The sequence below is a fragment of the Pectinophora gossypiella genome, chromosome 19 (genome assembly GCF_024362695.1).
Source record: "Pectinophora gossypiella chromosome 19, ilPecGoss1.1, whole genome shotgun sequence".
Lineage (NCBI taxonomy): Eukaryota > Metazoa > Arthropoda > Insecta > Lepidoptera > Gelechiidae > Pectinophora > Pectinophora gossypiella.
Window position 1 is genome coordinate 13,678,710 of NC_065422.1, and position 215,083 is coordinate 13,893,792.

Here is a 215,083-nt window from a genome sequence, read left to right on the forward strand (position 1 = left end):
TATGGTGATAAGGGATCAGCCTATCGCCCATAACATTAGTCCATCATGTTAGAGGACGCAATCCCTCTGTCGGTTGTCAGAGTACAAGAAAGAATAAATTGAAAAAAAAAGCAGCCAGTGCCATTACTAATACGGAGATTGTACAAGAACATTCCCGGGGAAAACACATCACTGTGTGCCAGCGTTATCTCATGTAAAACACGATTTTAGTATTCTGAGCGAACCCGGGCAGCTGCGTGTGGTACAACCTTTACATTACCCCGGCAAGTATAATTGGAATCCTCACGTATGTTTTGAAACTCGCTGCAGAGGCTGCACAGGTGCCTCGCGTATAGATAATTAAGACAAGTTTCAGGTATTAAATTGCATTTGCTTTCTATAAGGTTGTTTGAAAGAGACTACTTTGTTTTTCATTCAAGATAAGTTTGCGTTTCATCGCAATCTCACCGGACGGTAAGTTAAGATGTGGCCTAAGGACACAGCCTAATAAATATAGCTATTCCCTCTGGTTTTGAGAGTGACAAGTAAGGCGAGGTATTGTGAAGTCGCCATTGCACACAGCTTGCAGCGCACGGTGAGGTTGCCCATCTGTGTAGGGGCTTCTTTCCGTATTCATTTTATTATCTACATTACTTTATTACCTTGTTACTAACATCATACTATTATAAAAGGACGCCACACACAAAAAAGACAACAACATCATATCAAATTTCCACTAAAACAATTACAAAAAAGCAAGACGGATGTTTGTCGAAATGACCATAAGGTGGTGGTGGACGTCCTGAGATAAAAGGGCCCCACTCAGCACAAGTCGCGGCGTGAACCACGACGCTGATATCATATCTATGGACTGTAGTCTGAAAATAAATGACTTTTATTTATTTTTTATTGCGTATACCAGCTCACTACCACGCGCAACGTGATAAAATTATCGATCGATTGAATAAATTTTGTTTTTTCCCTAACATGCGTGTCATGTGATTTTGTTCGTATTTTGACAGAACGATATGACTTATTTGGGTTTACATCTTAGCACTAATCGACAAAACGACATAATTATATTGTCAGAATCAATAAATGACCGTGACAAAATTTTATCACGTTGCGCTAGTTAGCTCTACGGGGAACTATATGTATGATCGGCACACATACATAGTACAACTACCTGGACCTCTCTCTCTCCCCTACCCACATAGATAAATCCTTCCTCTTTTTATTTAATTCTATTCTTCATTTTCTAGTGTCGGGTGTGAGACTAACTCTCCTCATCAACCCTGATCTAACCAAACTTGATCCTTATTTTGGTGAACATATCACAAAGTGATTTTTGTGATATGTCCCCACCGCGATACGAACTCGGGACCTCCGGATCGTGAGCACAACGCTCGACCACTGCACTACAAAGGTTACTAAGTTCATTACATTCTTAAACAACATCATCATCAGCCCATTAACGTCCCTATGGATGGATAGGGAGATCGGGCCTTAAACCATCACGCGGGCCCAGTGCGGATTGATGGTTATTAACGACTGCTAATGCAGCCGGGACCAACGGCTTAACGTGCCTTCCGAAGCACGGAGGAGCTCGAGATGAAAACATTTTTTTTGTGGTCACCCATCCTATGACCGGCCTTTGCGAAAGTTGCTTAACTTCAACAATCGCAGACCGAGCGCGATTACCGCTGCGCCACCGAGCTCCTCATTCTTATACAACAACTAGCATTTATTATTGTGATGAGTCGGATATGAAGCCAGTACCCTATCGATTGCGCCCGGCCCCCCGGCAGTCGACACCCATCGGATGCTCTGAACCAGTAAGCTGTGAAGATAACCCCGTGTGGCCGGTGGCGCGATGTTTGTGATACTTCCTTATGTTATAGTCATATATGAATTTTGGGTGAAGCTGAGTCAGTAGGTTTCAAAACATAACGTGCATCACGCCTATATCCCCGAGGTATACAAAAAAAACACTAAAATATTTCATGAATTTTCTGACAGGAAATATCAATTCAAAATCATCATCCCCCTCAGTATTTGTTACGATGTCACTAACATCCTGTCTACTTGTATGGCTACTAATTGTACGTACTTGTAAAAGGTGTAAGTGAGATCGTAGTATATGCCGACGTAACGTAGGTGTTACGTCCGAATTTCTCGTAGCTGCTACGCTTCGTAGCACAAAGCGACCGTAGCAGCGCATATTGTCAGATTTCAAATCCATTTTAACCTGATTTATAAGGAGGTTATTTTCATTTAATAAAAGGTTCGCGTTTAACCGCAATATTACCTGATAGTATTTTATGGTGTGACGTAAGGAATTACACGCTTACCTAGTACTCGTAAATCATAACTCGTCACTCTAGTTTTAAAGGAACAATGGCTACATCATGAAAGAAAATACACCTTCCTTTGCATCCATAAATAAAAATCAATACACGAATAAAAATCTGTGTATTATTTCAATATTTAATACATGCAGACCTTGACAATATACAGTCCATTATAGGTTTAAAAATAGATTAGAACAATAGCCTTAAAATTAATGCTCTCCCACACAATACAATGTCACACCAAAGTGAGCTAAAGGACACATGGGTAAATCAGATTGAAAGGCAAATCAAATCACAGCTGTAATCCAATTTACACAGACTCACAAATCATGAGACGGTAGCTTTTTATTTTTGTGTGAGCTGTGAGATCAATGACTGACGTCATCAACCAAAGACCATGGCTCAATATCTTGCAGCCAGTGTCTTTATTAGCGTCCTAAAGTAGATATAAATAAACTGTTTTGTTTTTTTCTCCCGTTATATCAGCTAGTCTTCATACAAAAAAGTGGCACATAATAATTACTCAACTGCACGGTCCAATACAAATCCGAAGCACAACAACAAAAATAACACCAGCTCTGTTGTTTTGCTTCCTTCGCTCCGCTTTGTCGTTTCAGTGTAAGCGGTTAATCTCCCGCAACCAACGTGGCTCAATTTTTGTTACGTTGTGTTGTGGAATTGATGGGGATCAAGTAATAACGTATGCACACCCCAGGGATCGATGGGCAAATATTAGCTCCCACTTAGTCCAGTGGACAAGTGGTTCTGTCTATAACTGGTGGCTGGGTGAAAATTTACTTTGTACATATGTTTGTTACGGTATATTTCTCCACCGTGTACTTTATTTATTATTAATTATATCCAACAGGATCTACAATAGATGTTTACTTATTATAATTACAAGTACAAATTTCTTCGCCTCTTCGGATATCATAGCGTGCAAATTTAAATGAATCGTGTTAGCGTGTGTAGTTACTGCCATTTGGAGCAAACCTACAATAAGTCACATCAAAAAATATCTCAACCAACCCGCAGTTTAGTGGAGTATGCTCCACACCCTCGCCGGTTGATTGAAAGGCCTGTGCCAAGGAGTGGAAAGGTTATGTCCCAGTATACGTATATTGTTATGTTGTATTACTTGTAAAAGACGAATCATGAATCAATTTATGTATCATTCGAACTAAATTTTGCCAGAAAAAATGCGGTTTTTAGCGCAAAACGATGTTCATTTATCAACATAACTTATTCAATGCTTAAAGTTACCTCTACCGTGATTAAACAATCCATCAGAAGCCTTAAAGAGTAGTAAATTGTAGGAGATAATATTTTTCACACAATGTAAGTGCCCATTTTGCCCCGAATATCTGAATGGCTGGTGTATCACAACTCATCTCCCTAGCGTTATCCCGTTTTCACGGGGTCCGCTTACCTAACCTGAAAATTTGACAGGTCCGGCTTTTAACAGAAGCGACTGCCTGTCGGACCTTCTAACCCGCGTAGGGAAAACAAGCCCAATACAGGTTAGGTCACATACCTCTGAAACGCATTTCTTGGGTATGTGGGTGTTATTTAAAAGATGTGTTGCTGTTGCAGTTTCTTATCATTTCATCTGCTCAGCCATAACACCTTGCGAAATGACGTAAATTCAAAAATGTTACATTGACTTTCATCAAGTTTATCCATGATAATTACGTTGAATAAATGATTCTGATTTCTGATTTCCTCACGATGTTTTCCTTTACTGCTGAGATTTATGATGCAAACATGAATTCAAAAAACGATTTCGAAAATCATAGGCCCATGCTAGATTTGAACCTGTGACCTTACAGTGAGAGTTATGCGTTCTTCCGACTGAGATACCTGGGTAACAACAACACAACTTTACAAGTCTTACCAGCAAATTACCAATTCGCAAATTCTAAATATAACAACGTTTGAAAAGGCAGCCGTATTGCTAAGCAACAATCTTTGCCAGGTTACCACAATTGTTGAGACAACAGGACAAATCGCTCTTCTCAACTTCATACCGGGAACCGTAGGGTGTCTGTTAATTTGAACCGTCATTATCCGAGTTATGGCCCGCAGGTGGCGACACGCCATTCACTGTTTTGTCCCCAAGTGCTTCGCTTTGTGGCCACTCGAACATCAGCCTTTGTTTGTCATTGTCTTTCGAGTTTGGCCAAGTATGCAAATCTGGTTTTAACGACCTATCTGAGCTTTAAGACATGGACGAATTGAATTCTTAAAAAAATATTTTTGTGTTTTTAATAAGTTGGAGAGGCCCTTGTCCGACCGCAAGGCTGCTTATGTTAAAAAAGTGAACTAAAGACAAACAAAACATAAGCTCACGACTCTTCTTCTTATCGTGTCGATGGCAAACTAAATAGTATCGGCCCAAAACTTGGCAACAAGTATGGCGCTATCTGCAGCGCTCATCAGATCCTCCTGCGTGCAGGTGTTCGGGCACGCAGGACACGATGTGAGATGTTCCATCGTTTGGGGAACAGTGCCGCACTTACACTTTAACTCCGAGCCATCCGAGAAACCCCACCTGAACAAATTGTCCTTACTTCAGCCCACCTTAGTCCGAAGTCTATTTAGAGACTTCCAGGTATGCCAAGGCAAATCAAGACCTGGTGGAGGTCTCTCGGACGGCGAAACAAAAGGTCACGCTCACGACTATAGCCCAGGGTAGTCAGAGGTATATTCATCGCAAGACGAACTAATTACCTGCACCGCAACGAGCTTTCTGTCAGACCAACGTGACAGGTGGTGAGTCGCATCGCCGTCTATAATGGTCGAGCCAAACGGCCTCCGTGGTCCAGTGGTTGAGCGTTGGACTCACGATCCGGAGGTCCCGCGTTCGAATCCCGGCGAGGACATATCACAAATATTACTTTGTGATCCCTAGTTTGGTTAGAACATTACACGCTGATCATCCGGTTATAAGATGACCCGTGCTTCGTAAGGCACGTTAAGCCGTTGGTCCTGGTTGCTACTTACTGATGTAAGTACGTAGTCGTAACATGAGTCATGTCAGGGGCCTTCGTCGGCTCAATAATAACCCCTCACAACCCACACGATAAAATAAAATTATCGAGCCAACTGTGTTACTGAAAACTTATGATAAAGTAATAACTCATTAGGGTTACCAGCGGTAACTAAGTTTGCAGTGGCACCAAGAACTACATTCATCATCTCTTAAACGCTATATAACGCAGGTACAAATTACAAATTCTAATTCTAATTCAAAAATATCTTTATTCAGTAGGTAACATAGTTACACTTTGAATCGTCAATTTTACATAACGAACGTCTCATCCGCCTAAAACTACTGCAGCTTCTCACAACCTGTATAGCCGGGGAAAAGAAGCTGCAAGAAAAACCTCGGCACAGGGCCCTATACGTTCTTCAAAAAAATAAAAATAAACATAAAATATTGGTATACAATTGAGTAATTTAGCTGCCTAATATCAGTTCTCAGACAGTTAATCCCATGCATTCATATCTTCTAAATAATCACTAAATTTATAATAACCTTTTTTGTAAAGTTTTTGTTTAACTACAATAAACATTATAACACTACACGATTTCATTTCCAACCAAGTAGAGATTGTTTGAATGTAGGTTTATCGAGTTGTTCCATTTTCTATAATGCTCTTAAAGTCTTAAACATTATATACAACAAACTCTCAAACAGTGCAGCTTAAAATAGTCTGCCTTCAGCAATATCTGGACCACAAATATCCAGGCAAAATATTCCCGCAGCATATTCCCGTAGTAAACGGATATGTTTAAGTTGGCCGGGCGCATACGGGCCAAACTGAACACCATTTACAAATTCAAAATGGGAACAGAGTTAATACTCTGTTCTTCTCTCGTGTGGGTTGCGAGGTGAATCACCAACCTCATCAACCCTGGTGTCAGGGTTACTATTGAGCCGCTATAGGCCCCTGACATGGCTCATGTAACGACTACATCAAGTAAGCATCAGCAAGTTGTAACCGGGCCCAACGGCTTAACGTGCCTTCCGAAGCACAGATCATCTTACTTTCGGACAATCGTGTGATCAGCCTGTAATATCTTAGCCAAACTAGGGATCGTGAAATATTTTTTTTTGATATGTCCCCACCGGCATTCGTACCCGAGTCCTCCGGTTCGTGAGCCCAACGCTCAACCACTGGACCTCAGAAGTTGTGATGAACCGAAAGGTGACAGGATATCAGCCAATCATGCATATAATCTCATGTGAGAAAGTCGGTTTTAACGGGAAGGTTAACACGCATACTTATGTAGGCTCAACAACCGAAGTTGACCTTTTGTATAAAATGAGAATTATGAAATCAAGTATTAAACCTATGCTTTAGAAGGTCGCTACATTTTTGTCCCACTTGCTGTTGAGACGAAGGGTTGTTGGGGTAGCGATGCTAAAAAAAATATAGCGGAAATCGGACGTCGTTTAAGAGAAACTGGAGATGACCCCCGTGCCGGATTGTTCTTGGCGCAAAGGTTGTCCATTGCTGTACAGCGAGGAAATGCGGCTAGTGTAATGGGCACCTTCGCGCGCGCGAATTAGTCAGGGGCGGGATTTTTGACGAGTGCAGTAAATAGCATTATTTTTGTTAATTATTGATAAGTCATTTCGTGTTTAGAAGTGCTTGTTTATAATTATATGTAAAGTGACGGGTTTGAATCCTGGCTCAGGCTGTATGAGTTTGAATTCATGTTTGGTTGATTATTATGTGGTAACCAGGATTTGTGAACGGTTAATGTCAATAGGGTCGCCTCCTATTGGGACTTACTGGCGAGGAGTGGGTGTACGATATACCTCTGCCTACCCCTTCGGGATACAGGCGTGATGCTATTATGTTATTTTTAATTAAACTGAAAAAACAGCTCAGCTCTTCCAAAGTATACTTATGACGCTTAAAATAGGCTTAGTAATTTTTACTCTAATATATAAACATGAGGCGAAAAAAGTTTCCCCTAAATTGCCTCGTGGCTCGCAGTATCCACCGCGAGTGTGCGGCGTGCTGGTAAGTGGCTCTTTTGTAAAGCTTCTGCCCTTTAGAGTTTATTTTCCAGCCGGTCCATTTTATTGACGTGCGTCTTTTCAAGTTGTTTTTTAGGGAATCATTTTTTTATCTGTATTCCGGGTTCAATTCCCGGTGGAGACATATCACAAAAATTACTTCGTGGTCCCTAGTTTGGTTAGGAAATTACTGGCTGATCACCAGATTGTCCGAAAGTAAGGTGATCCGTGCTTCGGAAGGCACGTTAAGCCGTTGGTCCCGGTTACTACTTACTGATGTAAGTAAGTAGTCGTTACATGAGCCATGTCAGGGGCTTTGGCGGCTCAATAGTAACCCTGACACCAGGGTTGATTGAGGTTGGTACTCCACCTCACAATTCACACGATAGAAGAAGTTTCTGTATTCAAATTGGGAACGTATGCAGAAGACAGGAACTCAAACTAGGTAGACCCTGTATCTTGGGATCCTTGTCTCCCCACATGAACCACATTTCGTTTTTTTGAAATAAGTACTTATATCTGGAGTAACAGTTCAAAGTGCATTAACTCCATCTATGATGAACAATATAATGACCAGTGATCCTGACACACTTTTCGTACTACCTCTACATTTATCAATCGTTTCATCAAAGCACGCCGGTTCAGAGTAGGTCATACTGTACTGTACTGTCTTCTCCAATTTGGTCAATGTACGTCCTTCTAGGTCTTTCTCTGCCAGCCCTGCCACCAACCTTCAAATTAGTACGGTTAATAAATCATAAAAATTAAAAGAAGAGGAAATATTAATAGATTAAGCTTAGGTTTTTGGTTATTTTAAAAGCTGCCACAGAAACGCTGTTTGAATCATCTGATACAGATGTAAAGGCCTGAGATGATGAAGCTTAGGAGGTAATTGACATTACACAGGGCGGGGAATATTTGGAGGGAGAATATTGTACAAAGGTGTACCTGCACTAGGGCAGAAAAAAAAAGAACATCGTGTGTATCATCGAACTTTTTTTTTGAATGCCTTCTATGGACAAAAATGGATAATACAAGAGCGTGGGTCTTGAAATAATGATAATGATTCCATAAAATATTTTGTATTGAATAAACATACATACATAAACTCACGCCTATTTCGCATTGGGGTAAGCAGAGACTATATACGTAATTCCATTTGCTTCTCTTCACTTTTCTTGCTCTTGCTTCTTTTGCTTGTATATAAAAATAAATAAGTTAGTATATAACAATAAAAATACAGTGAAATAAGTTATATAAAGAGCAGCAGACATCATCTAAGCCAGGAGTGTGAGGGATTTTAATAAAATGTTGATCCTCGGATCAAGTGATAAGATGCCGCCCTAGACGAGGTCGAGAGCACTTGACCGACGAGTGTTATCAAGAGTACCATGGGCGGAAATACAAGGCGATAGCGAGAAGACTTGTTCGGTTCTTGTTGTAGGGGTTATTACGTTTGCCAATGCATCCTACCTAGTTTTGTGCTTTTCCCGGGAATGTGCACTTTGGTAACCTGAATTGACAACATTTCATTTTTACTAAGGTGCCTTAAATCGAAAACCATTTCGAGATATTTCTATGATTTACACAAAACACATTTTTTCAGATTTTTTAATTCAGTAATAATAGAAATATATTGAAAAATCCACGAGGTCAGAAGAGGAAGGCATAATAAGTTCAGACCTTTACATAAAAATTATAAAAAAAGTAAATGTCATACATAACATGACACTTTGTTTGCGACTTGTTTTAAATACGCATGCAAAGGTACATTGCAATATACTGCCTTCATTCTATAAATGGCAGAATCCAATTTTCAAAAAATATTATTTGTAACTTCTAGTGGAAAAATCTTGAAAAGAAAAAATACGTGTCTTCTATTTAAACAAGTACTTTCGAAATAGCACAAAAAAAACACGGCATAAAAATTTGAAATGTTGTCAATTGTAGGCACAGAGTACAAGAAAGACCAATATGAAACCTTGTTAATGACATTGGATTTAACGTGCCTATGAGAGTTCATCGACGAGCGGCTCTGTCGCACCAACGCCGGCAGGCGAGTACCTCTTCGTCGTATTCTCTCTCAATACAATGACTCATTTCATTTTATATACATTCAATTTATCTAGTTCTTAATTTAAAAAATCTATTATTCAAGCCTTGAGCTGATTTAATTTTTGTTTAATTTATAACATAACTTTTTTCAACTCACTAGACGACATTGTAAATTAATACGTGGATAATGTGCATGTACTTATGTGATAATATCCTACACCTATTGTTAACATAATTATGATGTATAATTGTTTATTCAATTCAATTCAAAACAATTTATTTCGGATAATACGTACATCCATAATTTGTACATCCATATTAACCCATTAAAAAAAAAATGTAAAAGAAAAGCAGCCAGTGTCCTTATTACTCAAGATTTTTTACATCGGGAACTTGGGAACGGCATCACTGGGGGGTTAAAATGGCCACATCGAAGCAATTCATCTAAAAAATCAATATTGCTATTTGACGTATTTGGCACACGTTGCGCACTCACTTTTATATGCGCAAATACGCAAATTGCAATATTGCTTTTTTAGATGATTTACCTTCGATTTAGCCTTTTTAAACTCCCTGATCCTGACCGATGCAGCAACGTTCGCGCATCAAGATCGTTAGTTTAGTATGCCCTCCTCTGAACCGGCGTGCAAGAGAAGTAGGTCAGGATCGAAGCAACTGACATAAACACAACAGTGGTTGCAAGTTGTCTTTGACTACTCGTGGCTCTGCGCACCCCGTTAGGGATTACGGGCGTGAATTTATGTATGTAATTAGTAAATCAGAGGCATCGTCAAGGTTCTTGTTCATGATATTGTTACTTGCCGTCATGTTCGTAATAAACTATGTAAAACCGGAACTTGCAATTGTATTAACTGCCTTAAAACAATCATCATCATCAGCCGTACGACGCCCACTGCTGGGCATAGGCCTCCCCCAAGGATCTCCACGACGATCGGTCCCGCGCTGCCCGCATCCAGCGGCTTCCCGCGACCTTCACCAGATCGTCGGTCCACCTTGTAGCGGGCCTACCCACGGAGCGTCGTCCGACACGTGGTCGCCATTCCAGAACCCTTCCGCCCCAGCGGTCATCGGATAAAACAATCACTGTTTCAAAAATATGTTCGTTCGTCTGTCCACATTGAACAGTAATTAAATACTTTTTCAAAACTCCCTTTAAAAACATAGATTTTTCTGATTATTTTTTAAATAAAATTTCTGTTTAATATGTCTCCGTATAGCTTATTAAGCCCTGGTAGCTCAAAGCTGATTCTTACTAAATGAAGGCTTTGAAACTTTCTGCTGCATTTTGTGAAAATATTTAAAACGTTTCATGTAAACATTTTTATACCCCGCGCTATCCGTTTTATGAGGCGCTAAAATGTAAATAATATTTCTTTGGCGTTTTATCGCAGCTAGCTTACGAAGAGGGTGTCGGCAACATTCTATGCTAATCCTCTTTAGGTGTAGACAGAAAGGATAGAAAAAAAATCTCGCTGGTATTTCTATCGCTTTTCTCCTTAAAGTTAATATTTACGTCCTGCGGTCGCGTCTCGGTTCAAGATAAATTATTAAAATTCTGATTGTTAAATAAAGACAGATCTAAAACTAACGAAAAACATTTTCTTTTTTCTATTTAACTTATTTATGAATTTTCATCAAGAAAAACGTAATAATAAGTCCGACATTTTATCACGACGTCACTGTGTGCTTTTTTATACAAATTCCATAGTAATTTCGTGTTTTGACGTTTAGTAAAAAGTAACTGATTTGACTAGTTGGTAACTAGCTAATTGTTGTATAGACACGATAAGAAGAAGAGATTTTATGTTTTTTATATATGTGACAGGTAATTAAATACATTAGTCAGTAATTCACACAATTTTCAATGATAGAATTTACGTCCTTGGAATGTTGGAGATGGTAACACTTACGTCATCAATGGGCTAGCAATGGCGGCTAGTAAACCTGATTGTCGTATACATGAAGGTTCGATCACTGATGATTTATATTTCCCTCACTTGTTTGCATTATCATACCTTCTTACTGCCAATTAATGTCAAACTCGTTCAAGGATCTTCAAACAACATCTTACTGGAGACTTACCTGAAAAAACAAACAATTACAATATTAGAAAACAACCTCTTTTGCGGCTAATTATACGATATAAAAGAAATAAGACCCAGATTTGATGATATCGGACTGATAATTACGTTTTTCTTCTTCTTCTATCAACCTACCACACCACACCTATCACAACCTACAGGTTGTGAGATGAGATCAGAACTGAGTTTGTTCCTGGGGGGTTAAAATGGCCACATCGAAGCAATTCATCTAAGAAAGCAATATTGCAATTTGACATTTGCGCATATAAAAGTAAGTTCGCAATGCAAACAAATATCAAATAGCAATATTGCTCTCTTGGATGAATTGCTTCGATGTGGCCATTTTAACCCCCCAGGAACAAACTCAGTTCTGATTCGTTTCATAAAGTAAATGTCACAGGGCAAACTATTCAAGTAAGTAATAGAGTTACTTTAACATGGATACGTTTTCAGTTTTTTTTTTTATCTCATATCCATATCATCTATTTACCGTTGCTAATGTTGTTTCTAGAATCATTTCATCCCGATAACTTGTCAGAAACTGAAAGAGAGGATTGAATTCTAAGAATTTTTCATTGGTAGGTATTGACAAAGCTTTGCAACGATACGTTAAGGTACTTTTTCGTACAAATATAGTCGAATTAGACATTAGATTAGAGAAGCTGTCCGTTTGTGGAATTCTCTGCCTGAAAGCATTAGGAGAGCTTCGTCATTGGAGTCCTTTAAACGGCAAGTCAAGGCGCATTTCCTTACCTCTATTTCCTCTTCATCTTCATAATCTATCTACTCCTTTTCTTCCATAGTATATGTAGTAGTTTAAGTAGTGATATTTATTTATTATAACAATTATAATTATGTGTATTATTATTATGTAGTTTATGTAGTCGAAAGTGTATTTATTTTTGTATGCACAAGTATTCCCATGCTGCACTATCCCGCTATATTACCTAATATTCAATATCTCCTATACTTAAAGGTTGCCTGGAAGAGATTGCTACTTAGCAATAAGGCCGCCTATTGTACTAATTCTATTTCTCTTTTGTTTTGTATTTTGTTTTTTCCTGTTTGTGCAATAAAGTATTTGTTATGTTATGTTAGATTTTTGCAATTCTGCGACTAAATTGCCTTAACAGAGTCAAAGTAGACAAGACAATAAAAAGTTACAAAGAAAAACAGCGCAAAATCTGGCATGGCGCAAATATTTCAGGCTGAAGTCCTGAGTGTATTAACATTCCGCGGCCGTCCCCATACAACCTTATACAACCTACAGTTTCGGAGGAAAAACGTAAAAGAGCGGAGAATCCAGCGCGAAGCGTCAACAGAGTAATTTAATTAGCTGGAAGTGCCAGCTAATCCAGTACCCCACCGACATAGCAAAAATAAAACAGTAGGTCACCAAGCCCATGGGGTAACGGATTTAGCTTGTGTGCTGTGCTACAGTTACGTTGGTTTACTATTCTTTTTTTAAATTGCCGAAACGAGGTGTACGGATAACGTTTGCAGACAGTTAACCATGCTTTTGAACTTACTAATCTATTTCTATTCAGCTAATTTATATTTCGAGGAACATAGAGTAGCGAAAATTTAAAATTCTAAGGGTGATATTAATAAACTAATGCCATAAGCGTGGCCATTTATTGGTCAGCAAAAATTGTGTATCGATCGCCATCGACTCGCAAAGAAGAAGAATAAACTAATCTCAGTTTTGAGACTGAAACTTCTTATATAAAAACAGATACTTGAGCATGGTCTTGAGGGCAGTCTCAGCTGAGATTAGTTTATTAATACCAACCTAAAGGGCCATATTGAAGCAATTCATCTTAAAAATCAATATTGCTATTTGACATTTAGTTGACATTTACAGTAATGGATCCGTGTTATCTTTAAATTAAAAAACACATACATAAACTCACGCGTATTTCCCACTGGGGTAAGCAGAGACTACGAAAGTACTAAATAAAGTTATTTTTAAATTTGAATTACTTATACTGTAAGCCATAGCAACAAGTGCCGATGGAAAATATCTGTTGAAATGGAAGATATATACGGTATGAAGTAATGTGTCATTACTAACCCCATTGCTTACTAGCCCATTGCTAACCAGTAACGGCCTCCGTGGTCCAGTGGTTTGAGCGTTCGGTGCGATCCTGATGTCCCGGGTTCAAATCACGGTGCAGACATATCACGAAAATCACTTTGTGATCCCTAGTTTGGTTAGGACATTACAGGCTGACCACCTGATTGTCTGAAAGTAAGATGATCCGTCCTTCGGAAGGCACGTTAAGCCGTTGGTCCCGGTTACTACTTACTGATGCAAGTTAGTAGTCGTTAAGCCATGTCACCTTTAGCGGTACAATAGTAACCCTAACACCAGGATTGATGGGGTTGGTAATCCACCTCACAACCCACACAATAGAAGAAGAATGTGCCATCACGTGTCTAGTCTACCCTATTATTACCCGACTGTCCTAGAAGGAGAGTAAATGTTTAACATTGATACGTTATAATACAATTTGAAAACATCTGCACTTACAACATTTTACATTATTAAAGAGCGATTTATACAGATGAGACAAAAAAAATTGACACCTATTTTGTTTTGTTTACCTTTGATGGGTTTGCTGTTAGCCCCAGACTTGCCCGAAGGCATTGACGAGGCCTAAGATGGAGCGAGCTCGCCCAGAAGGTGTCTGTTCACTCTGGCCTTGAAAGCACCCGGGTTATATGCTCCTATGAAGTAAAGATGTCAACTTCATCCCATAACATACATGAAATTCTTATACGGCAAATTCTCGCCACTCTTATGCGACACGACTGATCGCAGTTACAACAAAAACTTTTCCAAACTCTAAGCCGATGAACAACAAACTCTGCATTTATTTACTCTGTGTCATCGCCGCATTTTTCCCGCTTCTCTTGAAATGTATTTATAAAGTTGTGGAGCTGATTCCCTTAGCTGCTGGTATTTCGAAGGGGACATATTACAATTCAGTAACTCTCTGCCACAGACATACACTCAATAGACGACAATTTAAGTTTTGTCAAAGTCAACGAAATAAGCAAGAGGTGTGATGTAAAAAGGTAACAGCCTCCGTGGTTAGAGCGTTAGACTCACGATCTGGAGGTCCAGGTTCGATTCCCGATGGGGTCATTGTCGAAATTACTTTATGAGACTGTCCTTTGTTTGGTAAGGACTTTTCAGGCTTCAATCACCTGATTGTCCGAAAAAGTAAGATGATTTCGCAAAAACACCTCCACCAACCCGCATTAGAGCAGCGTTGTAGAGTATGATCCATACCCCCTCCGATTGATTGAGGGGAGGCCTGTGCCTAGCAGTGGGATGTATATAGGCTGTTTATGTGTGTATGATGTAAAAAGGTAAATCATGTGTGTGTGATGTAAGGTAAATGGTCCTGTGGTTCACCGGCTTGCTTCTCAAACGGGGAGCGTCGGTTCGAATCCCGGTACCAGACTTGCACAAAGTTATTAATTATTTATCTTAAGTGCAGTTTTCACTAACACAGTTGGGTCGACCATTATAGACGGCGATACGGCTCACCTATCACATTGGTTTAACAAAAAGCACGATGAAATGTTGGTACTTAATTCATCTTGCGATGGGTGTTCCTCTGACTACCCCAATTCGGATGTAGTCGTGAATTTCCCTTAGGATTACTAAACTTCCAATATTTATAAGTCTAAAATTTCCAATGAGTAATATTGATAATATTTCTAAATAAATAATGTTCCTGTAAGACAAATCTACTATTTTATTTCTTAACTCCTTTACTTTCTTTTGTGTTTAGGGGGTGGCATCGGCTACCCCCTACACCCCCATTGTTTTGATTATTACAGAGCTTATTGACACAGAGGTGGTTTCGGTAGCATCCCCGGCTGAAGTTATTTTGTAATTCTCTAGTTTCTCCCACGCGCTCCTTCGAATAATTATACACTTTGACTTAATATAACAAAACCTTTGGTAGAAGCAACTTGGGAAGCACTAAACAGATTAACGAGGATGTATAACCGTGTATAACCGTGGATGTGTGTTTGTGTGTGTTTAAGTAATAAAACTGAATTGGATATTTCGAGTAAGCCCAATGCATACAGAAGTAACTTGTTCTCAATCTCTAAATATATAAAAGGAGAAACTGACTGACTGACATATCAACGCACAGCCTAAACGGCTACACATAGGCACTTGAAATTTAGAAGAAGAGACGTAGCTTAGGTACCGTAGTGGTGCACTAAAAAAGGAATTCCCGGAATTCCCACGGGAACGGGAATTAGCGGGAAAATCCTTTTGTATGAAAAATCTAAACTGCTTAAGTTAGACGCTTGAAATTTGGCATGCAGGTACCTTAGTTAACTTAAAGCTTAGTTGCAACAGGATATTGCAAAATTCCTACGGAAACGGGAGTTAGTTGTATGAAAAAATCAAAACCGCGTAAGATACATGTTTTCAATCTAGCATGCATGCATACCTTAGTAAATATAAAGTTTAGTTATGGCTGTATTTTGAAAAATGGGAGTTAGCGGGAAAAAAAATTGTATGAAAAAATGTAAACTGCATAAGTTAGATGCTTGATATGCACTCCCACACACACAAAGATCTTTCTTTTATAACACGCCATGCGGACGAAGTCGCGGGCAAAAGCTAGTTATTTATAAATAACAACAAATGTGTCTGTTTTTAAGTGTAAATGGCCTAAGCTGTCCAAGCGTGATGCGCGTTTAGCCTTCTTTTTTCTTTATTCTCATTTAAGTTATCTTTGCTGTAGTTAGTTTTGCATGCCGTTGTCACCTATAATTAGAGTAACAAATACTCTTGTTTATATATAAGTAACTTGTAATGTATTTATTGTTGTTAACTCTGTTGGTGACCATAAATAAATAAAACAGTTGTGTTAGTAACACAGAATTCAATCCTTCTGTAACCAAAGTTTTACTAAATATATTTTTCAGTGCAAGAAAGCTGCCGTGTCTAGCAGCTGCCACGTGCTACAATTATATCTTTGTAGCTTTTATACTGGAGAAAGCATCGCTATTTGTTTGAGGAAGAATAACTCGCATTGTTTCAAGAATGAATAAACAATTTCAACAATGTCTGTTGAAGAATTCCTGGTCTCTTAAGGAATTTTACGTTTGCTTTACAAAAGCAATATTTTGAAACATTACCTGGTGTCGGTGCTCTCTGGTTACTCCATGAGATAATTGAGCTGGTATTTAGTTGTTTAAGAATGAATAAATAACATCATATATATGGGTGGGTTATAATTCAATCGAATTATTTAAAAGCCAAGTCTTAGTACCACTGATTGATATTCTGTCAGTATTTAAGTTACGGAAACGAAATAGGGAGGATTTTTTTTTATCAAACACAAGATCACACCTATTTTCCGATGGCGTAGGCAGATAACACGAAAAAAAACGGGAAGTCTTAGGGTTCTCACAGACGAACTGCAAGTTGTGAACGGCAGAGGCTACTTCAGCCGTCGCCACCTGTCGACGGCTGCCGTCGACGCGTCGGCGACAGCAGTCAATGCGCCGACGGCTGCCGCCGAGAGGTGGCGACGTTTGCAGTTGCGACGTGTTTCGTCCGCAGCCGTTGCCACCTTTCGGCGGCAGCCGACGCCTGAAGTAGCCTCTATCGTTCACCACTTGCAGTTCGTCTGTAAGAACCCTTACTGTAAAGATGTTCAGAAAATGACAAAGTTATTTTTACCCCAATTATAGGTGACAACGGCATGCAATGGACTTACAGCGATATTTTAAATGTTCTACTAAGAGCTGAATACCGTTTCATGGTAAACATGAACCTTTGAACAAAACATCGGGTTGTATGAATGTCGGGGATTCAGTGTGAGTGTCAAAGGGCGCTCGAGGGTCCTCGCGGCAGGGGGCGAAGCGCCACGCACCGTGCCGTATCGCAGCCGGGACCCACCGCGGCTACCACTCAGCATTCACACCTTTCATAGCTTTGTACGCGGTATGTCCCGGGCACGGGATATAATCTAAATAAATAAAATTGTTTATTTTCATTTATATGGTTCTACATTTGACAGGTTTTCGATGCCTCCCTTCAAGTTTTTTAAAAACCTGTGTCGGGAGCCACCGCTCTTCTTTTCACATAATAGATTGTACCTGCTTATATATGAAAACAAACAGAGCAAAAGTAATAGAATAAAGAGAAAAAAATAATAAATAAATAAGATATAATTACGCGTGTGCTTCTGTGTGTGTGTGTGTGTGCGTGCGTGCGTGCGTGCGTGCGTGCGTGCGTGCGTGCGTGTGTGTGTGTGTGTGTGTGTGTGTGTGTAATATAGAAAGTATATAATTATTTTATTTAATTATTTAATCATTCAGCAAATTTTCAACTTCCGCCACGTATGACTTCTACTTTCGTGTATGTATGACTTCGTCGCCAACCAACTAGATATATTGAGAGTTTGAGACATACGGGGGAGTTATGGTAATACATGTTACCCAAGGATTTATACTCCACGATGGCCATGTTCGGAGATCGCGTGACTTACATCGTAGTGTCAAGGGTTCGAATCCCGGCTCGGGCTCTAAACCATTTGATTCGACTTTATGATTTTGAACCCCCTATTACATGGGACTTCAACATAGCTGTCGAGAAGTGAACATATACTATACAGAGGTGTATAGCTACCTACCCCTTCGGGGATATAGGCGTGATACTACGTTATGTTACGGACTCATACGTTACAAACTCTTACTACGGGGCACAAGTCTCTTTCAAGCTATGAGACATAAAATCCCACATTATGTAGTATTTTCACTATTTCGCCTTTTTTTTTTTTTTTTTTTTTGACGTTGGGAAATGCGTTACGCATACCACGCCGCCCGGGGGGACGACGTGGTTATGTGGGACTCCCCGGGTGTCGCCACCCGATATACCCACTAAAACCCAACGGTGTTCCTCTTTGCCGCCGTGTGGCGGGGATACGGGAACGCAATTGCACACAACCGCGTCCCCACCGGCGGATGCCCTTTAAGGCCCAGCGCCCATGGGAGCGCAACAAGCGCCTCCCCCTCCGCCGAGGGCTGCCCGGAACACTTGGGGAACCTAAATAAATATAAATAAGACTTCTTGAGTGACGTAGTTTGGCCACGTATTGGTGCTAATTCCTGTAAACACTATTTAATTTTATTTTAAGTTATATCTGTCATTTTATTATCCGCCGAAAAGGAAAGGGATGGGTAATCGACAAGCGTCAAATTTAAGCACAAATCTAAAATAACCGTCTAAAAATTTTACATGGCCAATAACCCGAGAGAATTATGTTGACAGCACACGTCATACGGTTTGCATAACAGTGAGATACCTTTTTGATTCGCCCGGGTTATTCTTTCATTTACTCATTCTTCCTAAAATTAAGAGTTGTGAATCATCCGTCCCTTTCCTTTTCGGCGGATAAGAATATGACAGGTATAACTTAAAGTAAAATTAGGTGTCTGCAGGAATCGGGGCCAATGAGTGTATTAATCAAACTTTATATGAAACCCAGACTCAATTTCTTTGAGAAACCATAAATTACAAGAACATTCAAGTTATAACGCGCGAACGGATTCTGAAATGTCAAAGGTGAATCTTACACAATCAGAAATGCTCTGTGAGTTTCAACGTAGAAATTCAAAGAATTCATTGACTATTCTGTTTTAGTAAAGTAAGAATATTTTAATCTCTGTTGTGTTGTATTTAATAACATTTTGCTGTGAAAGGGGGAAATTTCGTTAATGAATAAGTATTACTATTCTGTAAATCAGGTAACAGTAACAAAGTTTTTGAGACACAGAAAGCAGTAATCAACTCCCTAGCGTTATCCTGATTTTACAGGATCTGTTTACCTGATCTGAAGATTTGGCAGGTCCGGTTTTTACAGAAGCGACGGCCTGCCTGACCTTCCGAAGAAAAACCACCTTAATTTACAGGTCACATACCACCGAAACGTATTTCTCAGAAATGTGAGTTACAGTGACTATGACAGTAATATTTGCGATAAAATATTGTAAATCCTTCAACTTTTGAGACGCCATTATAAGATGTCGTAACGTTCTTAGAATGGTAAGCAGGCTAGATCGATACGTACTTTAACGTTGCCTTCAACTTTTATAAACATAAAGTGGCCGTTCTGCTGTTTAGGGCCTTATTTTTGAATCGCTTTCAACTCACGTGCGAATATATCTGTCTCATCTTGTAAATTACAAGTTCCGATGTGCTACGTGAAACGGGTATATATTCTCGAACGGGAGATGAAGGCGAACAAATCCCGAGATATGAGGCCTGTCAAATCTTCAGGTTAGGTAAGCGGATTCTATGAAAAACGGGATAATACTGATGATGGTGATGAAATAAAGGCGAGCGATTCAAAATTAAGGGCTCAGAAAAATCTTGACTACAAGCAAGCGGCTGCTAATTAATTTAAAAAATCAAGTAAGGCGGTGAGCGGTAATATCAACCCTGTTTTAGGTATGTACTACTATAAAGTTTAAGTAAATATGCCACCGAATTTCCTTTAATTAAGTATATCTTAGCCCCAGTTAAGTCTCTCAAAACACTACTTAAATCTACCAGATAATTTCTAGATAGGCTAACAGACAAAATGGTGCAACCCTAAGTATTTTACAAGTGAAACAATTCCTCGAGGCAAAAGAAGTGTATCAGGATCGAAGCAAATGGAATTCCATAGTCTCTGCTTACCCCAGTGGGAAATATGCGTGAGTTTATGTATGTATGTAACGACTCCTCAACACTACACCAGCTAATTAAAACCTCTGCTCGGCAAAGTACTCCTAATGTTGGTATTTCGTAGAAACATAGTTACTTGCATTTTGCTTCTGGTATCCTGGTAACAAAGTGGTTTGCCGATACGCGCCACGAGTAATGGCCGCAACGTGCCGGGTGGGCAGGCAGCTGAATATACTAGATACATAGTTCAGGATAGTTCGGCGAGAGCTGATAGCAGCGTTGGCACGTTAAAGGATGGTTATATTTTATCGCACAGGCTCCATGACACATCATAAATGGAGTCCTTTGAGCGAACGTCAGTCGATCAAAAGAATCTTCCGTTGCCATACATCCAGTTAAAACATTTTTCTTTTAAATACTGACATTACTGACCTTTTGCCACTTGGATTCCGCTTAAATTAACATAATAATGAATCCCTAGCATTATCCCGTTATCACAGGGTCCGCTTACCTAACCTGACGATTTCAAGGTCCGATTTTTACAGAAGCGACTGCCTGTCTGTCTTCAGACCAAACCAAACCAAAAGGGTATGAATAGGTACAATAAAATAATGGTTGTAGATAAAACTCTACCTGCAAATACTGAGAAGCTTCCGGTTCAAGATACGAATTGTGTAAACGAACAGTCACTCCAAACTCGAGCTAAAACAAACACAAGAAGGTTTTGAACAAAACTTGTTTAATTACCACGCTTCTAATGAGAATATTATCTCCCTTGTATAAGGGGCGGTTCAAAGTAAACAAAAAAGTTGAATTTATTGCAGGGTCACAATTGTGACAGGTAGGCAAAGGTACAACCACAGAGCAAGAGATTTTTTTGATCAATTTCTACTAGAGGCGAACGCCTTCATAATTCGGAAGATGTCTACGTTATGATAATATGAAATATATTTTGACTATGATTCTTAGCCCAAAGGTAAATTATGAAATCCTAATTACTAAATTAAAACTGGTCCAAAATTAATGAAAAATATTAGTTTTTGTTCTGTATAACTCATGAATATTGATCAAGAAAAACGCAACGAAAAAGTAATAAATATTTTACCATATCTTTAAACGGCGTCATAGCGTGCGGTTTCGGACAAATTCCATAGTAAATTCTTGTTTAGACTTTTAGTAAAAAGCTGCATTTAACGGAAACTCTAACTGACTACGTGTGTGAAGCTGTCTCTGCATTACTGAGTGATAATTTGATAAGGATCAAATCTTCGCAAATCTCTGATAAGGATAGATTCGTAAAAAAAGTCAATGGCAGGCAATGACATACTGTGAGTGAACTACAGCTCCTAACCCGTTTCCATTAGAAAAATGCAGATATAGGCGCTTCTAGAATCCGATCAAGATTTGATTCCATGCTCTAGGACCCTCTGACGGGACGTCATGAAATGCCAGCAAGACTCACGCACGAAACGCAAATTAAATAACCACAGCAAATACATGTCTCGACTGGAGACGTTTTTTAATTTCGCTTTAGGATAAGGAAAAAAAAGAGCCGAGAAAATTTACTTTTGCTAATTAACTTTAAGAGAAAACACTGTAGAAGAAAGTTATGATATGTTAATAGCTTTGCTTTTAGATTCGTTTACTCCGTGCAGGTCTAAGAGTGATTAAAATCTTACAGCTTTATTACAAAACGAAAACTAAAAGATAAACTAGGTTTACGATATAATCCGTGTCACTAAAGAAGTTCTGCGGCGGCGGCGCTAATGTCGCAGATTCTGCATAGAATTATTATGACTTGTCAATTAGTTTTATTAAAATCCATCGATTTCGCGTGGCGCGGATTATAATTTTAAAACTAGTTTATTAAACGGTTTTTTTAGTCTCCGTTTTGTAATAAGGCGGATAAAGTCCCACATGTACATGGAATTACAAATCAAATGAAATGAAAATTTATTGTCATAACTGTGGTAAGTATATCGATGGAAGTAAAGTATAGCGCTCAGCACATTTAGTCATGTTGTGACATACAATAATAACTACTTACATAAAGTACTGAAAAATATTACAAAAATACTTATCTATATACAAAGAAAATTTACATTTTATAGCAAAACCAAAACGTTTTTGGTAAAGATTTTCAATCTGACAGTTGTCATTGAGTAACATTTATTTAAAATCATGTCAAGAACAGTAACTATAATGAATTAAATTGGGTCGTGTGCTAGGTTCAAGATAAATTAAGAAATTCTGATTTTATTAAGTAAACATAGATCTATAATTAACGAAAAAGGCTCTATTATTATATGTTTGTTCTATTTAACTTATTTATGAATTTAATCAAGAAAAACGTAATAATAAGTCCGACATTTTATTACGTTTATCTATGACGTCACAGTGTGCTTTTTCATACAAATTCCATAATAATTTCGTGTTTTGTCGTTTAGAAAAAAGTAGCTGTCAAAAGACTACTTGGACTACTTGGCCTATTGACGTAAAATATCCGCGGAAAACCACTACAGACGTCTTTAAAAGAACTTTGCTTATTGTTAGGAAGATGATTTTTTTTACTAAAATAAACCCAGAGTTTCTCTCAAAATTGTTTAATTAATAAGAAAAATTACTAACTCAAGTTTGGAAAATACTACAAAATGCACTGTATTTTGTTTGCAGCGTACCTACAATGCTCTTTCACCACGTCCGGGAAGTAAATCCCGGCATATAAGAGCATTAACAACCCGGGACAAACAAATGCTAGGATGTGTTCACAGCCACAATCACAGACGCGTTTTTGTGTTACTGTTACTACAGCTTGTATTTGCTCGTAATTTTCTGCCATGTGATGTTTTTGGATGCTGTTGGTGGCGGCAAACAAATAATAGGCGTATGAGTAAATATGAGGTTATAAAAAAATACAACCTAAAATAAACAGCCTCCGTGGTCTAGTGGTTAGAGCGTTAGGCTCACGATCTGGAGGTCCGGGTTCGATTCCCGATGGGGACGTTGTCGAAATCACTTTGTGAGACTGTCCTTTGTTTGGTAAGGACTTTTCAGGCGTGAATCACCCGAAAAAGTAAGATGATTCCGTGCTTCGGAGGGCAGGTTAAGCCGTTGGTCCCGGCTATTAGCCGTAAAAACACCTCCACCAACCCGCATTGGAGTATGCTCCATACCCCCTCCGGTTGATTGAGGGGAGGCCTGTGCCCAGCAGTGGGACGTATATAGGCAGTTTATGTTATGTTATGTAGTTTTTTTTTTAGGTACTACCGTACAGTCTAGCTTTTAAAATTAAAGGTAGGTACCTGAGGGTAACGATGTCGGCGTAAATACCCCAATGGGGAATAGGCGTGAAGTATTATGACAATTTCTATTCCGGAAATAAGGAAGTTATCATTATTAGGTAAAAATGTAAGATTTAAAAAAAATGTTTGAAGCTTCAGCTGGAATGAAATTGTTTAATTTAATTTTGCATTCCATTAGAACATTTTGGTTTGAAACCATCACTGTATCCAAAAGCGTCGTATAGACCAAATGGACCACAATAAGGCAGCAATTCTAAACACTTCAGCTTACTGGCGTTAACAGCAAATTCAGTTGGGTCACAACACGCAATAGAAACTAGGCTTAGTTAGCCGACAGAATGTCCAATCAAATGGCCTGAGGGCTAAACGAATCATTCACAGAATTGGACAATGTTGGCGAAATTTGACACAAGAGGTTCCCATTTAATTTGTTAACGTTAGCGATTGGGGTCAATGACCGGAGTCTATAATCAAGATTGTAGGTACAAAGCTAAAGAAACTTCTGTAATGTGCTCATTGACGAAAATTAATTTATACTATAAAGAGCACAATTGAATTGAGCCATATCAGGGGCTTCTGGTACTCGATAATTACTCTAATAGCTACTATTTATTTATTTATTTATTTATTTTATTAGGTTTGCCAACAGACAAAAACACTTTTACATGTAACTTAACCTATTTACAAATACTGGACTAGTGCTCGTCCAATTATAGGCAAACACAACATGCTACTTTATTAACGCTACAAAGGACGACAATCTACATAAGTAGCGTTGGTGAGGCCGGTCATTGACCCACGCGAAAGAAGATAAAGAAGCGCAATATTATATCGCTACGTAAAACAGTAAAGGTTCGATTATTCTTGTTCAAAGCTTTTCTTTTCTAAACTCGCATCCTCACACATTAATATTCCTACTTAAAACACACACCCTTCACTCTAATACTTAAATGTAAGTATAACTTTAAGTTCCCTTTGGCAAACTATGCGCCAACATCACATGTAAGCACCCCTTTTTTTCCCTCCGCGCTCCGTAGCAACTGTAGCAAGTGGACGGATTCGGAACTGGTTCGTTATAAGTTTTCGACTAGAACCAGCAATATTCATTTTACCGTTATAAGTATTAAGTTTTATCAATCAACCAATCAATAATACTTTATTGCACAACGACATATACAAAGGACATAAACATACGAATAAAAACATAAGCACAATAGGCGGCCTTATTGCTAAACAGCAATTTCTGCCAGGCAACCTTAGGGTGAAAGAAGTTTGTGCATTGGAGCACGGGCTGGTATGTTTTATATAATTTAATCCAAGTTTATGACACTATTATAATACAATGCCATAACAAGCTACGAACGGAAATAATCATTTTTTTATTACTGATGACATTCATTGTCAATGCTATCAATTAGGTTTTTTATGATCGAATTGTTTGCATTATGCTTTTATTCCAGAAATCAGAAATCAGAAGAATTTATTCAACGTAATTATCATGGATAAACTTGTTGAAGGTCAATATAACATTTTTGAATTTACGTCAATTCGCAAGGTGTTATGGCTGAGGAGAAATGACAAGAAACTGCAACAGCAACACATCTTTTAAAAACCAATGAGGGTATAAATTACAAGATACGGTCACGAACATTAATATGTATACACTTTGGTACCATGTAACATTAACTTTTTTGACAAATTGAACTGTAAGTCTCACTAAATGTCAAATATGTTAGTGCGACAGAGTCCTAAAGTGGGCACATTATATTGCTCATGAGTCATGAGTCATGACTGTACATGAGAGTAGGTACACATTCCCTTCGGGGACTTGTAAATTGCACCAAATAATGCATTACATGCATCATATCAATATTTCACAAACGACTGCATACAAGAGGCTATCGTTCCGTTCATTCGGTTATATTTTTAATATAAGTACCCTTCCTATATACGTCCCACGGCTGGGCACAGGCCTCCCCTCAATCAACCGGAGGGCGTGCCCTTCCTACTTCATGTGCCTTATTGTATTGTTTTCTGATAATAAAACATGTTTCATTTCCTCTGCACTTGAACCAAACGGATCTTACGGCAATGATTCTTCTGTGAACAGCAATGTAGCGTCAGGTTACAATGCTATCTCCAGTTCTCCACTACAGAGTTCCAATCAACTGCTCTTGAGTGAATTAAACCAAACAATCAGAGAGTCAAGCAAAGCTAGTTGAGTTGATTAAACGTAACACACAAGGTTCTATTTGTTGATGTGGCTTCAGAGCTCATCTGAGGTCAGTGATTGGAGATTGTAAACAGGATTGAAGGAACGAAGCTATAGTACGGCAACAATGGCCCCGATTCCTGCAGACACCTCCTTATTTTACCTTGTTATACCTGTCATTTTCTTATCCACCGAAAAAGAAAGGGACGGATGATTGACAGGTCTTAATTTTGGGAAGAATGAGTAAATGAATAACCCGGGCTAATCAAAAAGGTAAAAAAGGTACTTAAAATTAACGTGTGTTCCATAAATTTTATGCTTGTCGATTACCCGTCCCTTTCCTTTTCGGCGGATAAGAAAATGACAGATATAACTTAAAGTAAAATTAGATGGTGTTTACAGGAATTAGCACCAATATAGCGCTGTAATGTGTCTGTTTGCAAGGAGAATGGGGAGTCCATACTCGACGTAGGGCTGCATTGGTAACTTAAATCGCCCCTCCGCGCACATGTATTTGCTCACACACACACACTCACAGACACACACACATACACACACGCACTCATGTACACACAAACATACACTCGCACACACACATACACACACACACACACACACTCACTCACACTTACTTTACTGCACAGTCTATTTTTATTTAAATTCAAACTGAAAAATTGTTACTAATATTCTTTTTTCTTTCTATGTACAAACAGTGTCCCTAGTGTCCATATTTATTCTGGAGGTGGAGGCCTGGAGCCTATAGTACAGGGTAACCTAGTTTAGGCTCCAGCCTCCACAAACATAAGTTAATTACTTAAGTCAAAATATAACTTATTACTATGTATTATGTTGTGGAGGTAATAAACGATTTTTATTTATTTATTTATTTAAAAGAATTCTTTTAGGGATCCTAGTGATTGCCACTGAAAAGAAACTTAGTAGAAATGATCTTGGCATGATACCACATGTAGCGGTTGAAGCGTAATTGACTCTTTAGGCAACTCCATTTAGGTATGAGAAAAATATAAAAATAAAATCTATTTTATTTCTTAAATAGGCAGGCGTAGCTAAAATAACATCTTTTCTCAAAATAGGTGGGAAACAACCTTAATTCTTACACGAAAAGAAGTTTAAAAAGTCGGGAATTCTTTTTTGTATTTTGGAAAATCGTGAGAATTGTTGTTTTATTCAGTAGACACGGTCCTTTATTGGTAGATTCGAGATCACTGATTCCAAGTTCCAAGCAGTCTCTCTCATGTATGTCAAAATTATTATTAGGGTCAGGGTAAGATCATAAAACCGCATGGTTTGCCTTCTAGCTATCTCGAGCTTAACCAGTGTTTATTTAGTTTTTCGGCCTAGTTTCCTGATTTCCAGTGTTACCATAGATGTGTAAATGTAATATGACTTGAAAATTCGTATCGCCTAATATCTATACCCCAACAATAAAACATTAATAATGACTTTAACTAGAAACTTTGAAAACGCAGATTGATTGACACATTTAAAAGCAAATATATTTTTCATTTCGATGAAAAAGGAACAAGGAAATATCTGCCAGGATCATAGCAATTGAATTTCCGTGGTATCTGCTTACCCTAATGGGAAATAGGTGTTAATGGCGTGATATAATATATTTATGTGTATGTCACTACATATACAAGGCGAATATTGAACCATATATTAATACATTGAAATTACCAAATAAGTGCATAATATGCAAGATACAAAACCGCATTTAATGTGACGAAGAGTGAACGCTAAGAAGATCTGGTCGTGAATCGCAACAAAAGCAGTAAATTCCTTATTTCCCGGATAAAGCTTGCAGGCACTCGCGCATACTTTGAATGCTCTGCCCGGGAAAACACCTCGCTTGGGAAATTACTGCCATAGTGCACTCTATTCTTACAAGCAGTTTGTTGTTTCCCTCACGACCGATCATCAGGGAATACGTAACGAGGTTACACTTGACACTGATTAGTTTACGGTTAAAAATGATGTGGAATGTTCGAAAAAAACGTTAAGCATGTACAATTGTACAGAGACCATTTGTTTGGCTGAATAGTCAATGCTCTATGAGGCAAACATACAGAAAGAAATATCTTGACACTCATGAACAACTGGGTGTTAATTTACTTTTTTTTTCAAGCTTCATAACTTTTGACTTCAAAACTCTGCAACGTGATAGTAAGAATATCATTCCATCCAAACCTTGAAGACTCGTTTAACTAGGGAGTCATAAAAAAGTTTCAGCACCGCGCGCGTTACTATAAAACCCTGCCATCTACCGGGACGCGGCGAAAGAATTCTAATTTGCGTCGGTTCACAAACAGTGCCGTAAACGGAAACTGGACGAACCGGTATTACCACATCCAAAAAGAACAGACAACATTTTTACCCGGGGCTGGCGTAGTTCTGGTTTCTAGGCAATTTGGGACGCTGTGAATTGTTTGTATAAACGATAGACAGTTGGTATTCGATATTACTTTTATCTATATTTTTTTAAACTACTTGTATTGACCTTCTTTTTTTAAGTCGGTTAAAAGCTAAATTTTAGTTTTTTTTTATAAGGTTAATTCTGCTTTCATTTAATGAAACCCGCTTTAGTAGATGTGTTTAAGTTTTAGTTGGTTAACAAAAAGGTCACTAAAGCATGGGTAGATATATTTATTTATCCATCATGCGATAAATGTACCTGTGACTACACCAATTGGGAATTCAGTGAGCTTATATTTATTTACATCTATAATGTCCGGCTTACACTGAATTAATTCCGCTTTTACTACTTAAAATGTTTTTAAATCCCGCTTTGGTCGAAAATATATACTGTCTGGCAAAGCTTTGAAGTTACCTATCTGTTCAGAGCGGGTCGTGGAACTGTTTATAGTTTAGCAGTCTTGTTTTCAAAGCTACATTTGAGAAAACTTTGAGCAGATAACAAACAACCTGTACTAAGTGCTTTGGAAAGACTTCCTGGCTGAATCAAGTTCTACTTTGTCGAGAAATGGAGCCTTAGTTCTGCGCTACGTACTAAATGTATTTTTTTCATTATACTTACCAATAGCTTTTCCTTTGTATTCTATTCCTTTTGTATTTGTATTTACATTAATGTACACCACCAACCTACACTGGAGCAGCGAGTTTGCTTCGTCGATTTGATTGACACAGCCAGCAATGGGTTGTTAATTGTTATACTGTATTATTTGCGTATGGAAAATTGCTTAGGATATTGTATTAAAACAATTTGTCAATGAGTACCATCAAAATAATTTTATTTTTTTTTTTATTTTTTTTGGGAGCTTACAGCTTAATTCACACAATATTACACTTAGTAGTAAGTAAAGGCCAATTACAAGCTACCACAAATAAACAAATAAAATATTTAAATAAATAAGTGAACCCCCCCCCCGGTCCCCTCCGGTTGATTGAGGGGAGGCCTGTGCCCAGCAGTGGGACGTATATAGGCAGTTTATGTTATGTTAAATAAGTGAACAAGTACGTTTAGTTTTATCTTCAAGTATATTTTCAACTTTTATATCGGGATTCTGGACTACCTACAAAGTGCAGAATGAAATTGCTTAAACCGCTTAAGTAGTTCCGCTATAAACTCGGAATATTACTGTTAGCTTCCTCCTTTACCACACTTGCGACTTTCTTTATTGTCGTCTTATGACCTCATCAAATTTTAGCTCAATTTTTCTAATATTTAAACCCAAAGGTTTTTTATTATTAAAAGATTTGACTGCGTTTGACCGTGGTCGATCCAGCCTGGTCTTAAGCAGCGATGTGGTCTAAGATGGAGTACTTTTTTTTCACGTGACTTATTGTATATTTACCGCAGATGGCATTAACTACTTGGCCGGACAAATGGGGAGCGCTGAGGGCTCTCATCGGTGGAGTACGCAAACTCAAATAGTGCCTTGAAAATCCTCAAATTATATGTATCTGGGAACAATGACGCATCAAGAGAATTCCATTCTTTAGCAGTTCGCATAATGGGAACGGAATCTAGCAGTTCGAAGAGGACGACGGTCGACCACATATGGATGGGATCCCTCCCCGCATCGTGGAGTCCGCTGGTGCAGGTGGATTCAGTTCCTGCAATTTCTGAGCACACTCACCGAAGGTTTCAAGTATAATTCTATTTGTATCTATGCTTTGACTGACAGCTCAGGTGAGTTGATTAATTTAGTTCGATCACTTCCAATCTACATGCACAACTCAATTACGAATTTCTGTATAATTAACACTAATTAGTATTTATTAGTGTAACTACAGCATTGATGTGTATAATTATGTTAATATAGTATGCTACAATGACGTTTTCATAATACTGTAGTAATGAGCTGTCAGTGGAGTCGGTTGGAATTTCTTCATTTACAGGGCCTGGTGGCCGAAATGAGCCTGTCAGTCATGATTCAGCCTAAATTGCCCTGGAGTAAGCTGGTCTTTTGACTCGACCAGTTTCTGAGAAAATTACGCTTTTGGAACGTAATAAGCGAGATTATCTGTCATTCATAGAACGGCCATAATATAACACTAATAGTCTTAGTTTGTCCCATGCCACTATTAAAGTTGTGCTTCGTCCCAAAACTCCCAAATCACTTACTTTAAAGTTACAGTAATATAACATACATAAACAGCCTGTATACGTCCCACTGCTGAACATAAGCCTCCCCTCGATCAACCAGAGGGGGTACGGAGCATATTCCACCAAGCTGCTCCACTGCGGGTTGGTGGAGGTGTTTTTAAGGCCTGTACCCAGCAGTGGTATATAGGCTGTTTATGTATGTATGTAATACATGTGCTGAGTTTTGATGATGCATGTTCTCCGTTTGATCTCGATTACTTCCAATACCCACTCCGTCACACCCAAACTAGTCCACCTACAGAATAAAACCTTTCATTTCAACTGTTGAATAAAAGAACAGTCTCGAAGGCGCTCGTTATATGATAAATAAATGCGAAATTAAAATTGATCAAAGAGATGAAATTAAAAATAGAAATGTTAAAATTGCTTTATCAGTGCTTCTTGAGACGTGACTGTAGTCGACTGTACTGACTTTTAATAAACTTAGAGAATACAAATGAAAATGCTAAGGAATTATTTTTATAATAGGTACCATTTGATTCCACTGCTGGGCAAATGCCTCCCACAAGTGCCAGCTCCGTCCAGTCCCTCCGATCCAGTGGTTGAGCATTGGGCTCACGATCCGGTTTCGAATCCCGGTGGGGACATATCACAAAAATCTTTTCATGATTTCTAGTTTGATTAGGACATTACGATCCGTGCTTCGGAAGAAACGTTAAGCCGTTGGTCCCGGTTACTACTTACTTATGTAAGTACGTAGTCGTTACATGAGTCATGTCAGGGGCCTTTGGCGGCTCAATAGTAACCCTGACACCAGGGTTGATGGGGTCGGTAATCCACCTCACAACCCACACGATAGTAGTAGATACTGTCTAAGTGAATATTTTTAATTACTTTAGCTAATTTTGAAGAGAAAACTGTAGAAGAATTATAACGAGCACCAAAGTTAGCTCATTTCTCATATTTAATCACTCTTCTTTATTAGTTCAGAGTTCACGCGAGCACATTGTACCAACCAATCGTAAAAAGCTTCCGTACGAGCGTTTTTTATCCCTGTCGCAAAGTAATAAAGTTTAAAACTAGTTGGACGTCGAGTGTTTACTACGTCAACAACGCATCAACATCTAAAGTTTTATTGCCAAGGGATAAGGTTGGAGTTTGTGTGCTAAGTGTCACGTTTGGTTTTCTATCAAAACTTTGCAATGAAGAAGTGAATAACTTCATAATGTATATGTTTTTGTTCTTGACATGGTCAGAGTCGTCGATAAATTTAAATATTTTAAAAAGTATCGCTCCATTTGTCATCTCGAGAACTACGTAGAGTTAAACTAAGGGATTACAACAGTCCTGTCAAATCCGTGGTTGAGCGTTGGGCTCACGATCCAGAGGTCCCGGGTTCTATTCCCGGTGGAGACATATCACAAAAATAACTTTGTGGTCCCTAGTTTGGTTAGGACATGACAGGCTGATCACCTGATTGTCCGAAAGTAAGATGATCCGTGCTACGGAAGGCACGTTAAACCGTTGGTCCCGGTTACTACTTACTCATCTAAGTAAGTAGTCGTTACATGAGGCATGTCAGGGGCTTTTGGCAGCTCAATAGTAACCCTTATTGTTTTCTTTCTCTTATGTTATAATGAAATATGGTGTGAAATGAAATATCATTGCCTGTGTAAAATGTGTATATGCCTGCAAAGGCAAAATTTAGTGAGACGTAATTTGCAACTATAACTGCAACTATTATCTATAACTGTACCTAAATTTATGCACAATAAAAATCTTTATCTTTATCTGACTCCAGGGTTGATGAGATTGATACTTCACCTCACAACCCACACCCTAGAAGCAGAATCCGTGATAACCCTGTCCAGAGAACGTGTGAGTTATATCGTAGTGTTTCTAGTTCGAATATTGGCTCGGGCGCCAAACCACTGAATTCGGTTTTATAAGTTTGAATTTGTTTGAACCGGCCTTATATAGAGGGTGTTAGTGACATCGTAATGAAAACTTTGAGGGATGATTCAGGCCATGGTTCTGAGTTGATATCAAATGGAATTTTCCGTCGCAAAAGTATGGTCATGGTCTGAATCGTCCCCTTCAGTATTCGTTACGGTGTCACTAACACCCATACCTACTTGTATGGCTACCTGTATGTACTTGTGCGGGGTTTAAGTGACATCGCAGCGAATACTGAGGGGGATGATTTACCTCATTATTTTGAGTTAATTAATATCAAGTGGAATTTTCGATAGCAAAAGTATAGAATTTAAAATAATTAAAAAAATAATAAAAAAAAACATGAATTTTGCGACGGAAAATTTCACGATATTAACTCGGAATCATGGTCTGAATCATCCCCCTCAGTATTCGTTACGATGTCACTAACATCCTGTATGTATGTATGAATGTTGAACCGGCTAACCGACCTAATTCATATTGGTTTGAACTTTTCAATAAATAATAGCCTGGATGCAGTATTTTACCAAATGCGTTGTCAAATTTGAATCACTAAGTGCTCTTTATGCTATCAGGAAAAGCGATTACCCTCCATGACAACGTGGGCAGTGAAGCCTCATCATAATGATGCACATAATATCCGGCGTCAGTTAATCAGGCCAATATCCGCCGAAATCGCATGCTATACAAAATTTAACGCATTTTCATTCAGGACATTCAACATTCATGCATTCACAATCACCTTTCGTTTAAACATTTCGTTTTTAAAATACTTCCTTTTTTTCCTATACGAACAAAGTTTATTACAAAACATTTTTTTTTTTCATTTACAGAATATTACGTTATAATAATCGACTACTTCAAGACCTCAACGGTTGCAGAGGCGGAGAAGGAAGCCATCGGTACGGCAATGCAGGACGGAGGGGTCAAGTCACAGGGACTATAACCAGGAACCTGACAGAGGGCAGCAGTAACTGTCAGTACTGTTCAGAGGCGGAGGACAGGAGTCCTAATATGGCTTTGTAATAAACTAGTCTCGGCGCCATACCACTCGCGTCAGATAGAGTACTGCGGGGCGGAAGCCAAAAGAGAAACCACTGCCCTATTTTCTCCTAAAAAGTAGCATGAAGAAAGTTAAATTAGTGATGATGAATATCGACTACTTCGTTTAAACATGATCACCATGTTGTCATCACAATAAGGATAAGAGTATGATAATTTTTATATGACATGGTTTCTAGGATTTATGCTCGGTTAATGGCAATAGGCTCGCTCACTATTACATGGCACTTAAACATAGCTGGCGAGGCGTGGATGTATATACTATTCAACTCTGCCTACCCCTCTGAAAATACAGGCGTGACGTTATGCTGAAACTCTAAGCATAAACATTGATGCCTTGCTCATGCGTGCCTAGTAAATCTACCAAACACTGCGTATTGTAAAAACAAAATCCACCTTATTTGTTTTTCGCTTAATTTCATACTTTATCAAGAGTCAAGTGAATGCTCGGCCGAGTACACTGTTCCGTCAGTTTATTGACACGTGTCAACATACATACATACATAAACTCACGCCTATTTTCCACCGGGGTAAGCAGAGAATTTGCTTCGATCCAGACACACTTCTCTTGCTTCCTCCATATTCATCAATCGCTTCATACACGCACGCCGGTTCAGAGTAGATCATACTAAACTTTTTCAACAAGGCATAATATTCGATGACTATAATTAATTCAATCGAAAAGACACTTAACCCGTCACACAGACATTTTCAAAAAGTAAAACCCGGTATTTGTTTTCGCTGTTCAATTTCAGACCTCATATATTACGAACGCAACTGACACGGCATCCATTTCAAATGCAACATGCAAACAGGACGAGGACGCTGCGCGACATTTTCCGCGTCCTGTGTCCCGCGTCCTAAACTTCGCGTCCTATATTCCGCGTCCCGGCGATCCCGCGTTCTACCCGTCGGCGGTAATTGCACGATTGCATCAAGTGCTCCGCTCGCTCCGGAAATCGGCTTCGTTACCCTGGCTCGCAGCCTGCCACATACTGTCACTTGATTACTCCGTGATTCACCAGCTTTGTAAACGGACTTGTAGGGCAACAAGTTGCTTCCTGGCATTGTTAAAAGCTAGTGGCGTATCCAAGACACTTTTTGTTTTGTTTTACAAGATTATCTTTGTTGTGAAGTCAAATACAGCTAATTCATTCCATATAATGTTATCCTTATTTTTTAGACCTCTTTTCTCCGAAGATCTCATTACGTTACCTCTGTATCAATGTCAAAATGTCGCCAGACTAAATTCCAGTAAATGGAATAATCATAATGGAATTTGCAAGTAGTTAAATAAATTGCGATTCCAGAAAACGTCTGGAATAATTAAAAAAAAGGTCTCAAAGCGAAGTCTCCCGGTTGTAATCTCACTGTTTGGTTTTGTAATTAACTTCGTAAAGTGAAGGAACAACGAACCAAGAGATTAAAAACTCAAACACACTTATATAAATTGTTGGTTATCAAACACAAAGTTGTTAGAAGCAAGAATTTAATCAAGTTTCATCTCGTTCGTTTCCTATGAGACTCATTTCCCATTAGGTTGGCGGCAAAAACAATTTTCATTATTTCATCATTAACTCGGAAAGATGGGGTGTTGTTTTAATCAAAGTAAAGATCTTGAGGGGCCGTAGGGAGCTAAGCCACTTGGATACATCGGTCTTGACAAACCACGGGTACCTGGTGAAAAAACAAAACGCCCTATTATAGGGAATAGTGACGAAATTACTGTTGTACAACTTTTTATAATTCTACCTATAACTCTACCTCATGATCACGCAAGCAAAACTTACTAAAACCAAAACTACAACCCGTCACAGGCTTTTTTCTAGTTCTTTATTTGAACCCATGTCTAAAAACGAGGTAAGTATACGTATATTCCGAAAAAGATGGTGTAACTACGTATTTTTATGGTGAATGGTGATGGAATTACTAGAAAATACTCGTTATTTAAAGAAATTGAAATTTAAAAAGTATTTGATTATTTTTTTAACAACCCTTACAAAGGGGTGAAATAAGGGGTGTAAGTTTGTATGGTAAATACTTTATTTTTACCGTGAAAAGCCGAGGGGGTCGCTTGTATCAAATAAATACAAACTTACGTTACAATCAATCCAACCTATAACCGCAATATCTTAAGTTGTAAGTTTTGGCAAACACAAACTATGTTTATGAATCGATTTCAACTTTGACAGTTATTGGTCTCACGTCTCACTTAAATCTGCGATCGGTTGAGCTTCGGGAACATTATTATTGGAATACGTATTATTGAAAGCCATTTCACAACTGACCATTACGAAACTACTATGAAACGGACTTGCTATCGCCACGGAAGTTCAGAACAATGGACGCATTTAGCCCAAACTCAGTGAGGATATCTAAATAAATGCTGTTGAATTATGAAACGACTCAAATCGGACTTATTCTTGATTTTTTTATGAAATTTGATTCTTTATGTATATAAAACGTAGCAATATAAGCTCACGAGTATAACCCAACTGGGAAAGTCCGAGGTACATCCCTCGCAAGACGAACTACGTACCAATACTTCACCGAGCTTTCTGTCAGATCAACGACCAACAAGATAGGTGGTGAGCCGTATTATATATCTATTCTTGTCCCAGACAGGCTGGCTAAAATTACTATCATCATTTCAGCCAGTGATATTTCCCTTTCGGATATAAATGAAATAATTAAAGAAATAATGAAATAAAAAATAATTAAAGACTTTTTTTGCCCGCCTTTGCCCATCTTGGAATAAGTTTATCCTGTAAATGTCTTGTAAAGTGTGCAATAAAGTGTTTTATTATTATTATTTATCCAATTAACTATTATGTTTTTTAAATGACAAATTTAATAATATTTACAGCAATACCAGATAATAGTATAATACTCGTACGTAAGCTGAACCGTTTGTCTGCCTTGTTCTGTGTACAATAAACTGTTAAATAAATAATAAATAGTCATAAATAGACGTATGAGGGCCTATATGTGTATGTATGTATGTACCCGGGGAACGCTGATACAAGCAATTGTATTTACGCGGGTCGTAACTCGCCTCGAGCTTTTAGTTCGGTCCGGAATCGCAGCGTTATTGGTCTAATGGAGACGACAATTACCAGCTTGTGGACCTCGCAGAAAAGATTAATCGTGAACAAGTAATGGGGCGTTCAGAGGGAATGTACCGATTGAATCAGACGGAAAATATTTGAAGGACGCTTTCCTCTAGAACTTTTGGCACTAGTTTTCGCACAATTGGGTAGTGTCCTAGGGCCAAGATAAATTGTGAAATTCTGATTCTTACTAAATAAAGACTCATAATATATAGAGTGTTAGTGACATCATAACGAAAACTTTGAGAGATGATTCAGACCATGATTCTGAGTTGTCGCAAAAGTACGGAACAGAAAATAATTTAAAAAAACCCAAAATTTTCATGTTTTTTCCGATAGGAAACTCCACTCGATATCAACACAAAATCATGGTCAGTCTACAAACTTAGGTAAATGTACGATCTTACTTTCGGACAATCGGGTGATCAGCCTGTAATGTCCTAACCAAACTAGGAATCACAAAAAGTTACTAAAGTTGTTATACATGTTAGGTTTATGACACACTGAAGTAATGTTAAGCTTCGTAGGAAGCATTATTTTCTTAGAAAATTGTATTTGTACAGTGATAATAATATACAGTTTGCTATAAATAGCGATAGCGAACCACCAGGGCAGCAGGAGCAAAGATTGATTGTTTAGATGGAGTGGTGGCGGCCGCTGGCGTGTAATGGAGCTGTCAGGTCCGACTGTAAGCTATGAGCTGGCGTAACGTACGTACAATCATAATAACACCTGCGTTTAACCCAATTTGGTTAGCTGTTTCGAGTAAATCGCAAGAGACGCTAAGTCAGTAGGGCTAACACGCGCAACGTGGTAAAATTTTGTCAAGGTCTTTTTATCAATTCTATCTTATTCTTCTATCGTGTGGGTTGTGAGGTGAATTACCAACCTCATCAACCCTGGTGTCAGGGTTATTATTGAGTCGCCAAAGGCCCCTGACATGGCTCATGTAACGACTATTTATTTACATCAGTAAGTAGTAACCGGGACCAACGACTTAGCGTGCCTTCCGAAACACATATCATCTTTCTTTTGGACAATCACGTGATCAGCCTGTAATGTCCTAACCAAACTAGGGATCACAAAGTGATTTTTGTGATATGTGAACCCAACGCTCAACCACTGGACCACGGAGGCCGTTATTCAGACGATATAATTATGACGTGACACGCATGTTAGGGGAAAAACAAACTTATCGATTTCGACAAAATTTATTGAATCGATCGATAATTTTATCACGTTGCCCATGTTAGCCCGGCTGGTCGCAGTTTCCATGCGTTTTCGTATGATTTTGCTTCGTATGCAAACGTGTGTGGTCCGGCGACAATGAACTCGCTGCCATTATGCGCGCTCCCATTGGTACTTACTTGGAAGATTGAGGTTGTTTCTGCGGCCACACGCGGACGTGTTCACACGAGACGCCTCGAGTGTGCGACTTTAAGAGCTTTTATTTTAATCTCTACCGATGTCACTCTTCGTTACAAATTTGGAAGAACAGTCAAGCGCACGCTTATTTATAAATCGATAGAAATTACTTTCGAAAAACTTTTTACGAGTTTTCAAAATTGAACTCTCAATTCTAGTAGTCCTACGTATTGGGACATCAGAGCGCATGTGACGTAGTTGGATAGAATAGTTATTGAAATTGAATTACTTTTATTATCCGACTGCTGAAGAAAGATTACATCTTTGATATTCATTTCGACACTTGAATAAAACAAAAGAAACAATCTATGTAAAACAAAGTGTCCGCGGCACATCTTGTCACAAGCGATGGCGCGTTACGACACTGTACAACCGACATTGCACTTTATTTGAACAGCCATAATAGCTTAATTTGAGGGAACGAATTATACATCTAGAGGTACATAACTACATGTAAACGTACTAACAACACAGTTCGGACGCTTTTTTTCAGAAAAACTCCTTTGCGAATGTGAGTATATTTCTTTACCTATAGGATGTCAGTATTTGAAGCAATAAAAAACGGTTCTTACCAAAAAAAAACCTTTAAACCCAAACAAACCCTCTTTTTAAAAACCCTCTGTTTAAGTTTATCTGTTTCCCGGTCTACTGGAAGAGATTTTTCTACTAGAGATAAGCTAAACAGTACCAAAACTATTAAATAAATAAATAAAAATCAGTACAAGCAAAGTATCTGAGGTACCAGGGCATCATAAAGCGCGAGGCGATCAGATGTAGTAGTTACCAGTGACAGATGACGTTCGCTCACCGTGTAATGGAGCTGTCACGCTGACCGACGCGACCGCCGCGCCGATTTATTCACACAAATTACTTACTTATGCTCTCCTATTTATTATTGGCTTCTGAATTGGCAATCTGGTTGGCTGGTTACGCTATAAATCTCATCATCATCAATTTTAGAGCTGTTAAGTGTCGGTGCAGCATTTAAATACTCTCCAAGCTTAGGGAAAAATAGGGCAGTGGTTTCCCTCTTGCCTTCCGCCCCGCAGTACTTTGTCTGACGCAAGTGGGATGGCGCCCAGAGTAGTCTATTACAAAGCCATACTAGGACTCCTATCCTCCGCCTCTGAATAGTACTGACAGTTACTGCTGCCCTCTGTCAGGTTCCAGGTTACAGTCCCTGTGACTTGCCTTTTCCGTCCTATAAATCTAATAGTCCATTTAATTTAATGGCTATTCTACAAAGCTCTGAGGAAAGTATAACGAGCAAGCTTCATGGTTTTAATGTATCGTTTGTTCTTCCTTTCCTTACATTTTTGTTTTATCTGAAAAATCTATTAGTCCTATCATATAAAGCTATACGTAATCCATCATGTGCTTCAAAAGAAAACAAGTCTTTCACAATATTGAAGGATATCGAAAGGTCGGCGAATTCACCGGTTTGTTTTAGCCAGAAATATTGATTCTAGTTGCGCTTTTAGTAATATTAATATCAATACCATCATTCTGTACTTAACGTAATTGGTTTGCTTTCAAAGTAAGGACATTTTCAATATTACCGTGTAATAAATGTTGATGTATGGTTATTTTTATCTCCAATTTTGTACCGGGTGAGAACGAAACCTCAGCGCTCTCCAATTGTCCGGCCAAGTAGTTAATGCCATGTGCGGCTATCAACTCATCATCACTCTAGCATTATCTCATTTTGACAGAGTCGGCTTACTTAATGTGACTTCCAATCCGAACAAAAAAACCAGCGCAATACAGGTTAGGTCAACCCCCAAAACACATTACTCGGGTGCTTGCTTTCAGCTATCTAAATCCTTATCTGCAAATAAATATCGTTTTTAATCATCATCATTATCATAGCCTTTTTAAAGTAAGGCCAGCGAGGCCAAGTACTCTAAACCAGCGAGCATGAAGTCTTTGATGAGAGTAGAAGCGAAAGGTGTGTCAGGATCGTAGTAAGCGGAATTCCGTGGTCTCTGCCTAGCCCAAAGGGAAATAGGCGTGTGTGTATCATAGCTAAGTAACCAGCATGCAAGTGTAACGTGTGTAACGAAACGACCCAACAACCTAGAAAGCAAACTCACGTGCTGTACAAGCTATTCTATACACGTATATACGGACTCGTGAAATGTTAATATGAAGGGCACAACCCGAATCCGAAATAGGGCGGGCAGCAATCGTATTAAACGACACGCCCACCACAGCCTTCGTGAAAAATTGCCACCACACTTTTGAGAGGCGTTTTTTATTGTCGTCTCAGAGGTTTTTGATGCTCCCCTGAGTGTGGTTGTTCCATTTTCAAATCAATACCAAAGCACTTTTAGTAACTGTGAAGCACGTTTAAAACAATACAACTTGTCTTTTTGCATATGGTATATTTATATTACCCGAATGTGGCTAAATAAAAAGGAGGGTCATGTCTATGACCGCTATGTACGTATATGTGTGCACGCCTGTTACCACCAAACTTCTAAACTATTTGTCAAAATTCAACAAATGAGGTGTCACTAGAACCGCCTTGAATGTCCGGTGGTTATAGGCTATGTGACGTCATGCTAAATTCAATGTGGCGCTCTCTAGAGGACGTAAACGGAGGACGAAAAAATATTTTTGTTTCCAATAGTATCAAATTAAAGTGCTTAATTTGCACACTTCAAATATGTACATAGCACGACCACGGCTATCCCCTAAACATCACTACTTGGAAGAATTTCAAAGTAATAATCTCGTGTTTCACATTTTTAGAGCGCAATTTCTGCGTAGTCGGGTTTTAGTTTTTAAACTTATGTTTTTATTTTGTTCCTCAGAAAGCTCGGTAAGGTGTCGGTACTTAGTTCATCTTGCGATGGATTTAGCTTTGACTACCCCATTAGGATACAGTCGTGAGCTGGTGTTATATACTTTATACCTACTCACTTTATAATAAGCACTTAATTATATATATTTACAGAAATGTGATTTTTTTTTTTATTTATTTGATAAACTGAGTAGGTATACAGTTTTGACGCATAGCATCGCTAAACCAGGAATGGTTTGTCTCGATGCTAGGTTTCCTGTCATCAATCAATTAACAAAAACATTATATACATCAAAAACAATTAAAGTACAGAACATAATAAAATAAAAATAATGTTGTGGGTAGTAGGATATTGCAGCTCACCCGGTAGACACGGCAGTACATCGCTCTTACCTATGTGTGTACCGTATATCCCTCCCCGATACTCCGATACTATCCCTCCTCAAAGATAAATTATAAAATGCTAATCTAGAAGCCAGTCTAAGATGATTAAAAATCAATCGCGTTTTACTTTTCGACATATTTTCTCATTTTATTTATGAATTATAACTTAATTAATAAATAAAATTCGATAATATGTCGAAAAGTAACAATGAGTACGACGTTTATTAATAACGTCACAAGACAGTACTTCCATACAAACTCCAGAGTGTTAGCAGATGCATGTTTCCAATATTAATTTTCTTAAAAAATAGTCTTTTGACTACTTTAGTTCACCTTTTCTCACGCGAGAGGGCGCGGATGTACAAGGCAGGACGGTTGATTCTGACAGCGGTCATTCGAACGTGGGTAGGCCTCTCGATAGTAGCGGATTATTGTAAAAATATATTAACATTTAATTAAAATCAAGTATTACACAGCTGTATCTGCGTTTCTGTCTCAATTTTGCCCTGGTTTGTGTGGTAAAGTATAATAATTCAGAAGTGACAAGTATACTTACGCCCTCCGGTAAGTGATTATATTATTATTTTCGATACACTCATAATACTCTTTTAATTATTACTATAATTGTAATTGTTTACGTATGTGCGTGTGTGTTCTATCTGTTCTCAAATCATTTTGTTAAGGATTTTATTAGGTATCTATTTCTTCTGTGTGGACTTACACAATTTCATACAGACGGTTGCATTCTACGAGCATTTTCGGCAATCAGTCGTTTATTTCTCCTTAAGTAACAAACATTCGCATACAACACACCAAAACAAGCGTTACTAACTAGCAATAATAGTTACACTACTTTTAAAATATTGCTTTAAATTTTGACTGAGCAAGTATTATGATACAATAGGCACTATTAGATGTGAAGCGAACATTTGCAGTTGGTCTACCTGCATTTTATTCGATTGTTATTTTACTATCATAACTTTTACTCATACTTTTTTTTACGTTTCGTTTATTATTGAAATCTGGTAATCGCGTAATGAATAATCAAACTAATGGGACTTTTTATTTATACCGAGAGATATTTTGTCTTTATTTTAAACGAAAGTTTGTACTATAATGCATTTGCAGAGCTATAATTCTATTCTAATATACAATAGGTACAGTTTTTATGAATTCGATAATCGATTTTATATTTTTGTTGTTGAGAAGATTTTACATACTTTATATAAATATATTTTTTTTAAACATTTAATCGACTACAAACCTAACTAATTTGTAACTTTTATTCCTTTCCTTCTTCCATTCCTATTTCACTTATGGACTATTTTACAAACTTACCTACAAAATTTCATGAAATATCTCGTTGGCGAACACGCGACTTACCTATGATGAATAGCGGGGATCTTAACAAATAGATAATGCCAGACCCACGTCCAGTATCCGCGTCCTCTGACGGTACACAAACTCCACCGAGACTATCACGCGCTCGTGAGCGCTCCACGGATAGAAGACGAACTCGGAAGTATAGGCGTAACAGGTCACGAACTAAAGAACTCCGAACATCGCGGAAAAGTAGAAGTCGGTCTCGACTGTCTCGCAAGCGACAACAGCGTTCTCGAAGACGCAAGAGTATTAGACGTGATTCTGTTAGCTCGACTTCGCCTGATATGGGTAAAACTCGGAAACGGAAACGTTTTGAAAATTCCACTACGTCATCTAACTCCTCAAGTACATCTTCCTGGTCAAGTGTATCAGACTCTAGTCATCGCGAGCGTAAGTCACGATCACGAACACGGCCCTACTCACGTAAAAGACAGCGGCGCAACCGCTCCCACCACGTGAAAAAGGATGGCGGTTTGATGGAAAAATTTATAGATGCTTTTAGTAGCCACGAACGCAATTCCTTAGTTGGAGTACATGACGTCATACCCAAATTTGACCCTAGTCTAAAAACTCAATCAACCCGAGCATGGCTTAAAAAAGTGAACGAGATGGCAACTATTTACAAATGGAGCGAAAGGCAGAAAATATATCATGCACTCTCGAAATTGTCCGGTTTAGCGCGTAGTTGGTATGAGGGACTATCGACCGTAGATCTAAATTGGAAGGAATGGGAAAGAAAATTGTTAAAGAATTTTCCAGACGATAGAAATTATGCGGAGCGATTGACAGAGATGCTTGACCGTAAAAGTCGTAGAGAAGAAACCTTAGAAGAATATTTCTTTGATAAGGCAAAACTGGTAAATCATTGCAATATCAAAGGCAAGGATGCCGTTGATTGTATCATACACGGCATTTACGATCATAATATAAGATTAAACGCACAGGGTGCTAATTTTAAGAGACCAAATAAGCTCCTACGATATTTACGCAGCATTTCAATGAGAACGAATAAAGATGTTATAAATAGAAAGTCCATATTGCATCCAAGGACAGGGGCTGTCCAGCCAAAAACTAACGAAAATATTAAAACAAATAGATCAGGAAACTCATCGAGAGTCATTCGTTGTTATAATTGTTCTGAAGTAGGTCACACCGTCCCTAGGTGTCCTAAGGAGCTTCAGAAGTGTACCAAATGTAATTTCATTGGTCACATTGCGGATCATTGTAGGAAAGATATTATGAACAAACACGAACGGCTTAATGTTCCCGCGATTGAAAATACTAAAGCAGTCAATAAAATACAGCAAACTGAAACCCAAAATCCCAAATCTGACATATACATAAAAATAATTAAGGTTAATTCGACAGATAAAGAGGCTTTCATTGATTTTGGGAGCCAGTGTACCATGATGAAGAAAAGCTGTTTTCTAGATTTAAATCTAAAGTTGGAACTATCTAACTTACCCATATTAAAAGGATTTGCATTTGGAAGTATGCAACCTTTGGGACGTGTGCAAATCGAGGTATCTGTGGATTTTATTAAAGCAGATATTGACGCTTATGTCGTGCCGGACGAGTTTTTAAATTATGACGTACTTCTGGGTCAAAACCTAACTGAACGTGCGGATATTATTACACACAAGACAAGCACAAATCTGATTTTGTATTCTGAAGAGTCGGACATATCGGATTCCACTAAAATAAAACTTTTTGGTGCGTGCAAAATAAATTTCACCGGAATATGTAGTATAGATGTGAGGAGCGACTTAAGCGCTTCTGGATATGTCTATGTACCCGGGAGCTCTTGGTTCAAAAATCGACATGAACTAATGATATTGCCCGGCGTGTACCCAATTAAAGACGGAAAAAGTAAAATTGTAGCTATCAGCTTTACTAGTAATGTCATAACTATAGACGAGGGCCAGTTGTTAGCTCGAGCACGAATCCTACCAATAGATATGCCGTCTACTGAACACCCAAACGAGTTAGAGGTAAATCAAATTGAAAGTACATATAATCAAATTACAGACGCGGACTTTTGTAATATTAATGACATAACGATTGACATGCTTAATATTGGCCCTGACGCGACAGATATTGAGAAGAATGAGCTAGTTAAGCTGGTGAACGAATATCGGGACTGTTTCGCTCTTAACATGGATGAACTGGGCAAAACGTCGATATGCGAAATGCGTATTAAGTTGCTTGATGATACCCCAGTGTCATATAAACCATATCGTCTGCCGTATAGTGAGCGACTAATAGTTAGGGACTTGATTCATCAGCTGTTAGAGAATAAAATAGTACAGGAATCGGATTCATCTTACGCCAGCCCTATAGTCTTAGTAAAGAAAAAGAACGGCGAATATCGTCTTTGCGTAGATTACAGGGCCCTCAATAAGAAAACTGTCAAAGACTCCTACCCTATGCCAGTGATCGATGATCAATTAGATCGACTAAATGGCAAAAAATACTTTACCAGTTTAGATTTAAAATCAGGTTATTATCAAATTCCTATGAGTGAACAATCGAGACATATAACGGCTTTTATAACCCCAGATGGCCACTACGAGTATACCAGAATGCCTTTCGGTTTGGTCAATGCTCCGGCTGTCTTTCAGCATATGATAAATAAGGCACTCGGAAAAGATAGATACGACTTAGCGATACCGTACATGGATGATTTATTATCGCCAGCTACTACGGTTAAAGATAGCTTGACTAAACTAAGAATAATATTAAAATCATTACGCGAGGCCGGCCTCACACTGAATATCAGTAAATGTTTCTTTTTTCAAACCAGTTTAGATTATTTAGGTTACGAGGTGTCTCAGGAAGGCCTAAGGCCCGGGAAAAGAAAGATTAATGCAGTTGCTTCTTTTCCCGCACCTACAAATGTCCATCAGGTACGCCAATTCGTGGGCTTAGCTAGTTTTTTCCGTAGGTTTATCCCAAACTTTGCGAGCATTGCAAAACCGCTGACTTTATTAACTAAAGCTAATACGCCATGGATTTGGGACATGGCTCAGATTAACGCATTTGAAACTTTGAAAACTAAATTAGTAGAGAGGCCATTATTGGCATTGTACGATCCGAACTATATTACTGAAGTGCACTGCGATGCGAGTAAGTTAGGTATCGGTGGAATTCTACTGCAAAAGCCCGACGACAAGTCACCACTAAAGCCAGTCGCGTACTACAGTAAGCAGACCACTAAGGATGAACAATTTATGCACTCGTATGAACTGGAAACACTTGCGGTTGTCCTGAGCCTTAAAAAGTTTCGTACATACTTAATAGGCCTATCATTCAAAGTCTATACTGACTGCAACGCTCTGAGATCGACTCTCACAAAACGAGACTTAGTGCCAAGAATTGCCAGATGGTGGCTCCTGCTTCAAGAATATAATTTTTCTATAGAATATAGACCGGGAGATAGTATGAAACATGCCGATGCTTTAAGCAGGAATCCACTTTCTGCCAACGATGACGATAACTTGGCCGACGCAAGAGAATTTGACGTGCTCAAGGTAGACGTATTAGATACATCAGAGTGGTTGCAAGCGGTACAGATGACCGACTCAAAGCTAAAATCAATAAGAGACATTTTGAATCATAATAGTAAAGAGATAAAAGACATAATCGATAACTATACACTAAAAGATAATAAGCTGTATAGGAAAGAGGGCGACTCGTTGAAATGGGTTGTACCAAATGCGGCAAGGTGGCGAATTTGTCAATTAAATCACGACGAAGCCGGTCACTTCTCTGTTGATAAAACTTTGGACAAAATCAAACAAAATTATTGGTTCCCGAAAATGAATCGGTTTGTACGCAAATATGTATTGGCTTGTCTTAATTGCGCGTACAACAAGGGCTCAAGTTCTAAACGTAGTGGGTACCTACATCCAATACCCAAGGGCAGCAGCCCATTTCATACCATGCACATGGACCATTTAGGTCCATTTGTTAGGAGTAAAACCGGTAATACCTATATATTTGCTATCATTGATGGATTCAGTAAATTTATTTTCATTAGAGCGGTGAAAAATTTAAAAAGTAAAACCACAATTAAGGTTTTACAGGAGATATTCGACACAATTGGTTGCCCCAAAGTCTTGATATCTGATAGGGGTACAAGTTTTACATCCAGGTCATTCAATAATTTCATGAAAACTATTGGCGTAAAACATATTTTGAATGCCGTGGCTACTCCGCGAGCCAACGGTCAAATCGAGCGGTACAATCGGACAATATTGGATTCGTTAGCCGCTTCAAATCATGGTCTCGACGAACGCGAATGGGACACGCATGTTGGAAAGGTCCAATGGAGTCTCAATAACACCATAAATAGGAGTACGGGAACAGCGCCGTCTGAAGTGGTGTTTGGTAGGCGAACAACTAGTACAAAAGAAGGAACTATTCAAAATGCCCTAAATAGCGATGATGTACGAGACGTTGATAGGGAGAAAATTGATACGACAGTAAAAGAGAATCTAGAAAGAAACCGGATTGCAATGAAGAAAAATTTTGACAAGAGCCGTGCACCAACAAAATTCTTTAATGAAGGAGATCTCGTTATGATTCCTAACCACAATTTACCAGCGGACGGGAAGAGCAAGAAGTTACTTCCAAAATTTCGGGGTCCATTTAAAATAACTGCTGTTCTAAATAATGACAGGTATCAAATCACGAGCATACCGGGATTCTCAAAGAGGACGTATAAAAGCATATTCCCTGCCGATCATTTAAAAAAATGGATCACTTTTAATAACGAAGCCAAACAGAATGACGAACGTGAAACAGAAAGTTCTAGTGACGACTCTGAGAGTAGGGAGACAATGACCGGACAACAGGACAATGACCAATAGTAAATCGACGGGTGACTATAAAGTAAAATATCTTCCCCAACCTTACCTTCTTCTATCCTGACCCTTTTGTTACAGGCTTGAATCTCACAACAAAACGTGATACAGGCCAATTCAGACAATTATGACACAATATGCCTACAAAACAAGAAACAACAATGAAAATACAATAACAGAAATTAAGAAGATATGAAAAGGAAAATTATTTATAGAAAAATACATATTATATGATTGTGATAATAATAATAACAATATTACCTATGATGATGACTACAAAAGTATACTACGCGCTGTATCTTGCTCTATGTATGATTAACGAGGATAAGATCAGCGTACGTAAAAGAAAAAGTTATTTTTTTATTCGTATAATATTATTAAAGGGTGAAAGGTATACCGAAGTGCAAGCGGTGCTCACATTATATTGTGAAAGGTATGCCGAAGCACAAGCGGTTCTCACCAAACTATTAAAAAAATAAATAAACTAAAAGTAAGTATTCACGGTATTATGTGGAAGGTATGCCGACGTACAAGCGGTGCCCACAATACCGGTGAAACATGTATATTCTAATCTGTTGGTGACTGTTCTAGTACTTGGTCGTCAACGACACAGCATGCTTATTTTAGGATGATTATACTCTAGCGAGTGGCTGGGGGTTGTCTAGGTTATCTTATTAGATGATATTTAGGGATACTTACAGGTGGAATTATATGTATGTGGGTTATATAACTTATTCATCATTGACTAGAATCTTAAGAAATCTCAAAACAGATACATAACATATTGCTTCAAGCTGGCCCACGTGTATGAGTATTGTTCAATTGTGTTTTATGCATTTCAGGTACTCTCGAAACGACGGCATAGAGTTTCATAACTAAATAACAACTCAGGAGGATTACTTCAAACATTTAGCAATTGTCTCAAATATAGTATCTAGCCCTTTGATACCATCATCGTAGTGATATTTTGTAATCTTCTTTAACTAGGAAATTATCCATAATGTACCTAGCTATTTTTATTCTTTTAATTATATACTAAAGTAGATTACACACAATTAAGATTAATATTTCAACACACAATTCGTTATTTCATGTTCATTACACAACTGACGTTCGAATGGCCGACAGGGAATGGGGACATTCCCAATAACAGGACGGCCGTCTGTTAGCAGATGCATGTTTCCAATATTAATTTTCTTAAAAAATAGTCTTTTGACTACTTTAGTTCACCTTTTCTCACGCGAGAGGGCGCGGATGTACAAGGCAGGACGGTTGATTCTGACAGCGGTCATTCGAACGTGGGTAGGCCTCTCGATAGTAGCGGATTATTGTAAAAATATATTAACATTTAATTAAAATCAAGTATTACACAGCTGTATCTGCGTTTCTGTCTCAATTTTGCCCTGGTTTGTGTGGTAAAGTATAATAAGAGAAAACTTTCGTTTTGACGTTTCGTAAAAAGTATCTCATTTGACTAGGTTGTCAAGTGTTACATTAAATAGAAGTAAGGAACTTTCTACGTTATTTTTCTTGGTTGAACGACGTCGTGTACAGAAAAAATCATCGCTCTTTGAATGTGATAATACGTGAACGTCTCATGTTCGCTCATAAAGCGATCCCCGGTACCGACGTAACGTAACATAACGTAACCGATTCACAGCCAAATGTGTTATTTATTCTTGTGAGTTGCTCGAGGATATTTTACATCTATATTTGACTTATAAAAAAAATATTTTACTTACGACGGCGGCGACGCACGCGGGTATTATTGCTTTTTTTTTTCTTTAACAAAACACATGGCAACAGTGACTTCCAATAACAATAAATGGTTAAAGAACACGTCAATTACGCCTCAACAAAGTTCTGAAACAAGGTTTTGGTATTTTGAAAAAAATATGGTTCATATTCTTCTTCTTCTATCGTGTGGGTTGTAAGGTGAATTACCAACCCCATCAACCCTGGTGTCAGGGTCATTATTGAGCCGCCAAAGGCCCCTGACATGGCTAACTACATCAATAAGTAGTAACCGGGACCAACGGCCTAACATGCCTTCCGAAGCACGGATCATCTTACTTTTTGGACAATCAGTTCATTTTTATTACTCCAGATAAAGAGGTATGCAAAGCAAAATATTCCACTTTTTGACAGAATCTGTATCGTACGTTTTACTTCGCTTCGGCTTCGGCACACCAAAAGCAGCAGTTCATGCAGCTCTTGTCAAGCCAGGAAAAACGTGTTAATCATTAGGTAGGTTAATCATTATTAGGTTCACATCCTATCCATGCGAATGCTGAGGGTTCAAATTCCGTCCAAGACAGACATTTTCAATTTATTTTTTCTTTGTGAGTTTCCCTAACCAACCGTGCGAGTGCTATTAAAACAAAGGATATACATTTCGTAACCCAAATTGACCTATAGCCAGTCATACTTAATCCTATGTGGACTAATGCATCTAACTTAAATACAAAAGTCATAAATTGGCGGATTTGAAACGAACAGCAATGGATTAAGGCAATATATCTTCTGAATATCATAAATTCACGGAATAAATTGGTTTATCCGTTGCAGGTAAATTGGCTTTAAAAATACGGATGAAGTTCCGTTCCACCGGGTGTGTCACATCGTGGTGACAGCGCGTAGCGGCGACCGCAGCATGGGTGGCACAGAGCACGGAACCAAATCTCGCTCGGCTATTTCTAGAGGCGCATTTATCAATACGATTTATATATTTCGGACATTAATCCATTAAAAGTACAGTGACTTACAAACTAAGTTAGTAATTTAATTTAAGTAAGGATTGGAAGGTATCAGAAAATTATTTCATATATGACCTACTCTTAGTCCCTGAACAGCACACATAAGTCTGGACCCAGTATTTTATAAACGGGCTGTCAGGCATCTCACTCAACTTGAGAATATTGTTTTTTTTATAACATAGGTAACAACGTTGCCTAACCATGCTGTAATATAAGTCAAACCAAATCAAATAAACTTTAGTGCATAGAACTAAATTTCAACAATCAGTACAATTTGGGCGACCTCATTGCTCTAGAGCAATTTCTTCCAGGCAACCACTACCAGGAACCAAACTTGGATGCGGGATGGTGCAACAAGAAATAAACACCTAAAAGTAAACTAAAATAAAAAGTAAGTAGGTAAGTATAAATCTGTAATAAATACGCATTCATAACGAAATAAATAAATAAAGTAGTTATAATTCAGTCAATGTTATATATATACAAACTAGCTACATAATTATAATAGTAATTACAAATATAAAACAATACAATTTATATATAATACAAACATTATAAATAATAAAGTAGGTATCAAATACCTAATTCAGGTACGCACATTACAGTCCATTTTAAAACATATTACATACATAGTAGACTAACACCTCTTTCCCACCAAGGTAAGAACATGTCAAAGAGCCAGATTTATTATGACTTTCGGCTCTATTACTGGCCGAGCTAAATTTGTTCCTGTGGCCAGTGATATTTATTTCGCTGGTGCCAGCGATATGCGTCTCGGCTATGCTACCGGTATCCATCCCGGGATATGCTGCGAGGCATCCGAGATCCGGCCATGCCACATAGTGCCACCAAAACCGCGTCCACTTTCGCGGCTTTCAGCTTCAATTATGCGAAGGATCTTCTACTGTCTAAGTTGTGAGGTAGATTACAAATTGGGATTGGGATGCGATTTACAAATTGGGACCCAAGATGTCACTTAGAAATAAATTTAAAGAAATTAATATTTTAACTTTGGCAACACAATATATCTTTGAAAACTTAATATATGTAAAAAAACATATAGGATTATTTGCAAAAAAATAGCGATCGGCACATTGTTAATACCAGGAATAAAAATAAACTTGCTTTACAAGTCAGTCGATTACATAAGATTACTAAATCTTTTAAGGGGCAATGTATACGTTTTTACAATAGATTCCCATTGACATTCAGAATTTGCCTTTCAACTGTTTTAAGACAGTAGTTAAACAAAAACTTTACAAAAAAGGTTATTATAAAGTTAGTGATTATTTAGAAGATATGAATGCATGGGATTAACTGTCTGAGAACTGATATTAGGCAGCAAAATTACTCAATTGTATACCAATATTTTATGTTTATTTTTATTTTTTTAAAGAACGTCTAGGGCCCTGTGCCGAGGTTTTTCTTGCAGCTTCTTTTCCCCGGCTATACAGGTTGTGAGAAGCTGCAGTAGTTTTAGGCGGATGAGACGTTCGTTATGTAAAATTGACGATTCAAAGTGTAACTATGTTACCTACTGAATAAAGATATTTTTGAAATTTGAAATTACTAACCTCATCAACCTTGGTGTCAGAGTTATTATTGAGCCGCCAAAGGCCCCTGACATGCCTCATGTAACGACTACGTACGCACGCGGAAGATTATTCTCATTTTATTTGAGATTTATTCCGTAATGAGGTACTGAATTATACGAAAGTAAAGCGAGTTGACATTTACGAAATTAGACTGTGTGGTGCCGGAATACAATATTGTTGTTCCGTTTGTTCTGGGGATGTGCAAATACGAATACGACTAATTATATTTTAAATATATTATATTCTAAAAGGTTAACATGGTCTACAACACCTGTCATATATGTAGGAATGGTAGGCCGAATGAAACGTAACGCAAAGGCGTGTGACAGAGCGAGGGACGAGTGAGCGAGAGAGAAGAGAGGATTTCGGAATGACAGGGAAATGGCGGACGGTTGTTTTTAAAGAGGAAAGCGTAGAAAATTATAAAATGTTAAAATAAACAAAGGTAAAGAAATAATAATCGTTTCCTTCATGCCCTATCCCACGTGTACAAAAGAAAGATTGCCCTTTTTATTACACTCAGGCACAATTACATCTTCTACCCATTATTATTTTGATCAAAATAACGAGAAGCAATATAGTATATTGCTTGCCCAGCAGTGCAGTACATGATGTCATCAGCAATACATATACAACATGTAATACATGATGTCATCAGCCGTGCGACGCCCACTGCTGGGCATAGGCCTGACATGACGACCATGTTACCCTTTTAGAATATAATATATTTAAAATATAATTAGTCGTATTCGTATTTGCACATCCCCAGAACAAACGGAACAACAATATTGTATTCCGGCGCCACACAGTCTAATTTCGTAAATGTCAACTCGCTTTACTTTCGTATAATTCAGTACCTCATTACGGAATAAATCTCAAATAAAATGAGAATAATCCTCCACGTACATGATGTAATGTTGCAAAATAATTCTATACATAATTTGATCCAAATAGTCATCATCATCAGCCGTATGACGCCCACTGCTGGGCATAGGCCTCCCCCAAGGATCTCCACGACGATCGGTCCTGCGCTGCCCGCATCCAGCGGCTTCCCGCGACCTTCACCAGATCGTCGGTCCACCTTGTAGCGGGCCTACCCACTGAGCGTCGTCCGACACGTGGTCGCCACTCCAGAACCTTTCCGCCCCATCGGCCATCGGGTCTCCTCGCTATGTGTCCTGCCCACTGCCACTTCAACTTTGCAATTCTCCGAGCTACGTCGGTGACTTTAGTTCTCCTGCGGATCTCCTCATTTCTGATTCGATCGAGCAGGGAAATACCGAGCATAGCTCTCTCCATTGCCCGCTGAGCGACACCGAGCCTCCTCACGAGACCCATAGTAAGCGGCCACGTCTCACTGCCGTAGGTCATCACTGGCAACACGCACTGGTCAAAGACTTTCGTCTTGAGACACTGAGGTATTTTGGACGAGAAGATATTCCGCAGCTTCCCGAACGCTGCCCATCCGAGTTTGATCCGACGAGAGATCTCTTTCTCGAAGTTGGACTTACCTAACTGGATGATCCAAATAGTAAGCAACAATTATTTTTATATATGCTTGTGCCATTACACTGTACTTTGGAATAATTAAGTATCACGTTAAAGCTGTACAGCGCCATCTATATTGTTTTTGGTGAACCTGGAAAGTCCCTCATTGGTGCGGAGCGCAGAGTTACTGTTCTCTTTTCTTCTTTATTCTGTGCTGCGAGGACAGACATTTCATTAAATGTTATGGATGTCATGAAACAAAGAAATATTTACCCACATTTAATTTTTTACTGGCCGGAAATGATAATTCTTTCGCTATTTGTATGTTAATCTGTGTAAATCTACATAATCATTTCAATTAGGGAGCGTTTTATCGAACTTAGCGCTGTCGAAGTGTCGACCCTACCCGCCGTACGACCTCTAGGCTTACTACAAATAGATTTAGGAGCGAGCGTTCACCTCCTAACAACACAGGTCTACTGTATTTATATACTTACATACACTATACATACAACATAGCTGACGAGGAGTGGGTGTACATATTACACCTCTATCTACCCCTTCGGGGATACAAGCGTGATGATATATCTTTATTCAGTAGGTAACATAGTTATACTTTGAATCATCGTCATTTTTGACATAACGAACGTCTCATCCGCCTAAAACTAGTGCAACCTGTATAGCCGGGGAAAAGAAGCTGCAAGAAAAACCTCCGCACAGGGCTCTAGACGTTCTTAAAAAAAAAACATAAAATACTGTTATACAATTTAGTAATTTGGCTGCCTAATATATCCCAGACAACTAATCCCATGCATTCACATGTTCTAGATAATCACTAACCTTACATAACCTTTTTACAAAGTGTTTGTTTAATTACTGTCTTAAAACTGTTCAAAGGTAAATTCTGAATGTCAATGGGAATCTTATAATGTGATTTTATGCAGTCGACTGACATATGCAATCCCGAGAAATGCATTTTCGGAGATATGTGACCTAACCTGTATTGGGCTGGTTTTCCGGGTTGAAAGATCAGACAGGCAGTCGCTTCTGTAAAAAACCGGACCTGTCAAACCTTCAGGTTAGGTAAGCGGACCCTGTGAGAAACGAGATAATGCTAGGAAGATGATGATGCAGTCGACTGACAAGTAAGTTACATACACAACACACACATATATATCCACTTAAACGTCATTAATTAAACACAATCCTGAGATAGCGTGCATATTGACATCACAAACAGCTTAACGCTTTAATGAAATTTACGAGAGTGAAAGTATACTTCATGTGGCGCATTAACGCGGTCATAACTGACATTTCGCTTGTTTAATTTGCATTCTTCTACAGGGTCTAGAACATATAGGTATAAGAGGCGTCCCTCTCTCGCTACTAAAGGACTACCTATCAGAGCGTAAACAAACTGTAAAAATAGATGAACACGTCAGTATGGAAACGACAGTCACCTACGGAGTACCGCAAGGAAGCGTTTTGGGGCCGACATTGTTTCTCACCTATATAAATAGCCTATGTAGCATGGATATCGAGAAGGGAAAAATTTTTTCTTATGCTGATGACACCGCTATTGTCTTTCACGGTAAAACTTGGGAAGAGGTTCGATCTGCGACTGAATCTGGATTAATTAAAGTAGCGGAATGGTTAGATGGACACTTACTAACTTTAAACGAACAAAAAACAAATTACATTTGCTTCACCATCTACAACAGAACACAACCAAACGATGACTTTAAAATAAAAATACACAGATGTTCAAATCCATCAACAGTAAACTGTAACTGTACAGTTTTAAATAAAGTACAATCCATAAAATATCTGGGTATAATGGTTGACCAAAAGCTCACTTGGCACGAACATACAGAACTAATCATGAAGAGAGTTCGCAAATTTATTTGGTTATTTAAAACACTAAGACATGTAGCGACAAAAAAACTGTTACGACAAATTTACATCTCATTAGCCCAGTCAATTATAAGTTACTGCTTGCCAATATGGGGTGGCGCAACGAAAACCAAATTCCTCGAATTAGAAAGGGCACAGAGATCGCTTTTAAAGGTAATGCTCTTTAAGCCCTTTAGATATGACACCGAATCTCTTTATTTACAATCTGATATACTAACGGTCAGAAAGCTTTATATTCTTCAATTAGCGCAAAAGAAACATAAATCTCTTCCTTACGACAAAAAGTTACTCAAAAATAAAAGGCGGAATTTTGATGTCGCTCATAAAACACAAACTAAAACCACCTATGCTATGAGCCAATATAAAAGACAATCATCACACATCTACAATTTATTAAACAAACAACTAAATATATATCACCTAACATTTTTCAATTGCAAAAAAATCCTTGTTGCCTGGCTAAAAACCAAAACATATCAAGAAATCGAAAATATAATTCAAACCAGAAAATAAACTAAACTGCTACTTAAAACCACTTCCAAATAGTTAAATCTACTTAGATCCATACACTCTCTCTCCATTTCTCTCACACCCAACCGCATACCCACATAAAAACACACACACTCTCTCTCTCTCTCTCTCACACACACACACACACACACACACACACACACACACACACGTACACACGCACACTGCAAACTGTAGGTATAAATAAAATTCGCTTAGTACCTTAGCGTTATTACGGCCTCTATGTGAAACTTTGTACCCCTTAAATTAAAACTAGTACTTACACTTATGATACCTCTTGATTTGTAAAGACGATGTACTTAGTTTTACTTAATTACTGTAGCCTAGTTAAATAATAATGTAAATCTAGTTAGAGAAGAGCGGAGTTTCCTATCACAAGCAAATCGTTGCTTAAATGGAGCCTCCGTGCACCTGATAATGTAAAATAACTAAGATAAAGAAATAAACATTTTTATTTTTATTTTTTTTTTTTTTTTTTTTTAATTTGCACAATTTGCAAATACCAGGGTCACATGAAGACAAATTGAGAGCAAATAGAGGTAGTAAAAGGTCGTTTTGAATGTTCAGGAATCGCGGTGGAAGCGGGGTTGGAACGCTCATTAGTAAAGCGACGAGGCGACGTCGCTCGAGTGCGGACTACTCGGCACAAAAGCGCACTACCATTACCAGACACACTACACTATACACGAAGCAAGCATTTGATTGTATACCTGTTGAGAGCGTATTGACGATTCAGTGGTTGCCAACCACAACACATTGTTACGCGCACGATTCTATTACGTCTTTCCACTATAATTACGCGCTACCGCAACCCCTTAAGGGATCTGAAATCTGTGTGGTACAGCCTTAAACTACGAACACGTGCTTTGTTTTGAAACGCTATTAAATTACCGATATTATGTTACATAGATCACGCCCAAATTAAACTAATAATCCGGAATTTCGTAACACGTAGCGAATGCCTACGCCGATAGCTACGCCGTAGCAGCGTAGATGACAATCTCACATCTGCTACGCCGCGTGCATCGGTCATGAATTTATTATACGAATGTTTTTGCAGATAAAGTTTGGATATTAAATCAAAATACGTTTCACAAAGTTTGGAGAATAGAAGCGAGCGTTTAGGTATAAACTATAATGCAGACGGTAAATCCTGCGAGTAATGTACCTACGCGACACGGAGAGAGGATTTACAATCACTGCAGAATATCCCACACACAAGTATATATAACCACATAAATAGATACATAAACTAAGCCCGTAATCCGTATTGGGGACACAGAGCCACAAGTCTTCAAAAGAAAGGATGTGTCCTTTAATTTTGGTATTCAGAGATACTACCACTACTACTACTAGTTTGTATCTTTCTGTTCACTATTAAACATTTTTTTAGCATTTGTATGAGCACGGCAAATGTATACAAGTATACCAACACAAAGATTTCACAAGCTGCAGCTACAAACGTTACTTTAGTGATTCGAGCTCCTGAAGGAATCCCCTGAGCCTGAAGATAAATAAACTCCATCAAGCGGGGAGAAGTTATTTATACCTGCAACTCTGTCAGCAAGTCAAGCACAAGCTAAATAGCAACTTCCAAGTTAAATCGTCCAATATTACTGAGTTGGGAATTGTCGGGATATTCTTGCATAAGACCATTTAGAGAAGATATTTTTTACTTGTTTAATAATGTACAATGAGATTAATAATATACAAGTGGTTAGACCGTTATAGACGGCGATACGGCTCACCACCTATCACGTTGGTCTAACAGAAAGCTCGGTGAGGTGTGGGCACTTAGTTTATTTTGCGATGGATGTATCTGTACCTCATTGGGATATATATTAGTTATGTTATGTTGATTAATAAATGTGTGTGTAAAGCAGACGTAATCCTGTGAAATTATCTTTAACTTATGCAATCGTCAACGAATCATAACTCTATTCAGACACGTTAAACCTACCGCACTTCAATATTTGTAATATAAAAACAATTATAAATCCATTATTTCCGGTAACAATAATCCATATTTTCAGTCAATAATTATAATCATCAATAAGATAATAGTTTATTGTCTAATTGTGTACAATCGAAATCAAAGTCCAATTTAAATTTGCATAAATAGGTACCTACTTTCATGCGTTCTCACCGTCACAGCTACATCCAGGTACCTATGTGATATTGAATAATTTGATATTAATAAAGTTAACGACCTATTTTATTATCTATTCTTCTTCACTGGTGTGGGTTGTGAGACCAATGACCGATCCTTTCATATCTATTTAACCTACATGTAACGCTTCAGAATAATACATTCAAAAATGGGCTTTATATACAGTTTGCAATAGCGTGTCAAATAGTTATAGCCAGCTCATCACTCACTCAAACATCGATGGTTGTATGAACTGTAAAATATACCGTATGAGTAACAACTTCAGGCTTATATTTGAATATTTCCGTTTTAGGCGAGCCATAGCTGATGCGTAAAATATCCGTTCACTCTTTTTTTTGTTACATTATTATTAGACGACGAATAGACGATTTGTTGACAAGTAATATGAGACAATGCAGTTAGAATGGCTACGCAAATCCCATATTTAGGGACCGACAGAATGGAACAGCTGCTTTTAGCAAATCCCGCATTTGATACGACTCTGAGCATGAATAAGCCAAGGCACCATTATGTTCCTGAGAAGAGACGCTACAATTAACATAAAATAGTAATATTCTGCCACGACGCGCCAGGAATACTGCGCCGAGCAGTAAGACATATAAAGGCTATTTATATAAGAAGTCATCAGAACTTCAATTTGGCATTATCTCTAACACATCACACGCATCACGTAACACCAAAAAGTTGATTCATAAATAGCAATGAAAGTTTATCAGGCCGGGAGATTGGCCCCAGGTCGGGCGCCAAAATAGATTTAGTAGCGTACGCCGTGAACGCTCGTAAAATTGGGAGTGTACTTATATTCAGTAAACTGCGGAATTGGCGAATTTGACACGATAACGTTATTTACGTCCCCCACTCCCTCAGTAGATGGGGTTTCACCCGTCGACAGAGAGGAAATATTCGATGATTTTTACCACCTCTGTTGAAGTTAGGGATTATTTCAATCGAATCCATTTGGCTCCAATTTAGGGGAGTAAAGAAAAAGTTTTAGTCGAAAAAAACAGTCTGACCCACATATTTGATGTGAAAGAGCGATTCCGAGAGTACTTATCAGTAGAGCCCAGCGGCTGTTAGCTTTAGAGCGTCGATTGACTTTTAAGTAGATCGGTTTGCAATGTAGTCAAGAGATTAATTTTCATTAATGTCGCAATCCCTAGCTTGACAATACAATGTTATCAATCATCCACAGTAACAATCCTGCCGTCAGAAGAAAGCAGTCCCCTGACAAGCTGACTGGCAGTTTAATTATGTAGGTGCGATGAGATTGAAATATAAAGAAGTCAGAATTATTTTGAATGGTTAGTCGTCGTAAAAACGGAAACAAAATTAATTACAAACTTCCTGCTGTACTCAAAGAAAACTTTTCCCCTCGAAAGATGGAGAAGGCAACAAAAAAAATATTATTTTCACTAAGTTTCGGGAGAATGAATACGAGCATGATGAGGCGTCCATTCCAACCGCCCCGACAAAGAAAACGAAATGAAATATGAACAAAGAACCACCGGTAATACTGCCCATCAAGACTTGAGCTGAGATTTTGAACGTCTTGAATAAAAATAACATAATTAAAAAAGTTGTTGCCATAAGAACTTCCACTGAAAGAACATTAATACTTTGTGTCTTGATGATCTATTATGGATATAATTTCTCGGGCAGTTTCATTAGGAAACCGCAAGACAACGTAATCATCCGCTCGGAAGCAGACAAAGTAATTTAGGGAACGAACCTTTAGAAAACGAAGTTTAAATAGGCCCATTATTGAGATATTAAATTTCAAGAACCTTTAAATGGTGTGGCGCCGATTTTAATTGGTAATCGATGCTATTCAATGCAGGGACTCATCAGAATTTAAAAATCTTTTATAACGGCTACTGAATTAATGAGACAGCGTCTAATAAAAATCTAAAATTGAATTTCGCTCGTTACTCGAGCGGTAACAGAATATTGAATAGATTTCAGGTATTTTTTTGCCACTTATGACTTCAAACCGATATGTAAAAGAATAAATACGTGTAGAAACCCAACATTATTGCTATCCCATCCAATATTAACGAGTTCGAACCAAAAGAAAAATACGAGAGAAATACGAGTAAACAATTCAAACCGACGTGTAAGATTTACAGTATTATCGACTCCCAAAAGATTATCGAGTGGGAATTCCCGGGATTGGGGTCGGGAACTGGGGATCGTATTATTGACAAACACAAACCCTCGGTCGTTGCAGGTTTATGAGGAACCCGAGATAATGCACAATGAAACGTTTAGTCGTTACCTTCAATCGGCTTTGGAAATGAGGCTTTTATTTCGGGGCATTTTTGTTTCGCTTCTTTTCATGCGTGTAGACAATTTGAATTCCGATTGGGCATATCAGTGAGATGAGTTTGGAGATATCATGTTTACGTTGGTGTATACATAAACTGCCTATATACGTCCCACTGCTGGGCACAGGCCTCCCCTCAATCAACCGGAGGGGGTATGGAGCATACTCCACCACGCTGCTCCACTGCGGGTTGGTGGAGGTGTTTTTACAGCTAATAGCCGGGACCAACGGCTTAACGTGCCTTCCGAAGCACGGAATCATCTTACTTTTTCGGACAATCAGGTGATTCAAGCCTGAAAAGTCCTTACCAAACAAAGGACAGTCTCACAAAGTGATTTCGACAATGTCCCCATCGGGAATCGAACCCGGACCTCCAGATCGTGAGCCTAACGCTCTAACCACTAGACCACGGAGGCTGTTAGACCACGTTGGTGTAGAGTGGTCTAAATCAATCATTACTACATCCGTATGTTTACTTTGTACTTTATACATGGCTTATTCAAATGATATATAGAGCAATAAATTGCAATTTTCATTTTCTTTCATCCTTCAAAGCTGTTTAAATAATTTATACGTATATTAGGTACATTTAACCGTCTATTCCGATGATAATTTGAACATTTCGATTAGGATTTAAAATTATTATTATTTATTTCCCCTCAAAAGCTAATCTTCGTCCATGTCATCGACGCCCCTAGAGCAGTAAACTCGATCACGACGGAGCCGTCATCGCATGGCGTGGTCATGTAGTGGACTATCAGAGCTACGCTAATTGCCCCAGCCGACAGATACCAATCATCCACCATTGACAGCCGGTCATCCAACCATTAGGGAATTAATTCTCAGACTAATCAATACAGATCGCGTCCATTGAAAATTTAAATTAGTTTGTTCCATGAGCAACTGCTTTTGGAAAGGTCAACTCGGGTCATATTGTATCCTTTGAAGAAGTTTCTTAATTTGGTACGGCTTCGGCATTCATTTAGGAATTGTTTGCTGTATACAAATACTGTTTCCTTTCAGACGCCGTCAGTTGATTATACTATATTTTTTAATCTTTTGAACGTTAAAAACCACTACAGGCGTTCTTCAGGCACTTGACTAATCCGCCGACACGACGGCACATAAGGGAGTCACAATTTTATTATTTTCTTAACAGACAGATATGACCAATCGCCAATTTTATGTAGTTTAGCGGGTGCTAAATTTTCTTAAACAGCTCACATAACACAACAGAAGAATATCCCAATTGGGGTAGTCAGAGGTCATCCATCGCAAGTACTCACACCTCACTGTGCTTTGTTAGATCAACGTGGTAGGTGGTGGTGGTTAACAGCTCACAATCGTTCGTAAGGTTAAAAGCCTTTTGAGATTTCTCGCTAGTATACCAATATCTACAAAATGTTAAGAGAGTAATACCGTCGCCATTTGTCGTATAATTAGTAGATACAATTGCAGTTTAAACGTTTATAATTAGCTAAAACGCTGCTAAGCCACGGGTTAATGTCCAATTACCGGTGTTTATTTCAGTCGCTCGAAACTCCCAATTGGGAGGTTTTATTCCGTAAGCTACGAATATGTAGGTGGAGTATCAACCTTATTTGTGGTTATGGCTAATTTCTGTCCAGGGCGAATGAATATTTTATGCGGTGGTCGGTCGTAAACACAGGCCGGGTGTCCGCGATTATTGCTCGTCCCATCCGCTGGCATACAACCATACATGGAAGGATCTATTCATACATCATTAGTTTTCTAGTGGCTGCTGTATTATAGAATTGTATGTAGTACTTCATTTCATTGATACCTACAATATAAAAATGGTTTTCCAAAGATATGTAATGTTCTTTTTTATATATACTTTTTCTTTCTTTTTTTTTTTTCAGAAATTCTGTCTAGTATTTCCGCAGCAGTGCAGAATCAGAATATTCACCTTTTCTTATCTTTCTTCTCTCTTCATCAACCCTGGCCTGGCCTGACCCCGCCTTATCTTTCATATATCACAAAACATGCCCACATAAATATCGCATGGCTTTTCCAGCCGGATACGGGCGATATCCGAGTGTCCGGGAACAACTGGACAAAGCCCTCAGGGACTGACCGTTTAATGAAAGACTCCAATTTACGCCGCGCGCCCTTTGCCCGCCTACTTGTTCACAGTTAAACGGATGGCGGATGGTACAACCACTTATACGAATTGATGTGATCATCTGTCCATCGCCTGTTCAATGGAAAACGTAAAAAGTAACTAGTCAAATCAGTGAATTTCTCCAATAGATAAATACTAAAAGTCGTAGAAATTACTGTGGAATTTGTACGCACAACAGACGTGACAGAAAAATGTTACGTTGTTCTTGCTAAAACATTGAAATATGTATACAAAAAAATAATAATAATGACAACGGAACACACTATTTAGGTACTAGTTACAAACATAGGACTCGCCGTAGTGTAAATATTACAAATTCAAATAGAGGTAATATTATTGCAATTTCAATTTAACTACTTAGTTTTTCATCAAAACAAACAGGCAGACATTTGGTCTGTATGTAATTAAAATAACATATTGCTGATACAGTTCATTCGTATAAAACTACCTACAAAAAATATGAACGGCAAATATTTACACATCTTTAAAAAAAAATGGCTACAATTTCCTTATTCTAAACGAAAATCACGATACTAGCAACAGCCAATTCAAAGGAGGTCCCCAAAACTTTACAGAGGTCCCCGACAGTGCTGTGGACATCATAAACTTAGAAAGGATCGGTTGGCACACACGGAAGAAAACACAACCTAACGGGGCGTAGAAAACTGATGCCTCCGGCGAAACCGGTACCCTTTAGTGAAGCATTTCCCAAACTATGGGTCGAATAAAAATCAGGCCCTACTACACCGACCGACCGATCCAACAGCCGGATAAAAATGTTCATGGCATTTCCAGGGGTAGGCAGAAGTGTACACCCACTTAATAATAATAAGGAATAATACTACGTATAGAACTCTCCGCTCCCCACCAGCGGCTGAGTTAGGTTTACCTCACCCCCCTCGGTCTTGCTTTATTTAGTCTTCAATCGTATGGGCGTCAGAGGTCACAGACACAGATGGGCGTGTATGTTTATTATTAAACTTTGACGTATTTCCATATAAGTTTAAAAACTGCTCGACTACGTTAAAATCACGCTTTAAAAAGTATTAAAATAATTATCTGAAATTCTTCTGAATAGAAATGTTTAAGAGATACCCGTGGTTGTATGTCATGACATCATGACAAGCAAACTCTTAGCCATTCGACCATAGATCTCATAAACATCACTATTGAGGAGCTCGGTGGCGCAGCGGTAAACGCGCTCGGTCTGCGATTTTCGAAGTTAAGCAACTTTCGCAAAGGCCCGTCATAGGATGGGTGATCATAAAAATAAAGTTTTCATCTCGAGCTCCTCCGTGCTTCGGAAGGCACGTTAAGCCGTTGGTCCCGGCTGCATTAGCAGTCGTTAATAACCATCAATCCGCACTGGACCCGCGTGATGGTTTAAGGCCCGATCTCCCTATCCATCCATAGGGAAGGCCCGTGCCCCAGCAGTGGGGACGTTAATGGGCTGATAATTATGATATATTTACACAGCGAACACCTGAGAATTCACGAATTACAACGGGTGTACAGTAAGTGTTTGTGAAAAAGGTTGCGGTCCAGTCAACTTTGGGAACCACTGTTCTAGTGCGAACTATCTGGTACATCGTGGTGGAGGTAAATTGCCCCGAGCTATCGCTTCGCACGTACGGAGAGAATAAAAAGTTTCCGGTTCATAGATAGATCACAATGCGACGGATTTAAGATGTCTCGCAGGTTTATAGGATACAGCGCGAGGGTGGGGTCGTTATCAACGACAAGGTAAGATCGTAAGTCGTACCCTTGTCTTTATACTTACTTCATTCTGAGTCTTAATTTACGCTTATCTAGAAAATTAATTCGAGAACGAATGACTCGGATGGGGCTTGAATTGATAAGATATATTATGGACGATTTATAGATCAAAAATTTCGCAAGTATGCAGGTAGGAACGTTTCGGAGGTATGTGACCTAACCTGTATTGGGCTGGTTTTCCCTTCGCGAGTTGGAAGATCAGACAGGCAGTAGCTTCTGTAAAAAAACCATACCTGTCAAAACTTCAGGTTAGGTAAGCGGACCCGGTGAGAACGGAATATGGGATAATGGGAGGTGGTGAAGTCGAAATTACGTATCGCGTGAACAGGATGAGGACCCGGTGGTGAAACACGCTCGTCCCGGCTTGGCAAGAGCTGCGGGTTCAGAAAAAAAATATCTTTGTGAGTATTATTAGTCGATAGGGCATATAAAGCTTTAGGGTTCATTATTCGTGCTGGAAGGTGCTTCAAAAGTATGAAAACGCTGAAAATACTTTACTGTGCGTATGTTCGAACTCACTTGGAGTATGCATCCGAGGTGTGGAACCCGTGTTATAACAAATACTCATCGGATATTGAACGGATTCAGAGGAGGTTTATGCGGTTCCTCGCCCTTAAGTTTAACTTGCCCAAGCAAGACTACTTTCTACGTTGTGCGAAATTACATTTATTACCTTTGTCTTTGCGGAGGGATATGGCGGACATTTGTCTCTTAATGAAGATAGCCCAAGGCTTAATTGATAGTCCACAGCTCCTCGGCAGGATTATGCTTGCAATTCCTTGTCGTAGGCTTAGGGATCCTTCATTGCTTCACATCCCTCGCTATCACACGAACTTTAGAAAGAACAGCTTTTTACTGAGATGTTCCATATTATTTAATAGGCTTGGTCATAACTTGAATTTGGACCTATTTGCTGGCAGCATTCAAGGTGCTAAAAAAGCACTTGTTAGAGACTTCGTTTCCTCTATTGTTTAGATATTTCTATTTTTAAGGTTTTTTTCATATGGTCTTAGAAACTTAATGTAAATTGTGTTTTCTTTCAATCTGTGGAAGCTTGTTTGTGTGTCTTGTGTGCTTGTTGGCTTTTAGATATTAAGTTAGTATGTAACTTTGTAAATTTAGCTGTAAGCTCCCCAAATAAAATAAAAATAAAATAAAAATTAATTATCTAAGTACGGGTGAGAACTATAAAAAAATCTTTTTCTTGAAGTTAAAGAACAAAATAACTATAGAACTGATCAATTTTTCGAAGTACTTACAAGTTACATTTTATAATAATAACTATTAAGTCTTTGGGAACTCTTAGATACGTACTTAACGTAATTTAACTTTGTAGCACGGTCCTTTATTGGCAACGCAGCAGAATCTACACGCGAAATTATATTGTAAATTATATATTATAAATACTGGGAAATGTACGAAGGGAATTTGCACCCTCAAGTTCTATTCTCAGAAGCCAACGGATTTTAATATTACCACTCTCAAAATACTGAACTGACACATGCCAACCAATTCCTTCTAATTGAAAACCGACATAACCGTATTCTTGCCAGCTTAAAAAATAATATTATTATAACAACATAAGCTCACGACTATATCGAAATTGTGACACTCAGAGGTACGTGCATCACAAGATGAAGTAAGTACCCACACCGCAACGAGATTTCTGCAAAAAACAATGATTTCAATCCTATCTTTACCTACTAAGCTACTTTTGTCTATAAACGACATTATGATCTTCGTAACTAATAACTTTAACCGCATAAATGGCTTAGTATGACTGCCATTTCATTAGTATGCATAGTTTAATCTCTAGACAATAACCTAGTCCAATTTAATTATTAATTGACCATCGACTCAGGATCTCACTTTCCTTTACAAATAGGCATTGATGTTTGACTAGTAAACCGGAGCACATATTGACCCAAGGATTAAAAGCCCCGGGTTACGAGGGGAGCAAGAAAACGGTGAAGCTGAATTCAGTGCACTCTTAAATTGTAAAAAAATAGTAGCGCCGTCTGTCAATACACAGGTAAAGTCGAATAACCGACATAACCGTCTTCTTGCCAGCTTAAAAAATAATATAACAACATAAGCTCACGACTATATAATATATATTGAAATTATTTATTATCGACTTCGAATTATTATTATTAATAACATCTTTTTTAATTTGGAACTTATGTAAGTAAAGATGTCGAAGTATCACATACGCAAAACTTCCAATTTTGCTCCTAAAAAAAACAATCAGCGATTTAAATAAACTGTCTTCACTAGTTGATCCATAAACACTATCGACTATTAACAGACCTACCCACATCATCTGATGAGAGAATAGATACGCTGTTTTAATGCGGGTAGTTTTGGCTTCAGCATGTTTAAACGTTTGTCATTGGGCTAGTGTTGGCCAATTGCCCACAACGGACTGACACGAACTAGCCATGAAGCCTGAGGAACGTGGCGTGTGCTATCGATCGCAACACGTGTCGCCTCGCCACGTCACGTCATTGCCCTAATTAGTCATTCCCTGCATATCTGCATAGTTATCTATCAAACAATTTGCTGTGCCATTATACACAGTAGACCATTAATTATATTGAAAAAGTCGATTTTTTTAAATAAATACTAAAGATACACCAGCCGGAAATTATAGTTCTTGCGCTCTAGGTGCGTGTGACGGCAGGAAAGAAAGATAGAGTACAGTCTAGTGCGAACGGGACAGCACTATATTCTGCTCACTATCCTACGCACCATGCCAAGCGCTAAAGATATGGGCGTAGGTGATGATTTATAAAACGGCTAACGTTCAGAAAACTTTCGCTATTGGTGTTTTCCAGCAAATACATACATACACAGAAGTCCACTATAACTGCTATCTATCAAACATAAACAAAGGTGTGACCATGAGTTATAGTTACCTACAACCTTCATACATTACTGATGGTGCTTATAGCAACGTATTCGCTTGCCACTGGGAGTAATTCAGCAAACTATACTATTTGCGTTCAAGCATGGTCAGAATGATTAAGTAGGTACCTACAGTCATAGAATCAAGATAAAACTACGCAACGAACGGTAACTCTCTGCCCCGCACCAATTCGTATCGGGTGCCGATCTCACCCCCTCTGAGTCTTACTTGTCTTAAATGGCCGTAAGCTGCCAAGGAGAAAGGGAGAAAGCGCGCGGGCTGTCTCGCACAAATGCGATTTTAGTATGGATTTTCCGGGGTGGTACAGTTTAAACAAAATTGTTTATTTTAACAGCTGCACCATGCTGTAGCAACGGCGAAACAGTACAAAACTACGGCAAAAGCAGATGTACCTCTATACTATTTTCTTAATTAGACAAGTCAGTTACCATATAAGTTGCCATCGGTAAAATAGCCAGGTAGAAGCGCGAAGGCATTGCGAGTAGAAAGCAAATCAATTACCTGGGCGGTCATTGGGCACTGGCCGCGCCTCGCCAATCAATCGTCATTCCTGTTCAAACTGCGATATTGACCGTCTGACACGCAATTCCACGCCGCTTCAGTTGCTAAGTCACTATAGTTATGATATAAATAGACCAAAACTAGTTTTAAAAATTGGGTAGTTTCCAAAAATGCAAACCAATTAAACGTAAGCTATGACGTCATAGAATTTAAAACTTATTTTTGTGTATTTCCTAATTATAATTCGTAAATAAATTGTATAGTAATAGAAAATATTGTTCATTTCTTTTAGACCTGTCTTTATTTAGTAATCAGCTTTCAGTTCATTTGCGTTCGGCGTTTATTTTTATTTATTTTTTACTTGGCTATGCTCCCTTTGTCTGTCCTACCTACGGACAAAATAAACAAAAAAGAAATAGAAAACTACCCAATTGTTATTTACTGGCAACACCGGTAGACTGTCACATTTGACATGTAGTAAGTAAACCAACTTCTTCTATCGTGTGGGTTGTATGGGGCTTTTTTAGCGGGAACGTAAACGATGTGGTTGCTTTCTTCATTGAATAATCTAATTAATTATACTAAATAAATAATCTAAATAATAATACGAAGTGGTGTTTTGTAGTTAATGATCGCATTTTTGTCGGAAAACATTCGGAATATTGTTAATATATTGGTATATTCAATAAATAAAGTGTACCTAGGTATCTATTTTCGCTTCGTGCCAAGAAACCGCTTCATAACTCGCTTCGGTTGATGGGGTTGATAATCCACCTCACATCCCACACGATAGAAGAATATAACTCGAAAGTCAAGAACAAGAAAATAATACATAAATGGCTGTATGGGCATAGTTCCCATTGCTTTGCCCTTCGGGGAAAACCAAAACAAAAAAGGGGTTGTATGGTCAATAACCGACTTCATCAACCCTGGTGACATGAGGAAGACGGACATTAGATTGAGAGTACTTGTGTAAAACCTCATTAAGGAAATGTCATTGATCTCACAACATCAACCTTCAACCGTGCTTATAATTTCTAGAGCGGATATTATGTTTACGTCGAAAAAATGTCAAAGGTAGTTGCCTAGCTGTCGTGAAGAGTGACGTTTTAAAAGCTCCACAAATCTCGTGCTATCCGCGCCGCCAAACTTTCGATGAATTGGATTTTTCCTTGTCACCTTGCTTCAACACTGACAAAATGTTTATCAAACTCCCTGTTTAATCTTTTAAAGACTTGTTCAAAGTTTATATTTATGAATAACTTAGTTTACACATTGGCGTCAATTTAGCGCCTGTCGAATTAGGTGGATTAGTGCCGATTTGAGGCTTTAGTCAACTTTGCTAATTCTCACATGAAACGTAAACAAAGTTTCAGAGTAAGTCAGCGATTGAGAAAAAGCTCAAGTTCTCTGCCTTGATAATTGCAAGCGTTATAAAATTATATTTAAGTGGAAACTTAAAACAAGGAGAATAATTTTCTAGATATTTCCCTGCAGTTCTGCGCGTCGGTGTCGAGGATCAATTAAGGCAGGCTGGTATCATTAGCAGCGCACTAAACGCGCTCCGAAGAGTACAGTACAGGGTGTATCGGTAATGAACATAATTAATGTCGCGAGGCTGTCTAATGAGCCATTTCCTCGTATCGAACCATCTTGATTGGGGCTGCAAGATTACTGACTTCGGTTTATATTCTGTAGCGAATAAGTTACAGGTATTTTGATGTTAACGTTTACTAATGATGGATGCAACGTTACATCGAAACATACCAGGACCTTACAGCAATAGGTACCGCATGCGTCGAAACTCGCTTATGATGGCTCACTTTAGGTTGTGTGGTACCTACCCACAATTTTCTTTTACGACGATCTCGGGCATGCAATCTCAACGTAATGGCAGATAAAGGGGTATTATCACTGAATACGGCCCGGTACCTACCGCAGAGATATCACAAGGGGTTTCGCTGTATTAATGTAAGTACATAGACATATACGAAAACGTATTCAGGTTATTTTTGAATAAAGACGAACGATATTTTCATTATTTCTATTTTACCTACATTGTCAGATAGGGCTGCACGACTACGTTATCGCACTATAAGTACCGCGCGTCTATGGTCCACGTAGACCAAGATCGAACGGCTATCGGTCGAAGCCCGCGATATACTTCGCGTAGCGCGCGATAGCGTAACCCTATAAACCCCGTTGACCTCCAAATTAAAGGTAATTTGGAGATTAAATGTAAGGACATTACTACAAGAAAATAGAGATGTTCATCAAAAAAGTATTATATTCGACATATTATCCTCGTTGTCAATTTCTCACGGCTGCAGTGCGCCAGACACACGCGGACACTCTGCTATCGGATGACGGTAATTAATGCACTTACAACCTTCATTAAGCACCCTATATTTAAGTGCATCTCTCATGCCTGCTGCAACGGCCACTGGTTGAGCGGTGTGCTCACGGTCCAGAAGTCCCGGGTTCGAATCCCGGTGGGGACAAATCACAAAAATCACTTTGTGATCCCTAGTTTGGTTAGGACATTACAGGCTGGTCACCTGACTGTTCAAAAGTAAGATGGTCCTTGCTTCGGGAGGCACATTAAGCCGTTGGTCCCGGTTACTACTTACTGATGTCAGTACGTGGTCGTTACATGAGGCGGCTCAATAATAACCTTGACACCAGGGTTGATGGGGTTGGTAATCCACCTCACAACCCACACGATAGAAGAAGAAAATACTTGTTGTAAAGGATTTTTATTATTTTATTTGTTTTCGATATTTGCTTGTGTTGTCCATTTCTACGATAAAAGAAAAATTACGAATGCAATACAAAGATAACTAATGTGCGGGAATTCCGTTGGTGACGTGTACCTACTCTATCAATAATATAACATAGTATCACGCAGAGGTCTATCAATAGTTAATTGTTTTTTTTTTTCGTATGGCATTAATAACTGAAAAGAAAAGAAGGGAGGTGTAAGGTCACACCGCGGACCACTTCATACAAAACCTCCTTTTACACATACACTACACATAGACGTTATCGTTCACGCGCATGTGTGTGTGTGTGTGTGTGTAACGTATGACGCCCATACGATTGAAGTAAACGTAGCTCAACCCCTGGTGGGAAATCGAGGCTTCTACATAAATATCTTTATAAATATTCTATATCTCGACATTATAAGTGAATACTTTACAGTCGAGATACAGAGGTACCTAGATATTCGTCTTTCTGAAGCTCGGTGAGGCGTAGATATTGGTACTGAGTTCATCTCTGTCTAAACCAATTGGGAAATTAGGCGTGAGTTTATGTTATGTGTTGTGCTTCTGAACCTTGGGTATCTCCTTTACCCGTTCCTTTGCACAATTATTCATTTTGCCCAGATAAAACAGAATAGACGAGTAATCACCGCGCGGGGGCTCATTCGCGCGCGGCATCCCGACGTACCCACGCGCTTTTGTTACCCAATTTTAATTGCCTACCTACCCTCAGTTAAAAATAAACCTAATTATCATCCCATTTGTTGCCCGCTTTGCTCACAATTGTTCCGTTTATAGGTTTTACTAGAGTTTTCGTTACAACTGAAGCTTAATTTGGAAGACTTTCTGGTGTAATCAATTCAGATAATTTCCTTGTACTTCCATGTTCAAGGACTATTTTTACTTTCAAACAATCTACAAATAAATGCGCATTTCAACAAACGACAAATAGCAATTTTGACAGTTTAGCTTAATTGCTTCAATGTGGCCTTTGAAATCCTCCAGACAACTATTAAATTATTCTAAGTCAGAATCAATAATGACTTAATTATGTTACTGCTTCAATTCATTGATATTCCCCCTCCACGTATCAGCGTAGGCGCAGGTCGTTCCATTCGAGGAGGTATGTGAAATCGATCCGCGATCAGTTTCACGGTTCACACCCCGTGCACTGCGCATCTAGCTAACAACTTCAATGTACGTGTAATCAAACTGATTGCCCGTGAAAACTGAACAAGAAGCCGATAATTAGTTACAGCTAATTACAGCATTTAGTTACACTCCACATTCAAACACTTTCTAAGAATTTTCGTATGGAGTAATCAAGCGAACAATTTAATCAAAAGATAGATAATATAATAAATGAAGTTCACTTGTAGGTTTAAGACGTTAGCGAGTTACCACTAGATACGATCAATTTTTGAATTCAAGAGGACGTAGAGTCCGCGCCACGAAAGAAGTTATGCGGATTTTAATGGAACTAATTCACAAGTCACAATAACTCTATGCAGATACATCAGCGCCGTGGCCTCGGGACTTCTTTCGTGACGCGGTTTCTATGTGCTCTTTAATTCCAAACTAGTAAGTAGCTAATACTTAGTCGTAAAACCCACAACAGTAATAAAATAACTCACTAAAGTCTTAAATCAGCTATAGGTATATTCTTCATGAGAACTAGGAAGCTTAAGTATTCTGAAAAATTTTGCTTGAAAATTTTAGATTATTGAGCAGCGACTATAGATGAGCTCAACAGATATTAATTACTTACTTATATTTTACTTTTTTTTACATATACTTATATCTTTCTAATTTCTAATTTTTAAGTTTGATGTGTAATTTTAATTTTACTTTATTTTTAAATACTTAAGTACCCTTAATTGTATAAGTTATGTACGCCGTAACTGTCATATATATTAGTCACAATACCGTAACCTTATAAATGTAAAATGTTTAAATATATGTGATGTGGATGTACTTTATAAATAAATAAATAAATAAATATTCAATAAATAGTTATAATTACTAAAATTAGTTGAAATAATTTGGTCCTGGATTTTGATTACATTGGCATTGGCAAGTCACTGAATAACCTTGTACAACTGTGTGACCATTCGTACGCAGCAATGAATCTGCTTTTGCTTGAGAAACAAAATGTATAAAAAGGTTCCCTGGACAAGTACCTAACCTATTTTTCTACAATAAACGTACGCGTTTGAATTTTATATTTTCGCTTCGAACACCGGCCGTCAAGGAATATCAGATATCTAGATTATGTATTCCATCCACTCCCCCGCCTTGGGATCCAATACATGTTTCAGTTCGCTTGGTACACCACTTCTGACATTCGCTTACGTAAACTGCGACATTTCCAAAATTAGATTACCTATCCACAATTTTGTAACCTCAAATATCGAAATTCCATAATGAAATTAAATCACCACAGTCGCGATTGCTTTTACTAGAATTGTATATTTAAATGAATTCTGCTTAACAAAATGATTATTTTACGTAACAATTGTTGGCTCCATAGTTCCATAATTTGTGTAACATCTAAGTACCGCAAGATCATACAAAACCTTACGAGAATTAAATACCTAAACCGCACCACAGGTTCAAAAGTTACATTCAAAGGAACGCAAAGTTTCTCATGAAATACAGCCAAACTGAGCTACCTAAAAGATGTCTGTGACGAGTTGCTACTTTATCGTTCCGTCTAATTCGACAATTACCTTGCCTGCCACTGGAGTGTCATAAGACAACGTACTAAGACTGGCAAAATGAGCTATAATTACTCTCAACTCATTATTAGGCATTATGGCTGTAACTTTTCTCAAGCGGTCCTCCTTACGTTTTCGTAGCGTTACATTAGGTTATTTAGAAGGAGAAAGAGAATTAATTTGCATAATATTGAAGTACTTTAATTCAAAGCATAGAATTAGTAAAGGGGTGATGAAAATTATATGAATATTTACACAACATATTTTTTTTTAGGAAAACTAATACGAATTATTTACTTTTTTTTGTGAAAAAAATACTTCCAATTTAAATCCATTTCACATTTTTGCAAAATCAATAGTGTCTGGTTTCTATTTTCCCTCCGAGTCATTGAGCAGAATTTTTCAATTTCCTTTTCGGTCACGGAACCGCACGCGTTTGCAGCTTGTAACGACTAACATATTTATAAGTAGGTGTTTTTTTTTTGCTCATACATATACGAGACAGACTAAGAACATGAGACCATGCTGCCTAGAAATCAATAATTATTGTATACTTTTTATAATTAGTTTTTTTTTGATACCCAGTTTGTTATTTACTAAATAAACTGTCGCGTCCGAACTAATGTCAGCAGTCAACAAATTGATGACTAGGTATTAGTTCGTAAACAAGAGAAGTTATTCCCGTTCTCGGCATGTCTTCAATTTCAAATATTTCCTAAACAACTTCAGACTGTCCATTTTATGACTAACATTATGTTTTCTATTATGTCACAATAACAATGGACATCTGCAAAGATATCTAGAGATTTCTTAACTCAGTATATTTCCATACATATGACGTTTATGGGTTCACTCGAGACTCTTCTATTCCATTTAGAGTACACTTTTCAATTCGTATTTCCTTATTCAAGCAGACTGCTTTATATTCCATTCAATAACCTAGGTATATTATATCTGCGTTACCAGTGTTACTTCGCTGGCGGGAATATAATCTGCAGAAGTGTACGTCTGCCTACTCCTTCGGGGATACAGACTTGATTCTGTATACATATTCATTGTATAGCTATATTTTACCTTAGAATGGTAACATTTCGATAAACGCCCGTGATTCTGTATTTTTTGTTGACATAGCTCAACAAAAAGAATTTGCAACACAGTTCGTTTTTCGAACATTTAGTTTTTCATATTCAGCAATTGGCTCGTGTGTACTAGGTTCAAAATAAATTATGAAATTCTAATAACTAAATAAAGAACGAACAACATTTTATTTTTTCTTTTAACTTTTTTATGAATTTTAGTCAAGACAAAAGTCCGACATTTTATCACGGTTTTCTAAGACGACAGAGTTTGCTTTTTCATACAAATTCCATAGTAATTTCGTGTTTTGTTTGACGTTTAGTAAAAAGTAGTACCGATTTTTCCTTTATCGTTAGATCGTTAATACAGGCCATTTTTTTAAATTTATAACGGTCCGTGCCTTTCGGGACCTTCATAAAAATACGTAAATGTCGAATGTCCGTTATTCCGGGATTGTTTCCCGGCGATAATTTAATCCCGACCAATAAGTGATTATTCGGCAGGTGGCAGTTAATTGGTCCGCGCGAGTCGACCCCGACTGGGCCCGTCGAATTATTTCCGCCCCGTACGATTCTTGTTTAGCATCTATAAATTGGACAGGATATTGGACCCAATATCCCGTAGTTATAGAGACTTCTATATATAGAAGTATAGAAGTCTCTAATCTACACCCACGATTATAATTAAAGGACGCGAATTACAAGTTAACACTCTATTGGGTTATGTGGAGGCAAAGGAGGAAATATCACAAGGAAAATGTTGAAAGGAATCTTAGGAATCAGTCGCTTGGGAATTTCAGGATATTTCGTAACGGATTACTTTTTAATCTGATTAATCATGACAGAAAAGAATCCTTACCAATTGTTACAAATGGTTTTTTATTATAAATCAAAAGTAGCAATAAACAACTCAAAATTTAAAAAAATACTTTTGTTTATAATTTTACGGGTAGGTTGAATTTGCAGCCTCAGGATCGGGAAAGGATCTTCGAGTAGGACAGAACTGATGGATGGGAGGGGACCACACGTCCTGTCATTGCCTGCACCTACCTAAACACTAAAACACACGTTAATAACATGATATGTTCTGTTTAAATGCAATGAACATTCGCTAAGCAATGTCAAATATCAAACCAATAATAACAACAAAAATAGATAAGTATATTTTGTTATGTTAAATAAAATTTAAGTGGCGGGTGTTTCAATAAAGTCGCTAATATTGTAAGCAGTATTGTAAGGAGTGCTGGTTATTTGAATTAAAACCCACATTATAAATATGTAAATGAACTGTATTACTTTGTAGGATTAATAAATTACAAGGGACAGACGCCGAAATTCTCGTTTACCCGCGCTAGGGATATGACTTATCATCTCAAATTTAAAAATCCTTCCATCAAAACATGACAATATCAAATTCAAACAGGTAGTTCTATACTCGTCTAAACTGGTTCTAAGATACAATAGTAACATCAGCGAAAGGAAGTTTGAATGTCACTGCAGTGGTAGCAGACAAATAATGACGAGTCAATCGACGATCGATGAGCCGTGAGGACCGGCTCAGAAGGCTCTATACAAGGTCTCGGTCAAGAGCGCAGCTAGCATGAAGACAACACACGTTAACAATTTGGAACGGAAACAAGCAACAAACACACTGCATGATTGTAATAATGACTTGTAGTTTTTATGAGGAAAAAACAAGGTAGGTATTTCAAGTCGGTAGAAAAATGATGCTTCTGGAATTTGAGTGATTTATTTGGGCATTGGGCCTTTTGATAGTCTTTCTGCGGAATCTAGTGTGATATCCGTAGACAAAATTACCCTTCGAGTAGGTAATCTAATAATCTAAGAACATGTTAAAGGCTATTACCTATTTTATTACACGATTTCTCAGGATAGGGCCGTGTAATAAAAACAAGGGGAAGAGGCAGGGACCTGATTTCGCCATACTGAAAAATATACCTAGACGACGGGACGGGCCGATGAAATCATGTAGTGTAATGAATGAGCCTTAAGCCCTCCTTAAAAGTGCATCAAATGTTGCGTAATCGTAAACATGACTTTATAATTTTAATGGCATGTTTGAGAATAAAAAGTTTCACCATTTATTGTGCAAAAACATTGTTAATAATGATTGCCTCACTGAGGATGTATGAAAATACGAAGGTTACAGCAAAATGCAGACAAATTACAAAATTATTTGTAAACGCTGATGTATTTTCTGACTGGTACGAGAAAATTGTTATCCAGCATTATAGACAAAACGATACATACGTATGTAAATTAGTATACTTTCCTATGATGTTTTTCGCGACGTCAAAAGGACGACGAAATAGATAGATTCTGATAGAGGTTCTGAAGGTAAAGAACCTAGAAGGTAGGTAGGTAGGTACTTTCCTGATGAAAATGACATACCTACCTGCCTAGTAATTTGTAGTAGTCCAATTACCTAGCTGAAGTGTAAGTTAGCCACATAGGTAGGTATGTTCTACAATAGACACGACACTGAAAACTAGGTTTTCAGTAAGTAGGTAGTTAGGTACCTACCTAGTACAGTCATAACCAGCCATTTTTCGCTTGTTAATAATTGACGCGGTCCAGAACCATGTCAAGGTTTATTCCACTGGCACTGCGAACAGCAGGCTGGCACTCGACAAAAATTAGGGTAAAATAATCTGACCAAAATATGACCGATCAACGAATAGGTACGTACCTACTAGGTACGTAACGTACCTACTAACGTAGGTATTATGGGATTCCCAAAAGAACACAAACATCGTACGTAACATAATGCAATCAAAATATACCTAGGTACCTACCTACCATCCTACAAGAATATTGAATCGATAGATCGATACCTAAGTAGGTAAGAGGTAAGTAATACCTACATACCTATACCTACATCATTTAAAAAAGAAATTAGAATAATTTAAATAAATTAAATTGGTTACAAATAACATGAACAAGGTAAAGTTGGTAAAGACACGTCATTTTCACGTCAATTAACACCGATGTAAATTCTTCTCATGCACTGCAAATAAATATTACAATTTATGCAAAAAATATGCACATCATACACCAACTATCTACATAATTATGAAGTATGTTGATGCAGTGCACGTTGTAAGTAGCCACGAGCGAAATACCTATCAAAACAAACAGCGATCGCCGGCCGCTCGGGCTGCGATCCTGCGATTCACAGGCAAACGCGATCGATAAAAACAATGAAAATAGACGCGGCACTCCGGAGTTAAAACACTACTTCTTAACCTCCTACTTAACCTACAATGATAGGTAACGTAGTAATCATAAAATGAGCCGCAATACAATAGTGGAAACTGATAAAAGTAATAAAATTGCGGACATAGTTAACCTTTCCAAGACGAATCCAATAAGATTCGCACTGCACTACAAGGCTGTAGCGAATGAAACTGTTGACATAGCGCCGGAATAAGAGGCCAGGGTACTTACCAAATGCAGCACGGTGTTCACCACCTCCCTGTTGGTCACCTGCCTGACTTCAATCAGTCCGATAAGAACTGCGAATTTCAGGCTATCATTTGTCGTCATCCTGACGACCTCTTCAGGTCTTTTTATATCACTAAACGGCGGTGATTTTAAGTCCGCCATGGTTTGTTATGTCACAATTCACTGATACACAATTTTATACTCCACTCACGACCATAAAATTTAAGAAAACATCATTTCGTCGCTTCACATGATAACACACGAAAGTCGTATTCTGCCATTTTGGATTTATTTGGGGTTGCCATTTTCAAAACAAAGTTACCCACATTTTTGGAAAACACATCTGCAAAAACAATTTTTCATGTGGTATGTGTAATTGTGTACCCTTTGTACTAGCCCGCCTGTTATTACATGGGATTTAAATAGTTGGCGAGGAGAAGGTGTATACTGTACACCTCTGCTTACCGCCCGCTTTGGAGACACAGGTTCGGTGATGCTATGTTAATTTACCGTCAGGTCGCCCTGTAGAGAATATCATGTAAGCACATTTTTGAAAAATCGCGTTCGTATTCGGATATGAATTTGTTAACAAAAACAATGAATGAACGATCTATTATATTCTGTTAAACCTAGTTTGAGAAATTTAACAATAATACTAAAAAATATAAGAAACTTGTCAAGAAAAATAATAGTTCTGGTAGTTGTTAAAGTATTCAAACAATTTGTATATAGCGGTGGAAAGGCGTGAAATCAGTAGTATCTTTTTGTCTTAAAGTGTGGTCTTTATACAATCTCCCAACTATAATAAAAAGTATTTTACTGGCAATACTTTTTTCATCTGCCAATACTACCAACCGTGAAGTCAAATTTGACTTTGTATCAGTAGATTATTTTATTTAATGAAGTATTATAAAATTTCTTGGATTGAAATTAAAGTTTAAAAAAGTTATTACGTCGTGGATTGTGTTTGTACAACAAAAAGTAAACAAAATACATGCAATATAGTTCTAAATAGTGATGTATTTGGATAACACATATACTCCCTAATGTTGGTCATTTTGAAGGTGAAGTTGTTGCGGATTGTTTGCAAGAGAAAGCGATTGGTTAGTTGCGGAAAAAACGTCGCTGACTTCATTTCAATACAATCAGTCAAAAGTGAAACATGGCGGCGATGGACGTTGAGCCTCCGAAAGTAAGTTTTTAGATTCTATTTTGGGTATAAATACTTCAACTTTCAATTTTATTTTGTCTTGTGTTTATATTTTAGTAGATGCATTTGATAAATTTTCTGTTTGGCTAAGTCCGAAGTCCTATCTTCTTTATAAATCAGTACGATTGCAGGGCGTAGGTCTTCCGATCTAAATTTACATCGAAACGGAAGTTTTATCGTTTATTACAACAACGTATTTACGTAAAAACATTCCCGGTTTACGGTTTGGGGGATGTAAATAACAAACAACGCGCTTTTGTGAAATGTTTACAAGACATCTTAGTGATTCAGTGGTTGGTGGAATGCGTTCGGTTGTGGACCATAAGTGAATTAGGCGGTATTGTTTTTAGATGGAGATGCTTCTCCGCACTCTGAAGCTGTCGGGTCACGTCGGTTTCGACAGCCTGCCCGACCAGCTGGTCAACAAGAGCGTGCAGAATGGTTTCGTCTTCAACATCCTCTGTATTGGTAAGTGACTCATTGTCCCAGTATCATAGTGTGTGAGTTCTATGTTTATCGTACTTGTATATATTTTCAGTAGGTAATTTCCGACGCGAAAGTAGGCTACACTTATCTCTCGGTAAGCTAGGAGAAGTTTTTGGGTTTTTAAATAATTATTCATTAGAGAGTTGTGTTGTTCAACTCTTCATTGCATTTGGTTAAATAATAGTTAAGCTGTATGTAATGTCTTATGTAAATGTCTTTTAGCACTCCTTTCAGATCCCATGTGTTCTTCCCATCTGATGTAATCTTGTTGTTAAAGTATGTACTTGTGTCAATTATTCCATAAATCCATAATATTTTATTTCTTTGGGAAAATTTATATAATTTTCAATGCTTGTCTATTTCCAGCGTTTATGTAAGTTAATAAACATTTCCAATAAATTTTACCTACTTATAATAATGGCAGACAAAATGGGATGATCAATGGTGCATTTGCCAGTGTATCTGGTGTCATCGCCCACATTCAACCTCCTTCGAACTATTGTTTGTCCCACAGCTATTGCCAAATGCTGATTGTTCTGAAACCATACTGAGTGTCTACAAACCCTATTCATAAATAATAAAATCTTATATACAATTTTCTTAAAATCATATTTGAATCAATATGTACCCAATAGTAATATTTTTATTAGCGCTCTTCATATGGTTTTCATAAAGCGTAATAATGTTTTCTTTTCTAACTAATGTGTTTGTGATCAAGTTGGATAGTGATATCAGGTAGTGCTACTGATAAGTAGCTGGTCTAGCTGTATTTAGTTTAAATTAATTGTCACGTTTTCTTATGGTATCTGCAATGTTCCAACTGGGCAGCCTGTGATAACGTCCCATATAGCTTTACAAATCCTACCACCAAAATATCAACAAGATAGTAAAATTGTTACTTTTACCATGTGATATGTTTGTTTTAAAATTCATGTTGAATGATTATCACGTGATCAGTGGTGAAGAAAAACAAAGAAACCACATTTTCCCAAGATATGCATTTCGGAGCTATGTGACCTTACCTGTACTTATTGGGCTGGTTTTCCCTTTGTGGGTTGAAAGATCAAGACAGACTGTCCAGTCTTCAGGTTAAACCCTAGTGAGATGATGATGTACCTACTAATATTATTTTCTTCCAAGGTTTACAGAAATAAAACATTTTTTTGTTACACAGGAGAGACTGGCCTGGGCAAGTCCACTCTGATGGACTCGCTGTTCAACACCAACTTCGAGTCGTCTCCTAGCCCACACAACCTGCCCACTGTCAAACTGAAGGCCCATACGTATGAGCTTCAGGAAAGCAATGTCAGGCTCAAGGTAAATGTTTCTGTTTGTGCTCAAAGACCGAAGCGAAAAGGGTTATGTGTTTGACCACTATGTATGTGTGTATGTATTTTTCTGTTCTTTTTATCTGCAATTAGTCAGTTTTCATGTATTGCTATTCTTTTGTTAAAGAGTTTGTTAGTGAATTGGATTCTAATTCTGATGATTTGTGGCTCTGTCTACTGCATCTATAGCATGACCTTATTATAGTGTCATTATCTAAATATGGCGGTTTTTTTATGACATAAGCCTGTAGTTGTTCTAGTGTTTTAGTATTATTATTATAACACATCCTTAACATCCTTTATCTGCTTGACATTGAGATATCATCATTGCCCTATACATCTTTATCAGATGATTCAAACAGCGTTTCTGTGGCAGCTTTTAAAATGGCTGTAAAGTCCGATGCGAGAGCAACAGTAGCGGCCGCACGACTGGCATTGTAGTTGAGGGTTATTAGGTGGTACAGGTGGTAAATCGGCCCTTTCATTTCTGTGTCGCCTCTCGCGCTAGTCGGCTATTGTACATTGAGATATAGAATATGTATAATTACAATTAACTTACTTAATTTTATTTACTTAGCTACACTCTTGTTGTTGTTGCTTTTTCTATACAAATTTTTAGGGAAAATAAATAGGACAGTGGTTTTTCCTCTTGCCTTCTGCATACTATTTATATGAAGTTGCTATATTCTTATCTTATCTAGCCTAAAGTGTCCCACTGCTGGTTGTTTATGCTGATGAAAAGCTGTTCTGTTAGACCAACGTGATAGGTGATGAGCCATATCGCCATCTACAATGGTCAAGCCAACTGTATTAGTGTAAACTGCGCTTTAGTTAAATCTGGTGAGGTGTGGGTACCCAGTTCATCTTGTGTTGGATGTATTTTTATTATTAGGATTTAGTCGTGAGCTTATATGTGAAGTATTTTCTTGTATGTACAGCTGACGATCTGCGACACGGTGGGGTATGGAGACCAGGTGAACAAGGAGGACAGTTTCAAAGCTGTGGTGGACTATATTGATGCCCAGTTTGAGGCGTACCTGCAGGAGGAGCTCAAAATCAAGCGCTCGCTCCCCACATACCATGACAGCAGGCTGCACGTCTGTCTGTACTTCATCTGTCCTACTGGTGAGTCTTTCAATCTATATTCAATTTCAATTTTTCCCTTTTGCTTTTATTTAACTAAACACAGAATAGGTTTACAATGATAAATAAATATAACTTTTAAGTGCTAACAGCCCCTGAGTAGTGCGTCCTTTCGACTCAAAGACCTCCTCTAGCGATTTCTATGTATCTCTATTTCTTCTTCTTTTCCTATTTCCTCTTCCTAGCCATAACGGGCCCGCTATTTTCTTCATATCGTCTGACCATCTTTGCATCATCTGGGGTCCAGTTTGTGACGAGGCTCTATCTATATCTACGTTACTTTAAGCTATTATACATAAAGGGTATAGCGAGGTAAGGAAGACGAAATGGCCCCCATGGCCCATGACGGAATTATCATTTGTACTGGTATTGGCACTCTAAAAGAATACGAAATGTAAGGTCGTTGACCCCTGACCTTGACCTGTCTTTGAGATATTCGAGAAAGTTCGTACGCGCGCCGAGTTTTTTCAAAATTTTTTTTCCGAAAAACTATAAAAGCTAGAAGGATGGGACCAATTGCGTATAATTAGGGATACTTTGAAAAATATTCTGAATTTTTTTCAGAGTTCTGGTGAAATGACAACTGTGCAAAATAATTAAACAAAATATAAATATATTTTTTTAGTACTGTTCTATTATGTTTACCGCGCCAAAAAAAATATATAATACTCTTTGATTTATATACTTACACCACACAAAAACTGATTAAAATCAAAGAGGCGCTTCTTGAGTAATTATGAATTTACTTAGTGTGCGTACGGCTGGTAGGAACTAATTAAAGAGGTCGTTTTTAGATTAATTATTATAATTACATGTTAAACATAATTTTAATCATCATCATCACTGTTTTCATTTATTACAACATTGACTGCATCATTTCAAAATATTTTCGACAGAATTTCAGCAGGACGTAAAATGCGAGATAGATATCTCGCATGAGCTAAGTAATATAATTATTACACTTGCGGCATATGAAAATCGACTTGCGAAAATCGTATTTTGGGCAAAAGAAAACCCATTTATGCAAACCGTTTACAATTTGTACTACGAACTAGAGTTTTAAGTTTAGCATCCTGTAGCACTTTCTTCATAATAGTGGCATCATTTTCCGTACCATAAATTGGCCCAGCAAAATCAACTATAAACCCGTTCGTAGTACAGATTGTAAACAGTTTGCATAAATGGGTTTTCTTTTGCCCAAAATACGATTTTCGCAAGTCGATTTTCATATATCGCAAGTGTAATAATTATATTATTTAGCTCATGCGAGATATCTATCTCGCATTTTACGTCCTGCTGAAATTCTGTCGAAAATATTTTCAAATGATGCAATCAATGTTGTAATAAATGAAAATAGTGATGATGATGATTAAAATTCTGTTTAACATGTAATTATAATAATTAATCTAAAAACGACCTCTTTAATTAGTTCCTACCAGCCGTACGCACACTAAGTAAATTCATAATTACTCAAGAAGCGCCTCTTTGATTTTGATCAGTTTTTGTGTGGTGTAAGTATATAAATCAAAGAGTATTATATATTTTTTTTGGCGCGGTAAACATAATAGAACAGTACTAAAAAAATATATTTATATTTTGTTTAATTATTTTGCACAGTTGTCATTTCACCAGAACTCTGAAAAAAATTCAGAATATTTTTCAAAGTATCCCTAATTATACGCAATTGGTCCCATCCTTCTAGCTTTTATAGTTTTTCGGAAAAAAAAATTTGAAAAAACTCGGCGCGCGTACGAACTTTCTCGAATATCTCAAAGACAGGTCAAGGTCAGGGGTCAACGACCTTACATTTCGTATTCTTTTAGAGTGCCAATACCAATACAAATGATAATTCCGTCATGGGCCATGGGGGCCATTTCGTCTTCCTTACCTCGCTATACCCTTTAACAGTTTATCATTCACAGGACAGAACATGAAGACAAAACGATTACACAATTACACAAATGTTATTACCATACTTATTACAATAAATAATTCTTATTAATATTAGACATAAGGCAGACAAATAGTGAACTTTTTACACATAAACATGAGCTCACGACTATTCTCCGAATTGGGCTAGTTAGAGGCAAAAGATGACCTGAGTTCGGCTTCACCGAGCTTTCTGTTAGACCAACATGATAGACCTCGGCTTTTTTCTTATACAAAAATCGTAGAGGAAGGATAAATAAAACTAAGTATGTTTTTTTTCACATTCACATTTCCACCTCCATAACGTAATTGTCAAGTATTCTACAACTATAGACATTTTTCATCTAATTAAAGTTTTATATTAATCAAATACAGGATGTATTTCAAGTATTTCAACATACACATTAACTTTATACATTCTTAATTTGTTTATCGAATAATAGTAAAAGCGAGGTCCCGTTATATTTACTCTCTAGAGTACCGGCTCGGGTCATGATGTCTTGTATGCGTACTGAATACTTAATGTACCAGGCAAGCATAGCAATGTAGGAGTACCTATTAGCTCGTCGAATGTCAAGGGCAACTGGTCAAGCCATGAAGTCCTTCTGGGTTACTATGGCGCCCTGGTTTCTCAGAGAAAGTAAACAAGCACGGTTTTATCGGTGTTCTGTCGGAAAGGACTGGAATGTCGGTTTGTGTTTAACATTCCGAAGCGATTAAGCATGCGCGGTCGATAGACGCGTCGTAATTATGCGGCAAGTGCATTATGTTTGTTCTTTGATATTATTTACTGTCGAAGTCATTTGCGGTTGATGAGTTAACTGCATAAACTTGGCCTTTGGTATTTGTTTAGTGGTTGAATGTTTTGTTTAAGAAAATATATATATAATTAACCTATATAATATGAGTCCTGCTGCTGGGTACAACTCAGCCAATATTATATAGGCCTCCCCTCTATCTACCTTTCAAATAAGTTATTTGACTGTTATAACACAACTTGGCGAGTTGATATAGGACTGCGATACACCAATATTATTTTAGCAGCTTATTATTATCTGCCCACACGGCCGTTTCTCTCGAGCATAAATCCTCTCAGACGACGTCTTGAGCCAAGGGCTTAAACTTTGTACCGGGTGAGAACCCCCGATGACCAATAAAAGCCAGACAATGGACCGTTAACAATGGTGTGTCGTAATTTGCAGGGCACGGCCTGAAATCCATCGACCTGGTGTGTATGAAGAAGTTGGACACGAAGGTCAACATCATCCCCATCATCGCCAAAGCCGACACCATCTCCAAGACTGAGCTGCAGAAATTCAAGGTAAGATTTATATTTATAACAGATTGTTATACATAAACAGGACAAAACTAATAAATAGATTATAAATATAAGACAAGCAAATGGGTCAGCTTATTTCTGGTAGAAATTTTCGAGCAGACTGGTATTTTACTTGAAATAGATATGCTTTTGATAAGGTTTATTTATTATGTTACAATTGTTAGAAAGAATAATGACTGTGCAATTTAAATTATAAAAGTAATGCAAAAATAATACAACATCAATTTCTACAAGTCAATTTATTTATTTATTATTTATTTTGGCTGTGTCTGTCTACTCGTATCTAAGTATCTATACAGTCTGTATCCACCCACTGCTGAGCACATGCCTCCTCTCTTTCTCGCCATCGAGTTCAAATCCATTGCTTTCTGTCATACCACAAAATGACATCCGGCCATATCGGGTGGTCTGCTCTGAAGTTGTAAACTCCTTGGTTCTATGTTTTCCGAGAATGCAGAATGAAAATTTCACTCAAAGACGCGATTCGTAATGTGACCTTCTTCCCTTTGGTTTGAAGGAGCGGACGGGATATAAACAAAGGAAAAGATGATGAATTCACACTATTATAAGCGCGCTCGCATCAACTAACACAAAGAAAGTAACTGCCAAACGCTTGAATCGGTTGAAGCCATATTACTATGATAATGCAAGCGCTATTTGACTCACATGCAAATTTCATTGTACTATACGAGTATTAGTATTCTATCGCTGTGTTCTCTTTAGTGTTTCACTATTACCGGCAATACTTCATTTTATGATCCTTATTCAAATATGTTTGTTTTGTTCAGATAATGAATAGGAATATTAGTGCCCTCCTTCACTTAAAATACGTGCAAGAGAGGGATAGAATAGGCCCATTAACGACAGATTTTCTTATTTTTATTTATGGTAATTAAAATGCGACTGAAAAAATACACGAAACGTCGTTTCGTAAACACAAATAGTTGGTATGAATTTAAACGTGTATCTTAAGAAATGTTGAGGAAACAAGAGAAGTGTGTCAGCATTGAAGCAAATGGAATTCCATAGTCTCTTAAATCAGAAATCATTTATTCCCTTAGGATAGGTAGTTACGTAACTCTACTTACCTCGGTGGGAAATAGGCGTGAGTTTATGTATGTATTTTCTTCAATAAACAATCTTCAAGGCCATGGACTATTCTTATCTAAGTATCTGTGAAGACGTTGCGGTAATTACAACAATTAATCATATCATGTGGGAGTGACGGGCTGTAGGCTGATACAATCTTACTAATCGTTGCAATGAATGACGACTGACGTACTGTTTGTTATGAGTTCTTTTGCAATGTTTTTTGTGTCCAAACAATAGCTGGTATCGCACAGGATTTATGAATCAAGTACGAAATTAGATATATTCTTGTGATTTTTTGGGACAGTACTACGTCGAAAAACTTCCTTATCTTTGAGAATTGGTCGTGTCTTGACTTGGGTACTATAGGTATTTTTGTTACGTGATTTATCCCAGATGTCATTGGTAGGACTAAGGACTTCAAGAATTACATTTGTCGGCAATATGTTTTTCTTTGATGGGTTTACTCTTGGCCCCAAATTCAAAAAATTCAAAATTCAAAAATATCTTTATTCAGTAGGTAACATAGTTACACTTTGAATCGTCAATTTTACATAACGAACGTCTCATCCGCCTAAAACTACTGCAGCTTCTCACAACCTGTATAGCCGGGGAAAAGAAGCTGCAAGAAAAACCTCGGCACAGGGCCCTAGACGTTCTTTAAAAAAATAAAAATAAACATAAAACATGAAATATTGGTATACAATTGAGTAATTTAGCTGCCTAATATCAGTTCTCAGACAGTTAATCCCATGCATTCATATCTTCTAAATAATCACTAACTTTATAATAACCTTTTTTGTAAAGTTTTTGTTTAACTACTGTCTTAAAACAGTTGAAAGGCAAATTCTGAATGTCAATGGGAATCTTATTGTAAAAACGTATACATTGCCCCTTAAAAGATTTAGTAATCTTATGTAATCGACTGACTTGTAAAGCAAGTTTATTTTTGTTCCTGGTATTAACAATGTGCCGATCGCTATTTTTTGCAAATAATCCTATATGTTTTTTTACATATATTAAGTTTTCAAAGATATATTGTGATGCCAAAGTTAAAATATTAATTTCTTTAAATTTATTTCTAAGTGACATCTTGGGTCCCAATTTGTAAATCGCCCGAATGGCTCGCTTTTGCAGAACAAAAATGCTGTTCATATCTGCAGCATGACCCCACAGCAAGATGCCGTACGACATTAGACTGTGGAAGTAGGCAAAATAAACTAATCGCGCGGTTTCTACATCGGTTATTAAACGAATTTTTTTGACCGCGAATGCTGCTGAGCTGAGCCTTTTGGACAACTTATCAATATTAGGACTCCATTGCAACTTAGCGTCCAAAGTAATTCCCAAAAATACAGCAGTATCCGTGAGGTCCAATTCCTTATTTTTTACAATAATAGAATCGAGGGGCCTACTAACATTCGATAACGTAAAATAAACATATTTTGTTTTATTTTCATTAAGTAGCAGGTTGTTTACAGTAAACCAATCCACTACCTCTGAAATGGCGTTGTTTACATCGTCAAAGGAATCTTGTCGTCTCTTTACTTTAAAAAGTAAGGAGGTATCATCTGCAAACAGCACCACCTCATGTTTTACAAGACTAGGTAGGTCGTTTATGTAAACTAGGAATAGAAATGGACCTAGAATTGAGCCCTGCGGGACGCCTATAGTGACGTTAGATCCACACGATCTGGAGCCATGCACATCAACCCTCTGAACGCGGCCACTAAGGTATGACTCCAAAAGAGCGATGGCATTATCAGTTATTCCATAGTGACGAAGTTTCGCGATCAAGATATCATGACAAACGCAATCGAAGGCTTTGGAAAGGTCGCAAAAGACACCAATAGCATCTTTGGACTCCTCCCAAGCCTGAAAAACATGATTTATTAACTCAACACCAGCATCGGTTGTTGAGCGACCCTTTGTGAAACCAAATTGTTTATTAGACATTAAATTGTTTAAATTGAAATGTTGAAGTAATTGCAGTAATAAAATTTTTTCAAATATTTTACTAAGCGTGGGTAGTATAGATATTGGTCTAAAATTAGTAGGGTCAGAAGTACTACCAGCTTTAAACAATGGAATGACTTTACTGTGCTTCATTAAATCTGGAAACACACCATTGTCTACACATTTATTAAATATACATGATAGATAGGGAGCTATGCAATCAATCACGGAGTTAATGACTTTAACAGAGAGACCATGAAGATCTACAGTCTTTTTGATTTCTAAAGATTTAAAAGCTCTTAAGACGTCCCTAGGACTCACGTGTGTAAATGTTAGTTTATCTACTTTGGACGTATCTATGTGCTCCCTTACAAGTGATTGAGCGAGTGCAGGAGATGACTTCAAGTCCTTGGTAGTCGAAAATGGAATGTCAGTAAAGAATTTTTCAAAAGCTTCAGCAACTTGCTTATCATTTGTGAGTAGTTTACCGTCAATTTGTAATTGATACTCGAGATCGCGTGCTTTGACTTTCCCAGTTTCGCTATTAATAACTTTCCAAGTCATTTTAATAATATCTGAGCTACCTTTAATTTTACTGCTAACAAACATTGCCTTCGCGGTAACGCAAACACGTTTGAAAACTTTTGAATACTGTTTTACATAGTCGTGAAAAGCTACGCTATGATTGTATGTTCTTTCTTCGTAAAGTTCATACAACCTGTTTCTACTCTTATAAATTCCTACCGTCGCCCAGTCACTAAAAATTGGTGTGTCTGCTTTCTTAATTGTTTTTGCCTTAAATACTTTATTAAATGACCCAGACTTGCCCGAAGGCACTGACGAGGCCTAAGATGGAGCTCGCCTAGAAGGTGCCTGTCTAATAGTGATAGCATCGCCAAAGGCTGAAGTACCGAAGTGAACAGTGCAGTACCTCATTAGCCACAATCCAGCGGTGTTATGTTGGAAGTTGTATCCATGCGTCGCGATGTGAGAACTTCGTTAGCGAGTTTCATTCGGCATCGATAAGCACCTATGTTTTGTGTGCGTTAGTATAACTAGTTCGTCCGCCACATATAGTCAGGATTTTCAACAAATTCGTGCGCTATCTTTTTGCACTGTGCCACATAAGGCGTTTAGACACACCCAAGTTTTCTCATACAGTTGTAGCTCATTTAAAAATGTATTTGATAACAGCGTAGCAGTGAATGCAGGTGGCAATATGATAAGGTGACGCGAGCCGTGACGCGTCCTAGTTTCACGACGTTACATAGAAATGTGAATCATGCAGGAGAAATTTGTCATCATATTACATTCTTTATTGTTCCTTGATTCCGTATATGTATAGATACGCGTGTGTTTACATAATTGAGCGTGTGTCTAAGACTTAGTTTTATTCATTGCGACCAGAATTACCAATCAAAATCAAATCAAATATACTTTATTGCACAGAACTAAAATTTCAACAATCAGACATAACACATGAATACAGTACAATTACCCTACCGTATATGCCAATATGTCAGTGGGAAATTATTTACTTTGAAGATTCATTGGAGAAAAAGAGGAGTAAATACATAAAATTTGTTTTAATTATGCAAGAGGATGGTAATTGTTCTGTTATAAATATTTGTGTAGTGTAAAGCAGTCAAATCAACGCCGAGCAAAATAAGAAAATATATTATATTCTATAGTTGGATATATTGGTATAGATGCTATCTTCTCTTCTTTGGTCAATCCCACTTAAGGCGAGGTGAACCACAGGACCAAAAAAGAAGACTTTCTTTTTTAATGAATAGGCTAGGTTCCAACTAGTCAAATCAGTTACTTTTTACTAAACGTCAAAACAAGAAATTACTATAGAATTTGTATGAAAAAGCACACTATAACGTCAAAGAAAATTGTGATAAAATGCCGGACTTTTTCGTTTTTCGTTGGTTTTAGATCTGTCTTTATTTAGTAATCAGAATTTCATAATAATTATATCGTGAACCTAGTACACGACCCAATAATCAGACATTTACAATTTACATTTCTTTTAATTTAACCAATACCCAAACATTCCAGTCAAAAATAATGCTGGAGCTGCAATCCAACGGCGTGGAGATCTACCAGTTCCCGACAGACGACGAGTCCGTGTCGGAGGTGAACACCAGCATGAACTCACACATCCCCTTCGCCGTCGTCGGCAGCACCGACTTCGTCAAGATCGGCAACAAGACTGTAAGGGCAAGGCAGTACCCTTGGGGGACCGTGCAGGGTAAGCTATGAAATAATATCTTCAAAAGTGTGAATAGACATTACTAGGGCCGCATCTTCACTTACATTTGGGCATAGAATAAGGAATGATACTACGTGTAGAACGGCAACGTCGGCAACTCTCCGCTCACCACCAAGTTGAGCGTTTACCCCCCGCGTCAGGGCATCAGACGTCACACACACAGATTCACGTGTACGATTACGTCAATGTGTATTGTCTATGTAAAACGAGGTGTTTTGTATGAAGTGTACAGGGTGTGAATTGATTGCAATTGTGGTCTAAATCGAACCTATTTTTATATAAATAACATAAAAGTAGTGGAGTGATTCTTATTACAATTTGAATATTAAATAAATAAACAAAATATCAGCGAAACTTCAAAATATTTTTCAAATTAAAATTAAGTAAATTTGTTTCTTGACGTTTTAATTTCGGCTCTGTATCTTTGCGTTATCTCAAAAATAACCCATATTATCTTGTCAACTTCCAGTGGAGAATGAGTCCCACTGCGACTTCGTGAAGCTCCGCGAGATGTTGATCCGCACCAACATGGAGGACATGCGCGAGAAGACACACGCGCGGCACTACGAGCTGTACCGCCGCCGGCGCCTGCAGCAGATGGGCTTCACCGACGTCGACGCGGACAACAAGCCGGTCAGTGCCGCGCACCACTGCCGCCGAACTGGCGATAGTTTGGCTAACGATTGTAGACTATGAAAAACATCCATACTATCGATAGTTACAAGGAATAGTCTCGATAGTATTGCTGTGTATCGATAGTGTTAACCTATAAATAACCTGTCGGTAACTTGATACTATTGTTTTTATTAAACTATTAACAGACTATCGATAGGTATCACCACTACGCACGCGCACTTCACCTACACTACCTATATTAACATTATGTCGTCGTCTTGTAATGTAAACCATGTGAACGCCTTTTTGAAAAATAACATTTGGATGTAATTTTTGTTAACAAACCCCGCAATAGACAAGTATCAATTCACATATTTTCTTCACATTTGTTGTCTCAATTTTTAGGCAGAATGATAATATGATATAGTGTGAGAGATAGAATGTGATTTTTCAAAAGGACCTTACGTGATTTTCTCTATACAGCGATAATATACAGAGAGAAAGAGAAGACGAAAACGTGGGCTATGTATGCTAAGTAAATTCATCACAACAGAAGCCGCGAATGCTATCTACGTAGATAAATGTCGTTTGTCTATTGGTCGAGTTGAAGTCCTCGATATACTCAGCCATCAAGATTCTTATAGACCGTAACGTATCTTGACAATTGGGTAGTTTCCTAGGTCAAATATAAATTATGAAGATCTGATTCTAAATATAGTAACTTTTTTCGATTTAACTTATTCGAAGCCAATTGTGGTTTTGTTTTTGTATTTTGACGAAGCTTGTGCGGATTTTATTATGTATGAATTGAATATGCTTTCCCTTATTTTAATTTTTTTAATATGAATGTTGGTACTGACGAAGCCTGTGGTGGATTTACATTCTGTTTTTTTATTATTTATGATTAATTAACAGGAAAAATATTTTTTTTTTGTTATTTTTAGATCTGCGGTTATTTAGTAATCAGAAGTTTATAATTTATCATGAATCTAGTACACCACCAAAAAAAAAATTATGAATTTTATTAAAGAAAAATTTAATAATAAATGTGACATTTTGTCACGTTTTTGTATGACCTCACAGGTTGCTTTTTCATACAAATCCCTTGTAATTTCGATGTTTAGTAAAAAGTAACTGATTTGACTAGAAACTACCCTATTCGATTGTACATTGCAGGTGTCATTCCAACAAACGTTCGAGCAGAAGCGCAGCGCGCACCTCGCCGAGCTGCAGCGTAAGGAGGACGAGATGCGACAGATGTTCGTGCAGCGCGTCAAGGAGAAGGAGGCCGAGCTCAAGGAGGCTGAGAAAGAGGTAAACGCAACACACTTACTCCTACCTAACCTACACCATCGCACTGCAAGGCAGAGGCCTCTCTATCTTTCAACATGCACAAACATCCTAACATAACATAAACACTCTATATACGTCCCGATGTTGGGCACAGGCCTCCCTAAATGATATGAAGCATACTCCACCACGCTGCTATACTGCGAGTTGAAGGTATTTTTACGGCGATTATCCCGGACTAACGGCTTAAACGTGCTTTCCGAAGCACGGAATCATGTTATTTTTCCGGACAAACGTGTGATTCGGCCTGTAATTATTATTATTGCGTATGGCAGACAAAAATAAAATATTCTGCATGGATCATATATCCAGCTTAAGCAAGTCTCTGCCTCATCCGTCACACAATGCAGCCCGGCTATGCCACCTGGGAACCGGTCTGTAATGTCCTACCCAAACAATGAACAGTCTCACAAAGTGATTTCGACAATGTCGCCATCGGGAATCGAACCGTGAAATCGTGAGCGCAATGCTCTAGCCATTAAACCATGTAGCCTAGGAGCTATACACACTACACTAGCTTGTCTCCGCGACTCCGTCTGCGTGAACTTGGACTAACTCTGGAATTACTGATATAGCGCGTTGATTTCCACCACAACCATCTAATGAAACTGCAGAATAACACTTGAACCTTTCTATAGTTTTTGCGTGAAACGCGAACAATCCCGCAAAAAATAAGTGTAATGGAAATTATACAACACTATTTAAGATTTGTAATGTACTTCCTGTTAGTCTAAAGCACACCTATTTATTAATATTAAATAACCATAGGAATCCAGACCATAGAGAACTTATTGAGCATGGCCAGTGTACGTGGACGATGTCGACGGGCAGGTATGTTGTACCACGAGTCAACAACTACTTTGGTGACAGAACACTCCGTAAACGGATACCGTATCTGTACAACGTGCTGCCGGTCGACATACGTCAGGAGTGCAATATAAATAAATTTAAAAAATCTTATTTAAACATCTCATGCAAAAGATCTCTTAGCTGTATGTTAACTTTAAGTATCTTAAACATAATAACATTAAGCGAACTCCACTCCCACAGACAAACCGAGGAATTGGTTTTGTGGGGTTTTTATTGTACCCATATATTCTGTATTTCTTATGAAAAATAAACATTATTACAATTTTTACAAAATCATTTCGGCCATGCTGGCGGTAGCCTGGTCTCAGGGATTGTGTCCTTTCTAACTTTCTAATGTGTTCGTTGTTCATTCCAGCTCAACTCCAAGTTCGACAAGTTGAAGAAAGACCACACGGAGGAGAAGAAGCGCCTAGACGAGCTGCGGAAGAAGATAGAGGAAGACACCATCGAGTTCAACCGCCGCAAGCAGCAGGCGGCGCAGTCGCACCACACGCTCACTCTCGGCAAGAGTAAGAAGAAGTAGACGACCTGGACGAGTTAATTTACACTTCGCTTGCATACAACCCCTTGACGCGAGGTGACTATTTAATTCGCGCGAGTTATACCATAATGTTACCCGGCTTACGCTCGGTCACTATTCAATTCGCGCATTACCCGTACAAGTTCAATAGTCTTCTCGCGCACGATGACGTAATTATCATGTTCAGTGTGTATCGGTGTGACTTTCACAACTAACCAGATTAATAATGTTTAAAGGGGGTTGCATTCAAGTGAGGGGTACACCTATTTAATTCGTACGAGTTATATGTCTACATGTTACATTGTGAGATGAATAAGGACAGAAGAACCAACTATAAGGTGACATGAATTGGATTACGTATCAAATATCTGTAGATTTGAGGTTGATTTTAAGCATGACAATGAATTGAAGTGATTATGGATTGCTCTGTTTCAATATTGTTTTCCATACAGTAAAATGTATCATTATTGCAGTTCCGACCCAGTGGTGAGTGCTATTAGAGGCTGTTATAAATAATGTAAATTTTTTTTCGTATCGTTTTCGGTTTCATACATAACTATAAAGAACAATACTGCGTATATAACGGTTACTCTCCGACCCGCACCATTTAGTACCGAGTGCCGAGTTCAAAAAAAAAAATCATATTCATTTATTTCTAAAGTTTACAAAAACATTGTCTACAGGTAGAGTCCCAAGGCGACAATGCTTAAATATTTAACAGATTAACATTATAATAAAAATATGATTATGTCATGCTTTAATTATACAATGTCAACAATGTTTAAAATTCTAATAAAAATCCTAAAGTTAGAGTTAGATTTACCTCACCCATTCTGTGTCTTACTTTCGCGAACTATCTGTCTCGCTCGCACTGGCGCGGTAAAGCGACAAACGATAGGAATGAGATTTTTGTATGGAGTGTCCCACGTGTGACGAAGCTCTAATACACTGTATGGAAAATAATATTGAAGTCGAATAGAAAGAATCAAGAGAGGTTGTGTTAGCTTGGAGGTAGCGATACGACATTAGGTTTATGTTCGGGACGTGTGTTCTCAGTGAGTCACAGGCGCGTGATTTATCAACGAGAAACTTAATCCCAAACGTCGCTCAAGGGTAGTTTTTGATAAATCGATCAAAAAAATATTGTACCTAGTAGCTTTTTGTAATTTACAAAAAATCTATCTTAGAGTATCGTAACGAAGTCGCCTCCATTTTATATCAGGTACATGTGTACCGCCGTAATGCATGACGGGAGTGAATAGCATTCGTGAGAGAGTCGATGTCAACCTTTTTAAATATTTCAACACCTCGCCGTATTTTCGATTCTCATCTTGTGTACGTTTTACACACGTTTTAAATATAAGGAAATTATAAATTATAGAGTTTTAAATTATAACTAGGTTTTACTGCCAACTTGAATATTATTTGTAAGCGAAATCGGCCAAATATGTCCGGCAACCAATTCTATTTGGTTTTGAAACTATTATTTACCAAATGTATTAAATATATTCTAGTGGTTAGGCGTACGATATCAAAGTAAGAGCTTTCTGCCATTGTAATGTTGCGAGCTATTATAATAATGCAGATGATTTTACGTTTGAATTAGTTAAGGATTTGTATGGAAACACATAGTTATGTTTTAAATAGTTTATTGAGAACTGAACATAATATGCTTGTAGTAAGATTGCCTATATTAGTGTCTAGGAGATGACTATACATCGAGATGATGTGAATATCACCGTTACACAACATTCGAGTTGATCAGAGCTACTTGAAGGTATCAGATAATACTGGATATCGGACGAAGATTTGTAGCAGCATTGTTTGGAAAATACTTATAATATTTTTCACGTTATTTATATTACAGTTAATACCCGTTTTCAGTGGAAACGCGTTTCCCCTAATTAAAACTAGTTTTTAGTGGGCCCTAACTTTTTATTCGCAGTTTTCAGTAAGAAATTTTAGCAAGAGCTCGTAGCAAGAACTATTTTTACTAGGGAAAGCAGGTTTTAACTGTAACACAATTATACAATATAACTGACTTCTCTAATACTGTATTGCTCTCTACATAATGTTCTAAACGTGTAATTCCACAGAATATTCCTCTGTAAACACAGCATTTACTCATTCATTCCTTGTGTGTATTTTATATGATTTTTATACTTAATTTTCTAACATTATTTTGTATTGCCTAAATGAGGTATTTAATATTTAATTATAATAAAATCATGAAATCTTACTGGTTCTGGTTTACTTTACTAATTGTTGATTGTTAACAGTAGTACTAACATCTCAGGTTAGAGGTTAGTTGAAATAATGTACAAATGGAATTGCCAATATCATGCATATAACAATTTGTCATTATTTTGTTAGAGACAAGCATGCTATCAATTATTTAAAAAGTATATTATTTATCTGTGTAGTGTAGTCTATCTAAATCTCAAGAGAACATATAGACGTGAGTTGCCTTTGGTCTAGTTTAACATCAGATTTGTTTCTGCCACTTTTTTTTTGGGTGGGGGGGGGGGGGTGAGGTATACACGTGAAGCATACATCTCCTCACTGCCGCACACTCATAGGAATAGTCAACGTCTCTATAAACACAAACCCCATAGAAATGTAATGACGTTAATACAATAGATGATTGATTATCGACCGATTGATATTTTTTTCAATTCAATTCAAAACAATTTATTTCGGATAATACATCCATAATTTGTTAGTAACAATGCACTTACTTACTAGGTTAGTTAACAATCAAATTAAATATTAAAGTGTTAGTGACAATGAAACTTAATTCTATGTTATATATGTTATGTATTTTTGCTGAATTAATATGTTTAGTAGCTGAATTGATGGTAAATACAAACTGTCATCTGTTTTCAACCATGCATGAACATCGTCGAGACAGCGTTTCGTTCGTTAGCTCATTACGGCAAATGTTCGATCGTTTTGAACACCCTAATAACCCTAAACATTTGTCGTAACCACATTTGTCATCATCTCATCGCACTTTACTTCTATCCCTTTCTGATACTTAAAACTGTCATTTGCTAGAGCAGGAGATAGGACGACCCCACGCGTCAGTATGCCAGAATCGACGAGGCCATAGCTGCGTTAGCACGTCTACGCGCGCTATAGCATTCTGATGTGATTCGAGCCTAAGGTAGATTGATATGACCTGGCATGTTGCATTTACAAAATAGTAATAGTAGTATTATAGAATCCTAAAATAATAATGTCGAGTGTCGGTCCCTATACCCTGTAAAACGTCACACGATTAGAACTACAGCAGAACAGGGCCTGTTCACACTAGCGATTTCACGGCGAGGCGAGATCGCGGCGTACACGCGGCAACATCGTCACGATATCGCGGTGTGCTGGCTGCGGGCACGCGGCGAAGGGTAAATCGCGACGCGCACGCAGGGCGCTCGCCCCGTGCACGCCGCGATCTCGCCTCGCCGTGAAATCACTGAAAAATCGCGCCGGACAATTTGCTAGTGTGAACAGGCCCTTATACGGAAAGCACGTCGCCTAGTGCGACAAAAGCTCTTTCGTACTAACGGTACCTATACAGCTTAGCATGAAAGAGATGAGAGATATTCTAATTATGTTACGTTTTAAAAGGTATAACTATAGGGTTTCATCACGGTTCTCTTGTCGATGACTTGTGGCGCTACCATTGGTGATTTAATTGTTACGTTATCTCGAAAATATCGCCTTCGTAATTGAGGCCCGTATTGCTTTGTAAGTTTTCTGTAGTATATTAGTTCCTCCAGTGACGTATATTATGTTACTTTAAGTAACCATGGTATTAGGTAAGTAAATTCGTTTTTTGTATGGCGAGGCTTCAAACTAGCGATATTTTGAGGGGCTGCGGCAGTTCGTAGCACATGGGCTTGTACATGCGGTTGTAGTAGGTGTACCGGCGGCGGTGCGGCGTCACCGAGGCGCGCACGGGCACCGCCGGCGCGGCCGGGCTGCGGGCAAGGGACTGCCTGCGACACTGTTGACGAATTACACCATTATTATATACGTATTTATTTTTTACTACGTGGTCAAGTATCTTTTTGTACTGAGGTAAAATTAATTTAAGTCCTAGTTTTTTCGGATCGATATGACAAGAGAATTTCTATAAACTGATTCTTAAAGTAATTTGGCTTTTGAGAACCCTTTTGTAATACTACTAGTCTAAAGACAGTGTTAACAAAAGTTAAGAAACACACTCTTGTTAAGCGCTTAACTACTAAATTTAATTCTTACTCTATGATATACAGGATGTTAGTGACATCGTAACGAAAACTATGAGGGATCATTGAGCCCATGATTCTGAGTTGATATCAAGTGGAATTTTGCGTCGCAAAAGTACGGAACTGAAAAAAAAAAACTAACATTTTAATAAATTATCCGAGAGGAAATTCAACTTGATATCAACTCAGAATCGTGGTCTGACTCATCCCCTTAAGTACTTGTTACGGTGTCACCACCCATACGTACTTGTATGTCGGTACGTACTTTAATGAGGGGGATGATTCAGACCATGAATTTTGCGACGGAAAATTCCGCTTGATATCAACTCGGAATCGTTGTTTTCGTTACGATGTCACAACCCTGTAGGTAACTACGTCCACAATTTTAGATAAAAATAATCATTATACTTACTTCCGTTTCGTAAAGTGCAGACTGATACTATGATGTGCCCGTGTGTAAAGCACTAGGCGATCGAAGTCGTATCACCGCGCTCCGCAGTTTGGCATAGTGTGTGTCTAGTATTACAGCCGGTGGTAATAATGCGCATATATTTCAACGCTGGATGCTGGGTGATAGTGCTTGTGCACGCATGACGCAGTGAAACTACACATGAATGTTAAAAAGTTTATTATCAACCATACATCATTAACTGTTGGCACAATATTGCATAATATATTGGTTTTTGGCAGTACAACACGATGCTAAGCTCTCATGTAGTTTAAAATCCTTATTCTAGATTAAAATGTTCAAATCTTAATCTATTCGTTGGTAGAACTACAGTGATATTGAGGTTTGTACTGTGGCCTTATATTTGAGGGAAATGCAGATTAATGCCTGACAAATGCAATTAGTTTTTGTCTGAAACCAGTTCAGATATATGAATTATTTTATAATGTCTCAAACATTTGGTCACAGATTTTTATTTGATTAAAACTGTCTCGTGAGGGTAGTCAGGGGTAGTGTCACCCGGCCACCCGGCTGCCACGCAAGACGTGTCTATGTCTACCTAGTGCTTCTATCTAATGTCAGTGCAAAAATATCTTCTATGGTTCCGTATCAAAATAGAGGCTGTGATGATATACAACGATATATTTTGTACCAGGAGTCGCTCGTGTCAGGCCACTTGGTTCACTCGCCTTCATACGTCTATACAGTATATGCTAAGTAAATGAAGCATAATGGTATGGTTGTCTAAATCCAACTAATATCATAACACAAAATCATAAATTACAAGCGAAAACAAAATCTGAACATAATCCAAAATTGTATTGTCAATTCCGAAACTCAGGAACGAATAACTTATAATACTCAAACAATAAATCAAATCCACGAAATAATAATTAAAAATAATAAGATTCATTATTGCGATTGGAAAAATGATCTTAAACCTACATTATCATCATTATAATCATTAAAACGAATTCAACTATGACTAGTCTCCCGCTCGCGGAGTACGATGAATGAATTAATTGATGAGGCCACCACTACATGATACAGAAGAGATTACTCAGTTAGGAGATCTACATAACGCTTACAAGTTACCGTAATTATAATTGAACTTCACACTTTCATGACGCTTAAATGTCAAAGGTTAAAATTAAAGCTAGTGGAATGTGGGTCGCGGGAGTTATCTCGGGGGGACCTCGCGCGGCGGCGGACTCCGGTACTTGGCCTTGATGTGCAGGAACGGCTTGTTGTTGGAGTGGTCCTCGATGCTGGCGGCCAGGGACCGCCGGATGCTCTCCTCTATGGCGGCCTGCGTGAGCGCGCCCGTGGCCGCCACCGACGCGCTCTTACTGGACAGCGGCCGGAACTCCACCGGCGCCGCCAAACTCATGCTGCGAGTTTTCTTAGCGTAACCATTCGTGCCGTTCGTGGCGGTAAACGTCTTCTTGGCCTCGTGCACCGGCGTGGACGCGAGGCTTTGGCTGCGAGTTTTCCTCGCCGGAGTCGGTTCCGTTGGCGTGGACGCAACGCTACCATTCCTATTCTTCTTCGCCGCCTGGTTCAACCTGTCCGTCCCGCAGAACGGCTTCTTTTCCTCCTTGGGAACCAAAGCTAAGCTCATGCTGCGAGACTTTTTCGGTGTAAGGGAGGTAGAAGTGAGGGACTTGCGCAGGTCTGCGGGCGGGGTACGGGCCGTGCGAGCCGGGGTCGTGGGGGTGTGGGGGGTACTGAAGCTCGGGGCGGATTGCTTGCGCGTGCGCGGCGACGGCTTCTGTTGACGCGCGTCAACGGAGTCCGTGCGTAAGGGGAGGGTCAAACCGACGCGGCTGCGAGGCGTGACACGGGATGGAGTCGACGTGCGGCGCCCGGCCGGGGAACTTTTCCCGCTGCTGACAGAGCTAGCTCGAACGGGGGATACCTTCCCGCTTAAAGAAGAAGCTTTGCTATCTACAGGCGAAACAGTGCCTAGGGAGGGTTCCTTGCTGCTGAGTGAGATATCGCTATGCTTGCGCGAGATAGGCGACAGTTTATCCAGCTCGTCGTCAGTGGAGGGCGGTGGTAGTGTGACGGGCAAGACGTCGCGGCGGCCCTGTGTGACGAGGCGCACCTGGCACGGCTCGTGGCGCGACAGGAAGTGTTCCAGCGTGTCCCAGCCGCCGCCCACGCGGACCATCATGTGCCGACCCTTCAGCAGCTGGGGACAGAAACACTTGAGGTTAGCGTTATTTAAGACCAAAAAATCGGAACTGAACTCATAAATTTTCCACCATTAAAGGGCGTGGAATTATTTCTACTTATTTTTTTTTCTGTCAAAGACCGTCGAAGTTATTGAGTTATAATAATTATAAGACGCTACTATTCAAATAGAAGCCAGTCTAAATAATAGACCAACCCGGGCCTCCTGTCTAAAATGCTCAAAAACCAATGCCGAGCTCACCCTGATGAACACGTTCCTGCCGGCGATGTTGTAGCGGCCCTCGCCAACCTTCTTGACCTTGAGCAGCTTGGAGCACTTGCCGGCGCCGCAGCTGCAGCCGCGCTCCATCAGCCGCGTCACCAGCTGCACCTGCAGCACAACACAACACAATGTTAAATAACTTTATACAGAATGTTAGTGACATCGTAACGAAAACATTGAGGGATGATTTAGACCATGATCCTGAGTTGATATCAAGTGGAATTTTCCGTCGCAAAAGTATGGAACAGAAAATACCAAATAAATAACCTATATACGTTCCACTGCTGGGCACAAGCCTCCCCTCAATCAACCGGAGGGTAATTGGAGCATACTCCACCACGATGATGCTCCAGTGTGTCACAATGTTACAATAATACCTTATATTAATTGAGCTCATTAATAGCTACATGTTACCACAGAATGTTGTTAATTTCAAGGTTTTTTTTTCTTTTAGGATTATGGCAATGAGTCGCAATCTTGCAACCATATCGACAACTGTGTGATCGGAGAACAAACTGAAACGACGGACGAGAAAACAAAATGTAAGTTTTTTTTAAAAAAGATTTAGTATTGTACATATTCATGTAAATCAGTTTCTAAAACACAAAAAACTTACTGGATAGTAAGTACTTGGCTAAAATTTCCATATATTGAGTTGAGTATCTGTTCGCATTACACGCTCAATCCCATACATTTTATCGATTACATTGTAGTTTTTCCCCCCTATCCCCAGTAGTCTTACCAGTTGAACTTCTGGGAACTTCCTTCCCAATAAACTTACTGAATCGTAAGAATTCGCGTTTCCCATTAGTTTTACTTTGTCAAAATATTTTTCGTAATCGTTTGCAAGTTTGGCTCAGGACTGTTAACGTTGAATTAGTTGAAATTATTTTGAGTTTCAGAGGTTTGTCAAAAATATCATGTATCTCTGTCTCCTGCTACTTACCCTCTTGTCGAGCTCGTTGGTGGGTTTGAGCGGCACGTCGGAGTCTGTGCTGGCCACCGTGCCTTCAGACTTGGTGCTCTCTGCGTCTGCGTTGTCCAGCACCGCCAGTTGGTCTGAGGGAATTGAAGTTTTTTTTTACATTTCGAATTCATTTATAATTCCGCCGACTGTTGTGCTTTTCTGTATATGCTGTCCTTATCTCTGTATTTTGTGTCCATTGTGCTCAATAAAGTATTTTATCTATCTATCTATAATTCAGAAATACCTAATTGAAAAATATTTTGAGTATTGGGGATGACTGGGCCAAACATATATTCGAATTTTAAAATAGAATCTAGTCTAAGATCATAAAAAAACTATATTCCTTTGATTTATTCATCATCATCAGCCCATTAACATCCCCACTGATAGGGCACGGGCCTTCCCTATGGATGGATAGGGAGATCGGGCCTTAAACCATTACGCGGGCCCAGTGCGGATTGATGGTTATTAACGACTGCTAATGCAGCCGGGACCAACGGCTTAACGTGCCTTCCGAAGCACGGAGGAGCTCGAGATGAAAACTTTGTTTTTGTGGTCACCCATCCTATGACCGGCCTTTGTGAAAGTTGCTTAACTTCAACAATCGCAGACCGAGCGCGTTTACCGCTGCGCCACCGAGCTCCTCATATTATTGTATATTTCTTTTACCACAGTTGACCATGCTCCATGACCTATTACGCTAGTCTTACGGAAAGCTCGGAAAAACGTGGGTACTTAATTCATCGTACGATGGATGTACCTCTGATTGCCCCATTTGGGAATGCAGTAGTGTGTGACCTTATGTTATGTTTTACTCATATGATAGAGAAGTTATACTTACTGTCGTTAGGATCTGGAGTAGAAGGCGGCTCGAGTGATCTGAAATTATATTAGATAACAGATTAGTAAAGTGTAGTAGTAACGTTCTTATAGCAAATGTAAAATGTTACTTGCAATAAATTTATTTTATTCTTATTCTTGTACCGTTCAATATCGATTGAAATCGAAATTATGTTAGATCATAAATAATAAAATGATGATGATGACCTCCGACCGATTTCGGCCGTGGCGACCACTTCGACTCCTAGTCGGCACGACGCTGATGCGCCCGAAGATGGCTTATGTAGCCTCCTTCTTTCAAATAATAAAATAACGGTGAAGGAAAACATCGCATCGTGAAGAAACCCACGTACCACTAAAATGTACGATTTTGGAGGAATGTGACGTAACCTGTACCGGTAAACGGACGATATCGACTATGCTTTAAATAAAGCAGTTATATTGGTGCAGCGTGATGTGCGAGAAGCATACTGAAGAACTGGATCTGTCAAATCTTCAGGTTAGATAAGCGGACCCCGTGAACCGTAAAGCATACGCTAGGGAGATGATGACTCACTTGTCGGTGGGCGGCGGGGTGGCGTCCCGGAACTGCCAGGCGGCGCCCGACATCGCGGAGTCCAGCCCCGAGTCGCGCTCCTCCAGCGCTATCTCCTTCTCGAGCTGCACCAGCCCTGGAGGCTCCACGCCGAACTTGCTGGCCAGGCGGGCCACTTCCAGCAGACAGAGGATCACCTGTCGCGGCTGGTTGTGTAGCACTGGAATGAGAGGGGTTTGATTAGTTTAGTTTAGTGAAGTCTAGTGGTTAGAGTGTTCGACTAACAATCTGGAGGTCTGGATTCGATTCCCGATGGGGACGAATTCGATATCATTTTGTGAGACTGCCCTTTGTTTGGTTAGGACATTGCACTGATTGTGTGAAAAGCAAGTGCGTCGGAAGGCACGTAAATCTTTAAGCCCCAGATATTTTTACTAAAGTAAGAACATGCATGAATCATGTTTTTGTGGGCTCAATAGGTATAATAACCTCTGATACGAGTACTAGTGCGCTACTAGGTACAAATTCTATGTCTATGATAATTGGCACTTGATCCCCTAGTAGGCAACTCGGAACATTGGGATTGTTCCTGCGTGTTCGAAATCTGCGTGCGAGTACGAAAAACGTCAAAAGTGCCACGGGTCTAAAGGCTCACCCAGGTCATCACTCTCAAAGAGCAGGTTCTCATGCACTCCCAGGTCGCGGCAGAAGGTGATAAAGTTCTCGGTGTTGTCGCGCGAGAAGAAGCTGCGTCGCGCCGCGCGCTGCCAGCAGCGCCCGCGGATCATCGGCACCGGCTGCAAACACCATGCACATCATTTAATACAAAGATGGACACACATAAGGTCAAAACAACGCATGTCCGCAATTATTGGGAAAGCCTGCCGCCAGTTTATGCATTTATAGAATACGATAAGTACTAACGCGTCGTCGACGGAAACATAACGGAAAACATGAAACAGTAGGACTAGGGCCCTGTGCTGGGAGGTTTTCTGGCCACGTCTTTCCCTCAGCGTTACAGATTCCGATGTGGTAGTAGTTTTACAGCTAGTTACATAATATGTAATTTAATTTTTTGACGTTCAAAAAGCGCTAACTTTGTAAGCCAATTTTAAAAATTAAATATTTTTGTTTTTTTTTTTTTTTTGAAGTTGAATAGCTTTCGTTATCCTATAACTCTTTTAGGGACTCGCAGATACGTAATGTCCTTTTAAGCTTTTGCAACTTGACTATACTCCCAGCGCTTGCGCCGCGTCCATGCTGCACGAGCGCTAACGTCGACGACGACGCTCCGAAGACTAAGCCACAAGACCCTAACTAGTTAGATACTGACCCCAACGATTAGTCCCTGGTCGATGGCCTCCCTGGCGCGGTCGTGTATGACGGCGGCCAGCTGACACAGCTCCACGCCGTTGTCCAGTACATCCAGGAAGTTTTCTCCATTCAGGTATGTGATGCCTGTTGACAATAATAATATATTCTAGGTTACAATGGGTGGAAATAGGCTAAACCAAACTTCAAAACAATACAAGTAGAATATGACAGAAATATTGAGGCATGACGGCATCAATAACAGTGGTTGATATTGTGAACACTGGAAGTACTCGCGGCGCGAATAGGAACTCAACGGCGTTCGACAGACGACTTTACCTTTCCCTTTTTCAGCGCTTTTTAAGGTCGTTTCTTTAAAAAATCCCGTCGGAGGCTAGTCTATCATAAGTAACGACACGATAAAAAAAAATTGAGAGCTCTTATAGGGCCCTGTGCCCTGTTTATCAAAACTTACAAGCCTTGTATTACAAGAAATTTTCTTATAAAAATTTTCATTATTACAAGAACGTGTGTATCAAAGCTACAGATGTAAATGACACGTTACAAGTGTCAATATTTATTACACAACCCCTCTACTTTTTTGTTATACGTAATTTACTCGTACTTGTTAGAACACTTTTATTTTTATTTATTTTATTACTTATTGTTTATTTTAATACCGTATTGTCACCACTGTTATTGTAGCTAATAAGTACTTATTTTGGGAAGGCACTGTCTTCCAAAATACAGGTTCGCCTAGTTTGGGAGACAGGGTTTCAACGAGAACTGTAACTGAGCTATTCAATAAACATTATTATTATTACTTGTGAGTAACTTGTAGCTTGTGAACGTGTAAGTTTTGACTTGTAAGTTGTAAGTGACTTGTAAGTTTTGATAAACACGGCACTGGTGTTACTTACTATATAGCACACAGCTTGACTATACGCTCGTAAGATACAGTCCTGACTACGCCCAACATTGTAAGATTACGAAAGGCAACAAAGTCGTATCGGAACTAATACCGCCATAACGTGCGCACTTTATGTCTGTCTGTTGGCGTGTTGCATGATAGTTCTGGCTCTTAAACTCCGTATACACACGATAAGTTAACTTTAACTAACACAACACGTAACGTAGCTACATATCGATATCGATAAGCCTCTATCGATAGTTAAAAAAAAAGGTATTAAAAGAGTAACGGTATTTGACGGGGTCAAAAATAAATTATAAAATGCCAATCTAGAAATAGAAGCCAGTCTAGAAGCCCCGAAGGAGATGATACTTCACCTCCTTACTGTACGGTCACGAGTGTATACACTTTGAAACCATGTCACATTAACATTTTTGACAAATTAAACCATAAGTCTCATTAAATGTCAAAAATGATAGTGCGACAGAGTTCTATAGTGGGTACTTATGACTGTACACCTAACCCTAGCCACCGCTAGGTACATACATATGAAAATATTATAATGCAACACAAGTCTACCATTGAGTATCTAATATTCGTTGAAAAGTAATTACCTACTTCGTAGTTACTCTTACTCGCACTAGATAGATATTCCGGTAAAAAAAATCGTATGTAAAATTTACGATACAACTAACATTCATTGATTAACAAGTAACATTTTATAACAGCTACAGTTCGGAAAAAAGCATGCATTTTAAACACACGTAGGTCTTATAACGAATGATAACGGCAGTCGGTCTGCCCAGTCCGTTAGAACAACAGCGCTAATTGATTTCAACGTTTTTATGTACGACTTTTTATGCGATTTATTGCAGTCTGCAACGCATCAAACATGTTATGACTACTGTAAAGCGTTATCAGGTATGTTTACGTGTTTGTTCAGTGGGGTGAAGTTCCGTGTTATGTTATAGGTTTTTAGATTTATTTATTAGTCATGGATAGTGAACACTGAATATGGAAAATCGGTGGTCATTGACAAGTTGAAGGCATTGCCCTTTAGGCATCTGCTGGTCTAACTTAAAGGGCTCACTTTAAGTTAGAAGTTCGAATCCAGCACAGGCCTAAACACATGGTTATGGTATAGGTTGTCCTATACGTACACTTTGTATCAATGCGGGTTGATGGCCTCACAACCAACTCATTTTTCAGAACTTCCAATCATCAAGTTTACGTGCTTTTAAAAGCTCAAAGAATTCAATCTCGACTAAATGCTCGGTGAGGCGTGGGTACTTACTTAATACATAATAATTATGATGAATGTACCTCTGACTAATCCAGGGTAATATGAGCTTAAGTTTTGTTAAATAATCCGGTGATCTAATCTAAACTTCTTTAATTTTGCAATCGATTATTTCAGTAAGTATTCGTTTCTTTAGTTTACTATGGACATAATTCTCAAACTCATTGTCGTAACAACTTCATACCATCTTTGCGAAACCGGACTGTGTTTGAGTATTGCGTCAACAGACAAACTATATCAGCGTGTTCGTAATTACTGGCCTGTGAACTTTCACGACTGTGCCCGGCCGGGGATCGAACCCAGACCCGCGCCCTGTCGCGCCGCCCTTTGATCCGCGACGCTTTAATCACGCCGCTTGTAATTGCCTGCCATAAATGGTAACAGAACGTTTGCAATGAAAATATATGACGGGTTTGAGTCCGACAACACGCCATAAGCAAGGATTGCAAGAGCAATTCTGAGCGACACTAATCCATAATGTTGGTTAATTAAACGTGTGGTTTGTAAATCAATTTAGGTTTATCAATTACAGTTTAGCTAGATAATTAACGTGGTTGGAGATAATTCAATACCTAAGACGTCGCGGTATTCCGCAACATGTAGCCATGTAGATACTTTGCAGCTTATTATAAAATGTACTTTATTGCACGCTAGCAGAACAATATAAATAGGCGGTGTTTTTGCTCTGAAGCAATTTCATCCAGGCTTGGATGCGGGACGGTACATTAAAAACGGGTATACAACACATAACATAAACTCACGCCTATTTCCCACCGGGGTAAGCAGAGACTATAGAATTCCATTTGCTTCGATCCTGACACACTTCTCTTGCTTCCTCCACATTCATCAAACGCTTTATACACGCACGCGGTTCACGGGTATACAAACAGTACAAAATACAATCGCTACGGCGACTTTAGGCAGAGAAAATGGTTTGTCGGGTCGCAGTATGTGAATTCCGTGGTCTTTGCCTACCCTAATACAAATATAAAAAATATATGTATATAATGGGAAATAGGCTTATGTGCTTATGTATTAAAGAGGTGATTTTGTGCAACTACACTAATATCGAGCACATTTGGTCAACTAACGATTAAATGTTACTACGAAGTCGAGTTATTTATTTGTTCGGTGGCGAAATTCACAGAACGGTCTCTAAATTATTTCAGTGGGTACTAGATGTTATCTATACTTAGTTTTATAAAATATTTAATCGCATTTATGTTACAATGTCGCATTTGGTAATGTAAAATAAATAATAAAAAAAGTTAATCATAAGCTTGAGGCCGACGTAATCTATTACGTATATCGCTTTTGTAGCAGTAATGTCGCCAAAATCAGCAGTAACTAGCGATACAATGGGTGTGCAGTTGTGCAACAGCTGCAGTTGTGCAGTAATGTACGGGAATTACTCATGTTAAGGTTCGCCTTATACGCCGGCTAGAGAAAAGGAAGATTGAGTATAGTCCCGGAAGCTGGGTTACGCGCCAATATTAAAAGCATTTTTGTGCTTGATGTTACGTTGACAGACTAATATGTTTTTGCATTTATATTTCTTTAATAACTACGCTGCTCCACTGCGTGGTGGAGTCTCCATACCCCCTCCAGTTGTAACAGGCTAAATACGAGCCACTGCTGGGCACAGACCTCTCAATTAACCGCAGTATGCGCTTCATGCATGGAACTGTATCTCCGAAAGGGGAGGCAGAGGTTATAGACACACTGCCCGCCAGCTATGTTTAGGTCGTATTTAATAAGGGCGATTCTATTGCCATTAACCGGGCAAAAATCGTAGAAACCACATGATATCAAATATGTATGATCCAAACTTTAATTCAAGCTCATGAAGTCGAATTTTGTGGTTTAGAGACCGAGCTGGGATTTGAACCCGGTGCCACTGCGATGTAAGTCACATGTTCTCATACGTTCAGTATAGAACATAATTAGTTTAAGTACATATTGGCCCCGATTCCTGCAGACACCGCCTAATTTTATTTTAAGTTATATCCGTCATTTTCATATCCGTCGAAAAGGAAAGGGACGGATGATTCACAGCTCTTAATTTTAGGAAGAATGAGTAAATGAATGAATAACCCGGGCGAATCAAAAGGTACGTCGCTGGTATGCAATCCGTTTGACGTGCTGTCTACTTAACTGTGTCGGGTTATTGACGGATGTAAAATTTTTAGACGGTTGGTTTAGATTTGTGCTTAAAATTGACGTGTGTTCCATAAATTTTATGCTTGTCGATTACCCGTCCCTTTCCTTTTCGGCGGCATTTTCTTATCCGCCGAAAAGAATAAAATTAGATGGTATTTACAGGAATTAACACCAATGGTGCTAATTCCTGTAAATACTATCTAATTTTTTTATTTTAAGTTATATCTGTCATTTTCTTATCCGCCGAAAAGGAAAGGGACGGGTAATCGACAAGCATAAAATTTATGGAACACACGTCAATTTTAAACACAAATCTAAACCAACCGTCTAAAAATTTTACATCCGTCAATATAATAATAATAATTTATTTATTAAAGACAACACTAACCCGACACAGTTAAGTAGACAGCACGTCAAACGGATTGCATACCATCGACGTACCTTTTGATTCGCCCTTGTTATTCATTCATTTACTCATTCTTCCTAAAATTAAGAGCTGTGAATCATCCGTCCCTTTCCTTTTCGACGCATATGAAAATGATGGATATAACTTAAAATAAAATTAGGCGGTGTCTGCAGGAATCGGGGCCAATATTTCTCCACGACGATCAGTCCTGCCTGCGCTTACCGCATCCAGCGGCTTCCCGCGATCTTCACCAGAAGGGAGGCGTCGTATTGTTGATAATGATGATGATAACATATATCTAGAAAAATACAAACTCCCCACGTAATTGAGTGTCGTTGCGCTGTAATTGGATCTCAACTGCCTCGGCGTGCTAATCTAATAACTGACAGCTATATTAAAGAACGAGGTGCATTCCACTGCAGGTTATATAAATCAGTTGCTTTAGTAATTAATTTATTGCACAAAACGAACATATAGACGTTCTAAACCGCAATAAGTAAGCATACATCTAACACGAACGTACTTTCTTTTTATTTTAAAATAATATAAAACTTAGGCTTGCGTTTGAGCAATAAGGCCGCCCGAGTTGTATTGTATTCACGTGTTATAACTGATTGTAAAAAAATACTTAAGAGGTAAGAAAGAAAATAATATATTTCTATGTTGGACATCATTTCAAAGTCATATAATTACTACCACTCGGGTTCGCAGACATTCTTGTACCATCAGAAGTACATCAAGTAGCCCTGAATGAAGCGATCATAACACTGTCCACCCCTTATGGAATGCCGCCGCGACCCGTCCTGACCGGTATTTACTTTATAAAAACCGAATTTAAATAACCAATCCGCCTTCAAACCGGCGCATGACCACAAATTACTGAATCTCTCAATCTTTATGTTTTTATACAAGTTTCTGGTACACTATAATTTTCTCTCAACCTTCTTGTAATAAACAAAATAAAGTTATTTACGGATTTCACTGCAACACGCGGAACGGAAGGATAACGTAAGTACGTATATTACGTCGCAATCAAATTAACTTGGTAGAAACTGTTTAATTTCCTGTCGTCAATTAACTGAATGTGAAGCTTGATAGATTTCTCAGACATATCTAACTATATTTTACTGAATCCGTGATAGCTCTTGTGGCAGGATAGGTGAGGATGGTATCCCGACGTGCCGGCAGAGTAGGGGGATGATTTATAATAACGATGACAAAATAACGTAACGTTTTAAATTCTACAGAAATATCCAGTTTATTAACAACAGTTCACAAACAAATTATAACGATGCTTAGATATAAGATCAAATTCAGAATTAGAGGGCACGGCCAGATCTAAACAGTATAATATACTTGTGTTGTTTTTATGAAGGTCGGGGATGCAATGAGTCAGTGTAAAATGAAAGGAAATGCGGAATGGAATGAGATTTTCGAAATTTAAAATGATTGACGGTCAGAACGAAAGGCCAGTTAGTGCAGAATTTGTACTCTGCTGCACTCTATTCGGAGCACGGATGACTTACACCGCTGTGTCATGGGTTCGATTGCCGTCTCGGGCTCCGCCACCACGGAATTTGAAGTTGAGTTCATGTTTGGATCACGTGGTTTCGTGGTGTGCCCAGTTAATGGCAATAGGGTTGCCCCCTATTACATAGGACTTAAACACAGCTGGCAAGGAGTCGGTATGTATACCCTTCGGGGATATAGGCGTGATGCTATGTCGTTTATTTTAATAAACCCTAAGTCCTATATAATAGGGGGCAACTAACACCCTATTTAAAGTAAACTTTATACAGGGTGTTAGTTTCCGTCTCAAAAGTATGGAACGGAATACAATTAAAAAAACACTATACACTGCACTTACTTATTTACTTTTAATTTGCACTGTATTCGTGTGTTATGTCTGATTGTTGAAATTTAGTTCCGTGCAATAAAGTATATTTAATTTGATTTGAAATTTTCATGAATTTTGCGACGAAAAATTCTACTCAGAATCATGATCTGAATCATCCCCCTCAATATTCGATACGATGTCACTGACACCCTGTATGTAACGTTGTAAAGTACGCTATCATCAGCATATTGTATTTAAATACATATATAAAATCAAGCCCGTTGTCCCTAACGGGGTAGACAAAGTCACAAGTAAGCAGGGGGCAACATGCTGCCACTGGAGTTCGTATCACTCCTAAGATGGATATGATGAACCTTATGATGACAGGGGATCAGTCCATCACCCATTTAAGCTTCTTTTAAAGAGGTAGTAGGTAACATACTGAAGGCAGCAATAACATTACCATAACAAGCCTGCCTTGCCCAGTTGGGCACAACCTTTGTCCGACGAAAGGTTTTATGGCGAATCAATGATAATTACACTTTAATTGATTACATCTTAAATTCTTAACCAGCACAGAATTGATTACGAGCAATGTGTTATTGCATCTAAAGACATTAATTAATAAACACAGGCCTTCATAACGCGGTCTGATAATAAATACCACAGAGCGAGTAACGAGGAATGACCAGCCGCGATAGAAGCGGACAATGTGCTTGATAAGTCGTGGAAACTAGCTGCATAAGACAAAACCAAATATCATAATTTGTAACAAAAGCTCACGATTACATCCCAACTGTGGTAGTAAAGAGATACATCTATCGCAAGATGAACTAAGTACCCACTCCTGCGCCTCACCGAGCTTTCAGTTAGACCTACGTGATAGGTGGCCGTATTGCCGTCTATAGGTAATGGTCGAGCCAACTGTGTTAGTGAAGTCATAATTTGTATTCACAACAAAGCTGCTATTTTGTACATTTTAGATCGCAGCGACGTCGCCTATGTGCAATTCGCAATGTTAGTCAACACGATAATTTTAACGGTCATCGCCTCTAGTACTGCTCAAGCGTAATTTATTTCTGTGCTCTGTAATAAATGCGAATTAAGAGTAATTCTGTATTGTACGTTGTTGCGGCCCGTGGGTGTTCCACTGGACATATCGGAACCAATATGGCGGTGCAATTAATACAAGTCCAGTGCTCATTATCAGGCAATACGATCAATGTTTATTTGCAATATCGACTCGTGAGCCTTCGACGTTGCGTGTGGTCCGCAATTGTTGCCTAAGATAAATATACCTTTAAAAACATTACTCTTTACCTTATTATGTACAGTACTATTCCGAGAAAAAATCAAGGGCTTTATTTAACATCTCACATCACATCACTAATTTAAGAGCCACGCTCTTGTCGGTGTAGCATTCTCCACGCTACTTTTTTAAGAAAAATAGGGCAGTGGTTTCCTTCTTGCCTTCCGCCCTTAACTTCTACCGTAGAATAAAGAACAATTCTACGTCGTTCCACACCCCAGACACTCCATACAAACATCTCATTAGCGAGGGAGAGATAGTCTTCATTTTAGACTAAAGTAAGACCCAGACAGAGGGGGTGAGGTAAATCTAGCTCGGCGTTCAATACGAATCGGTGGGGGGCAGGGATTTATCGTTCTATACAATGTGTTATTCTTAATGCTACTCAACTAGGTGCCGCCATCATGCGACCATAGACGTGTGCGTTTGTCATTTCTTCATCTTTTGCAAATAAATAAAAAATAGGTTAAATCAGAAATTAAGTTATCTTGAGTTCTTTTCAAATTTCCTTCTCGTTACTTGTCGCTGCCATCCGGTAAGGATTATAAGCGTGATTGTAGTTTTCATGTAAAGAAAAACAGATCTTAAAATAACTTTAGCGCGGGTGCAATCATGGGAGGTCCTCAATTACATATACTTTAAGTACTCCACACATTATTGTCAAGTTTTTCCACCGGCATACTTATTGTCCATACAACGACGCCACTCCCGCGCATGCTGGGAACAGATTGATCGCGCGATAGCACTCCACCCATCATTACATTATTGCCAACATTATCATCTCCTGACGGCAAAAACTACGCATAATATTACATTTTCACCCGGTTTCCCTTTTCATTGCGGTTTGCTGCAGCTAGTTCATAAATAGGGATGTATTACGACTGATTAAGTCGGATTTGTGTTATCGTCAACTAGTCGGTTATGCAAATCCAGGTGATTATTTGTTAAATCTAACAGAAAGTATGTAATCTTCCTCCACCGGGTCCTTTGCCACGTGTAGGTACAGTCATACATAAGTAATATCAAGTACCGACTTTAGAACCCTGTCGCACTATCATATTTGACATTTAATGAGACTTACGGTTTAATTTGTCAAAAAAGTTAATGTGACATGGTATCAAAGTGTATATATATTAGTACTCGTGACCATACGTAGTACATAGTGCGGGAACGACAAGAAAGAAGAGGAATAGAAAGTATTAACTATTTATTTTTTCTACATCGTGTCGATGGAATATCATATCTTTTGGAACTTTTTACTTGCCATCAGGATTCGCTAATCTAAAAAAAAACCCGGGATGTCCCGGACATAAATATGGTTGGAGAGGTTTATTTCTTGCTATTTATCTATTTATTAACCTATAACCAAAGTTCCAATTGATCCTATATTGAAAAATAAACAATTTTGAATGTCTGCACGTGATTGGAGCTTTTTGATAATCTAATCATCTACGCTACTGCTGCCTACTAGTCGAGTTTATAATCCTTATAGTCGGTTAGTCAGTAAAATAGTCACCTAGTCAACAGTAGTAGCATCCACCGCTAGCAAACAATACCGCGACATAATGATGGCAATTTGCGTGCACGTTTGTGACAGGCGTCCAATTTATTCGACAGATTGAAAAAGTTCATGCAAGTGAAATGTTACCCGATGATAACTCTAATGAATTATGAAACCGATTATGTTGGAGAATGAAATCGGGTCACCTAATATGGCTGTGTGATAAATTGGTGGACGATAACATAAGTTGACTAAATCGTAACTTTCGACCGGATAGGTAATGCATGTGACAGAGCGGTTTAAGTTTGTAGTTTTAGGCGGTTGGTCCCAACCGCCTAAAACTTTTTATGAACGTCTGTTCGTTATGTAAAAATTGACTGAGTAACAATGTTACTCACTGAATAAAAATATAGGTAGATTGAATTCAAATTTGAATTGAAAAGATCTATATTAAACTGACCAGTATAAAAGCTTGAGTTAAAAAATACAATGTAGAACCATACGGAACTTACCATAAGTGTCAACTGCATACATTTTGTTGGTGGCGCGAGATAGGTAGTTCTAGTGAGATACTTGTAAGTTAGTATTAAATGTTAGAGTTAGTATTAAACGTTAAAATGAAACCAACATTATAAAAAAACATTATAAATTTTCCGTTCTTTTTGATACTAGAAATTTCAACCAGCTCGCTCATTTGATCCAGCCTTCGCAGGGCCCTGTGTCCACAGGTCTGTAATTAAGTTCGCTCTGTTTATTTTAATACTTGCAACCATATAAGCGAGTATCTCTCGCCGCAATCTGTGCTCGCCATCGATTACATTTTATTATTCCTTTTCAATAATTGGTCGCGGGCGGTATCGGTACTGTCAACAGAATAGTTTTAGGACTATGTATCAAAAGTGGCTGCCAGTTGTCTTCTAATTACTTTTAGCTCTGCGCACCCCATTACGGATAACAACGACCTCCGTAGTCCAGTGGCTAAGAGTTGCCTCTCGATCTGGAGGTCGTCGGTTGAGACATATCAGAAAAATCACTTTGTGGCCCCTAGTTTGGTTAGGCCGAATCCGTACTTCGGAAGGCATGTTAAGCCGTCGGTCCCTGGTAGTCGCTACATGGTCCATGTCAGGGGCCACTGGCGGCTGGACGGTTTCCTGCCACCAGGGTTAATGAAGTTGGTCATTGATATCATATGATAAAAGAAAAGTAGTGATTACTACGTGTAACAGATGCTCTGTGCAGTCGTAATTGGTACCAGGGCAACCCTGATCATGTTCTAAGTTTCAACCTTCACAAACAACAGCATGGTCGAACGCAGTAGACGGTAGCCTCGTCGACTATGATAGCGATATTTTTCAGAAAAACTTCAAATATAAGAGTTTTAGAATTTCATTGTTTTAAGTTTACGCGGTTATTACAGTTCATACAGTAGTAGTAGTTAGTACTATGTTGGTGGTTACAGTGTCGAAATATCGTGAGTCTCATATCTCCATTTAAACGCGGTAAGAACCCGTTACTATGTGTTTTAATTATTTAGAATTTCATATTCCAAGTTCCTATATTTTTCTGCGAACACTCCCAATATAAATGATACCGGTCTAGGCCCTTGGTCCATTGAAGGGTGGTTTATTTTTTAGCCTTACTTTGTGTTGTTGTCAGGTAAACAAATAGCAGATAAACACTACTCTCATGGGTAAGGTCACCACAATCAGAAGATTTGAACTCAGATAAACATATATATAATTATTATTTATTTTACTTATTTATCGCTCTGTGGTTCGATTCCCGATGGGACATTGTCGAACTCACTTTGTGAGACTGTCCTTTGTTTGGTAAGGTCTTTTCAGGCTTGAATCACCTGATTGTCCGAAAAAGTAAGATGATTCCGTGCTTCGGAGGGCACGTTAAGCCGTTGGTCCCGGCTATTAGCTGTGAAAACACGTCCACCGACCCGCAGTGGAGCAGCGTGGTGGAGTATGCTCCATACCCCCTCCGGTTGATTGAGGGGAGGCCTGTGCCCAGCAGTGGGACGTATATAGGCTGTTTATGTATGTTATGTATGTATCGCTCTGTGGTTCTGTTAGTTTCCACTAAACATTATGATATAGGTACCATACACAGCCACACATATCATCACACCTGTAAGCCGAAGGGGTAGGCAGAAGTGTACATATACTAACATACTACACCCAATCTTCCGCTACGTGGAACTTATATATATACATATATATCGGTCTGCGATTGTTGAAGTAAAGCAACTTTCGCAAAGGCCGGTCATAGGATGGGTGACCAAAAAAAAAAAGTTTTCATCTCGAGCTCCTCCGTGCTTCGGAAGGCACGTTAAGCTGTTGGTCCCGGCTGCATTAGCAGTCCTTAATAACTATCAATCCGCACTGGGCCCGCGTGATGGTTTAACGCCCGATCTCCCTATCCATCCATAGGGAAGGCCCGTGCCCCAGCAGTGGGGACGTTAATGGGCTGATGATGAAGTTCCACGTAATAGGGGGCGAACCTATTGCACACAAATCCTGGAAACCACTCGATATCAATTACCTATGATCCAAACACGAATTCAAATAAAGTCCGGGTTCGAACCTTGGACACTACGATGAAAGTCTCGCGGTCTATAGTTCCATAACGCGTCATCTTATGATCCATTATTACGAAAAACGTAACCCAATAACTACATTTTGAACAATTATTTATTTTGTAAATCAGTTAAAATACAGTAAAAAATTACGAAATTCAGCTTTTAGCACATTCGAAGGTAAATTGTCCAATATACTTAACTTTTAAGAGAACGTAAAGTTCAATTAAACTCTTAAAAAGATGATTACAAAATACTTTAATTCGCTTTCATTAAAAATCGCGCAATAAACGTAATTGATGAGACAAAAATGAAATTAAAAGTTTATTTTTCACTGTTTCTTTTTCAAGGTCTGCCAATAAGCGTTAACTAGTGGTTGCAATTACTCGGTAACCTAATTGTTGCATACACATAAACACACAGTATTCCCAAATGGGGTGGACAGAATCTGAAACAAAATGCTTGTAATAGAATGTACAGTAGGTACCTGTTAAATTTCTACATACATACATAAACTCACGCATATATCCCACCGGGGTAAGCAGAGACTATGGCATTCCATTTGCTTCGATCCTGGCACACTTCTCTTGCTTTCTCCGCATTCATCAATCTTACACACACGCCGGTTCAGAGTAGATCGTACTGAACCTCTTCTAAGGACAATCTTCTGTTCGATTTCTATTGTAATATAACTTAGTAGGGGTTGATGAGGTGGATTACCAACCTCATCAACCACACGATAGAAGAAGACTTACTTAGTAAATTATCTTCGAACAATACCGGTCTATGATATAAAGATCGCAGAAGCTTCCAATTTGAACCGTGGGTCGATGTTTGAATATTCATAACACATGCGGCGTTGTAACGGGTGCCCGTTATTAAATACTGCGCCTGCGACGCTGACCGAACACTGGTTAATTTTGGTCACCCTGACTCACGCGCCTTATTTGGCCCCGACTACTTCTATACAAATCTAGAATGGTGGCCGAAAACAATAGGTACGGCCCAGTAAAATGGCTTCCTTTCAGTCGATTAATTCTAATTTTATTTTTTTAAAGAACGTCTAGGGCCCTGTGCCGAGGTTTTTCTTACAGCTTCTTTCCCCCGGCTATACAGGTTGTGAGAAGTTGCAGTAGTTTTAGGCAGATGAGACGTTCGTTATGTAAAATTGACGATTCAAAGTGTAACTATGTTACCTACTGAATAAAGATATTTTTGAATTTGAATTCCTTCAAATATATAATCCTCTCACACGACGCACTGAGCCGAGGTTCGCCCGGCGGTTGTCTTAAATTTTGCACCGGGTGAGAGCCCTCAGTGCTCCCCATTTGTCCGGCTAAGTAGTTAATGCCATGTGCGGCAAATCTGCTACAAGTCTTGTCAAAAAATGTTTTCACCTCAATGAACTAGAGGGAGTTCAAAAGCACGGAAGCATCTTACATTTCCCAAATACTTGACAAAAACTTCCGATATACTTTTACTAAAATGTAAAAAAAAAATCAAGCAAGCTTTGTAAAGTGCTTAGTTCATCTTGTGATAGATGTACCTCTGACTACGCCATTGGGACATAGTTGTGAGCTTATGTTGTGTTAAAAACAACAATTAAAATAATTAGGCACCTACTTCAATGCACTTAAATATTTTCATTTAGTGAGTTTGCGTCATTCGATATACTTAACCTGAAATCGTAATTAGCCACATATTGCTTAATTTGTAGCTAATGTTAGTGCAAGAATGCGCTTACCTTGCATTTCGTTTCTCAAAACATTCCCTACAGCAAAGATAATACAAAAAGGTAATGTATGAACATCCAAAGAAAACTCTGACTTATCACAAAGTTTTGCCTTTTCCTTTTTTATGCGTAAGTACTGCAATGGTCTGGAACTGTCTGCCGTCGTCTGTTTTTCTGATTCATTATAATTTAGGAGTCTTCAAGGCTAGAGTGAATAGGCATTTGCCAGGTAAGCGTGTAGACCACATCGTCACTTAACATTAGGTGAGATTGTTATCCCGTTTTCACATCGTGCGCTTACCATACCTGAAGATTTAACAGGTCCGGTTTTTTAAAGCGACTATCTGTCTATCACAAAGAAAACTCTGATTCGGATGGGACTTGCTGAGACGATTGTTAACCATTACACCACCGGGTCCTCATCCTGTCCATCCGACTTTTTATTCGATTTATATCGCCATTATGCCGACCAAATGATACCAATTTCTTTTTTAGATAACTTGATTCAATGTGGCCTTTTTAACCCCCTTGTACCTACTACTTTTTCTGCTAGGTTAGGTTGTTTTTTTACTAAGTACCTTGAGTTCACATTTCTATAATTGACTCTATAGCACGTCGACATAAATACAACCCGCGTAAATGTATCATACTATACAATGTTTACTTATAGATATGGTGGATGCATGTGTGGTGAAGCGAATCAAATGGTGCGCTAGCGCATCTACACACGACAAAGCGGTCAGTGGAGTGTGCCGTAATACAGCGAGCGACCGATACCGGCGCGTGCGACGACCTGCTACTGTTATGTCGTGTCTAACGCATTCATTGAACCACATGCACTCATACACTCACAGTTGTATCCCTACTGCAGGGTTTGCATGGCAGCCACGCCGAGGGCGGCGGGATTTATATCGAGGGTTTCGACCAATAGACGCAGCGAATGCTATCTACGTAGATAGAAGTCTTTCGGCTGTTGATCAAAGCCCTCGATATAATATGCGGCGCGAGTGCGGTTCCGCGAGCGCTGAAAAGGTTCAGCCAAAGACAAAGCAGGGTGCCTTTTTTACACCAATAAAGCGACATAAGAAAGAACGTGTCGCGTTTTCTTAAAAAAAAAATACAATTTTGAATAGATACTTACTCCTGTACAATGTAATACTTAACATAACATAACAAATACTTTATTGCACAAAACACAAAATACAAAACAAAAGAGAAATAGAATGAGTACAACAGGCGGCCTTATTGCTAAGTAACAATCTCTTGTAAAGGAGTAAGTATTAATAAGGAATAAGTAATGCCTGCAGTATAAGTAATAATACGTGTAGGGCATGTTGCTTGATATAAATAAATAAATAAGTCGCGAGGAAGACAATGTGACCACTTTTGGTGTCAGTTTTCTGAGATAAATATAACAAACTACGTAGGTACCTTAGTGTCACCGCTCTTGGTCATACTTACCTACAAATTAAATGAATTTAGGTAGGCCTTCTGCTACTTGTATAAAAAAGATGATAATGATAAGAAGTGAGGAAGACCTAGGAGTCTATTGATTAACCAAATTGGAGATGTTCTTAGAAAAGGTATCATCTACTCTGAAGCGGTATGCGTGTCTGAAACGATGATGAATGTGGAGGAAGTAAGAGAAGTATGTCAGGATCCAAGGAAATGGAATCCCATAGTCTCTGCTTACCTCGGTGGGAAATACGGGTGAGTTTATGTATGTATGTGGCTTTAATGACCTTCTGACAGAAATTATATTTTGCAGAGTTTCTAGAACATAGGTAAACGCGAGGTATAGGTCTGAATAGATAAAATGTATTACTGCACTAAGACGAGGGTTTATGTTCTTATAGATTACAGATATTGTGCGACGTGGTGCGAAAATGATAAAGAGATAAGGTTCTAGTATTATTTATTATAGACTCAAGGCTAATGTAATGTAAGGACAATTTTAAATGTCATTTTTTTGACGTGACTTATTGTAGATTTGCCGCAGATGGCATTAACTACTTGGCCGGACAAAAGGGGAGCGCTGAAGGCTCTCACCCAGTACAACGTTTAAGACAACAAGCCTGAAGGTGCCCAGTTGGGCGCGAACCTCGGCTCAGGGCGTCGTCTGAGAGGAAAAATATTTGGAAGAATTAATCGACCCTAGCGGGTCGATAGCGATATTCGCTGATTGAGGGAAATCGTCGACCACGAATCGGGTCGGTTATCGGGGTTCTGAAGTGTTTGGTGTCGCAAGCTGATTGGCTGCTTAAATGACACTACATAGCATTATATAACATACACTTCATAGCACACACATTGCGCTTTTATTCATTTTTGATTTCAAAGTGTGTGAATTAACCGATCCTTTCTCTACAATATAAGTCAAAGCACCAAAGAATACGATACGAATATGCCATTGAAACGAAAGAAGAATGAAACTCTAAAGTTTATGAACAAAGTTCATAATTAGAAACGAATCACACAACAAACAGTTCACCTATTGACCCGTTCGATGTTTATACAGGTATTAAGTTAACAACCGCTCGCTGCGCGGGCGCCGCCACTCACGCGCCGTGTTTACTAACAAACTTGTACACTGCGCTTACTTTGTGTGTTAATTACGCGTAACGTATCACCTTTTTTGGGTGCGGTTCAATGTGGTCTCTACGAAATTTGAAGCTTTACTGAGCGAATTAATAGTTTACGTTCAATGTAATACATAATGCATTTATCTTAAGGTCTTAACGCCCAAAGTCCTTTTAAAATCCAAATCCCATTGTTTAACTATTGTGTCTGGAAATCCGGGCCTTACGAGGTTAAGTACGGTTTTCACTAACACAGTTGACTAGACCATTATAGACCATCTAATATCACGGAGTTCCATTATTACATTAGTCAGTGCTCAATATTCAAAGTATCAAAATTGCACATTCTATACTTACAATACAATACAAAAACTCTTTGTTGCACTTAAAACATATTAAAAATACATTATTACAACTACATATATAGGTAGTAAAATAGGCGGCCTTATTTATAAGCTAGCAATCTCTTCCAAGCAACCCTTTAAGTATAGGAAATAAATTTAATAAAAAAACTTAGCGAGATAGACAATAAAATAAAAAGTTGAAAAATATAAGTACACTTAAGTATACTGAGTAATATTAGTTGACAGGAGAAATCATAAGATAATTCCACATACATTTTCCTTCCCGAGTCACGAATCAAGTGAGCCATGAAACCGTACGATGCGCTGAACGTTGCATTTATCAAGACAGTTACATCTGCGCATACGACACGTTGTATTTATGAAGATAGCTACATCTGCGCACGACATGGGATCACAGCAGGCAAGTGGGTGGCGTGACAGCGAAGTTATTTAATTAAATAATCACTCAAGAATGATTATGAAGTAAAGGTGAAGCGAGAATGACTAAATGTAAAACTACCTGCACGTGACGAATTAAAATGTTGTCAAACATAATACAAGCTCACGAATATATACCAATTGGGATAAGTCCTTGCCTAACAAAGGACAGTCTCACAAAATGATTTCGACTATGTCCCCATCGGGAAGCGAACCCGGACCTCCAGATCGTGAGCCTAACGCTCTAACTACTAGACCACAGACGCTATGTGTTGTGGAGGGGACATTTAAAATGTCTTACATTTTCTTGTGGAAGCTCTTGTAAAAAGGCTGTAAGCACTGAACAAAAAAAAACAAATTTCACAGCCACGCAACACCACAGACGAAGGAATATAATACTATTATAGAAGACTTGACATATTGAAATTTAACAGCAAAGAAAATATACTGAAGACTTGGCAGAATGGTGTTACGATCTTAGCCTGATCCTCAAATGGGCAAAAGGAAAAAAAGGAATATAATACAACAGAATTTGACATTCAGACAGACGCAACAATATTAATATCGATAGCCAGATACTGTGACAGCGACCAATGTATGAGAGTGTAATAGCGACGTCGTGACGACCGCCGCAGGCGCAGTCTGTTACATTCGTGGTGCCATCGATCACAGGCACCATGACCATGGGAACAGAGGATTTGGAGGGCCTACCCCTGAAGATCTACATGGGAGTGCAGTGTAAAGGGGTTTAGTACTAGCTAAGGTAAGTCTAATTACAAAAGTTATAAAAATAATATCGTTAGATTGGTCCTTTCTTCTTTTTTTTGACGTGACTTATAGTAGATTGGCCTATGTATGGATTTTCATTTGGCTCGCTCTTGAATACTTCTTTTTCTACCTTCACATTCATCATACACGCGCGCGGTCCATGGTAGGTAGACCAAATGCTCCAATATAATCGAATTGACTCAGCATTTTTATTTTATAAACATAAATCTAAGCTTACTAGTAATAGTGTAGTAAACACATACATAAGTCATCTCCCATTTTTCCCAGAGTTCACTTACCTAACCTGTAGAATAGAATAAGGAATAATACTACGCATAGAACGGCAACTCTCCGCTCTCCACCAGCTGCTGAGCTAGGTTAACCTCACCCCCTTCGAACATAATTTAGACTTGAATCGTATGGCGTCAGATGTCACACACACAGATGTGTACGATAACGTCAATGTGTGATGTCTGTGTAAAACGAGGTTGTTTGTATGAAGTGTCCGGGGTATGCCTGAAGATTTGACAGGTCCGGTTTTTTACAGAAGCGAACCATCAACCCGCGAGGCAAACGTTCTACCAACTGAGCTACCACGGCTCTCACACATAAGTCATCATCATCAATTTAAGAGCCACGCTCTTGTCGGTGCACCATTTTCCATGCTACTTTTTTAGGGAAAAATAGGGCAGTGGTTTCCCTCTTGCCTTCCGCCCCGCAGTACTCTGTCTGACGCAAAACACACATAAGTACAGGTAATAAATATACCTACCTAAAGAGAAATTTGACCTTTGCATCGACATAGCTAAAGCTCATTGTGGTGATTACAATTTATAAGGTGTCGGCTACAAGCTGGAGTTGCTGTAAATCTCTGAGAGTGAGTTACGACGTGTGAGACAGACAACGCTGCTTAGTACTTCAACTTAGCTGAGGTTAGGACGGATTTACACGGGGCAATGACAATCTTACAAATCTTCTTGCCATTTGGAATTAAGGACGTGTGTTGAGTTATGTACGATAAGCTGCAAAGGTTCAATCAGTTTATTGCAAAGTAATAAATTAGGTAGCACTTAAGACCTCCTGGTTACATGTCGTTTCTATAATAGACCAAAAACACCTTCAAAAACATAAATTTTATAATTAAAACAACTAATGGTTCATAATTTCACCACTGTTTACAAATAATTCGCTGGGCTCAGTGACTGAACTTTTGATCTTTGATTGTACGTATATTATAGCCGACATTTGTCGGCGTTTGCGCGGATTCGAGGAGAATGGAAGGATGGAGGAGAGGTTTCTGCCCAGAGTGCGTTACGCCAGCCAGATTTTGTCGAAAGTCACCGTTTTTTTAAAGTAGATAATTAGAAGTCCAGCTTCTTGGGATCAGATAGACTCATTAAGCTAAGAATTACAATGTGTCATAACATAAACAGTCTATATTATATATCCCACTGCTGGGCACAACCCGATCAAATCAATCATACAATCTGACATAATAGGAAAATCGGCGATCAAATATAATATGACAAGTATGCTCGGCTCAGATATGGGAGTTTAATTTATAGTTTTGTCCACAGAACGGATAAGGTCTGTATTTTTTTTCTCTCTTTAATCTATGGGTTTCTCCATTGATATTCTCATCGTGTGTGGGTTGTTAATAATTGGAGTAATACCCCTGGATGTTTCCGCAATTTTGATCGTCTGATCGGAGGTACACGTTTCGCCCAAGGCGTGCCAATATTAGTTGTCATGAAAATGTAGCGCAGTATAGGATGTACAATTTCCACTGCAGTCCTGGTACAATCCTTCTCATATTGTACGAAAATCTTAAGAACAAGCGAGGCACATCATGTCATTCTAATTACTAAAAGCGCTTGACTTTTTTTCCTGCGAAGTGTCTAAAGGCCTCTCCTCTACTTTTCTATCTCTACCCAATATCTACCACATTTCGCCAAAAATCATTGTGTATGTCCATTTACTTAGTTAAATCAGCTACTTTTTACTAAACGCCAAATAAGAAATTACTATGGAATTGTTTTCATACAAATTCCGTGAAGTCCTAAAAAATCGTGATAAAATATCGAACTTATTGTTGAGATTTCCTTAATTAAAATTGGTAAATTATATTACTTAAATAGAAAAATGAACGATAAGAAAAATAGAAAAAAGAAAATGTTTTTTTATTCGTTACTTGTTGTTTAATATAATGACTTGTAGTATAACTTAGTTATAATTCTCTTATTCTTCTAATCCTTTTATCCCCTTTTGTGATGTAGGGCTCGAATAACAGATTTCCACTCCTCGTGATCTTTTGCAGAGTCAGTAGCTTGCTCCCAATTCTTAGGCCTTTGCATCCAAGAGGTGTCTAAAACTGTTTGTTTACGTTTGTCAAAATATTTACATATACCACCAGCCTTACGTCCCGCTCGTGAGCCGTCGGCGTAGGCGACGCTACATTAGCTTTAATACCGATGGAATTCAATTATTACCTATTTCGGAGACACATAAATGTTTTATGAAGAGATGAATGGCAACCACGACGCATTCATCATTGAGCTAAACGTTCATAATAATCGAGAATATAGCTGTAATTCAAATGTTGTGTTGTATTAATATGTGCATTTATAAAATGAATAAATTATTTTTTGTTTACACTTGACTAATTCATTAACAAATGAGATTAACACATGCTCATTCACAGCACTAATTTAAGCCCTCTTGTCGGTGTAGCATTTTCCTAGCTACTTTTTTAGGGAAAATTAGGGCAGTGGTTTCCCTTTTGCGAAGACTTAAAAGCAAGACGTTGTTTTTTTTATTATATGTTTTCTCTATTTGTCCCGATATATACTGCAACAGTTATTTTCATGGCGAAAGCGCTCCCCATTAGTCGGACCAAATACCATCTAAAGAAAATGTACGAAAAGTCTATTTAATCAATCCTTGTTTATTCATACATAAATATAGAAAACAACGTAACATAGCATCACGCATGTATCTTCGAAGGGGTAGGCAGACGTCTCCTCGCCAGCAATGTATGTTCAAGTCCCAAAGAAAACGCTTGACAAGAATGTACTGCGCCATAAAGTTCTTAAGATACAAGAAACTCTAAAGTACATCACCTGCAACCGGACGCCGCATATGTGTTCAATTAATAACAATTTTTTGGCAATTTTTTGTTCAATTAATAACAAATTACAAAAACTAGTTGTTATAAGCTAGGATTCCATTCATGTTCCCGCCCACGCGGCGTCCGGCGCGGGCGCAGCCGATATGGACCGATGATCCAATACCGGTTCACTATTGTTGTCATTTGTAGCACTTTGAAAAACATCATTATACGGAGTGCGTGCCGCTACGTGTGTAGGACAGATAAGTATATCATATTTGACGTGTGTCGATGGTAAACGTGGGTGAATTGGGATAGCTCTGTTCCGAAAACGCGTGACTTACGTGGTATTATCACGGGTTCGAATCCGGGCTCGGGCTGTAAACCACTCAATAGGAGTTTAAATTCTTGTTTGGATCATAGGTAAGTGATATCACGAGGTTTCCGGGATTTGTGCCCGGGGTTGTGGAGGTGAGGCTATCGCCATTAGCCATCGCCTTGCGGTGTGTATATACCACCTTTGCCTACCCCTTCGGGGATACAGACGCTATGTTATGTTATATTCAGTAACAAGCAGTTACAAAGTTAAGGGTTCAGGTAGGCCTGGGCTCTGTATGTGATGTGTACCTGTTATGAATGGCATGCACACAGGAAGTCTCGTAAAGTGTGGCGTAACTGCTTGAAAACTGGCTCACTCCGAAGTTCTAAGGCTAAATGCTAAAGATAAAGGAAGAAGTCTAAAAAAAAGAATAAGGCTAAATGCGGAAAACAGAGCCCACTAACATAACATAACAAAGAGTCTAAATGCGAGACATGACGAAGGCTAACGATGTTATATTCGTAGCGGAATTTTGGGCCGATACCGTTTAGTTTAAGACTTGCTGTCGACACGAAAATAAGAAGAAAATTCTTCCACCGGACTATGTCAAGGTCCAAAGAAGAAAGTGTACATCTCCGTTTACTCCACAACGGAAACAAAGTAGAAAATAAAGAAGATTGTTTAATAAAACAGGACGCTTTATTATATGTTTGGCCGACGGTATTCATATCGAATCGCGCGCAATACGAGTAGCTATTGTTTTGAGTGTTTGACATGTATGTACAAGCATAGCAAATCAGTTACAACTACACATAAATTATGCGATAGTAATTGACATTTCACGTGGAGATTATTGGCCGATTAAGATTCGTTATGCTCAAATGTACTTAACATTGGAGCGAGCCATTTTTATAAGCAAAAGTTAAGGAGAAACGGACGCAAGTTTACTTATGGATTTTATTTGTCAAGTTAATTTCGTAAAGAACATGATGGACAGTAGGGTAGTTTCCAAGTAGTCAAATCAGTTACTTTTTACTAAACGTCAAAACACGAAATTACTATGGAATTTGTATATGTACCTATGTATTAGAAAAATGTGAGAAAATATTGTACTTATTATAACATTTTTCATTATTAAAATTCACAAATAAGTTAAATAGCAAAACGAAAACGTTTTTTGTCACCTTTAGATCTATTTTTATTTAGTAATCAGAATTTTATAATTCATTTTTGACCTAGGAGGGTAGTTACCCTCTATTGATGACGCGACTGTGGTGGCGCCACCCTAGTGTCTTGGTGAGATATGGCCCTAATAATGGAGAACAACGTACGTAAATAGTTGCCGGGATCAATATACTGTTGGCTACTACTAAATCAATAAGAACTCGATAAGAGAAGAATTATAACAAAAGTCCTATAAATCCACATAGTCCCGGAAGCAGTTTATATGATGCACCTCAAAGACCACTGAACAATAACACAACCACTCTCGAGGGAAATCTACCGCACAGATTGAGCGCGTCAAATATTCAACTAGCAACTTGCACTGGATAAACTTCTGACAAATGGGAGAGATGGAAACAAAAGTTAGATATGAATAAGTTATAATAATTCAGGTAGACTATGGAAGTGATTGAGAGAGGAGTGATGGCTCGCGGAAGTGACATCTCTTCCGCACTATATACACTTGATAGAGATGATTGCAACGCTATAGTAACAACCTACACAAACACATACATCAATAACATCATCAGTGACATATATCAATGATTGAAACGAAACAAGGATGGTATATTTTTACCCAGGTATCAATCCCAGGCCTAGCAAAAGAAAGAAGCAAACTGAATTCATAGTGTGTAACTTGACAAGAAGCCCTGTTGCAGACATGTTACGTTACAGATGTATAAGTAAGTGAACCGCGCCGTGTTCATAGTTATCAATTTTAATTCAGTATGCTAGCACCCCAGTCTATCAAAGGCCAATTCCTTGACTTCCCTATAAGACACGACGTTAACCTTTTCTTTAATCTGGAATGGAAAATGCTACACCGACAAGAGCGTGGCTCTTAAATTGATGATGATGATGCTAGCACTAAAAATTACAAATAAACGCAGGAATTTACTAATAGAGGTCAGAGAAACTGTAAAATTGACAATTTCCACGGTAGAGACACGCAACAAATAACAAGCGCGACATAACATGACTCTTGTTACATTGTTACCGCAGCGGTCAAGTGTGTGACTGACATCCATCATTGTTCGGAAGCTGTGACGTAAGATGACAGACCCTCCGCCGTGCTAGCACTGTGCTACTGAATAGCTATAATGCTGAAAAATATGATTTGTGATTGGATTTATGGAAGGGAATATTATTTATTCTCCGTAGCAGCAAATAAACTAAATTTGGTTGTTCTTCAGATTTTCAAGGTTGCAGTCATTATTCATCTACGCGAGTTCAAAATCGTAATTTAATTTTTGTCTTTTTGGCAAAACCATTATAGCCAGTCAAACGTGACCCTTCACATAATTAACTATAACTTTTCCGGGTTTGTTCGCACATCACGCAAAAACGTCTAGACGGATACGAATCAAATGCAGTTTGATGTAGGTGAAGCTTGATCGACATCTTCTATAGAAATTATGACGCTATATCTATTTAGGGCTAGCCCAGGTGTGCACAGAGCGTGTCCCGGGGAAACCAGTTAAGAAAAAGTAGGTTCTAGCGACTCACCGATGGTTTTGTTGATCCAGTCGGCGAGGTCCTCTTGTAGTGGGAACAGTTGTCTCGCCTGCGAATACAGGATCTTCTCGCGGTAGAAATCCTCGTCTTCTGAGCTCGGCGTCTGCGCAGCCAGCGCGCAGTCCGCCCGCTCGAAACTGCTGCTCATCTACAAAATTAAAAAAAACTGTTATTTTCAATGTACTATCACTGGATAACACTTATTGCAAGATAAGTTTCATGCTGCAATCTGGACGAAGCGACGCGTGATCCATGCATTCGACTGAACGGATTTTCCTTGAAGTGTTCTCGACGGCAGCGCCGGCACGGGGAGCGGTTATACCGTTCTGGTCAGCCGCCGGCGCCGATATCCATCAACATTTTGTTTTTTTTTTTTGTTGCATTTTAAAATATAGTCACCTTTCTGTTCACCACTATGTCCCCATGACCTATGTGCCTCTCTTGTCTCTCCTCCTTGTCCAAGCTACTCTTGACATATTCGAACGCGTTGGTGCGTTCAAAGGCGTTGAAGATGCGATCGAAGTTGCCGCTCAGAGGGCGGTCGAAGGGTTTGTCAGTGACGGTGGGTGAAGATATGGGACCCCAGGAGGTCCGGCTGCCAATTGCTGTCGGCCCGCAGCGGTACGACATTGTGGAGGCCTGCCTGGAACAAAACAAGCGATGGTCAAACACATACACATATTAAAAGCGAAGGGTCACAGATTGACTCCCTCACTTATCCCGAAATTCAGCCTCTAAGGGGGTAAAAAGGGTTGGCAAAATTTGTATGAAACCTCTTTAGTTTTAATATAACAGTTAGTACATATAGAAATTCCTAATGGGATGGACAGGGCCACAAGTAATCTAAGACAACTTGCAGCCACTGTTGATGCTAAATCCTAAGATTGAATGATGTACCTTGGTGACAAGGGATCAGCCTCTAGAAGGATATGTTTGTATGTGTTTAGAACGCATACTTTAGAAATATAATTGCATTATATAACAAACGTCTTTAATCTCTAATGGGGTAGGCTAACAATAAGGCAACACAAGAGCTCCTTGATGAACCTTACGGTGATAGGAAACAGGCATAGAATAACGTGAGCATCAGAATGACTGCCCAAAATGACAGATCAGCTTTAAAATATTACTAACATCCAATACCTTTTAGCTACTATTTAATACCTTTGTATAGATATTTTCTACCTAATTAATAAATAAGAAAATTTATTTAAAAAATGTTCAGTCATTCTGATGTCTGAATGACCACCCACATTTAGAATCTCCACAAAAAGGCTCCGAAATGTAATTTCGCCTATACACAAATTTAGTACCTATTCAGTACCTACCTAAACAAATATTTTTTTAGATTTTTAAAACAAGAAATAAAAAAATATGAGCAAAAAATGTTTTAACGAAAATGTTAATTGTTTATTGTTTACAACTCAATTATGCACATAATACAAATTATAAAAAAGGAACAAATGCAATAAAAGATTAGCTAAAAGGTATTGGATGTTAGTAATATTTTAAAGCTGATCTGTCATTTTGGGCAGTCATTCTGATGCTCACTAGAATAACGAATACTACGTATAGAACGGCAACTCTACGCTCCCCACCAGCCGCTGAGCTAGGTTCACCTCACCTCACCCCCCTCGGTCTTACTTTAGTCGCCAATCGTATGGTCTTCAGTGTGTAGTGTACGATAACGTCAATGTGTAGTGTTTCGTGTCCCGGGTGTGTAACGTGTATACCTATTATTAGTGAATCAAGGAGAAATAAGGTAAGAACGGAAACAATATCATCTGATATTAATCTGATACTGTTATGGAACACTGTCGTAGGTTATTAGCTCATCCTTTAATTGATATCATGTATGACACGGATACGAAGACAACGAATTAACGACATTGTACATTTTGGGTTTTCTTTAATGTCATACCTGCTTGTATGACGTTTGTCTTATTTTATGTTTACCAAGAAGTCATCGTTGTTACGTTATATTACGATTGGAAACCGTGTTATGAGGATAACTTATGTAGGTAGGTATACATATAGGCTGTTTATGTATGTATATATTGGTGCTAATTCCTGTAGACACCATCTAATTTTATTTCTTATCCGCGGAAAAGGGACGGGTAATCGACAAGCATATTTATAGAACACACGTCAATATTAGGCAGAAATCTAAAACAACCCTATAATAAATTAACATCGACCATTAACCAGCCATAATTAAGTAGACATCACACGTAAAACAGACTGCGTACTGCGGCGATATGCCTATGTGATTCGCTCGGGTTATTCATTCATTCACTCTTGTCATTTTAAAATTATTAGCTGTCAATCAACCGTCCCTTCCCTTTTCGGTTTTGTGTCTATAAGAATTAGCACCATTGTATAGATATATATATATAGTTAAATAAAATTAAACAATGCCCGAAAAGAATAACGATTTAGTTTCCAATTGCTTCTGCGTAGAGCTTACGACGCATAAATCAAGTCTGAAAGGAAAATGACCAGCCGTTTTTAAGTTTTTTACGACAGTGACATCATGATAATGGGTTTGTTGATGGGACGAGATGTTTGCGGCCTTCCGAACTTTACAAAAGAGCCGCTAAAGATGTTGCCAGTACTAATTTACATGTCTGACAAGGGCCGTGTTCCGAACGTTTTGAAAATGAGCAGACAAATAATGAGTTCTCGAAGGCCGCACTGACAGTCAGTAATTAAGCCACAAAGGCAGTTGCCATCGACGGCATAATCTCTAGACTCTTAGTAATAGACGACCGGATTCTGTTAATACATCGTGTAATACATCAGAAGATATACAATGTGGACAACAGTCGGCCAATCGCGACCGCTTCCGTGGCCCTTGATCGACGTGTTTAGGGTTTATTGGGAGCCAATGGAGACGTACCGTCTCATTTACCTCAACCTGCTACCTGCTAGCGAAGAATACTATAAAACAATACTTATTTATTTAATGTTTTCTTAACAATGTTTATAATTTTATGTAATCCTTGTTGTAATCATTCCGCACCTAAATAAATATCAATCCTTCCTGCCTCTGGTTCTAAATCTCTTTAAATCTAAATTTCTCTGATTCATTGCTCTATATGAGAGCCCCAATTGTACGGTAATCTTTCTTGTATATGTGTGTACAATAAAGAATATTTGATTTGATTTAAGGAATCAAACATTAAGCGTCTACTTTGTTGTATCTACGATGTCTGCTCTCCACACAAGGTGGTCATTACTGAGTGGAGTCCGCTAATGTGAGCAGCTCGTGAATATTCACACTTCAGAGAATCTGCATGCGAAAGTTACTGAAGAGGTAATAATTACTACTAACTGGCGATAATGTGTTGTTTTGAAAGTTATTTTTTCAGAGCTCTTAAGATTACTGATTCAAAATAAGTATTATCAATTCATTTATACAAGAATAACAATTGACAGTTGTAACAATAAAATATGAAATATGTCGGATGTGGTAGTTTATCATTTAACAATATTTATCCAACACTTTTCTTTTTTATTAAGATCATTTTTAAATATTTTATTTTTACAAAATAAGAATGCGTTTTTTTATCTGTGTATTACGATACCCGAAACACGGGCGGCCATGATTGAATTTCGTGTGACGTCACATTTACTAAACTATCTATCAGGTTTCAAGTGATACTGTTTGATAGTTTCTTTGTTTTTTAAACTGTGACGTCACTGGGCAAAATGTCACGTGACCAACCGTTTTCGCGCGAAATTTAAACTAATTGAAGAAAATGTATTTTTTCTATTATATAAAGCTTTTTCGAGAAAATAAAATATTTTAAAAGGTATAAAATACCCAATTGTAATTTTTAAAATACTTTTCCGAAAACTGTCACGAAACCAATTCTATCAATTTTAGTTTTATACCTAAGCCGAAGCATACCTTCGTGTGATGCTCTGTCGCGGGGCTAACAATTTCAATTCAGTTGGAGGCCATTTTTGATAATTATAACTTAAAGTAAAATATGAACTTGCCTAATCATAATTAGCCAATCTTTCGCTAGTACTATATCAGTAAGTACCAAGGCTTAGGGGGAATGACCAAGTCCGAATGTTGAGTTTCTGAGAGCGTTTGGTTTTAGTAAAAGATCTCAAACGATTGTAAAGCCATCCTCTAGTTTACCAAAGTAGACACCCAGTTTAAAACTACTTAAGTAAGTACCAAGGGGTACGGAGAGTGACCAAGTCTGAATTTTGAGTTTCTAAGTGCGTTTGGCTTTAGTTATATCTCAATCGATTCTCCCAAAAGTGATACCCGGTTAATGATGGTCCCTCAATAGTGGCTCGTAGACGAGCGCATCACGATCCAATGGATGGTTGCAAGAACTACCCGTGCTATCGCCTCATCTCCCAACTTCTACGCGTTGATGTACAATCTGTGATGCAGCGAATTACACATAAAAATCCGCTTCGATACACCAGCAACAGTGTCACGGCCGCTTCTGTAGTTGTTACGATAGCGATCACGTCCGTCAATTAAGATCAGCACACGGCAAGATTACATGTTTATCCAAGCTAATTGTCATGGGAACCGGTCGCTATCAACTGTAATCTGCGACATCCTCGCGATAGTCGTGTGGTCCGACTAGTCGGCCATCTTCCGCATAAGGCCGCCTTGAACTTCGCCGCAAAAAACGGGATTGTTGGCGATAGGCGCAGGCGCAGGGTGCCATATATGGGGGAGTCGTGCGCGTGAGGACGTGACGGGCCGACGTGAGGTAACGGAGACGGTACTTGTGGGGAGTTGCGGATTTTAGATTTTGTTCAAATAGATACGTACCTACATAAATCACACGTCTTGCATAGATACACACACACACTCCAGCCCGAAATCCCCTAATAGGGTGGACAGAGCCTACGGTAACTAATCAGAAGATGCACCCACTTTTGATACGAATTTCTAAGATTTATTTTGTATTATATTCTTTTAGTTATGTTTTTTGGTTGTATTGTATTGTATGCTGCGTACAATGGTCCGTCATGCATCAATGGACATAGTCTGGTTGTTAAAGGACTTGCTCGGGAAGATAAGGAAGGTACTGTACTATTTTTTCAGACTGAAACCGTCGACTTTAACGATTTAGGTTAGGGATAGCATTATGGAATAATTAAATATAATAAAATTTTTAATTTTATTAATATTCTTAATATTATATTTTTTTATTTAACAGTTTTTTTATTTAGCTCGGTGAGGTGTGGGTACTTCTGCATACCACAATTAGGGTGACCTGAATGTAATTGATACAGTTGTGAGCTTATTATGCCATTTTTATTTCAGATTTTTCGAATCTGAATTTTCTATATTTCTATAGTTTTTTTATTTTATTTATTTTATGTTTATTGAGAAAACCAACAGCTTTATAAAAACATATTTAACAACACTTATTATCTAAACTTAAGCTATTTGTAGGTTTCCCTAGAGTTCTAGAACATCGTTATATATTTTTAAAAGCGGAGCTAAACGAAAGAGGCCAGAAAATTCTCTGGAATTACTGAAACTTTTTTTTTCTATTTTTAAACTACAATCAGTCCACAAGACTAGCTGCGTTGCTTGAATACATGTTTGTATCAATTTTATGTTCATTATACGTATAAACTGATAATAAGGATCATTTAAAAAAATCTTTCAACGGTAGAAAGCTACATTATTCCTGAAGGCTATTTGACAACCGGAGTACTGCAGTGAATCTTCGAAGTACCTACATCGTATAGAGTACATAAGTTTAAAGGACAGTCAATGCTCCCATACATGTTAATACAATACAAATACGAGACAGGATCGTGCGAGCAGCCATTGTCCACAACGCGTGACCCGCGCCGCCGCTCCGACGGGACAAGACAGTCGTGAGTCTCGTGAGCCATACACACATACAACACTGCTATTGTGAGGATGCGTAGATCCTGGGACATTCATTTTTATTGTTTTTGAAGTAGTTTAGTGAGTGAGAAAAGTCTGTCTTAATTTCACAGCAGGCGTTTCGATAATATAATGGTTGTCGAGTAAATATGATTGTCGATAAAGTAGCGAATGTTTATGTATGTGTTGGTGGAGCCACCGCGGGACGGGGCGGCGCGGCACCGCGGCACGGCAGCCAAATAAAAATCGATCCCGGACGAATTGGGACAATATTCTGCATGATATTACGTGATGCCACATCAGACCAGCCGCTCTTCGACTTCCAACCTTGTGTATCACTGATTTTGAGTTTTAAATTAAGAAAGTTTCGGTTAGAAATTGCATGCGGAGCCAGTTATGATTGTGGCGAAAACTGCCGCAGTGACTTCCTGTATCGTAATTCGGTAGACTGGTGGATTTGGGAAATCAATTTAACGTATACATATAGTAGTACATAACAACGACCTCCGTGGTCCAGTGGTTGAGCGCTGGGCTCACGATCCGGAGGTTCCGGGTTCGATACCCGGTGGGGACATATCACAAAAATTACTCTGTGGTCCCTAGTTTGGTTAGGACATTACTTTACGTTAGCTGATCACCAGATTGTCCGAAAGTAAGATGATATGTTAAGCCGTTGTTCCCGGTTAACTACTTACTGATGTAAGTAGTCGTTACATGAGCCATGTCAGGGTCCTTTCGCGGCTCAATAGTAACTCTGACACCAGGGTTGATAAGGTTAGTATTCCACCTCACAACCCACTCTATAGAAGAAGAAGTACATAACATAAACAGCCTCGATACGTCCCACTGCTGGGCACACGCCTCCCCTCAATCAATCGGAGGGAGTATGGTATATACTTCACTAACCTCCACTGCGCATTGGTGGTTTTAGTAATAAGAAACAATTTTCACAAAGCATTTACCTACCTACTTATTAGAAATATTTCATGATGACTAGTACCAGGTGTAACTTTATGTACTAGGGACGTATTAGGGCGCCAGAAAGGAACCTTATTGACTGACGTACTAATAATAGCTGCTACATATTATAACCACTACTATGCAGGGCTAGTACCCACGCGCGCGTGCGAATAGGTCAAGTTGAGCGGGCGCGGCGCGGGCGCAGAAAATCGTCCGTTTACGCAAATCATTGAGCTCGTCGAAGGTCTCGCATACCGCATTTTTAAACTCCATTCAAGAATTCTATGCTCTTATTTCTGGCGGCGATTGTTTACTTTTTGCCATTGATTGCGCATTGTACTGCGCATGCTATGTTTCCAGTTTCAGGTAGTTTCAGTAGGGTCGCACGTTTAGCAAAGCAATATCTGTTTCCTCGGATTTGTTTTAAAACCTGTATCATCCAGAACTGGCATTTACGGAAACAGGATAATCTACTTAAATGATCGAAGTTACATGGAACTTTTCGAGTTTCTACTAGCTGAATAGGTAAACAGCCCCAAGAACGACTAGAATGGACTTAAGACAAAGAGCAGATCAATGACCAGGGGGGTTAAAAAGGCCACACACATCGAAGCAATTCATCTAAGAAAGCAATGTTGCGCATATGTAAGTGCGCAATGCAAACAAATGTCAAATAGCAATATTGCTTTCTTAGATGAATTGCTTCGATGTTGCCATTTTAACCCCCCTGGTATATTTGGCCTCAATCCGCTTCACATCAGTCTCAATTTTGTCTTTTACAGGAGCCCTCCTTAGCTAATAGGAGTCAAGAACCCTACAACACCCTTTAGAGCAACTCTCACGCATAAACGACCATCGCGATCTCCCAATATGGCGGCGGACAATGCTCGGCGCTAACGACGGCGCATGCGCGAGCTCCCGGCTCCTTATTGGATAATCGCTATCCTGTGACAGGACCAGACTGTGACTCGACTGACGAGTGGAGATTAGAATTAGAGTTAAGCTTAAAAGCTTAGCAGTCGTGGGAATAGTTTCAGGGGTTTTTTATTTAGGTATACATTTGACCAAAATCTCGCCTGGTCGTATGTAAGTCATGATATGGATTAGGTGGAACAATTTCTTATGCTAAATGCCTATTCACTCTGGTTTTGAAAACTCCAATTTGAATTCTAAAATCATTTTATAGAATAGGTAGGTAAGTATACCAATTTTTACCTGCGTAGTGGTGGAGGCTTCTGGGGTAAAATACTTTTTGGACAAGTCTAATCAACCGGACATGACAGTTAATTCACGCCAGTCACTGACCTTCAATGGGTGCGAAAACGATTACGACTTTTCCTCAAAGCTATAAATACGTGATTTTATCGCGGGAATATCTAACTTTTATCGACGTATACATACTACTTAGGTCATGTTATCGTTCTTCCTGTGAGTGTGAGAGCCAGGAAGAAACAGCACCAGGACATTTTGCAATTGAAACCAATTGACGTCAATATTGCCTTTATTGACGACCTACTCGCAACATGAACCCTTTGTGAGCACTGGATAACTATCCAATCTATTATTGGAACATGTAAACTTACATTTTCATTGGTTTGTGCTGTGACTTGTGTATAATAAACCGATCTTGTGGTTGGGTTTATAATATAGGCACGAAGCGAAAGTCGTATTAGGTTGTTATTGATTAGAAACCGAATGCGTCGGCTATTGAGCTGCGAAACCTATGGGAAACCTGAGCCAGCAAATACTAGGGTATCATAATGTCACCAGTACCTTACCGTTAGACCACAGACTTTGGTTAGCCTGTACTGACTATCGAAGGGACTGGAACTTAGCTGAATAAGAAACAATACCAAAAAGACCAAGGGGATTAAAAACGCTACATCGAAGCAATTCATCTAAAAAATTAATATTGGTATTTAACATTGTTTGCATTACGCACTTATTTTTATATGCGTAAATTTCGTTTAGACGAATTGCTTCGATGTGACCTTTTTAACCCGCCAGCTATGTTCATAATCTCCTGTTTATTAAAGTTTCGGAGTATTTTTCTAGCGATTGAATCGAATATTGACTGCAATAAGCCGTGACCAAGGTAACAATGATAAGCCCTGAACGTAAAAAATCAATTAAGGAAGGGATCACGCTCTATTTAACGTGATGGACATATTTATTGGCAATGGGTCTGTAGGTTATACCTACTACTCAATGTACCTACCCCACTCCTACCTACTTCACAGATCACAGAAGGTTCTGCTATATAGTAGTTTCTTTTAATTATCTAAACCCCAAAGCCAACTGGCACTAATTACTTCATGAGTTCTTTGTGATCAATGGAAAGCACGATATCACTAAATCCTATACTAGCGGGTACCAGGATATCATATCTAGCTTGTAGCCAGCCAGTTAGCATGGGTGACTATGACTCATCGGGTTCGGAGATGTTGGCTTGGCTCTCATAAAGTATAATGACAGACGACTTATCCTCTGTCAGATACCAGGTTATCATATCTAGCCGATAGCTTACCGGTAGCGCGAGTGGCTGTGAGTCTGTGACCCAGCGATGATGTTGAATTGACTGCCATGCAAAGCATGGTAATGCTAAGTCCTCTATCAAGTACCAGGATATCATATCTAGCCAGTAACTTGCCGGTAGCGGAGACCGCAGCCGTCGGTTCTATTTAGGCTGCCGCAGCTGCCGCATGGCTCGCACATTTCGCCCTCATTCCTATCGAATTACCGTAGTGGTTGTGAATGTGAACCTAGTTAGCTACCATACATACTGTATATTATATAAGTAATTAAGAAAGTAAAGTTTATAAGTCGTTTCATGAAGACTCACTGTGCTATAGATTAGTATAGATGATGAGACACCAGCTAAAGATGATGTTAGTCATTCACCTCACAAACTCACAACCCACACAAGGGAAGAAAGGGTTCTTCCCCTGTATAACCGAAACTGATCATTATTTTTTTATCAGGGTGTCTAAAAAGGCCACATTAAAGCAATTCATTAAAAAAAAAACAAATATTGCAGTTTAACATTTATTTACATGTTCACATGAGAATAGTCTCGCCAATGCAGAGGCAGTTTGTTGACAAGCATTCACTCGTTACCTTAGTCTATTTATAATACCTGCCTATATCTAAGCGTAATATTAATTGCAAAGATGTGTTACCAAAACAAAAATAAAAACATAACTTAAAAGCTTACAACTATAGTATATTGAAGTAACAACTATAATAAGCATGTAAAGTAAGTAGTAGTTAATAATTCTCAAAGAATGATATTTTAAGTTGTTTTTTTTTAACGTGCCCGGTCCGCGGTGGCTCGTGCTGCTCTATGGCCTTACACATTTTATTTTCCTTTTATTAAGGAGCATGAATTCCAAATAGAATTATTATTTATTTAGATGAATTGCTACATTGTGGTCGTTTTAGACTCCTGGATTACCAATAATATCAATTCCAATTCCCAGCGAAACTACGCCGACCGTTAGCCCTACATTTTTACTTTCATCCACCACGACCGCTTCGGTGCGGTATGTCACGGATAGGCGCAATTTCCACCAGACCACAGCCAGATCTGGCACATCTTGTGGTGAACAACACGTGGTCCAGGGAAACTTACTGCAACTGTACATTCTTCGGCTTCTTGGCTCGGTTTAATACGACATTGTGCGAATACTTTAGTTATTTCGAGGGGGCTTCAATTTTGAATAAGTTACTTTTATGAATCAATCAGAGGGAATAAATGTATAAATCTGTCTCGTAAAGATTTTACACTAATTGAGGTAGACAGAACCAGAAGTTGTAAGAACTTTCAGCCGCTACCGTTTGTGTTCGAAGTTGATTAAAACTAATTTCCAACACATTTTTGTATTAATGTACTTCTATCCTTGACCTCTGTATCTATCTCTACATATAAACAGTAAATATATGTAGTTGTTTCACTCTAACATTATTACGAACATATTTTCATTGATCAACAATCCATAGAATTATACGTAACATATGTGACCCAGTACAGCACCCTGTGACAACACCACACATATCTAAACAACGCTTTCAACTAAACTATTTTATTTCTTGCAACACACCTTCAACCAACTCGGTACTCCATAAACACATAGTGTAACTATATCGAACACATTCTTAACACGGTAATGTTAAGTAAAGCACATATTGAACCAAATCGGACGCATTCTAAAAAACCGTTTCTGGTTAGTATCGTGCATACCGCCGTGATGCGGACGGTGATATAAATACATTCGATGTAAACACGTGCTTTGATGTGCACTCTGCACCTACTGCCCACCGCGTTAAGTTTATAGCTTTATGGAGTGCAGCGTTGTTCATGTGTGGTGTAAGGTACACAAGGCATTGGAATAATGGGTTTTTAATTTTGTGTATTGTGATTCCTAAGATTGCTGTATGACAATTATAAAGAAATGGTACCTATACGTATGGATTGTAATGTCTGAAAATAAATCTTTATTGTTATTATACAAGTATTTCAATAATACAATATGTAGATAAACAGACATTGTCACAGATACAATACAATACAATACAAATACACTTTATTGCACCAAAATAAAAAGAAATAATTACAAAAAGTCTCTTAACTAAGTACATGGCAAATACAACCGGTCTAGCTAGTCTTACTGAGTATTATATCAATTCTAGTGCCTTTATTAATCAATCTCTGGATAAGTTACATACCTACCTACCATATACCTACTAAAAGTGGCTGCTCTTGTTTGTCTATTTATTTATTTTTTCATTCACCCCGCTCGTCACCTCTGCCAAACTCGGCGTCAGTTGGCGATCCATCTGCGCGGGCGCAACGGAAGCCCTCCCTCCCTCCTCCACCCGCCGATGGATTCATTGACGGAGTGCACTCGTCAATGGCGTAATTTGTATACCACCATAAACATAGACATAAAACTAGGATACTTCAAGTAGTTTTTATATAGGCCTACCTACGCAAAGGTTGTAAACGTGATGTATTTACAAGGACTTAGGTTAGGTAAAACATAAATGTCTCATTAACTACATGTTTATGAAGTCCCAACGATACTTCTAAAAACGATAAAATCATGGATAACGGTTGCATAGCTTTGTAGATAATGTATCTACTTTGTGGTTTCCCGAGATATACTATGCTTTTTCTTGTATGTATTGTGAGATCAACGACCTATCTTGTCAACCCTGTTGTTAGTATTGTGATGGACCGTCAAAGTAAGTTCATGACTAACTCATGTCTGGGAATAGAACCATATTTCATATTACCCACGTAAAATTGAATAATAATTCTTTGTTTTTAACGTGTCTTAGTGTAGATTTGCTGCATACGGCGTTAACTACTTAGTCAGTATTAGTTACATCGTTACTTACACTAAGTCGAACGTGTGTGGCATCATTTATGAAGTTTCCTTTAGGAAACAGTACTTCGCAGAACCTCTCGATGCCCATAAATCAAAATAGCGCGTTTTCTTTGGAGAGCTCTCGACTTTTACGCAGTAAAACGCACATTAAATCACAAGAGAGCCCTTGTATCCGCTCCACCTACTTGTTCCGTTGTCTTCACAATATGTTTCATTTACTTCGTTTTATGTATAGTACATAATTTTAATACGATGAGACAAAAGGTAATACCTACTTAGATGTTCTGCGCTGCATATCTGATGTTCTCTTTGTCGTTCAAATGGACAAAGGGATCATCGACATTAAGTCAAAGCTCTTTTCAATTCGTGATCCAACCCTATCTTCTTTTATATCTTGTCTCGGGCACTTTTTTTTCTTATACCCCGGAGCTTGCAGGATATACCTACTTGTCATATCAATACATTGTATTGTTTACTTGCCCTTAGTTGGACCCTTTTGAACTCATTCATGCTGTCCTCTAATACCATACCGGCGTTGTTAGGTTCTGACACTTATACTACATAATATTTATTCCTTTTATGACAATTATTATAAAAGGTTGTCAACTCACTGCTGGGCAAAGGCTAAATCATATATATCCGTCGTTTATCATAATATAATTCATATGTATACTATATGCAGGTATGTAAAAGTTAGTGGTCTTCCTACCGCCCACGGTTCGCAGTAAAATGCTTACTAACTCCTCGTAACGAGCGACACGGTCCGTCACAACAGACCATATTTAGAATAGGTGCACTTCGTTGCCGTGTGGGCACACTCACAATGATGCGAAAGTAAGTTACATTGTACCTAGCTCGCGGGTGAAGTATACGTATGTCACATCCTCAACAGTTAACGTTTTGAACTAATCATTGTTTAAGATTCCGTTGCCAAAGGCGACACGTAATCATTTTCCTAAACTCATATGAACTCATCACGCCCTGAAGGATCCCAAGAGATAATAAAACTTAATCCGGTGTTTGACTTTGCTTGTCACACTCAATAACTAATAAAAACTACTTTTATGTTTGGGCTAAATTGTTTTCGCTAACTCACGGTGATTGTGCTTTTCTGTTGACGTCCTTAAGTGGATCGTATTTCCATCATTCTATATCGTAATCCACTTTCACGATGTCATCGATCATTAACCAAATACTGCTAGATAATTTCATCCATTGTGCGGTATTGTGTGGGAGTCTTTACATATTCGTAATTGTAACGACCACTGCCCATTGACCACACATGTTAATTGTAGTTGTGTAATGTTGAAAGTGAAATTGTCGATGCTTGGAAAATTAATGGATGAGTTGTAGAACGATTTGGGCAACTAATTGTGTGGCCAAATTTAATGAGTCACGAAATTATAGTGTTGTACAAAACAATTGTATGTCGCATACAACAAGTGATTATGAAACGGAATATTTACATCGTAATGTTTGTTAATATAGTGACTACTAGATTATATTTCAGGTACTATACTGTATGCAGTGAAGGAACAACTGCTTGTTTTTGACGTGACTTATTTTGGGTTTGCCTCAGATGGCATTAACTACTTGGCCGGACAAATAAGGAGCGCTGAGGGTTTTCACCCGGTATAAAATTTAAGATCCGTGAGAGGAAGCCCAGTTAGGCGCGAACCTCGGCGTCGTCTGAGACGATTGTATTTGAAAAGACAACTTTCAGAATAGTACATTATCTTGGTCTGTCTCTTTTGCACTAGGCTGTACTCTATTTTTCCGTCCTGCTGTCATACACACTATTCTAGCGCGCAAACACAGCAGGAAAGTTGCTTTAGAGACATTTTGTCAATCACGAACCCGGATGCCCAATATAGGTGGAACAACAAATCACGGTTAAGCCAGTTGCGGCTGTCACCAAGTTGGTCATGGGACATTGACTGAGTATTTGCGTAGTCGCTGCACCACTCGCGAGAAAAGCGCTCCAAGTCACGTCCTAACAACGCGACGACCACTTTAACATGACTCTTGTCACACTGCCACTGCTGTGCAGATGTGGCCTTATACGGGAGATGTCAGGGGTCCGTCTACAGCAGGCGGTTCATGCGAGCCGGTAACCTATTGGCCTGCCCGAGTGACATGCGTGCACGCCTGCATTGTGTACAATGTGTACTGCTGACGTGCGAATGACCGGCTGACGCCGCGGAACACTAACATACATGGCGGCTGACCTAACTAAGGGACAGGATTATTTGAAAGCTCTACAGCACGAATACAACCTCGACTGTCAATTTAAAATTTAGAGAACTTCAAAATGACGATTAGCGATATCTTATTTAATTCAGACAAGTAGACTTAATATACATGTCATAAGTAGATACATTTTGTTTGGGGTGGGCAGAGCCATACGACAAGCCAAAAAGAGTTCAACCCGCAACAAATCGTATGACAAGACAATGATGAATCGTATACTATTGTAGGTTCAAATAGATAGTTAATCACAAATTAATTCAATTACGAGTATAATGATTATATTCCGTTAAGATTGAGTTGTTTAATAACATCAGTAGCCGTTACGCATTGTACGGACTAATTCATCAACAGTTACGTCTCAATAAACGTTGATAATAAGTTAGAGATGTCTATTTTGAAAGCTAAATTGTTACATTTGTATGTGTAATGGGTGAAACACACGAAGGTGTTGGCTGATAAGACGTTATGATGATAATCATAGTTCCACTTAGTGATGCCGTTACTACAGAACTATGCGACACGATCGACCGTGAAATGATACCATGAAATGCGATCATTACGATCCTTCGATTATTGCTACGAGTGATTCACGTCAAAGTCGCATGTTTAAAGCTCGAGATTAATGCAATACTGGACCACCTAATAAGTGCATAGCATACATATATACATAAACTCACACCCATAATCCCAAATGGGGTGGGCAGAGCCACAAGTAATCAAAGACAACTTGCAGCCACTGTTGATACTGTGGCTGCATAGCATACATTAAAAATAAATAAACGTTATAAAACGTTGAATAGCTAAAAGAAACTTTGGTACGTAGTATTATTCTTTGTATTTATTATTTAATTAATTTCGAACTAATTTAATAGAAAATAGAGCGAATAAAGGCAAAGAAGGCAGACCTTACCATCAAATAGGAATAATAAACGTCAAAGATAAAACAAAAGAAAAAAGGGAAATGAGAGAAAAAAGGAAGGCAGAAAGAGAGAAAGACAAATGGAAACCTGGATCAGAGAGACACAAAGACGAAATAGTAATATCATAATTATGTTGGTCGTAAGCTCCAGTTACCTTTTAAAATCCACATCCCATTGTTTAACTATTGTGTCTGGAAATCTAAATAATCATAAATAGCATAATATTATATTATATAGAAGGATGTTCAAAAGTTATGGTCGACACGACAAACGCCATGTGTGGGCAGAAGGTCCGATAGGTGATTTTTTGCAGTCTCAATTAACATGCTCGTGTTTTTATGTCCAAGTAGGCGACCAACAACAGATGGTGCCACTTTTTGCCGATAACAAACAATATTTGCTAAATCATTCCAAAACAGACGCGACGTCGAGATGTATCAGACATAAATTGGATGCTACTACCAAATTGGGTCCAACATGATATGGGCCTCGAGATACTATAAAGTACCAAAAAAATAGCAAACCGACTGTTTTTGCTAGACGGATATCTGATATCAACTCCTTGACGCCATGGAAGTTTACTACGCGGCCAAATGAATCACAGATTTGGCATAGGCTAGACTGATCTTCTAATTTCGATGGTAATGTACAAAAAGTTATGAATATAAAGTAAGAGCAGCTTACTCCCCGTTATGTTAATTCAGATTCAGTCACCGTGATGGCTGCAGAAATTGGAGCAGAACCAAATAATACTCTCCAGACCTTTGTTGTGGTCTATAACGACAAACATGTAATCAAATTTGCATTACAATGCCCTAAACAAGGTCTTCGATATGACATTAAGTTCCTAATATTGTCATCTGCAAGTTGCTCAAGTGCATTGGTACTACGTTACAACTATGAATTGCCTCATCTAGTGTACGATAATTCTACACATTTTCAAACAAATGATGGTGTATTAGAAAATGCTGTTTACTGTAAATAACAGCTTTTCTTACACCACAGCAATTTGTCAGAGGCCGCCGCTGCTTGCGCCAGAAAGCGTACGAGTTATTATAATTCTAGTTTATGATTGGCAGATAAGGCTCCAGCACGTCTCCACTCGGCGTTAATTGGTGGAAATTATTGCCGTTGTGATGTGCCACATGATAACTCCTCAAGATGCTCCGCGGTCAACCCGTTCTTAGAAGGGAAACGGTTGCCTTAAAATCATACCTTTGATGTATCTTTGAAGCAATGTGTATGTAATTAACAACTTGACTTTCACATTCTTCTAAGTTTCGTGGCAATTTAAATTAGATGTGTGATCACCATTACACGTTGTATATGGAGCTTGAAATTGGCTTTATCTTGCTTTTAATCGATAACTTCCGTTTGCCCGAAACTGTGTACGCATACATTAGATACGTGCTTTCATAAAACTCCTTGACTATCGACCTTTATTTAGTTAATCACTCTAAACATGTTAACATCTCACTTAACTCCGTCCATTCATCAATCATGTTTAACCATCGTCAATACGTTAGAACTGGATGCGAGTTCATCAAACTGACGCTGACGTGCGCCGGCGCCGCGACACACTGATCTAATGGAGATTAATTAACGCACTGATGACACAAACGAGGGGGTACACAAATTGATAACGTTAACGAAGTTTAAACCATTAGACGCTGGTACTTAATTTATGACAGTCAATGCACTAACCAACAGCCTCCGAGGTCCCGTGGTTGAGCGTTAGGTTCATGATCAGGTGGTCATGATTAAACTAACTATGGTGCTAAGTAACTTTAACGCGAAAACGGTAGGTGAGAATGGAGACTCATTAACAGTAAAATATAGTGAAAATTGGCAAGCGAAAGGAAAAGTACGAACAATGACCAACTTAATTGAAAACGCTTAGATTTTACATCTGACATCTACTGACCTCCACGTTTAAAGGCATTGCAAACGCTCACGTTTTCGATATACATAAAGAGGATAATTTGACTGATGTGATTTGCAGTCGTATTGTTGAAGTCAATTATAGCATTCACAATCAATTGCAGGTAAAACCAAAGCACGACAGATTACTAGAACCATTGAATTACAAATATGATCCAATTTGTTATAGGCTATTGTCCACGACACATTTGCATGCAATGAGTGCCGGCCTTGCCCCGAGCACAATCTCAAATTAATATGCAATCATAACAACTGTTATAGTAGCAATAAGACCCGTGTCATATAAACTTATCTATTTATAGTTGGACGATTCATTCTGGTGTCGATTTAACTTAATTATTATAATTACCTATCGACTGCCTTGTACTCGTTTGAGCGTCGGTGAATTGTTTCAAATTATACCGGTCGATTAATAATCTTGTCGACAGATTTGAAAATTAGTTTCGGTCGTCTCCGGTCTTTGATGTTCATTATAAGGAGGCGGTCCGTTAATTCAGCGTCCAGTGTGTCAGATTTAGCATCTAACGTGTGTGATCTCGACTTAGTTGAGTCTGTAACATCAAGGCAGTTACTTCCGCTGTTGAACGTCTTCTAGGAGTTCAATGATCGAAACGAACGACGAAATATCACACTAACAAGATGTGGTTTGATCATCCAGAAGGGCTTATTACTACTACCACTACTTACTACCCATCGGTCCCGATGCATCGTAAGCGAGCTGTGTAACAGCTCATCGGTGATCTACATCCGATGCATCGGGTAGGGAAGGATTGGGTAGCGCAATAAGTCCTAGAGTAGAACGTGATCCGAACAACATAAACTGTAATGTAAAAAATACATTTACTTTTATTATTATTATTTTTATGATTTTGGTTTGTTTTTCATTTTTTTTTTTGTTAATGATTTTTGATTTTGGTTTTTTTTTTGTTTTTTTTTGTATTGATTTCCGTGTGGTTCCTGTCCTGTGTTAAATGTAATGTACCTGTATGTCTGTGTCTGTGGTGTCCGGGAGTAATAAATGTTTCTTTCTTTCTTTAATACTCGGTATGAATGGAAAGTAGCAACAGGGTTCCATTATTTAGAATTAGAAGGACGTTATTAAACTGTAAATCCTTCAACTTAATTTTAAGTCATTTTAAGCCATATAGTTTTATATGCGCCGTGAGACAGCAATAAAATATTGTGTAAGCCTTATAGCTGCGGTGATCTAAAGCTAAACTAAAACCGCGGCAATAAACCTCGCCCACAGCGCATAACTCACGCGCACGGTGCGCACGTCGCCGCGCAGGCGATGCGCGTGCGCGTGAAAGTGCGCGTAATTAATTCGGAACAGTCGGCGCGGAAAGCGGAACCGTTGCGTCACTTCTTCTGGATGCTGGCAATTAGGGAATGAGCAACGGGGCCAGGCGGAGTGGTCACACGCCTCTACCAGGACTCACGATATTGATGCAAGATTATGTGTAGCCGCGATCCGATATTTCTAGGTATAATATTTTGTAAGCCGCTAAGGTTCATCACAGTGGCTGCAAGTTGTCTTTGATTACTTGTGGCTCTGCCCACCCCATTTGGGATTACGGGCGTGAGTTTATGTATGTATGTATGTATGTATATTTTGTAACTATAACTGCGTAATTATCGAATAATATAGGAAACATTAACGTATCTATATACGTTAATGTGTACGTTAACCAAACTAAACTAACCAAATCCAAGATCAACAAAACATCAAATAATTATAATTGAGTCCAGCATTTATTCTAATATTGATAACGAATTCAATACCCCATGGGACTCCGTTATTATATTAGCCACAAATACTACTACCACCTAATGATAAGCATCACAAAAATAAAATTTCCTTTCTCGCCCAGACATTACAACAACGCAAGTAGATCGCACCGCCCACACCCAACATTGTCAGTAATTGGTAAAAGTGGCGTCTGACTACAGGCGATTACTCAAATGAGACCACAGATCAGATAATATTCACATTCGGATTAGCGAAACAACCTCATTTAAATGAGGAAAGTGACTCCCACTCGCATCGGGAAATGTGACAGACTCAGGCAGAAAGTTTAAACTGGTGTTGAGGGAAAAGGTACATGGACCTGATAGTGGCATGTGACACGGCCGTCAATGAGATACGCAGATACGGGAAATGTCAAGAAGAGTATTGACAACGCTCACGTAGATGTGGAGGAGGATTCTTCAGCTCGACGCGCAACGCCATTCGATATCGCATCGATGTGCGATATTAGGGTAAGGTTACTTGCTAGTATTAGACCACAGGTACCAAAAAGTTGATATTTTGATCGTTATTTCTATTGATGTATAATATGCATTGATTATTTCAGTTACGCATTATAATATACTAAGTATATCGACACATGTTTCGCTGTCACACGAACTGCATCACGGTGCCGCCATAGGGAAACTCGTGAAATGTAAATTGTAGGACAACTACTATATTTAGTTGAAGAAGAAATATCAAGCACACTTTCTCAAAAAAAGTAATTCCATTTTTAAATCTGTAAATTTAAATAAAACCTCAAACGAAATCAATTTCGAAATGTACAGCCAGTGGCAGATTATGCTTTGGTCAATTTCCTTGGATTGTCAACCGGCGTGTGACGTAACCTCCAGTGAAGCTTGTCGATGCGCAAGCATAACTGCGCCGGTGCCGCCCGGACCTGACCTGCGCAATGACACTGCCTCCGCTGATCAACTTTGTTAATTTTACTTGTGCTTACGCAGAAGAACTCGTTAGGGATTCCTGGTTGGATAAATATAGTTTTGTGACTAATGTGTTTGACTATTTTTGTATTTGTTTGATATTCTGAAACTATACTAACATCTTATTCATTAATTGGATGAGATCAGTACAGGATTGACAAGAGTGGCGGGATAGAGAAGACGCCGATACTACACACCGGACACTCCATACAAAATTCTCATTCTTACCGTGAGGCGCGTATGTGCGAGCGAGACATACAGACCGCGCGCTCTCCCGCTTACTCTTTAGCGGCTTACGGACATTTAAAACTAAAGTAAGATAGGGGTGAGTTCGGCCCCCTAAAGGAAATGGTGCGGGGCGAAGATTTACCATTACGCAGTATTATTCCTATATTTAGCAATGGTTGGTTGATTAGAAAGGGTTAGATGAAAACTCTTGTGTGAAGACCCCACGGTCATGGTTATGTTACAAAAATGTAACGCGCAATATACTGCGCTTTTCTGGCGAGGAGATTTTTGTAAAACGCGCTGCTGAACATAATTCTCACGGGAATCGCACTATTTCAGATACATTTCTCAAACGTGAACTTATTTCACGCATAGCAACTGTCATCGGCAGATAGCAATTAATTCTTCAAATTGAATTCAGCCTCGATTAAATTATAAAATAAATTGATTTTCGTCGATGCAGACGGCATTGTGTTACAACGACCGTGACTGCCCATCAGTGTCGTTCTAGACTCAACAGTAATCAACAGGCAACGCGTTCTGACGCTAATTCTAATTAGATCTAGCTTCTAATACGTAATTAATGATTGACACTGGTGCTAATTCCTGTAATGACAATTTTAAGCACAAATCTAAAACACATAATAACGGGTTCTTACCGCGTTTAAATGAGACTCCCGATATTTCGACACTGTGCTTTAATTATAATGATAACCGCGTAAACTTAAAACAATGTATTAAAACAAACCTACGATGCTCTTGATTGGAATATGTTATGTCGTTTTATGGCCTAAGGTCCAAAATCCAAATCATATTGTTTAACTCTTCTAAAAAAAGAAGAAGAAGAAGATTGATTAACGGGGCGAAGCATTGTGCCTGGAAATCTGGGCGTTACGAGTTTAGGTTAATAAATCCTAGGAGGTTTAGAACATCAGCATAGTATAGATCATTGAAAAACACTACTCTAAGGCAAGGAGGGAAATCCTAATGAACTTCTTACCAAGACAAATCCGTATTACCCATTTTACCCGACTTCGGCGAAGCAAAAAGTACATTATGTTTGACAATCCGGTTGATTCTTCTTCTATAGTGTGGGTTGTGAGGTGGATTACCATCCCCATCAACCCTGGTGTCAGGGTTACTATTGAGGCGTCAAAGGCCCCTGACATGGCTCATGTAACGACTACTAACTTACAACAGTAAGTAGTAACCGGGAACAACGGCTTAACGTGCCTTCCGAAGCACGGATCATCTTTCTTTCGGACAATCAGGTGATCAGCCTGTAATGTCCTATAACCAAACTAGGGATCACAAAGTGATTTTCGTGATGTCTCCCCATCGGAATTTGAACCCGGGACCTCCGGATTGTGAGCCCAACGCTCAAACCACTGGACCACTGAGGCCGTTATATCCGGTTGATTGAGAGGAGGCCAGTGCCCAGCAGTCGTACGTATATACCCTGTTTATGTGTTGACCATGACCGCTATGTATTATATTTGTAAATAACTAAGCTAACTACGTGTCAATGTTTCCTTGTCTATACGGAAAGCAAACGAGGCATCAAGTGTACCAGACAGGGGTGACTGTACAGTGTACAACCTGAAAGTCCACCACATTATATCAACGGGAAATGCGCATTACACGCTCCACAACCGGTTACAGTAAAAATGCAGTAATCCTACCATGTATAGGGTTCATAGGTACATACATTATGTATTAGAACACGCCTATTCCCCATTTAGGTAAGCCAGGGATTTTTTTACTTAGTACAATACTGTCACCACTTTCACTTCTTACTCTTGGCAAAAACTTGATGCATGATCGCCGGCTCAACTTTAGAATAGCTACTCTTGAATAAGACTTGGCCTTTCTTTAAAACCTGCTAAATATGATTCAGAAATGGAAAGCATCATGGATGTTATGGATATGAAATTTCGGATACGGATATAAGAATGATTATTATACCGGATACGGTTACGGATACGGCTAATAAATTATTTCAGATTATCCGTTAGTTTCGACTAATTTCGGTTACGGATATATATTTTTAAGGAATTTCAAAGTTAAATTTTTACAAACGAATAATAAAGTGGCTTTATTTATAACGACAAGTTATATAATGTTATTAATTAAGACAAAAGAAGAAGAAAAAACAAATAATACGCACGGCTTGTGTGTCGGCAGCGGCCCCTATCCGATATTATCCGAAACTTTTATTTCGGATATTTTTTTTATATCGAATATCCGATAGTTTCGGTTACGGTTACGGAGCTCCCTAACATCCCTGGAAAGCATTAACATTTTATTTTTACAAAGATGTTGTTGATCGTAGTATGTTAGCGTAGACCTTCTTCTTCCGACTCTAGAGGTACAATCTCCTTCCATCCATTCTCTTTACGTGTACCACCAAAGCACACCTTTCTCGATTCTCGCCACTTCATTTCTACGTATAGAAGGTCCGGTATTTAAATGTCCCCAAAATGGCGCGGGCCCGTTACGGGGTAGATAAGCGGATAACGCGCTCGTTATGCGAACCACGTGTAGAAAGTACAGACACATTCTCAACTTTATAGCTTTGTTCTATCAGGTTAGGCAACACACTCGATCTAATATTGTCGCCATGTTGGTACAAGTTGTGTAATTTGTTGTGTTGCGTTTCAAAAACTGGACGTTTTTATTGCACGCTTTATTCACTCTTATTGATATGAGGTAGGTACTAGTTGAAATTATAGAGAGAGAAGAATGCATGATTCGAATGATTCTAAGCGTAATCGTAGAATAATTCTTCATAATTATTTAATAATTCCCTATGGATGGATAGGGAGAACGGGCCTTAAACCACCACGCGGGCCCAGTGCGGATTGATGGTTATTAACGACTGCTAATGCAGCCTAACCGGCCTAGGGAAGGCCCGTGCCCCAGCAGTGGGGACGTTAATGGGCTGATGATGATGATGATGATTTAATAATTAGATTCATCTTCATCCTCAATTGGCGATTCATAACATAAATTTATTTTATTATTATTTTTCGTACTTTTTCGCGTACGATACGGTGGATACTTTAACCGTTATTTCAAGTCCATGGTGTTCATATATATAAATTTTGTGTCATCTAAAGTATTTAAGATAGTTAAATGTCGTAATTTATTGTTTTATATCGCGACATAAACATAACACTCGCCGTAATAATCAATGAGGGCAGTTTACGACTGAAAGCTAAGATTTACGGGCCAGTTAACGGCCACGAATCTGGATAACAAGAAGAAAATTAAGGCATTAGTAGTAAAATTGATGTCGTTAACCAATATACAGTAGTCGCTACTAAAGCGATAGTCGATACCTAAGATACAGACAGATATATAGAGAGATATAAATACATCAGCGTTTTAGGCTCCTTTGCACCACGAACGATCAGAAGTAGTGTTTGATTAGTCAGTTTCTTTTTTTTGTATTTTTTTTTAATTGACATTTTTTATTTTAAGATGCTAATTTGGCAGCAAGTTGTTTTCTCCCGAGCGTTGTAGCTCTACGAAAACAAACCAACGTTACTTTAAAACAGAGTTTAACATGTGGTAATATAGTTACTACATTGAGATACTATAAATCAAAAGTGTCTGGTTTGCAAGCGACACAGGCGAGACTTTCTCGCTCGATTACTCGATGATATATAATCGATGTATAATCACTATATCACACGTATAATCCATGCATAATATTCATGGTTACGTATAATCGACGCAAATTGTTTTTAAGTTTTGAGCATCAGCAATCATCGCACTTGATAATGTGGTGATCTCGTGATAGAAAATCACTCTAGTGCTAGTTATAATTGGGGTGATGTCAACCACCGAAACAACCACCGAAAGATGAACTACGTAACCATGCCTCACCGAGCTTCCTGTTAGACCAACGTGCGTAGTTATAAATATAATGAAAAGAAAGATGTTAGGTACGGATTAAGTTACGTTTACCGTTAGATTTATTTACTGGATTGAAAATGACACTGTGTATATTTGTGAAAGTATTTAAGAGTTCCAAAATTAGTTATCGGAACTTATTAAATTCAGAATAAACCTTTGATTTGAATAGCACACACATTTGCGACACGTCTTTATAGTACGTATAAATTATTCAAGCCAGCTTGATTTCTATCCGCCATCCGTCTCGCACAGTCAGACAGCTGGTACTGGCCAGCTGGCTAGTAGACAGAAACAAAGTTAAAAAAGTAGAAAAAGCGATAAAAGTGAACCACGACAGCGACACGGGAAAGCACAGAGAAACTGCCAGTAAACGTTCAGTGATGTAAACATACATCAAGTTTAATGTTCGGTTTAAAAGAAAAGCTTAGAGCAATTCCATGTTTATTTATTTCTAATCGAAAGCCATAGGATCTTTGAATTTAAGACACTAAATATAAAGTAAAAATAATCATCATCTCCCTAACCGCATCTCGCTTTTCACAGGGCTTATCTAACCTGATGATTTGACAGGTCCAGTTTTCACAGAAGCGACTGCCTGTCTGACCTTCTCATCCGCGAAGGGAAAACCAGCCCAATACAGGTTAGGTCATACCCCGAAACGCATTTCTCTGGAATGTGGAGGGAGGAAGACATAAATTATATATTTTTTTTATTAAGTATATATTTATAAAGTATTTATCGATTGTAAACTTTCATGTTTGTGTGTATACTATTTCGTGAGATTTCTTACGGGACATAATCCACCACGATGCTCTACTGCGGCTTAGTGGCGCTTGGTTAGCAGCAAACCCAGGCTTGGAGACAATAGAATATCGACTTGTCAGTGCCGTCAGTTGTGCGTGCACACCGAAGCACGGAGGTGTTGTAAAAATAACAATGTAGGTACTCACCGGCTTCAAGGCGCGGTCACTCGCATCCTCCACACACTCTGTAACAATACATACGTAACATTATGTAACAATAACAATATAACACAACGTGTAACAATAACATTGGCTTTACAAACCAGACCAAAGCAAAGTGTTTTTAAACAAAAAACCGCGACATAAATTTTGTTCATGTCATAACATTTACATGAACATACAAATATTTCGATTTATAAAAATAAATAAAATATTCAATTTCGTTATTGATAACAAATGAACATTAAAATATAATTATGTGATACATTACACGATACGGTTCATATTGAATTGATATTTTCAGAAGTTGTAATGAAGTGAGCATGGCTTTTAGGTAAATAGGGCCTTAAATTTTGTACCGGTTGAGTGCCCTCTATGCTCCCCATCTGCCCGGCCAAGTAGTTCATGCCTTATGTGGCAAATTACAGAAATCAATAATTTATGAGAATATAAATAAAATGATAAGAACCTACATCTACAGAATCTCGTAAGAATCTTCTATTTTCACTGTAAACTACGTAGGTTTTACAATATTAAGTAATTTTACAACAAAGACAGCTATTACAAGTGTGTATGAATATGTATTAAGTTGTCAATCAAAGTAACATGCGTTATGTAAACATGTTCGTGGGTGGGGTAATGAGGTGTAATCTTCGGAGTCGCGACGTGTACTGTACCTACTGTCGCGTCTGTCGGAATCTAACCTTTGACACACTCAGCAAGCGTAGGGCTGCTGCTACGCCAGTGTTTCCCAAATTGGGTTCCGTAGCTAAGTCACTGAGTAGTGGTGGTGAGTTCGGATAGGGAGCCAGACCTACGGGGTATAACGTAGAACCCTTGCCCCGGGATACGGGCGAAAACCTCAATGGTTGCAGAGGCGGAGATGAGAGCCATCGGTACGGCAATGCAGGACGGAAGAGGTGAGTCACAGGGACTGTAACCTGGAAACTGACAAAGGGCAGCAGTAACTGTCAGTACTATTCAGAGGCGGGGGACAGGAGTCCCAGTTCGGTTTTGAAATAGACTACTTTGGGCGCCATTCCACTCGCGTCAGACAGAGTACTGCGGGGCAGAAGGCAAGAGGGAAACCACTGCGCAATTTTAGGTGACATTACGATATTTCATGGCGCCATTGGCAGCCCTATCAAACTATAACGTTACCGGTACGTATTACCGGTGCGGCACCGTGTTATCTGGTGACCGGTAGTGGTGGCAGTAGATACCGGAAACAAACCTTTCCTACTCAAATTACTACTGCTGTCGGTGGGAACCCGTTGAAAACGGAAAATGTGAAGGGAAATTACTAGAAATAATACCCAGGTTGTTTAGATAATTAAATAAATACGTAGGCACAATACTTAGGAGCGGATATACTTACAAAATTGTGTCTTAAGATGAATAAATAGGTACTTTATCCAGTGAAGTGTCTAGTGGCAATTTAAAGACCACATTAAAAGTGAGATCGCTTTTAGCGATAAGAGTGCCTTTGCTTACTTTTTAGTTTTTCCTTGTATCTGTTCTGTGTTTGTGTGTGAAATAAAGTGTTCATACACTAATTCAAAAGTTTAATATCGCCTATTATATTTATATTTTTTATCTATTACTTTATACGGTGTGTTCCCAATTAGTGAAACATACTTCAACATTTTAATTAACGGAAACCTAATAGCTGACATATCAATAATATATTGGTCTATAAAAACATGACTACATTTGCATAATTTGCCAGTGGGTGGCATATTAAACACATCTCATATAAAACTATTCTAAAAACGCGAAAGCTTTTTTAAAATTAGTGAAGTCGTATGGTTCTAGACACGGTGAAAGAAAGATGATCCATGCTGCTTGTCAAAGTTATGGTAACTGAAACTCTACTATCATAAAGTTCATTATTACTCGTTGCGAGTTCATCACCTCAATAGCGTTATCCCGTTTTCACATTTGGCACGGGTCCGCAAACCTTACCTGAAGATTTCACAGGTCCGATTTTTGTGACTTAACAGACGACATGCGAACTTGTGTAATTTAGTGCTGAGGGCATATCTTCTTGTTTATGATCTGTGGGTCGTAGTAACCAGGGCAAACGTGATGTTAGTGCCCGCTCCCGTGCTCCGTGCTAGTTACACGCTGATTTGTTAATTGATCAACTTGCTTCATTAGCGGAAGACGCGTCGACGTGACGGAAGTATAATGTGAAGTATAGCTTACATTAGCTAATATTTAAAACAATTAATGACACAAATAAATAATGCCAGCGGTGCGCGATCCCGTCTTTCACGTTACGTGAATTTTACTAAATAATTTTTTTTTTTTAATTATAATTAATCAGCGGTTAAGCTTAGGTATATCGCAAAATTTTATACATACAATAATATAACCGAAGTCGGGGTATAAATGTATTAATTCAGCATTAATATCGTATGCAATGACAAACTAAGAGTCCCTCTAGCAACCAATGCGACAATACCTATCATAAATTTATACAATGCATGATAATAGAAAGTAACTTAAAATAGGATCACGCCTGTATCCCCGAAGGGGTAGGCAGAGGTGTAAAAAAACGCACCCACTTCTCGTCAGCTATGTTTAAGTCCCATGTAACAGAGGGCCTATTGCCCCATGAACCGTACAAATCCAAAAAAACCACGTGACATCAATTATCTATGATCCAAACATGAATTCCAACTCATAAATTCGAATTCAGTGGAATCGGTTAATCGGAAGTGTCGAAAAAACAACAAATCGTGAGCAAACGGACCCGTGCTGTACCGGTATCGGACCTGCCGGTCGCCTTGACCGTGACGCGACGAGCGGCCGTCGAGAGTGAAACTGACCCCCGCCGCCGCGTCGCCCCCCGCTCGCGGTCATCGCCCGATAACCGCGTAACGTTTCACTCACCGCTACCGGTGGTGTTATGTTATCCTGGTACAGGAGTGCTATACTGCCGTGGTGACATATCCTTTCACAGGGAAAATCTCGGGTTTTCTGTTGATGAGAAACACTGTTGTGTTTTGACTATATTAATGGCAATCTTACCCAAGACCCAATAAAGTGTGGATGGGTCGTGTGAAGGATATGAAAGGTATGCGTACTGAGATGACGACTAACAGAAATGGATAGAAGAGGAATTCATGTTGTGCCGACTCCACTTAGAGTGGAATAAGGGCAAGAGGATGATTAGCATTACAGATATTTGGGTCTTGGTGCTTAAATGTTCAGCTGCTTCTCTTCCCGGGCATGTCGTAAAAACCGACAGAGGGATTGTGTCCTCTAACATGATGGACTAATGTTATGGGCGATAGGCTGATCCCTTATCACCATAAGGTTCATCATATCCATCTTTAGACTTCGTATCAACAGTGGCTGCAAGTTGTCTTTGATTACTTGTGGCTCTGCCCACCCCATTAGGGATTACGGGCGTGAGTTTATGTATGTATGTATGTATGTATGGTGCTTAAATTATGGCAACCCTATCATATAATGGCCGCCAACGACCTCCGTGGTCCAGTGGTTGAGCGTTGGGCTCACTATCCAGAGGTCCTGGGTTCGATTCCGGTGGGGACATATCACAAAAATCACTTTGTGGTCCCCAGTTTGGTTAGGACATTACAGGCTGATCACCTGATTGTCCGAGAGTAAGATGATCCATGCTTCGGAAGGCACGTTAAGCCGTTGGTCGTGGTTACTACTTACTGATGTAAATAAGTAGTTATTACATGAGTCATGTCAATGACCTTTGGCGGCTATTGTGGTTGCGATTGAGTAACCCTGACTCCAGGGTTGATGAGGTTGGTACTCCACATCACAACCCACACGATAGAAGAAAAAGATGGCCTCTAACAGATATACAAAATATACATACCTACAAATTACAGAATCATTGCAGTGGCTACTGTTCACCAAATACTATTTATACTTGTGCGTCGCTGGTATTATATATGAATAAAAAACACATGCTTGAATATTTAGAATGGACTGTATTAATTAAATTTTACAAAAAGTGGAAAAATGCAACACCCATCGCCATGATGGTCAAAGGGTAGAAGAAAGAATAGAATTCGGTGTTGCCATAATAAAATAAATTTTAGTGTGTACTACACAATACTATTAATCACAAGATTAAAGTAATTCACAACGACCAATGTGGATAACTAAGTAGGTGTAATCAACATTGTAATACAATGGACGTCGCCTGTTGATATCGTATGAACGCGACTTAATTTTTATCAAAATGAGTAGTAATAAGTGAACAGCAGACAAAAATATGCAATACATACGTGATAAAGATAATGAACTTAATTTGCACAAAAACACATTTTATTTTAACTTTCCATTTCTCTTATCGTTCATGTTTGGAAGTCGACTACTGTCCTGCTAAACTTAAGGAGCTAGTATCAGTTACAATTCTGGGACGGTTTTAATCTGGCTAGAGAAATGGGGTGCGCTGAGGGCTCTCATAAAATAAGATACTTACAACAAAACACGCCTTAGGATACCCAAAGAGCAAATCTCTGCTCAGGGCGTTTGTCTGAGAGAAGTATGTTTGGGAGAAGCAGCCATGTTTAGACACCAAAATTAGCTACAAGTTCTCTTCTGGTATTTCCTTAAAAGATTTGAGTGCTTTTGATCACAATCCCGCCTGGTCTTGAGCAGCAATATGGTCTAAAGTGAAGCATGCAAACTCAAATAATGCCTATTTACTCTTGCCTCGGAGCAGCTCGGTGGTGCAGCGGTTAACGCACTCGGTCTGCGATTGTTGAAGTAAAGCAACTTTCGCAAAGGCCGGTCATAGGATGGGTGACCACAAAAAAAAAAGTTTTCATTTCGAGCTCCTCCGTGCTTCGGAAGGCACGTTAAGCCATTGGTCCCGGCTGCATTAGCAGTCGTTAATAACCATCAATCCGCACTGGGCCCGCGTGATGGTTTAAGGCCCGATCTCCCTATCCATCCATAGGGAAGGCCCGTGCCCCAGCAGTGGGGACGTTAATGGGCTGATGATGATGATGACTCTTGCCTTGAAAATCCCCAAGTTATATATCTGGGAACAATGACGCAGGAAGAGAATTTAATTCTTTTGCAGTTCGCCTAATGAAGGGAGTAAGCGAATCTAGCGGTTCGAAGAGGAGGAAGGTGAACCACAAATGGATGGGATCCCTCCCCGCGTCGCGTCGTCCGATGGCGGGTAGGTGCAGGTGGAATCAGTTCGTGCAATTCCTGAGCACACTCACCGAAATTCAATCTGTAAAAAACACAAAGACACGGACGGAACCCTTCCGCGATGTTCGAGGATTTGAAGCTTCCCAGGTATGAGTGCCTCATTGCCAATGAGTTTTCTGCCACGTCTATCAATAGTTAGTAGCTACTGCAATAGTGATGGTGAGTATATATAACTTCAACTATCCGCCTACTACACGTAGAGTTTGGTAAACTACACATAAACGACTTCACCCAACACTCAAGTGAAGTTGCTTACATTCTGCATAATCTGTAGGTACGTGGCATATAAACACTGTCAATGATCAACGACGGTGAATCCATACATACAAACATCATACATAGTAAGATAAGTATGTATGAACTGTATGACCCATGGATGGAGATCAAATGGAAAGTCTCTACTTTCCATTACTAAAGTAAATGAAGAGTTGATGGGGAAAAGTTAATGGAAGATAATGCATATAATATTAGAATAGATTTTCTAATATTAATTTAAGTATTATATTTGATTAGTTTTGAAGTAAAGTGTTTATAAACAACAAGTTTATAACATGATGCGCGCAGAACGTAAAGGGGTCGTTGTTCTTTTTTATCGACAATGATCTGTCTTACGTATAAGTTATGTTTTAGAATTTTATTTCATGTTTCCATTGTCCAAAAATATAGTTATCTTATTATACTCAAAATACAAGCAAAATACTAATCGGTTCCTCAATTAGTTATTAACGTAGCTTCATTGTTTTTCACAAAATTTTGTGACAGAGTGGTATATTGAAATGCTGTCTCCGATGAAAAGGGCCACTCTGTCACAATATTTTTGGAATGCGCCTGCAAAGAAAAGTATGTTACCAAGATAAAGAGAACCACTAAATAGTCCTTTACGGACAGATCTTTATATGATGTTTTAAAATATTTATTGCCGTTATAATTTTAAAGATGTTAAGTCCGATTAATTGGGAAAATGTCTTTTTATTGTCGATAAAAAAGAAGAACGACCCAAAGATGTTTGTTTGTTTCAACTTAATCGTTGTAGATTGTCTCGGAGTGTATTTATGACGTAGTAAGTGCACTGTCACCCGATAATATAAAGACGACAAAGTCTAAAAGGTGACCAGAAATGTCCCGCATTGAACCGATAGTGAAAATGGAGTTAATTGTAATTGTACCTTTAATTTTTTAAATATGTTGGAGACTGTCAAATGTATGCACATTGATTATCACCCATATCCATATCCTATTCTTATTTTTAAATGTGTTACGATTCTTTGTCTAAGATCGAAAGACGGAAACGCTGAATCTCACCAAATTGAAGATAAAGATCAGATAAACGTCAATATAATAAATCGCATAGCATTGAATCGAGACGAGTCGTGAAATAAATGGCCGAGAGCTGTCGAACTCGAGTGGCTGGTGGTCCGGCTGCGCACACGCCGATCAAATCTGAAGCGAGGGCGCTGCTGGGTCGCTGTTGATACTCTAGCATAATCCGAGGGACAAGGCCTTTTTGCTAGTAAATTAATATATTTGTGACTATGTACCGATCGTCGTGGAGATCCTTGGGGGAGGCCTATATGCCCAGCAGTGGGCGTCGTACGGTGATAATGATGATGTAGCTAATAATAACGTAAGTCGTAACCTTTTAGCGTGCACCAATGAGTTATTAATTTATCTTAAGTGCAATTTCCACTATTTAAAACTTACACAGTGGCCTCGATCAGTACCTAGAGACGGCAATACGCTTACCACCTATCACGTTAGTCTAACAAGGTTTTCGGTGAAGTATGGGTACCTGCTACTACTGCAATTGGAATATAGCGTTTTATTATGGAACGTGTTCTAGGTCAATCAATAATACCTTTTCGATCTGCCCACTCCATTAAGGACCATGGATGAGCTTTAAATTATTACGTTATGTTAAAAATAGAGCAGTAATATGGAATAGAGGCACTTAAAATGACTCCGTTTGTGCTACTAACTCAAGCCTGAGTGACTTCCAAAGACACTTCACTTTTACATTTTAAAAGCTAACCTACTCGTTGTTCATACTTGTTACGGTAAACAAATAAATAAGAATCATAGTTACGGAAAACAGCACGTACCGAGAGGAAAGTGAAAATAGCAGAGAAAGCGTCGCGCGCGCAATTCGGCGGAGTATTGTTGAACAAAGATCGGCGAATCAGCAGCCGGTGATCGGAACTTGTGGTCGCTAATGTTATGATGTGAATTAAAAAAGCACGCGTCAATGCGCTTGCTGTCAATAAATATATTATACTAAAACGAAGTCTTGACTTTACTATACTTACTTAGTTATGCAAGGGGTGTTCGTGTCACTCATTTTTTTATCTAATACATATATAAACAGACAGATATCCCAGCTTAAGCCAATTACGACTAAAATTCACATAAATTGATAATTTTTCAACCAATTTCAATCAATAATTGCAATTTCACTTTTAGGGCTCCGAACGAAAAAGTGATGAAAAGCAACCCTTATAATGAGTGTCCGGTCAAAACACTTCTTCATCTTACTACTCCGTCTTACTTCAGTTTTGCGGAAGTCTACTGCTATTCAGTAGGTTGTTTCCGATGGTGCATAGTTGGGAACTTTTCTGGCCACGGAACCCTCGGTGCGCAAGTCGTCCTCGCACTAGCCTGGTTATTTTGTTTAAGTTTAATCGTGATAGAAAATCACACTATTAAGTACATTATTATATGTAGCAAGTTCTTTCATCATAAGGTTGCCTGGAAGAAATTGCTGTTTAGCAATAAGGCCGCCGATTGTGCTTCTCGTGTCTCTTCTGTAATTGTTTTTAGCGTTGTTTATATGTGCAATAAAGCGTTTTTGTATTGTATTATTATGGACATAATACATAGTTTTAAACTTATTAATCTCGTTAAAATGATCCAATTAGTTTGAAAGCCTCAGACAAATCTCACATAAACTGCCGCTAAGCGGCAAATAATACGTATACTTAAACGGATTGTTCAGTTCAACCGCAAGCAGTTTGAGTGGTAGCGATTACAGGCGAATTAACGGTAATTCGGTAATCCTGGTAATGAGCGGGGAAACAACATGGGATTATCAGGCTGATCCTCAATTCTTTATCGGCTAAGAGCCCTACATAACCCGATGCAGCAATTGTATAAACGCTGCCTCATCTGGTGTCTTGCATTGCGCAACCAATAAGACACTCGGGTTGCAACTGTATATAGGATGTAACGAATACTATAGGGGGTTAATTCAGACCATGATTCTGAGTTAATATCAAGGGGAATTTTCCGTCGCAAAATTCATGTATATTTTTTGCTTTTTTCAATTCTATACTTTTGCGGTGGAAAATTCCACTTGATATTAACTCAGAATAATGAGCTGAATGGTCCCCCTCAGTATTTGTTACGATGTCACTTATGCCATGTACAAATACAAGTAGATAGGGTGTTAGTGACATCGGAACAAATACTGAGGAGGATGTTTCAGACCATGATTCTGAGTTGTCATGAGAAATTCATGAAAATTTTAGTGTATGTTTAAATTATTTTCCGTTCCATACTTTTGTGACGGAAAATTCCACTTGATATCAACTCAGAATCATGGCCTGAATCGTCCCTCACAGTTTTTGTTACGATGTCACTAACACCCTGTATGTATTTCGCTGTGGCACAACTATGGTGTCCTAGTGAGATATGGCCCTATGAGGGTTTGCTTTACTCCCACTCTGCACGTTGGAGATTCTTCTTCCATCATGTGGGTAGTGAGGTGGCTACCATGGCGTCTTAGTGTGACAGGGCTCTTACGTCGCTTTATTATCATTGTTGTCGCGGTAATCTCAAGCTTCGTAAGACCGATTACAAAGCTCAACATAACACTAATTATCTGTTACACATAGTTACCATCGTATAAACACAGCGAGTTACCGCTTACTTTCTGCTCCACTGACTGATCAATTATGGTAATTATAAAAAGTAATTTAATTACTCATGGAACGTGTATAGTGGGAGTTATCTGGTGGGAATTGCTAGTAGTTGCTGGGGTAGTGGGACGCAATATGTAAGAATGGTGTAATACGGTATTCATAGCAAACAAACAGGTAGCATAATCATTGCTAGCGAGGCGTTCTGCCCAGGATTAGATATAGACATAATGCTATGTTATGTGGTAAATACGGTCTTTCCAGGCATGTCGTAAGAACCGACAGATGGATGGGTCTTTCTAATATGATGGATCATTGTACGGGCAATGGAATGATTAACTTTCACCATGTAATGTTCATTAAACCATCTTAGGACTTCGTACATTCCTGTCAAAGTCATTGCGGTGAAAAGTCACTATTCGTAAAAAAATATCTAAATATTAGTAAATATTGCTTTTTCTGTGTATTGTGCTAATATTTGCTCGCAGGAAAATAGGAATATTATGTCATGAGTGACGAGGAGGACGTTTTCTCGCCTAGAGCTAGATACGGATCACCGTCCCAACGTTCCTTCTATGAATCGCTTGGGTCAGGCTCCCTAGTGTCCATTAATGATGATTTTAATCAACCCTCAACTAGTAACGAGGATGGGAGACGAGCTGGGAAACGACTATTCAATGGAAGTGACTTTGAGGATGATGGTGAGTGGACTGAAGTCAGTAGGAAAGGAGGAAAGAAGCTGCGGCGGGGAAACACGAAAACGGATAACAAACAGGAAAAAGATAATGTGATGTACATTTCAAGCAAAAATAGGCTTCCCAGGCAGTTTGTGCTTGCCCGAACCCTCAAAGAGTATAGTTTGACAGACGTGGTTCAAGTAAAGTACATCAGTCCTTTTAAAATTCGTCTTCATCTTTCAAATGAGATTGCTGCAAATAAATTTCTGGACAGCAAAATTGCTTCAGACAAAGACTGGATAATATACAAAGCGACCGAGGTGTCATTCTGCTACGGTGTTATTAAGAATGTGGACATACATATTTCGGAGGAGGAAATAAAGCAAGATATTGAGAGCTCTGTGGAACTTTCGTCAGTAAAAAGGCTTAATCGTCGTAATAGAGAGGAGGGAGGATGGTGTCCGAGCGAAGCAGTTCGCCTATGTTTTAAAAGTTCGTCGGTGCCTGAATATGTATTCGTTTGTGGAATGAAGGTCCAGGTGATTCCAGGTGCACCAAGTGTCGCAATGCTCCATTTGCTGGCGCCTCGGTCACACTCGAGGAATGTGCCCTTCCAAAAAAATAGTATGCCCTAAATGTGGGAATAATCATGAGAATTGTTCCACAAGTACATTTAGATGTGTGAATTGCAAAGGGTGTCATATGGCCTGGTCCAAAGCGTGCCCAGCCTATATTAAGGAAAAGAAGTTAAGGGAAATTATGGCCGAGCAGGGGTGCACATACAAGAAAGCCTTAGATATTCATGTTCCATCTGTTACACCTTCATCATCCATAAAACCCTCCCAATACACCGTCACACCGATGTCAGAGATTCCTCGACTAGATGCTCCATCTTATGCTGAGGTAGTACGTAGTAAAACGAAGGGGATTGTACATAGACCTGATGAGCCCGAAGTTGTTAATCTGGGTTCTTCTCATCCTAATCGGGCAACTCACTGGGACGAAATTATCTCTATCCCACTCCCTGAAATAAATGAAAAACAGCCGAAAGAGAATGAAGAACAACTTGGAAAAATTGAGAATCATCCGGAGCAAAATAAACATGAGAAGCCATTCAGACGCGATAATGAAGGAGAAAGGCGTAATTTTAAAGATTTTATTCGGAAAGCCAAGGATATTTTAATATCTGAAAAATCGGCAATTGAGAAAATTATTTTGGGATTTAGTTTGGTGTTCGATATTGCAAAATGCATGTGTGAAGGAGGTTTCTTCAAGGAGTTTTTTAACAGTTTTATATCCAATTTATAATGGCTAGTCCATCCAAAAACTTTACAGTAAGCTTTTTACAATGGAACTGCCAGAGCTTATGGCCTAAAAGAGGCGAATTTGAAGCTATTTTGCAACAGGAAAAAGTTCACATAGCAGTTTTGAGCGAGACCTGGGTTGAGCCGGAAACAGCCATAAACTTTAGCGGCTATAACGTCTACAGGAAAGACCGCGATGACGGATATGGTGGCGTGGCTATCTTAGTTCATAAGTCGATTAATTCATATGCGTGTCCACTCGATGTTGGACGAGTAGGAATCGAGGCATTACAGGTTAAGGTTTTAAACTGCAAATTTTTAAAAAATGTTGTTGGCATATATTGCACTTCTCCTGTACATACTACGCAGGCTGACTGGGACAGGCTATTTTCAAAATTTTCTAGATTATCTTTAGTTGCTGGAGATTTTAATGGTCACCACACAAATTGGTCTTCCAAATCAAATTCTAGGGGTAATCAGTTGTTTGATAGCTCATTGGAGAACGGGCTTGTGTCACTAAATGATTGTAACCCTACGAGAATTAGGTTAGTTAACGGGATTTTGCAACAAACATCGCCTGACATTACATTTGTCTCGACCGATATTGTGACATATTTTAAATGGTCTGTGCTAAATGAAAATCTAGGTAGTGATCACAGAATTATTAAATTTTTATTTCAGTATCATGATTACGTGCAATTATCTCCTAAGCGCAACTTCAAAAGAGCTGATTGGGATGCCTATGCTAAATGTATTGATAATGAGTTCTTAAACATAATGGATAACACAAGTGATGTCCAATGTATGTATGACTCTTTTATAGGGATCTTAAATTATTCAGCGGATAAAAACATTCCTAAAATTAAAGTATGTATGAGCCCCTTACAAAACTTTAAACCCAAACAATATTGGAGCCCTGAATTGTCCAAAATTGTTGCGGAAAGGCGACTTGCTCTAAAAGAATTTAGGCGTAACCCAACACCTTTAAATCTGAATAGACTTGAAAATAAAGTTAAGGCAGCTAAAACTGAAATTTGTAAAGCACGATCCAAAAGTTTTCATAAATTCTGTGATGGATTAGATGAAGCGACTTCCAGCTCAGATGTATGGAAACAAATGGCTTGGGTAAAAGGTCGCCATTATAATAGATGTTTTTCCCCAGTCGAAGAAAAAAATAAATTGCTATGTGACTTAGCGCCTGATACTGTGACTCCTCCACAACCACTTTTTAAATCATCTAACCCGTTATTGGAGGGTGATTTTTCTATTCAGGAGTTGCTTTGTTGCCTTAAAAAGAAGGACACTGCTCCCGGTGACGATGGTGTTACATATACTATGATTTATTATCTCCCTTTATCGGCCAAAATACATCTTCTGAAATTATATAATCTTATATTTAAGCATTCTATTATACCGGAGCAATGGCGGAGTATACAAGTAGTTCCTATACCTAAGCCTGGAACCTCAGCTGTCTGCAAATTAAGACCTATATCTTTAATCTCATGCCTATGCAAACTCTTTCACTCAATGATAACTAAACGCTTAGAATGGTTTGTTGAAACCAATAAAATTCTAGCTCCGGTTACAGTAGGTTTTAGGAGGTGTCACTCTAGTTTGGATGCACTTACGCGGTTAGTTTCTTATGTACAAGTCGGTTTCTCTGAGAATATCCCCACCCTTGCCTGTTTTGTAGACATTGAGGGTGCCTATAATAATGTGTTAATTGAAAAAGCTGTTGCTATACTTGATAGTTTATCTGTTGGTTCCACTATTTGTAAATACTTATGGTCTTTTTTAATTGAGCGGAAACTCAAAATTAAGTGTGAAAATGGTATTCAGGATCTTGTAAGATATACTAATAGGGGCTTAGCTCAAGGTGACCCCATGTCTCCCCTTATTTTTAATATAGTCACCCATGAAATCTGCAAAACTCTAAATGAGGTTATAGTAGCACAATATGCCGATGATTTTGTCCTGTATATTAAGAATAAATCTATTGATTACAGTGTGTTGAAAATTCAAAATTCGCTCAATGTGATGATTCAATTATTAGAAAAGGTTGGTTTGGATATTTCAGCACAAAAATCTAAAGTTTGTTTATTTTCTAGAGGCAGGAGACATTTTAATGTTACTATAAATGCTAAAAATATTCCGCTACAGTTGGTAGATAACTTCAAATACTTAGGTTTATGGTTGGATAAAAGTCTGCGTTTCGGTAAGCACATTAATGAAATATGTGAAAAGACATCCAAATTCCTGAACATTCTTAAAATTTTAGTAGGCCCTTCATGGGGGGTACACCCAAAGCACCTGCGAAGGTTGTACATTGCTTTGGTAAGGAGTCGTATGGATTATGGTTGTTTCCTATATCACCACAGTGCACAAAACCATGTCTCGAAATTAGATAGGATACAGAATCAGGCTCTGAGGGTCATTGGAGGGTTTATAAAAACAACCCCTATACACGTAATGGAAGCTGAACTTTGTATCCCGCCGTTATCTTTGAGAAGGCAGTATCTAGCATTAAAATATGGTCTAAAATGTCGTTCGTGGTCATATAACCCTACGGTCAAATTACTATGTGAACTTGGAACTGCTTCTGAGAATAGGTATTGGCACAATAAAAAGAAGCCGCTGCTGCCATTTGTTTATAATCAAGTTAAGCATGAAAGGATATTTTCCTCTAATCCGTTGTTAATGTTTACTCTAAGTTTTTGGATGTCGAAGGCAAATATTATTGATGTTATTTTTACTAATTTAGACAGTGTACAGCGTTCTAAAAATTTGTATGAACTGAATTCCCTTAAATTCAATATAATTCAAGAAGTTAATTTTAAATATAGAGGATTTCATAGGATTTTTACAGATGCTTCTAAATCAAAGGATGGTATGGGAGCTGCCTTTTTTGATCAGAATACAAATTTTAGAACTCGCTACAAAATTACTAGCAATATATGTATTATGTCTGCGGAGCTATTTGCTATTTCAGAGGCCATCTCCTATTCATATACCTTATCATCTAAAAGAATTGTTGTTTTCACGGACAGTAAAAGTGCTTTGCAACATGTGGCTCGTTCCGCTATGGGCTACAGAGGTACAGCGCTTTCTTATAAAATATTAGATATGGTGTATGGTTTGCCTGTTGGGGTGACTCTGAGGTTGCAATGGGTTCCTTCTCATGTAGGCTTGAGCGGTAACGAGGAGGCTGACAATTTGGCAAAGTGCGCCTGTACTGATGGCAGTGAGGTATTTATAATCCCTGAATATTCCGATATTTTACATTCATATATAAAGTCGTGGCGCTCCTCCTGGAAAGAGTATTTCGACGTAAGATCCAAGGAGAAGGGTGTCTGGTACAGGACTATTGCGTGTGAGCCTCCTCGAATACCATGGTTCGTCGATGTTAAGTTCGGGAGGAAACTTCTCAAAATTGCTTTTAGGTTAAGATCTGGGCATATTCCTTTAAAGAGCTTTGCTTACTTAATGAAAAAAACCTCTTCCCCAAACTGCGAAGTTTGTGGGAAGAGAGAAGATACGTACCATATCTTATATGAATGTACTCGGAATGCCTCACAAAGGCTGTTTTTATTTAAACATCTTAAAATTAGGAGTCGGAATAGTGATATAGGTGTCTTGGAGGCCTTTTTATCAGAACCTACGAGCAGAGAATCATATTTGATTTATGCTTTCATTCACAACAGCATCACATCTTAGGCTGTTGTGGGTGGAGGCATGAATTAAATATGATTTTTTATCAGTTTTAGTCAGTCTTGATCGATGGGGCTGGCATAACAAATTTTGTTAAAAGCCCTTAAGTAAATTAAAGACAAAAAAAAAAAAAAAAAGGACTTCGTATCAAAAGTTGCATGCAAATGTATTCTGATTAAATTGTTTGTGAGGATTTAAGCACGGAGCCTTCATTACGTTTAAAATAAAGTACTTATTTATATCATAAGATAGTAAGTAAGTGAACTTAACATGCGATGCGCCTTCCTAATCCGCACTAAACCAAGACATCCGAGCTATGTGAAAGCGAGCACTGACGGACGTCGTCCGCGATCCGTCGCATACTGCACTCGAACAACAATATGTGGTGCGGCTTTATGTCATCATTGTGTTGCCGATTATAAGGATATTGTGCGTTGATAATAGAATTAAGTATAAGTGTGTCATACATTAATAGGTACGTGCGGACGACAATCAAAGTCGTTCTCCACGTTGGATGACAATGGGGTCGTGTACGGTCACGAGCACTAATATGTATACACTTTGAAACCATGTCATATTAACTTTTTTGACAAATGAAACCGTAAGTCTCGTTAAATGTCAAATATGATAGTGCGATAGGGTTCTAAAGTGGGTACATGATATTGCTCATGACTGTACTAGGTTCAAGATAAATTATGAAATTCTGATTACTAAATAAAAACAGATCTAAAACTAACGAAAAACATTTAGTTTTTTCTGTTTAACTTATTTACGAATTTTAATAAAGAAAAACGTATTCATAAGTCCGACATTTTATCACGTTTTTCTGTGGTGCTTTTTCATACAAATTCCATAGTAATTTCGTGTTTTGATGTTTAGTAAAAACTGATTTGACTAGTTGGAAACTACCCTATAGTCTGTCCACCTCGGAAGTTCGTAATTACGTCACGTTAGGCACAATACAAGCCAAAGCCATCGACAGTCGCCGACACACCCCAGCAGCCTGCCAGCCAGCGCAAATCTGTGTTCGTGTAAAATGTGTAAAAAGAATCATATTGGCAACATGAACCCGCCGACATTTTGCCGACGACATGTCGGCGATCTGCGTAAACTATGCGTTCAGTTGCCTGCCCATATTTTTCCGACTTGCCGCCAACAAGTTCGCCGACAAACGGCGGGTCGGCGGCTTAAGTCTGTATTACTCTATACTTATTTGTAAAGCGAATAAAACGTGCAACTGGTTTTCACACAACTGAAACAAATTACATACAGACCTAGTGTACAAAATTAGAATGACTACTTTTAATTTATTAATTCTCCCAGAACACAAATATCTTTCTGTAGGTACTACAATATTGTACTGGATCCAATCGCGTACATGATACATCAACATGTCATCTCGCCACCGACCCAACAACAACAAGACGCAACAATCCCTCCATCAACAATGAATATCCTCGTAAAATCAGTTGAGTACGTATTGAGAACCGACTTCGTACCTGCTGTTGTATCGTAGTGCTACGTATACATAGAGTTACAGTCGCCATTGTTCGCAGTGATTCACAACAAGCAATAACAAAACCTGAAATATTACCCCATGGTTGATATTTTGACTCGCTACGTCACGAAATTGTTGTCGCCATAATTTGTTCAAAAGAAAGCAGATGAGTATAAAAGTTACGGAATCCTGAAATGCATGTCTGACGCGCACTGCGTTCTTCGTTTTTCGATTATTTCACTTGTCTATCAACCGTGGGAGATGTGAAAATACAACAAATGCCTTCTATAGGTACACTGCGCAACAACCAATACACATGCGAACTTTGGGGACGCCTTTTCTCACCGGTGGAACATTTAAACATCTCGAATAAGTCACGTTGTGCGGAGCTTATTTGTAGATTTTCTTCAGATATCATTCACCACTTGGCCGAAGGTTTCTACATGCAGTACATTCGTCAAGCCGTGCGCACGAGCCCCAGTCGTTAACGGCTCGCGCGCAAGCGCCGGCTATAGCGTACTGATTACAGCAGTAGCTAAAAGAAATTCAAGGTTATCTGATTAAGGAAAGATAAGCGAGGATTAGGTAATTACTGAGATGAAATATGAGCTATTGACTCAGTCAACAGTCACCGTGTGCGTCATTTGACAATAAAACTGCGCAGGTCTTCTAATTTCCACCAGCATCTAGACTTTGACCAAACATATACTCATAAGATTACGATGGGTTGATGGGATGGGTTGGACTTCCAATTCATTCTACTGCCGCCGCCAGCCACCGTACAGCATCTCTTTAATTGTGGTTCGATATAAAAGAAAACTCTGTCAATAAGAATCTTATAAAATTGAGAGTACGATAGATGTTGAAATTTAGTTAATCAGCGCATCATTTTAAGTATTTTTTATTGTTTATTTTTGTAGGTGGACAACTGCTTAATAATTAAAATATTCTTACGTAAGTGCTAAGTAATTTACGTACGATGCGCTTCGTGTGCATCTAAGTCGCGAGGCTAGCGCGCACAACACGGTTATCGCGCGTATCCGTGCGTCAGGCTAGCGCGCATGGCACGGCTATTTGCACGGAGACACTGATAACACACGTTATCAGCGCAAATCTGTGTTCTTCCACGTTTGTCCTCTGCGCTGGTTTATTAGGAAATCACTTTTCTTAAAATAGTACAAGATTGTTTCTTAGATTTCCGCAATCGATGAGTTCTAATGGCACAGATTTGATAGCGGTTTTAATTTTTAATTGGCTTATTTGCTTGTGAAAGGCATTCTTCTAAATTATTATAATAAAAACTTAATAATAAAGTATGTGTTTTTATCATAAAAATAAAAAACTTTTTGTTTCAAGTAGTTTCAAAAACAGCTGTCAATTTTATGAGCGTCGAGCAGCTGATATTATCGATTAGGTAGGTCTGCGTTGCGTTTGGAATATTTTGCACGTTTCGTATTTCTCATTTTACGCTGTTTCTGCACTAGCTATTTCACTGATTAACTTTTTAGTAGGTATTTTCATTTATGGTTTTGCTTAAAAAAACCGGTTGATTTAAAATCTAATAAAACTTACCTGGCGGAGGAGATAAAGCTCTTTAGTTTCTTGAATTTGATAAAAACACTATCTAATAGGACTGCAGTAGTATGTGTACTAACTATCACTAACCAGGAGCACAGCGACGAAAAGAGTGTCGATCACATGTTTGTATGCACGAGTTTGTATGAGAGGACGCGGCGCGGCAGCGCGGAGGCGGAACGCGCACTGGCTAAGGGGAGGAAATTATACTGCCAATATAATACACCACACCGACGACTTTACACAATTTATGTTATCGCCAAAATGTAACATGAGTGCACAGGTGTACGTAACGTATGTTGATGTAACGGAAGGTAAACTTGAAAATATTATGAATAAAATTTTACTGTTATTTCTTGAACAAGTTGCCGACGAAAATCGAACATTATCGAGCAGTGATCAGTAAGTGAAACCTGTTCTGGCGAAAGTTTGATTTTAGCTCGTTCTTGTTATTCGTAACAGTGCATAAAACAAAAGTTACACAGTTAAACATAAAAAAAAACACTCATCCTTTCCAAGATTCTGTCAAATACAGTCCAATTTGAAGTTTTGCAGAATTGTTCAGAATGTCGTACAGTTGGTCACACCAACCACGTGGCTGGGAGAGAGGACGGCGGGCCGCCACACTGCGCCAGGGAAGGTCAAGTTCACGCCGCTATATGGCCAGAGGACCTAGCCAAATGCAAATGATAAAATAACAAGATAATAAGATTCGAGAAGAATAAAACATAAGCGCACTACTATATTCTTCTGTTAGGCCACATTACATGTAGCATACATTGCAAAAATTTCAACCTCAACAGGCGCTGCATAAAGAAAGTATAAAAATAGATAGAAACCTGAACAATTTACATCATAACGATATCCAAAAAGAGCCTGATCAATTTAAGATTAAGACTTGGAGAACGAGGACGCAATAAGACCGCGACATGCAGCTATTAAAGCACATGTCCATACCACATGACATAACAATGTGTACACAGACCAACGATAGTTTACCACTGCAATATTCAAAACCCATATGCTTGTTCAGCGACTTTCTTTGCCCATTGTACGAGGCGAGGCCGTCGACATTGGGATTATACAGCAACTAGCAAGTGCCGAAAACCGGACCCCGACAGACGAACCATAAATTAACTAAAGCAGTCCTTACCGCAGACAAATTGCAAGTAGATAGCAACGTTTCAGCTGATATGCACAAATAAAAGAGAATACATTTTATTACATTGCAAGTTTAAGGTAGATTTTCGATGAGCTCTCGTGCGTGAAGTCACGATTGATTTGAACAACTCTGACTCTGACCTTTCTTGGGCTAAAAATATCTTTAAAATATTTCTAAATTTGGTTCAGTCCAACATTAACCCTCCCCAGCATCCGCGTATGAATCCACCTGCTCCTTCTCTTTCACTACAACCCCTTTCTCCTCGTGTTAGAAAGAGATAGTAAATGCTTTACGCGCAGTCTCCCCCAGCATTCAAACGAGTATTATTCTTGCGCTAGTACAATCAATATTGTCTAATGGCGGGCTCAGCGAATACTAAAGTGGCTGTGAAAGGGCTTTTAAAAGTGAATTGCAAAGTATTTCCAAAAAAATGTTTTGCTTCAAAGCAAAGGATCTATGAATTTTGAAAAATGGATTCGGACCCGCAATGGAGCAGCGTGGTGGAGTATGCTCCATACCCCCTCCGGTTGATTGAGGGGAGGCCTGTGCCCAGCAGTGGGACGTATATAGGCAGTTTATGTTTATGATTATGGATTCGGACAGCAGAGGCATAATGGACATTATACTTCAAAAATACTAGTAGTTTCCATTAAAATTTACTTGTGGTTACTACACCAAATTCGAATGTATCACATGTACCCCCTTCTGTCCCTACTGTTTTACAATCAACAACATAACTTTCACTCTTACCAAACTAAAATAAAAGTATTAGATCCGTTTATCCTTTAATATAAACTCCCATAAATCTCCAGACAAGCATTCAAGCCGAGGCTCCGGGGAATCCATAAAGTCGGCAATAGACAAGTTCCCATCATCCCAGCAGTTATACCATAACAAACACCATAAACTTGATCCCCACACATTTTTATTTATTCAATAACACGCCCTCAGAGTTCGTAAATCGTAACATAACTAGGTTTTAAACCCTCTAAGGGACTCCTCGAGTGGATTCCCACAATTTTGAGACTATAAACTTGAGTGTCAAGTTTCATATAGAGTGGTCGCGGGACTTCAAGAAATCAAGATTCAAAACTTCAAGTGATGTTCCATCGATATTCCCAGGATCTGGTATGACATTCGTTAAAGTACTCCTGGTTGAAATTCCGTGATAGCCGTATTTTCCAAACGGTACTTAGTTTTTAAAGTATATGTATAAAAACCAAGGATGTAAAAACTTTATAAACTCTGTAAGTATCTTATCTTATCTTATCTAGCCTATACGATCCCACTGCTGGGCAAAGGCCTCCCCTTGATTTTAAGTAAGTAAGTATAGAACTATTTTTTTTGTTTTTTCGAGATTTGTTTTTTTAAATCTATGCGTTATACATCGCTTCTTCATGACACAAATTTTGTCAACGTGTCGTACCCAAAGCATGCAATTATGGAAGTCACACATAAACTTCATAAATTATTTTTAACTAAAGATAAAATACCGAATTAAGATTTACATAAAGTAAAACATATTGTACAACAATGACGGTGACGCCAGGCGATCCCTTCTGTCTTCCTAATGTGCAAGAGACATTAAATATTCAAAATTAATGCACAAATCTCATAATTTAAATACGGATATCAACAACGAACAAGATTTACATAAACATAAACAGGGCTCCCCTCTTTCAGAGGCGATCATTGGTAATACAGACAACCCTAACGCGTTCATCACAAACACAATGCCATGTGAACTAGATAATATAAAACTCAGACCTAACTATCAACAAGTGCAATTAAGACAAGTCGTAAAATGAACTCGAGACACATGACGACCGTATTAATATTATAACCAAACAAGATATGACGATGATATCATTGCCCCCTTTATTTGAACAAAATGTAATTCACTTTGTGAACAGTTTGATGAAAGATATGAAAACAACAATATTGCTGACGTACAAGATAGACTAAATTAATAATAAACGATAGCTTCTAAAGATAAGACGAACAAAGTCTGAAAATAATAAAAGTATTGAAATTAGAGAAACTTGGTGTGAAAATGAAAAGATAACAGTTTGCATGAAAACAAATGAGTCACGTGACTAATCGCGGTATTCAGCGCGACCACAGAAATGACTTTACAGCAATGCAAGACTAATCGTTTATATGCTAAACGTAGTAGGAATTGGAATCTTCTGTAATACGCCTATCCCTATCATTTGTAATCTGATAATATTCTTTATCTCGCTTTTCATCCATCGGAACTTGAAAATATTCAAATGTTTGCACGACTTAAACAGTCATTTCAAAATGATCCTCAATTACTGGAAAGCAACTTGCATCTACGTCCTGTGTTCCTGGTAGTTCCCTGGCAGCAGGCTGCATAGAATCGAGCCATAAACCCGCAGCGGACGCATCTGCAGGGAGCGCCGTCTAGACACGCGTATAATACTTACTTGCCCCTGAACTACACACAAACTACAGCTAAGATATATCAGTAGATAAGCTACGCTCGAGGAATCGCTGTTAAGATAATGTTTTTAAATTTTATAAAAAAATATGCAACACTTGAAAGCAACCTGCACCTATTTCCTACATTCCTGGTAAACCCCGTTCAGCAGGCAACGACTGATCTGCCGAAGCTGCATTTTGGTTTTAAAATAGTTGGATAATTTATGACAGACATTCCTCAATCTGTTATCATTAGATGCACAGTCTAGCTCAAGTGAAAGGTCCATCTATGGTTGTCGACCAATTATAACATGCTGATGGTGGTCTAGATTGGACGAACGTAAGCGGATGCCCTACCTAAGTTATAGGTACTTCAATTATCCCTTCAACTCCGGGAACATTGGACAACCGAGAGCATTTGAAGTACTCACTATCTATGAATTTATGTGAAGTGTACCCGCTGTTATTTTTCCACTACGACCGCCGTTGCACCGCAGGTCCTGCATAATACATGTAACCTGCACATTCACTCAGTTGAGAATAATTTGCGGAACTTCCAAGTTAGTTCATGAATCTCCAAGCTTGAATAGCGGTTTGAAACTATTGGGTGTGAATTTGAATATCGAGTTATTAAACTAATTTGGCAAAGTAAATTGAATTTGCTATGAGCATGTTTAATCAATATTCGATTTATTGGCATCCTTAGTCGTGATTTGGCTCTAGAGGACGAACGGAACGATCTAGAGGAAAACACAAAAGTAATGCTTTAATTAGCAAAATCAACATTAACCACCAACTAACAAACTATAAAGATACAAAGTTTCAGCCAAAACAAGCAACATCCATTCTTGGAAGCAAATAGGAAAATAGAGAGTTCAAGCAATAGGGCAGAAAAGATAATCGCTGCAGCTTTGATCTCATTCAGCCGCTGCGCCTGACACGTTGAGTGACGCCTGCGCACACACACGCACGCACCCTCACATGCACACGCACACACCCGGGATTGAGTTATTCTCGTATGTTGTTTATCAAAGAGTGAGAGATGTAGTAAGCTAACAAGCTCGGAATGTTCTCCAAGGGTCAGTGTCGCGGATTACTGGGATTTACAATATATTACAAAATGGCGACTGAATATGAGATTTGCATACATACAATGCGCAAGCTAGGGTTTGACGTAACGGTATGAGCGGAACAATACATTATCTGAAGACAACTTACATACACTTTTTATATAAACATAATATTATAATTTCATGCCATAAACAGCAAAATACATAAAAAAGTTGTTTACACTTAAATCTTAGTCATCTATAACTTTCACAATTCTACCATCAGTGCAGTTATTTTGCATAATGTTTTTGATAAAGACTTTCTTTATTAGCATAAACTGTCATCTACATCGCAATACGTATGTAGATGCGCCGGCGCCACACGTTATCGTTCGGGGTCAATAGTTTGGGCACCCGGAAGGGGTCACTTATTGGTCGAGACCTTGCCCTGTGTAGGTGCAGTTTGAGGTCAAACAATAAAATCTCACGTGGGAAGGATCTAAACCTCGTTTTAATAGTTGATTACGAAAAATAATTTATTTATCTTGTAAAACAACGATGCTATCAGAGATATTAATTAGGTACTATTAGACATAACGACTAGTTCAGTACAATTAATGATTATATTTCAATTTTAAATTTAAACTTTTGTATGAAAATTATTATGTATTATATTTTCCATTTTTCCATGTTTATTTTTAAAAATGCAGTAACAGAGTAAAGCAAAACGAATACCCGAATAAGTCACACAAAACAAAGCATGAAGCCAACACATAACGAAAATGACGCGTGTCGTAACGAAGTTATTTATTGGTTCTGGCAGAAATAAGTTTAAAATGATTTAAAAATTCTCAAAAGGAAATTATTCAAAAGATTATCAATGATTTCCGCCTGAATGTGTCGTTGTGGGTGGCTTCTTATAAAATAACGATCGAAACGGCGTCCAGACAATCGAGAGATGAGAAGACCTATACTTACTTCTGCATTATAAATAAATCCTTAAACTACTTGACTGTAACCAAACACGTATAGGGACATTTTATAGAACACCAAATACAATTTAGTTCCAATTAAATTACGATGAGACAATTATAGTCGGCAATACGGCTCACCATCTTTTAGGTCTAATACAAAGCTCGGTGAGGTGTGGGTAGGTACTTAGTTCATCTTGCGACGGATGTCTCTCTGACTACCCAATTGGAATATAGTCGTGACATAACATAACATAAACAGCCTATACAAGTCCCACTGCTGGGCACAGGCCTCCCCCCAATCAACCGGAGGGGGTATGGAGCTTACTCCACCATGCTGCTCCAATGCGAGTTGGTGGAGGTGTGTTTTTACGGCTAACAGCCGGGACCAACGGCTTAACGTTCCCTCCGAAGCACGGAATCATCTTACTTTTCCGGACAATCAGGTGAGCTTATGTTATGTTACATAAATTATGATGCCACTCCTAAGGTATATAAATATTGATCTCCCGATTGCAGCGGTGTACAGTCCTGAGCAATATCATGTACTCACTTTAGAACCCTGTCGCACTATCATATTTGTCATTTAATGTGACGTATGGTTTAATTTGTCAAAAAAGTTAATGTGACATGGTTTCAATATTAGTACTCGTGACCATGCCAAGCATGTGTTGTATCATTCGCCTAAACGTGGTAGTGAACGCGATCTATCAGGTGATAACCCTGGTCCTGACCAACACCTTGACAAACACGCTATTGTTTCACATAATAACAACACGTATGTAATGTTAATTTAAATAAGAATGACGATATCGCTGAAATTCGTATTTGTTCAGCGGCTTGCGTTCCGTTCTACGCAGAAAACGAATTGTTTGTTACAGTTTGTGCAAATACTTTGTGCAAATATTGCCAACTACCGCCACCGTTACATTTGTTACGCTAAATTGTCAATGCCTTACTCATCATGTTGATTTCTTCAAGGGTGTCAATGTTAGCTTAATGAATGACTAATCAACAAATTAGGTACTCGCAAGTGTTATGTGTTACTTAACTATGGAATGTTAATAACAAAATTACCAAACCGTTTAATTAATTAGTAATTTCTAATCAGCTGGAATTTTGCATGTCTAAATAAAGTATTGAATCATACAATTGTTGGGGTATTTTTATACTTTGTACAGATATTTTTTGTTTTAAATATGTTTAAAAACAATTAGATGTAGAATATACGTAAGCTAGGTAAGCAAATACCACCATAAGCCGTCTTCAAATCATCTTAAAACATCTTCGTTTTCCATCATCGTAAGATTGTGGCAAAACGCATAGCTAATCTATAAAAAATATGAATATAGAAATAAATACGCTTGACGCGCCTAAGTATATACTAGATCTTAGTACGATATACATTACAATAGGGGGATTACAAAGGCCACATCAAGCAATTCATCTAAAAAACATTATTGCTATTTGACATTTCTTGGCATTTTCTTCATAATATAACATAACAAATACTTTATTGCACAAATAGGAAAAAAACAAAAGAGAAATAGAATGAGTACAAGAGTCGGCCTTTCTTCTTATCGTGTGGGTTGTGAGGTGGAATACCAACCTCATCAACCCTGGTGTCAGGGTTATTGAGCCGTCAAAAGCCCCTGACATGGCTCATGTAACGACTATACTGGGTGTTAGTGACATCGTAACGAATACTGAGGGGGTTGATTCAGACCATGATTCTGAGTTAAAATCAAGTGGAATTTTCCGTCGCAAAATTCATGATTTTTTTTTAGTTTTTTTAAATTATTTTCCGTTCCATACTTTTGCGACGGAAAATTCCACTTGATATCAACTCAGAATTATGACCTGATCATCCCTCAAAGTTTTCGTTACGATGTCACTAACACCCTGTATACCTACTTGCATCAGTAAGTATATTTATATGCGCAAATGTCAAATTGCACTATTCCTCTTTTAAATGAATTGCTTTGATGTGGCCTTTTTAGCCCCCAGTACAGCCTCAAGGTCCCGATGGGTACATTCAAACAGACAGAGTGTCGTATTACCTATAGTTCTAAGAGCGCATGGTGCATCAAAGAGATGTGAGGTATAGTATTAGGTATCATGATTCATTTCCTGCAGTGCTAATGATGAGTGCGAGTGGGGGAGACACGCCGTCTGGGTGAGTGGGGTGTGGCCCGGTGGGGGCGGCGAGCGGGGAGCGGGGGACTAAGCCAGGCGTCACGTGAACATTGCTCCGGCGATCTTGGATTATTATTAATCTTCTTCTTATCATGTGGATAACCACCTGATTGTCCGAAAGTAGAATAGAATAAAATAGAATAGAAATAGTTTATTATGAAAGGACGCCGCACACAAAAAGAAAGACATCAATATCATATCTTATTTCCACTAAAACAATTACAAAAAAGCAAGAAGGATGTTAGTCGATATGATCATAAAGTGTTGGTGGACGTCCTGAGATAAAAGGGCCTCACTCAGCACAAGTCGCGGCGTGAACCACGACGCTGATATTGTGTGGACCCTTCGGGTGACGCACGAACATCGCGTTCCATAAACATGTGTTAATGGTGTACATACATTATAATATAATACCAAATTACTTTAATAGAAATAGTGTACATAAACAAATATTATCGCAAAGATGTAGGTATACATAAATACTTAAGGTTAGAACAAAAAATAAAGTTATTAATGTAGGTATAACTAGTAAATAAATGTAATAATATAAACAAATACGAATTTAATAAATGTGTACTGTGTAGTGTGTTAAAGTAAGATGATCCGTGCTTCGGAGGGCACGTTAACCTCGTAACACCGTGATTTCCAGACACAATAGTTAAACAATAGGGTTTGGATTTTAAAAGAACATTCGATCTTACGACTTTAAGCCGTTGGTCCCGGTTACTATTTACTGATGTAAGTGATTAATAGTTACATGAGCCATGTCAGGGGCCTTTGGCGGCTTAATCATAACCCTGACACCAGGGTTGATGGGGCTGGTATTCCACCTCATAACCTACACGATAAGAAGAAGATCATGTGGATTGTGAGGTGATACCAACCTTATCAACCTGGTGTCAGGGTTACTATTGAGCCACCAAAGGCTCCTGACATGGCTCATGTAACGACTACTTTCTTACACCAGTAAGTAGTAACCGACACCAACGGCTTAACGTGTCTTCCGAAGCACGGATCATCTTAATTCGGACAATCAGGTGATCAGCCTGTAATGAAACTGGGGATCACAAAGTAATTTTTGTGATATTTCGCCACCGGGATTCGAACCCGGGACTTCCGGATCGTGAGCCTAACGCTCAACCACTGGACCACCGAGGCCGTTATTATTATTAATGACATCGGTTGGAAAAAAAAAACAAAATAAATAAATAATAATTGTGCAATCATGATTTTTGTGTATGATTAGTATATTTGATTTCATTTCATTTGAAAACTTGTGAGTCTAAAAGCTAAAGCCGGTTGAGAACAGGCATCCTGTCGTAAAACGGAATGAGAATTCATAACGCGACGACTTTCACCAAAAAAACATGAGAAAAGGTGCATTTTTATGCCAGAATTTGAATTGACAACCAGTGCATATTAGTCACCTATTGCTTTCTTAGATGAATTGCTTCGATGTGGCCATTTTAACCCCTCTGATGTGATTTTTCAAAAATGCGCTTACGCGTTTTCACTAAAAGGCGATATATTTAGTTGTATTTTCTACTTAGTAGGTGACCTTCAGGTAATTATATTTTTTATTATATATAGCTGGAGAAATGGCGGAAGGCAAAAGGGAAACCACTGCCCTATTTTTTCCTAAAAAGTAGCATGGAGAATGCTACACCGACGGGCTCTTAAATTAATGAAGATGATAGCTGGAGTCCCACGGACTTACTCACTGACAGAGTTGTTCTCCTAGAAGGAGCGTCGGAGGGTAAAAATGATGTATGGGGGGTGTGATCTGGACTTCCAGATAAGTATGAGAAAACTTCCAGATTAATTATATTTGTATAAGCGGTGAGTCTTTATTTATCGCTTTATCGCGTACAGTGGGCCCTGCATTACGCATGCGGTGTCTCGTTGTAAGTAGGAACAATACGCGAGCACTTGAGACACGAGACGGAGCGCCACGGGAGGGACGTCATGGCGCAGACACATGTTATAGTGCGCCTGGTTATATTACATGTGCGATGCGGTGTCAGTAGTAGTCCATAGAATAATAGGGGACTCATATCAAGTACTATATAAATTCAGTGCTTTCATTCAATGTACAGGGTCGCGATGGGGTAGTGTCAATGAAGGTATTAAGTTTAACCCCTAAATGTTTATCAATAGACATGTAACGAACCTATCGATGGGCATTTCGATATTTAGGTAATTTAGGGGCTTAGAAAATAATCGATTATTAATCGATATACAGTCGATTATCGAGTAACACTACTTGGTGTGGCACTTTTATAACATATTGATGTGGATAATCAAGAGGGCATTACTTGGGCACGAAACCTCATGCATCCGAAAAAAGCTCTTCTAAACTCGCTAATGAAAACCTACCTATTTAAAGTTCACAGCATACAACCATCTTTATGATAAATGACAATTAGAAAACTAATCGAATATAATAGCAGATACGTGAAGATAATATAATCCAACCTCACACGGCGGTTCTAAAGCGTCTTCCATCAGTGACGGAATGTTCTCGGAAGCACTCCGACCGATTTGTCGCGTCACGATACACGAACATCTTCTACGCCAGCCACCACTCTCTCATCTGGCAGGATATTAATAACCATCGCTCCTATAATAGCTCTACCCTACCCCCTCTACCCCCTTCGCAGTAGTTCGAGGATCACAGGATTCCTGGCACGCTGAATATATTTGAAGGCATTCGATCAAAGAAGATTTGTTTAGGATGCGCGCGATGAGATATTTTAGCTATGAAAAGTTTAAAAGGGGATGTTGAGTGTTGTGTTGACTGATTACGGTAATTTGGTAAGGTGTGGTGGTTTATGCAGATGTTATAAATCTCTAATCAAAACCGATTTGCTGCACCAAAGGCTCCCCAATTCGATTTTCATTGGTTATTTATTCGTTTGCAAAAAAATAATATTACTCATACTCATTTTTTCATACAATTTTTAAATTTTACATATCAAATGTAACTATCAAACACATATTAGTATATTAGTACATACTTATATTAATGATGTCAACATATTATTTATATATTATAGAATTCGTTTATGTCATAAAAAGCACATTCAACAAGCCATTCTCTTAGTTTATTCTCAAACTTGAAATCGCTTTCACAATTTTTTTTTTACGGTGGCATATTTTAGGATAGGGTACTTTTGTAGGTGACGGCTAATCGAAACGTATTGCCGTTAGTGGGTGGTCGGTTGTGCCGTCACCATAGCGTGTGACGTGGACAATGAGCGATCATTTCAAGTGGCAACTGCCGGCAACTGGTTAATGACGTAATTGCCGGCGGATGCGGGCCTGTGAGGGGCTGCAAGGGTGCTCCAACTACATTGTGCTTTCCATGCTGGGTCATAATGTCTGATATGCTAGGGCAGCTTCCCACTTGCTTAGGACAAACGTGGCTAAAGCTGAAAGCACCATTAATGTATAATAAGTTACTATAGAAAAGCACATCATAATTTTTCCAAATCGTACTCGCTGTCAGTATTACCCTAATCACTATTTCAGAACACATAATTAAAGATCGAATTTTTGGTTAAAATTCTAAGTATCTGTTAGTGGTTATAATTCCATGTAAAACTGAAAATGATGATTCGGAAGAAATTGAAATTTAGCTTTCAGCTGTTTGCATACCATCAATCTGTTTAATAAGTTGCAAAATTGATTGCAAGCCAAAAAACGACTGTTTTTGATATTGCATCCAAGTAGGTATTTTAAGGTTTTGGTCGGTTTGGACATTTTGATCAATACAGTACATTCATGTTTTGTTGTAAATATTCTACACACTTCTCAACATTCGCTCCACAGAGTTTAGACAACGTATTGTAAGGACTCAGCGGCGAGTATATGGTTCAGTCACCCCAGCTGGCAATGGGCAGCAAGGACCGGGGTTCACGGTTGACTCCCGCCGGAGGAAATGCGCCTGCGCGCGGGAGACCGAAATATGTACATTATGATCGTCTCGCTGCGTGCGCGCCGTTTTAGTTTACTTGAGTTGTGTTCAGCTTTTAAAGTATTCTCATATTTTTTGACGTAATTTATTGTAGATTTGGATGGCTAAACTACTTGGTCGGACAAATGGGAGGCGCTGAGGACTCTATGTCCACCGATAGAAAATTTTCATTTTTTGGAAGTTGACAAGAGGAATTACATTGCTATCCGTTTGTTTGACCCTATCACTGTCGAGTTGGAGAATTGAACTGAGTGTGAAAATTACGCTAAAATCCACAACAGAATATAAAAAAAAACGAAATTCCTTTTTTCGGACCGCCTTCAACTACAGCAAACATAACATAGCCACCGGAATTATCTATTCTATTCCAGGTCACGTAATAGAGGTGTGCTGCTGAGAATACATTTGTTAAAAAGAGCGGATATTATAAATCTCCCTTTCGTCACACATCTATGAGAGCTTCGAAATAAACTTGTCAATGAAAACAAATAACGTGGCCAGCAGACGATCGCGAGAGATAACGATCAGGTGTTATAATTGGATCGTAAACTGCACTCGATAAGGGGACATCGAGATCACAAGGCCAACGTAACGGTAGCCGATAACTGCCCAAATGTACCGGTGAACGGGCAACTGTCGCCAAATTGCACAGCAACAAGTATTTTACATAAACTCACGCCCGTAATCCCTAATGGAGTGGGCAGAGCCTCATGTAATTAAAAGCATTTTTGAAGTTTTAAGCCTCCGTTGTCTAGTGGTTAGAGCGTTAGGCTCACGATCTGGAGGTCCGGGTTCGATTCCCGATGGGGACATTGTCGAAATCACTTTGTGAGACTGTCCTTTGTTTGGTAAGGACTTTTCAGGCTCGAATCACCTGATTTTCCGAAAAAGTAAGATGGTTCCGTGCTTCGGAGGGCACGTGAAGCCGTTGGTCCCGGCTATTAGCCGTAAAAACACCTCCACCAACCCGCAGTGGAGCAGCGTGGTGGAGTATGCTCCATACCCCCTCCGGTTGATTGAGGGGAGGCCTGTGCCCAGCAGTGGGATGTATACAGGCTGTTTATGTATGTTATGTATATGAAGTTTTAAGTTGGATATGATAGGGTAAGGTTAACGTCGTGTCTTATAGGGAAGTCAAGGAATTGGCCTTTGATAGACTGGAATGGAAAATGCTACACCGACAAGAGCGTGGCTCTTAAATTGATGATGATGATGATAGGGTGATCTCGCTCGTACAAAAGTTCATCATATTAGAAACTTAGAAAAGAAAGGATACCTTCCGTCTGTTGGTTTTTACTTCTCTGACACTCTTTATCACGCTCTAGCAAATGACAGTTCTGAGTGATAGAAAAGGATAGAGGTATAGGAACGTGCGATTCCAGCCATGATGTGGTCAAACCCTCAATAGTCATGTAACGTAAAGGCGCGTATCACACGCCGCAATGACACCAGGGTTGATGAGGTTGTTAATTCCCCTCAACTCACACGAGAAGAAGAAACCTGCTGGGTACCTTTGGCAACACGAACGATCTTCATCGAAATGGTGGAGATTCGAAATTTTCCTTTCAAATTCAAATATACTTTCCTTGCTATTCGTTTTCATTTTCTCCGATGAACAGCAAAACAAGAACTTACCTGTAAAGAAAAACGATAAATTATAGTCATGTTTGATGCTTATTTGTAATAAGTATAATATGTCAGCGGCAGTAAGTTTAAATAAAGTTATAAACACAAGGATTTCACAACAACGAAATTGACAATCGTATGTTTAAAGTTCATATTACTTATTGTTCTTGTGAACGATGACACAGGTTTTAAAGTTACTTTATTTTATTTTTCGGTTCCAACAAAGCACAGTACGTAATTCCAAAATTAAGTAGTATGCTGAGACATTATATTATTAGAAAGACAAACATAATTTTTCATACGTATTAAAATGGGTAAAAAATTCGATTTTGAATACCTGTATTCCAACTGAAATATAAAAGAAAAGGCTTTATTTAATTTGTTAGTCTTGCTTTTTACCGACTTCAAAAAAGGAGGAGGTTCTCAATTCGACCGTATATATTATTTTTTTTAGTAGGTACTAGGTTACTGAACTATTATGTCGGAGTAAGAAACATTTCTGAGTATCAATTTAAAAGAAACGGCCGCCTCACAATGCGACATACGAGTACCAGGCAAAAATAAACTAAGTAGAGGTAATTGGCAGGGATTGGACTGGTTACCAGTTACTGGTACATCCCGACCGGTCCGCCGCCTGGTTTTTATGACAGCCTGGTAACAGCCGCAGACGTCCTGTGCTCGCTCGATGACTCACCAAGTATACATACATACGTACGTACATTATCATCACATCCGTAAGCCCTAACGGCGTGAGCAGAGCCGCTAGTAATGAGAAGAAAATGCAATTTTAATAAAAAGAATATATTATTAAAACAATTTGTAACGATTCGGGATAGTATAATGTTAACAAGGATATTCAATAAAAATATTGGAACGATCTATGTATAGGTAGGTTAATAACCTATAAAAAAATTTAAATGATAAGTGGTCTACCAAACCAACAGCAGCATGGATTATCAGTATTGGCGCTTTATCGATATACCTTTCGCTATCTCCAATATGTGATGTTCACTTTAAGGTCCTCGCTCCTTATAAGGTATAGGCGCACGCGCAAGGTGAGCTTGCGCAGAGTAACGCAACCCTAATTAATATACTCTACTCCTCTCTCTGTAGTTGAATATTAACTAACACAGTTGGCTCGAGAATTATAGCCGGTAATACGGCTCACCACCTACCACGTTGGCGTAACAGAAAGCTCGGTGAGGTGTGGGTACCTAGTTCATCTTGCGACGGATTTAGATCTGACTACCCCAATTCGACTACTGTAGTTAAGTTGCTACGATGTGGACTGCTTTTCAGAGTTTGGTATCGCGAATTAGCTTCCCTAATTATATGTTTTGGCTCTTAATATAAGTTTATAGCTCGCTGTTCCATCGGCAACTATTTTGACGGAAGGAAATGACTAGTAACACGCATCCTTCGTTAAAAGCTTGTCAAATTATTTTAATAATATACGAGTACTCGTATTGGGGATTTGTTCTTGCTAATCCTTAACGTTTCCAGGATTTGTTCCCGGTTAATGACAATAGGTTCGCCCCTATCACATGCACGATGCTATGTTATCTATGTCTGTACCCCTAACCTTAAAACATAAATGATAACAGTAATGTTAAAAAACAGCAACACAACTTTTCACAATCACGTCAAACCCTCGATCCTATTACTTCAGCCAAGTAGAAACGATTCTTGGAACAAGGTAGACATATACTAACCTAACTACCTACGATTTCAGATTGTTCATAAGATCGATTTCCCAGGTAAACTGAAAAACACGTTCTAAGTAAGTGCTCTATTGAATAGAGTAGGACTAGAAACAGTAGGACTAGGGCCCTGTGCTGGGAGGTTTTCTGGCCACGTCTTTCCATCAGCGTTACAGATTCCGATGAGGTAGTTATTTTACAGCTAGTTACATAATATGTATTTTAATTTTTGACGTTCAAAAAGCGCTAACTTTGTAAGGCAATTTTGAATCCCCTCACATCACAAAAAAAACACTTTGTAATCTCTAGTTTTGCTAGAACATTGCAGACTGATCACCCGATTGGCCGAAAGTAAGATGATCCGTGCTTCGGATGGCACTATTTACTTACATGGGTCATGTCAGGGGCTTTTGGCTGCTCAATACTAACCCTGACACCAGGGTTGATGAGATCGGTCATTCGCGCATCGGGCCCTAGCCAAGCCTGTGAAAGTGCAATACATTGGTATTTGGTTAATACTAATCGAGTTTTGTTTACTTTACACAGCATCTGGATGACTAACGACGGATCCACCTCGGATCATAGAGAGGAGTTATTTGAAATGACTCACTGCATGTGAAAGTGGCGGCCATTAACGTGTTTGACTAACAATAACAGAGCAAACCACTTAACGTAATTAATAAGAGAAATAGTGTGATGTGAACTAATATTGTGCAAATCAATATTTCAGCCTACCTATAGATATGGTAATTCACAGAAATGAGAGGAAAATATTTAAATGTTGATTGACTGCGAGGTTATGTAGAAGTTTAGACACTAGGTACCGCGAAATAATTCGAAGGCAAAAAGTTAAATAATTTCTTTATTATACGTTTTCCTTTTTTAAAAAAAACCTATATTTCTACGTATTATATTATTAAATATAATTAAATATTAAACTATCTTGTTTATGGGGATACGGCTCACCACTTACCGCCTGGTCTAAAAGAAAGCCCAGTGAGGTGTGGCTACTTACTTAGTTCTTAGTCTTGCAATGGAAGTACCTCTGACTACCCCAATTGGGATATAGTCGTAAGCATGTGTTATAAAAACTACACTAAGATTTTCAGTCAATGAAGTATTAGGTACAAAATAAATCTTAGAAAACTTTAACAAGTGATTTCAAATTAAGCCTGCGCTCAAAATCAATAGCCGTTGGTGTAGCAATAACTTTTACTTTCCAGTGAACATAATAAGAGTGTATTTGTAATGCGTTACGAGTTACGACACCATTGTGTTGTGCTAGTTCTTATTAATCACACCAAAATAGCGATCATTAGCCCACCAGGCTGACAGGCGAGTGGCAGTGTTGCGAACCTTGTACACTGCACTGTACGGTCAACAACTACATTGAGATTTTACATCTGTTTTTGTTTGTATAAGTTCTTTGTTCTGTAATCGGGAACCTGACAGAGGGCAGCACCTGTCAGTACTATTCAGAGGCGGAGGACAGGAGTCCTAGTACGGCTTTGTAATAGACTAATCTGGGCGCCATCCCACTCGCGTCAGACAGAGTACTACGGGGCGGAAGGCAAGAGGGAAACGACTGCCCTATATTTCCCTAAAAAGTAGCACGGAAAATGCTACACCGACAAGAGGCGTGGCTCTTAAATTAGTGAAGTTGAAGTTGTTTATCCACGTGACATAAACAGTACATGTCGCGACATTGTCAGCGAAATATCAATCTGAAGTAATTAAACATTTCATCCGAGGTGTAGAGTATCTAACCCTAAGACAAATTTTACCGTGTAATAAATGACTGACTCTTCAGTCGTTTCACACCGCAATTGCAAGCGGTTCGGACCGTGGTACGAATGGACTAAGATCACTTTCTAAATAGGTCGTATCGCAACGCGGTGTGAACCTGTGGGGCGAATCGAAAAACACTTGTGGCAATTCGCACCGCTCCAATTCGTTCGATTTTAAATAAAGTTATAATAAATATTATTGAATGGAGTTTGGTATGTACTCTGCATTAGTTAAATATTTTAATAACTATCAACATAATTCTAATCCAGAAAATAAGCAATACGTACTACTCAACAATGAAAAAAATAAAGACTAACACAATAAAATAATGGTACGAGTGATCAACAAATCCAATCAACATAACGTTGTCAGATCGATATTTCCATTCGCTCCGTAATTGACATTTCTGAAACAATGTTCGAGAAATATAAAAGAAAGGAAATAAAACTCAACTATTCATTTCCGACCTCACAATCTGTGACGAATTCGTAATGATACAATCGCAGCACGCGCCGCGGATGTAGTGCCTCCCCTATCACCTGCGAGACAGCGATGCTCTTCCACGGCGAGACAATGCGCGCGCGCAGGCGGCGCGGTGCGTGGGCGCGGCTGAAGAAGACATTACTGACTCTGATGTTCGACGCCCCCGGCGGCGGCGGCTTTAACTCAGTCACATTGACTGTACTTTTTACAGCTTTTTATCTTGAGTTTTATATAACGATCAGAGGCGGAAAGAAAACCTTTGTATTGTTGATATATTTTTATTTATCATCTCTTTAATAATGTCGGAGAAGTGGACTACAACATTGTCATAGAACTAATTATAGACTACTTTGTGAATTGTGATGTGATTTGGTGGAAAATTATACATAATATAAGATATACTATGATTATACTTATGTAATGAACATTATTGTAGGCGGGAATTTGTTTTGTGTATGTAAAGCGAGGGATTTAGAGGTATAGTCAAGGCGTGAAGCTACAAAGCACATCAAAGAAGATACACAATATTATAGGAAAGAGAAATTGGAGAAATAAGAGTACTTATTTATTTATTTCTAAAGTCAACCACATCACATACATTAAAACATTTTTATATTTATAAGGGTACGGTATTGACTAATATATAATATATGACAATTACGGCATACATAACTTATACAATTAAGGGTACTTAAGTATTTAAAAATAAAGTAAGTAATTAACATCTGTTGAGCTTTAAATAATCTAGAATTTTTCTCATATATATATATTCAGCGGATCATGGAACACATCAAGATCTATGATTTTGTTACAAAAAGAGTTGTATTCTTTAAAAGTTCTGGTTGGCGGGTCTTGAAGACCAAGATTCGTTTTACAGCGGGGGGGTATAAAATATATTTGTTATTTTACGTCTGGTATACTTATATGGCACGCTGAGTGAGATGCTCTCGTGTACCTATAAGTAGGTACATGTAGTTGAGACTAGCAATGCGGTGGTCGGTCACAATGTAGCGATTAAAGAGGATATTATAGTATAAACACGGCTATGCACTGCAATGTGATAATAATTTTGATTGAGGAGCAATGTGACATTATATAGAGTGTTTGATAAAGGATGATAATAAAAGTTGCAGCTAAAAACAGAATCATTATATATATTTAAACATCACGACTTGACGACACTCTGAACCGGCGTGCGTGTATGAAACGATTGATGGATGTGGAGCAAGCAAGAGAATTGTGTCAGAATCTAAAGAAATAGAATTCCATGAAATAGAAAATAGAAAGGTTGGAAATATCCGCGAGTTTATATAATATACGATTTCACGACATCCTTTGGTCGGTGTCATGTCACCAGATTGCAAAAACATCGCAGTAGCTGGTCTGCTCCCGCGCCGGTGTCTCGTTGGCTACTGTTACAGATTGGCTTCGCTTTGTTATAATTATTATTTAACGCAGGTTTTTGTCCGATAATCCGTCACGGAGGCTGACCGCGCCATAATTATAAGTGGAAAGCGGGCCGATACGTTCGGGTTGCGACACTAAACACTTGCGGTGTTATCCAACTGGTCAGCTGTGCAAACGAGGCACAAACGTGATCCAAGGTACCTCCAACGGGATTCTCCATATTCTCTAAGGTAACTGTGCAGTTCTGAGATATCGCTTGAAGTTGGTTTGATGAATATTGATGGAAATTCTTCAATAGATAGTGGACAAGTGCATCCAGTGATCTGGTTGGAATGGTTGGTGGTAAGGCTGCGTTCCAAGTCGGAGGACACTTCTCTGGTCGAAACTTTAGTTTACTTATATTATTTATTTACTATTTATTATAGATGAACATAACCATTTTATTAGGTATCATTTGCTCATTTGTATCTTTAGTAATATAAAACTTGTACTAAGAACACATACATACATAAACTCATGCCTATTTCCCACCGGAGTAAGCAGAGACTATGGAATTCCATGCCAGGGTGGATGAGGTTGGTACTCCACCTCACAACCCACACGATAGGAGAAAATGGAATTCCATTTGCTCCGATCCGATCCTGACACACTTCCCTTGTTTCCTCCACATTCATCAATCGTTTCATACACGCAGCCGGTTCTGAGTAGATCGTACTGAACATTTTCTAAGGACATCTCCAATTTGGTCAATGTACGTCTTTCTACGTCTTCCTGTGCCAGCTTTACCACCAACCTTCGCTTTATAATGCTTTACAGTGTTACTACAAAACACACACTAAAAATAAACTAGGTTTGAAATAGTATTTCGCGCCACGAAAGAAGCCGGCGGATTTTAATGAAACTAACTTGACAAGTCATAATAATTCTATGCAGAATCTGCGACAGTAGCGCCGCGCTTTCGAGACTTCATTCGTATACGGATTATATTTTAAACATAGTTTATCTTTTAGTCTATGTTTTGCAGTAACACTGTTAGTGTTTTGTACTAAGAACTCATTATGAAATGACGTCCCAATGTCTAGGCAAATCATGATGCTTTTATTACACGTGATGTGTGGCGGCAATCTGTTTACCAATAAGAAATTGTCCAAAGTAGTCTTCTGGCGTAGTAACACAGCCTACACCGATACGGTTAACAGGTGTGAATACTGAAATAGCAGAGCGGCTGTATGACGGTCAAAATTACACGCTAGTAAAACATGATGGTCGTCAGCGAGTGAGTACAAACGACGGTGTTATGATGCGCGCGCAGCGGCCATAACATAATACTTATAACAGAACTGCAGTCATAAGGATGTAGCCAGTGATGCGGACGTGAATCCTGACCTGACTCTGTGTACGACAGCGGGTAGGGGGGGCGGGAGCGGTAACGGTGGCGGGCTGCGAAACCAGCGTAAGCAACTCAACTGGTTTACTTTACAGTCGCTCCATCTCTACGTGACTTATTGCAGTTATTTTTGAGGATATGTGTGCGAAAGGTGTGAGCGCGAAGAAGCTACTGATAGAGATGGATGGAAGAGGAATACATGTTGTACTGACACCACTTAGATTGGGATAAGGACAGGACTACATGCTCCGGAACCGCCAATTCCAACTAAGATATATTTGGAATATAGACTATGTTGGGAATGAGGACTCGGAGATTTAGTGATTAGTAGTTAGGTAAAGCACCTGAGGATAGATCACACACGTAACACACACACATTTTTTGTGTAGTGTTTATATGTGCAAAAAAACGTGTTTGTATAATATTGTCTCGAAGAAATGCACTAGGGTTTCTTCATGGCTGTGCAAGCCAATCCTAGAGCAGCAAACTCTACCGCACACTCTGCAGGAGACGTCTCCAACTGGTGGATGCAATGACGTCATAACTCGTCTGAAACAGACGTATAAGGCCAGTGATGATGATAATATTGTATAGATCACTGAATCTCGCTGAGCGTCAGGACCACCTATTGGGCTATTGCAAAGCTTAATGAAAGCTAGCTAGATCTATGGACTGAATAGCCCGGCAGAATACAGACCTAAACCATAATGACATTTTTTTTGCGTGACTTATTGTAGATTTGCCGCAGATGGCATTAACTACTTGGCCGGACAAATGGGGAGCGCTGAAGGCTCTCACCCGGTACAACGTTTAAGACAACAGGCCTAAGGGTGCCCAGTTGGGCGCGAACCTCGGCTCAGGGCGTCGTCTGAAGGGAAAAATATTTGAAAGAATTAATCGACCCTAGTGGGTCGATAGCGATAAGCGCTGAATGAGGGAAATCGTCGACCACGCCGGCGGGGTCGGTATCGGGGACCTGAAGTGTTTGGTGTCGCGAGCTGACTGGTTGCCTCTGTGGCAACCATAATGACAAGAGACCTCAAGATCACTTAGTACTAGTGCTGAGTCACCTCTTGCGGTCGATGTTTCTAGACACAATATTTAACCATTCCATCTTACGACTTTCTTTTTTTTAGTAATATAGGCTCGCGTTTGAGCACAATATCACCTAAGTAAGTAAGGTGAGTGACGATGTGGTCTAGGGCGGATCACGCTTACCTAGCAAATGCCTATTCACTCTAGCCTTGAAGACTTTAAAGGGAAATTATAAGTTTTCGAGCGGATTCAAAACTCTAGTAATAGGCAAGTGAAGTGTGTGCTTTAACCTCCTGCGGCCACGATTGCCAGCCAGTCACAATAGTTAAAGGACGGGGTTTCGATGTTTAAAGGACTCAGCCTTATTCAAAATTCAAAAATATCTTTATTCAGTAGGTAACATAGTTACACTTTGATTCGTCAATTTTTACATAACGAACGTCTCACCCGCCTAAAACTACTGCAGCTTCTAACAACCTGTATAGCCGGGGAAAAGAAGCTGCAAGAAAAACCTCGGCACAGGGCCCTTAAGACCTTAAGCGTCCGCTGGCAGACGATGCCCTATCAGCTGTTCATGTTCCCCACATCGCTTATCGCTACAAACTTGAATCACACTAAAGCATAAAACATCCTTAGCAGCTTGAAGCTAAATTAGTAACCGTCACTCGCAAAGGACATGGTCTTATCTTGAAGCGTATAACAACGTCTTCAAACGTTTAGTGCGGTTCCCGTTACCGGCAGCGTCTGTTACTGCAGTAACTATTGCAAGTTCATTTACTGCGGAACATTTAAAGGTAGCAGTGTCCGTTTTACTGCGCAGTCGTAAACGTAAAGAGAAGTTTTCGTTGTGGAAAACTTTTCGTTAAAGAGAATTCTCGTTAAAACCCGTCAAGAAGTGGTTTTACAACGGTAATAGAGTTTGACCCCTGACTGGTGTGGTGTCCGGCCGTAATGGTCGGTAAGCTAACGATTCTCCATCTGTGTACATCGACGCTACTAGATGGTATATCTACGTATAAAACATTTCCTTAGGTTCATTTTCATTATTTTAAGTTTCATCAACTACTCTGGAACTTTCAGCTCCTATGGAAAACTGTGGTTAACTATACAAGTACTTTTTACTGTAAAATTAAGTCGGTTATTATTTTTTACCCTTACACTATAACAAAGCAAAAAAAACATGTCCGCTACTCCAATAATAAGTAAGTTCTTTCACCCTAAGTTGCCTGGAAGCAATTGATATTTAGCAATACGGCAGCCGATTGTGTTTCTCTTTTGTGTCTATATATATGTGCGGAATTGTATTGTTGTATTGCATGAACCAACGTTATTAATGATAATTAAATATTACGAATAGAATAAGTTGTGTTACACACACTTTTACTTAACGTTAATTGAAAAACAAACCAAAACGCGACGATGTTCTCACTTGATAACCCCAAACAGTTGCTATCACAGTATTGATAAACCACCCAAACTGCATGAGATAAACTGTATAACTCTGGTGCATTATCTCCAGGGCGAAGGTCAGCAGCCGTATTGCTCACGATCACGATATACAATCAGAAAAGCAAAATTAGCATTAAACTGATCTTTAAAAATCAATATTTATCAATACAAAACAATACAAAAACGCTTTATTACACATATAAACACAACACTAAAAACAATTACAAATATGACAAGAGAAGAACAGTCGGCGGCCTTGTTGCTAAATAGCAATTTCTTACAGGCAACATTAGGGTGAAAGAGCTTGCTACATATTGGTGTCGGGTATTTATCATGTTATACAAATGTTTCACAGTTACAAGGTGGTACGGTTAGTAAGTTGTCTATTTAGCAGAATAAACTTTAAAAAGATATATGAATTGGCATAAATCTGTAAAATAAGTTCCAATCTGTGTAATCTGTATACATACATAGGTATCACGCAATAGGCGCTAAGATGCAGAGTTGTGGAAAACGGCCCGCGAATACCAATACATCGGTATATAACAGTAATTATGTTTTAGAATGGATCCAAAACCCTCAATTGGTTTTTTACATAAGCAACTGAAGCTTCCAAACCAGCATCGAAGGATATTTAAATACACATTTAATTACAAAAACATTACTCAAAGGGCTCTCTGATCAAACTTGAGTTGAGCAGTAGTCCCTCGGTCATTTGCAGTTTGAGGTCAAGTGAGATTGCCGCGATAAGGTGGCCCTTTGCGCCCACGCAGCTCTGGCCTAGAAGTAACAACCTAACAACCGCCCACCGGCGCGTGCGCCTGACGGAATAACTGCGATATGATGTGCTGACGACGCGGTGAATGACAGCTTGGAACTACTTGGGTGCTCGAAACATGATTATCGTCAATTAAAAAATATAATTATTTTTGGGTTCATTTCCTGCTGCGATTCAATTCTGGCACTCGTAAACGGCGGGCTCTTGTATTATGTCTTCAAAGAAAACTGTCAAACTAAGAGTAATCTCAGATCACGTCGCCCCGAGAGCTCGTGTCGATTCCAGATACATCGCATAATGCTGGATGGTCAGTACCTTAGAGAAGTATACTGCTGGTGAGACTCACTTTATTTAAGAGCTAGCAATCATCAACATATCATAATTAAGAAGTTATTATCGCTAGTCATTTACAGAGTAAAGTAACCGGATAAATTAAAGAATGGGTATTAACTTGTGTTAATTTTACTTTATTTGGTAAATAAATATTTTTTACTTTTTTTTTTTAAACCTTGTACCAAGACTACATGAAAAGAAAGAGCTTCGTTTCAATATACACCCGCACACGTGTCCCGTCTCATCCGCGTCTTTAATCGTGCGTAAGAGTCGTCTCAGACTGACTGACCTGGTTCTAGTAGTATAACTATCTAGCTAGGCATGGGACACGACGCGACGAGCTTTACTTCTCAGACGTTTATTAGGCATTGTCACCGGAGATTTACGAACTGTTGAGATTTATGCGCTCCTAGTACTCAAGATGCAAAAGACAAAGATGCGAAACGAGCATCCTCAATAACGGAAAGCAAACAATATCAACGATAATTAACGACTAGAGAAAACAATTAAAAAATACCTGTGAAGACTACAGTCAGCATTGAATATGATAATAATAGTGTACAAAACAGAGAGTAGGCAGGCGATGACAACAGAATGGTAGGAACCACACTTGTATAACGATTTCCGTCGTACGGCGACGGGACGTGCGGGAAATTAATTAGACACACACATAGCTGAGGAAAGGGTAGAAAGGAAGACTCGAGCGGAACGTAATAAAAAACAATCGTATAAAGGAAATTGCTGAGATGTTTGCCGAGCTCGTGGACAGAGCGAGATCAAATAAACCACTTACAAATGTGGATGGACTTCTTAGTGACAAAAGATACAAAAGAAAACATAAATAAAGGATGTCATTGTTAAGAAAAGACATCGTATTTATAGTAATAAGAGACAGATAACATGACCCTTTGACTTTTGAGACGGAAAGGAAGAGTAATGAATGATAAACTGTTTATTCATGAAAAGCCAGTTCCTGTTAACAACTTCTATAATCTGCAATTTCTCGTCATCCCCATTTAAATATTCTTTTTTTTTATTAAAAGCCTTGAGTGCGTTTGACCACAATCCAGCCTGGTCTAAAGCAGCGTGGTTTAAGGTGCAGCACGCAAACTCAAATAGTGCCTATTCACTCTTGCCTTGAAAATTCCCCGGAACAATGACGCAGGAAGAGAATTCCATTTTTTCCACTAAACGATAGCGTAGAACAGCAGTCATCAAGTCCAATGTCAATATAACTTACAAAAAAAGGTGTGGTGTAAATAAAAAAGTTCAAAGATGCGGTAAAAAATAAGATTATTGTGGCTGAAATGTTCCCACGGCGAGGCAGAGGTCGCGCCTTTACATTACACAGCTCAATGTCGCACACAAGTTATAATACGACAGTGGTCGACTGCTCATCACAACTGCCGATTATCGCAAACCACACGGTTATTTCCGAAACCGATTACCTCGGCCCGGAAGCCAGCGCACACCATCACATCATCATGCCCCTCATGCCGGTCACGTCACACACAACAGACAACTGTAGAGCGATAGGAAAGCTACGGTGGCGCGAAATACGGCTAACGGTAACCGTTGTCACAAGACTTGTAGTAGCATTATTAGGTATTACAAGCATTGTTTTTGCTTATTAAGCCTTTTTTTTAGGTTATGACAATGGGTCGCTTAATGTTACAAGCTTCATGAGTTTCAGTTAATGTTTATTAAGTGTTTACAAAATGAAATGTCATTAAAATCAATCTTTAATGGTGTAGCAGCGTGGTTGGCTATACGCTCCGCATCCCGGTTAGTTGAGGGGAAGCCTGTGTTTATGTTTTCGTTTAATTTTATTAATTTGACACTATTATTCAAAATAACTAGAGATTTAAGACTAGGTATTGGTTGATCTGACACTACAGGGATTATGGGCGTTGTTGGTTTATGTATCATAATAATTAAAATTCCTCCATAACAAGATATCTCCTTTATAAATATTTACAATTTTAAATGAATTACTAACAATTTTGAGAGCGTGGGAGCAACACTTAACTAACTATAACTTATGACAAGAAGATATTAGAAACGTGACAACAGTAATACATAATGATTCAATCAATAGACAATAAAAATGGGTAGTATGGGGTCTTCCCACATTCGATCACGGCCAGATGTTTCCTGCTATCAAAGATAACATGATCATGAAGTACCAGGGTGCCATAAAAACACAGTCATTGATGTTTATATAGCTATAGAGGTGTCAGCGGCGAGACGCGGGCGGGGAGTGGGCGACACACTGCGACACGGACCACGTGTGCTTGTTTACTATATTAGTATTATGTCGAACGGTATAATAACTTCTTTGTCATATCATCACTGTGTCATCCGTAATCTAAATGCTTTCCACTTATCTTTTCCGTGTCGATTCTTATCGGTCTTTCACTGAACCGACGACTGCTAAAGACGGAAGTTTGATTGCAACATTTGCGAAATGTACCATTTTATAAAAACACTTTCTTAAAGCTTCATTCAAGTTTAACATCTTTTTGCTTTGACCTATATCTAAAGCGTCTTAAAAAAAGAAGCGTCTTAAAAATATCTCTATGTTGACCCACCGTCAAGGTAGTAGCTACAACAAGGTCTAGCCCACAGAGCGACTGTATTTATACCGGGAGTGTTGACATACTGGAGTCAATAGAATGTGAGCAATTATGACACAAGTGTGATGTGACCCACGTCCCGTCATAACCCGGCGCATGCAGAGCGGGGTCACGTACGTACACAAAACATTATGTTTACATACAAACAAAATGGCTTGGTACTTTTCTCACTTTTGGCCTCTGTGGCCCAGTGGTTGAGATGTGAGCTCACCATCTGGAAGTCCCGGGTTCGAATCCCTGGTAAGAACACATCACAAAAATCACTTTGTGACCCTTAGTATAGTTAGTTTACAGACTGATCACCCGATTGTTCGGAAGTAAGATGATCCGTGCTTCGGAAGGCTCGTCAAGCCGTTGGTCCCGGTTACTTCTTACTGATATTTATAAGTATGTAGTCGTTATATGAGTCATGTTAATTATAACTCTGACACTAGGGTTGATAATGTTGGTAATCCACCTCACAACCCACACGATAGAAGAAGAAATATCCACTTTAATCATACGTGCCCTAACAAAGCAACCATTGCCCTAACCGTGCCCTAATAAGTGACTGTATTTATGTTAGTGCACTGCCTACCAAACACGCACTGAAACTAGTTCAATTAACATGGTAGTAGGATTTCAAAATAAGAACAAAGCGTAGAAAATAATAAAAAAACTATGATGACGTAATAATTAAGATAATAAGTTACAAAACGTTGAATTACAATTGCCTGCGTATACGTAACTAGTAAGCAGTTGTCCACGGAACATGACCGATTACACGAGATCGTTATCTCTCTAGACAAGACACCACATGATAAAGCAGACAGAACATCTAAAATGCACGTAAATGTGTATATTATATTATATCTAATCTAGGCTGAAGTCACTCCACGCGCTATCGCCCCAAATCGCTTAGTCCAGGAATCAGCAAACTCATTAACTTCCCACATACAATGTAACGATGTAGTCGATAGTCTATGTTTGCTAAGAAGTCTTTTTGCTCATAATATGTAAGTAAACTCACGCCTGTAATCCCTAATGGGGTGGGCAGAATCATAAGAAATCCAAAAACAGCTTTCACACGCTTTAGTGTGAGAGGTTAAAATAATAATAACAATAATAAAAAAGTTTATTTAGGTAAAACTTTCGACACATATACATTTACAACATTAAAATATACACACATAAAACGTAAAGGTACATAAAACATAAAGGGTGTCGCAGTTCATCAGCAAAAGGCCAGGGGCCTGTTTAATAAAACTTACAATTGTAAATTACAATGACAATTTGATGTACATTGCGGAGTGTGTGATCACGAATATTTTGCAGTTTGATATTAGCTACGCAATGAACATCAAATTGTCGTTGTAATTTACAATTGTAAGTTTTATTAAACAGGCCCCTGGGTTACCCGTCACTGTTCATATTTCCAGTTTTAAGACACTAGCTTTAAAAGTGCCTGCAAATTGACTTCTAAATAAAATGACTTGCAACTTTGCCCACCCCAGAGTTACACACATTAACTTGAGACTATTAGTCGTGGTAGTATAATTAGCCGTGATATTGATGTCAAAACATGCAGGTGGACAGGTTGCGAGGCAAAAACCTAGCTCCTATGGTTGTAATCAGCTCGTAGTAAGTGTAATAAATCAAACATTGATAACCAATCAAATTTTTTGCTCAGATTTCAACAAGAAATAAATAAGTTGATTTTTATTAATGTGAAGGATCTTAAACGTATTTTATATTCATATTGGCTTAGTTGATCTACCTACTACATCAAAATTAATAGGCTTCTTGACAACCTAGTCATATGTGACACTTTTTACGAAACGTTAAAACAAAAGTTTTCTTTGGAGTTTCTACGGAAATACTATCCTGTGACGTAATCGATAAAAGCGGTCAAACGTCGTACTTATTGTTACTTAATCCATAAATAAAATTCGAAAAAAGTCGAAAAGTAAAATGAGATCGATTTTCGATCATGTTAAGACTGGCCTCTATTCCAGATTAAAATTTAATAATTTATCTTTTACCTAGTCTAGACACGTAATGATTTTGTTATGAGAATATAGATTTAAGAATCGATGAATGTGTTCCAATTACTAAACGTAGACAGGAAAACATTGTAATTAAACTTGAGTAATTAATATAGCGTATTAGTTAATGGAGATGCTAATAGTTTTATTTACTGGAGAGGTTACAAGATTACTTTGTGACCAACTCAAATCGCAGCGGAACATTAAAGCCGCTAAAATCCTCTGGATCCTCTGTATACATATGTTATGTATATACGTTAGGTATATACATATATCTGTATGTATGTTTTTTCCTCAACTTATGGTTGTCTGGCGAAATCGCTTTAAGCGATAAGGCCGCCATTTGCCATGTACTTAGTTTAGTCTTTTTGTAATTATTTTTATTTTGGTGCAATAAAGTGTATTTGTATTGTATTGACCTTTTAAATATACATCCCACTACTGGAGACAGACCTCCCCTCAATCAATCTGAGAGGCTATGGAGGAAGATGAGCAACTACTCCAAGCAGCTACACTGCGGATAGGTATTTTACGGCTAGTCGCGGAACCGATGACTTAAAAGTGCCTCCCAATCATCTCACTTTCAGGGACAATCAGGATATTCAGTTTGCAATGTTTCCTTACCAAACAAAGGACAGTCTCACAAGGTGATTTCGATAATGTCTCCAACGGGAATCGAACCCGGCCGCCGTAACGCTCTAACCATTAGACGACTGAGGTTGAAACTTTTAAGAACTTATTTGTTCTCTTGATCGTATTCGTAACAGGAACTCATAAGTTTTATCAGTTAAATAAATAGTTGGACAATGATGCTTTGGTGGCGGCCAGCATCGCCAGGGGTCGCCCGCTGTCCACTCACGACAATGACCAGCAAACACACCGAGGCCGAATGTTATTTTTTTAATTGCAACCTCCGGTGTGTCATTACGTAACTAATTAGCAATTATTTCGTCTGTAATTGAAACGTAATACGATTGTTGTTTGACTTAAACTTGACGTGATATAATAATTTATGAAATATACGGAAAATATGGATCTGGTATTCTAGATTGGGTCGTTTGTATTATGTACCTATTCTGCAATTATTAAGGTTAGCGCTTTAAAACATTCTAAAACAAAGAATGTGTAAAAGAAAGCCTAAGTTACCGTAATTAAATTTGTTCAAACCACACTTAGGTAGTACCTATCCACAAAATAAAAGAAAAAGCTTGTTACGTGCTGATTAGAGAACCAATGATAGGTCGACTAATTAAAATATTTGCCTAGACGCGGCGCCGGAATTAGAGCGCGATTATAATGCGCGCGCGGTTTCGGCGACTGACGCGAAAGGAAATTTCGCAAATAGCGCAAATGCGCGCCTCCGCGCAGCGCATATCGGCGCGTGCATACTGTGCGCGTTGTTTACACTGCGCAGGCGCAGATACAGATTAGCCGAATGGAAAGCCGTAAATGTTAATATTAGATGCACTCGCCATCAAACGAAGAAGTAACAGACATCCGAATTAACTTTAAACAAAGATAAACTAGGTTCTACTAGCTAAAATTTATTAAAGTAAAATGCCGTTGATTCCGGCTACTAGCCCCAAACAGCTCCACTGCTCCATACCCTCTTCGGTTGATTGAGGGGACGCCTGTGCCCGGCAGGATGTATAGGTTTTTTATGTTATGTTATGTAAACGAACCTTACATAATTTAAATCAATCAAAATAAATATTTGTTGTTGGTAATAAATTGTTGTTAATATGCAACACGCTGACAATATTTCAAGTAGCACTGTCGCTAGCAGGGTGTATCAGTCGGAAAGAAGATCTGACAGCACCAATTGGTCATTAACCTGCTTCCTAATCACTGTAGTTAGCATCGATGAACATGTTAGGGCCAGTAAAAACATTAAAGTAAGTTATCAAGTTATTTAAGCTAAGTAAGCTAAGTATATTTTATTGTAACATCTTTAATTTGCGTCGTCTTTTCTCACCATAGTATTGTATAACTTGCATACGTTTAGTTGGGTTTCAGTCTGAACCTCAAAAGTGTATTATTTCATAAGATTTATGTCTGTAACCTGTTACGTGTGTTTATTAAATAAATAAATATTTCAAGCCATGGATTTTATATAAACTGTCATCTCCTCGTTTGATGATGATGTGATCCAGCCGATTTCGGCTACGGCGACCGCTTCAACTCCGACGTTCATGTGCTCGCATGTGACTTATATAGCCAATCTTATTGGAAAAGATCCTCGCACATAGCGGGCATGTGAGTACACCATTTAAATATGTGTATAACTGATCGTCGTAGGCGGTCGGGCTTTCAATTCATCGCGCTTGGCGTCAAGCTCTAAGCGCCTCCTCACCCTCCTCGTTTAACCCTTTAGCGAATGATTTTCCAAATAGGTAGGATCGTTTGATAGTGGTCACGTGCAATTTTTTAAAATCGTCCAATTCCCTATAAGGAATGTGTTCCTGTATGTATTAAATAGGTACCTAAGTCCTTTACAGTTGATGTGGTAAATAAGTAAACTTAAACGCTTTTACTAAGTAGGTACCTACCTAGCTACATTTCATAGCTATAACCGATAAAACGATAGAAATATTTTTCACTTAAACTATACAGAACGCGTATGTAGTAGGTACCTACAGTACCTAATTAGGTATAAATACCTAATGAGCATTGCATTGCACCATATTGCATTACATCATTCGAAATAAAAGGTATTTTATTTATCTAGGTAGGTACCTAGATGCCTACTTTCCTCGCATAGTTAGGTCTACCCAATTAATTGAATTGCCTACACTGAGAAATCCCTTTACTGAAATCTAATCTACCTATAAAGTAGTAGGTAGTGGGTGAGGAGCTCGGTGGCGCAGCGGTAAACGCGCTCGGTCTGCGATTGTTGAAGTAAAGCAACTTTCGCAGAGGCCGGCCATAGGATGGGTGACCACAAAAAAAAGTTTTCATCTCGAGCTCCTCCGTGCTTCGGAAGGCACGTTAAGCCGTTGGTCCCGGCTGCATTAGCAGTCGTTAATAACCACCAATCCGCACTGGGCCCGCGTGGTGGTTTAAGGCCCGATCTCCCTATCCATCCATAGGGAAGGCCCGTGCCCCAGCAGTGGGGACGTTAATGGGCTGATGATGACGAGTAGGTAGTGGGTACCTACCTATCTACCTAATGAACATTATTTAATAGGTAGGTAGGTACTAGGTACCTATGTATGCGTATTTTTGTCACACTGCAGATTTTGTATGGATTTATCAAAACGCGTGACTGTCGCGCTTTAGCCGCGTTACAGCTACGCGATAAATTAGATACCTAGCGCCTTTATGCGAATGCTTCTGATTGACGAATGGATGAAAAAAAGGCTTCATTAACCTAGATAGGTAATTAATACCCGACCGATGTGACATAGTCGGCAGAGGGCTGACAGGGCTACTTCGCCAAAATTCGACAAAGATCCAGAAAATGCCATAGATATACCTAAGTAGGTACGTACTAACCTACCCACTTAAATTCCGGAAATGCGGCACAATGACATAATGAGTCAATAAGTGCAACCTGCCCCGTCTACCTGCCGTGCTATTATCATTAGACAAATGGAACTTTCTTATCACTTGCACTTTGTAAAGGTTTACTCTAATCACCAATATTTACGACAAACGGCCAAAGTAGGAAATACCCAGGGTGGTAGCATACCTACCGAACCGACCTACCTACCTTTTAGCTAAGGTCTAGGTAGGTAGGTAGGTAGCTACCTATAAACCTAGAGGTGCGAAAATTAATAGGTAGGTACCTATATTAAGAACAAATCGAATAATATAAAAACGTGAAATGTAAAAGATTTGGATAATAGCGACAATAATAAATAATGTTTCTTATACAGGTAGGTAGGTAAGTAAAATACACGAGTTTACAATTAGGTTTGTTTGTAACAAAATCCATCGAGGAAGTTTCAAATTCCAACAAATTGTTGCTACGTGCTTCAATATATCTAAATAGAACATTAATTAAAACATTTTTATGCCTTACTAACACCTCAAATAACGTTTCTTCAAAGATCGTCCTTTTCGAAACAAACTCAAAATTCGCAACTACCGGCAACTTGGTTAACTTATTGAAATACAAAAATACTCACCGAATTCAGTAAATAATGTTTACACTAGCAGTCCAATAGAGTTCCACTGAAGTCCACAAACTGTCACTCACTATAATTTACTGAATAGCAGCGAAATGTAATATTTGTGTGATTTTCGCGATGTATTTGTGTAAGCGAGCGGCGCGGGCGGCGGTTACGTGCGCACGAGTCGGGCGCTGCGTGCGATATGAAGCGCGCGGCCGCGGGCGGACGCGCGTGACTGCGGGTGCGGACGGGGGCTAACATACGGTGCGATGTGGTTTGATGAAAACGAGGGTGCTTGGAGGCTGGAGGAGACTAGGCCACACAAGTTCTAGAAGGCCTACACTTGGATTTCTCCTAAATTCTACAATGCTTTTGTATAAAACCACCGAGCCCGCGCGCCGCACGTCCATATTTAAATTCAGACATAGATTAATTTACGTGTGAGTACGTAGGTAAGGTACCTCTCATATTTTTATTAAATGTTGTTCAATGCATGCGTATCGATTTTAACAAAAACTTAGAATGTTAACACCTCTTACCATCATTCCCGGGTGTCATACTACATTACCTACCTAGTACCTAACTTACTTACATAAGGGGGTTCAATTGATAAATAGTCGATGAGCGTATTGTTACACCTAGCTACAAATTGTCTACTAACGAAATAATTTGTATGGCTCTGCCCACCCCAATAGCGATTACATACGTGAGCATGCATGAACTATGCATATGCAACGGTGTAAATAAAACTATACTGGGTCCACATAATAGGTACAATATAATAATATGGGTGACAAACATCACGACAGCTTATGATTTCACACGTGGTGATTTTTACTGTGCTACAACTTTTTTTTCTGACGTTGATGTTCTTTTTTAAATCCAGTTGAATCAAACGATAGGCACGAGTTATTTAACAATAGCAAAAAATATTGAAAATAACTGCAGAGTGGACAGTAAAAGCACTTTACTGTGGTATATTTTGCAAGTCACCCGACAGCAGTTACAAAAGATCAACCGTACAAGAATTCTTAATTCGAATGGACGTCACATAATGTTGTATATCCAGCCAGGAGTGCTAGGACACACATTGGTGCTAATTCCTCCAGACGCCATCTAATTTTATTTTAAGTTATACCTGTTATTTTCTTATCCGTTGAAAAAGAAAGGGACGGGTAATCGACAGGCATAAAATTTATGGAATACACGTCAATTTTAAGCAGAAATCTAAAACAACCGTATAAAAATTTTACATCGGCCTATAACCCGACAGAGTTAAGTAGACAGCACGTCAAACGGAATACATACCAGCGAGATGCCAATTTTATTCGCCCGGGTTATTCATTCGTTTTAAAATTAACTTGTTGACAACCATCCGTCCCTTTCCTTTTTGACGGATAAGAAAATGACGGATATAACTTAAAATAAAATTAGGCGGTGTCCGCTGGAATGGGGGGCCATTATGTAACCAACCTCCAACAAAAAATAGGTCGCTTCCTACACAAAATTTCAAAATACGTAATCGCCATCACACCATATCCGATGGTCTGTAACTGTCAGGGACTGCAGACGACGGTAATAACCATTGGCATGGGATTTGACTTTTTTAATGGTATTTGATTAATGCAATAAATAAAGGGATTCCGGTACATATTATCCAGAATAAGGAATTTTAAATCCTCTTTCTAAAAGTATCCATTATACAGGGTGTTAGTGACATCGTAACGAAAACTTTGAGGGATGATACAGGCCATGATTCTGAGTTGATATTAAGTAGAATTTTCTGTCGCAAAATCATAGAATAAGGAATAACAAAAGTATGGAATTGATAATTATTATTATTAAACAAGACACAAAAATTTGTCATGAATTTTCCGATAGGTAAATCCAGTTGATATCAACTCAGAATCATGGTAACAATCATCCCTTTCAATTATCGTTACAGTGTCACTAATACCCATACGTACTTGTATGACTATCTGTACGTACTTATACGGGGTGTAACCGTGTAAGTGACATCGTAACGAATAATGGGGGATGATTGAGCTCAGTATTCTGAGTTAATATCAAGTGGAATTTCCAACGCAAAAGTATACAATTGAAAATAATTTTAAAAAGCACAAAAAATACCAAAATTTTGTGATGGAAAATTCCCTTGATATTAATAAAAAAATAAAATAAAAACTCAGAATCGTGGTTTGAATTGTCCCCCTCAGTATTTGTTACGATGTCACTAACACTCTGTATACCTACCGACCTAGTAACTTTACAATGCAATCCTTAGAAATAAAGAACTACTACTAAAAAAAAGAAAAACTACACTACTACACTTACCCTTACACTTACTGTTTTTATACTTATAAAAAGTATTCATTGTTCCCCTGTTTATTTTTATACGAATATTTATTCGTATCATTCAATGTTTGTTCTTGCTTCGGATAGTACGCCAAGTTTTGTTATTTTTAAGTCAGAATCAGTTATTTTATTAGTTAGGTAGTCTGCTTGGTTGTTAGACCAAGTCTTTCAGGCAGCTTGAAAATTCGGGTACTAGTCCGATCCTGGTTCCCTCCACTAACTCGCGATGGAGCAACGTGGTGGAGCAGCACTCCAGCTGCATACTCCATTTAGTTTATGTGCACAGTGTTAGAAGTTTGGGCCTATCTCACTGAGACACCATGGTGGTGGACCACGGTCGGCCTACCCCTACCATCATTATATAAATAATACAAGTACAGTCATGAGCGATATAATGTACCCACTTTAGGACTCTGTCGCACTAACTTATTTGATATTTAGTGAGACTTACAGTTCAATTTGTCAAAAAAGTTAATGTGACATGGTATCAAAGTGTATACATATTTGGCGGCGAGGGTGTGCTGCCGCCAAAGGATGTTTTCGGGGTACCGAACAGAGCATAGTACCCCGCTAGCCACAAGTTGGTAGTGTGACTAGAAATCGACGATCCAACAGTGTTGTGTTGGAAGTTGTATATATGCGTCTTGCCGTGAAAACTTCGATGCCGCGTTTCACGACCGCTTGAAGACTGCATTATTGAATGTGGAATCTGTTGCATGTGATCGGAACTAGGTGGCCAACTAGTTGGGTCCGCTACACATATTAATGCTCTTGGCCGTACGCGGTGGTGTCTTGTTGGTTGCACCACCAACGGTGGTGTCCTACTACGATAGGACCTTTACTGTTTACGTTCATGTTGCGTGTATGTAAAATTAAGACACAATTTGATCGAGTAAATTGCTTATTCAGTACAAGTCCGAGCTGTGGCTGGTGGCGACGGAAACTACTTTCTGTAACGGTTTAATTCTACTGTATTTAGGCGGACAAGGCGACATACACTCGGTACCTGCGCTGGCGCCGACGCTTTGATTACATTATTAATTACGTGGAGGATAAACGGTAACGGATTTTTTTTTCAGTACTCAACATACACTCGTTACACTCTTGTTGTACCACACTCCCCAGTCAGCCAGTCAGAGAGAATAAGCACCCACGATTAACATTGCGATATAAAATAAATAGGTAAGTATGATGAATAGATTAGGACATTTAGGACCCTTGGCAAAGGGTAAAGAATACTCCCCGTCCCGCACCAATTCGCATTGATTTACCTCACCCCCTCTAGATCTTACTTTAGTCTTAATTGGCCGTAAAAGAAGAAGTAAGCAGGAGCGCGAGCAGAACGTCTGTCTCGCTCACGTACTTTTGACGGTAAGGCGGCTGTTGCGAGATCCATTATAAAGGATCTCACGTGTCGTACGTCCGTCCTGAGGACAGGAGGGGTGAACGTCGATATGACGAAAAGCAGGACGTTAAGCAGCATGAATCATTCTTCTTAGGATACATCACAGATTCATATGTTATTGCTCAATTTTGCGAGATATCCATTACTGTTACGTGATCACTAAACAGTAAACATATCACACCAATACGGGCAGTTCAGGGGGGTATGCGGCGTCTGTGGCGGTGCGGGGGGTGCTCTCAACTCAACAATAACACTCCTCATGTTTTGGCGGTAGCTTCCGCTCCCACGGCGCGGGCGCACAATACCACTCGATACGACTCCCGCGCGCCCATTGTCAACAGATCGGGTTCCACTTGTTTCGTGCTTAATCGCTTATTGGAAATGCGTACGCGCCGCCGCTGTTGCTCTGGACTATGGAAGTCAGTTTTTATGATGTATATAGGTGACGTGATTTGTTAAGGTTTGTTTTTTGTTTCTGAACACAGTGCCATTGTATGTTTTTAATTTTGGAAGCCTTTCTTGGGAGTGACCTAAATTGACGTAAGTGAGTATAAATACTCACGCACGAGAGTATAACCCACACTACGTGCGTAGTACTAGGATGATCAAAAACCAGACTCGCAACATGGCGTATACTTCTGTTCATTCGGTTCATCTTATCACTTCTATAAGTACTAGAAGAACGCGTCAAGTTCTACTGGTTACTTATAAATTCTCACTTCCATCATGTTGTTTTCGTACTTACCTCTATAGCAAGTGATTTCACATTACATCTCAGCCTGGCTAGTCGAGTGCCATCGGAAGCAAATCTCTATCTATACCTACAACAAGCCACCTTAAAAATAACACATCTAGATACAGTGAGGCGTGGGTACTTAGTTCACCCTGCAATACTTAGTGTATCTTCTGGCGTAATACGGTGGCTTTTCCGACTTGACAGTGATTTAATTCACCTAAAAACCAATAAAGCATCGTTAAGCCCCTCTGACTGAAGCTTCCAGCTCATGCTGGCTAGTTAATGCCGGTATGAATATGCAGGTGTTCGCAGTGCAGTCGGCGAGTGCACGCCTGTACACCCGTGTGCACGCCTGTGCATCCGCAATGCAGGCGAGTGTCCAGACATCCCCGCGCCCCTTTCCCGCGTCTCTCCTCAATATATGTTTTGGAATTCAAGAGAATGACACGTAATTAAGTACAATTTATTTATATTTTACCGGATTGGTGTTTTCTCATGACATATACCAATTGGAGTAATCAGAGGTTTAATATTACCTATGTTACAAAATGAACTAGGTTCATTTAAGTATTTATTAATACCTCATAAAAATGTGAATAAGATAGCCTGTTGTGCTTTATTTCTGTATATTGTGTACATTATCAAATCAAATCAAATATACTTTATTGCACAGAACTACATTTAAACAATCAGACATAACACATGAATACAATACAATTTACATTAATGTACACTATCCTCAATAAAATATTTTATCTATGTATCAAAATGTCTTAAACATTATCTTCTTCTTTGCTCATATTACAGAGGGGTTTTGTTATCACCATATTTTGCTCATATTAAAAATAACTTTGAATTTTATCGATTTTACAACTTTACTCTCCATCCCCGTAACTCTGTACAACAAATCCTAAAGTAGAAACTTAATTCTACATTTTTTTTGCAGAAACAAGAATAATTCAAGCACTGCAGTCGACATCTATCTTCCGCAGCAATAAAACGGCAACGTGGTGGAAACCACTCCTCCAGAATGTGGAGCATTCCTCACTCCTCGCCCGACCGGCGCGACCCTCTTGACCGCACCACGTACTACGTGGTCGACGTAGCTATCAGGGCTGCCAGAATTTCGCACCCATATATCGGCACCCTCAGGCCTGGGGGGCTACTGGCTAAGACGAAGAGCCCTCAGCGCTCCCCATTTCTCCGGCCAAATAGTTAATGCGGCAAATCTAAAATAAGTAAAAAGAAGGTTGCCAGATTGGGGGCAAATTTTGCAATTTTGAGGGTAATAACTGGCTGGGGAAGTTTTCGGAGATATAATGAACGATAGGGGAAATTATTGGGGACAAAAATAAAACCCCTCGGCTGGATTGGCTACAAACATACATACATAAACTCACGCCTATTTCCCACCGGGGTAAGCAGAGACTATAGAATTCCATTTGCTTCGATCCTGACACACTTCTCTTGCTTCCTCCACATTCACGCCGGTATTGGCTACAAAAATTAAAGAAACTGAGGCAGGCCTCGACTATTTTATGGACATTAAAGAGTTTTGGGTTATAGTATCTTTTTTTTTGGACAATTAAAATAGAGTGCTTACATGTCTGGCAACCCTGCTCTCGTAGGTACGCGCACTAGTTCTACTAGGTCACCCACATGCTATTCACTCCTGCTTACGAGACATCTTCAAATATTCAAGCGGCGAGAAAATGTTTGCTTTCAGGGATTTCTTTACGCTGAACGTGAAGTGTGTATTTTAGATGTTTGTACTCGTAAAATGAAGCATTAAATTAAATATAATGGTATTTTAATTAAATAATAATTAATTTTTCGGTTTAGTTTCTAGTACATTGAGACTTGATTAAAGGTCTGTTAACTGTATGCACACATGAGCTATGCTAACCTAACCCAATCGCCTTTTTCAATGTACAGCTGATTGGAATAGCGTTTTGATAATGAGCAGGATTATGGTACTTGAGTAGTATGAGTCACCATCAGCTCAAATGAGCTTCAAAACGTTTTCTTCGTTTCGATTCTGTTCCACACCACCCAAATCCCCTGGTAAGTAGTTGCGCCTTCTGAATAGATCCCGCTCAGAGACGGTACTCAGGAAATGTACGATCTTGACGACGTGATTACTCTAGCCTTAGACGCGTCAATCAGCTCGCGACAAGAAATATTTCAGGACCCCGTGACCAACCCCGCCGGTGGTCGATGATTTCCCTCATTTAGTGCTTATCGCTGTTGACACACTTGGGTCGATTAATTCTCTCAAATATACGTATAGTCCTCTCAGGCGACGCCTAGAGCCGAGGTTCTTAAAGGATCTTAATTTTGTACCGCGTGAGAGCCGTCCCCATTTGTCCGATTAAGTAAGTATATTATGCGGCAAACCCACAATAAGTCAGGCCAAAAAAAGAGTCACCACCAGAAATAATCTAAAGCAATCACGTCCTGGAATGCAGGGCAGCCCTCCTCCCACCCACGTGCACATTACCATCCCATCTCCATACAAGCCGCGTCGCCCCGCGCCGCACAAAGACACCGGCGCGGGCGCACACACGGCGGGATGCGCAGATTTATGACCAGAATTAACACCCGTCATTTAATACTGGCAATGAAGGAGGTCGCAAATTATGCCTCGGGGATGGCGTGAATGAAGAAATTACATGCACGACCATAAAAGATGGAGGGGTAATAATCTTTGGTTATTGTTATCTGAATTTATAACAACACAGTGGTTATTAAGTAAGTAAGTAAAATCTTTCTTCTCCAAGTCATCGTCTCCTTAGCATTATTCCGATTTTCACAGGGTCCGCTTACCTAACCTGAAGCTTGGACAGGTCCCGTTTTTACAGAAGCAATGCCTGTCTGACCTTCCAACCCGCGAAGGGACAACCAGCCCAATACAGATCAGGTCACCTCCGAAAATGCATTTCCTCTACAAGTAAATGGTAATATTTGTAGAGGCTGGTACTAAATGGTTTATTATCTACTTAAATCTAAAATTTAAAGGATTTTAATGTTCGTTTTTTCACTCTCATGTTTTGTGAACCTACAAATCTGCGTAGCAGGTTCCTGTGTTTTGCTTCTGAAAGCAGATAAATACAATTACTTAGGTAATGAGGTCTACAAGCATACATTTGGTATATCGTGTGAAGACGTCGTCTCTCTCTGTTTAATACCCTCCACTAGGAAATGAACAGTTGGTGTAACTCCAGCGGCCGTTTGTTTTACATATTAAGTGGACGCATCCTCAATAATGTCTCCTAATGGAGATCTCTTCCTATTTACTTCTTACAAACAAGTGAGTGACCTGCACACTGTGATCACGATTCTCACGATCTGCTCACAACCTCCCTGCTACATCATGGATAAGTCAATTCAAAATCAACAATATCTTTATTCAGTAGGTAATCGTCACTTTGAATCGTCATTGTTTACATAACGAACGTCTCATCCGCCTAAAACTACTGCAGCTTCTCACCACCTAACGAGATTTCGTTCTCCCACACAAACTGAGGTGCAAATAACTGTTCTATTAATATCTATTTAACCCTCATAGTAGCTAGCTCCAGGTAGGTCATTATCTCTCTAGCGTTATCCCGTTTTCACAGAGTCCGTTTTACCTAACCTGAAGATGACAGGTCCGGTATAGGTAGGCAATTAAATTAGTATCATCATCATCATCAGCCCATGGATGGATAGGGAGATCGGGCCTTAAACCATCACGCGGGCCCAGTGCGGATTGGTGGTTATTAACGACTGCTAATGCAGCAGGGACCAACGGCTTAACGTGCCTTCCGAAGCACGGAGGAGCTCGAGTTGAAAACTTTTTTGTGGTCACCCATCCTATGACCGGCCTTTGCCAAAGTTGCTTAACCTCAAAAATCGTAGACCGAGCGCGTTAACCGCTGCGCCACCGAGTTTCTAAATTAGTATAAAAATGGATAATAAGTGTTTACGGCCTGTCGTAATGTCCTGACGGTTACCACCCAGATGTGTGGTGGGGCTGGCTGGGTCACGTGCGTGACGTCACGGGCCCGCCGCGCCCGCGCGCTAAATTAATAACATTCATTATAATTACCTATACTTTGTTGCATTTGTGTCACGACTGTCATTGTCATAACGAGCGACTACGGTGACTATTACACATAGACATAGACTCTCGTCCGTAATCCCTAACGGGGTGGGTAGGTAGCGCCGCGTGTAGCCTGACACCAGGGTTGATGACGTCGATAACCCATATTATGATGGTCTAACGTGTTAGAAGCAGGAACACAATCCTTCTGTCAGTTTTAGGACATACTATTTGTATAATTCATTCAATCAATCACACATACATACATAAACTCACGCCCGTAACCCCTAATGGGGTTGGGGTTTCAATCAATCAATCAATCAATAATACTTTATTGCACAACGACGTATACAAAGGACATAAACATACGAATAAAAACATAAGTACAATAGGCGGCCTTATTGCTAAATAGCAATTTCTGCCAGGCAACCTTAGGGTGAAAGAACTTTAGGGTCATTCGTCACAGCTAACAATTTTTGAACACCCATACTTACCAAAATTTAGGTTATACCTAGATCAGGCACCAGATTCTCACATAATGTATTGTTATATTACAATGGCATCACTTTTTGTGAGAGTAAATAAAGATTTTTATTATTTATTTTTATTACTTACTATGTTATTAATTGAATAAAAATATTTTTTATTGCCTAAACTGTCTTACGGGTGTGAGTCTATATAGGTATATTTTATGTCAACATAATACCGTCGCCCCACCTGTTGATCGTAGTAATTAATTTGACTAATTATCACCCACCACTCGCGCGGCGCTACCACTCATATTTCTAATTGCATGCCGACACCCATAGTTTCAAGTTTCCGAGTAAGTACTTACTTAGCTAATTTCTTTACAAACTTGAAACGAACTTATAGTGTAGGTAGATTCTTTAAATACTTTGTAAGAAAGGGAAATAGGTTGTGCATTTGAGGATCCATCAATCAAAGTGGGAAAATGAGAGAGGAAATGGGAGCGATGCGGCATCAGTACTTAATTATGATAAATATCCAAATGCTGATGTTATTTTTTTGTAGGTATTGTAAATAGGTTTGTGTTGCGTTCAGCCTGATAACGTGGATGGGGTGTAAGATATACTACGCCACCGATTCCACCTAAGTATGCATTCACTACTCAGTCGGGCTTATGGAGAGCATTGAGGACTTGTTTGTTGGAGGATTTTATCACCTCCCTCAGGCGTGCTGAAGTAGACATGACCCTTGGATCCAGGTTAGAGAGAATTATATTCGAGAGAAATGGCCCAGAGCGGGCTGATTTTTATATAAACGCTGAAGAAGGAAAACTGTCCAGTCGAGGGCATGGGTATTGGGGTCCTGAAGTCTTCGCTGTGTCGAGGAGATTAGGCAGGGTGGCCGCCCCTGCCTCCAGCTAGCCAGCCCGCCTGCTGGTAGTATCAAGATCGTAAATTGCCTATTTTCTCTATGGATGAGGTGAGGACTGTGCCCATCAGTGAGTTGTACCTAATAAGTGATGTACTTATGGAAAATGTATTTGGCTGCACGTGCCGCGTGGACGTAGGTGTCAAACTATTGTGGTACATTACCATGATTATGTTGATCGCGGTAATTGTTTATTTATGTGGCTGCATTTCCTGGTGCATGTGTGCGGGCGGGGCGTGGGCGCGTGTTTACCACATCCATCAACACTCAACTACTTGCTTCACATACTCTTCAAGACACCTATTAAATGATATTTAGGTAGATGTGCGTTTCTGTGCACCGCGGCCCACTACCAAGTGGATACCTAAGTTTAAGTATTTTATGTTCTGTGGTGTAGCCCCCCGCTCGATAGCATTGACTCCGTAACTGAATTTCGAATTATGTTATTTCGATTTATGTCAGTGCAAAGAACGAAGTATATGTGTTCAAAAATACAGTGTTGTGTATTTTCGAACTAGCATACCTAATTCGTACTTTTATTTTTTTTCAGTAACGTAAATCGAAATAACATAATTCGAAATTCAGATACGGAGTTTATAGCACCACTAGGATATCAGTCTCTCCTCTGTTACTCTCCAACGATCCATTCATTATAAAAACGTTCTAATTAAAAGCAGAAGGCGAAACTAATATAAGAACAAATGAAGGTTGTCTTTTTATGTTCTTTAATCTGTGGGTAATATCATTGTACAATAAAATACTAAACACATAAAAAAATCAAAGAAGCATAATGTTACCGTTATGGAAATAATAATCTCTCTTAGTATCTGTTGTATTATGTAAACAGCAGCTTCAGGTAAGGTAATACCATCGATTGCTCAGGCCGGTAATGGTTAGTGTTGCCGGCTGCCGGGGTGTCCCGCTTTGAGTGAGACGTTCCGATTTCTAGGAGTCCCACAAACAATATTGAAACATATATGGCTTTACATAATTATTACCTAAACTTAAAATATAATAAGCAATTGATATGTT

At 38.8% G+C, this 215,083-nt stretch overlaps 2 protein-coding genes across 5 annotated transcripts; one reads left to right on the forward strand and one right to left on the reverse strand.

Moving 5' to 3' along the window:
• The first annotated feature begins 78,559 nt into the window (after positions 1-78,559).
• Positions 78,560-95,832, forward strand: LOC126375687 (septin-2). The gene is made up of 9 exons (XM_050022780.1): positions 78,560-78,672; positions 79,041-79,158; positions 80,351-80,493; positions 81,443-81,629; positions 84,779-84,897; positions 90,025-90,217; positions 90,708-90,871; positions 92,030-92,167; positions 93,429-95,832. Exons 1-9 carry the CDS (start codon positions 78,643-78,645, stop codon positions 93,594-93,596), a joined length of 1,260 nt encoding a protein of 419 aa, XP_049878737.1. The 5' UTR covers positions 78,560-78,642; the 3' UTR covers positions 93,597-95,832.
• A 2,622-nt stretch (positions 95,833-98,454) lies between these two features.
• On the reverse strand, positions 98,455-204,264 carry LOC126375653 (GAS2-like protein 3). Of its 4 annotated transcripts, none has more exons than XM_050022700.1 (11): positions 204,092-204,264; positions 153,615-153,652; positions 128,834-129,073; positions 128,426-128,582; positions 104,425-104,549; positions 103,747-103,888; positions 103,113-103,311; positions 102,558-102,595; positions 101,696-101,808; positions 100,729-100,857; positions 98,455-100,485 (listed from the first exon to the last, which is right to left on the reverse strand). In XM_050022700.1, exons 3-11 carry the CDS (start codon positions 129,062-129,064, stop codon positions 99,472-99,474), a joined length of 2,148 nt encoding a protein of 715 aa, XP_049878657.1. In that variant the 5' UTR covers positions 129,065-129,073; positions 153,615-153,652; positions 204,092-204,264; the 3' UTR covers positions 98,455-99,471. The 4 variants fall into 4 exon arrangements, with proteins under 4 accessions (XP_049878657.1, XP_049878655.1, XP_049878658.1 ...); XM_050022698.1 differs by having other exon boundaries at positions 128,834-129,077; XM_050022701.1 differs by lacking the exon at positions 204,092-204,264 and adding an exon at positions 171,514-171,706.
• Between the last annotated feature and the right edge of the window lie 10,819 nt (positions 204,265-215,083).

Excerpts from the sequence above, each read along its gene's own strand:
- LOC126375687 (XM_050022780.1), top strand. The coding sequence starts at position 78,643 with ATGGCGGCGATGGACGTTGAGCCTCCGAAA. Across the intron at positions 81,630-84,778 it reads GTACTTCATCTGTCCTACTG|GGCACGGCCTGAAATCCATC; the intron begins GTGAGTCTTTCA and ends CGTAATTTGCAG. Across the intron at positions 90,872-92,029 it reads TCGACGCGGACAACAAGCCG|GTGTCATTCCAACAAACGTT; the intron begins GTCAGTGCCGCG and ends TGTACATTGCAG.
- LOC126375653 (XM_050022700.1), bottom strand. The coding sequence starts at position 129,064 with ATGTCGTACCGCTGCGGGCCGACAGCAATTGGCAGCCGGACCTCCTGG. Across the intron at positions 128,583-128,833 it reads ACATAGTGGTGAACAGAAAG|ATGAGCAGCAGTTTCGAGCG; the intron begins GTGACTATATTT and ends TTAATTTTGTAG. Across the intron at positions 101,809-102,557 it reads TACTCCAGATCCTAACGACA|ACCAACTGGCGGTGCTGGAC; the intron begins GTAAGTATAACT and ends CAATTCCCTCAG.